This window comes from Diadema antillarum, unplaced genomic scaffold (genome assembly GCF_040938485.1).
Source record: "Diadema antillarum isolate AM-2024a unplaced genomic scaffold, OU_Dant_1.0 seq00000668_RagTag, whole genome shotgun sequence".
NCBI lineage: Eukaryota > Metazoa > Echinodermata > Echinoidea > Diadematoida > Diadematidae > Diadema > Diadema antillarum.
The window spans coordinates 50,650-273,389 of record NW_027271578.1 but is presented as its reverse complement, the minus strand read 5'-3'; the positions used below and the strand labels follow the sequence as shown (position 1 = coordinate 273,389).

At 38.3% G+C, this 222,740-nt stretch overlaps 3 protein-coding genes across 3 annotated transcripts; all 3 read left to right on the top strand.

Moving 5' to 3' along the window:
* The first annotated feature begins 7,204 nt into the window (after positions 1–7,204).
* LOC139736864 (EARP and GARP complex-interacting protein 1-like) lies at positions 7,205–31,454 on the top strand. Its single transcript, XM_071647526.1, has 9 exons — positions 7,205–7,303; positions 16,508–16,591; positions 21,266–21,398; positions 22,088–22,253; positions 24,413–24,512; positions 27,710–27,846; positions 28,940–29,107; positions 29,794–29,979; positions 30,886–31,454. The coding sequence occupies exons 1-9, from the start codon at positions 7,262–7,264 to the stop codon at positions 31,058–31,060; spliced, it is 1,191 nt and encodes a 396-aa protein (XP_071503627.1). The 5' UTR covers positions 7,205–7,261; the 3' UTR covers positions 31,061–31,454.
* An 11,174-nt stretch (positions 31,455–42,628) lies between these two features.
* LOC139736861 (uncharacterized) lies at positions 42,629–159,886 on the top strand. The gene is made up of 8 exons (XM_071647523.1): positions 42,629–43,025; positions 55,601–55,714; positions 83,887–83,956; positions 106,117–106,223; positions 113,618–113,672; positions 119,676–119,700; positions 120,371–120,433; positions 158,293–159,886. The coding sequence occupies exons 2-8, from the start codon at positions 55,634–55,636 to the stop codon at positions 159,884–159,886; spliced, it is 1,995 nt and encodes a 664-aa protein (XP_071503624.1). The 5' UTR covers positions 42,629–43,025; positions 55,601–55,633.
* An 11,422-nt stretch (positions 159,887–171,308) lies between these two features.
* On the top strand, positions 171,309–216,685 carry LOC139736859 (myelin transcription factor 1-like). The gene is made up of 11 exons (XM_071647521.1): positions 171,309–171,385; positions 187,919–187,981; positions 188,799–188,894; positions 190,700–191,692; positions 192,757–192,825; positions 202,941–203,003; positions 205,298–205,357; positions 207,358–207,504; positions 208,301–208,576; positions 210,060–210,214; positions 210,748–216,685. Exons 1-11 carry the CDS (start codon positions 171,309–171,311, stop codon positions 211,353–211,355), a joined length of 2,607 nt encoding a protein of 868 aa, XP_071503622.1. The 3' UTR covers positions 211,356–216,685.
* Positions 216,686–222,740: the final 6,055 nt, after the last annotated feature.

The window sequence follows — 222,740 nt, the reverse complement described above, 5'->3', positions numbered from 1 at the left end:
GGGCGCACCGGGCGCAACTGCTGGCAATTACTGACAGCAACATCAGGAGAATTGCATAACGATTAAATGCGAGCGAGCGAAGCGAGCGAGCTTGAAAATTTTGACATTTTACAGTCTCCAAACTGCCGTTTGTAGCTATATTTTTTCGCTTTAGAAATTAAGGGGAGGGGGGCGCACCGGGCGCAACTGCTGGCAATTACTGACAGCAACATCAGGAGAATTGCATAACGATAAAATGCGAGCGAGCGAAGCGAGCGAGCTTGAAAATTTTGACATTTTACAGTCCTCAAACTGCCGTTTGTAGCTATATTTTTTTTCGCTGTAGAAATTAATGGGAGGGGGCGCACCGGGCGCAACTGCTGGCAATTACTGACAGCAACATCAGGAGAATTGCATAACGATTAAATGCGAGCGAGCTAGAAAATTTTGACATTTTACAGTCCCAAAACTACCGTTTGTAGCTATATTTTTTCGCTTTGGAAATTAAGGGGAGGGGGCGCACCGGGCGCAACTGCTGGCAATTACTGACAGCAACATCAGGAGAATTGCATAACGATTAAATGCGAGCGAGCGAAGCGAGCGAGCTTGAAAATTTTGACATTTTACCGTCCAAAAACTGTCGTTTGTAGCTACATGTATATTTTTTTCGCATTGGAGGGAGGGGGCGCCCGGTGCGCCCCCTGGATCCGCCACTGGTATAGTCAAGGGTGTCGGTTTATGTTCATGATTGGGGGAGGTATGACCAGCGAGGGGGCGTCGAAGTGACCAAGCGGGAGAAGGATAGAGCATCCCTTAATTTGTTTGTGTTTGTGAGTGTGTGTGTTTCATATAGATGGAAAAGTTAGGAAATAGCCAAGGTCAAGTCTTATTATTGGCAAGGCAAGGCATTTTAATATAGACTAGTATGTAAAGCAACACTGCAAAATCAATGATCAAGCTTTGATAGCAAATGTGTACAACCTATCAAACATTGCGCAACATTGCAGCGACTCTTTTTGCCATTCCGATATTCTGAGTACACTGCGCACATCCTGCTTGTATTCAAAATGCCAACCAGGAATCACGCTGAATCACAATCTTTTGTCGTCTCCGGGGTTTTTGAATAATGTTATACCTCTTTAATTATATGGTTAAAAGAAATCTTAGAAAAATATCTTTTTTTCTTGATCATCCTTTCATGTCGATTTCAAAAGCAGTTTACTAACCCTTGAATTACCATTTTCGCAGGTTTTTTTCTTTTTTCTTTTTTTTTCTTTTTTTTTAATCAGCGGATGGGGGGGGGGGGGCACGTGCCCCCCCCCCCCCATGTCCCCGTAGTTACGCCACTGTTCCTAGACCTAGATATCTAATGAATTTTAGGCGAATAAAAGTCATCCAACCACAATTTGTAGACTCACACTCAGTTATCTTTCAGTTTTAACTTTCATATCTACTATTACTAAAGATTACCAAGTCCGTGTGCTATTACCATTGATTACTAATTACATTGAGTAGCAAGTAACTTGCTACTCCCAGAGCTTCCAGAGCTTGCTGCTTCCAGTAGGCTACTATGACTGGACTTGGTAGTCAGTGGCGTATCTAGGGAAAACGGCGCCCGTGGCAAGCGCGAAAATTGCGCCCCTAATTTCTGAAAAAGTGTTCAACCCCAAACCCTTTCCGGTAGGGACTTTAAAAAGTCCTCATGATATGCTTTTGAAGCACTTAAGAGGGGTCTTTTGAGGGTGATTTAAATGTATAAATAGGCAACCCTAAATTTTGATATATTTTGGCGAGCGAGCGCAGCAAGCGAGCCGAAAATTTGTATATTTCAGCTTTATACATAACATGGAATTCTTGTCATTTTTGGTTATTAAATCTTCGAATTACAATTCTAATCATAGTGGCGGCCTTATAGATAACGATTTGTACCAACAGTGTCCAACCCCATCCCGGTAGGGACTTTAAAAAAGTCCACATGATGTGCTTTTTCAAGCACTTATAGAAGGGGTCTTTTGAGGGTGTTTTAAATGTAATAGATATTGAAGAATTTTGGCGAGCGAGTGCAGCGAGCAAGCCGAAAATTTTTGTATTTCAGCTTACAAAACATGGAATTCTTGTCATTTTTGGTTATTAAATCTTCGAATGACAATTCTAATAAGATATAGTGACGGTCTTATAGATAATGATTTATACCAACAGTGTTCAACCCTAATCCCATCCCGGTAGGGACTTTAAAAAAGTCCACTTGATATGCTTTTTCGAGCACTTAAAAGGGTTTTTTTGAGGGTGATATAAAATCTGATAAATTTTGATAAATTTTGGCGAGCGAGCGCAGCGAGCGAGCCGACAATTTTTGTATTTCACCTTACAAAACATGGAATTCTTGTCATTTTTTGGTTATTAAATCTTACAATTCTAATCAAGATATAGTGACGGCTTCATAGATAACGATTTATGCCAACAAACTAAGGACTTGGAAAAATACTCTGAATTACTATCCGAGTGAGTGAGCCGAAATTTTTATATTTCCACGTCATCATTACGTTTTGTTCTTCTTATTTTTTTTTTGATAAATTTTGGCGAGAGGGCGCAGCGAGCGAGCCGAAAATATTTATATTTCAGCGTTACAAAACATGGAATTCATGGAATTCATGTTTTGTTTTTATCTTGTTTGATTTGGTTTTCTGTTTGCGCGTCAGCTTCGCGCGCGGTGCAGTAACGTAGTACATAATATTAACACGTACTGTACACGAGTTCTTTAGTGCGTATGATATTATGTAACTCCATAATGTATCATCATCCACACAAACATTAAAACAAGGAAGAGAGAGAGAGAAAAAAAAATGAACGCAAAATAAAGGAAAGGCGGAATTCAAAACGGAAATAAAAGCGGTAAAGACAGCTTTTGTTTCATTTGTCAACATGTAAGCATTGCTGAAGAGGGGTGTTGAATAGCTCAAACACCTCCCTTTTGCCCAAGGGGGGTGTTTGAACACCTTAAACACCCCACTTTTGGCAAAGGGGGGTGTTTGAACACCCAAAACACCCCCCCTCGGTACGCCCTTGCCTTAATCCTATTAAAATACAATCCATCAGTATATATATCTGCCTTCTAAATCACCTACTACTCTTTTCAACTCCAAATTTACAGAGGCAGCTTTGACTAAATTCAAAGTCCCTTTGCTATAATAGAGAAGTTCCATGACCATAAACTCATTGCGCCTTCCATTCAGATATCTAAGTCTTTTCCGCAACTCTTGTTCTTTTTGTTTCTTGAAAGAATACTGTGGCTGTAGTGGTCGACAGTACAAAAACACCAACAAAGGTTTCTACGGGAATTATGCTTTATTCGAAGTTTCGCATTTTCGTTTCACTTGATTCCATAATTATTTCCATATGTGTAACTCCATTCTTAGTTCCATTCATGATTTCTTGCATAATTCGGTGCATAATTCCGTGAAAACTGTTGAGTAATAATGTATAATAAAGAATCATAAGTACATGTACATCAAACCAATTATCAGATTCATAATTATATAAACAGAGTTTCTCAGATGAAAAATCTAGTGAATACCTTTATAAACTTAATCTATTCACTTCACTATAACGTTTTTGCAATCAAAATTACATATGAATTGACAAATGAAAATGCAGACCAATGCCATAGGCATCTCAATTCTACTACCTCATTTAACGTAATGATGCACAAGTAGATGAACTGGCTGAAATCTAAGAACATTCACAATCAAAAAATGAATTCTTACTTGAACTGTCAAACCTTCAATTGAAATAATTATCAATATTTTCTTACTTATTTATCTTGGTTTGTAATGTTAAATTCTAAATTCAATATCAAATGTGTATACATACATATACATAAATACAAATAACAACATAACTTTTCAGAAGTTTTATGGGTGTGTACAGATATACATGCCCTACTACACAGCAACTGCAGTGTACATTACACTCACATCAACAATATATTTTTATAAATTCAATTTTATTAACTGTTTCTAACTTTATACTTTAACAAATCATGATTTTACTTAAAGAAAGCAAAACTAACCTCTTTGCCTGCTTTTTGCAATGTATTTTGGATCCAATTCTTCAGTATTCCAGCAGAAAGAGGATCCATGTTGCTCACTACAACCTGCCTGTAGTCCAGTCCATATTGGCTTCTACAGGGTGTGCATGTGTGTGTGTAGCAGCTGTACATTTAGCTGTGCATACACATGCATGGTGCTATGTCAGGTGCATTGTCTAAGAATGTGCTACTACATACAATATGTCACTCTGTACAAGGGTCAAATTGGCAACAGGCTGGGTGGGAACAATTTCAGGTGTACTTTCACCATATTTCATTTAAGCAAAATAAGACATATATATTTTTATCACCATTTTCATTCAAAGCAGTTGCCAATTTGCAACCAAATTACTGGTCCAATTAATTCTAAGTGTTGCCAATTTTAACATCCTCAAACGATTTTGCATAAAATAATTCATATGAGCCAATCCAACTTGAACTATGATACTTTCATCACAAATACAATATATCTACCCCTTTCTCCTTACAACAATCAAACATTCGTTGCCTTTTATCTTTCTCCCTTATGGATATGATTTTGACCCTGCCTTAAATCTTACATCATTTAAAGCTATAAAATAATAACAATGATAATAATAACAATAACATGTCTCTAGGTTTATCCGAAAATCAAAACGAGCAAAATTGCCCCAAGAATTCCTGATAAAATCCGAAATGTATCCTCCATCCACCTGCAAAACGCCCCTGTACACGAAACAGATCCACAAAATCCCGGCAATCCCGCAAATTATATGTTTGGTAAAAATATACATCCATTGATGAATGACTAAGTATTATTCAAAACAAAACAAAAAATCTCACACCCCTCATACATTTAGGATGAGTACCAGCTGACTCCACTTTTGTTGTGGTTTCGTCGATCTTCTACACTAATGTAGAGAGTAGTGCTTTCTCCCCACCAACTGATTCAAGGCCGGCGAAACCGGGGCCCCGTCTTATAAAGCCTTCAAATCAATCACAAGTCCCCAAGTCCCCATTGCAGCACACAAAAATCTTGTGATTGATTTTTATCACAAGTCTTTATAAGACAGGCCCCGGGGAGAGGGGGCCGGGGGCTCCCCCCCCCCCCTCCACTTTTTTGCACCATTTTAATACATAAGGTGTCACCACTATGGGCCCCTCCCACTTTTTTTGCCCCAAAAGTGCGTAAGTGGCACTAGAAAGAAATAGATAGAGACCTTGAAGTGTGAGCGCGATAAGGTTATGTATTTGCATTGAAGACTTTTTTTTTTGCTTGTCAGCTGAAGAAACCAGGAAGTGGCACCAGAAGTTGCGCTGAAGGCCTTTTTTTTTTTTTTTTTTGCTTGTTAGCTCATGAAACCCGGAAGTGGGCCCCCACTTTTGAAAGAGTAACGCTCCGCCGTTCCTAAAATATGTCTCTCAATTTCCCAATTATTTTATAGCGGTGCATGGGGAGATTATGATCGATAAAGAAATGAATATTTCTCAGTCCCTTCCTCTATCTGAAAGATATGTCATGAATGACAGGCCTAATGATAATTATTTCACTTTGCCCCTCATACCATTGCAAGCTTATCCATGATATAGTACAAGTTGTATTGAGATTTCAAATTCAAATCAAATTTTATTTCCAGTATCACATTCCCCCTGTTAACAGTAATAATAAACTGTTGTTGACAGAAAACATTGTACGTTTATTAGGTGGGCATAATTGAACGTCTTAACGGATCGTAAGGAGCCAGGGAAGGTTGCTCTCCAGTCTCCCCCTCAATCTAACTCTCGACCCCCGCCCGGCCCCCACCGTTTCTCTTTATCTCCCTCTCACACATGCACGCACATCCTCCCGGGGAATGTTAGGGAGAACCGTTGTACGGAGTTCATGAGTTTTGAGGGTGTGACTCTTTTTGCACATTTATCTGTCTATTTACATTTTTTTAGCAGAAAGATTTATTTTTGCCTAATTTTTGTTAAAATATCATATAAGCATTGGGTGCTTCAGACCTCAATGCCCCACCCTCTCCAGATGTTTCGTTGATTCATTTTTCCTATGTATTTATGGATATGGTCTTTGGAAATTCAGCTTACCACTGGGTAAAACAAAACAAAAAATTAGTCATATACTTCTCATTATATCCATCCCAAGAGCCCTACTCAAATATAGCAGTAGAAATGTCATTCTATTTTCACTCCCACTCGGTGCTTTTACTTCTACATTGCTGACTTCACTGTATATCAATAATCACAGCTACTTTTATATCCCCACCCCTTCCACACCGTCCCCCAGCTCGGTCGTTGCGCTCCCTCGCTTGCGTATTCACCCCGTGTAGTATGAAAAATACCCCCCTCGAAAAAAAATTCCTGCGTACATCCATGCTATCGATGATTGACCAAAGGGCAATAATTACCTCCCCTCCACCCCCTCCACCCCTCCACCCCCCCCCCCCCTCCACACACACACACACACACACACACACACACATACACACACACACACACACACACACACCTCCCGGCTTCGGCGGGAAGAATCTAATGCGGGAAACTTTCGGAAGTCATGATGGGTGTTGAGATTTCTTTTCCCGATATTCGTGCGTGGGGGGGGGGGGGGGGGGTTGGGGTTGGGGGGTTGGGGGTTGGGGGGTTGGGGGTTGGGGGTGGGGAGCCTCGGGCCGTACCACCCCCCCCCCCCCCCCCCCCTTTCCCGGTTGCGTGTTTTTTTTAGACGGCACAGATTGGGGAAACTAAAAATTTATCGGGGACCCTATCCCTAAACCTAACCCTAATCCTAATCCTAACCATAACCATCAAACCCTAACCCTAACCCTAACCCTAACCCTAACCCCAACCCTAACCCTAACCCTAACCCTAACCATAACCAAAAACCCTAACCCAACGTTTTTCCCATAGGTTTAACACGCGCCATGCCCCAATCTGTGCCGTCTTAAAAAAAAACGCTTCCCGGTTAGGGGCTGGGGATTCGAAGGGGAGGAGGCTGCGGCTCCCTCGGCCTTGGTCGCGCCCCCCCCCCCCTCCCCAACAAGTTATTGCTTATTGCGAAGTGCACCCCCTCCCCCTCCCCCCTCCCCCCCCCCCCCCCCCCCCCCCCCCCCACCGCGACCGACCACCACCACCACCACGCATGGCACTGTATAGTGAATGACGTATGGAAATCCCAGGGCGCACTGAAGGAAAGTAAGGAAAAATACACCAAAGATGGACGATGAGGCCCCAGTCATCTATGGCCTAGAATTTCAGGTGAATCTTGTGCTCATACCGCTTGTTATCAGTGATTCTCACAATGTATTGACTTAGAATATGTCATCTTTGGTCACAATATCTGATATTCATAGCTGCTCACATTAAGCGAGTGTACCTGCGAGTAAAAATCTATTAGTCCCACATATTTCATTTAGTGTCAGGTGGAGGCGGTCAGGCAACAGGGGCCTGTTTCACTAAGCTCTGGGATCAATCCTAGGTTCAATTCAATTGATCCCAGGGGCAGTTTTGGGATTGATCATTCCCAAAAAGTTAGGAACTGTTTCACTAAGCAATTTGGGAACGATACGGAGCTGGGAATTGAACCCAAAGTTGGGATTGATTCAGATCTGACCCAAGTTGGGAAAGATCCATTACACTCGCCGAGTTGCGCGCTTATGATTGTTACGTCATAATAGCGATGACCTCACACAGAAGCGTCATAATGGCAATGAAGTGATACAATTTGTCATGTGCTCGTATGTTACATGAGCGAAAAGAGAGAAGAGCAAAAAAGTACGAATGAAGGGACGGAAGAAAGAAGGGAAAGAGAGAAAATAAAGAGGAAGAGGGTGAGGAAAATGCCATTATGTAGTATACTAGTAACACGCCAAGGCTAAGTACATATATATTGCCCAGTATAATATAAAGACCATTCACAGGGTGAAATTATCAATTTAATTATGTTGAACCTCATACTAGTACAGAATTTTCTGGTAGTTTCACCTATACGCCACCTTGGACATTTAACACACATGATGCAGTTACGTGTACAGTCTGTATATATAACTGCATCATGTGTATTAAATGCCCAAGGTGGCGTATAGGTGAAAATGGCAAACAAAAAACAAACATATATACCAAATAAAGAATACAATATTGTTCCAGATATTAATGACAGCAATTACAGTCCTCAGTGTGAGTGGAACAGATACGTTATATATATATATGTATTATGTATGTATGTATGTATGTATGTATATATATATATATATATATATATACATAATACATATATATAACGTATCTGTTCCACTCACACTGAGGACTGTAATTGCTGTCATTAATATCTGGAACAATATTGTATTCTTTATTTGGTATACATATGTTTGTTTTTTGTTTGCCATTTTCATCTTTGTTGACATGTTTGAACATACATGTACAATGTATGTGTATATCTATCTTTTCATCTTTAAAGCGCCATGAGCACTGAAAGGTGGACCTGTGCGCTATATCATATGGTTACATGTATACATGTAAGCATATGTATACATGTAACCATAATTTATTTACATAGATACACAAAATTCACTGTGCGCCAACAAAACCATCAACTATAGCACTCGATAAAACAACATCAATCAACTACAGCTCTCGAGACACTTCTGAATAAGTCAACTGTTACAAAAATATTCACATTTGATGGAATTTAATTGTGCAATGTCAAAATACTACCGGAATAAAAAAAAAAAATGCAATGAATACACACTCTTCATTATCTGAAAGCCTGTACTTGGGTTTCAACACCACTACATCACGTTCACACGTGAAGGGCAAATCATTCACATCTGGGTGTGTTAAAATCACATAGAAGAAACAATGGTAATTGAAGTCATGAATGAATAAGATATGAAAATCAACACCAATGAAACTTTTAATACTAGTATGCATCTGTCTTCTACATACAGTAGCTTTTCTCTTCTCTTACAACTGAAAAAATATTCAAATTCAAATCAAATCCATGGTAGAAACGTACACATTACAACATGAGACAACTCCATTCAGACATTCCCTCTTTTAAGCCTCCAACACAAGACAAGTTTTTTTTTTTTTCATTGTTAAAGGTCAAGAGTGAAGTAGCATGTATATGCATGACAAGGAGAATGGAAAGGAGAGAAAGGTAGCATATTATGCACACCAGGGAGAATGAAAATGAGAGAATCATAGCAGTGCAAGAAGAGAGCAATAAGAAAAATAGGTTCAAGAGAAATTGAGCAAGAAAGAGGAACTATGATATACTTGGATTTTAGAGGGGGATGGAAGAGACTACAGATTTATAACGACTTTGACACACAATTACATAGACAAAGAAAAAATGAAGAAACAAGCAAGGACTATGACTAAAATGGCTTACTCATTGCCTTAGATGGTTTCTATTTGAATCTAGTCAGATAAAACAAATACATAACAAAGTGGCTATTTATTATGCATATGATATGATGGTTATCTTAGTAATATGACACTAATTGATTACAAAAAAAAATTATAAGCTCACAAACGTTCACAATGAGATAAAATTCAATGTCGTGTCAAAAATTAAAGAGTGAGGTTTCAAAGTAAAAGTATTCACCAGCCAAAGGTATAAGTTTCCAGGAATCTGCTTACAGCATACTCTTGTATTTCCTATTACAGTATTATGGAATGAGGGAAATCCTGGTGGGGCAACATGTCACACATTCTGACACCAAACAAATCACCACCACTAATCAAACTTAAAAGTAATGAAAACTTTATTCTTCCCTCGACTCCTCAGACGGCATGGTCCCTGCTTCGAGCCATCTTGACTTCCACTATGGGCAGAACAGGCCACACCCACTTTGTACAAATGCATATTCATGACACTATTAACACATTTAGGGTAAAATATTTAGACAATAATGCCTAAACTTTCTTGCTAAATGACTTTTGAAAGAATACCATTGTTGTTACACAGGGAGATCAAAATCAAAAGTAACCTTTTATTCCCTTTTCATCTCTGAATCAACTGTTGTCGTATTTGTGTGGACTTGTTATGTGGAGATTGGAGATGATGAATAAATTGTTACATTACTGTTGGCTTGGCTTATTCATAAATTGCAGGACAGAATGATGCCGCAGTTGCAGATCCCCCTAGTTTATACACAAATCCCTCTTCAAAGAAAATGGCGACTCTGCCATGTAATGTGGCTAGAAGCCAAGATCTAGAACACAGATGACCATGATGATGAGGAAACAGCATAGCGCCATTTATGTGTAGAAACATTCAAAGGCGCCCAGGTCCCAGAATGTATCACACGTCATTCACAAAGTTGCTGGAAAAGATAAGGGTTCAGTTGAACAGATTTGAAAGCTCAACTTGAAGACAAGATCATCAGTAGCTACAATGCTTGGACAAGACAGTCCCCTAGCTGTTCTCCACGGCTGCATATAAGAAGGAATAGGGTTTCATATCCTCCAATAGAAAGGACGAAGGCTGTGACTGTAGATGCTCCATGTTGACGACACATGACCAATAAAACTCAGCAACTGTCCCTTCCTGAGGTAAAACAAAGCATATAAAATAAAAAAAGAAACATTGAAGACGTCTTGAACCACAAAATGGTTTTGTTACTGTTAAGATTTTTTTTTCCTATGACATTAATTCTGTAATGACTCATACCATAACTTGATGGACTCTCAAAGATGGTCACATTTAAAAGCAAAAGATTATTTTGCGAATTAAAAAAAAAAAGACATGGCATGTGGGGGTAGCATAGGTGTGTATTACATGGAAGCTACAGATCACATTACATCTCTAGCCCAAGTAATGCTATTTTTCATTTTGATATCTAGCTTAATTTAAGACAAAGTCATGTTGCAAATAGATGTCACTCTGCCAATTAATGAAGTCAAATCTCTCAGGACTTAATAAAAAAATGATGGGCAATGGTGATAACTTTAAAGTTAAATGTTACACTACTTGCATTTTTTGGTCTCCATACCGACACTTGCATTGGCCATTATTTGACTTACAACTTTGGTTTTAAAAGAGCTTTCTGTACATTCATGATTTTGGATTCATGGCATATCTCATACCGTTTTATTGATCTTGATTTGCCAATGCTGGATTACATAATACCAACTAAAAGTATCTGACGATCCTTTACAGAGAAGAAGAAAGAGAAGAATTTATATTTCTCTGAGGGAGGCAGATTTAAGACGCTAGAAAAAATATGAATTCAAGGAAATTTCACACTTGGTATCGGGAAAATAAGCATTCAAAGTACATGGTGTCATAATTGCGATAAAAATGTACATAGGTATTGTGAATAGAAATACCACTACCACCAAATCCCCATTAAATGATTTTTTCCCTCCCACAATCGTATGATTGCGTTCTAAAACTGGGTATAGATAATACATTGAAAAACCTTTTGAATAATGAGCTTTCAGAAAATTTTAAGAAATGAAACTTACATCTTTCCAGTCAATCAATGAGCTCAAAGCCTGGTCAGGAATTCACCTCTCTCATAAGGTTTGCACAGTCCTCTTGTCCACTGTGTAGAAGAGTGCATCACATTCAGAGCCAGTCCCTGCTGATAACAGAATAAAGCAGATTACAAAGTTTAACTATACAAGTCTGTAGAAACATGCTATGACAAGTAAAATATCTCAAGCTCTAGTTCTTTTCTCAAATTTGTCTGTCATTTCTCAACCTAGCGGGAAAAGGAAGTGTCACCGACTTGCATTTGTGCATTGTACTTTCATACCCAGGTAGAGATATTTTGATTTTACTGTAATACCATATTGTATGAAAATGGCAGGAAATACTACCAGATTTTTTCCAATCATTCAAGTAAGTTGGAACCAACTCGGTAAAGGAAATTGTTGATATTGACATTGACTTGCACATGGTTACTGCAAAAACCTCGCTCTCCGCAGCATACGCTGCGCTGCTGCCTACGCTTACCTGAAGTAACCTACACATCGAGGGATGCATATATTGAAATAGGCTATGGTGTAATATGAATTAACCTTGGTGTAGTCTGGTACAATTTGTTGTACCCCCCCCCCCAAACAAAAATGCACAGCAGTTCAACGAAAAAATATGACCACACGTAAAAGCATGGAATTAGGTCTTTCCACATACCCGGTTGTCAAATTTAGGACAGTGTTATAGTCGAAGTATGGCCAGCTTGTTCCAACAAAACAGTAGTGGAACTTGAGATAACATCCGTATAGAGGTTCTAGAGCTCTAAGTCTAGTAAACATGCAACCATGGATACCGAGTACTTAGCACCGAAAACAAAATCAGACAAAGATATAGAGGTCTATAATAGAATCAGCATGCTACGTTGCCATTACTGTGTATCTACTAGTTCTCGACTAATCTAATGTTAGATCTATGTGTTACTGACTAACGTTAGATATCTAATGATACTGATGTTAGCTAACTAGTAGTAGTAGTATGCCTACTAGTAAGTAGTAGTAACGTTAGATCTAGCCCTAGGCCTAGTCTAGGCTAGGCCTATAATGTAATCTACTGCACTGTAGTCAAGTGTAGACTGCACTCGAATTGAGTAGTACAGAGTCTAGGTCTAGACAAGAGAGACTCAATTGTGATTGTGATGAAGAGTAACAGGTTAGAGATCTAACAATGTTAGGTAGAGGGTCTAGAGTTTCTAGGCAGAAAAAGCTGACGTCTGTCCGGAGGAGCCTCAATTCAAATTTGAATTGTCTATACACTGTAGCTAGACAGCTACGCGATCGCCTAGCTAGCGGCGTCTGCGATATTGCTGACATTTCACAAGTTATTCGAAGCTCACTTAATCGAAATCTTATCAGTGACAAGTTGTAACTAATCTAACAGTTAGATATATTCTAGGTCTACAGTCGTGAGTCTACATGCATGAATAAAGCAAGGATGGAGCTAGATGTGGATTACCGTATCAGTGGTAGATGTAGACTGACATACGTGTGCGTAATTACACACATGGGACTAAGCAAATCACGATTGTTGCGATTAACATGTTCAATACGAACAGAGTAAAGAAATCGTTGGGCAGTGCTTCCTTATGACTGCCAAGAACAGACTTGGAATGGCATCAGCCATGGAAATAAAAATAAACATGTCATTCTAAGATGAAATTTGTGTACTGAAAATGAAATTTGACCTCGAAATATTAATTTCATTGTTTCTTTACCGTACCTTCTGCTTGGTTGTCATTGCCATGTTTCTCTCCTATAGCTCTCACTATCGATCACAGCCTCGTTCACTATGATTAAATCAGTCGAACTCAATTAATTATCGTTCCCACCCAAAGATCGATTTGATGAAACGCGTCACAAGAGTCGTTCCCAGGATGGTATCAATCCCAGAGTTGGGATCGGTCTTGGGTTGGATCGATTTCCCATGTTAGTGAAACAGGCCCCTGGGCATGTCCACGGCCGGATGGCCGGGCGGGCGCGGGCAGTCGTAGGACCTACTGTAAATAAGTCGGCAGGCGTACACCGCACAGGCTGTAGATCCCCTACTACTGTAATTAGTGTAGGTCTAGATCTAAATACAAGTTTAGGGTCTAAAGTCGACCAGTGTCTTGACTTTCGTTCAAATATGATGCCCATTGATGGCTTATTATAGGGTGGCACATCCTATTACCGGACGCTTTTCTTTGTGGCTTTGAATTCCGTACTCATAGAATGAAATTTTGGTTAAAAATAACACCACTTATTCACAGACTCATGGAAATTACGAATTCAGCCAACTTATGTCAATTCTTCGTTCCGGTTTTTAGAAAATATGCTTTAAACATACCCCTCTAAAAATAGTGGTTTTTTGCGCGGTGCAAAATCGCATTGTATTACCGGACGCGATTTTCGTAATCCAATAATCGAGGTCTTTCGTACCTAATCCTTGCACCAGAATCACAATTCATCCCACAAATCACTGTACACATTCTCACCGAGCGGATGACAAAAAAAAAAAATCGGCAAATGAGGCTCAAATTTCGTAGTTTACGGTAAAATGTCTGTCTTGACCATTTCGAACAGTTCACGCAATAAAACCTTGTGAGAAATCGACAACTGGTTAGAGTATCGTGCTTTGTCTATGGGAGCTGCACGCGCGGGCGATGAGTTGCGTGCCCCTTGGCGCACAACTATTCCGCATCGTTCGCGTTTGAGGACGATAGCTACAAATTTCCAATATTGATCAGTGAACTTTTGGTTCTAATAGAATCTTCAGCATTTTTCCTGTATGTGAGTGGGATTTCATAGAATTTCAGTCGCGAAATGTGATTCAAACATGCATGAATATTAACTATGACGAGGTGCGGGTCACTCAACTATAAATTTGAGGTAAAATGTGAATTTTTTCGTGTTTTTACATTTTTATGTGGCGTTTTTTGCAATTTCGTTCCACACAAAGTTCTGTGAGGCTAATCTACGAAGTCTCGCGCGTACAGAATGTCATTAGTACGCAAAAATGTGCGTGTCCGGTAATACCATGCGTCCGGTAATACCATGCTTGCCCCTACTATAAATTTTCACATGATCCATATGATCTTGCAGTTGCAGGCTACGCATGTGAGAGAAATCGTGACAGGCGACAATGGTTTCAGGCAAAAGTCAGGAATTTTGAAAATTCATTTTTTCATTGAATCACTTTGCCCATTTCCTAAGCTTTACATTGATATAAAACACTTGTATTCTCCGGTACTGTAAGTGGTGTGGTGATTTGTCTCTCTAATGCGCTTAAACCATGTTCCCTATCGAATCTATTTTTCACGTTAAGTTAGTGCTGCCTAGTGTTGCTGTTCACTTTTGGTTTTACTTCCGTTGTCGAACATTGCGGTAGAAAAGCTCAGATAGAAAGCCAAACGAAGAGCATACACTAAAGACCGAGCGTACTGATATCTATTGTAGCAACAACAATGGAGCATGCATGCATGGACAAAACATTTCCGACACGCTGCGAGGCGTATCGCCGAAAGCTGAACTATGTAAATGTGTGCGACGCACTATCCAATCGCACGCGAGATGCCTCGCCGTAGCAACACTAGGCATAGTGGCGCGGCTTTCGAAAGAAGATCGAAACTGACGAGTGCGATCCAACATAGGGTGTTTAAAATTCCATTTTCGGTGGGAAAAACTTAGTGTTATGCTGTGAAATTTAGTGTAGATGTACAAAACATATCAAAGATTCAATTTCTGAAAAAACCCAAAATCGACAAAAATAATGGTCAAAATCTTTGTACCCCGCATAGGAGGGAATTTTCTCTTGCGACTTTTGCCTGAAACCGTTATCGCGGGTCACAATTGGTCAATAATTCCCTGGGTCATAATGGGCATCACATAGGCATCTCTCCAGTCTGCCAGTACTTATCCTGTCAGTAAAGATGATTTGCAGCTAGCTGTAAGTGCTGGAGCCAGCTCCCTAGAAAGCTGTTTAAGTACTCTTGGGATTTTGTCATCCTGGCTACCAGCTGGCCTTGTGGGGGGGGGGGGGGGTGGGGTTGAGGTTTCTCATCAACTTTTCCACACCTTGCACTGATATCGCTATACTGTATACGCCATATATTTCGCGAGTCTAAATTTTCGCGAATCTGGAATTCCCGACGATTTCGCAAGTGGTTAAATTCGCAATCGTGGAGTCCTGTACTGAACAGAGAAGTGTACATGCGTACGTCACATTCACATCGGGCGTCAGAGTCAATATTTACGTGTGTCTTTCATTTTGCGAATAGCACCTGACTCGCGAAATTCGCGAAAATAAAAACCTCGCGAAATATTCAGCGTATACAGTATTATCCATTTGGGGAGTTCTAGAGTCTGTTCCTTTCTTCCGCAGATTTATTTGTCTTTGGTATAGGTCTTACCATCTTCATTGTAATATTGATTGATATTAGTGTAGGTGGCACTAAAAACATTGTAGTTGTACAAATTACAACTTTCAAAATGGAGCCATGCACAATATTGTATGACTTTGCATGACTTCTTTGCATGACTGAAATTCAAGGAGTTTGGTATGAAATAACTAATTTTGTTAAAAACAATGATTGATGATTAATTTTGAATAGTACAATTAAACAACATAACATGCTGTATATAACGCAGGATGACTCACAGATACAAGTTATTTCACAGTTTATGAAGAAATTGAAGGTAAACTTTAATTCCTCCGTGCCATACTTGATAAAGGGCTATTTGGTAATAGGCTTTGCAAATGCGATTTAAATACCATTGACAGCCATGGATATGTGAGATAATTGACCAGAGAGAGCTGCTTGTAACTAATTCACTGCATATTAAGAAGGTCCTTCTCATTTTCAGACAGCTGAATGACTACTGCCAAAAGTTTTTCTTAGCATGACAATTGCAGCATGGTTACGTTTGATTTTGTTTTGAAGTAGATCTTGAAAATAATGACACGGGTAAAAATTGTACACTGCATTGATTCTCCACTAGGCAAGGAGCTTAACACCTCAGGTGGCGGAGACTGATGCAATCAGGTTCCTCGTTGGCACACAGTCACTCAAGTATGATAACCAGGTAATCATCTTCTTTTATTGGACATCAAACAAGATGTCAGATGGACAATTGGAAATGTTTTTGTCTGTGCACTAATGAAATTGGTAGCGGTACATGCAAAGCTTCTATTTTGTATGAATATCTGAAGACAAGTGTGTCCCATTGAAGTGACATCTCATTCAAATGTTACCATAATATTGTTCTGATAAAGCAGTATTCTTGATTCAACCATGATGTCTGTACAATGCTAACTACATGTAGGTATAATGCGTGTATTCAAAGACACCTTGAGTACATTGTGTAGTGGAATATAGTTAGATGTGTAAGTGGCAACGGCGTAAATCCATACTGAGGAGTGGGGGGGATGATCGGCGATAGTCACCATCACCACGATTACAAGCCCATAACCGAACCGGCGCAGCCTTGAGGGGGAGGAGGGGGGGGGGGTGGGGGGGGGGTGGGTGGGTGAGAGAAGCTTGGTAACCCCCCCCCCCCCCACACACACACACACACACACACACACACTTTACAGGGATCGGATGTCTCACTCTTTTGCATGAAATATAAAGTGGGAGGAGAGTGATATATTTCTGACAAACTGTTACAAGCGAGCTTGAAAATTTTTGACATTTTACAGTCCCCAAACTGCAGTTTGTGACTGTATTTTGTCCGCTTTGGAAATTAAGGGGGGGGGGCACCGGGTGAAACTGCTGGCAATTACCGACAGCAACATCAAGAGAATGGCATAACAATTAAATGCGAGCGAGCGAAGCGAGCGAGCTTGAAAATTTTGACATTTTACAGTAAAAAAACTGCCGTTTTGGGCTGTATTTTTTCTCTTTGGAAATTAAGGGGGGCGCACAGGGCGCAACTGCTGGCAGTTCGTACTGGCAGCAACATCAGGAGACTAGTGGCATAACGATTAAATGCGAGCGAGCGAAGCGAGTGAGCTTGAAAATTTTGACATTTTACAGTACCAAAACTGCCGTTTGTAGCTTTATTTTTAGCTTTGGAAATTAAGGGAGAGCACCGGGAGAAAACTGCTGGCAATTACTGGCAGCAACATCATGAGAATGGCATAATGATTAAATGCGACTGTGCGAAGCGAGCGAGCTTGAAAATTTTGACATCTTACAGTCCCCAAAACTGCCATTTGTAGCTATATTTTTCGCTTTGAAAATTAAAGGGGACGCACCGGGCACAACTGCTGTCAATCACTGGCAGCAACATCAGGAGAATGCCATAGCGATTAAATGCGAGCGAGCGGAGCAAGCGAGCCTTAAAATTTTGACATTTTGCAATCCCAGAAAATGTCGTTTGTAGCTGTATTTTTTCGCTTTGGAAATTAAGGGGAGGCACACCGGGTGAAAACTGCTGGCAATTACTGGCAGCAACATCAGGAGAATGGCATAATGATTAAATCCGAGCGAGCGGAGCGAGCGAGATTCAAAATTTGACTTATCATATTCCCAAAACTGCCGTTTGTAGCTTCATTTTTAGCTTTGGAAATTAAGGGGGGGGGCACCGGGCGAAACTGCTGGCAATTACTGACAGCAACATCAAGAGAATGGCATAACAATTAAATGCGAGCGAGCGAAGCGAGCGAGCTTGAAAATTTTGGCATTTTCCAGTCAAAAAACTGCCGTTTTGGGCTGTATTTTTTCGCTTTGGAAATTAAGGGGGCGCACAGGGCGCAACTGCTGGCAGTTCGTACTGGCAGCAACATCAGGAGAATGGCATAATGATTAAATGCGAGCGAGCGAAGCGTGTGAGCTTGAAAATTTTTACATTTTACAGTCCCCCAAACTGTCGTTTGTGGCTGTATTTTTTCGCTTTGGAAATTAAGGGGGAGCACCGGGCGAAAACTGCTGGCAATTACTGGCAGCAACATCAGGAGAATGGCATAACGATTAAATGCGAGCGAGCGAAGCGAGCGAGCTTCAAAATTTTGACTTATTACAGTCCCAAAACTGCCGTTTGTAGCTATATTTTTCGCTTTGGAAATTAAGGGGGGAGCAACGGGCGAAAACTGCTGGCAATAACTGGCAGCAACATCAGGAGAATGGCATAATGGTTAAATGCGAGCGAGCGAGCTTGAAAATTTTGACTTATTACAGTCCCAAAACTGCCGTTTGAAGCAATATTTTTCGCTTTGGAAATTAAGGGGGGAGCACCGGGCGAAAACTGCTGGCAATAACTGGCAGCAACATCAGGAGAATGGCATAATGATTAAATGCGAGTGAGCGAAGCGAGCGAGCTTCAAAATTTTGACATCTTACAGTCCCAAAACTGCCGTTTGTAGCTATTTTTTCGCTGTGGAGATTAAGGGGGGAGCACCGAGTAAAAACTGCTGGCAATTACTGGCAGCAACATCATGAGAATGGCATAATGATTAAATGCGACTGTGCGAAGCGAGCGAGCTTGAAAATTTTGACATCTTACAGTCCCCAAAACTGCCATTTGTAGCTATATTTTTCGCTTTGGAAATTAAAGGGGACGCACCGGGCCCAACTGCTGTCAATCACTGGCAGCAACATCAGGAGAATGCCATAGCGATTAAATGCGAGCGAGCGGAGCTAGCAAGCGAGCCTTAAAATTTTGACATTTTGCAATCCCAGAAAATGTCGTTTGTAGCTGTATTTTTTCGCTTTGGAAATTAAGGGGAGGCACACCGGGTGAAAACTGCTGGCAATTACTGGCAGCAACATCAGGAGAATGGCATAATGATTAAATCCGAGCGAGCGGAGCGAGCGAGCTTCAAAATTTTGACTTATTATAGTCCCAAAACTGCCGTTTGTAGCTTTATTTTTAGCTTTGGAAATTAAGGGGGAGCACCGGGCGAAAACTGCTGGCAATTTATGGCAGCAACATCATGAGAATGGCATAATGATTAAATGCGAGTGTGCGAAGCGAGCGAGCTTGAAAAATTTTGACATCTTACAGTCCCCCAAACTGCCATTTGTAGCTATATTTTTTGCTTTGGAGATTAGGGGGGGGGGGGGCGCAACTGCTGTCAATCATATCACTGGCAGCAACATCAGGGGAATGGCTTAGCGCTTAAATGCGAGCGAGCGGAGCGAGCGAGCTTTAAAATTTTGATATTTTACACCCAAAAAACTGCCGTTTTTAGCTATATTTTTGCGATTTTGTTTGTCCCACTTTTATGGGGGATCCATCCCCCCCCCCATCGACGCCTCTGCATATGAGGGAGCTTTTGTCAAGTGAAAGATATGCTGCACACTCTTTGACAAATTAGGGAAATATACGTCAATCTCAACAGTGTACTTATCGAAAGGGATCCAGTATAGCGGAGCTTTTGCATGTTTATGATTGCAATTCAACGATTTGGTGCATAGTTCTGGCGGTATTTGGACAATAATTCCATTAAGAAAGTTCGAGATTTGTCCTCATCTCGGAAATTGCTTGGGGGATAAATGATTTGCCTGCCTAAACACTTTCGTAGGGGCGGGGCAAATGCCCTTTGCCCCCCCCCCCCGAGATATTTTCGACGCCCCTGATCTTTCCTGTGTATACCCATAGATGTATCTTGACTGAGTCATCAGTCACTGTCGTTCCTCATGAATGATTCAGGAAATGGAGGGGGTTCAATTATGGCAATGTAGTTTTGTTATTGTTTGTTTGTTTGTTTTCGTACATATTTTGCAGATGGTCCCAAGTTACTCTCGTCTTAGCATGTTTACATGTAGGCCTACACTATTTGACGTTGTCAACGTCTGAGCCATACCTTACAGTGTATGTCCATGTCCGCGAGCGAGCGAAGCGAGCGAGCGCTTGAGAAAATTATGCATTCGATTTCCTACAAGATAGAATACTGTTGAGCTCTGTTACCTGTCTGAAGGCCGGCGTACAAACGTCATGCAATATGCCAAAATTGATACAATCACATTTCTGCTTCCTCCATTTTTTTTCTTCAAAATTCAGGGGGGGATGATTGTACAGGCCATCCCCCCCTCCTCCATTTCAGGGGGGGATATATCCCCCCCATCCCCCCCGGGATTTACGCCCATGGTAAGTGGTCTAATGAAACATGGAAATTTCAAGATGATAATAGGTCCTTGCTTATTTCATTTCATGCTGAATTTTCTTTGATTAACAGTACAATGTGATAAGCATAGAATAACTTTTAGAAGATAGTGCAGTTGAAACATTGTGAAATATTACAGTTTATATTTCAACCAATTATGAACTTGACTAAATGAATGAATTACTGTAATGGGTATATGAAAACAATGTTCTTCTGGTACTTATTGTGTTTGCTATGCATGTACATGTATACTGGCTTGTAACTGAAGACCATTCCATCTTATTATTAAGTTGTTGATGATTTACAATGCTAGTTTATTTTATTTCATGTTTTAAATTCATTGCAAGCACAAAGTAAATCACAAACTGTTTGAGAAACCCTTCAATACACCATTTTTAATGATGTCAGTGATATGATGCTACATGTCATGAAGAAAGACAAATGCAGTCATTCCCATACGGTATACCTACTTGTTCACCATATTTGGAAATGGAGTCTAGTGTGGAATGCCAACCTTGTAAGATGTTCTCTAATCACACTAAGATTTATCCTCCATCTCCAGAAAATTAGATTCAATGTTAAAATGATGCATTGGATATAACAGACCCAATACTCAAGATCTCTGTACTCTTTTTAACCCTGTGTTCCAGGTGCATGTCTTAGATTTCGATGAAGATAACAACACCCTGAACAAGACAGTGTTCCTGCACAAGGATGGGGAGATATGGAACATCAGCTCCAGTCCTGCAGATAAGGATGTCGCAGCAACCTGCTTCAATAAAAGTATGCATCAAATTATTGATGTAACAATGGAACAAATCTCCTTATTATCAACTAGCCACTAATAGCTATTAAATGTTATATTTTGTTCCACGAGATCACTGCATGCTGGAGGGATTGTCTATATGGCCAAGTCCTTATTTTGTGCAAATACAGTTTGTTTCTTTCTTTCTTTCTTTCTAGGTTCATACACTAGCTATACTGTGTTGTAGTTGTAGGATTGACAGTGAAGCTAAATTTAGGGACAGTTCTTTATTTAGGGTACCGGTAATGGATAATGTCTCAAATATAATGATTTGTTATAAATAAATCTGTGGGAATGACATTGAAAGATATTCTGTACTCTCAATGCTTGTCTTTTATTTGCTGGCAGTTTGCATGGGGAGGGGGAAGAGGATCATGTCAAGTACATAAAGTACATAGACCACTCTGTTGCCTTTAGTCTTGTGACTCTTGATCTCTTTGTTTTATTCCTTTGAAAACCATTTGAGCACTGCTCTGTACAATATCACAGTTGGTTTATGCCTACAATGTATATTTTTCATCTCAGAGGCCTCAGTGATCAAAAATTTATGTTCAGTCCTTCAAAGATGTTGATTGTCTGTTATATCCAGATTCAAACCTTTGACTTAGGTCAAGTAAATTTCAAGTAATATGAATTTTCCCCCTGTTTTGCCTCATCATTATTTAAGTTGTAGATAACAAACTTCAAGGGCAAGCAGCCATCTGGCGGCTACCTGCTGAGGAGGATGAACTTGACACACCGGATGTTGGTCTCCATGACGACTCTTCATCCAGTGCCAGGAATCTAGAGGTGATGTGTCGCCTAGACAACAGTGATTATGGCAACATCATGAGGTTGGTGTGCATATAAGTATGAGTGTGTGGATGTGTTTGTGTCCGTACTTCCTAAAAGGGAAATGCACCTGTGGGAAAAAAGTTATCTCAAAAGAAATTCAGAAATCATATAAACAACAGATCAACAAATATCTGAGTGATAATATTGGTAAAGAGAGTCAGGGTTATTCAAATACTACATAGTCATTGATTCTGATCTCTGTCTTGAAATGACATGGATTGCCTTGGTCATGTAACCTTGTTGCTGTTGTTTGCATAAGATTCCATTTGTAGTTTTATCACATCATAGCATGTTTCTGATGTCATATTTTCTCAGTATGAAAGCATAATGTTAATGTGTATTGTCCATGGTAGTAGAAGTTGAATTCTTTATGAACATGAGAATATTTTATTTCTGCCCATTGGGTGAGGAGTGCTGTGCCAGAGCTGTTTGTGTCATGTGACCAAGATGGTTTTTCACCAGTACAGAGGTATCCCTAGATGCCCTTTTATACAACATGTATGATTTATTTACTTACACAGATTTCTCACTTTTTTCCCTCTGCAACAATGTCACTGGCAATTTTGTTAATCTTGTGCAGTTGCAACTGCCCTTATAAACACAAATTACTCATTAGGGATATATGCCTCATTCTCTCTATAAGTGGTCCACTGCAGTCACATATTTACCCACGCCGATGAAAATCGGCAGGGGGTTATGTAAAGGGTTCCGTTTGTTTGTTTGTTTGTTTGTTTGTTTGTTTGTTTGTTTGTTTGTGTACAAGATAACAAGAGAACGGGTAAACAGATTTGCACGAAATGTTAAGGGGATGTTTGGATAATGGCAGGAAAGAATCGATTAGATTTTGGTGATAATCGGTTGACCTTTGCAAATTCTGTGTGACCTTGAAGTTTTGACCCCATGATATAGTGACCACTCCGAAAATTTCCCGTTTCTCACTTTGCGATTTTCCGCTACCATACGAACACATAAACTCCCAAACGATCCGACTTCGCTGCTCAAATGTTCGTAAGAATTCCGAAATTTACGTTTAGGCCTATTTGAGGGACTACGTCCTTCTAGATTTATGAAAGTTCGTTCTCCGTCGTCACAAACTGGCCCGTATTTTGATGATTTTTCAAATTAACATTGATTGTTTTTTTCGTTGGAGGAGCATTTGCTTGGTCAGTTACACTGCACGATATGCGCGCTCAATGTCAATGCGTGTGCAAGGCCACTGAAAATGCATCGCGCTGTACACTGTTGGTGCAAAATAGCATCGGGGACGTTGCGGCGCTCGTTGGTGACCGAATACTGGTGCAGTAGACATTTGTATTCAACCCTTGCATTGAATAATTTCCGTAGACACTAATCATAGGGGTAATTGCCTAGGGAGTACGTAAATTTTGTTTTTCTTTTGCGCTTTTGTGGATACCATCAAAGATCGTACACTCATACGACCTTTGATATCATCACACTCTTGGCTTGCTATGAGCAAAATATCCCGCAAGAAAACGGCGTATTTCTCAATTTTTAGCGCTTTTTCGGCGACCCGTCGCGTAGACAATATACTCTTAAAACTGGACTTAATTCGCGCGCGCTTGGAAAAGTTCTGATTCTGCACTTTTGACGGTGGTATTTGGGATTTTCGATGGATTTTTGGAGGAGACTAAAGGACTTTCCTGCTGTGAATGAGTGTTACCGTATGTGAAATGATGTGATTTGCGTGTGATGTGACTGTAGACCCAAAGATCGTACACTTCAGTGTACGATCTTTGGTAGAACTCACTGGCTGGTGATAAAGCACACTGGCAATTAAGTGACCGAATTCTGGTAGATGACCGAATGCACATTATGTTTACCCCGACTTTGTACAAGGCGTGGGTCTGCCGCCTTTGACGGCCCCTCTCTAGTTTTCTCTTTTTTTGGAACACACCGCACTCACCCTTGATCATCTTCATTAGAATGTGCATAATGAGTTGGGTAGATAGATAGAAGATATTATTGATATGTTGTTGCCAATACACTTTCAGGTTTATGATCATAAAAGTAAGATACATTTATTTACTATGCTATATTTGATATTTCACTTGAAATGCATAGGAATGGGAGTTGGTCATGTCATTGTTCTGGACTGAACTCCATTCTCTGGCATATTTGTTTTGTGATGTGCACACAGTGTACAGTGGGAGCCCCAGGGAGATGGGAGCAAGATCCTGTCTCTCACAGAGAACAAGATCCTGATGTGGGACCTGGAGGCTAGTGGAACCAGTGCAAGAGTGAGTATTATTTTGACAGACTTGATGCTTGGCTGTTACAGACATGTGCCAAAGTGCCCTATTGGCATGTATTAGTAACTGCTCGCTGCATACGTAAAGGCGCCATGTTGGTTCTGGTGTGCAAAATGATATTGGGTTAAAGGGAGAATAAAACCCAAATGAGTGAATGCAGCAATATCAGTAGAACACATCATTGAAGTTTGAGGAAAATTGAAAAGCAGTTAAAAAGTTTTGAGTTTTTGAAGTTTTTTTTCCACCATTGCGGCATATTCATTGATATAAGCTTGAAACTATTAGTCACTTTGCAACTGATTGACAAATTGCCCTGCATCGACGTAAATATGCACTGAATTGATCAAATCATGGGCGTACATACTCGTGCGGGATTAGAACCCACGACCTCCTGATCACCGGACAGGCGTCACCTCCACTAGACCACCAAGCTTTCACCCGACAGCAAGTGTTGGTTCTAATCCTTATAGCATGCAGCGGGTACTGTGTAATTATTCAAATTCATGAAATTCTTCCGTCGAGATGCTTTCATTGCAACTTATTGACAAATTGCCCTGCATCGACGTAAATAAGCACTGAATTTTTTATCATGGCTACTACTAAATACTGATCAATTCAGTGCTTATTATTTTTATTTATTTCGATGCAGGGCAATTTTTCAATCAGTTGCAATGAAAGCATCTCGACGGAAGAATTTCATGAATTTGAATATTAGTCACTTGCGCATTAAAGATACCATATCATGACTCACTAAAACCTTGCTTGTCAGACTGAGACTGATACCCCTTTCCCGCTGCCCGTCTCGGTGAAAGTTTCAGTGCCGTCGTTTCACACTGCTCTCGGTGAAACTTTCCCCTAGACGGGTTTTCTGCTCGCAATGTGGGTGATCTTATGTACATTTGTACTTGAGTTTGTTGTGCATCTGCGATCTGGTTTTTTCGATCCCATGTTCAGCAAGTTTTCGGAGGAGGGACTCGTACGCGGCAGCGTCAGTCGACGTCCCGCTCAGTTCTTCGTTCACTGCTGCCTCGCTACGTAATTGAAGTAACAGTCTCTCTTCGTCTTTGGTCCACACTCCAGCCACTTGCAAAACTCCCTCAAATTTCAACAGCACAAAACGTCAACGGTTTTCTCCTGCATACTGTAAACCCAGCACTTGACGAGAAAAGCACAAAATACGAAAAAATCAAGCAAGAGGCGGACTGTATCAGACTTTACTGGAAGAGTTAAGAGCTAGACACTAGAGGAAGACGAAGAAGGAGGAAGCATCAAATCGATCAAGTACACTGTAAACCTATATCAGCTTTGTATACACGGCGTGCTAATTAAACAATACAATGCACAGCACGATACAAAACAATGCCGTCGCACTGTGAACGCCACATTGCACACGAAACGACATACTATGTAGTGTCGTGTGTATGTTTACAAACACGAATTGCTAGTACCCTGTACGTGTGGATTTGGGAGGTCGAGTGCGCGCTAGCTAGCTGAAAACGTGTGCATGACCAGAAACAAAACATGACCTTCGACATAATCTGCATATTTTCCCCGGTGTTTCACCGAGACAACCTTTCACGCTGGGCGCTCTCGGTGAACCACCGGGTGATTTCCCGTTGAACTATCGGTGTTTACCCAGGACGCTTCTCGGGTAAAAATTGCCCCAAATTTCATCGGTGTTTCACCTAGGCTTCCCCTAGATTTCAACCGAGTGACCTTTCACACTGCGGGGTTCCCCGGGTGCCCCCAGGTGCCCCCGGGGAAGATTTTCTTCAGCGGGAAAGGGGTATGAGTCAGACTTGCCAACCACAGCCCGAGTATGAACCTACCTTAGGACATTAGAATGTTCATCTGACATAATACAACAACCATTACTGGATGAGAAGACTACAACAGTTTGTGACATCACACCTGGACAGCAATATAAAGAAAACATAAGAGAATTCTTAATATAATGTCCTTGCCTGATGTCACAAGCTGTTGTAAATAATGTAGTCTTCTATTCCAGCGATGGCATCACCAAATGATATGTAAAATGAGCAGCTTAGGGTTTTAATCCTCTAGTGTCCGTTATGCCTTGAAAGTTAGATGTATCAAATATGCTAATCTCTGCCTACACAATGTGCACACTCAAACAAGAATTTGCTCTCAAAATAAGACATTAACAGTTAGTTTTCCAGTAAGTGGAGAGATCTTCATGACTATAGGTCTCAACTTAATTCATATTGTGTGAGTGTTGTAGCTGAATTGATTATAGCAGTCTGTGTGGTCGAGTTCAAGCAAATTGTACCAACAAAGCACTTCTTGGAACAGAAAACACAAACAAACACCAACTTTTTCATTTATTTGGTTGTACCATATCAGTTCTCACTGTTTTCACCCTTTTGACAGAAATTCAGCTGTTTTGTTTGTGGTTTTGTTTTCTATATTTAAGTATTCCATATGTGACCGTGTATCACAAAACCAACAAAAAGTTGCATGACCTGATTTTCCATGAGGACTCAAAGTAGTTGAAATAGGTCAACCTAGTCAATCTTTAGTTTTATATATTTTCTGAAAGAGCAATTCTTCTTATACATATTCCTGAAGTTTGGGATCATAAAATGACTGGGAATTATGTTTATTTGCACTATTTCTAGAACATTTTTTTTTGTGTGTGAAATAGTGTAATAAAATATGTCTTAGAGAACCCTTTTCATTTCATAAAAACCCTTCACAAACTGAAAAGCTGATGCTACTGCTGTGCAAGTTTGTATTAGTCATGAATAGAATGTGCTTAGAGTGTGCTAAATTCCAGCGTAATCTCATAATCCCTTTATTGTGGTTGCTATTGAGTTTTACATCCTGCTTTTTGTTCCATTCATTGCACAGAGCACATCTTGGTGAGTTTAAATACTTGAATAGACCCTAAACTTCAAAGCCTCTTCTCTCAGTAAACACCTTCCAGAGTGTGACTTTCTTTTCATTAGTTAGATACTAGGTTAGGAAAGTCAATTAGTGTTGAGTAATTAATCCTTTTAAAGCTTAAAGTCTGCTCTTTCAGAATCTGCATTTAACTGAAAATCCATGCCTGGCGACTTTTTGGTAGTTTTGTGATGCAGGGTCACATACAATATATTCTACTCTATATTTTCTTTACTTCAAATTTTTTAATGTGCTGTTCCATGTTCAATGATTTTCTTCAGATGACCAGCTCAGCAACTCTGGAGGGCAAAGGTCATCCCAAGTTTACCTCCCTGCGATGGAATCCCCACCACAACAACTCACAGGTAGCGACAGCCAGTGACTCCACAGTGCGCGGATGGGACCTCAGATCCATGCAGTAAGTATATACATAATAGATAGACAGGGTGCTACAAACCCACTTGCACACTTGCCCAGGTCAACTCGTACTCTCTGTTGGGCAAGTAAAGTGAATGGATATTTGCTTGTTAAATGTATAGGACACTTACCCAAATGCCCATATAGTTAAAGGACAAGTTCACCTTCATAAACATAAGGATTGAGAGAATGTAGCAATATTAGTAGAACACATCATTGAAAGTTTGAGGAAAATCAGACAATCCGTTCAAAAGTTATGAATTTTTGAAGTTTTTGTGCAGTAACCGCTGGATGAGAAGACTACTCCAGTATATGAATAACTTAGATGTCACATGCGTACAACAATATAAGGAAAATATAAAGAGAATTTCACAAAATGCCATCTTTTGAAAAAAGTACACATTCCCCTGACTCGTTACCGACAAATGTTATGGGTAATATTATTCCCCCTGCCTTTAGAAAGAGGCAAGTCAAGAGCTCTTTTATTATACGAAAAAAGTGAAAATATGTTGAATTTTCTTTTACACTTTCTTTATACTGTTGTACGCATATGACTCACAAGCTGTAGTAGTCTCCTCATCCAGCGGTTCCAACACAAAAATTTTAAAAATTCATAACTTTTACATCGATTGTCCAATTTTCCTCAAACTTTCACTGATGTGTTCTACTAATATTGTTGCATTTTCTCAATCCTTATGTTTATGAAGGTGAACTTGTCCTTTAAATGGATTAGATATTTTTGTGAAATGCTCTGTATTATGGTCAGAGTGTAAAACATACTGTGTATGCCATATTTATATTTAGCAAGTCTAATTTTTTCGAGAATCTGGACTTCCTGACAATATCGCTAGTGGTTAAATCGTTCAGTACAGTAATAAACAGAGATATGTGCGCTTGCATGTCACATTCCTGTCCGGATCAGAGATCAGAGTATTTTCGTGTGTTGTTACATTTGCAAATAGCACCCTACTCGCTAGATTTGCGGAAATAAAAATGCTGCGAAATGTATGGCATATACAGTACTGTTATAGTCTACCTATGCTCGATCTTATCATTTTTACACTCCTATTTTGTGCTTACTTGTTTGCTGATAGACAAGTATTCATCATAGAAAATGCACACAGCCAACTGGTGAGGGAACTGGACTTCAACCCAAACAAACAGTACTACATGGCAACGTGCGGCGATGACTGCAAAGTGAAATTCTGGGATGTCAGGAACACAGAGGCGCCGGTCATGACGCAGAGTGACCATTCCCACTGGTTAGTCATACGTTCATTGCCGCTCACTGCTGGTGCTGTTGATGGTATACTGCTAGCTAGCAACGAAGATGGTGATGTTTGTGGTGCATGGTAGAGGTAGCAGTAGTGATGGTTTTGATGGTCAGAATGGTCACAGTGGTGTGATAATGATTTTATTTTTTTTTTCATGGTAGTTGAAGTAATAGGGGTTGTATCAGTGATGGTAATTGCAGTAATTATCACATGTGTAGTGGTAATGATGTACTGTAGTGTACAGGAAGAAGGAAAGAGGCAGACTTAACCAGAAGAAGAAGAAGATGAGTGAGTAGTAATGGTGTAGTGATGGTTTTGATGGTGGTGTGGGGGTTAGTTGTGGTATGGTAATGGTGTTCTTTTGTGGGATTGTTGTAGTGCTGATGGCTTGGGATGGTGTTCATGGTGTCAATAAAAGTGCGGTAGTAGGTTTCACCTCTACATATTTGCACAAAGTATTTACATTCACATTTAGATTGACAAATGAATGTAGACCAGTCAACAACAAATAGTGTTTGTTGATGATTACTAGTATGTCTTTTCTGTTGCCACATGGAATTAGTATAGTTGTAGATTTGCAATATGTACCTACAGTAGTAACTATCTTTGTTACAGCTCAATGTTATTGTTGGTATAGTGATGCGCTGTCAATCTTCCCCCTCTGAATCACACAGGGTATGGAGTGTGAGGTATAACCAGTTCCATGACCAGCTGGTGCTGAGCTCCAGCAGTGACAGTCGCGTCATTCTCACCAACGCTGCATCGATATCCTCGGAGCCGTTTGGCCACATGGACGAGGAGGATGTAGAGGACGATGACGAAGATGATGATGATAGGGATGATGATGAGGAGAAACACAGGTGGGAAGTGCTTTCTTTTGAATCTCATTCTGTTTCTCTCTTTTTTGATGTTGATAAGATACACTTCTCTTTTGGGGTGAGAATTCTAGATCAATAATGTGAAACTTCTGAAATGCAGTGTCCATCGTTTAATTTGTGTACAGATCAAGGGAAACACCACTTTAATGGGACAATACTAATTTCTTTGCTGAGGAATGTTATCTTTACTGCTTAAATGTGCAATGGATGATACAGTGGTTGAACGAGTCATTAGTACCAAGTAAAAACTGTGTGTAGACGTCATCTTAGGGAAGAAACAAAATTGAAATAGGTAACTGCAGGATATTTATTTCAATTTCTGTTTAGGACACATGGAAATGATGCATATAAAGTGGTATTCAGCTGGAGCTTCAGACCTGTTTCCAGATAATCTATCACATTTTCTACCATCATGTTGAGCCCAGCCTAACCCCAGCTTTGTATTGAAAAGTTGGATTTTCTTGTTGCTTGGGCCGAAGAATGATATTTATATCTAATGACATTTACATTCTTTAGAGTCATTTCCTCTGAATTAAAAAAAGCAACAACAAAATAACAACAAACCCTCCCCCAAAACAACAACAAAAGCTCCTACCCAACAAATGCATTATATTGCTCAAGCTGATGAAGATGCACTGTGTGTGAATAATTTTCAATCAAGTACAACAACTGCAGTGTCAAAGTTTGCACTAAATGCTACCTGTGATGTATCATAGAAGAACATTTTTGAACTGACAACATGAAATTAGGTCTTTATTAGTTTCACCTTGAACTTAACAACATAAAATTAAGCCTTTATTATTATTAGTTTCACCTGCAATATGCAGAAAATCTAATATCTCTGGTGTGTGTGTGTTGTTGTTTTTTCTTTGTTACACCCATTGGCAGACCAAAGGAACCCATGAAGGATGGCGTCATTGCCACTTACGAGGAGCACGAAGATAGCGTGTACGCCGCGGAATGGTCAACGGCGGATCCATGGTTGTTTGCCTCCCTCAGCTACGATGGGCGGCTCGTCATCAACAGAGTCCCGCGGGCGGAGAAGTACAAAATCCTCTTGTAGCAAGACCCGTGATCAGCGAAAGACTGTATCCAAGTCTTGTAGACTTGTGACCGTCAATGCACAAATGGATGTCCATTCCCAAGCATTTTACTGTGATGCTAGTGCTATAATTTGTGCCAGCCTGATACGAATGCAGTCTATTGATCAGCGATCCGCAAAAGACTGTATCGGAGATGTGCGGACTTGCGACTCTCAATGCGCAAACAGATGTCAATTTCCAGGCATTCCACCGTGATGCTATTTGCTATAATTTGTGCCAGCCTGATACAACTGCAGTCTGTTGTGTATGCATGCAGCATTTCATTTGTCACATCAATGTGACTTTAAGTTGGTTATCATTGCACTGTTTCACATGTGTGTAGGACCATGTACATCATTACCACCTACTGTATGTATGGATGACCAGATTATGACAGAAATCATTCATTCTTCAATAGTTTTCAAAAGTTAATTATATTTCAAATATCTTTAACTTATAGAGAAATATTTATAATTTAACGTTAATGCAGTATCTGTCAAAGTTTTCCATGTGAAGAGTGGGTGAATAAGCATGCAGTGGGGTTCAAAGGGTGTGACAGCCCCATTCATACTTAAAAAAAAAACAAATGTGGTTAACCCTTTGTGTGCCATGGTGTAAACCCCATGTGTGCCACATTATTTTGAAACCGCAACGCATGAGTGCTTTGGAAACACATTTCCTTCTTGTAAAGTCATGTAACTTCTTATAGAAGCATTTATATGAGAAATGCAGTACAGCAAAGATGTAGAGAAAATTGCAAGCTTTGCTGTAATGTGAAGTTTATGACAGAGCTTTGGCTGTGAAACTTTCAATGTGTGAGGGTATCTTGTTATGAATATCAAGCAATAGGATATAAAAGGTGGTACAATCATTGTATATACATTCTTTCATGTTATACTTTACGCACCTTAATTTCTGTTATCAAAAAAGTGATGTTCATATCTTTTTTGTCGAAAAATGAAATAAAACATTAAATTGAATTGAATTGAAAAGGAATGGAACTTGGAAAATTACCTTGTTATTTCAAGGATCTCGCTATATTGGACCTTGCTATAACAAACTCCCACTGTAGACAACATCCAACTGCTGTATCATACATCTCAGGACTCCAATTGTTAGAAAATTTGATTTTTTTTATGTTGGTTTTTTGTACATAACTCCTCAAAAAGGGAACTTCCCAAACTAATATATAGATTCAATAGCTGCAGAAAGATTAGCGAGACAATTGGTGGAAGGTAAAATAGAAAGAAACATATTTTTTTTTTAAAGTTTTTGTTTTCCCCATGTACCTCCCTCTTCAAATGGGAATGCTACAAGGATTTGTGATGTCACAATAGTGGAATGAGGAATAGTAGAATTTCACAAACAATACACATTCCATGAACCAGTTACTGAGATATGTGAAGCCAAATATTGTCTGTGTTTTCTGGAAGAGCTAGGTAAGGTGCTCTTTTGGTGTCCTAGAAAAATTAATGTGATATGTAAAGTTGTTGGGTGAGTCAAATAAGCTCCGACTCATTAAAAAGAATGCAAGTCTGTGAGTTTTAGAACTGTGTTCAATAGCATTACTTATCCTGTATCTCCTGTTACAAATGGTTTGCTCAAAAGCTGGTCAAAAAAAAGTCACTTGGTCACACACTAGAATTACTGCACAGTACTAAGCTATTGCAATTTAGCTAATTTCAAATCTTCAGAGGTGTAAAATGGTACCAACAAACCACATGTGACCCTGCATCACAAAACCAAAAAGTCACCTAGCATGGATTTTTAGTTAAGGACAGATTCTGAAAGAGCAGACTCTAAGCTTTAAAGGGATCGTACAGTTTTGGTTGAGACCTAATTTCAGGTTTCTAACATTTTTTGGTGACATAATGAGAAACTTCTTATAAGATATGAAAGAACATGTAATTCTATGAGAAATTCAACGTTTATTTGATGAAAATTGGTTTTGAAATGGCTGAGATATCCAAAAAAGAGCAATTCTAATAAAGTGTGGCACCCACACTTTATTACGATCGCTTTGTTTTACTTTGTTTTTGGATGTTTCAGTCATTCCAAACCCGATTTTCATCAAATAAACTTTGAATTCCTCTTAAAATGGTATGCTCTGTGCTATATCATAAGTGTTTTTTCAGTATCTCGCAAAAAGTTAAAAGCCCAATTCTCATCTCCACCAATACTGTACCATCCCTTTAAAATGATGTATAACTCAATTCATGTGGACTCTCCTAACCTATCTAAATATTGGAAAGAAAGCACACTCTCTGGAGAAGTGTGAACTGAGAAAAGAGGCTCCAAAGTTCAGAGTTTATTCAAGCCGTGCTAGCAGTGTGATGAATGCGACAAAAAACAGGATGTAAGCCACTGTAGCAACAACAACGAAGGGATTATCAGATTAAGTTGAAATTTTGCATGCTGTATTAACACATTCTGTCCATGATTAATTCAAATTTTAGCATTATCCTTCTAAAAGTTATAAGAGTTGAAAGTGAAGAGTGTGCAAAGGATTTTCAAGAAATGAAAAGAGTCCTCGAAGACATACCTGATTACACTACTCTACAAAAAAACGGTTGTAGAAAAACTGCTGAAAACACTTTCCCATTCATTTTATGATCCCATCTTTTATTCAAATCTGCAAATAACTTGGATCAATCGTATCATCATGACAACTAAAAGATATAATGAACAAAATTACAGCATTGATACACGTAGTATATTATTTATTTGTTTGTATACTGTAAACATCGATATTTTTGCGTGACTAATATTTTGCACTGAGCTGCTCAAAAACACATTCGCAGGCTCTTGAATTCGCGTTGCGCAATTGTCAACCCATTCAAAATGAAAATTGTGAAGATATTTTGGTGCATTTTAGAATTGGCGCTAGCCAGAAGTAGCGTGAAATACATGAAAATTCATGTACCACAAAAATTTATACGTTTACAGTATATATTTTTGCAATATATGTGCACACTCATACACACAAGCGTCCTCATATGCAATAATCATGTTGAGTGTATAGATATTAAAATTGAAATGTTAAAGTATTCTTTCTCATGCTTTGATGTTCCTGTAGGAATGAAAAGGTTGTCACAAGAACTAGAAGAAGAGGATAGGGCAGGAATGACAACCTATATGTCACAGATATTTATTCAGCTGCAGGCATTTTTCCTGTTTGGCATTGGTTTCTGTTTGTACAATGTAATGTAAACATACTGTATCTTATACAAGATGGTTGCCCAATGTTACTGCCAAATACTTGGGGCTGTGTTTCTGGCTTGATATTGCAATATTGTTTTATGTTGAAGGAAGTTGTGGTGTATAAGCTGTGAATAAGAAATTAGATATTATGAACCAAATGTCTTTAAATGTGTGTTTTTATTTTGTTTGTTTGTTTGTTTTTTGCATGATAATCTTTATCCCTCATGGACTCTTTTCTTCTTTTCACATTGCTGTTGTGTATTCATATCACCTGACTGAATCTTAATCATCTCTTTGTCATAATAGCGCATTTTCCCTTGTTTTTGTCTTTAAGTGTCAGTCATCGAGAACATGACTGTTGTTCATATCTGTCTCCAACTCTGAGAGCAAGGAAATTATGTAAACAAACAAACTTGCATCCACACATTGCATGCACACACACAGACACAGACAAATAAGTACATGTATTTGTTTGATGTGCCAACTGTAGTGAATGATAAGTATGAAACAATGTACTGTGAAAAAAAAAGAAGAAATACATGTAGATCTAAACATGTTGGACATTTATCATGGAAAGGATATCTTCTTCCTGCACATGTGATATTCGAGGCATTTCATTGTTCAATCTACATTTCATAATCCTCTGCAGACTGGAATTACTTTTAATTATGTCTCTTTGGATTCACAACAATCCACAGTCGAGAACAAGCCTACAGTGATAGAAGAAATTTCATTGTTTAATACACAAGTATATACAGTACGATTTCATGTGCTTTTAACCCTAAAAAGACTGGGGGGGGGGGGGGGCTTTTTGGGCCCTCCCTCAACATTTTTCACAATAAATCTGGAACGTAAAAATCTTGCGCCACGACGTTTTATGACTTTTTTCTTTTAAGTCTTGCGCAACTTTTGAGACCAAATTCGCGGCACCCGGGTACGCGGTTGTGAAGTTACGCAATATTTTGTAAGTGCATGTCAGACCCGAAATTGCTGAAAAACGTGATTTCGTGTACCGTGATCCAATGCAAATTCTGTTTCTGACCAAAATTCATAAATGTGTCATTATTTTTACATTTACTGATCAAAATCAATGAATTTCATGTTCTTTATGATCGAAATAGTGTCGCCGACGATTTCCATAAAAAAAAACCAGCAAAAAACAAAAAGTAAAAAACAATGAAATACATACATTCGAGGCATTTCATTGTTCAATCTACATTTCATAATCCACTGCAGACTGGAATTACTTTTAATTATCATATGTCTCTTTGGATTCACAACAATCCACAGTCGAGAACAAGCCTACAGTGATAGAAGAAATTTCATTGTTTAATACACAAGTATATACAGTACAATTTCATGTGTTTTTAAGTCACACTGAACCAATCCTACCATCTAATCTTGGATTTGTATTGAACTCTTCTAATTTTCCATTTAAGACCTGTTTATTAATGGTGTGCTGAATCTGGTGTCTTGAGGATAAATAAATGTTTCAATGTTCTTCTTTTCTACATGCAGATTTTAGATAGTCAGGCGGCTCCTGGTAACCAAGTCCTTAGGACGGGCAGTGTTCAGTTATATCAAAATTTTGTTCTAGCCAAACATTGTGAAATGAAGCATATAAAAACTATGTAGATACTACAGTCAACTTTGCCTAAGTTGAATCTAATTGGACTTCGACTCAGAGAAAATTTGACTTATGAGGGATCAAAATCAATAAAATTATAAAGAGAAGAGGACTTGAAAAGACCTTTGACTTAGGCGATTATTCGACTTATGCGAGGTTGACTTAAGCAAGGTTGACTGTAATTCTGGGACCTAGATTTGTATTTTGTTGTAAAGAAAGTTTCATTATAACCATGCTCATTATAATGGGAGTACACTGTATAAATATATTGTGATAGAGAGAAATCACAATTAATATCCAGTGATTCCTTTGGAAGCTCTGGGCGAGATGAGTGCACCTGACAGACAAAACAACATCAACAAAAACAGCAGCAATATCTTGGATCAACCTGTGTGTAGAGCCAGCACTGCAAAGTCGGGAAGACAGCCGAGTTATGCATCAGTGAGAGTTGGAGGAAGAGGCAGGGAGAGTGTGTGTGTGAGTGAGAGAGGGAGAGAGAAGAGAAGAGGAGGGATGGAGAGGAGGAGGGGGAAGGAGAGAGAGGGAGAGTGATAAGATGAGGGAGGAGGATACACGAATGACAGATATCAAAGAATTGGTTGGCCTTATGGAATTAAGTTAGTTTATTACTTCTTCAGGGCCCAAGGAGAGAATATAAAAAGGAAGACTGTGAGCTGATGGACCTGACATGTTCTCCATCTATTACTACCTCCTTGCTCATTCCCAGCCACCTCCATTAATGCCTCATACCCCTAACAACTTTTCCTCCTCCAGTCCCCTCTTGAGCCCCACCAGTCACATTGTGCTTATAAGGAGAAGTATAACACTAGAGGCATACACTCCCCACAGCGCCCCTAGAATAGTTGACATAGTTTCGGCTCAAGCCCGACGGCCCGTGCCAAAACATTTTTCCTCCTTCCGTACCCGCGGACACGAGGCGGGCAGGACTTATCCACTGCCCCGTGCGATGCAGCACAAGTTAGTTAGATTGCAATTAGGGTCGGCGAAGTTGGGAGAACTTTAGCTACTTATACCCTATAGTTATATCAGTAGATCGATAAGTAGACGATGAAAAGTTGTAAACAAACAAAAGATTTGCTTCCTCAATGATTACACAACCGTAAAACCGTTTTGTATTAGTATGCGTAGACTTTACTTTGTTTTTTCCTTTTTTTCTTTTTAAAGATCAAATCATCGGCCCTACATATCGAAATAATTTTTAAATTGATTATACAAAGCAGCATTGAAACATATCATACACAAGAGTCACAAAATCTGAATTCAGAATGGTAACTTGGTCTCTGCACGCATGGAAATATATTATGTTTGTCAAGTCTCCACTTTTAAAATGCATTCGGAGATTACCGTATCCCAATCAACACAGTGTCTGGTGCTAAAAAGTAGAGGGATGTGGCGTATTAAAGAGTGTGAACAGAAAGACTAGCAAGAAGAAAAAAAGATGAGCTGCACGAGTACAAGTAATATTATTGCAATTATCAAAGTAATTTAGAAAACGGTTGAAATTTGTTATATTCGAAGACCGCAAGAGATTTTAAGCGGCTTGTTGAGATATCCAGTGGAAGAAGCGCTATCATCAGATATCTGTATGTTGAGTATTCGTACCGTGTTTATCAGCCTATATTACAGAGTAATTTTATGTTATCAGATAACTTTGAAGACAATAGCTGTGGCTGTGAAAAAAAGTAACATTTACACAATATAAAAGAAAAAAATGGGAAGGAATTATTCTTCAAAATTCATGGTTTTTTAATGAAGTTCAAAACACACAAGACCGGAGAATTAAAACAAACAAACAAACAAACAAACAAACACAAACACAAAACAAGACTAAACAGGAACTCTTGAGATATTCAATCACAATGCCATCCTGGACTTCACAAGTCTCTGGAGTAGAGCCCGTACAAACTTCTCTTGAGGTACTTTTAGTTCGTTCCCTGGTTTTCGAATGCGTGTGGGTGCGTCGAGACTGAAACAAAATAATGGTGGCACTTCATGACGCCCTTTGCCTCCTGTTATAAAATAGCCACGCTGGAATGGTCGCTTCCCTTTCATTCATCAAAATTATATTCATTCATCCCCCACCATTCATCCATTAACCTGTTAATCCATTTTAGTGATGAATTTACACATTGCATTCTGTCTAGTCACTCATTCATACTGCACATAATAGTGTCTATGCTTATACAAAGTCTTCGCTTTCGATAGGCGTGACCTCCCTGTTTTCTATAATCTCTCATACTGTAAATTCGCATTCCCCGCATTTAGGAGGAAGTATAATATTATTATTATAATGAAATGTCAGGGTCAAGAGACATGTAACATTGTTGGACATAATATTATGGATGAGATGGATATTGATCTTATGATTTCATGCGACAGAACTAAACAGAGGGCAGGACTGATATATATATACACATTATTGAGTGAGATGATAATAGCGAAATACGTGTACACTGATGTAAAGGTAGATGGATACTGTAAATATATTTTGATGGAGAGAGAGAGGGAATACAGTATGGGAAATTAGAGAGAATACTCAAAGTCACAATGGGCTTCGTGAACATTAATTTGCAATTCTACAATGCCTTTAAGACATGAACTCTCTGATGGCAGACGTAAAAAAAAAACAGACCTGAAAAAAAGAAATTGCCATGGAATTTTAAAGGTTCTCATGTTCTCATGTTCTTTTTTTTTTTAACAAAATAGTAATTAATATTAAATAGCAATCACATAAGTTACCATGTATATAATACATACATATACATATATCAAAATAGTTGGTGATATGAATCTTCCGTTGACCCACTCGCATAACATTCAGTCATTTCAATGACACGAAGAAAATTGCACCCGTTACATCAAATTTTGTCCTGTTACCAATTTGATAAAAAACAATAATATTTGAATTGTTCGTTTTAAGTAACAAATGGTTTTAGCTGATAATAGATTATGATGATAAATATAAAAATATGATTTCTATCATATTTTTGTTCACAAACCAAAGGAAGAAAAGTGAGCTAATGATTATCATTATGTCAGCTAATTTGCAGATGTGCTGCGTGGTGGCGTAAATGTCACTATATTACTCATCATGACTGTGCTGAAACTTTAAAATTCCACGGATCTTGATTCATACCTGATGTCAAATTTCTTACAGATTTTTTTTTTTTTTTATTCTCTTCGCCTGATTTTTACTATTTTTAAAAGAGTTAATTCGGGCATGAAGTTAATACGCCCTCTCTAAATTATACTTCGATGAACATGTGTCACTGCACGTCTATGTGCTCGACAGACCTAACTATCATTGACATTAGCCGCGGTCACAGTGGCAAAAGATCGCGATAACGACTCACGACTGTACGACTGACAAACTTTTGATCCGAAATAAATCACAGTACCTTAGAATAAACACGCTCGTTTGTTTCGGATCCAAAGTCTGTCAGTCGTATATCATAGTCGTGAGTCGTACATTAAGACCACAAAGACTCGAGAACTAAACTTCGCCAGTGTGACTCGTGATCTCAAACTTGACGATCTTCTGCCCCATCAGTGTGACCGCGGAGAATGATGCATTTTGTAATCGACTGAAATTTCTCGCTCGTTCGCGATCATTAAAAATGTCGAGAGGTTGTAAAACTTTGCATGCTGCGAGGATGAAGAAACTCCTTTCCACATTACATCACGTTATTGGTATAGAGGGTATACAAGTCGACAAACAAATCAAAGAGATGTTTCATGATAACCACTCAGGGATGTAAAGAAAGTTCGGAAGTCCATGTGTTTCCATTAAAAATTGATGACAATATATTATTAATCACAAACACATAAAAAGTGAAGCAAATCACTCCTTTAAAAAAAAAAGAAGAGTGAAAATCTTCACTCTTGAAGGAGTGAATAACAGGAAAGAGTGAGTTTCGAGTGAAATTGGAGTGAATTTTGAGTGAAAATCTTCATTTTCAATAACTTTGGAGTGACCTCAGGGATCACTCGAAGATTTTCACTCTTCTTATTCATTTTTTTTTTTAATAGAGAGAATGAGGTTATGATAAGCCATCGCCTCACAAATCTTGCTTTGCTTTGTGCAAAGAATTGGACAAGTCGTGTTTTTTTTAATCAGCAATAGATCGCCCTTGCAGAAAAAGAAACTATAAACACTATTAATTCCATACAAATGTTCAATGGGGTAATGCAAACCATATGCAGAACATATCTGTTATTCTTGTTCGTATATCGAAAAGATAAACATTTTTTTGCATATCGGATCAAGGCAATTGAATGGGAAAGTCGAGGCGATAACATCGTCAACTCCATGACTTCGAAACTTTTAATAATTATGTTGATTATGAAGAACTTGACCGTTCTCACTGCAAGATCATATCTATTCAGTCGCCTTAAACATGAAGTGGCACAGCCTACAGATACATAATCACCTTAGTCATAATACAATAGTTTTCTCTGTATAGTTATACATAATGTCTCTATCGACATGATAGCAATAACGATTAACATTATAAGCTTTTCATTTTCTCTTCCTGTAACTATATACCTCACCCCGATACTATGTTGAGAAAGCGATAACAGGAGAGATAGAGAGGGAGAGAGAGAGAGAGAGAGAGAGAGAGAGAGAGAGAGAGAAAGAAAAAAATAATAAGTTGATCAGTTGCTGTTGGCATAAATGTGAATGAAATCGTGGACCTAAACGACGTACGGCGTTGGATTGAACATGATAATAAGCATAGCTAGAACAGGGATGTACCGGTTGTTATAAGTTGCCGACAGTTTTTTTTTTTTCAAGTCGGTTATAATAAGTGTAAACTGCGTAACATTATAAAAGGAGCCGTTTAATACAGCTTTGTCAGAAACCCTCCGATCAAGTCGGTTATAATAAGTATAAACTGCGTAACATTATAAAAGGAGCCGTTATAAGCCCCATCATGCGCGGCGATTTGATTATGATGATCGACACGAGAAATTTGTTAGTTCTACAAAAGAAAAGGCCTAGGCGTCTTTAATGGAATGCCAAGAACAATGACTTGTCAGACAACGATGTTATTATTATACAGAGAGAGAGAGAGAGAGAGAGAGAGAGAGAAGCACCGCACCAAATAGGATAATACCAAAGAAAAAGAAGACCAGATTATACGCACTACTTTGAAAGTGATGTCATTTTTTTATTTTGTGCTGTAGAAACAATTATGGGTTTTATTGCATCACAGTGTGGCATATTTCATTTGACAACGTAACCAATACTATTTTCCTCATCTGCTACAAATAATAATATTTACAAAGTTATCTTGTCTACGTTAGAGTGCATTTCACGCACACTATTTGTTGCTAGGTGAGGAAAGTCTTTAGGGAACTCATAGGGTTGTCAAATGTGGATAGATTACTAGTATGTCATTTGTGTATAATATGTGTGTGTGTGTGTGTGTGCGCGCGCGCGCGTGCGCGGAAGTGAGTGGATTATGGATGTGTGTTTCACAACTTCCTCAATGAGGAATTCAATTCAATTCAATTCATTTATTTTCATACTTCTCATTTATGAATATATCATCGGAAATGATAATACAAGTTCTTTTACCTTGTAAAGAATGTGCAAAAACAAACAATATTATGGTGACACAGCAATTGTAATGATAATTAACTGGTCGAAATCGAAATGGGGTTGAACAAAGAGAAGTATGACGGGACCTACATGAAATCAAGCTTGTTTGGCTGTAAGCCCCGAGTAATCAGTGTTTGTGAAAAAGAAACGGAGAACGGATAGAATTGATAATCATGGTGCGATAATAGTACGAAGTTTAAAATTAGTAATGAATTTCTGCTTGTCATGGAAGATTTGTAAAATCATAGAGGTGTCAGTGGATATGGGGGAAAAAAGAATCATGATGTAGGCTTCCAATCGAGAAACTTCATATCCGATCGAGTGGCGTTTCAACGAAATAGCAACCAAGCACAATAATGAAGATGCGAGTCTTATCGGCACTGTATGACGTCACCGTCAGTTAATAAAGGCTATGAATCATAATCCAGTTTTATTTCATTGTTCGTCTTTTTCAGTACGGATTTGTTGCACTGTGCATCTCCTGGTACAGCCTCATAAGAAAGCAAATACAAACAAAGAAGCAAAATAAAATGCAAATAACCAACAATTAAAACGGATCCCTGTCAATCTAAAAAAAAAAGAGAGGAGAATAACTTGTTAAAAATGCAAGAAAAAAAAAACCCACATGCTCAAATAAACAAAGATATAAAACATTAAAGATCAGACAAAAGCAAAGGGATAAAGAAAAAAAACCCAGACATTTTAGTTTCCTGAGACATTACCTATCGTACTACAAATATGACTTACCAAAGTTTTCTTTCAAAGTACGTACATTATGCCATTTCTCGTTTTGTCATTATCAAGCAATCATGCATTCACCATCACATGTATTATCCACTGCTCACAACTTCAACTTATTGTTGTGGCATATTCTGAGTCCTTTATGTTCTCTGCTGCTTTCTTTGCCCCCTGAACTTCGCAGATGTTCAGCTGCTAACACCTGCCTGGGCCTTTGACCAACTCCTTCCTCCCCTAGTATCCCGCCGAACGCGAACAAACAAAGCCTCTCAACTATAATTACCATGTCAAAGCGCCATCGATTCAATCTTTGTGTTCCAGTGTACGCAGCTCGCGCACGGGGATGAGGGTGTTTGAGTGCGCTGCTGGTTTTCTTTCTAAAGGCTTCACCAAGTCGGACTCCTCCACCTCATAAAAATTCTTAATCTAAATTCAACATTACAACTCATGTCGATCTACTTCTTCTGAAGCTGCCCCAGTAGAGGATTATATGGATTGCTAGCAGGACGAAGCTTTTACTTGTGCGAAAAGGAGGTTTTTTAACTTGCTGAACACTCGCGAGAATATGAACAAAACAAAGTAGAAACTATTTGATTGGACTGAGGCTGCGCAATAAACTTTGAAGACGAAAAGTTTTGATACGTTGAGACAGACTGGGTCATTTGGCTTCATTGATATGCACGGAACCTACCACGAGGCGGCTGATCACGTACACTTTGTTCGTCTTGCAGTCATATAACCGATACAAGTGACGGTAAGATATTGTCACGTATGTGATTTTCGAGTACTCGTCATCCCGCTGCATTATGTCGTCTGTGTCCAAACGTATTTTAAAGGATATTTATATCAGAGTTAAAAAGTTGTTTTCCTCGTTTGCACCGAAGTTCGTCGCGACGCACACAGTCACTCGTATCTACAACACACAATACCATGCATATGATAGGTAGTGCAAGCACAGCGAAGGAAAAGCTGCCATCAGCAACATTACGCACTCTTGGAACTACCAGTAACTTTGCACAAAGTTTACAGTGTTTCATAGTCTCGATTGTGCCCTGCCAGCGTAGCATTTTGAAGCTGTGTTATCAGAGTATAGTATGGTTAGGTGTTCTAATGGTATCGTGAATTTTTCGTAGATTTTGAAGGGAGTTTGTAACTTCTAAAGTTTGAAAAGTTTTCTCGTCTTGAGAAACAGCCGTGACTTTGGTCAATCGCGCGTACAAAAACTTACTGCAAGTTTATACGGACAGTTCCATTCCTGTACGAGGGTGATAAATTTCAGGTGGAAATACCCTGGCAATAATAGTGATGAAAATTGCATTCATGAAGGAAATCTTGTTTCATATTGTGTTCTATGGTTTATATTAAGGGGTATTGTCTTTAACTCTATCTATTTTTGATCAGATGTGACAATCAAGACCAGCATGTTATATTTGCTTCAGATTTATTAGTGGTGCTAACCCCTCCAGGACCTTCACAAAACTTTGCTGGACTGCAGCAACATGAATGCACTTTGTGTGCCAAAATGTTTCCCGCCCCAAGAAAGTGTAAGATCCTCGTGCTTGGAATTCTTGGAGTTTCACTTCCTTTTACTGAGATAGCAGTGCTTCCTTATTTAGACTCTAGAGTGAAGTATTTTCTTTGCATCGTCACAGTTTTTGTTGAAAAAAGTGTGAGTAGGGATTTTTGCCACAATTGCACCAGTGCTGCTGCTTACATGTCGTTTGGCTCTTCCTCATTCTTCATAATCCCATTTATTGCCTTCATTGTAGTCATTTATTTGTTAGACGACGTGGTCGGGTTTTTATAGCTGAAAATAAAAACTGTGCTAGTTTTCATTATATGGTGGAATATATAATGTATCCTTTATCATTGTTGTTGCACTGTGAAACAATTTGCATTTCCTATATTCACGGAGAACGGTTTTTGGTCCAGAAGAACATTGAAGTAAACAATCATCAATTTAGAAACATATAAATCGTTTGTTGTGTTTCTCCTGGTTTTGATATAGTGCCAAGAAACTTTTATATCGCTAAAGTAGGAAGTGAAAGAGTTGAACTATATGGTGAGTATGATATTTTTGAAACAGAGTGGGACATTCTGAAACAATATGTACTTTGTAGATAATATATCAATATGAAAGTGTGTGTGTATGTTTGTGGTGCAGGGGGTCATTCCCTTCAGATTCTCCATACAGAAGGAAAGAGAACGTGGTACATACATATAGATTAATGCAATAGATTACATCATTATACTACTCAATTAAACTAAAAATATTTCACTCATATCATAGGCCATTTCTGTAATTGTGAAATCCCCGAAATTGTCACAACAGAAAAAAAAAAAACTTCCTGGTATACAAATTTCAAAAAGTAACTCTTTTTGCAATTACGTGAAAGTTGACAGGATACTTGATATGGACATTATACAGTCATAGTATTCATAAACAGCGTAGAGAAAATTAAAGTGTACTTGAACTTTGTGTTGTGAAGATAAGGTTTTGTTGCACAAATGAAAATAGTTTTTAAGAGCGTAATATAAGTACCTGGTCCCACATGTACAATCTACTACCTTGAAGGTAGTCAAAGCCTGTACATAGATATACATGTTCTTTCAAATGCATTGAATTTTTCAAGTTATTGTGAGCTGAGCTATTTTATCATCTTTTTGTCCTTGTCCCTACGTCTGTTAGACAGTGGCATGCACAACTAAGTGATTGCCCAGTAGCCTCAGCAGGCACAGGCAAAAGTAAAAATCTGACTATTTAAATGTCTAATGCGACATTTTGATTGCCGTATGGGGATAGCAATGCCCAATGTAAAAGAACCTGACCATATTTTTTGTTTTGTTTTGTCTTGTTTCGTTTTGTGTTTCCTTGGTTCATTTTCTGCACAGGAAAACTGATACCAAGAATTTTGTTTGATTTGTGGGAAGAAACTGATAGGATTTCCTGTTCTGAAGAATGAGTAAACACAATCACTTTCTCTATTAGGAATGGAATGAAAAAGAAGAAGAAGAAGAAAAAAAAAAAACATTTTCAGGGTGCTACATAACTTTATTTTACCACTTGCCTGTTCGGGGGCAAGCAGATTTTCAAATTTGTTGCCCGAACATTGATTTTACCTGCCCCAAAAGAAAGTCCATAATATATGGAAATGATATAGAAAATCACATGTTAGTCAAGGCTTAATGAAACACAATCATTTGAATAAACAGCACACATTTATTCACATGCTTTTAAAACCTAATGGAGTAACAAACTTGGTCCGATCAAGTGTTGCCGTTGCATGCATCGGGGCTTCTTCACGTAAGTGTTGGAAAGTTGCTACAATGAAATATGAAGTGTGTTGCATCATTGAACAGCTATTATCTTTGGGCTTCTGTATGGTTGACTTAGTAGGTTTGTTGGGGGAATAAGTGAAAAAAGGTGGCTTCTTCATAAATTTGTTAAAAAACACTTGCCCGAATTTGATTTTGACTGGCCCCTGGCAATCGGGCAAGTGCTTATGTACTAATGTAGCACACTGATTATTTCAGGAACAACAAAGGCCAAAGTTATGGCTCCTTTACATCTGATTATTGTTTACGTGATACACCAAAGACTCTTCAGAGACCTCAAATATATTTCCAAAGGGTATCATGTTTCACATTTTATGTATTTTAGTGGGGAAAAAAATTCAAAGAAACTGACGATATTTTTGATACTATGAGCAATTTTGATATTTCATACTTTGATGTCTTTTTGTTGTGACTTGGTTAATCCTCTTATATCAGTGATCCTGTAGATTTTAAAAAACGTGAAAATGAGAGTGACAAGTTTGCAACAATGTGTCATTCATGTGACCTCCAGGAACAATACTCAAGAGTGTCGATGTTAACGCAAGTCCCCCCCCCCCCCCATAACTCTTTTCAATACCTGCCCCTGCTCACAGGCCCTGTACTGTAGATAAGTGATGGTGTTATCTGTCAAAATGGCATACAACCTTTAGTTTTTGGTTTGATCAGTAGTGAAACATAGCTCTAAGCCTCAGGAGCACTATTTAGCGGTGTTTCGAGTAACATGTAAAATCTGATATATGGGATCCTACTTGCTACCAGCATCTTTGATATTCTGTTTTCTACTGCAGGATATGTGGTTCAAAATGAATGAGAAATGCTTCAAAACAGTACATGTCTGTGAGTGACCAGATTTACCATACCCGTTTTCACTTATAGACAGCAGTGTTATGATAGAACGGTTGTGCTGACAGTTCATCGTATAGCGTGGTAACTTAAACATAGATTTCTGGTAGTGACAGCCAGCATAATTTGAAAAAAATTCTCCATTTGTGAGTGTATTTTGAACACTTTTTCAGAAGTCATTCATCAAAGTTTTTTTTCTTTCTCTCTCTCTTTAATATTGAGCCAACAGAATGTTACAAAAACAGTGAAAACCTGTGGTTCATATAAAAGTCTATGGAATAAAGATGAATAAATGAATGCCAATCTGTGTCATTATTCTAATGTCTGTATGCTTGCAATATCTTTCTTTTGCTACCAATATAATCTTCAAACACTGTTAACCATTAATTCACACCTTATTTCCAAATACTCCATATATGCAGTAATCCTGATAAGATTCATAGTCCGTTTGTTCATCCACTAATTGTGCATGTAACGCAGGTCTGCCAACATTCCCACATCCAAATCAGGAAGACTCCACACAGCCATCAGGGAGATATCTGTGTGTCACATGCATTTCAATGGGCAAAAATAATTCCCAAATCAGAGAGATTTTAATATTCTCTTATTCATACATGAATAGATTTTGATATTTTCATGGAGACTCCTGCAGAATCAGGGAGACTTGGCAGCTCTGGTAACTGCTCTGTAGTAGGCCTATCAGACAGAAAGTTTTAAATCTTTGTCTTAGCGACCCAGAGCTTACAGGGAATGGCAAACTTACCAGCAACTATTTGCCAAAAGCTGTTTAGGGGACATTGTCTGCAAACACTTCTGAACACAACTCTCATTGTCTACTGCACTGGATTTTTAAAACTACACAAATTGGCTGTTATAAACTTTTGCACAGTATGAAAGACAGTATGTGTGTGTATGTGTTTGTGTGTGGACTGTGGAACTGTGTGTAGAATTCGACGGCAGTGTCCCTGCAGTTGATAAGTTCTATTCACCAGACGTCAGCCTTGGGTGCAATTTTCTCATGTGCTCAAAGTAGGAAGTTACTGACTTCACTCTTGGTCTTGAGATGATCCATAGCTCAGAGAGACCTAAAAGTGTCTCAAGCTATCCAGATGTGAATGAAACATACAAATGTATCCCAGGAAACTTTACATTCACAAGGAGGTTTCTAGCAATGTGGCTTTACGCATGTGAACACACACACGCACATGCACACAAATAATATAAAATAACAAAATGAAACACACACAAAAAAGAGAATTTCATTATCATCAGGAAAAATGAAATAGTCTCTGTTATTGTTTTTCCAGTGTGTTATCATAATGCTCATAAGAAGGACTACTGCTATTCACTGTCTTGTTGAGCTGCTGTGTACAGGATTTACTTTGTTCATCGAATTTCAAATTATAATATACACTTGATTTTGTACAGTAGGCTGAAGGTGTACTGTTTTGCTTTAAAAAAAAAAAGACTCTTGAATCATCAAGTCTCAGTGACATAAAGTACAGTGTTATCATTATATATATATATATTTTTTTTTCTCCTGGCTGTCAGATTGACATTTGTAGATTTACATTTATACACGTAGTCATAATGATGCATATTCATGGATCACATTTGACCAAACTCTCCTCCCCACCCACCCCCCAAATACAACAATTTGATGTCATTGTGTGGTGATGATAAAAGACATTGGATGAATCCGCCTTTGTTCCCCTGTGAAAGAGTTTATTCACAAGATTTATTCGGTACAGGATATGCTTGTAACTGAGGACCAGGAAAGTTTAACAGAACATGTTTTTGTCCTGATAGAACAAATTATTGCTTTCTGGGAATGCGAAGAATGAATGCAAGAGTTCACTTCCTTGTAAAGGGCTAGTCTGGTATTCAGACTGCTTCAGATAATTTCTTGTAGAGTTGCTGAAGATGTCTTTCATTGTAGGCCATTTTCTGTATTGGTATTATGCATGCAGCGCTACCACAGCAAACTGATCCCAGGCTAAATTGACATGTTTTCCACAGTTCATGAGATGTGTGTCTGCACTGTAACATCTACAGCAATAGTACACTCTAGGCATTTTGCCCATGGGGATTGTACAGTGTAATTATTTTGTCAAGGGAAGGCTGAATTCTTATGACCATGTTTTCAACAAAATCGACCACCAGTCAGTATGATGAAGCATCTAATCAAGCATATTATTCCAGCATTCAAAGTGTACATGGTTGGTACTAGATATTTTCCTGGTCATCATATATTGCTGTATGGAAATCATAGCATTCCAGTCCGAAGGTGATGACTGAAAAGTTCCAGTACTACATGGTAACTAAGAAATTCAAATGAACTGTACAACAGTAGCAATTATGAGCTAATGATATGAATTGATTTAAGTGTGTCATCACTTACAGTTTGTATAGTACAAAAATGTGAAGAATTAGCATCAATGGCTGTTATGATGTTGAATGATTAAATCAAGGGCCATATGCGAACTATGGCCCATTCCTTCGACCTTTTGGGTTTATTGCCATAAAATGCTCAAAGTGTGAACTCTTGTTTCTGCCTGATGGCAGTGGTTGACTGTTTGCTTAGCGACAGCATGATTAATGATGTTTTGGCCCAACTTCAGTGTTTGAGGAGAAAACAAATGCCCAGTACTACACTACAGAGAGAGAGTTAATCCATGTTTGAAATCTACCATAATTGAGGTTCGTGTGCTCATGCCTGAATAGTACAGTGAGTGGGCCATTCCAGATCGTGTGACAAATTCTCGTATAAAGATGGCAGTAAACTTTCTATGGAGTAAGATACAGTAGTGCTGGTGTGCTTCAGCCACTTTGCTTTAAATGGTTACTGAGAGTGACTTCTGCAAAATCCACCTCACCTGAAGATCAAAAATGTTTGTCCAAGGCCATTCTCATTGCCAGTGGGGGAAAAAAAAACCCCACTGCTTTTGATTTTTGCAATGTGATGCAAGAAACTTTTTATTTGAGTGCGTGGACACAAATAAATTGTCAGCTGTTGCACTCTGCATCACTATGCAAAAATCTGTAGCGCTTGATTTTTGTTAAACCTCACGCTGAAGTTTGCCCTGCATGGTGGGTGTGAAGTAAGAGCACACAGAAATTAAATCAATTTTTGAAATCCTGTATTGCAATAGTAGGTCCTCACCCTCGGATGCCTTAGGTCACATCACGTTGACTGTTTATTTTTTTATTTATATTAAAAAAAATCTTATAATTTGTCCTGTGCAATGTGTGTGAATGTGAAATATGTTTATGAGTTGTGTAGCCCATTTGGCAAATAGCAAAAACAAAGTTCTTGCCTTCTTTGGAATCAGCATAACAAATCAAGTAGGCCTACATCAAATGTAGATTATAGTTTTTTGTGAATTTGGATTTTTAAACTAGATTTTGACTGAGATGTATTCATAGGCCTCAATGTGTTTAAATTGACATATTTACACTTGTAAATATAATTGATTTGCCTAATTGCCACGAGTTGAATGGAACTCTTAATACAATCTCCTTTTCCCTTGATTTTGATACATTTTGTTTTCTGTTTTGTTTGTTGGGGAAGAAATCAGTGCATTGACATCGCCTGAACAGAGGGTGAGATTCTGAAACATTCAACTCAACCCCCCCCCCCCCAAACACGCACACGACTTGGTACAGTGTATTTGCATGTGAGAATGTGATGCGAAACACCAAAACATCCCTGTATGAGCTCATACTGTACATAAGCTAGCTTGCACTCTCAGCAGCCTGAAACAAGTGGAATGAATTTCAGACATTCCAACCTTTGATTTGATTTAAACTTTGCTGGCTGGGCTGTGCAGGGTCCTCATTACCAGCAAAGACAAACAAATCCTGGACTCCATAACATGCTTGGCATTCACACAGCAATGATGCTTGAGAAGGATGTGTGATGGGTTGATCTAGATGATCCCCGTATGATAGTGATATTCTTTAACCCTATCAGCCCCTGAACAGCCTGCAGCCCTCCCTTGTGTGTCAGTGTGTGTGTGTGTGTGTTTGTGTGCGTGTGTGTGTGTGTGTGTGTGTATGTGCAGGTGTGGGTGCTCGTGAATGTTAAGTAGATGAGGAACATTGAAATGTACTGTAAAACATGATATATTCGCGGCATGAATTTTTCGCGAATTGGAGCCGACGGCTTTTTTTGCGGCATGAAATTTTCGCGAAATGCCACTGGCATTAAATGCATGTACATGTAGTGTAGACAAGAATTTTCGCGTGCATTTTAATTTCGCGAATCTTGGCGCTCGCGAGATTCGCGAAATTAAAATGCACGCAAACATTCCTCGTTTTACAGTATTTTAGTGTGCTTCATAGCCTGGTTCATATCTTCTCTGTTTCACCCTATGCCGCAGTTTAATCTCCGTCTACTAATATGTAGTTTTTCTCATATGTACAATGTAAGTGTAAAATTTACTAAACTTTGTTTTGTGAGGTGATTGTGTGGTTGACAGTGTAGGAAACTTTGGGTGCCAAAGAGTTCACTCAGTATCTTGGTTCTAGAAGGAAAGGCCATGACAAAGCTCTTTGAATAAAATGAAGATTTAGATATAGCCACTCATTTGGCTATTATTTGTGGCCCATTTGTGTTGGTAATTGTTCTTTCAAGTAACTCTTAACCATATTGTGTGTGTGAAATGAATCATTAAATTGCAAATCATTTGAACAGAGTTAAAGTGTATGTGCATTGTAAATTTTTATGGCCCAACTAGAGTATTGCCCCTTTCTACTGAAGATTAAATGCAAATTCATTTTGTGTACATGTTTTGCTTGACTTTCACAATATTTTCATTTGCAGTGTGTGATGAAGTTTTTTGCTGGATACATTAATTTGTTTGTGTGCTCAGTGTTGATGTATTCCATGTCAAACCTAATCACCTGTTATTAATACTGATATTTGAATGTTTTTTTATCAACTTTGTAGAGGATTGTTTTCAATGATATATATGTGACCCGCTACAACAAAAAGGTCCTAAAGTCGCGCGCGGTCGAAGCCGTGAAAATCGAGTTTGAAGTCAGAGCATCAAAATTGGTCAAAACTTAAGATTTTCTGATTTTGATATATTATTGGAGTCTAACATGTCTTCTATCATCTGTCGAAATTTTGAAGCAAAATGATGAAAGGAAAGATAAAAAAATAGCGTTTTTTCTGAGCCATGTTTTTTGGCGTTTCAACGAAGCAGAAACTGGTTCGAAAATTTGGATTGAGCGCCACAGATAGGTTCCGCCCCTAACAACGACCAGAGTGATCTCATTGGTCAGTTTGCTGCTTGCTACTAACCGAAGCGTAAAGCTCGCACACTGCCCAGTCGACTGGTGCGTGCGGGCGGGGTGCGCTATGCTCAGCTGCTTCTCACATCCTGGTCACTGATTGGTTGGTGAGGAGACCGCCGACGCTGATGTGCTTGAATGAACTCTTCGGGGGTTGCTAGGGCTTACCTTCTATTGTCCAGAGGTGAAAACTGACTTGCGTGTCCCTTGGTCGCGATTGGGTCGAAAGGAAGACTTTTAGGGCGCTTTTCTCGAAACAGTGATTTTCCAGACGTCTCGACATGCTCTCTTTTAAACATCGATATCTCCGCAGCCGATTATTTTTATAAAATGTGTTATGTATCAATTTAAAGCAGATAGATTAGGGGATTATATCATGCAATTTTCAAATAATCGACCTCGCCCGACTTTAGGATCATTTTGTTGTAGCGGGTCACATATCATTTGGTGCTCCAAAGATTTAGCGTCAGATTTATTAGCATTTGTGGAGACATGAGCAAAAATAATTACACCAAAAATGCATACCAGTACATTGGGGGGGGGGGGGGGGGGGGAATTCATTTTCTAAAAATTTATTACCGGTAGTTTTCTAAAAATTTATTACCGGTAGTTGAAAGTTTCTCATGGTTCATAGAACTTTCCTTCTCTGTCTAACCCTTGAATTAAATATGACTGATAAATTTATGTGTTTGGAAAGTAGCAAATCTTAATGACAAGCCCTTGAAACTTTCACATTTTTAATTGCAATTTGTCATTTCTTTATATAAAAACCTGAAATAAAAAAGATACTATTAGCTGCTATGACTTTCTTTAGATTGCATGAAAAGCCCAGCTTTAATACGTTTTTGGTTGTAATTTTAATGTGCTCACTTCAAAACTAATTTTGACTTGAGAAACCTAGTTATTACTTTTTTATAGTTGTAGTAGAAAAATGCAGCGATGGCTACAGTATATTTGAACTATTGCCATACTTAACCAGCACGGCTGTAAAAGAAAAAAATAAGAATGTGCTGAATTATCGACTCAACAGCGACTCCGTAGAGATCTGTGGCTGCTGTATAAAAAAAAAATTCCATGGGATAAACAATTGCTGACTGCTGACTGTGTTAGACAGGTGGCTGCTGTACACAGGGTCTTTAACATGGGACTTTCAGTGGTGGTATATATGGCAGTGGCCGCTGAGCCAGGTTTGACTGTAATTCAAAGACGTAAGTTAAGAAATTTCTGTAGCTCGCCAAAGGGCCCTCTGGCTGGTGGCTTGACCAGCCTTGCGTAGTGACCCGCTGGTTGTCCCACTAGCAGTCATTACACTTCGTACGAGAGGGATTTTGACAAAAGCTAGTGTGTGTGTGTGCTTCCTCAATGAATGAGAAAATTTCCCTCAACAGTCTGTGTTTTTGTTCCAAACAACTTGTGCTGAAAGCAACAGTAGATATTCATATATCTAAAAATAACTTTTGCTGTTTCAGTGTGAGCAATAGGGAAATTATCAACTACCATCTGATGATGGACACAGAACAAATGGCAATTGTTCAATGCTTTTTTTTTTTTTTTTTTTTTTGGACCGGGCAATTTCATGCAGAGTTTGACATGTGATATAAGCCGACTATTTCTCCATCCCTTCTTCCCCTACTTCTTTGAGCTGGATTCAGTTGGCTTTGATCAATTTCAGGCAGTATGCAGTGTTTTTCTTTGACTCCAACCTTTTTATTACGCTCGAAAGTATCACATTGAGATTCATCACGATTACACGGTAATGATGTCCTGCCATGTTGATGTATGTTTGTAACTATTTTTGCTCTAAAAGAGTGTCATTAGAATTCCAGTCTACAGCTCATTGCACAGTGAAAATTTGTATTACCATGTAGATGGCTGACGTCATCAGCTCGTCTGTAAAGCTAATTTGAGCCTTTTGGTCATTTCGTTTGGCAAACAGAGCTGATGATGGGGGCTGAAAGTACCTCTAAATGACATGCGAAAAATGTATGACTATTGATGTATTTACGGCCGAATTCATGATGTGACAGTGAAATATAACAATGAAACAGAGTAAGCCAGTAGTAAGCTAATTTGGGAGACTTATAAATTCAACATCATCTCGCTTGAGATATTGAGCACTGTTGCTCCATTATATTTATTTATAGTTGAATTTTCTCAAAGTGAAGTACTGTAGTTGTTAAAAAATGAAAGTCCTCTGTAATGGTGGATGATGACAATGATCAATGGTAATAGTGGTGATGATAATGACGAAGACAATAGCCATCATGGTGATGATTATTTTTGATAAAATTATAGGGATATTGATAATATATTGATTAATTATAATGCAACAGTATTGATAATGTCATAACGTGAGAAACCTGTGAAACATAATCTTTTTCTTTTTTGAGTATTTGATGTGAAATTTCCATACATTCTTGATTATAATGCAGACAAAAGTAATGGTTAAGTCAACTCCAAACATCTGCAACATACTGCTTGACATCAAATACCGCACAGCTCTGAATATATTGGACTAAACTACTGCAAGTGATTTCAGTAATCTTTTAATTATGCCAGAAATTGAACATCAGAAATGTGTGTCAGTTTATGACATATATCGCTTCCTTTCTTGCTCACAACTTTCTCATGGCTCTCTTTGATACATTCCTGTCAGAAAAATAAAATAAAGATATTTTTTGTCAAATTTTCACTCTCATACTCCCACACCAAGGAGCTTGTGAAAACAACCCTAGTGTGCATGTGTTTTGATAGTGAAAACAACAGTTGGCAACTTGATTTCTGAAAGATAGTGTGATGGTTCACAGTCCCCAGCCATGTGGCATGTAGGCTGGTTGACTTTGTAACAATCAATTTTTCAAAACAAAGCAGCTCCAGTAACTCACATAAATTGAATTTCACATTCCCTCATTTGTGTCCTGAAGTGAATTGTTGAATGGCTATAAATATTGCAAGCACAACAACTCCATTCTTACAGGTAATGGGAAAGCAGATATCCACTTTCTCTGCAGCTTCTGATGTCAATTGAACAAGGCTTGGCATTAATGAAAAAAGTTGGGCTACCACTTGTTAAGAAATTATTTATTTGGGTGTGAGGGTATAAACATGTTTTTGTCATCCAGACGAGGGGAGAATAATATGTGGCTCAGTGCTTTGTACTGCACACATTTCACCACACTGTTGCGAGTCAGTTTGCCAGATCATCGCTAGACTTCGTGTCCAATCTCAGTCTATTTTACGGCCGAATTTGGCCAAAATATTTTGTCTCAAAATTAGATTACACAGTCAAATTTTATCTATCCAATAGAAAAGGAGATATGTATACACTTTAGCGTTCTTCAAAATACTTGTATAGTATGCTTGTCCTGTTCCTGTGCAGCAACTTTAATCATTGTTTCATCACCGAACATCAGCAATACACGGCTTAAGCTTCATTATTCCACAGACAGTTAAATTTCTGTTGAAAATGTACTTTGTTTCTCTTTCATTAGCTTTTGTTTTTATGACTTTGTATTGTGATTTAAGCATGCAAGCTAGGATATACGAATGTGAGTGATGAATAATTGCAATTTATGTCGTAGTTCCAGCATTCTTATGAAATCAAATGGTGCCTGTTTTTCAAAGTTTGTATACAGTCATGAATTATCACTGTCAATAAAGTTTGTTTCTTTTTGTCATCAGGAAGAAAATGATGTGCTACTTATTACCATTGAAATCCTGCATTTTATGAGAAACATTCTGAATACAGAAAAAAAAAGACATCATCATAATGTCACCATTGTTTTGATTACATGCAAGATGTGATAAATCATGAACTCATGGAAAAGAAACATTCAACTTTTGTCATTTCAGATTATTGGGAAGCCTGAATCCCCCTCACCTGAAATGAGCGTTGACACGAGTCAGTCCCCGAAGCGCACGCTTCGCTCTGCCACCAACAGCCCCCTCAAGAAGAAACTTCCACAGGTACGGTCAATTTTTTTTTTTCATTCAACATTTGATTTAGTCAGTTGTCACATTTTTCAAACGCGTATGCTAAAGTACAGTGTAATAGATATAGTACAGCTGAATATTCTCTCTGAGTATGAATGCAAATTGATAAATTGGTCAGTGAAAGAATAATGTGGGGGGTAACTACGGAATTTCATTTTGGAAAATGATTCCCCCCCCCCAAAAAAAAAAAGAAAAATAAATACAGAAAATGTGTGTAGTATGTGTTTGCTTTAGGTGAATGATACACATTCCTTTGACTTGTTTAATAGTGACATGCGTTAAATATAGTAGTATTCGTCTTGCCTTCTGAAAGAGGTAAGTCAAGTTCTCTTTTATTATGGTAGAATTTGAAAGTGTGTTTATTATTTTCGTACAAATCTTTTCATCTTGATGTGACATCGCTCTTATTGAGTGATGACAGCACATGGGTTTAACTAACTTAAATATTAGATATTCATAACTTTTGAACAACTTGTCCAATTTTCCTTAAAGTTTATTGATTTATACTACTTTGATATATTTTTTGCAGTCATTTAACCCACATATGTACTTGGGGCTGATTCCCCTTTAAGTATAACTTTTTACAACTGCTTATTTCAATAATGCCAGGAAGGTTCAGTGTATGTCCACGAGGCACCCTGGAAAAGTCAACTGTTGTAAGATTATAAGTTTATTGTGATTTTGCTCTGTTACCTTGAGAGAGGAATGATAATAAATTTCACGCTTTTACCTGACATGTATTGCTATATTTTTGTGCTGTTCCCAAGATGTGTCAGATATGTCATCTTGTCGTACATCATCCAAAGCAGGAAATGGGTTCTTATTGTATCCATGTAGGGAAAATCATTCCTTTGTCTTTTGTGTTCATAAAAGGGGATTCCTCCCAAGTCAAACCAGAGTCCCTCCACCAATGTGACTATTTGAAGACCTCCACTGATACTGTAAACATCCAGATTTTTGAGAGATTGATTATTCGCGCTTAGTGGCTCAGAAACATACATTCATAGGTACTTGAATTGGCACTTCACGATTGCCAACCCATTCAAAATGTGCAGAGAAAAGTGTGAAGATATTTTTGCAGGTTTTAGAATTCGCACTAGCCAAAAGTAGTGCGAAATGTGTGAAAATTTCTGCACTGCAAAAATTTGTGTATTTAGATTTTGCTGAAACATGTTTCTTTTATTCTGCATATTGCCCACAGAACAGAAAGAAAAAAATAGAACACCCCCTCCCACACACACATATACACAGAAATATTCTTGCATGTACATTTGTACAATGTAATGTTCCCTCAGTACACACAAGGCTGCAATACTGTGGTATCTTTGTTAAAAAGAGAAAGAGCCTTTGAGTTTGGACCAGTAATGTTAGATTTTGACAGAGCCATACCTTCTCCTTGACCTTAGTGAATCAATGAAAGTATTGTGCTGTACACTGCTTCTCCCCACAGAACGATACGATGAATGCGGTATTTCGATTGGCTGTAACAAAGGCTCTGCTCGATTTTTCTTGCCCTTGATGTTGTGTGGTTTTTGGGCTCTAGAGGGCGCTTGGCTAGCTTCCAAGTGTCTGCTGTGATCTTTCCCCGATCCTTCTCATTCCGCAGTGTTGACATTGTGTATGTATGTGTTCCAGAGGGTATATTCTACATTGTACTGTTCACACTTTAATGCCTTTGGCTCTTGAACTGTTCCACCGTGGTGTGTGTGGGTGTGTGTGACACGTGTGCAGGGGTTGCTTTTTGCTACATACTACATAAATGCCAATCCTTCTACTACAGTGACTGAATGTAAGGACTTTCACATTGACCTGGTGGACCTGTGCACACCACTCATGTTTTGTCCCAACAATATTGATATATATCATCCTCAGGAACATATCTGGGTCTGGGCAAAGTCTGTTTGGTTCTTAGAATTTTTTTTTTTATGAGGTTCTTAGAATCTTGTGAGGAGTTGGTTAAGTGGATCACTGAGTAATAAGAGTAACAAGACTACCGTGGAAAAAAAAGCAGTAAGGGCAATGGGGACAGGTTGTGTGTGGCAGGTTCTTTTCTTTCAACCCTTTTTGCCCTTTGGAGAGTTGCATGTTACAAGCATGGATGCTGATCATACCATTATTTTGCTGATTATGTTTATCTTTCAATTTATTCATAAAATGTATTATTTTAGATATTTTATTGTAATACAGATTTCTTTGGAGATGCTTATTTGTTTGTGTATTTGTCATTGAAAATTCAGAGTCACCAGAATGAACGAAATCTTCCATATGATCCCGAAAAACATACAGATGCCTTCCTAATTTAATGCTCTATTCATTCTAATTCACTAGTATAATGAAACTTTGTTATCATGCTGTAATTTTCTTTGTGTTAAAGTACGTCAATATCTTTTTTTTTTTAAAGCAATTTTACGTTTTTTGCTTTTTTGATACACATAGTGATACCACCGGATGTACAAGTAGACTTTCCACTTGTTACATGATAGAAAGCATGCAGTACATGTATTTCCTGCAGAACATACTCTTTGTCAAGAGATTCCATTATTATTTTGTTTGTTGCAACAAAAAGTCAGAGAGAGTGTTTACATGCAGACTTTATCTGGATAGAGCCATTTGTCAAAATTTAAACACAGTTACATTTTTTACCTTTTTATTTATTTATTTTTTTAACATACATTATATAGTGGTAGTACCAGATGTACAGTGCTGTACAAGTAGACTAGTTCCCCTGGGTACAGAAAGCATGCAGGCATAAACAGGAAATACTTGTACACTTTCTAAAAAACTGCATTATTCTACTGTATGTTGCAATCAAAAGTCAAAGAGAACATTTACATGCAGACCATGTCTGAATAGAGGCATTTGTAACAATTTGATATATTTATTTACATCTTTATGACCATTAATGAGAGATCTCTAATGTGGGTATTTTATATTGTGGCGTTTCGCTGATATGATTCTCATTAAAGAAAATACAATCCATGGAAACGGTACGCAATAAGCTTTTGATAGGAAATGTCAAGGTTTGCCATCCTTTGAATCAGCCATGCTTGAATTGAGCAGTGCAATAAACAGTATTACTTTTGAAAATGCAGTCATTATTACAGCTACGCAATTCACTCTCGCTTTGCTCAAAACAAGCATTGAAGGCAAAAAATGCTATTCAGCAATATTCAGGCATATTGTGTACTGTAAAACATGATATATTCGCGGCATGAAATTTTTGCGAATTGGAGCCGACGGCCTTTTTCGCGGCAAGAAATTTTCGCGAATTGCCACTTGCGTTCAATGCATATAGTGTAGATAAGAAATTTCACGTGCATTTTAATTTCATGAATCTTGGCGCTCGCGAAATTCGCGAAATTAAAATGCACGCGAACATTCCTCGTTTGACAGTATTATGGTGCATTTGTGTCTCCATGATGAAATACTAAACAGCTTAAAAAGTAAGTAACCCCAATGATTACGAGTACTGAATATTCCTCTCTACAGAGGTAGAATTAAAAAAAGTACAAATTGCAAATCAGTATTTTTTTTAGTATTATCTGACAAATAATAGGAAATTCAGCCACTGAAAGATGTCAGTTTGAAGTGGTGCAATATTTCATTCCAATGGCAGCTGAAAAGCCTCTTTCAGAGTGAGATATATGTGGTTTAGCCCAGAGGGAAGTAAAAATTCCAGCTTGCTGTATAGATGATAATTAAGTTTAACGGCATGAATCCATTTTGCTTTAATGTGCATTTTTTTTTATAATCCGATCTACCTGGAGATCTGTTCGGTTTATCAACTGTGATATTGGACCATGTATCAGAAAACCCACAAAAGTCACTTTGATTTCAATAGCAGAAGAGCTGCATATCAGAAAATCCACAAAAAACAAAAACAAAACAACAACAACAACAAACACTTTGATTTAGCAGAAGAGCTGAAAATAGGCACATTAGGTCAACTCAACTCATTTGGGATTTTAGTGCTTTCTGACAGAATCGCATTTGCTCAATCGGAATTTGAATCTTTAAAGGACAAGTTTACCTTTTAAGAGAATGCAGCAAAATTAGTAGAGCACATCAATAAAAGTTTGAGGAAAATCGAACAATCCATTAAAAAAATAATGAAGTTTTAAAGTTTCAGTCCTGCCATCACTGGATGAGAAGACTGCTTTTTTTTTCTTTTTTCTTTTTTGGTTTGGTTCATTTTCCATCTGAGAAGATGGCTGGATAGCCCATATTCAGCTATATTACATGTAGCTGGTCTTCCATGGGGTCCAGTTGGATGTGAGGCGGGGCCACTTCATCGGGTTAAACACCCTGCTACTGTTTGTGATGTCACATGCATTGAACAGAAAATGTAAAGAAAATTTAACATATTTCACTTTTCTCGTGTAATAAAATAGCGCTTCACTTGCCTCTTTCAGAAGGTAAAGGGAATAATATCACCCTTAACATGTACATCAGTAACAACTGGAGGGGATGTATATTTTCTTTGTATCATTCTACACATGTGACATCACAATTGGCAGTTAGTCTTGTCATCCAGTGATGGTGGCACTGAAACTGTAAAAATTCATAACTTTTGAACAAATTTTCCAATTTTTCTCAAACATTCACTGATTTCTTCTACAAATTGCTACACTAACTCAATCTAAACAAACAATGTATACTAAGGTGAACTTCAAATTCATGAAATTCTTCCGTCGGGATGTTTTTTCATAACGACTGATTGACAAATTGCCCTACATTGACGTAAATACAGTAAAGTTTACGTCGATGTAGGGCAATTTGTCAATCAGTTTAACATGTAGGGTGAACTTGTCCTTTAAAGGCGCATAGTCCCAGTAGTGTCGAGGGCGCTGTTGATGATACCGCCGATCACCGTTAGCATTGATACGAAGATTACCGAAGTTGAGCTGTCATCAAGAGTAAAGTGCGTAGGTGTTGCTAAGTAACGTTGCCTTCGTTGTCTTCTCTGCGCATCGCCCAGTCTGTAGTAATGCCAGGGTGCGTGCATATGTGCTTCTTATTATGACTTCACAAAAGAAGTTTGCTAAAGCTGTCATCCCTCTCAGCCGAATCATGAGCCGAGCTGTGATCAGACCACTGACTACAGTGGATCGGACTTCTTTGGACTCGGAGAAGTGGGTCACAGCGTAAGCGCTATAGAGGAGTCGATAGCGTAGGTCTATATAGAAAACTTGCCCCGTGCGCCCGCGTACGCATTTGACTTAACCACCGGGACCATGTGCCTTTAAAGCATAAAAATGTGTAGAAGTACTTTTGAAACCATTTGTTTTTCAGTCTCAAGTTGTTGTTTTCAAATTAGCTTTAAAGAGTACATGAAAATCCACAGGAGATTTACTTGTAGGAACAGTTTTTATAGGTGTAGCTTTGATACAGAGACACTAGCATAATAGAATGTTGTTAATGGGCTTACTATTGAAGTTTTGGTTTCATGTAACACACCTGCATGTGTCATCCCTTCAAAGTACTGGTTGCCATGGAGTTTTATATCCCATCATTGTTCTGCACACAATAAAGGGTGACTCAGTGCATTTGAATAGACCCTTGACTTCATAGCAATCCTCAGTTTACATCGCCAGTGCTCAGAAAACTTCTGCGCACGCTAAAAAGTCCCGTCACAGATGCACAGTGGGAGTCCGCGGTGCCACTGTCGCTTCCTCTTGTCTTGCGTGTGTCACATTCGTCTGCTTTTCTTCCATTGCTGCTTTTTTCTCCGCTTTGAATTCAACTAAGAAAGAGTTTAAAATTTCAAAATTTTACTGATTTGCGGATAGTCATATGGTTCATTACTGCAAGGCTTCAATGTGCTAGTCACATGATGGAAAGCGAAGAAATCTTCACAAAAAATACCCCTTGATAAAGACAGAACGTGACCTGGGTGCATAACGCAGTCAAAACTGGGGCAAGTTTGTCCCCTGAGCTGTCCCATAATGCATCTAAAATGCTGCTCTGCACACGGCACCTACAATCACATTGACGATACTGAGAATTCTTACTTGTTTGATTTTCTACTCTAGTTTGATGGGTTGGGAACATCCCAGCTTTGGTGAATTTGTAACAAGTCACACCTGAGAATTTCTTCTTTCAGAATATGACGGTAACTCGGGAGTCTTATGTAGTGCATTTTTTGTTGATATGTGGTAGGCATGGTATTTGGGGAATTCACATAGTACACAAATTAGCAGGTTACAGAACTCAAGATTTGTAACTCGCTTGCAAACTCGAGTTCTTTGCAAGTATGGACAAAAAACCCAACAAATTAGCACAATCAGTAGTGCTATGCTAAACCCAAGAAATCTTGCTCTTATTTCTGAATTTAAAGGGTGTGTACAGTTCTGGTTGAGGTGAGGATTTAGCTTTTAAAGGGATAGTACAGTTTTGGTGGAGATGAGAATTGGGTTTTTAACTTTTTGCGAGATACCAAGAAAACACTTATGATATAGTACAGAACATACCATTTTAAGAGGAATTCAAAGTTTATTTGACGAAGATCGGGTTTGGAATGACTGAAACATCAAAAAAACAAAGTAAAACAAAGCGATCGTAATAAAGTGTGGGTCCCACACTTTATTAGAATCGCTCTTTTTTGATATCTCAGCCATTTCAAAACCAATTTTCATCAAATAAACGTTGAATTCCTCATAGAATTACATGCTCTTTCACATTTTATGAGAGGTTTCTCATTATCTCACCAAAAATTGTTAGAAACCTGAAATTAGGTCTCAACAATAACTGTACAATCCCTTTAACGTTTTGCGAGATATTCAGAAACCACTCTATGAGATGTCAAAAAGCATGCAATCCTAAGGGTTATCAAAAGTTTATTTGATGAAAATCGGTTTTGAAATGGCTGAGATGTCCAAAAACAAGGTGAAACAAAGAGATCTTAATAAAAGGCGTGGCCTGTCTTTTATTATTATCACTTTTTTGGATATCTCAGCCATTTGAAAACCAATTTTCATCAAATAAACATTGAATTCTTCTTAAGATTACATGCTCTTTCATATTTCATAAGAGGTTTCTCATTATCTCACTTAGGAATGTTCAAAACATGAATCCCCACCTCAACCAGTACTGCACAGTCCCTTTAATGTGCTAGTTTGCCCTCTGATGACGTGTGAATGGTAGACCAAATAAACTCAAATTTTTATATCCCATCATTCAAAGCGCACGTCACAACAGCATGTGCTCCACACCACTGTAAGGCACAAGAACAATAGATTTATCAGTTTGACGATTGGCAGTTAGCAGGCTATTTCTATAAGTGTGAACAGTTGCAAAAATACTTGAGTTTTGGAGCTTGATCACTAACCTGCTAATCTGGAGTGTGTCAATGGTTGGCAAAATATTGGAGTTTCGCTGCATGTTCGGTAAACCGCTATTTTGTACATGTGGATGTGGATGTGGCTAAAAAGGTCTTCATTTATCAGAAAGCACTGTTTTTGTTGTCAATCCCTTGACGGTCTTGGTAATGACATCTACAGTTGTATAAGTGAAGTCAAGGATATAAATCATCCCATAAAAGGCCAATTTTAAAAGATATCAGGATATCCAGACTGGATAATGGAGGAAAGACATGTTTATCTGCTTATACGAAATACCAATTTTGTAGATTGTTCAGTGTGTCCAGTCAAATCTTGTGACCCTCACATGACTACTGTCCAAACCTCCATTGTGGCATCACATGATAGTCTCGCTTCAAGCCGTGATAGGGGTACAGCATGCAATCTGCAGCAATTTAAAAATAACTAAGGCCATGCAAACTGGTGAGTGAAATGTCAAGACAATAGAAAAAAATTGCAACAAAAATGATGAGTGTTGCCAAATGCCTCCTGAAACATCACCAGAAATACAGCATGCCACGAGTATGATTTTCCAATTTAGCGGGAAGAATGCCATCATGATTTGTTGTGTGAGCCCTTGCTGTTGAAAACCATTTTGTCCAAATATTTGTCAAGTGACTTTTTAATGGGGATGCCCCTGTCACACTTTGGTGGATAAGGCAAATGCATGAGAAACGAATGTCAATTTTTGGCATCCGTTAATATCAGTTAAAATGCATTTCATGTCCTTTGTACTCTTGGGATGGACGTCTGTCTTCTGGTGATTTCCGTCAGAGCGGCATTCACAAAGTGCATTCACAAAGTTTTGTCTCGCCAAAAATGGATAGCGCGAGCTGACCTTTGTCAAATTCATTTCTCATGAGTTTGTGCACGTTCCACTGTCCTGTACACAATTGCCACAGGTGCCTTGTTTGTTCTTTTGTTCGGCCCGTAGACTGTGCATATACACTCCTCTAAAGCGGAAATTTTACACTTTGTCCACCAGATTGATGATTTGAACAATGGATGAGCAAAATATCGCCTGTTTCTTGTGCGGTAGGCCTATCCGGCAAAGTGTGACGGGCTTTAGATTCGATTATGATTTTAGTCCTGCAAATACTCGTGAAATGTGCAATAATCTGGGAAGGATAAGTGTATGCATTCTGTGTCAGTTCCGAATTACCGCTCAGGTATGTACCTGTGGTATTTCACTCTTGAGAATGGTGCTTACAAGTTTCCGTGATAATTAATACCACGTATTGGTAATTCAAATGGGAATGCTCCTTCTGATAGATTGTAATTAAGAACTAAGTAAAATGTGTCAACACTGAACATATTCATGTATTTTTTTCCTAAATCAGAAGCTTCTTATAAGAGAAAAGGCTGCTAATCTGTAATCTGCAGCCATGCTGCATCCTTCAGCAGTGTGCACTTCTCATTCTGTTGGATTTGGTGTTCCACAATAGTTGTGAAACATACTTAAAAGAATTTGGCACATGAATCGCTGAACTGTTCCTTTTAGAAAGATTCTGCAGCAAACTTTGGAACTTGATTTATTACACACAGTTTGTAATCCCCCTCTCCCAGTTTGATTGAACAACATGTCACCATCTGGAGTTTCTTTGTACACTATACATCGTAGTACATGCATAAGCTGCCATATACTTCTTTCAACTTTACTCTGTAAAGTTGTACGGTGGAAACTTCAACAGATGTTCAGACCTACTATATTGAGTTTGGTGAAATTGTTTGCAATCTTTGTGTAGACAAGTTTTGTCCCTCGCTCTCTCTCTCTCTCGCACTCTCCTGCTATGCAAAGTTTGATGAAATCCGCAACACCTGTCTACTAATATATTTTTGTTGTTTTTGTGCGCTGTTAAAGGTCTGTTACCATGACTGTTTGGGAGTATCATTTGTGCTCAAGTTTGTTTTTGCTGAGCCAAAATGTTTCCATAAATGGTTATTAGGGAAGAACAGTACCGGTATTTCTTTTTCTTTTCTTCTATTGCTGGTTTTAAGAAGGGATAAGAAATGAAGAAAATAGAGTTTTTGTAGTTAATATTCTCACATGAACAATTCATACCTTCTTGTGACTCAGATCAGTCACCTTGCATGATTATGCAATGCAAAAGTTTATATGGTCAGGTGGCAGAGTAGAAGTCATACCTGCTCATTGCTGTGAACTGGGGTCATAAAAGTCAAACATCTTTTGTTCACAAAATTTGAAGTAAAAGATAAGCAAAAGTTTGTAAAAGTTTTTTGAGAAAGTTTAAATGAAGGTTATCTGTATCAAAAGAAAGGTAAAGTACAACAGGCATAAAAGTGAATACAAGTGAGTCATCAGAAATAACATCCTGTTTGAATGCCAACAAGGATTACTTACTTGATCACATGACAGTAAAGATGTTGTATGTGATATTGCATTGTTTTGTGTGCATTTGATTTGTAGCAGAATAAACATGATCTGTCTTTTAAGAATATGTGATTAAATAATATCCCCAAATCAGTTTTTAAGTAGAATGATATGGAATCCGGTGGGTCTTTCATCTATTAGTGTGAAGATTGTTTGAGTTGAAAAATTGAGCAAGTGAGGAAATAAGAGTGACGTCACAGCCACTTACCTGTAGCATAGACAATGTGTTCAAGGCCTGTGCACCAGTATGAGCTGCAAACATCCTTGCAAATAACTGACCTGCCCATGGCTGCCCCTGTAAGTCTGCTTTTAATATGTGTGTGTGTGTGTGTGTGTGTGTGTGTGTGTGTGCATGCATGCATGCATCGATGCAGTGTGTCATAGTGTGTGAATGAAGATGTAAGATGTAATGCCATCCTAAACTCATTGTGGTGATAAAAGATATATAAAATTGTACCAACACAGAGATTATTTAATGACTAGTTTTTTTTGTTTATTCTTCTTATAATTTTTTAAGTGTTACCATTTATGTCAGCTGAGTTTGATTGACAAAGCAAATTATCAGTATCTAAGAAATCAAATAGTTATGCAAAACAAGTGAATCATATCTTTTTTGATAATATAGAGCTGCATCTACAGAAAGTTATTATTATTATTATTATTATCATTATCATCATCATTAATTCAGTTGTCATCATTTGCTGCTGTAATACAGGTATCCTCTTATCATTAAGGAAGCATTCTTGTGGGAAACTTTCTTGTACTCCAAAGTCTTTTTTTCAAAACACTTAACTCTTTGCAGGCTTTTAGTTCCAATTGGCACTGAAAACTCCATGGAGCTGTACACCCTGTCCAAAGTCCCTGGCACATACAGGATTTAATTTCCTTCCTACCAAGTAACGCAGCAGTTGGTAGAATTGATTTTAGTTGTGAATGTGGAGTGTGCCTTTAATCAACACGCAAACGACCCGAGTTCTATAGGACTTGAAACAAGTTTACACTGCAGTTGGCGATAGGCATGCTAGGTGTGACAGGTTTTGTGGAACAGCTTTGACGTCTAGTATGGTATTGCCTCCTTATATGTAATGTTTCGATGGTAAGCTGGATTGTTACTTTTACTTTGCAATTTAATCTGTGGATAAGTACATTGTACCAATCCTTTGTGGCAGCACGCTTACAGCTTGTTACGCTTCCATTATACTTCATACCCACATGAAGTAAAATGTGATTTAGTTTGGTTCTCTGTGTAAATTTTAGATAATGAGATGAGTTATAGATTACCACACACATGTTTAAATCTTCTAAGATTTTATGCATAATTTTGCATTCCTCCTTGCTTTTTCCTTTATATGATATCTTCTTTGTGAACTGTGCTAGGGCATTATTACTTTGTAACTTTGCTTGTCATTCTCAATTATTTTGTTGTTTGCTAAGAAACTAAGTTCATCAAATAGGTAGACTCTGTAGTCAAGCCTGAAGTAGAACTAAGACTTTGATAAGAATTTAAAAATTTGTATTTGTAAATGTGTGTGTGTGTGTGTGTGTGTATCAGATAAAAAGAATAAGAGAGAGAGAGAGAGAGAGAGAGAGAAGCTGTGTAAAACAGATTCAAACTTTAACCCATTGAGGAGGAGTCCCGAGTGCATACATGTACTCGGGCAGGTGTCTATGGGAAATGTGTGTTGTAGCAAAATCAGTCCGTCCTCAGCGGGTAAGATGAGGAAACTCATGAGGCCCTCAGGAAAAGCATATAGCTGTATTGACTGAAGAGTCTTTCTGAATGAATATGGTTAGAACATTATCATCAAAAAAAATCAAAGGAGATGTTTATCATAGCTCTATTATTATCTTTTTTTTTTCTTGATATATTTTCCACGATAGCTCTTAGCTGCAATCTTGTACAGCACCTAATTAGAATGTAGCTATCCATTTGGTCAATTGCCCATCAGGTGATATTTAGTTAAAAGTTCCATCGCACGCTCTGACTGTCAGCCATGCAATTTTGTTTGAGCAAAAATGGATAGCGCATGGCAGACGTTACTCATTTCCATTGACTCCCGTGTGAAACTCACGAGTAACTCGAAATTTTTGTTCTATCGCACGGCTCTGATGTCACAATAAACAAACATTTGCTGCGCGCACTCAACAATTACAAGCGCGCTTACAAGCGCCTACTTTTGTCACTCATTTTTGTAAACAACTCCGCAACCGATCGGCTTCGTGTACTACGTACGTACACAGCGACTGTGACTGTGCGATAACTCATTCTTCTTTCACGGAAAATTGTTCCATTTCTGTGCGAAGTTCAAGAATCTGTGTGGACCACCAGTCTGTTGACATTTGAGGTGTTGTATATAGTATATGGGCATTTCCACGGTAACTCACGTTACATTTTGAACTCAAAATTAGGTCGTTGAGATCAATATCCTTAAAACCTAATTAGTGATATGAGTTACTATATGTGAATGAGTATCATGCACCTCCATCCTACCTCACAGCAACATTACATCCACAGACTCTTATGAGAACTATGAGAAAAAACACTACAAATGTCGATAACTCACGTTACATAATTTGGACATGCAAAAATTTGACATGTCTTATATTCAAAAGTTTCCTCAAACAAGAAACAGAGAGACTTTAAAGTCTATTATGTCAAAGTCATGGACTAACAACATACATCACCGAGTATGGTAAAAATTCAAATTGTCTTACATTCTCCAGGTATCGTCATGTGAAGCGGTAACTCACGTTACGGTAACTCACGTTACAGTTTGTCCACATGATCACAAGACAATTTTTTGTCTTAATAATCCAAAGAAAACTTACCAAGACAACTTTTTTTCACAAACAAACTCCATGAATAAAGAATCTAAATTGATTTACAAATAGTGTAAACATTGATCTGACAGTAATTAATCCCATTTAATCCATGAGATTACCAAAAGGCAGGAAACTTTACATTTAGAATACCAACTTGAAGATAAATTTCATTTTTAATTGAGTCATTTTCCAAGCTTTCATTTGTACTGAGACAAAAATTGTATTCAACAAAATGATATGAAACAGAGTCTATTTCATTAAATTACACACTTTTCCAGTTAACAAATGCATCAGAAATTGAGGATTTAATTGAGAATTTGATTTGTTTTTTTTTATTTTACTAGATTTAAATGGATTTTCAGGCTATCTAGATAAAACAAGTCGTCCACAAACTATTCCATTTAATACACTGAGTCACGAGACTAGAGACCTGTACATGTAGTCTGTGGAGAGTTTAAAAGTTCAGAAATGAATATTTCAGTAAATCTTTTAACTTTTAAACAATGCAATTTATATTCCAATTATTTGATAATTGTTTGAATTACTCAATAATCAATTGTTTGTATGTTTGATTTGTTTAACAAATTCTTATACTAAACTGGTACAGAAATTAGACTTGAATTACAGAAACTGCAGATAAATTTTAGTTATCTGCTACCAGTAAATAATGATCAGTTTAATAAAACATGTTCATAAATGTTTAAGCCTTAATAAACAATGGCTTTGGTCTATGAAATGTCAAGTAGCCATTATTTAAATTGTACATACATGTAAAAAGTATACCAGTATTTTCTAGAGTAATCAAGCAGACTGAAGCAGTAAGTCCCAATGAAAAACATGAATAGTAAATATTTTGTGATCAGGAGGCTAACTATTAATATCGCAAAATGTTGATAGTTTGCTTTAAGGTACATGACTGTCCAGCTCTTAAAGAAAATGTCTGATAATGAGGTTCACATTCAACAAGTTTTTGGTAATAGATCAGCATGTAATGTAAATTATAGTAAACATGGAAAAGTTTCATTGTAGGATTTTGCAACAATATAGCTAAAACCTCAGAGTAGAATAGTATAAAACACATAAGCGTGTCAAATTCACAATGTTCAGTTCTCAAAAATCTCAGAAAAAACAGCAGGAAGCGAGCTCCAATCTTAAAATTCTGTTCACATGTAAATCTTTCAGCCTCATAAACAATGACTTTGGTCTATACAGGTAGGTATAAACTATGAAATGTCAAATAAAAATCACTTGAATTACAGAAACAAGAACTTTTCAAGAGTAATCATGCAGTGATTATCCCAATCAGGAGGCTATTAATAGTTATCACAAAATTTTGATAATTTGCTGGAACAAGGTCCATGCAGCTTAAGAGGAAATGTCTGTTAACAACTTTCGTAACAGATCAGTATACATGCACTGTAATATTAAATAGTAAATTTGGAACCTGTTGAAGCACATGTGATGAACATGTGTAATTAATACTTTGTACATGTAGACCAGTTGTTTTGGTGATAGAGAGAGACCAAGAGAATAACAATCTACTGGAAATAGAATCTTAGTACAAGAGTTCAGTAATCATGTACTCATTGGTTACTTACAATCACAACCTTCATATCATTTCTTGGTATTAAAGAAAAATCATGTCGGTAACTCACGTTACATTGTGGTAACTCACGTTACATGGTAACTCACGTTACATGGTAACTCACGTTACAATTTTAAGACCTCTGTTATGAGAATTTGAAGCAAAGACTATAAGTCCCATCATATTTCTTGGATGTGTGCTGCATAGTTATTTGATAATCCAAAATACCATGTCTCAGTTGGGCATATTAAAATTGCTAGGTTAAAAAGTTCATGTTTCGGTAACTCACGTTACAGCAGCTTCTCGAGCTATGTAAGGGAAGGGATATTTATTCTCACTAGCGTTCTACCGCGGGATCCCGCAAATTTGCGGTAGGACGATTTGCCGAACGCGTATACGCGCTGAACGTTTTTTTCTATGCGCAGCGGCAGGGGAAAAAAAATCGTGCGGAGGAACGCGGTAGGACGCTGATCGTCCTGCCGCGGTAGGACGGGCATGATTCATTCTTCGTGTGCACGCAACTACACTGAAGTGGTGCACGCACACCCTTTCCCCGTCGATCGGATCATCTCTGTGGCACAACCTTTCTAACGTTTGATGCATGCACGATACACTCGTTACATGTATCATGTTGTAGTGTATTTGAACGGCTCGTGTGTTTCACGCGGGGTTAGTAACGGTGCGTTTCAATTTTTGAGTTCTCACGATCGTATTAATAAACATTATACACTTTCTTTCGATCTCAACATAAGCAAAACTGCGTTTGACTTGTTTGCACTTTACGAATTCTTTGAGCTCTGTCACAGCACGATCATGACAAAGTTTTGTCAAATTCTTTCGAAATCATGCTCAGCAAAACTGCGTGTGATTTGTCTGACTACAAATATACAATCTAGCAAATTCTTTGGGCTCTCTCCAGCACGATCATGACATTTTTTTATCTAATTTTATCTTTTTAAAGTTTTTGTTCGATCTCACTTTCAGGAAAATTGCGAGTAAATTTTTTTCTTTGAGTTTGTACAGTACGATCATGACATGTGAAGCAATCTATCACACACTTTCTCATACTAACAAGCTAGTAGTAAAGTTGGGCAAGCGTTTTGGAACAAGGAAAAAAAATGCTTGACCGAATCGGGCAAGCAAATTATTTTGAAGTCATCCTTTTCCCCCACATTTTCCCTGAGCTCCAATATCAATAAACCCATAAAAATCGAGCATACGGAAGCCCTAAACTAACGACTGTCTAGCGCTGCTACGCAGTTTCAACAACTTTCTAACACTTACTTTTCGATGAAACACGAACACTCGAGAGATCGCTATGATCGGAAGTACGAGTAGTTATACAATGTACTTGAATATTCCAATGCAATTTGTGTGTGAATAGTATTCCGTAGTGACAAAGCCCAATATTTTGGCAGTAAAAGTAACCACCAGCAGAGAACTGGCGTTTTCTGCTCGCCGTAAGCTGTTTGCAGGTGAGTATCTGTATAGGTGACCCCCCTCGTAAACAGCCATACAGTAACTGTTTGTGCACCACGTGTCTGTAGAGCACGCAGCGAATTCGGAGAAACAAAACAGAACGCAGTCACGTAGACAAAGTTGTGAACACCAACTTGACCAAGAAGGAAAACATGAAAAATCCCACGATGGCAAGGTGCCAGACTTGGGGGAAGGGTGGGGCGGTAGAATAGAGAGCATTCAACAAAGGAAACCGCGCGCACTGGTGCATTCCTGGAGGTTATAAGCAGTCTGGGGCCTGGGGGACCCGGGATGGACAGGTAAGGAAAGCAAATCGAAGACCGAGGGCGAAGACCAAGGATGTCAAACATTTAATACGATTCGTTATCACAGGCTATTTTTTCTTTTTCCTCTCATTTCTTATCTGTCTGATCTTTCATTTATCGGTAAAAAGAAAAAAAAAAACATTAATTGATGTCAGGATTCAAATACTAGTAACTTGTTTTTTTGTGTGCCTTATTTTCTTTTCTACTGAATTATATCTTACCTCAATTATCACCACTGATCAGGGAAAAAACAACAGTAACTGTTCGTTTCTCACAGTTCACAATCCGAAGTTTTTTGTTTTTGTTTTTGTTTTGTTTTTTTAATAAAGAAAAAAAATGAAAGAGAGAAAAAAAAGTTTCGGTTTTCCGAGGGTTCGCTTAACAAAATATGGAAAAAGAAGAAGAAAAGTTAAGTAATTTTGAAGGTTTGTTGATTCGAAAGCGAAACACAATGTGTAATTCTGAAGATTCCGCAATCCCGAAACTAATAGGCCATAAGTTTCGTACCACGCAGACCTATACATGAGAGTTCGTTCTAAGATTAACAAACTTTTTCTCAGATTTACAAACCCTGGGGATAATGCCACAGTAATATTCGTATTAACGAATCCTTATATTTTCTTTAACAAACATCTGGAGATTTTGCGTGTTTCAGATTCGAAATAACGGGGTCATCCTACGAGACCGACACCCACGACTCATACAGCCCACGAGTTCGACATTGAAAACAGGTCCATGAGTCATACAGGTCACGAGTCATAGAGCCCACGAGTTCGACGCTGGGCAAATGAAGTTCATGAGTTCGACACTCGGTAAAAACGGCTCACGAGTTCGACATAAATAAAAACAGTCCACGAGTTCGATGGATATACAACACGGGATTTAATGTGTCGGTCTCGTTAGGCCTTTTTTGCTCACGTTAAATGGGTTATTCAAATACCGGTTTTGATTGATTGGCTAAACACAGTCACGTGATGGAGGCACATTGGTTATGTTCGCCCATGGGCAGAACATTTTTGTAATGCTCTCCCATGGGAAAACATTTTCACGTAAGAAATGACAAACGATACCAAACGATTGTACGATCATATTTTTCACGCAATCGATAGGATATAAATTTGCCTATTCCGTACAATGTGAAAATTAAAGCAGATGACCGATTATTGTAATGCGTACGAAAGTGTGATAATTTGACTAACCCATATAGGCCTAATCTAACAGATAATGACTTTCGTTGTCGGGAACATGTACCAAACATTCCACCATCAGGGTTTGAAACACTATTTCGGGAGGCTGTAAGTTCCTCGACTTCGTCTCGGGACTTATAACCTCCCTCAATAGCATTCCAAACCCTTCGGATGGAACATTCGGTATTTTCCCTCCCCGCCAGTGGACATCATCTATGTCGAACTCAGGGCTGTATGACTCGTGAGGTGTATGACTCCTGGACTGTATATTATGTAAATATGACTCGTGGGTGTCGGTATCGTGACGTACATGCAGCCGAAATAACGAAACATCAGAATTTCCTTTCAACGGAATAATGTATACCGTGCCTGAAAAAAATCAACCATTCTAAACCAAAAGATACTATACTTATTTGTTACGATTATATCTCCACGTTTTCCATACCTCCTTGTAAGATATCACTCACTGCCATATGAATACTCCTCGATAAAAAGTAAACTATGTCGAACCATGTATGTTAACTTATCTTGCCTCAAGGATTTTGTCTTTTCTTGATTATCCCTAATAACCAGAAGGTTCGATAATAAAAAAGAAATAAATATATAAAAAAATGAGAGGAAGAAAGGATCGAAGGTTCGTTCATTTGATAACGAAAATTGATTCGGTATACTGCAAGTTCGTTTATCAGAAAAAGTTTCGTACGACGTGATTCATTCTCTGATCAACGAATCTTATTTCATTTCCAGAGAAACGAACCTTCGGAATAATGCCACAAGTGCAATGGGATAAACGAACCTTGTTGATTATTTTCGGATTGACAAACTTCTATATAGTCGGCAGAGGGAATCTGCGTGTATCGGATTTGCAATAACGAACCATCGGCATAACGAACCTCCTTCTTCTTCTTTTTTTTTTTTTTTTTTTTGTCGGAAATTGAACACCACGCCTAGAAATCATCGATAGTGTCGAATAAGAATGAAACTGATTTCTTATACCTCAAAGATTATTCTTTTCTGAACTTTCTCCCAATGCCCGAATAAAAAGGGTGGTTTTAGAGCGTGTTGCTCTGAAAGTGCTTTATTCCAAAGGTTCGTGAATCCGAAAATGATGAATGATATGGCCTATTAAATTCTCCGAAGGTTTGCCAATCCGAAATGAAGGTTCGATTTTGTGATGGTTCGTTAGTTCATATATAAAAGGGTACTGTTCGTTATTCCGAAGGTTCGTTAATCCGAACATTTTGTGGCGTTATTTCGAAGGTTCGGTAATCCAAAAATGAAATAGGGTTCGTTATTCAGAAGGTCCGTTGATCCGAAAATGAAATAGGGTCCGTAACGAACCTTCGGAATAACGAGCTTTTATTTCATTTTCGGATTAACGAACCTTCGGAATAACGAACCTTATTTCATTTTCGGATTAATGAACCTTCGGAAGAACGAACCTTCGGAATAACGAATTGTAACCATATGTATATGTTGAAAAAATGGTGTTATGTTGAGGTGCATGTAAACACATAATTACAAACACAAGAACACACGATTCACAAACTGGAATACAATCGTAATCTCTATTTGTGGAATTGATGAATTTTATATCTACTCCTGACATTATTGTGATGAAAGAAAAAATATCTGCTTCTTTGAATCTCTCTAAAAAAAATCGAGTGAAAATATTCACCCTTAAAGGAGTGAATACAAAAAAGAGTGAATTTCGAGTGAATTTCGAGTGAATTTTGAGTGAAAATGTTCATTTTCACTCGTTTTAGAGTGACCTCAGGGATCACTCCAAATTCTTCGAGTGATCCCTGAGGTCACTCCAAAATGAGTGAAAATGAACTTTGCATTCAAAATTCACTCCAATTTCACACTAAATTCACTCTTTTTGTATTCACTCCTTTAAGAGTGAATATTTTCACTCGATTTTTTTTTAGAGAGTACGTGTGTGCGGAGATGGGTTAAGATGATAGGTGAGTGGTCGAGTCGCGACTTGATAATGTTTTCATCAGCGTATACTCCATTACAAAAAGTTTTAAAAATGGAGATATCAAGGAATGAAAATTAAATGAAAACACACACGTATACAGAATCACGCACATACCCGTTTAAAGCTGACAGAAGGTTCGTTAATCCGAAACACACAAATTCCCTATAATACCTACAGAATCCGAAAATGAAAAAGGGTTCGTTATAATCCGAACATTTGTGGCGGTATTACGAAGGTTCGTTATTCCGAAGGTTCGTTAATCCGAAAATGAAATAGGGTTCGTTGTTCTGAATGTTCGTTTATCCGAAAATGAAATTGGGTCCGTAGCGAACATTTGGGATAACGAGCTTTGTTTCCTTTTCTGATTAACGAACCTTACTTCATTTTCGGATTAATGAACCTTCGGAATAACAAACCTTATCACTTTTTCGGATTATCGAACCTTCGGAATAACGAACCTTCGGACTAAAGAACCTTCGGAATAACGGACCTTCGGAATAACGAACTACAATCGGTAGGCGTAAATTCACACACGAATACACGATATACACCAAGAGACGAACTGGAATATAATCGTAATCTGAATATGTGGAATTGCTTTTATCATTGTTATTTTCATTTTTTCCTCTTCCTCTCCCTTCTTACGAAACTGTGATGATGAAGAAAAAAAAAATTCTGCTTCTTGTATATAGGTTACTTCATTATTCCACACTTGTGTGCGAAGGTAAGGTGAGGGGTACCGAGTGGTCAGGTGTCGGGGTCATCCAACGAGACAGTGGACATTGGAGTAGTGCATACAGATGAGGCTTATGAATATGTCTTACGGTATTTTTTGAAAAAGTGGACCTTCCAGACTTTTATTTTATATTTATTTATTTATTTACAGTATTTATTTTTTGGGGGTGGCGTATAATGTATACGCACCCTAACACCACCCCCGCTACGGGCCTGCTGATCCTGATCATCCTCTTTGAAATAATGGGCTGCGTGTTCCCCTTGTCATTTATCAGCCCCTTCTCATCATCATTTTATAACGATGACCCCCCCCCCCCCCCCCCCCCGTCTTCGCCGCAGGTTATTCACTGCTGTATAAGTTTGTCTTAATTCGATTAAAGGAGTGGTATAATATATTGGGTGATTTTTTTTTTTCATAGCAAGATACTCACAAGCAACCTTTATGAAATGTTGAAGAACATACAATTCTAAGAGGAATTGAACATTCATTTGAGCAAAATCTGTTTTGAAATGGCTGATATAAAAACAGTGTAAAACAAACGATCGTCAAAGTGGGTCTATAACTTTTCTTGAACTGCTTTATTCCACCTCCCTGATATCTCAGCCATTTAAAAACCAATTTTCATCACTAAACTTTGAATTCTTCATAGAATTATGTGTTCTCTATTATTTCATTAGAGATCTCATCTAAAAGAAAAAAAAAACATCTAGTCCCATCTCAAACAAAACTGTACCATCCCTTTATCGAACCTTTCCCTGTGGAATAATGAACTGTCGGAAAACTCCACAAAGAGTCCGGATAGAATTCCGCAAAATACTACGTGGTGGCCATATTTTACTCTTTCTTTACACACCGATCTGCAATTCCAAACGGTAAAAACAAATGCCAGTCCCTTCCAGTCAAAATGGGATGATGTTCGTTGTTCCGAAGGTTCGTAATTCAAAACAAATTTTCATCAAATACAACTTTGAATTCCTCACAGAATTATGTGCTCGTAAGCAGAAATTAGTAGGGACATACTCAGCAGCTCCAAAATTCGTATTTTGCCCTAAGAATAAAGATTCCTATGTTCAGCGTTCATTGATTGCTTTATGTTATATCAAGGACGCAATATCTGATGTTATACCAAGGACGCAATATCTGATCTCCAAATACTTCGGAAGGGGGGGGGGGGGGTGCGGAAACTCCAACTGCCTTTCAGGAGAGGGGGATACTTTGATCTTCTCAAGCGAGCTTTTGTGAGAGCGAATGCAAAACTTTGTTGGGTATTTTTAATTATCGTTTACTATAAAACATAGACATGCATTGTTTTCAAACATCACCATTTCCGAAGTATATTATTCCAGTTTCTTTTCCCCCTAACTATAATCTGAAAGTCTGCCACATGCATGATCGCTAAAACGCCACGCTTTGCGTGGATGTGCCGAAATACGAAACGATTACAGCTCGTTATTCCGAAGGTTCGTTATTCCGAAGGTTCGTTGCTCCGAATTTCATTTTTGGATTGACGAATCTTCGGAATAACGCCACAAATGTTTGGATTAACGAACCCTTTTTCATTTTCGGATTAACGAGCCTCTAAGTATAGGGAATTTGCGTGTTTCGGATTAACGAACCTTCGGAATAACGAACCTTCGGAATAACGAACAGCACCCGTACGAAACACATGGTTTCACTCAATTCAAAGGAATGAGGTTATTGCAAGTTCGATGGATCGAATGCCCCTCATGACTTAGTTGAAGAAATCAAGAAGTCTTTTACGAGCAAAGAAATAAAAATGAGAATGAAGAAAAGAAAAACCCCGAACGAAAGTTGCTAGCCAAAATATCTAAGTAAAATTTAGTGGAAATTTACAGTATATATATAATAATATATATATATATATATATTTTTTTTTTCACAGGTGAAGTTCCTTCGAACTTTGAATAGGGATACGCAGTTTTGAGGGGCATGAAATTGTCATGATTTTGCTGTCTAATCGGGTACATGTAGCTCTCAATAAGCATGCGGCTGCATAACATTCTCGTAGTGAATTTGTCTCGGCATACGAGACCCTTCATACTAGTAATATTTCTGTAATTCCATTTTTGATTGAGTGATTAATCAATCCCTTTTATAGTTCAGTGAGCATTAAAATACTGGTATTCAAGCATATATAATCGACTGTTCGATGTTGTCTAGTATGGGCCAAAAGAAAAGCTATACACAATCATGATGTGTTGCTTAGAATCATGATCTTTGCCAATTACAAGCTGATCGTTGTTCGATCGATGTTTCCAGGCTATGTCATACGCTGTTTATTACCAGAAGTGCGCGCATTCTTTCGTCCAGCACCTGGAGTCTGGCAACTGTTTTTGTGGAAATGCCCACAAGTGTGTGTTGTGTGTGTGTGTGTGTGTGTGTGTGTGGGGGGGGGGGGGGGGGGGTCAAGTTTCTTCTATCCGAAGAGACTGCATACGCACAATCAGCTCTTCGCTTTTATTTTACTGTCGTCAATGTTTTTTCCCCTTATTCTTTGCTGGTAATGGCATTCGTAATTTAACCGAAAATAAAAAAAGGTCAAACGGTTGGTTATTCGGCAATTCCATCCAAGTTGTAAGTTAGTTTATCATAAAGAGCAATACATGTACATGTAATAGTATTTGACAATTACAACAGAGGAAGAAATGATCAAATTTGATCCTGAAATTGATCCTAATGGCGATGTAGAAGAGAGGGAAACGTGGCAGATGGAAGGATTTTTTTTTATCATTGAATTTTAAGAAAATTACAAATCACCAGTATATTTCATGTCGTCAAAACTATATCGTGTTTTTGTGTTTATGTCAGTGCGTGTATGTGGGCATACGTTTACTTGCGTGTTTTAATTCAACTCTCATCGTGTAATATCCCATAATTATAATTACAGCAATCTGCGCATCCCGAGAAAAAACTGAAAGATGTAGCATCTCCTTGCTCAAAGTCTTGTACTACGCCTCCCCCTCCACCACCCCACCCCTCGAAAACCAACCTAACATAACATAGTGTGTTTGAAAACACCGCTGTGCTTCTCAAAAAAAAAAAAAAAAATAGAGAAGAAAACAATTTCGCGTCGTAACGTGTTGATTGCACGTCGGTCTCCCACCACTCAAAGAACATCTTACATGACACCGTGCGTGGGAGCTGAACATGAAAGTTGCGTTCTTCCCAGGCACGCACATGTTGAATGACAGCACGTGGTTCTTGCGCACCTCTTCTTCTGCAATACTCAGTAGACTGTTCACAGATTCTCTCGCAGACTGACTTGATTACAGTAACTGTTGTTCTCAATCATTCAACTATAGTACTAGTGTACGCGTTTCTCTTCATATTGTTATTGTGCTGTTAATAGCCTGCAGCTGCAGGCCGGGAAAACAACAGCGTGTTTGAAATGGAATTGTTGGGAATATATCACAGGTTACTACTGATTTGAGAAGAATTTGCTTTCCTGTCTTTCAAAGTGGTATGTACAGGCAATCTCCCCTAAAAGCCCAACCAATTTAATGTAAAATCCAGCGGTTTTCTTGGGATTGCAACGGTATTTTAGCAGCAGCCTATACTCCTGTAATGATAGGGAGATCAGGAACGAAATTGCACATCGTTTAATACAACCTTGGGCGTCCTTACACACGGAATGAGTTGCCCGTCGAGGCGTGGTAAATATTCTGTAGGTGTATGTACCATTATAAGAACTAATTTCCGTAAAACAGTAATATCCCGACAGTGAAAAGAACTGCCGTGTCGGTAAAATAATGTCAATGTGACGATCAAGCTGTAATAACAATGTACAAAATACAATCTACAAACTACAAGAAAGACATGATATTACGTACATTCGCTCATCAGAAGTGAAATTCATCCACCAAAATTTACGTCTAAAAAGGCGAGTCTAAGCAAGGTGTGTGACCGGTGGTACATGCCGTATTCTTTGTAAATAATCGTAAGAGTTGTCAAAATGCAGCTTCACGATGTCCTTTTTGTGACTTGTGTTTTGTTTTGTCGGGTTTTTTTTTTTCTTAACAAAGGAGCTTCGATATTTGAAGCTCATTTTTCCCATTGGCATTTTAACATGTCAAACGTTGCACTCTCGCTATTCGATTGCCTGACAAAGAATATGAGTCACGTGTAGATATTTTTTTTCAGTGATTTCGTTCATTTATATCAACACAAGACTCGCGAATTGTCATGTCACATTATATAGCTCATTTCACTGTCGTGAAATCAGGATTCAGGTACCGGTACTAACTAGCCTAGACCTACTTAATCATAATCACTTCATCCTTGGATGTAAATTAGGGCCTACACTTTACTTTTTGAGTGATCCCAATAGAATAGTGTCTCAGCTTGAAGGTTGCGCGACGATATTTTTCCACCTCATTTGTGATTAAACTGGCATCCATACGGCCACAAACGATTTCAAGCCGTGTAATTCTAGTCTTTAAAAATGGCCATACGCATCGTAGTACACCCAGCTTCTGGCTCTCGTTGGTTGCGTTGCTGCTCGAATTCTCACTTCTGTTGATTGGGATCACATGGCGTACGACCATGGTACGACCAAACCGGGCTCCCCCCACACACATTACACACACACGTACACACAAAGCATGAGACGTGACCAAAATGTGGCGGTAGAACGCGGAGGGACGCCAGTCGTCCTACCGCGGTAGGACGATCTCTCTCTTACAGAAAAAAATCACCAGCGCGCACATCATGTCAGATGCGCCTATATACGCGTAAAATCGTCCTCGAGCGTTCCATGCGTCCTCCTGCGGTAGAACGCTAGTGAGAATAAATATCCCTTCCCTAAGAGCACGCTGGTGTCTGAAGTACATATCTTATATCGGGGTCTCCACTTTATTTACTGCTAGATTAATATATTTTTGATTTGTAAAACCAAACAAAGTTTGATTTGAGCCTCAAATATAAAAAATAATCACAAAGAGCAACAAAAATGCATTTTTAGGGATTTTTAGGTCAAAAAATGCTTTCTGGTTTCAAAAGGTATAAAAATGCACAAAAGGGAACTTTTCTTAAGGGTAAAGTTGGTTTCACACACTTCAAACTATGGCTAACAAAGTAAGATTATTAGTTGTCCTGAAATATGTGGGTAAAATTTTGGTGGTCATGTCGCACAACTCACGGAAATGCCCATATGGTCTTTACTTGTGCAGAGGAATAAGATTTTGCACTCGGTGAAAGATGAGGAGCACTATTCAACTTGGCTTCGCCTCGTTGAATAGAGCGCCTCTATCTTTCACCTTATGCAAAATCTTGTACCATCACACTCGTGACCATTCACTGTTTGTATACTATCGGTGAAACTGGGACTAAGAAAAATAAGTGCTGTTCTTACTTGCTTGATCCTGAACTGTGTTGAGGGTCAGCCAATATCTTGAAAGCCAATGCTGAGATCAGAAAGCTTGAAGAAGAAATCCACTCCAGAATTTTGTAAAGTTCATAAGAAAGAAGAAAAGATTCCCCACAAAACAATTAAAAAAATGATCAAAATCCGAAAAAAAAATAAGGAAGTAATGTTATGATATTCTGATATTTCACAATTTTTCGGAAAACACTTTGTGACCAGTCATTACGAATATTCAAATCGGCAAGTTGATGATGTCATGCCATCACAATTTCTTTTTCTGTTCATAAATGTATACAGAAATGACAAAAATCTCATTTCAAGTGTATGAATGTAGAACTTGCTTAAAACCACCCAATTTAAATACTTAAGAACAAATCTTAACTGTGATATTGTGAGGGCATAACATCATCAACTCGCTCATTTGAATATTCATAAAGACTGGTCAAGAAATGTTTTCTGAAAAAAATGTGAAATGTCAAAATGTCATATCTTCCTTATTTCTCAGTCGATTTTTGTCATTTTTGCAACATTCTGTAGGGATTTTTTTTAAAAACTGCAGTTCTTGCAAAGTTCATTTATTTAGGGTGAATTTCCTCTTTATTAAAAGACCTGGTAGCATGGGGAAGCATGGCTTGTCCAATTAAATCGGTCTTCATTCGCTGCCCACCTGGGTACATTTGTAAACCATGAATAGCGCCGTCAGCTGTGTCAGCGAATATGTGCATCGAAGCACACACTTACCGGTAATTGTTATCTCCAGTCAAGATTTTTTGGCTGTGTACGTGCTTTACATAGAGAGATCGGTGCATAAAGCTGTACACAGTTTGTTACGGGGATTCTCAAATATACCTGAATTGAACCCACCTTCCCATTCCATGAATCCCCATGCAAAGGGGGAGGGGCTTTGCCTATGCGATGGGTGGCCCCAAGGCCAAATTTCGCCTGTAAAAAGAGAAGTTAAAGATATAAGCGTTTATTACCGTGTTATAAAGAAGGGTGTCACCCTCTGAGAATTCATTGTTACATTGTGTAAAGGATATGCCAGCATATTTAAAAGAATAAAATTATAAATTGTACAGGTGCACCAAGAATACTTTTCAACAGCAGAGTTGCATAATTTTAACAAATTATTACAACAGCTTGAGGCAATCACACACAAACATAGTTTGTGAGTAGCAATCAACAGTATTAGACAGTATAAACTCAATGGCCCGAATTCACGAAGGTGGTACAAATGAAACCATGGTTTAAACCATGGACAAAAACCATGGAGCGCCAAGTGTTGCAGGGGATATTTCGTTACGAAATCAGTCATTTCTTCGATGAAATGATTATTTTGTAAGGAAATTACAACATTTTGTAACTGAATGAACATTTCGTCCACGAAATGATGATTTCGTTAACAAAACGGTCATTTTGTCGACGAAATATTCCGTGCGACACTTGGTACTCCATGGTTTTTATGCCTCCGCCACGAAGTGGTGCCGGAGGCATTATGTTTTTTGTCCATGGTTTAAACCATGGTTTCATTTGTACCACCTTCGTGAATTCGGGCCAATGGGTTTAGGTAATGTAAGAGATTGCGATTGCAAAACTGCTCTATTTTGTAAGGCTCTCTGCAATAATTCTTGATTGTTATACAGCCTTCTAGGCAGCAGCTAAACAGCTACCAATTCTCCCTATCGCATAGCCGATATCAAGCAATATCACCTCGCGATACCAATGTCTGATGGATTGCTTTTGGGACGTATTATACTTCCGGTTCTGCGGTTCTGGAAAAATCGTACCAAAGATCCTATGTAGTGTAGGATCTTTGATTGTACATTCTTGTCTGGAAATGTCTCGAACAAATACGCGAGTTTGACTTCAGGTCGAAGTGATCTTTCCTGGGAAGCAGATTTTTCCGTGCTCTCTGCTGAACTTTGTCTGTTAGGAACTTCACCCACGTCATGTCCTTCATCTATGGATATTTTACGTAATTTCGTCGTTTGGCATCATCGGCCCAGCATTGGGCTGCTTCGCAGAAGAATCCCATTTATGTAAAGTTACAGATTAGAAAATAACTATTATTTGGGAGATTGTAAGACAGAATTTGATACCAGCTATGAATGCTAGCTTGTACTTCAGCGTTCAATGTGCATAAAAGCATACTTGTACACATCACGGGTTCATAACCGGAAGTTTATATTCCAAGAATTAAAGGTAGAAAAATTAGAGCGCCACACGCGTTCAGATTCAGAGTTGTGATAGGGAGAATTAAACGTGAACCTTATCTATTGCCATGGTAATTCTTCAGATTGTTAAGCCCAGAGGTCAGGGTGATATGACTACTATCCCCTCATGTTGTCACTATTCAATTAATGTGAAGTATTCACTTGTTGCGCAGCCCAGTCTCCTGATGTGAACAACGCCAGTGTAACTAACCTGATAGTGATACTGTAAAACGTGAAATATTCGCGGCATGAAATTTTTGCGAATTGGAGCCGACGGTCTTTATCGTTGCATGAAATTTTTGCGAATTGCCACTGGTGGTCAATGCATATAATGTAGACAAGAACTTTCGCCTGCATTGAAATTTTGCGAATTAGCTACAAACAGCGCTGTTTCAGCAGGACAGTCAGCTAGGATTCGTATCTGTGGTCTTTACAGACTAAAGGAAGTGACATACTATTGCTACTTATGTTACTGTGGGAATACATTGCAAATGGTGCGCGATCACAAACTCATGCTTGTGGAGTTTGAATTATTCATGAAATATAAAATAATTCATGTGGACCATGAAACTATAGACTTCTTTGTATTAAATTACTAAGGTTGAACTGTAATGAATAAAAGAATAAATAAGGAAGTATTATGTGAAATTTGCTTCAAATTTGCAAAATGAAATCATTCATGTTGTCTTTTTATCTGCAGATGGCAGAACGACCAAAGGAAGCGAGATCACCAGTCAAGACTTTGTCAGCAGTGAGAACTTTGCTATCAGGTATTTGGTCTTGTCTAGTGGGTTTCTGGTTATAACTGTGGGCAGAGGTAACTCCAAAATAGTAGGCCTACCATTCACTGAGAAGTGCGACCTTTTGAAGTGAACTGTACTGTTGGAGGGACTGAGGTCCATATTTCTATCAAGAAACTAGAAATTAAGCAAAGTATTAAGTTTACCGTATTACAGTGAACTCCGATTCTGGTGAAGTCTTTGGAACTGGCAGTTTTCTTTCATTATATCAAAATTTCATTGTAGCCAAACAAATTTGAAGGTATAAAAAGATCTATATATAAAGTAAGTTTTGGTTTTGATTCATTTATGAGGTAAACACTGGCGTGTGCACGCACTGATTAGCACAGGTAAGAAGAGCTTATGGATGGTTTTTACTGATGTAGATTATATTGAAAGTCTGTTGACCCAGTGTCAGTCACAACTAAATAATGTGGAGGTTGACAGTATGACCTCATAAAAAGTATGATGATACAACTGATGAGCTGTTGAGAAACAATCTTAGTTTGCAGTTGTTTTACTGACTATCAAAGGAAATCACTTGAGCAAAGGGAACTACACAGGATCAGCTAGATCAGCTAGGAACATTTTGTTACCTTTTTATTTCATTTATTTTTGCTCATCCTCCTAATCTTCATTAAATGCATATTGGGAAAGTTTTGCAAAATTTAAGGTCATTTGCCTTTTTTTTCCCCGTGTGCAGTCACAGAGACTTGAAAGTGGGACCTAGGAATGACATGAAGGCAGTTCACATTACATCAAAATTTAACAGTTTACTATAAAAATTGATATTTTCGTGCGACTGATTTTTCGCGCTTGACCGGGTAAGAAGAGTTTCGTGTGTTTTTAATTCCGCGGAATCAAGACATCAACTACTGGAACATGTGACATGCAAAAACATTCTCATGCTTTTATTTCCGCGCTAGCATCTGGTTGCGCGAAATGCGAGAAAATTTCAACACCATGAAAATTTCCACTTTACAAGTAAAATCAGTTTTTGCCATGTGAGTGGAAGAACCAATAATCATTGTGTGTGAACACACACACACACGCACAAACTATCGTGATCTGTATCACAATGTGAAAAGCTGTTCATCATGATATTGCAATGGACACTGTGTGTGAAAAACACACACACACACACACACACACACACACACACACACACTAAATGTTTTGTGTAATACTGCACTATAAGTAGGATGAGGGTGCCCGAGTCATGCTGTGGTCAATTTTTAGGCATGAGCGTTTCAAGGATTTAAAGTGTTGTGTTTGCAGCTGGATTATTATTATTATTTTTTTTTTAGCCATGTGTGAACAGCTACAAGTAAAATCAATTTTTGCATCACGATCCATAAACCAATTTGTAAATTGGTCTGTGTTGACATTCTCAAAATGCCTAAGGGCAAGAAGGCAACTTGGTCTAAACTCCTCCTGGTATCTTTAAAAAAAATGAATGGTGCTTTAGTGCATTGATTAGTTTGAAAAAGTTGCATTTGGTCCTGAATAACGTGCCTTCAAAATTTTTTATTTTTTTCTAACATACAGGTACAATTATGAGTTTCAGCTGCTTTAAAAAAACCAGAAACATTTGCGGCATGAAACTTTCGTGAATTGGAGCCGATGGCCTTTTTGTGCAACATGAAACTTTCATGAATTGGCAACTGGCATTCTATGCATTGTGGATAGGCAAAAACTTTCATTTTTCATTTTATTCTCACGAATCTTGGCTCCTCGAAATTAATGTTTTTACATTGGTTGTTTCTATCCCGAACTCACATTTCAGAACTATTTTGAAGCACTAAAGCTGTTTTTTTTTTTCATATGCAAATAGTAAATAGTGGTTTAACTGCATTACACAAACTGGAAAAGATGTAAATGTCACCTTTCGTTACCAATTTGTAAAAAAAAAGAAATATCACAGTCATGCTTTTGGTCAATACTTCAGTAACTGCAACTTCTTTCCTCTGTAAAAGTGATTTTTGTTAGAATGGTACTAGACTAATACTTTCAGAGAAATGATAGTATCATATTCTTACTGATTTCATATCAATCAAGAAAGTTTAGTGAAGATTTGTGCACGGTTCAATGAGAGACATTTGAGATAATGATGTCACCTCTTGCAATTTTGTTTTATGGTTACAACCAATAGGCCTTTTATTTATTCATTTGAAGGCACTTTCTGTTATTGGTGTGATATTGATGAAACCTTTGCCATTCTGCACACCTGTTTTAACTCTATCAAATGAAATTGCAATTAAGAATTATGAAGATGAGCAAAGAGAGAAAAGAGGAAGGAAGAAGATGATAAGAAGGAAGAGAGAAATGAATGTGTAGAAGGGGGAGAGAAAGAGAGAGAAGGAAAAAAAGTGGCAGATATTAATTTGACAGAAAGTATTCAGTAAATGTCTCTCTCAATGTCTATAGAAAACTAGTTGTGCAATTAGATGCTTTGTGAATTTTAGATTGCCTTCGCTCGCTCTTAAATCCTACCCACGCAGTCCCCCGCTGTACACCACCTCCTGAGTGTATGGTTCCTCTGCCTTCTATCGGCCAGCGCAATCAATGCAGCAGATTATCGCATTTGGCTTGGGCCTTTGTTTGAGGGTTGACAAAAATTAATACTCCCTGGCTTCGTGCTCTCCCGGAGTCCAAGCCACCTGCCACCCCCGTGCAGACAATGGAACACTCCCTTCCACTCAGTTATTACTAAGTTATTATCTCGGGCAATTCTTGGTTGTCCATGGAATTATTATTATGGAGATAAAGCTTTTCCCCCCTTCTGCCCGCTGTGTGTGTGTGTGGCTGTCTCTTTCTCTCTCTGCCATCTCTCTATCCCCGCTCCCCCTCATCCTACCCACCCCTCCATCTCCGCTCTGCAACCACTGCGCATATTAAATGATCCTAGCCTCGCTTCGTCTTTGTTTGGCCGAAGTTAGGGAAAACGGAGTGTGGAGGAGAGGCGACGTAAAAAAAAAGAAGAACCCATTAACGAAGAAGAAGCTACTCCTGTCCGCACACAAAGTTACACTAGTGCGCAAGAAGTGAAAGTCAACTCGACACGAGACGTCGCGATTTTAAGGAGTGACGTGAGGAAAAGTCTGCGGTGATTCCAGAGAGCATCTGAAAAGTGCCACTTTGTGTTGCCAAGGATCTTTACATGGTTTACCTCGTGCGCTGGTGTTTGGGTAGGAAAGTTATCGAGTATCGGCAGCATCTCTTTCTCTCGTGCCAGACCAGTTTGATTAGGAGGATTCAGAATGGATGCTGCATAGGAGAGGTGAGATGCAGTGATAAACTTGTGGAGGGCTCTCAGGGTCGCATGGTGTATAGATGATTTCGTCTCATGGTGGTCATGTAGAATGCGTATGTGCCATAGTACAGGTGCATGGGTCCACCAATATCGTACACTCTCGTTAAAGGCAGGCATTGCCGTACATGGACCTGTCAGACCTGTGTGTGTGTGTGATTCTGTGTGTCTGTGTCTGTGTGTGTTGTGTGTGTATGTATTAGATGCATCTGTGTATTCGTTCGGTTTGGGCTGTGGTCTCGTCTGTGCAATCGACGCGAACAAACCCCCCAGCTCTTCATTCCGTGTGGCAAACTAGTAGCACATAGTGGAAACTATCACGGATGGGTGTTGGCTGACTTGTTTGTAGTTGTTCTGTAGTTGATGCAGGGCTGAAACGTGCAGCATTGGTCTGCACCACTCTTGTGTTGTGTGGATGGAATGTGTGTGTGTGTGTGTGTGTGTGTGTGTGTGTGTGTGTGTGTTTTGTTGTATGTTAGTTCATGTGTATGTGTGAAAGCATTCATGTGGCTTTATGCAAACTCCCATATTGCATGTATAGCTACCTAATTTTGTGGATATCAAATGTGGATCCTGAAACAGGTGTTTTGTCCAGTGGGAGATGGGTTTCCATTTAATTTTCTGCTTTGTTTTGTAAAACATATGATGAAAGCAGAAAATGATGACATAGTTTCTATGAATTAGGTTCCTTTCTTTTTACTTAGTGTGTACAGCATTTGTACCTACAATGAATGGGATCCTTGAGTGAAATGTGATACCACTACCGTTTTTGATGTAGAATTTCTATACATTTCAAGTAACATTTTGTAAAATCAGGGATATTATGTCACATTTTATTGCCACAAAGATTATAAATTAAATTCTTAAAGGCATTATTTACCATCTGCAGATGAAATAAAAACCCAGCTTTTGTGATTCAAAATAGTTCTAAAATGTGAGGTAGGGATAGAAACAACCATTGTAAAAATTCTATTCAGTGTAATCAATGTTAAGTATTGTTAGATATACAACATGTGAACTATAGTTCTTACTGTTTCTAGAATGAACCATCTACAGTTATGGTGGATGCTTTATTGAGGAAAATAGAGATATCTCCGTACATTTTAGGCTCTATTGCAAAATTTTTATATGTTAGGATGTTTTGTGATACAACTGACATACACAATATGCATTAAATGTGATAACTTGAACATTTTTTAAATCACTGCTCCCAATGGTAAACAATACCTTTCATAGAAATATACATGCCACAACATGTCTGAATCCAAATTTTGAGAGCATAGTGAATATGCAACAAACAAATAAATTATATGAAATTGTCAAAAGACTAAATAGTGTAATGAAGAGAAGCGCATCATGTATTAAAAAACTTTTGATAAAAGAATAATTCCTCTTTTTAAAATGTCACTTGACAATTTGATAAAAGCCACCTTCTTGTTTGGTGTAGATACCATCATAAAGAACAGGATACATCATTAGTCAAGATGGCACAAATAGTGGCAAATGACTGTAAATTCAAGCTTGTGAATCATGTCGACAAGGCATTCAAATGCAGTATAGAATTTAAAACTGCCATGAAACTTGCTTTGCAAACTTTTTGAATTTCACATTTTAAGACTTAAATTTAGACCGGTTCTTGTTATTAAAGTTTGATCTGAAAACAACGCTGAATGTTCATGTTTTTCTCTGCACATATTACATACGTTTGGATTTTTACAGCTTTAGGGCTTGTGAAATATTTCAGCACATTGCAGTTATGATCACATTGATTTATGTTGAAGCCCGTTAGTAGAAGAATATGCAAAAGCGAACAAATTTCAGACTTGATTAATTGGTTTTCCTTGTTGGAACTGGAATAAATTTTGAGACATTAGGCTGTACCAGCAAGAGGAAATCACTTCAAAAGGCCTACGAAAGAATTGTTGATGGTATATCGTTTGTTATAATGAGACTTTGTAGTCATACATATGTATGTTCACAGCGGAGTATTGTGAGTAGCCTGTTGGACATCATTGTAGATGAATGACTGATTTTCAAAATACTTGCAGGCTTTCCAAATGTTTTCATTTTTTTTTGACACACAAATATTTACTGATGTCATATGTTTTGCTGTTTGCAATTAAATTAACATCTACTTTATTGTACAATCTAGAAACACTGTATTTGGTCATATTTTCATTTTTTTTTCTTATAACCTATTCACAAGAGAAACTTTTTTTTTTAGTTTATTGAAAATTTGTGTAAAAGAAACCATTGGAAGAATGATAATGCAAAATCCCATACACATGTAGTCTGTGGGTTACCAACATTTTTGTGGAATTACAAAACTTTGATTAAAGCATGTATGCTAATTATGCATATTTGGCAGGTAAAAGTAGCACAATTATTGTTCCTTTTTGTTGTTGAATTGGTGCAGTAAGAAATGTTTAATCTAGAATTATTTCCCCTGTTGGTTACCCACAATGTCCAATGCAATGATGTTTTAGCTATTAATAGTAAAAATATAAAGTTAAATCAAACCAGGACATTTGTGAATCCCCCTCCCCTTGCACCTTTCCCCCTTCTTCTGTGTGTAAACCCCAGAGAACAGTTTTTTGGTTTTATTACAGGAAAAAGCTGTCATCTTAGAAGGCATCACTATGCATGTATATTGTGATAATGCCGCTACAATTTTCAGCTATGTTATCAAGGAGAAATTGCAAATATCTATTGTATTTTGTATTTAAATAATTCATTGAATGTTGGTAAAATTTGTATTAGAATATATGACATTTTGCCAAAATCTTTATATTATAATTTTCACCTTTTTGTTTGTTAATTGTATTCTTTGAATACTTATGGATATGAATTGAAATGGGAAAAAATACATTAGAAATATTATAAACTGGATAGGCAGCGTGAATTTGCAAGTTTACCATACTCACAAAATTAAAAACTTGCAGAAATATCACCTTATATAACTGAAGTGTGTAGTTCAGCATCTCCAAGATGGAAAATCATTTATTTCTTATTTGCTCAAAAAGAGATTATACTTCTTTCTCATTCTGTCCATATGGTTTGTACTTGCAAATTCAACCACTTGCAAATATGTCATGTGAAAATGTTGTTGTACATGTAAAATGTATGCAGTATTTCCATTCTTACTAATATTTCTCATGGTATTTATCAAAGATATAAATACAGGTTTGTGTCTTGTCAATGTGATGCATGCATATGGCATTCCAGGGTAGAATATATCATAAAAAACATGAAGAAAATTATAGCTTTGTCTTCAGTACAGCCATAGATAATGACTGGCATGGCTGGCATTCATGCTTATTCATGCTTGCTTATCAGGAGCTGCAGATGAATTCTGCACCATGCTACATTTTCCACAACAATTTCTATTCAGAACTTGTCTTTGTGCCTACCAAGCTGTAATTAATTCCAAGTGGGGTCACACATTTTTTTTCTCCCCTTTCTCCAAGAAAGATTATCCCCTGTGTTGAAGCCTATCTCTCCATCAACCCCACCCCCATCTCCACTCATCCGTAAAAATAGTCTAATTTGCATAATCAGTCTCACTGGTAATTGATCTCATCCCTAAGGCTAATAGCAAAGCATTTTCCTCCATTTCTCGTTCTCTCTATCCTTCTTGCCCTCTCTTCCCTCGCTTTCCCTTCCATTTTCTCTATTTTATCTGCCCATTCCCTTCTAAGGTCGACATGTCATTGTCAAACAGGCACGTGCCACTCACACTGTCTTCTGACGGACCTTAGCAGTCATCTACAGCAGCGGCACTGGGCTAGCCTTGGGGCCCTTTTGTGTGCTTTGCTGACAATGCAGCTTTGTGTGAGTGTGTGTGTGTGTGTGTGTTTTGGAGAGAGAAAGAGGAAGTTGGAGAGTGTATGTGTGAGTGTGTGTGTTAGCTAATGCTATGTGTTAGTTTTCATGTGTGTGTGTGTGTGTGTGTGTGTGTGTTTTGGAGAGAGAGAGGGGGAGAGAAAGTGGAGAGAGTGTGTATACTGTGTGAGTGTGTGTTCGCTAATGCTATGTGTGAGTTTTTAAGTGTGTGTGTGTGTGTTTGCATTGGAGTGAGAGAGAGAGAAAGTGAGAAAAAGCATTTTATTTTGTCAATTGGTATTGCATTGTGTGTGTGTGTGTGTGTGTGTGTGTGTGTGTGTGTGTGTGTGTGTGCATGTGTGTGTATGCTCGAGTGACTTTTATGCCATCTCACAATACTCTTATCTCTCTCCCTACCCTCTTCCCTTTGTCTTTAACATTCTCATCTATTGGCCAGTCCATCTGTCCACTTGTTAGACCAGTGCAGACTCTTTACAGTGTTCCTTCTTTGTCTCAAAATCAATTGTTCTGTTTTTGTCTTGAGATGTGGCTGTTGAATTCATCTATTGCGTTATACCCTTTTTACTACTTTCCCTCTTTCCTTATATCTAGCTATGACTGGTCTCTCTTGTAAGCTGTAGATCTGAAATGTTTCAAACAACTCTGGCACATTATGTCTTAGTGAAATGTTAATGACCACACTTGCAAAATTCCATGTTTATCACTTAAATGTACATTTTTATTTCATTGTTGTGTAACTTCACCCCATTTTCTGACTTACAAAACTCCCAGAGTTCTACACAAGCATTTTACACACACTGTATTGCAGTCGAGTCACCCCTCGCCATACTTTTGAACTTTACAGTGCACGTCGTTTTGAGATTTCCCGGTGTATTCCCCTCTGTGGGACTAAAAGAAAAAGAAAAAGAAAAACAAAAAAGAAATGTTTCTCTGAAATGTTTCTACCAAAGGTATCAATTTGCAAGAACAAGAACATGATATTACAAAGAAGGACATGTTTTTCACCAAGATGTTTTAGTGAAGGTATCAATTTGCAAGTTTATGTCAAATCCTCGTCTGAGTATTTTCATACGCCCCTAGGGCAATGTGTAATTCAGATACCATATGGCACTTAAAAACCACTCTACCACTCAGCAAGAGAAATACAATAGGGGCATTTCATTTGTAATGAAAGAAAACCTGGCTTTTTTTTTTTCACATTCCACGCTACTCCTTTACTCCCCTAAAACTTACGAGAACCACCTCCAAGGTGTGGAATACTGAAACTTTTGCCTTTTTTATTCATTTTTTTTTTTTTTGCATTGTGCCTGCGCACTCACCTCCAAACAATGGAAATTCTGATCCTTGGGCACAATAAGGTTTGCAAGTGGTTACTTTCAGTTCTGCCCTTTCCACCAAAAGTTAAACTTTATGCACATGCAAGTTAACCAAAAAAAAAAAAAAAAAAAAAAAAAACCAAACAAACAACCAAACAAAAAACAAGGAAAAAAGCCCCAAACCCCCCTCCCCCTTGTATATGGGGGAATGAAAATTCAGGATTCTGAACATTCCATGTTTGCCTGAAAAGATAGGGAATAATGGTATGACATGTCACCCCTAACAATTTCACTGCCTTTTTTTTTTTTCATTGTCATAGCATGAGTTGTAAAAGCATTGACTACTCAATGTCAAGTACTGTTTAGGTCACATTGAACATTATTGCGAGAAGAAAACAAAAGGAAGTGAGAATTAATATTCATCTTGTTGTTGTTGCTATAACATTTTCATGGAATCACAGTGGCCAGTTTACATTGCATTTTATACAAATGATGCACAGGATAGAGTGCGTTAGTGGAGGCGTAGCGCACTCGAGGGTATTTACAATTGTGAAACATGCACGAGGCGAAGCCGAGTGCATGCTGCACTACATTGTAAATACCCGAGAGTGAGCTGCATCTCCACTTACGCCATAAAATAATCCTGTGCATCATTTGTTTTATAAAATGGGTCGAAAATTCGAAAACTAACAGCATTTTTCAGCATTTTTCACGTACCTTTGTGGATCAAGACGTCCGAAGATGTTCGTCCCAAACATTTACGCACGCCGCACTCGGAAATCCCGCACATATAAGTATGATGGGGGGTTGGGTTTCCGGACACTTAAGTTCCCGCATGAAAACTTTTACATTTTACATAGAATATGCACCCTTTACCTTAAAGACTTGATATAGACTCCTCTTATAGGCCTACTAGACAACATACTCTGAAAACGGCGTGAGAATTAACCTGCTAAATCGTTGGACTTGCCCTTCAAAGTGACTCCATGTACGCGTCCGGTCCCACAACGCTTGGTCTACTGTACTGTACGTATAAGAGTATACGTACGCCACACATGTTATGCACAAGGGAAGAAAGGCCGGCCGGCCGGCAGCCCGAACTAAAAGTTGTTTACAGGATTGACAGCGCGTATGCATGCAATTCAAAGGAGCCGCCGCGCGCACAGACGATCGGCAATAGGATTTAACACGCAGTGCGATGGGACTAGAATAACCAAAGCACACATGACTCATTTCAGCACTTCCTATTGGCTACATTCTTGAACCCATTTTATAACATGTCATATTGCACAGTTTTTGAAAAAAGTGTGTGTGATGTATTCCCCATCATACATGATACAGAGTAAACCAATCTATCTGTGGCATATGAAACAGACCTGTGTATAACTGCAATGTAGAATCACTACGAATTGGATGACACCATCAATGTTCTATATTTAGTCTTCTTTACTGCCTCCTGACGTTATTTCCATGATAATTTTCTCGGCAGAATACACGACTCAAATAACCTAAAAGTAAGACAAAGCAATAGTGGTGGATATATTGTGATGTTGTCTGAAGAGATCAAAGCCACATCATTCATTGAATGGGAGTTTGTTAGAGATTACTGAACAGACGTGGGGTACGAGTACAAGTACACTGTAGTTCTTCTGTCTTTCATTGTCAGCCAAAGGTTGGTCGACCATCCGAGATCTGATAAAGTCAGCTTGCCTCTGGGGAAAGAGACCTTTACCGGAACAAAGGGTCCGGAGTTTAATGGCTAGAGAGATCTTCAGGGTCTTTTTGTTTTTACCCCCTAACCCTATCCTAGCCCTCCCTCTCTTAACCCCCCCCCCCCATTTTTTTTTTTCTTTTCTAAAGCCTTGTGCATCTCATTAACAGAGGACACGCGCCTGGCACACGCCACAGTCCATAGCACACTGCTGGAGTGAGTTTGAAAGTCTTGCAGGCCCACACGCCACCCTGCCCACACGCGGACGTCTACACAATATGTAGGCCCAAAGTGCACTCATGCAGTCAGTCAGTGTGTGTGTGTGTGTGTGTGTGTGTGTGTGTGTGTGTGTGTGTGTGTGTGTGTGTGTGTGTGTGTGTGTGTGTACGTGTGTACAGACACACAGATACACACACACACACATACACATGCGCTCGCACACACATATAATCCACCATTACTACACGCTGAGTGCTACCTGATCATGATCAGTGTGGGAGAACGCCTGCTGTGTAATGTTTGGGAGAGAAAAAAAGATAAAGGCTGACTCCTACCGTGTGTGGAATTAAATTTCATTGTGTTTGACTCTCTTTCTCCAACAAGATTTTTGCAAATGCAAATTGACCTTTTTCCTACTCATGCGGATTTATTTTAAGTCATTAGATTTAAGGGGTTGAACATATCAAATTTACGTCACAATCCTCTACAATCTTTTGACATTTCCTCTTTTTTTTATTAGGGAATGCAGTATGATTAGAGTTTTCATCTCTAAGAAATTCCCCTCATAATATGACTTGAAGTTGACGTGAAATCTAGCTAGTAACTAATTATGGAAGGGCTTTTATTTCCTATCTGAAGGTAAAAGGCCCTATAATTTCAAAATGCTTGCATGTTACAGATCAAAATTTATTAATTGTTTTGAAGTTCTAAAACTGAGGACTAGCTCTGCCTAGATCACACACTGCTTGCAGTATAGCCATACCTTCTCCGCAGCTGTGTATTTTAGGGTTAGGCAGAAGTGTTTAGAGTGGGGGAAAACTCATAACAAAGAGAAAATAAGGCCGGCAGTGAAAATTGCAAATGCATGTCAGTAGACCAACTTCGTGAAGATGCATACATATAATGCTCCTCACCGACCCGAAGACAGAGTAGGCAAAGGAGACGAAAAGGTAATTTTACGCCAGCAAAGGAAAGGAATATTGCATGCGGGGCCTGCGTAGCGTAGCAGAAGCTGCCTCATAACGGGAGAGAATTTCATATCTTTCTCTCTCAGCTGCTCATGCATGTTAAGAGGATATTTGACATACAAGGAAAGAAAAGTCATGTATGGACCTTTTTTTTTTTCTAAAGGGGGGGGGGGGTTATAAAGGTAGGGGGTGGAATACCAGTAATGCATACAATGTTAGTTGGGGGAATAGTGCGTAGGTAGCAAAAACAATTATTTTGGTAGCTGTCGGTGGTGCATTTTTATGACAATAAAGTCCAGTATTTGGAGAGAAATACAGATAACCATTTGAGTTCAGTAACTTTAGTAAGTCAGTTGTGAGATGTGGCTGGGGTTCACTTTGTATGTTTGTTTGGTTTTGTTTTTTTGTTTTTAATGTACATGCATACAAATTCCTAGAGTATTCAATTTTTGCCCAGCTTTTACTTGTGTGTGACTTGTTCTATATTTGTATGTATATATCTTTATCTGCAATATCCTTATATATATCACCTTTTGTATACTTGTAATCCTTTTTGGTTCTCAGGCTACCCCTTTCTCCTTTACTCTCTCTACGTCTATTGCTCATTTATTTTGGAGAACATTGCAGTGTGTTTTGATTTACACATACATACTGACAAACTCAAGCACAAATGTATTACCCATGCCGTCACACCCCAAGTGTTGTCTTCATTAAGGGCACATAACCCTTTTCCTACATGAAAATGGAAGGTCCTCAACAAAACCTGTGTTTATTGGAGAACCTGGTAGGGAACAGGTTAAAATATTTCTAGACTGTGACAGGTGCATTAGTGAAGTATATTCTGCACATTGATTGCCACATATTTTACTTTTTGTTCTCTATAGCAAAGAGAAAAAAAAAAGATTTGTCAAGATATATCCAGGGTATTATTTTGTATGTGGTGTTTTTTTTTTTTCAGGATGATGAAAAGCCTTACAGATGTAGATTCGCATACAATGCAAATAAATGATACTTTGCCGAAGGTGGCTGATGTGGCTCAGATGACTCAATTGAGGTACACTTTACAAGGCATTGTACGGAATGTTGTGATGAGTCATATCGTTCACATAATTTTGTCTTTTAATGTTTCACGTACCTGCTGCTTTTGTGCTACATCCTCCATGTAAACAGCCTCTCACTTTGGATAAATTCACCCATGGGGTAAACCAAAACCACCAAAAGAAAACTGAGGCAGCTGACAAGTTTCACAACATAAGATATAACCACCAAAATGACTTTCACTCTATACAAATGCATCAAAATGGTGATTTATTCCTTTGTCTCGTGCCTTTGTTAGATGGTAGACTGAATTTTATGGCGTACAGATATATTCATAGATCCTCCCACACATGTGAAATGCTATTGCTGAAAGGGACATATGCAGCTGCCGGTGTATTGCGGCAGGGGAATAGCTGAAGTTCATTGCACTAAAAGGATGAGTGCTCTTTTTTTTTGGGGGGGGGGGGGGAGGGGAGAGGGAGGAGGAGGGGGAATATAGTGGGAGAGGGATAGGATGACTGTTTTATGTTTGCTCTTTTTTCTTGCCTGCATGTCATCCTCCAGTTATTTCTTCCATATTTTGAAATCGTTTGATTGTGTGTTGGTTGTCGGGTAACAGACCAACTTCACAAGGGCCTGCCAGAATACCAATATACAACATTGACTGCTGTTTTATATGAAAATGATTCTTGAGTTATTGGTGCATATACCGATGTAAATCTATAAACACATGTAGTGTCAATGTGATTAACTGGGTATTTTTTTTTATTTTTTATTTTGGAAGATTGGAATATCCAGGACATCCAGTCAGCAAATTTATTATGTTCAATTAAAGATGAGAAAATTAGGTTTAGCATTTCAAATCTTTATCAGTCTGTAGAAAGAGAGGGAGAAAAAACAAACAACGACACCATTTTGCGTCTTTTCGTATTCATTATAAAAGAATCAGTTTCAAAATCATGTTCTGTGTCTTGAGCTTATAATTTATGTAGTAATAATATGTGCTTATTTGCTCATGACAAACGTTTATTTAAAATGTATTTGCTAAGCATGTTTTTATAGATCTATGTAATATTTAGATACATTTTTTTGTATTTTGATATAGGTATCACATCTATCATTGGTATGTTACTGCAAATTCATCACATGAAATCGTAACTGTCAAAGTATATATCAATCTAACACTTAATAGTTTGTTAATTCAGAGCCATTGCTATTTCAGTAAAAGGGGAACCTGTGGTAACCGCAGCCAGAAAATAGGTTAAGCTCCATAGTTTTACCCCAGTGAAATTCATCATGAATATTCCATTTCATGAGAGCAGGTAGAGTAATACGTTGGAGTGGACTATAGTGACTCTTTTTGGTTTTCGTTTTTTGGTCAGGTCATATTTAATACTGGAATATTTACGTCAATGTAGGGCAATTTGTCAATCAGTAGCAATGAAAACATCTCGACGGAAGAATTTTATGAATTTGAAGTATAATGTAGTCTACATATAAAATAGGTAAAAGTACTTATCAGGATAAAAAAAAAAGCATGCTAATGTGTAGAATGGATAAAGAAACACAATTCAATACATGTATTGTTTCTTCTCCATACATGGTTGATCTGGGAAATGTGATAAGAGTGGAGAAGTCGGCATACAATAATGTACTAAAGTGGCTAAGCCCCAAATGGAATAAAGACAGACCTTTCTGGAGCATTTGTTATGATGATATCTCGTAGTAATGGACTCCCTGCTGCCAAAGGCTGAAGGTGTTCAGTCGTGTGCATCGATTCATGTTGTTTGCTTAGTGGACAGACCTTTAGCTATTTTGGTTTTGTGTGGAGGTGGGGGTGGGGGAAGGGTAGGTAGGGACGTGCATTTACTGCATGATCATATGACCGTTATCCCAATATATGTGTGTACATGTGCACATCTGTGTATGTCTGAGTGTGTATTTGTGTGTGTATATGTTTGTGTATCAATGTATGTATGTGTATTTGTGTGTCAATGTGTGAGTATTTGTGTATTTATGTATGTTTGTGAATTTGTATGTTTTTAGTAAGTAAAAGTTATATGCTGCCACCCTGTACTTTTGAACAGCTAAACCCTATCGCTCTTTTATTGTGATATCAAACATATATCTCAAATAGTTGTAACTATAAAATTTGTCTGTAAGAAGATTACATTTTTGCATTATATACGAATCATTTCTGCTGAATTTCCGAGATATTCTCTATGGAAAAGTGGCAGGTGTTGGTTTAGCATTTCATGAACCCTGAGTCTGCAGTTTCTTCTATTTGTGTGCCTCTGGACTAGGGGTGATGGGGTACTACTAAAGAATTTATGATGAAGGCAAGAGTGTTGCATTATGGGTACAATGTCGGTTGCCATGTTACATGCGGCATGTTTGCTTCTGTGTCAAAATTATCGCGTTGCCAAGTTACCAATTTTCCAGATGGATCGCTAGGCAACGTGGCTTGGATGTTAGTCTTTAATTTAGTGCATTTTCTTCCTTTAGCCCAGGATTTAGTTCTACATGATTCAGCATTGGACTTTTTTTGTGGTAGCAAAAGAAGCAATCAGTGGATAGAAAAATTATTTGAATATGCGGAAACTTCAATTCATATCAACGATAAATTATAGTGATATGTTCAGCTTTTTGTTTAAATAATCTGGTTGTCTTTCTACAAATTTTTCAAACAAATTATGAGGTAATATGGCTTTGGTATTAAACCAGATTGATATACTTTCAGATCAACTCAGCTTTGAAGAAGAATAGAAAGAAAGGTAGAAATTACAAATTTAAGATATTATTTGGTTAGAGATTGAGCAGACATGAAGAGCCATCCATTGAGAATTTGGTGATGGTATTAAAATGGAAAGGCAAATGTCTCACTCTCATCGGTATAATTGCCTCTGTCTGTAAGCACTCAATATTTGAAGAGTTTAATTCGAAAATGGGCTATGCACCATTTTAAAACATTTTAAAGTAAGTCTGTCATCAGATAGAGCAAAATAAAACGTTTTCATTCGATTCTTGGAGTTATGATTTAGAATATAATATCATATGTTCTTATTATTTTCTCTGTTTTGTAACAGCTATAATTGCAAATATCTCAACTTAGTAAGAATGCAGAGTTAACTCAATTTGTGATCAAAGCTTTTCTTTCCACAATGAAATAGTCACTGTACTCTTGTATTATTAGTATCATTGTTACTATTTATATTGCAACATACTAACTTGTCCTGCTTCCTAGGGGCAACAAAAACCTATTGTTGCCTTGTTGCAGAGTAGACCAGTTTTGAGCCACATCTGAACAAGAGAAACCGCTTTATTAGGACGACATCATGGTGCTATTTCTGAGGCATGTTAGTTTACTCCTTAGACAGGATGAAATATGTATTAAATGTGATACATTTCTCGTCAAATAAATGATTGATACTGAAATTCATATTTCATTTATTCTGGAGCTGAAGGGAGATAAGTACATGAACTTTTGACGGAGGGATGAGCTTGAAACACCCCCCCCCCCAAAAAAAAAACAACCCAAAAACCAAACCCTCATCTAATGGAAATAACATGTATGAAGACATAGTATCAAAGAACGGCTTAATGATTAATCTTCAAACAATGCATCATGTCCAATGACGCTCGGAAACCCAGCCTAGCACCAACTTTTGCTTGCTGCATAACAATGTGTATGTCTGACTCTCTTTAATCAAGACAGCTGCTCAATCAGAACAGACATCTTACAAGTCATGCTAATTAAGTGATGGTAGCTTTGTATATTTTAGTGCTCTATGTCAGAGGTATGTTATCACAGGCATCATGTGGTAATTATAGCACAAGTATTTTTTTTTCTCTCTTGGCTGGGTAAGATGAATTCCATGTGTTTTTAATTCAGCAAAATCAAATATATAGAATAACATTGCGCAAGGCAAGCTTAAAAAAATGTGCACATCTGCCTTCACACTAGTTTCATGTCACACAAAGTGTACAAAAAATTCCAATTCTATGGTATTCAGTGCTGGATTGTCATCAATTACAAAGTCTTTCATGTAAGGTGTAAAACTATCAAATTTATAATAAATCTTTTAGGGGTGTTTTACAGCAAAGGGAAGATCTTACAGCTTGACATGTATGTATAGTACAGAATTCTTGATTTTTGTGTGTGTGTGTCTTTTGAAAGAGAGAGAGAGAGATAGAGTGTAGGTTTTTAGCTCACCTGAGCCAAAGGCTCAAGTGAGCTATTGCGATCGCCCTTCGTCCGGCGTCCGTCGTGCGTCGTGCGTCGTCCGTCGTCCGTCGTCCGTCGTCCGTCGTCCGTCGTCCGTCGTCCGTCGTGCGTCGTGCGTAAACTTTTTACATTTTCATCTTCTTCTTGAAAACCCCAAGACCGATTTTCATCAAACTTGGCAGGTAGCATCCCTAGGGGGTTAGGAACTCAATTTGTTAAAATGGGCACCATGCCCCACCCAGGGGGCCCCCAGGGGGGCCCAAACCCCCCAAAATTAAGGAATCTGTAAAAATCTTCTTCTCTAGGACCAGAAGTGATAGAGCTAAGTTAATACTATGAGTTAGTACATTGATGACTGTAGTTTCAAGTTTGTTCATGGCAAAATTAGGGGTGCCCCCCTTGGGACCCAGGGAGGGGGGTGGGGAGGGGTTCTAATGGGGCCTAAATTGTACATTTTCATCTTCTTCTTGAGAACCCCATTACCAATTTTCACCAAACTTGGCAGGTAGCATCCCTAGGGGGTTAGGAACTCAATTTGTTAAAATGGGCACCATGCCCCACCCAGGGGGCCCCCAGGGGGCCCAAACGCCCCAAACTTAAGGAATCTGTAAAAATCTTCTTCTCCAGAACCAGAAGTGATAGAGCTAAGTTAATACTATGAGTTTGTACATTGATAACTGTAGTTTCAAGTTTGTTCATGGCAGAATCAGGGGTGCCCCCCTTGGGACCCAGGGGAGGGGGGTGAGGAGGGGTCCTAATGGGGCCTAAATTGTACATTTTTATCTTCTTCTTGAGAACCCCATTTCCCATTTTCACCAAACTTGGCAGGTAGCATCCCTAGGGAGTTAGGATTTCAATTTCTTAAAATGGGCACCATTCCCCACCCAGGGGGCCCCCAGGGGGGCCCCAAACCCCCAAAATGAAGGAATCTTTAAAAATCTTCTCTAGAATCAGAAGTTATAGAGGTAAGATAATACTATGAGTGAGTACATTAATGACTGTATTTTCAAGTTTGTTCATAGGAGATCAAGGGGTGCCCCTCTTGGGGGCAAGGGGGGGGGGGGGGGGGGTTGGTTGGGAAGGTCCAAATGGGGACCTGAATTGTACATTTTCATCTTCTTCCTGAAAACCTCATGATGTATTTTCATCAAACTTGGCAGGTAGCATCCCTAGGGGGTCAGGATCTCAATTTATAAAAATGGGCACCATGCCCCACCCAGAGGGCCCCAGGGGGCCCCAATCCCCCCCCCCCCAAATTAAGGAATCTTAAAAAATTTGGGCCCTTATTGTACAGTTTCATCTTCTACTTGAGAATGCCTGGTCAAATTTTGGTAGAGCTGTGAATAATTTAGATTAGTGACTGCGTGAAAGGTGAACTTGCGATACTCAGGTGAGCGCTAGACCCGCGGGTCTCTTGTTTATGTTTGCTTTGTTGATCCTCTCCATCAGTAAACTTGCATGTTTAAACTGTATTGCAATAAATCAGGTGAAAAGGAAATAATTAGCCCCAGGTTTTAACCTGTCACCTACTGCATACATGAAGTAGTATCAACAAAAAGGCACTGAATTAAGTTTGTAGCAATGATACAGTGAATTGAATTGAAAAAGTATTTTATTGAATAATATCTGTTGCAGCCACAAGCTGAATTGCAGATATTTTACATGAATGAGCATGAATACAATATAATATATACAAGATAGTAGGAAATACATAGAATAAAAAAAGAGAATATCAAACAAATTCATCTTAACTCAGTGAAATTAACCTTTACTACAACTATTGGATATTAGTTTCTGATACTTCATTCTTTTTTATTCTCTCTGATCTCAGTATTCATTATTTGTCATTCTCCACAGGGAGTTATGTTTTACGAATGAAGAGTATAAGTGTCTTTTTAATGACGTCAAAATGAAGGGAGAAAAGTGTTTGTGCATGTAAACTCTTATCAACTGAAGATGTGGAAGTAACACAGATATACCGCAGGAGAAAAAAAAAAAAATCTAGAGGAGAATTACACCTTTTAGCCTGAAAATTAATCATTGATGGTGATAATTTACTGGTGCATCCATCACAAGGTAGATTTTCCCCCAGACTCTGCGATGAAGTCTTCTCCAAAACGCCCCCCAGTGTCGTGATTCCAAGCAAACCGTTTCTGGTGAGCGTTCTCTTGACTCACCAGTAGCATTATGCACCCACTCCTCGCTGTCCAGTCGTGGGATATGAACAATCCCTTTGCTCAGAAGTGATGTAATGCTGACGTAATCATGAGTCGTTGACACATTAATTGATGGGGATAAAAAAAAAAGATAGCAAACATGTGTTTGTCCATCAATGATAAGAATCATTTTAAAGATAGAAATCAGCGCAGATCAGAGTAGACTCTAAGCAAAAAAAAAGAGAAAAAGATAAGAAACCAAAGGAAGAATAACGAATTTATAAAACATTGGAAGAGTATATTGTATGTACATATTTTTTTTAGTTGTTTGTAGCAGAGATGAATGAACCGAACATACTAGCAAATGTCTTCTTTTTTTAAATGTCTTACTGTTTGCAAACTAAATCGCTTGAAATGTGTGCCATGATGCCAGCACAAACTACAAAACATGCACCTTGAAAGAAACTCCTGTAAATGTGCCTTGTGTCTGTTCTGCTTTTAGAATTACCATTTTACAGAATATTGTCAATGTTATTAAACAAAAACAAAGCAAAAACCTCCTTTCAGTGAGGAAGATAAGAAATTGTCTGAACTAATCAAATATAGGACAAATCAATAATTTCTGTCCTCAAGATCAACAGACACTGTTTTCATATCCAAGTCAATACATGTATGTGCACGATGTACACGTTCAATCATCAATGAGGCAGACAAAAAAGAACATAGTAGGAGTAAAACAAAAAATATGTATTTGAGAAAAGCCGTCAAAAAAAGAGATAAAGTAGATGGAGCGAGGGGGAGAGAGAGTAAGAGGAGGAAGAGATATGAGACAGAATGATAGACATGAAACATATGAAGAGAAAGAGATATGATTGATGTCATTTATAAAATTGCAGCACAATAATACATCATTACTGCTCCGTCATTATTACTGGAATTTGATGAAACCCTTCAGGAGATTCATAGTAGATTGATTTGTGTAGCATCATGTAAGCTGGAGTATAGATAATTGATGAAGGTTATGGCCAAACTGTCCTTGGTTTCTCGGAATCTCCTTGTTTCCCAGGTTGGGGGGGGGGGGGGGGGTAAGGAAATGGTTATGGCTGATGTGGATAACTTTTTCTTTTCTAACAGAATCTTCTTTTTTCTATTACCCCCCCCCCCCCCCCCCCCCATCATTGTCAGTCAAGTATCCAAGTATGCCTGTCACAAACTGATGTGTTGTAGAGTACCATGATAATTATTTCCTTTTCAGAATCGAAACTTTTTTTTTTTGTGGGGCCTGGGGTGACACAACATTTGTTCCTGCGACAATTGCTCCAATCTTATTTTCTCCAAGGACTTAGGGTTAGGTTAGGGTTGCCATTAAATAGGGTTTGAGGTTTGGTTTGATGTGAGGATTAGGATTAGGGTTGGGGTTATGTTTGTGGATAGAATGTATGTTGGCTTAGGGTGCAGATTTTTCATGGTCGGAGCAATTGTCGCAAGAGCAAATGTCGTGTAACCAGGGTTTGGGGATAAAGTGATCCAGTGGATTCAACAGCAACAAATCAGAAATAACTAACTTGCATAACCATTGGAATTAGCAGGGAAGGAATATGAAACAAGCCAAAAATGTAATGAAGAACAGTTTCTCTCTATGTCATTGAGCTGTATATATCGCTCATATGCCTCTAAAATAAAACCAAACAGAAAACAAAAACAAAATGCAAATATCAGTAGTTATGAGGTATCAGGGTGAGACTACTCATCCATTTTACATGATTCAAGATATGAAAAGATTATTCATTCATAATCTGAATATCTCTACTATTTTTGCTGTCATTCAGAGTATTGTAGATATCTATTTTAAGTTTTGCCTCTTCCATTTCACTCACCCAGCTGGTAGCTCATTGAAAAAAAAAATGCTTGTCTTTACCACTTATTACTTTCTTCCTGATTTGTGTCTTTATTTCCCAAACTTACACTGTTGCGAGAGATTTGTAGTGAGTTTGTTAGTGGAAAATGAAATTATTAGACCTGGAAATTTTAGTGGAATCATAATGATTTACCAAGGAAATTATGGCAGTTTTGTGTGTGGAACTCGTCATCCTGTGGATGCTGCAAATGAGCTGTCTCGGACAAGTGAATCACTGCTCTTGGTTGCTCCTCACATATGTCATGAATTTCAGACTTTCTTTTAGTGAATCAAACATTTTTTTTTTTCAGTCTGTCCAAGAAGACTTTGTGATCACACTGTTCATGTGCATACATAATTTACAACACAGTTTGCTTAAAGCGCTCATGCAATGAATAAACTGGTACAAAAAAAAAATGTGTTGTGTGTAGTCTTTGTGTACACGTCCATAAGAAACATGAAGCAAAAGATATATCTACAACAGATTCTTTTTTAAATTTTTTTTTATTTGCCAGCAAGATAAGATGGCAGATGCTCTGAAATTCTTGGTATTTTACATTGTTACCCCCCCCCCCCCCAAGAAAAAAAAACCCCCAAAACCCAGTGATGTAAAAGGTTGCGCATGAATGCTCTTTACAAAAGACGTCTCTGTGACGAATGGGATTCTCCCACTAGTCTTTTCTGACGTCATGTTATGACCGTATTCTATGAACAGAACTCTTGATAATCAGCAGCTGAATGTGAGCATCTAATGCTCTCATTAGTGGTCATAGTGGGAGGTAGCAGATTGATATGAAAAAGTGAAGAATGCACAATCACGTGCTTATGTGTGACAGTACAGGATGTAGTTTTAAATGTTGTTTTTTGTTTTCCTCCTGTTTGTCTTAATAGTTCGCTGGAATGTTCACTTATTATGTAGCACTAAGTACATTGTAGGTAGGACAACTTGAACATGTCTCTACTGTGCAGAATCAGATGGACCAGAATTCTACAATTTGATCTGACAGTGACTGTGATGCCAGCCAGCATCAAAAAGCAAAGATCCTCATCTTAGTTATGTCTTTAAGCAGATTTCTTTGAAGATGTTTATTGTCCTTCCTTCTTTACCACATCCTGTCAAGCTGTGAACAATGAACGTGGGTAATTGGAAAATAAATTCATTCAATTTATTTCAATCCGTCAACATTTATTTCTCTGTCTTTATCACTTTCCTTTTGGTATTCTTCCTTTTCCTTTTTTTTTTTCCTCTCTTGGCCTTTTCTCTTTCTCCTGCTTCCTTGATTTTTCCTCCTCACAGTTTTGGATCCTCTTCTAACTTGCATTCTTCCCCTCCACAATTTCCTCATCCTCTCAAATGTTCCCCCGGACGACGCTTCTCCATCATTGTATTGCAATTTGCACAATTTGCGCTAATCTCGTCATTCTTCTTACTATTTCTTCTGCTTTTTTTTTTCTTTTAAATTTGCAGAGAATGGTAATCTGACCTCCAGCGCAAGCGGCAACACCCGAGTGAAAGGAAGACCCGAGAGATCAGATTCACCCGTCTTGGCACCAGTCTTAGGAGAGATGGTCAGGGTAAGTGTGCTCTCTTCCTTGGGGGGACCGCCTGGGCAAGTGATGCGCCCCCCAGGAACCGGTCTTTGCTTCACACAGGGTAGGATTTAAACCTTAACCACTCCTCTCCCAGTAAGCTGATCTGCCATTGGGTTGGTGTGGCACAGTGGGGACTGGAGGTCAATACTGGTTAAGATGGTTGAAACCTATTTTGAAAAAAAAAGAGAATTATTTATTGTAGAAGTGGTTTGATAATGGTATTTAAAAAAACACTGAAGTGTTGTTTTTAAATACATCGTAGATATAATACATGCTTTTAAAGCATCTGTTTGTAGTTTTTATTGTGTTTATATCTTCAAGGGAAAGCAAGTTAGCTTTCAAATGTAATTTTTATAATTTAAAGATATTTAACAATTATGTGTGATGAAGGAAAATCCTCCATGCGGCCAACAAATGTTCATGTGTTCTCTGTGTGTATGTATGTATGTATGTATACAGTAGTTTTGTATATAATATTAAAAGAGAGAAATTTATGCAGATATAGATGGAGAGAAAGAGATAGAGAGAGATAAAAAAAAGACAGAAATCTATACATGTGTTTGTTTGTATGTGTGTATGTGCGCGCACGCATAATACTTGCCTGATGAGGCAAGTGTTGATGGCTGTACTGAGCTCATTTTGTCTAAAATTACATTTGATTGGCTTATCCATGAGTGTATGGTTAACCAGGGCATGTGGTTGTTTGAGTGTGCAACACTGGGCATCAATAAGGCTTCCTGGTTTGAAGAATGAAAAATAAGTTTGTTCATCCTTCATTTTGTTTCTTAATGTATTGTTGAAGAAATGATATGCAAAATCGAAACACAATAACAATGATTGTTGTTTGTAAAAATAAGACATATCAAGATGACACATGGTTAAAAAAGAAGGAGAGTCGGGCTGCTTCCTGCTTTAGCCTGTGTAGCCTTTTTAGTATTTTGCTTGAGAAATTGTCTTTTGTCATTACATTAAGATGCATGAAAAATGGCTACAAATCTTCCATATGAAAGAGATTTCATGATATTGATTACATTTTTCAAATCTGCACAAATTGAAAGAATTTAGAAAAAACGCAAACAAACCAACAAACAAACGTCAATTATACACAGAACAGGAAGGTTGATCTTAAAAAGCATGTTGCCAATTAGAATATGAGTTATTAAATTTACCAGTTACAGTTCCTTTAGAAATTCTGCAACTGTAATGAATACTGTTTTATGAAAACAAGAGACTCCAATGGTGAAAGATGATAGTTGTATGTACCTTGTGAGACATATGAGTAAAGCATAGTAAAAATCATGGAACCTCAGAAATGTAGCTTTTCAGATCTTGTTGGATTCACCTGATTCTTTACTGGCTCGTTTGACCCTTGTAAATGGTTTTTACAGTACAGGTTTGCATTTACTTGTAGGAGTTTTTTCAGTGACTTCATTATGAATCTCCCAGTCAGCTTGGAAGCCCCACAGTTTTAATGTCATGGAAGTGTGCTGATTGTAATAATGTTTGCATTCCTCTTACGAGGATGTTTTTAGCTGTCTCCGTGGAAACCTGTGCATGACGTGCTCAATATCCCAAGAGCTCTGAATATCTTAGGATTCCTTTGTTTTTCTTAAAAGATCCATAATGTGATGTGAAACAACTTTTGTCTTCAGACGACAGAGAATCTGTTGCTTTGAGAAAACTCCCCTTCGAGCTTCCACAGAATTTGCAGGAAATCTGTATCATTTTGCATTTCATAACAGGATATTCCCCAAGCTTCTCAAGCACAGTAATCATTTCTTTCTTTCTTTACTTTAAAGAAAAAAAAAGATGCAAGCTATTTCAATCATTCAAAGACAAGGCATTTCATAAATTTGTCCTCTTCTTTTTAAAAAAAAAAAAAATCTATATGGAGTCAGTAACCTCTGGAGCTTACATTTGCCCCAGAAAAATGTTTCAGTTCACTCAATCTTACAGCTCAAATTACATGAAATTGCAGTGAAATTCAATGATCTCTGATAGGCCAGAGTGTAGCCACTGTAAGCACGAGGACATGGTTCTTTACCATTTAAGTTCCATGACACTCTAAAAAGTTTCAAAAACCTTTTGAGTTGGAGAACTTCTTCATATTTTTAGTCTTTACACAAAGTTTGAACTAGTTCTAGTGAAAAGGTTTGAGTTATGAGTTTGGAATAATGTGTTGACTAAGGAAGCAATTAGTCGATACTTATAAAGCCAAAAACTTTATAGAGTTCAGTGCTCACTGTAAGATTAAGTAAAGATGATAATGTGCTTTACTTTGGGCACTACTACTGCTGCCATATGACTTGAACTGAGAACCTCATTATTGAGTGTATGTAGTGTTGTCTGCTGAGCCACAGTATTTTTTCCTCTTTGTATTAAAATACTGTACATGTTAACCATGTAAAACTCTAGATCATGCATTTCAGACAGGACATACATTGTATGGCTTGCAACCAAACTGTTTTCCTTTGATAGAAGCATTCCCATTTTTTTTTCCCCCAGGAAAGAAGCTTCAGTCAACCTTGTCTTCCTATTTCAGTACAAAATCCTTGCATACAGTGAACTGTCCTAGACAAGTGGGGATAGAGGCTTCCAATTTTTGTTGTTTTTGTAATTCTTTGCCTCCCATTTATTTTTGTTTCGTGAACTTCCGGATTGGCAGGTGTGACGAGGAAAGAAACATTTGAAATTCTTTCTTTTCTTTTCTTTTTTTTTCTTTAATTTCAAATGGGCATGTGGCCTGCATAAACAGGTGTATTTAACCCGTTCCATACTGAATTCTGAAATGCCCGTAGACTTAACACGCAGGCCACCGGGTTCCCATACGGAATGGGTTAAGATGCAAAGTTCTTGGAAGCAGACTGGTGTTGGTCTTTATGAACAGGTAGTCAGTATAGATAATAGGTTGCTTTTAGAAAGCAGGCTGGACTGTTTTTCCAATAACGCCATTTGGTGTGAAGGCTTTTTAAAAAAATTCATACAAATTATTGTTATCATTTTTTTGTTTTGTTTTGGAAGCACATCCTTTATTCAAGATAAAAATCTGCCATGAGTACTCTGGCAAAAAAAGAAAAGGAAAAAAAAAAGAAGAAGAAAAACCCAGAAGAAGAACAAAAATTTAATGAGGTTTGCAAATAGGAATTACATTTGTCCATGGGCTCTGTTACGTCATGCATATGAATCAAATGGCTCACAGCCAGCAAACAAGATCAGAAGTTAGTTGTTTGACACAGCCACAGAATTTTTGTTTGTTTGTTTGTGTGTCTGTGTGTGTGTGTGTGTGTGCATATTTTTTTTTGTTTTTCAGAAATGTTCAATTTTGTGTTGCCCACCAGCGGTTGAATGACAAATTTGGGAATTTGATACCCCTCTCCATTATCACTTTGCGCCTGATTCAATTTGCACAAATTCATAAATGGAAATTCTAATATGCTATGTAAATGTGAAATTAAGCAATTTTCTCCTCCATGTGCAAAGGCTACGTTGTTCTTTTTTTATTAAAAAAACCTCTCTTTTTTTGTGGTTTTTGCATATTGCCAGGAGAGGGGTAATATTCTTGCTGAAACATATTTGCAGTTTATTGAATATCCACAGCTTTTTGCTCTTAGCTTTGTCGGATATTAAATGCTATGACTGCAGTCAAAGGGGTTGTGTCCATAATTAGGCCCCCTCTGATGTAAAGTGATTGATCTTAGTTTTCTAGATGTAGGTTTGACTAGTACGTGTGTGTGTGTGTGTGTGTGTGTGTGTGAGTGAGTGTGTATGTGTGTGTTTGTGCTTCTCTTTATGTGTATTAACAGATGGCATACTATTTTGTTTGTGGGTTTTTTTTTTTAAAAAGGAGAGATCTCAGGAATTACTGAAATATTCATCTATAGGTCATTTTAAGTTTTGCACCTGTAAGTAGAATGTATCACTCTTTGTCCAATGGCTTTATATACGTAGAGGTACTGAAGTATATCAGAGAATATCAAAAGGAAATGGATCCAAGCTTTATAAGAAGCTATGTGACTGATACGGGTGAAGTCCTCCACATCATTTGGAAGTTAGACCTGCTTTTTAGAATTCAAGAAAAAAAAAAAAGGGTTGTATTTGTATGGTAGATGTTCACAGAACACATTGAACTTGCGTAATAGAGTGAAACCATGAGTCTTCCATGAGGGATCTCTGAGCAGAGTTTTAGTAGGAACCTTTCCTACCCTTCCCCCTGCATATGTTTGATTTGATGTGAAAAAAATTTAAAATTTACCTGGAAAATTAACAAACACGCCCAGTAATATTTCATGTTAAAATGTAGGATGCAAAATGTAGGATGTTCTTTCTATTTCTTTTTTTTTTATAGATTTCTTACACTTCGTAAATGAGAAGCATATATTACCATTCTGAGACCTTCATATGTGTGCCAGACAATCTGTTATAATTAATGTGTGTGGGGAGTTGGGGATAATGGATAAGGGGGTGGGGGTGGACACAAGATCCTGTCTGTATGAAGAGCATTCCAATCTCTGTCCTCTGTTGGCTCCTTATCCTCGCTCATTCCAAGAAAGCCCACCCCTGCATCCGCCACAAATCCTGTGTCACTAAAACCTCCTGCTGCTAAGTATGTTGAATGAGCATACATTTTTATGTGTTGGAAAAGGTGTCAAATGCCTAACAGAACTTGAATACTTCTTTGCATGAAAGTTGATGGAGACTCCAACCCACAGGAGAACATTTATTCATTTTTGTCCCCGTCGAACGAGTTCGAGCAGGGGACTTTGAAACGGGCTCCGTACGTGTGTGTGTCTGTGCGTCCGTCCGTCCGTCCGTGCGTCCGTCCGTGTGTGCGTCCGTGTGTGATCAAAATGTTCAATTTGCTACTTCTCTGTCATTTATGAGCCAATTTTGATTCTGTTTGCTTTGTATGATAGCACTACATGGGAGCTTTGAAACTTCTACACAGAATTTCAGTCGTGACCTTTGACCTTGACCTTTGACCTATATTGTACATTTTGCCACAAAATGCTACTCCTTCGCCATTTCTAACCCGATTTCGATTCTGTTTGCTTTATGTGATGGCACTAGGTGAGGGCTTCAAAACTTCTACACAGAATTTTGACCTTTGACTTCTTTGACCTTTGACCTTGATTGTTGACTTATATTGCACATTTTGCTACAAAATGCTACTTCCGGCGGGGACATATATTACGCACCGCGTAATTTCTACTTTTCCTTGTTTCTTTCGTGTAAAGGTGGTGATACCAATGCAGCTGGATGACAAAATGGGAGTGATTTCAGTCAAATATCAAGAAAGTTTGATTTTGGCTGTCAGCATGGCACCTTATGTGACCTGTAATTGAAACCTTTAACCCGTTGAGGACGAGTCCCATGTATACTCGGGCAAGTGTCTATGGGAAATGCATGTTGTAGCAAAATCAAACCGTCCTCAACGGGTTAAAGAGTTCAAGAGATGTACGCGGAACTGGTGATGATGATGATTTAATTTTTGTTATTCTGTGAAGGAAATTTTGATTACAATTCAATGTTCAATTTTTAGATTTCATAGCAGAGCATCTTTTGATATTGTTGCGTGTTTCTGTGCCATTAGTTATATGTGTATGTGTGTGTGTGTGTGTTTGTGTACTACATTTAAACAAGTCCGTCTGATAGGTTTTGTGAGTTTGAAGGAAGGTCTTGTTTGTATCTCTAGAAATCATTTGCCATGTTTATATGGAGACAAAAACATGTTTTCCTTGTATGAATAACTAGAAGAAAAATATTTATAAGATAACATATATTTCAATGATTGGGGGTCACTATGTAATATTGTCTGTGATTATGTCTTCAGAGAAAAATAACCACCTGAGAAAATTATGAAATTCCTGATTTTTCTTTGGTAAGATTAAAATGAGAGCAATAACACTTGAGTTATTCCATGCATCTGACCTAAACAAATTTCTTGAAACTTTCTTCCGTGTTTTTCTTTCTCGTCTCACTTTTTGGTAATGATTTGTTGTTTTTTTATCAAAATTGTCATAGAATATGATTATTCCCTCAGAAGATGTTTTCATCTTGATACTGAACAGTGTCATATCACACCAGTTTGAGTGAGTCTCAGAGATTAGACTGACTTTGTCCAACATGCGCCTTGCATCATGGGATATGAAAAAACCCCACAATTTTACACACCATTTCATACACGCTTTGCGGGGCAATTCATCATAACTATTCGGAAAAAATGTCTGGACAATTTGAGAAATGTTGCACTTTCAGTGGTGTATGGATTGCGATTTGAATCTCACTAAACAGTCATTATTATGTCATCGCACAAGATTTTATTTTATTATATTTTATTTTTGCGTGACAATTCCAGTTGTGAGACAAAAACTGGAGACTAATGTTGGCTGTTTGAACAGGCCTAATGACGACTCTCTGTGGTTGCATTTACGTGACGGAGAATACCTCATTGGTTTAATTGTGTGTTGTAGCTGACCTTGCGTCTGCTGAAATAATAAGCGCAGTTAGGAATGGGGAAGACATTTCAGAGTAATACAATGGAATCTATTTACTTATTATCATGACGGCATGAATGCCTGACTAGTATTATGATTTGAGTGTGTGTTCATTTTTGTTTTGATTTGTTGTTGTTGTTTTTAAATGAAGCATTGATATTTATGTGTTTTATCTCAATGTGGAGAAAGCAACCCAAAAACGTGTTTGCATACGGTGCAATTTTAGTAACTCTTTTTTTACATTTTCATTGTGCAAACCATTTTGAAGATGACGGGCAGAAGCCAGATTAATGAGTCATGAAACTGAAGATGGCAACTACTGCTGCAAAAATGTGGTGATACTTTGTTGGTATTGGTATATGGTTACAATATGAGGTTCATGGATTTGAATAATATAATTTTCATTGCAGAAGATGCAAATGAGAGCTAGCAATCTTCCTTTTTTTTCCCCTTTCTTTTTTTAAGGTCACCTGAGCCAAATTGTTTCACAAAAGAGAGAATGAAAAGAAGGGAAGGTTTTAGTGATAATGATGGAGCTATCTCAGTGTGTTTCAAAATCTTTTTTTGTAAAAAGAGGAAATCCACCCAAAAATATTTAAACTTCAAAGGAAAGAGAAGAATATTCCCGACGGAACATGAGGGTATGACATCATCATCTTGCTCATTTGCATATTCATTAGGACTGATCACGAAATGTTTTCCAGAAAAAAAAATTGAAATTTCAAAATGTCATATCTTCCGTATTTCTAATCTGATTTTTGTCATTTTTGTATCGTACTGTAGGGAATCTTTTTCTCTTTCTTTCGAAGTTTATTTATTTATTTATTTTTTTTTTGAGGGGTGGATTTCCTCTTTAATTTTTGTCTCCTTTTTCACTTTTAGGAACCTACTGATGGGGAGGAGAGAAGACTGAGAAACAGAGCCAAAGGACCTCCAGGTAGGCCCACCTTAAAGTCACCCTCCGCCCAACGTCATTGTGAGTTTGTACCCATGGAGTAAGATCTTAATGATGTAAAGGTGGGAGTTTTATCACAATTGGATATCAGATGAGAAAATAGAAAATTGTGAGATTTTCAAAGTTTCTCATATCTTTATGAACAAGAAAGTGTCATCAAATTTATGCATATGAGGTGAGGTAGTGGTATCATCATCTTGTGTGTCTTACTTTGATATGTATGTCAATATACATGTAATGGTTTTGTTTTGTTTTGGTTTAGTTTTTTTATGGCATAGGAAGACAATGAGTTGTACTTGGCAAGAATGGCGATGAAAGATTTCATAATATAACCCCTTTTTTAAAGACAATAAAAAGTTTTGGTACCTCAAAAGCTTCCCTGAATTTCCTTGTCTTGGTTTGTGTTTCAGGTTAAAGTACATTGTCTGTGAGAATTACTCGCCCAAAAGTGCTCTCATGTCTTAGCAATCATGCAATAATGGTTTCGTACCAGAGCCGACGCTGTACAGCGTCGATAAATTATATTGTACGAAACCACTGACTGCGACCAGCAGCGTGCAGCCCATGGCCCATTGTACGCATAGCTAACTGCGACCAGCAGCCTTGTACGCATAGCTAACTGCGACCAGCAGCCCAATACGCATAGCGTAATGGGGCTTTGCATTGTAGCATTCAGGATCATGACAGAATTAGTATCGCGGGTAAATGTCAACTTAAAATCCAAAAATTTCTTCGATTTGAAGACTTACCATTTAAGTTGAAGTATTGAAAACAGGCTTCGAACAACGTTTGGTTCTGCCAATAGTCCCTTTCTGTTCGAATTGATGACTGAATGTGACTCGGTCGAGAGGACCTTGGGAGAGCTACATACACTGGATACCGATTACGCTATGCGTATGGGACTGCTGGTCGCTATGCGTATGGGGCTGCTGATCGCAGTTAATTGCATGATTACTAAGACATGAGAGCACTTTGGGGCGAGTAAGTCTCACAGTGTTAGTTATATGAAAGGTACTTTAACCTGAAACACAAACTAAGACAAGGAAATTCAAGGACACTTTTGAGGTACCAAAACTTTTTATTATCTTTAAGTATAAGCCTTCACATTTTGGTTAAATTTCTTTTGGATCTTTAATTTGCTTCAGATAACACTAAATCTTGATTGTTTTATAGCAAGAACTTTGACTTGTATCAAGGCCTGCCCCATGAAGAAGAAAGAACAATGATAGACCTATTCAATTTTAAACACTGTATTTTACATTGACCAAAATGGGGGGGGGGGGGGGGGGGACTGTGCCCAAACCAAACAGGTCTATATGTCAAGTCATGGGGGGGGGGGGGGCAGGGGAAAAAGGTCAATGTGTATATTCAACAATTTACCAGCTGTTGCTAAACAAGTAACTGTTCAGACCATTCACTACAATGCAAATGCTAAGTATACTGAACTTTGCCCAGTTTGAGCAAATGCCATCTGGTAATATCATGATGGTTACATAATCTCAGAGCAAAATATGATGGTTACATTATCTTAGAGCAAAATATGATGGGATATATCCTATGCATTTGTTCTAATAAATCCATAGTATTCTGCGATTCTTCATTTGTGTGTGTGTGTGGTGTGTGTGTGTGTGTGTGTGAAAAGAGCAGTATATGGATTCATCATTCTTCATTGTTGGTGAAGTTACTTAAGCTTGCTTTTCAGACAACATCTAAACTAAAGTTTTTTTTTTTTTTAAATTGCTGAATTATCACCTCCCCCCCCCAAAAAAAAAGGAAACACCCCAGGATATTATAATATCTTTATGTATAACCATTAGGAGAGTTATGAAATGGTGACATAATCATTTTGGCTAATTCATGTCATATGATTAAAAAGTGATAATTGTCTCATAGCAAAATGAGCAAAACTTTTATGATTCCATAACCGTGACCGTTTGTGTTCAATCATAATGTATCTATTCTGCTTCTGTTTGGTTTTCATATTACTCTTGTCTACTTAAACAAATCCAGTGACTTGTAACTAGTTAACTATTTAACTACCAGCTTCCCCTGTGTCTCTGCTGGTGAGATTAGTAGGGTAAAAACATGAACTCAATATCTTATTCATTATCACACGTGAGCGCAGACGACTTCAATCGTATCATTCCCAATGTCTGTGAATGTCGAGGGCATATTCTGAATCAACAGTCAAAGTTACATCTATGGGGACATGAAATATGCACATTCATCGTGTGTCTTGCAAATTTTATGTCTGTCGACACAGCCAGACACAGTGCACGTCACAGTGTTTACTCGTGAGATGTTAGGTATCGATAGTGCGTGAATTCCCTCCGAATTAATTTTGCGCGCCTTCAGCCCTTCAGGCCAGTGAAGCCACAACCAACTGTTCAGGCACAAAAGGAAATACTGGAAAAAATGCTCCGTGGATGACAGAAATGATGCGGGGTTAGGGTTGAGGAGGAGGGGGAAGAATCGATGATACATATGTGGTCACACGTTTTCTGGCCAAGGCGAGCATTCAGCGCCCCCCCATCACATCTTGCTTTCCGCTCCCGAACGAAAGACGGCAGAGCAGAAGCATTGTTGCTCCCCCCAGGTCTGCGCAGCGCCGTGCCATGTTGACGCACAGCATGGTTTGCTATTGATCGTGGGCCACGTCAGGATGATTAGCCGTGCGAGCTCAGAGAGAAGAACTTAAGAGCTCGCCTCCTTGGAAATGATCACAGGAGAACCCCAGTAACAACGCACAAGACTCAAACATGCTGGTGTCAGTCACAGAAAATTTTTCTCTGATATAAATTTCTTTTTGCAACTCTAACTCTTTAAATGTTCGTTTTAACACATTATTCTAATATTGAGGTGAACTGTAATGCCCGGAGTACAATTAAACAAAGGAAACACTGAAGGTTTTTATGAACATCAGACATTGAATAAGGAAGTAAACTGATATGGGAGTTTTCATGCTGTAGTGAAAAATTGACTTTGATCAAATTACATGTAGTTTTTATTGTTTCATGAAAATGTAAGATTCCCCATCCCCAGTGTGATTGCAATGAGTCTGTAGAGAGAAGGTTTCCCCTAATGTATGAATGGAATCAGTAAATGCAGAAAGTCAAGTGAAATGCTTAGTGAAATTTAGATTAAAATCCTACACCACTTTTGTAAGTTAGGCTGAAAAGAACTGGTCAAGAACTGTTTTGTGAAAATTGACAAAATTTCACGATTCAATAACTGCCTTATCTTTATCGTCTTTGATCTAATATCATTTTATAAGATTTTTTAATCAATTTTTCACCGTTCATATAAAATTTTATTCTTTCTTATCAGACAACTTTTAATTAGCTTGGAATAGCCCCACCTCCCTTTTTTGTTGTTGTTATTAACAGTCCATTCCAGTTAAATGGCATGTTTTAAGTTTTGGTTAATTCCTTGTGCTGCCCTCTCTAGTTAAGAATCATACAGCGATACTATGCTGTCTCAGAAGTGGAACAACATGAGGAAAATATCTCAAGGTGACTTCACAGATATTCATATTTTGATGAAAATCACACAAACATATCCTGGACCTGTTAGTGAGATGTTATAGATATAATTCTTCATACCTACTGTGGCGGAGCAAGGTCGAGCACTCTTTTAATGTTGTAGAAGTGTGATTTTTTTTTTTTAGGTGAAATTAAGATAATTATGAAATGCTTTATCCTCCAAACCTGGATTTAGTTAACAGCAAAAAGTAGAAATTAACAGTCTTATTTACAGACTTATATGCTCAATGGAAGACCTCCTTGTGTGTGTACGTGTGTTTGTGCATAGGGTAATCTGTGCAGCATCTCCAGGGTTAAAGAAATACCAAACAAATGTGTGATAAAGGGGCCTGAATTTTGCACTTGGACATGCTAACCTGCTACTTACAGGAATCTTCCAATGAGCACTTACAATGTATCTCAAAGGCAAGGAGTAAACAATTTGAGATGGGCCAGTTCTGAAATCAGTCAAGAGGATGCAAAAGTCTTCGTCTTCAAACCACCTTCCTGACAAGATAATGAGTATGGAATGAAAGTATTCTGTGGTTGTGATTTTGACATAGAAGGAAATTGTGTAACTTGTAGAGCAGAGAGTTTAATTTTTTCCTTTCAACAGCAGAGGATGTGACTGAGGAATAAGTGAAAAAAAAAGCATAAAATCAATGAGGTAAAGTTCTGGTAAAATGTGACATATTAAGCAGCGGAGTCTTTCACTTGTACAAAAATTTCTTTTAACTCTCAGCGAGGTATGATGTGAGTCTCAGTGTCTGCCTGGTTACAGTCTTCAGTTTGACTTGTGTTACCAAGTTGGGAGTTTCCTTGACATTTTCTCTGAATAATGTGGAGAAGAGATTACGTGAATGCGAGCCTTAGAAAAGTTCCCCGAAGGATTGATACAGGTTGCCAAGAAAAAGAAAAAGAAGAAGAAGAAGAAGAAAAAAAACTTGAATGGAAGATACTTACAAAAGCGGTCGAAGCCAATGTACTAGAGCTGCCCCGCCAACAAATCAGGGAGAAAAATCACAATGGGCAAAAAGGGAGAAAGTTCTATGAAAATCTGCATTATTTCAGCAAGTGGAGAAGAGGAAAGACATTTACATTTTGAGTGGAAAGTATCGGATCGTGCGTCTTTTCTCTCTCTGCTGTTGGTAGTGCGTAGTTTTGGTTCTTGCTGAAGTAACTCTCGCCGGCGAAGCTTGCCTGTATTGGGAAAAGAAAAGTGTGCAGAGAATGTACTAAGGAGCAGCTTCGTAGAGGTCTGTCTTATAGTGTTGATGAATAGATATGTGCCGCACATGTTGAAACAGTATGTATTACGTGACAGCGTGAAGTGTGCATGCGGCAGTAAGCAGAGGAGTGACAGGATACATTTTTTTTTTTTTTGGACGCAGTCGACGAGTAACGTGAATTTACCGCGCCTTCAGTCACTCACCGTAGAGCAGATTCCTTCCTCCAAGATTTGTTTGCAAAGCTGTGTACGGTTCTGCGTTAAACCTGATACAGACCATGGGATATTCAACCACGTTGCATGAGGGATGATTATGTCTAATTAGTGCTCTGTGGATAGTATCGATGACATTAACGTAAACGGATAGCTGGCTGAGGTAAATAATCTCTGTATTCAGATCCCGATGTTCTGATGAAAGGCAATTCTGCAGCCCTTATGCCTGATATCTATCAAAGAAGAATATGTGTATATATATAAATATGAATAAAAGAGATAGATATACCAATATTACTTGGATGTGAATTTTATCATGAGCAGTATCAATAGTGAAACTTTGGGCAAGTTATTTTGTGGATGATGTAAATGATCACTGATATATTGAGACAAATATGCCAAATTTTGACATTTTCTTGCAAGGGGGTGGACCTGTCAAGATTTTACACTTTGATAGTATGCCATGAGTGTGTGTGTGTGTGTGTTTGTGTGTATGTCCGTGGCATCAGATAAAGAGATGGGAGCAAAGACAAGGAAGTGAGTGTCTATTTTTGTAGCTTTTGTTGTCATAAAAATGACCCTTCAATAGATTTTCAGCACAGCTCGTCTCTTTCCTTCTCTCTCTCTCTCTCTCTCTCTCTCTCTCCTTTTATTGCACACTGTCACAGGTTTTAATTACGTCACTAGTGGTTGTGTCTTTGAGGAAGTTCCAAAAGAGGGATAGCAAAAAAGAGAGAGAAAAAAAAAAACACAACACTGGCACTGTATACTATTATTTCTTATGGTCAAACGATTGTTACGCAGTGGAGAGTTGTATCTCCCATAGCATCATCAAGCCAAAGTACACCATGTAAAGTAGGAGGTTGCTGTACATACTAGTACTTCATGACCATGGATTTGTAAAGCTTGCTTGCCAGCTCCAAGTGCTATGTTTTGCAAATGTTGGACTTGGATCTGAGTGGCAACTGATCGTGGACCGTTGTTGACTTTACTTTGTGTATTTGTCTTTTCATTCTTTTTCAGTTGAACCCGCACCAGATCCACAAAGGTAAGTATTTGATTGTTTTGACCATATTCTTCTTGCATACCATTGGAAAAAAAAAGGAAAGAAAAGTGAGAAAAGAAAAGTGAAACCTGCTGTAACTCTTTGTTTTGTTTCACCATGGCCTTCTTGTTGGACTGAGGCACATTATTGCACCAAAGTTAGTTTGCTAACTTAACATCTTGGGTTAAGTTTGGAAGGATTACTCATGAGTGTCGATGAACAATTTAAGCTTGGCAAGTTAAAAGCTATGGGCCTGGGCATATTAGGGTTAAGTGCTGTCTCAGTTGTCTAAGTGGGAAACTTTAATGTCCGTCTGAAATGTTGCCATGAAATTGTTGTATTAACCCACTGAAGACTAGTTTCAGGTGACTATGGGAAACATGTGTTATAGCAAAATCAGTTCATCCTTTGAGTTAATGAGGTATTCACCATTTATCCGAGTCCCAATTAAATGTTTGTGACTGTACTTGATACGAAGATGACTTTTTAGCACAGAAAATCCTTTGGCACTATGCACATTCCATCTTTGCAGGACTCCAGACCAGGAAATGTCCATACAGTGACTTGACCACCAACGAAAGGGTTGGGGGGGGGGGGGATTTTAAGGAAGCTGTCAATCTTTTTAAAGTTCATATCATTTCCCGTTTTCTTCCATCTTCTGTCTGTTCTCCAGTTGCTCAACCCCTGGCTGTGACGGATCGGGACACAGCGGGGGAAAGTACACGAGACGTCGGAGGTAAGATTGTCGGCTTTTTTCTTCTTTCCTTGCTTCTTCAACAAAAAAAAAAAAATGATTGAAGGATCAAAAGAGAGTATGGTGTCTTCAAGTATGCAAGACAAAACTTTTGACCATTGTCTAAATGAGTGGTATCCAACGATTCTATCAACTGACATCCATGGATAAATCACAACTGCGGCGACTCTTCCTTATACTCCTGTTACTCTAGGTACTTTAGTAACTACTTCTTTACTTCTTTTTTTTTAAACTGCCAGTTACTACTATTGTTATTACCAGCAGCACAACTGACTTCCCGGACTACCATTACTACCAAGTATTTTCTTTTATATCCCTCACAAAATGCATCTCGTCCTCTGATTGGTCGAGAGCACTGTAAACAACAAAACATAATTCTACCATACAAGTGCGCGAAAAAGACTATACTCCCTAGGGAAATGGTAAAAACTATACCACGCTGGTGATTTTCGCGCCTTTTTTGCTTCGCGTCGCGACGCGAAATATCTCACGTGTAAATGAATGGGTATCGCAGCACCTTTGCTTCGCGAGAGATTTCATGTACAAATGAATGGGTATCGCGGCGCCTTAGATCACTGCACTTCTCGAGAACCACAAGGCACGCATACACTCAATGCGACACGGGTTACGTTAGAGAGACTCAGAGAGACTCTTATAAAGCCCTCATTCTACCTAAAAGTACAACAGAGTAGGCAATATCGTAGATCTATAATTAGACAACAATAAGCAAGCTAGGGTTCTTCGACGTACTGTAGGCCTTTGGGGAGTTCATGCTTCGCCGTTTGAAAGTTGGTCTCGCAGTTCACTAACTCGAGCGACCCACCCAAAATATGTTGACAAACGAAACTGCAGTAGATAGTAGGCCTGCTTTAACGTTAGCGCTAGTTAAGCCTAACGTTAGTTCTACCTGTGTAACAGTAGGCCCTATTTCCCGTAATCTCATTCCTAATAATTATTTTTTAGAGTGTCTAACGAGTTAGTTACCGTACGAACCGTACGAATCACACGAATTTACAGTGGCACTCGATGCTTTAATCGCTAGAATTTTTCCAGTGCCTAATCTAACCTTATTCGCTGTTACTGAATGCTACCCAAATTTACAATGTATACTTGCATTTTAACAGGAAGTGATAGTCCATATTCATGTACAGACAGCTAGGTAGAAAGACGACAGAAAACACAATCAACTGCAGCTCACAGTCACATCGTTGATCAGCTCGAGCATGCACATCACCGCACTGGCAACCAACCACCGAACGTACTTGTTGACAGATCGGATAGTATGAAGCGCGTAGTGAGTTTGCAGTTTGCGCATGTTTACCAGTACGTTGTACAGCAATGCACCGAGTACACTTCAGCGGCTGAGCGCGCAGTTGTCTCTTCATAGTACGCGTACGCGCTGCCCTCCTGCTGAGCTGCTTTCCCGAGCGTAAATGACTAGTCAATCTTCTTGAAAAGTAAAGCAAGATGCCCTTAAAAAAGAGGTAAATTACAGAATACCAGCAGTCGAATACTCTTAAATTCATTGGGAGGGATATAAAACAAATATACCAGGCCAATTTTTCGAGGCACCGGTTGAAACTAAGTGCCTTCGGTGACTTCAGTAGCACTATTTTCTTCGGGGCTGCGCCCCTCAGAAAATAGTGCTACTGAAGTCACCTCATGCGCATAGTTTCAACCAGAGCCTCTCAGGCCTGGTATATTTGTATACTATTATTGCTGGGGAATATATTATGGCCACTGTTAGTACTTCCATAAGTAAACACATTTCATCTCTTTTTCGTACTTTTACAAATATCCTACGAGACAAACCTTGTGAATACTCTTCCGCGTTTAATTAAACTTAATTAACTTGAACATGATTGATTGATTGATTGATGCAAAAATTTGCTCCCTTTGATGGAGTACCATACTGTTCCCCAAATACAAACATGCAAAAACAATGCACACACACACACACACACACACACACACACACACACACACCAACAATGTATGAAAATTTGTGCATGCAAAGCAATTCTCATGGGCTTTCAGATGTGGACTCGTTATGTACATGTAATAAAGGTTATGGGTCACCTCACAGTTGACCCAGAGGCTATGAATTTCTAAAAAGACTGATGGCAGCATAAAGCTTGCACCTGAATTGATACATCACAAATATCAAGCTGTCGAAAAATGCATTTTCTCTGATCCATGGGCAACTGGACTTAACAGCAATCAATCAAGCTGCATTTTGTAGTTCAACACTGGGATGCGAGTGTGTGTCAATGCGCCACGGGCAATTTTACATTCTTGCATCAGTTTATATGTCGAGGCATTTACATCATCCTAAACATATTTAGACAATGTTTATGTAACACTATCCTAGTCACACACACACTATAATTAGCCATTTCTATAGGTCCTTGCAGCAAGGTGTCTAGTGGCTTGTAATTTTCAGTTGAGACCTGCAGAAAAGTGCTTACCGTATTCGCTGCCAATAAGGCTGCACATTTTTAACAAAAATAAAGCAGTCAAGTCAGGGAGAGGCCTCTACGCCAGCACAAGCAAATTAAAGAGAATTACCTGCCTAACCGATACACATAATCATGTATGGGACTATGCAATGTGCAGATTGTTGTTGTTATTGTTAGGAAACATGGAAACACATAGAAATAAAAAAGTTTCTTATAAAAAATAACGTAGAAAGGTAATGAAGTTTTGATTAGAACAAAATCCCTCTGATTTTTTGTTCAGATTTTTATCACTAATGTCAGGATGCGGCTAATTCGCCGTTGCGGCCTTATGGCCGCCGAATAAGGTATGCTGCAAATGCAGTCACATTTTTAAGATTGTCTGTTTTTCCAAAAGATATAGAATATTGTGATGCCTACATTTTATGTATCCCCACAAAGAAGTAACAGGCACTCAGAATTTTTCAAAGCAGTTTATGATTAGGGTTAAACAGTGGTGACATAAACATGCTTTCTTGTGATATTTCCAAGTCGGCTAACGTGTGATTGTCCCATAGTTAACTTGAGCTTAACACAGCTAAAACAAATGCAAACAAAAACAAAATGAATGCTAGAGCATGAGATTGAGAGTAAGTGTGAAGATATTTCTTTCAGTCACCCTGTCATAGCTGGACTGTACCTTTGAGTGGACTGTGAATGGGTTAAATGATGACCGTAGGCACAACAGGTCCTTTCCTGGACGATGAGACGAGAGTTACGGGGCGGGCGTCCCTTCAGATGTCTCAGGTGTCTGCCCGCCGACCGGCAATTAATCCTGTGAGAGTGGACGATGACCAAAGTGGATCTTTAGCTGCCTTCCCTCACTCAAGCAAGGGTCGTGCGAGTGCGGGTCAGCTCCGAGAGCGAAAGAAAGAAAGAGAGAGAGAGATATTTAGAGCGAGAAAAAGAGTCGGAGGGACAGAAGGAGAAGTCAGTGCATATTACGTGGTAGTGAACATTTGCGTGAAAGAGGAGGTACCTGGTAGGCTGACATTTGCATGCACGCATGGAAGTGTAGTATCTATTCTTAAAAAGCAAAACATTGTTTGTATACGTGTCTGATTAGTGCAGAGTTTGGTTTGAGATTCACCAAGTTTTCAGTAATATCTTGTATTATGATGATTATTTGTGGAGCAGGTTTAAAAACTTTGAAAAATGGTGTACACTGAAGATGATCCTACCAGTCATTTTGTAGCCATTTTTTTAATATCTCCACTTTACTACTTGAGTTTTGATTTCTCCAGCTCTGGCTTTCTGTCTCCCTCTTATCTTGCGTTTACACCATGTTCCTGGTGGCCGCGGCAGTCACGTTTCGGGCCACCGTGGACTAAACGGGATGGATGTGAGACAATGCGGTGCAACGAACGTGGTAGGCCGTGATTGTCGCAGTTGCCGTGTCAGATTTTTAAACTGTCAAAAAAATTTGCCATGGCAGTCCCAGTGCTAATGAGAAACCTTGTATGCTGTAATAAAAACGGGGTGGCTGCAACAAAACATGATGGCACGTAATAGGCTGTAACAAAACTTGGAAGTGGTCCGTAGTGCAACACGATAGTAGATATTGATAGTCTACCCTGACCAGATGCCGTGAGAAAAGCGTCTGATAGCTGTATGCGAGGACTGGAATGAACAAGACTAAAATACGAAGGGGGGAAAACAGGAAGAATGTCTCATCTACCCACTGTGCATTACATTTCGGGCAAACTGGGCTGCCGTGGCTGCCATGAACATGGTGTAAACGCCGCATTAAGATCTATTTTCTCCCGCATCACATTCAGCCTTTATCATGCCTAACTTTAGCTTTGTCACATATGTTTAAAAAACAGAAAAATAAAGCAAAGATATCACCAGAGACCACCTTTAACCTTAGAGCTTCCAGGGCTTGTTTATAAGGGCCCTGGATCCTGGCCACACAGGATGTTACACTGCATGGGGTTGGAGGCTCTGAAAAGTCAGCAGGCACATTGTAACGGAGAAAAAGAATGACAGAAAAATCTGCAACATCGGGCCTTTTCCTTTCACATTGCAACAACAAATTTCGACATTACTGAACTTGTGGTTTCTCAAAATTCTTCACCTTTTAACTTTCATTATAATGTGCATTATAAGCAATTTATCAGCAGTCTGTATACATCTACATACTGTAAAAGTGGATATTTTCGCGCGATTAATTTTTTGCGCTTGGCCGGGTCAGAAGAGTTTCGCTTGTTTTTAATTCCGCGGAATCAAGACATCACGCACAGGAACGTATGGCACGCAAAAATATGTGCGTGCTTTTATTTTCGCGGTAGTTTCTGGTTGCGCGAAATGCGCGAAAATTTCAACACCGCGAAAATTTCCACTTTTACAGTATTCTATGTGCCAAGTAAACAGCAGGTTGGCCAGCTAGCTGGAAATGTGTTTGGTAAACTTGGCATGAAATTAGGCCAATCAAACCCAATGGCACCATTTTTACCATGATATTTTGGGTACCTATTGATACAGCTGCTAAGCTACCTTATTCATGGATCATTGGTCTATATAGTAACAGGCTTTCCCCCAAATGATGATATTTTTTTTTCACTGTGAATGGCAGATTATTGAAGCTTCTTTTAATTGGCAATCTGCTTAGACAGCTGTGGACGTCTTCCCCTCCTTCGTGTAAAACTGTTACCTCAGTGATAGAGTTGTATATTCTTCTAGTTTATGATGAATATGAATCTCGTGAAACAATGCATTGTATAAAGTACCAGAAGAGTTACATGTACCATAAATACATGAATTTACCTATCCCCTTTTCCCACCCCACCCCCCCCCCAAAAAGAAAAAAAAAAAGAAAGAGAGAGTGAGAGAGAGAGTGAGAGACCCAAACACCAAAATATATAAACAAGTTATGGTTGCTGGCATAGCCACAGTTTGGTCATGTTTAAAAAAAATAATAATAATAGAAAAATAAACCTTTAATGTCATTTATGACCCAATTGCACCAAGATTTGCCTGAGTGCATTCATGTCAGAGTTGTCTACTGTAAAACGAGGAATGTTCGCGTGCATTTTAATTTCGCGAATTTCGCGAGCGCCAAGATTTGCGAAATTAAAATGCACGCGAAAATTCTTGTCTACTCTATATGCATTGAATGCCAGTGGCATTTCGCGAAAATTTCATGCCGCAAAAAAAGCCGTCGGCTCCAACTCGCGAAAAATTCATGCCGCGAATATATCATGTTTTACAGTATGTTTCTAGTTTTGAAATGAATACATACAAGGTAAACTGACACATATCCAAGATATGTGTTTGTGTTTGCTCATAGCCGTAATGTGAGTGATGTTTTGGAAACTGAAACCGATTGTATTTCCTACTCAGTCTTGTATGACCTCATCTCGTGTAGTTTTGTTGCAAGAGCTGGTCTTGTCATTTGAAACTGGTGCGGCACTCCAGGTGTACAGTTTTAAAGGTATACTTCCACACCTGACGTTTCTTTTTACCTTCCGCACATTCCTTGTTGAGCAGCAACTTGACTTGTAAAACTTTAGACTCCTTCGGATGAGATAACTCCAACTTCACTTTTTAAGGTGTTTAATGCCCTCCAGATATTTAAGCTGGTGCAGTCACTTGGTGTCCAAATTGCATCGTACTTCAGGTCAGATGGCAGCTTTGCTGCTGTAATAAAAAGTCTAACAAAATGAGGAAGTGCCAAAACACGCACATCAAGACAGGACAAATTATCTGGGCTGAGAACCAGAATGTTGTTAAGGATATTGTTACAAACATCGGTAAGCACCACTGACCTTTTAGTATGCAACTCTTAAGTCTTTTGTGCCACATTTGCATGCCTGACTCAGTCAACAGCATGCCAAATTCACATTCTGCCGAACGCATAAACCTGCCCAAACCGATCACTAAATCGCCAAATGCCACAGTACAGTGAAAGCGTTTGTTGCAATTCCATTCCTGTTGCTTGATGATGTTTTCTAGAGATATTAAAATCTGCCCTGAATTCAGGGAAAATAGTGACCTTGCATTTGACTATCTGGACTAGAGGCCGGAGAGAGAGCAAAAGATAAGAAAAGCACACAGCCCGAACTCTGCATCATCGACAGTCAATGTGATTGTACCACACATCAGCAAAGCATCATGGGAATGCCAGTTGGAAATGAGAGGGTTTGAGTGCCAAAAGACCACTGATGCTTAGCAACATCCTTGGACTTAATAACATTCTGGTTCTCAATCTAGAAAAGAAACCAACTCATCCTGGAGTCAAATCCAGCTCCCTTGGTTAACCTATTGCAGCATGTTTTCTTTGATATCATTCATCTTTCCCAGCTAACAAAAGTACTTCTGTCAGCTAGGAAAGAATGTAGGGCAGATTTTAATATCTCTAGGAAACAGCATCATTTATGACTGTCGTCACCAGTGGTCATTCCATGTGCATGAAATAGACGTGACAAGACATGCGCAGCTCCAATTTCCCTTCCACTGCTGTATCATTTTTTACAAGTTTGTGATTGGGACTGTCCCTGTATTGCCTAGAATGTGCTCTGGCAGAAGCCACACGCTTATTTGCCTTCCGTCTTGATATGAAACTGGAGAAGTTTTGATTTTGTAATTCAAATTACGGATCCCGGCAGATACCGTCCCCGATGAAGAAACCACACGATGATTGCTTCTAGTCATTTCAAAATTCTGTGGCAGCAAGTATTGCTGTGTGTAACGAGTGTTTTTTTTTTTCTTTTTCTTTCTTTTAGAATTGTGGTAAATGTCCTCAATATGTTGATATAATGACGTCTGCTAGGCAAAGCTATAAAATACTTAGTCTTAATGTAATATCATCTTATCATAATACGTCAATATATATATTCTGGGTAGTATGATTACAGCATACAATATGTAGTGGCATTTGTGTGGTTGTGTGGATCACACGCAACTAGAAAAGAACAGTGTACAAAAGACAAAAGGAGCAGTTATGAAGTGGTGCTCTACAAATTTTGAAACTGATTGTAAAGATAGTGGTATGAAAATATATGTATTTAAGCATGTGTGTACAAAATGCCGACATACAAAAATGGTTTCTGTTCTTTGTTTAAACCTGCCAGATGTAAGAACAGTCAAGTCTATGATGCATGATGCAGTGAAGAGGCCATTGAATGTTGTACATGAACATATTGAAAGGATGTGTCATTCATTATGCAAACACTGAGTATTTCACATCAATATTGTTTTTAACCATTGTAGATGTTTGTATTAAGGTGATTGTTTTCCCCTATGTCTAGTCAGGGTGTATTTTTGCCATGTTATGTGTATTAAGTGCTTGGAAATGTGACGGTAGAGAATATAGCAGTCAGATGGTCATTGGCCCTCAGGAACTGGTGCAACTCTAACGCTCCCTTTGTCCGTCTATAGACAATACGTCTTGTGTCGATGAGAAAGCAGTGCACATTCCCCATACATTAACAACGTCTTCTACCCCCGCTAACACTCGAGACTGTCGCCCGATCGAAGTCTCCGTCTGCACTCTTCCACGAGCGTTGCCTTCTTTCCAGACTACCGTCTCTCTTTCTCCTCTCTCATCATTTGCTGTGTTACGTTTTCATAAAGGCAGAAGTCTGGGAGGAGACTACGTCCTGTTGTATTATTTCTGTGGAAGGCAGGTTTGGCATGATAATGTACTATTGGTTGAATAGTCTTTACTCAAGGCTTGTTGATGAATTGTTATTACAAATATCACACTGTCACAAGATAAAGGAGAGGACAGCCTGAATGTCAGGCTAGTCAGTCAAGAATAAAGACGCGCTAGCAAAGCAGGTGGTGTTTGCACTCTGGTTCCCAGACTGCAGTATATCTCTGTTACATTTCATGCTGCACAAGCATTAGAATACCCGTATTGAGCGCACACATTTTTTTTTTCTTTCCCTTGTCCCTCCCCCCCCCCACCACATGTGTTGAGGTGAAGCATTCGTGAGATGAGAATCTTCGCTTGATCCCCTCTGGACCTTTAAGCCAGTGATCCGTGCAGACTGCTTATCGACTTACCAAATTATCAATTCGTAAAAGCTTGTTACTGTTCATGGCTGGCCTTACGCGGTGTATGCCAGGTCGCAAAGTCAAAGAGGCATTGTCTATCGCAAGCGGCAGCTCGGGGCAGCATCGTGTCGCTGTTGTGCAGATCTGCGTGACGGTATTGCCATTGCTGTATTTTAAGTCACGAGAACTGCAGAGTTTTTTTTTGCAGTCTAGCAAAGATTTTTTCACCCAACTCTTTTTTCACCCAACTCAAGGAGTACACGAATGCAGAATGATTTTGGTTTTATCAGTGCCCGCAAATTGTGTCGATACTTCTGTTTTGACGCAGGTGTTTCCTTGGTTGTATCAATTTTTCCTTCATCCAACTGATTCTTTCAGTATTTCCTAAACTTAGAATGAAACTGAAGCTACCATGAATCATTATTCTCTTTTTTTAAAATCAGCCATTTATCTGCAAGAGTAATTACAATAATTGTGATATTATTAGTGTTGACATGTATATGTTACTTCAAACATGCTGCTTTTTCACATACTCATGATTATTATGAGATTCACTTTGTATGTAATGCCATAATCAGAGACAGAATCAGAGAGCATACCTGTGTTTCTCAGTTGGTAAGAATTGTGTGGTTTTAAAATGAAATACCATAATCAGAGACAGATTCAGAGAGAATACCTTTAATTCGCATTTGTTAAGAATTGTGTGGTTTTAAAATGGAATATATACCAGGGAGGTACTAGGTGAAGCTAGGCTAGAACCTCCTTGATTGGAATATTATGCACTATTTGTGATGCCCTATACGTTCTACCAATTATGTACTGCACAGTAGATGGTGAATTCACAAAAAGGACAAATTCACCATTACAGAATCTGACTTAAAGTAAGAAATGGAAGTCTAGATACAGTACATACTGAAAGCTTACACTTAATTCTTGGAATAGAGCGTCGTGCAGTTAAGTGAAATCTTTAATAGTCAGATCAGCAAGAATGCTAGAAAGAGAGAAGAAGAAAAAGGAAAAAATGCTGTGACATTTACGTGTTTGTAGTGTATGGATGGGAAATGAATTCATGGAATTAAGAGGCTCTTTAAAGCAAAACAGTTTGGTTCTTAGGTTAAATGCGCATTTTGTACAAGGAAGGCAAGGCAGAAAAAAAAAACAGTGATATTGAGAAAGAGAGAGAGAGAGAAAGGGAGAAGGAAGGCCTTTCACGAATGCTGTAATATATTCGTGCAAGGCTCTCCGTTGGCACGGCGAGGTTGTTTAATAACCAACCTTGGGCTGGTGGGCCGTGTTCGTTAGAAATGCATTGTGAAATCCAGCAGGTCAACAAGGCAAAATTAGGAAGACACAGGCGGGGAATATTGTGCATTTAATTAAGATTTAAAATCCAATATAAGCGCCTTTTTTTCTCTCTCTGTCTCGCTCTTCTTTTTTTTTTTTTGCCTCTCGCTACTGCTGCTGCTGCTGCTGCATTTTTTTTTTGCATCTGCGTCTTTTGATCCTTCTGCACCTATTAAGGGAGCCCGGCAATTAATCAGATTAAGGGGAGAGTCAGTCTATGATGTAAATGAGATTGACGCAAAGAAAGACATTAAAGCTTTTTATCTAGAGGTCAATAGGACCCAAGCATTCCTTTTTCAGGCCTCAGAGTCCAAAATTTAGCATGGTTGAGGAATCTGATGCTGGTAGTCATTATTTTTTTTTCAACGTCGGTTTTCTTCATCCAAAATTATAAGAGAAGATATGATTCCCATTTTGAGCAGTGCTTTGTTTTTGTTGTTTTTGTTGTTGTTGTTGCTGCTGTTGCTGCTGTTCGGGAGGGGTAATTTGTGAACTGTGTTTCAAAAATTTAGCTGGGTATTACCATGGCATGTCCGATACAATGTTTTGAAAATCACACTGCCTGAATGGATTTAGGAAAAGGAATTAAAGTAATTGCATATATGTGAAAGCTACAGGCATATAGTCCTTGAATAAGGAGAGTTTCACAATGTAATATGAAATGAACAAAGTCAGAGGATTGCAAGTAAAATACCTTGTGAAAAATTAAAGGGGTGAAAAGCATTATAAAAGAAAAAAGAATACAAAGAGAAGTATCAGGCAGGGCTAATCAATTCTGTCAAGATTTCCCTGAAGCATTCTAAATTATATTTGTTTCTATTTTTTTTTTCTTTTTGTAAAGTAATGTCGAGAAATTTTGAAGTCAGTTATCTATAATGGGTAATGTGTAATTCGTTGTGCATTTAACCCGCAGGCAGTGCAGCCAATTTGAGCTATTTAATCAACATGCCTGGAGCATGCATTAATATTGAAGGCACTAAGACTTTCTGTTTTCACTTTGAATAAAGAGAGCTATTGCCCATGATGTAATTTGATATCACACCATCTATCTTTGGTGGTGGTTTGGGGAATTTATTAATGGTATATAGACTTGTTTTTTATTCCTTTTTTCTTTGTTTTTACTACGCAAAATATTCTTTTTTTACCTTTGTCTTTTCCATTATGAGATACAGTAAACATTGGGTCAAGTCTATATGATGATTGCAAAATATATAGCCAAAGAAAGGAAAGAGACATTGCCTTGAAAATGATTGAATAAAAAAAACAACAAATCAGTACCTGTAAAGCAATAGAACTGCAATTTGTTGAATGTTTCCATAGTAACTATAGTTACTATAACTATAGTAACTATAGTTTCCATAATTACTATAGTAACTGTCCAGCGAATCATGCAAAAACTATGACTGCCTTCTCATGCATACCAGAGTAGATGCATTATTAAATTTCAATTCTGGCCTGCTCAGACCAAATTTCCCAATCTAAACTATTGCCATAGTATATGTTATTATATATGAGTATTCTTTGTGTGTGTGTGTGTGTGTGTGTGTGTGTGTGTGTGTGTTTATGATAAGTATTATGTGTATAATAGACATTAACTTGTGCACACTGTCAGATAATATAAACTTCTGTTGGCATTCCTTGTCAATGACTACAATACAATGAAAAGAAAATGTATGTCATTGATAATTTATACGAATTAGTTCACAAAATTAAGCAAGATGCCTCTGGATCATTATATTTTTTTCCGATTGTTTTTATTTCATTTTGTTTGAAGGATGGATGGGGATGGCAGGGGGTAAGGGTGATGCTATAGGTTTTGTGTATTGTGCCATGGACACTATTTCCAATGCACCTGTTAACATATGTGTCAGTTTCTTGATGCTAAAAGAGACAAGGGTTTCGTTTTTGTAGGGTTTTTGTCTCTCGTGTGTTTGTTTGAGTGTATGTTAGTGGTGTTTTCTTCCCTGTAAACGGGGATTTGAAAGGGCAGGCCAAATTTGTGGTGAAATTCTCTCCCCGTACACGGTTTCCATGTTTGCGGTGCCCGCACCCCGACGAGCAAAATTCAATTTGAGCTCTGGTCGTGTACAAATAGCTACCCTGCGGTTCGTGGCCCAGGGGTTTAAAAAGAAAGAAACAAATATATATTACAGGTGGCTGTTATGGAGTAATTGATGAGTAATTACAATTCTGAAGGAATTCCAGAAAAATGACGTACAGCTTCTCACGATGTAAAGGAAACTTCACAGCCCAGCCATCATATTGTTATTGCATATAGATGTGCTGTCAAAAACCACATTCCTTAGATAGTATTTCTTGATCTTGAATTATGTAATAACTTTGTGGTCAGTTACTGTTACTTCAAGGGATACCATTTACATGTAGATGTATCGTGCTGCAGAACAAAATTTAATTAAAAATGTCAGCAAATTCTTAATTTCTTACCTTGGTTGGCGAGCCAACCACAGGAATATTGTATAAGTTGCTTAATTTTTTTCATGTTTGTTTTTCCTTATAATTTACACAGTGAACAGAATGAAATGTGTTTGTTTGGACATACGTGTTAATGCCATAAATCTTCAGTGAACAGAATGAAATGTGTTTGCTTGGACATACGTGTTAATGCCATAAATCTTCAAAGCAACCCAGAAACCAACACCCCAAACCAAACAAAAGTTGATATAAAAAACCACAAAAAAAGACATAAATATTATGACCTTTTTGAGGATGTTTAGAGGACTTTAAGGAAGTTAAAAGTTTGTGTTGAATAATCCATGTACAGGGAAATGAATGGAGAGTTTTCTTTGGCAGAATGGGTCATGCCAGATATATTGATCTACCTATTGATCCATTGATGCATCCATTTAGCCATCTATCAATCTATCTGTCTATCCATCTATTTACTGCTGACATTTTTGTGGTGTTAAATTATTATTTTTTTGTCAATTCCTACATCCAGAAACTAGCATAAGAATAAAAGCATGATGACATTTTTGCTTGCCGAATATTCCAGTAGTTAATGTCTTGATTCTGTGGAACTAGAAACCAGCAAAACTCATCTTACCCAGCCGAGCCTGAAAAATTACTCATGTGAAAACATGCACTTTTACAGTATTTATCCATCTATCTATCTATCTGTCTGTCCATCTAATTATCCATCTATATATCTGTCTATCTAGTCATCTATCTCCATTATATATCTACATGTATAACTCTTGTCTATCTCCATGTATCCATCTATATATCTGTCCTATCCAATTTTCTCCATCTATTTATCTATTTACCCCCATCCTATCTATCTATCCATCTATTCATCTATCCATCTCTCTGTCTGTATATTTGTCTATCCACCTATCTATCCATCTATGTATCTCTTTTCATCTATCTACCCATCCATCCATCCATCTATCTACTTACCTATCAGACTTTCTACAAAGTATACACAGTATATGCTCATTTTCATGGGGATGTGCATGAATCTCTTAATATCTACATTAGATAGCAAAGCCATAGGCAGTGAGTTGTAAGTAAGTGTTACATTTGATATTTCAGACAGCCAGACTTCTACAAGATTATTGCAATGAATAAAAGGTTGAGTGACCTAGTTATTCAGTCAAGCAGATGCCTCTGTTAAATTCCCCTAAGTAGTCCATCTCATTAATGTAAATCAGTGATCATTTCATTATAGAAATTAGCTTATGAATATTGAATGTATGACTGCATGCATTCTGTCGATGCTCGTTTTTTTTAATATTTTTTTTTTAAATTTTTAATCCAACCACTCTAGTATGTGTGTGTATGGGGGGGGGGGGGGGTGGGATTGTTTGGACAAGTGATATATGTGCAAAATGCCTTCTGCGGGGGAAACCAGAGCCTACTCTTGTTTGTGTGAACAAGTGGGTCCTCGTCACACCAAGAACCATTCTTTGTGTCTTGTGCAGTCACATCCCAGTGGCTAGCACACAGGAAATGTCAAACATGGAGTATACTTGAAGCATGTGGAAAGGTGCATGTGGAAAGTATGCACCTTTAAAGAGGGTCCATAGGTGATGACTCCTCCCTTCTGTTAACTATAGTACAAAATGAGACAAATTTTGCATGGACTTAAAAAGTTTAAAAGTTTGATTCCCCCCCCCCCCCCCCAAAAAAAAAAAGGAGGGGAAAAAAGGAAGAGTCTTACAAGAGAATTTGTTTGAATCCTGCAGGCATGTGGGATAAATTGAAGTTGTCCAATTAATTTTCTTCGATGCGGTTTATGCTGGGTTGTATAGTTTTGCTGCAGTGCCCAGTATGTGAGCTGTAGTGTGCAGCGTGTGTCTAATCAGCCACCACTCTCCTTGTTTGAGGCTCCGTCCATCATCGGCAGATGGTGTTTAAGTTAGTGCCCAAAATTGTTTACGTGGGCGGCGCCAGAACTTGGTGCTAACCAAAGGGTTGTCTTCCTTCTCTATCTCTCTCTCTCACTCTTTTTCCAATGTATATCTCTCATATGACCTCATGAACACACACATGCACACATACACCTTTTTTTTGTGTCAGTGGTATTTATTCAATTCCATTCAAATAATACATAAGGCAGTAATGTAGATTATTATTGCTGTATTAAGTTACAAAATTGCTGAATTTTGATAGTGTGTTGGTCATTTCAGAATTTAACTATGTACCAGTCAATGTGACATGGGTGTGATTTTTTTCCACACTGTAAAGGTTCATCCCTGTAGCCAACTTTCAGTGTAGTCAATATGTATCTCTGAATGAGAAAAGTTTGTGTTGGTTTCTACTGTCATGCATATCTTGATTTTTATTAACTTAGATTTCTTTTTCTCTTGATTAGCCTCTGTCTGCACTTTGCCTGAGAGTTGCCTTTAATTCAGCCTCTACCACTATTTTCTCATTTCCATGGCCTTACAATTAACACTTCTGCTTGGCTTTCTTAGGGATTTTCCAGCATTCACAAACTGGCCGTCAGCAATTTCTCATTGTATTGTGCTTGCCGATAGCCTGTATTTTACTTTTTATTGTTCAGCATTTTTTCCTCTTCTCCTTTTAATGTTCAGTTTTTGCAATTTTTCACTTCCATGTAAAAACTTCAGTGATTCCAATCCTCGATCAATCTTTTCCATTTAATTCTCTGCTCACGCACAGTGACTCAACTATTATACTGCCTGAGGAATATATTATTGTCTGTTGTGCTTTCGTTTTGTGTCTGCCTCCTGCTAACGCTTTAATGAATGAGGGAGAAAAAAAAATAAGACTTAAAGAATGGGCAAAGGGTAGTTCAGAAAAAAGGAAGAAGGAAATCCAATCAACAAGATTGCAAGTAAGATTTTTTTCCCTGCCTTGTTTCTTGTTTCATTCCTTGTCATGAAATCTATAGTGGAATAAGAGCGGGACATTACTGAATCGTCTTGATTAATTAAAGTCACTGGGTGAAGATGAGAGGCAGACCAGGTGACAGTGTCCGGATGGATTTTTTATGAATTATTTCCTGGCTGGATCTTCTCAGGCTAGAAAGTGTGGGTAATTGAGGTGGGGGTAATGATGATGTAATCATTGCAATTCCCTCCCCCCCCCCCCCCCCCCCCACTCTACCCCATCCCAGCAAAGTTAAGGAGTGGCACTACAGCCATTAAATTTTTGTTTTTCTGTTTTTTGAGCAGTCACTCAAATTGCCAAATTTGATGGTGCGCTATCATAATCGAAAGAGATGGAAATTGTTTTTGACAAGCATGTTAAAAGGCTTTTTGTTTTGTTATTCGCGTGTCTTTTTTTTTTTTTTTTTTGGAAGGCTTTGGCGAGTCATCCTCTGTTGTCATCCTCGACAAGGCAACTTTCCTTCCTTCCTTTTATACCAGAAAATACAAAACACATAAATCAGTCCAGAGAGTGGTATGCTGGAAGTACAATATTTTCCTGGTTTGCGATTCTCTACTTAACAGGGAATAAACTCACATTTACACACAAAATAAAAGCTTATGAGCTTCTTGACTGGACAAGGCCCATTGATGTTGTACTTTGCATAATTACATGTAAAAAAATCCTTGTTTTTGAGAGAAGTCAGGAACCATATTGATTCCCATGAAGATAAACTCAAAATGTAGACTGTTGATATCAGGGGATATAACTGTTGATATCAGGGGAATAAAACTGTGGTGATACATATGATTTAAAATTATACTTCCTTCAACTACCCTGTTCCTCCATACAAAAACATGTTTCTCCTCTGAACAAATTATCACATACATCCAAGGAAAGAAAATATGAATTGTGGCAGTTTACCTCTTGATATTTAGGTGATCCGAGAATCCTCTCGGATCACCTTCTGTATCTGTACTGATTCTTTGTTCTTCTTCTTCTTCTTCTTCTTCTTCTTTCTTTATTTCTGGACAAAAGTTGTGTATCTACGTACTCAAAAAGTACTCAGAGTATCAACTTCAAACTCATACCATATATGTATCATGTCCCAAAGACGACAAATCTAATGTATCATTGTGATTGGTCGATCGTGACGTCACTATGACGTCATTATATGAAAACACATTCTCACTCCTATCTCATTAATGGAATGGAATTTTTCAATGAAATTTACGTCACATATGGTTCAAGTCAAGCGCATTATACTCATATAATCAAAATTCATATTTTCTCTTAAAACGTGCGCGTACGCGCGCGTTGAAATATTTGTATGCTCAAATCGAGCTCAAATTTTTTTTGCACACGTTTCAGACCATTTGGAGCATTTTTTGAAAAATTGAAAAAATTGGACGGACGCGTACGCGCGCGCGCATATACGCACGTACAGCTCATATGCAATAGAAATTTCCACTTTTTTTACACAGATCGGATGCCTGAAATGTCAAGGAATATTTCTACCAAGTTTCAAGTCAATCCCACTCAAAAAGACGTCATACGGGTCCGTCAAAGTTGAAATTCCGCGCGCAGCGTCAATGGCGATATACAGTGCAACAATACCAAAAAACTGCCAATTTTAAATCCGATTTTACTCGTCAGGATGGACGGTGACCTCCCATTTTCTTTACATATTCTGAAAGCTGATGAGTTGTACATGTCATTTCATGGGTTGGCAATGCTGGAAAAATTATTAAAATATATCAAATTTCTTAATAAAGTTAAAAAAGTAAATTTTCAAAATGACGTCATCAAATTTCAAGTTCATTCAAGCATATCTCACTTATTCTTTAGTTGATTTTCGTCCAAATTTCAATATGTTGTAGCTTATTAAATGGTCTTTCAGATATATTATAACAACAATTTGATTGGATGCCGGCATCACCTCGTAAAAAGGGATTTAAAGTAACATTGTTAAATTTGACCAGTTTACGTGTTATCTCTATGGGAGTGCAGTTTTTCTGGAAATGAAAACTGACATGACTACCTTTATCGAGCACTAGCTCACTTATGCTTCGGTGAATTTCTCCCATATTTTAGTATGTTGTAGCTGAGACTTTGGGCTATCGTAAGTGTGCCCTTCGTTTTTTCATACGGAGTCGGCATCATGCCCAAAAACTTGGTTGAAATTAAAGCTTATCTTCCATGTATTTTCATATTCCTTTCTTTCTGCAACTTTCTTTGCAATAACTCAAGAAAAACAAGCTCTATCAGCCCAATATTTTGCACATGTTTAGTTTATGTCACGTACATTATTTCATAAAATAACAACTACTTGATCGGGCACCTTCTTGGGTATGTAAATTAGGGTCAAAGGTCAAAAATGTTTCATCCTGTATCTTGGTGAATACATGTTTTATCTTTCCCATATTTTGCATACGTAAAGACCATGTTACAAGAATCATTTCACAAAATAACCACTTTTTGCTCAGACGCCATCTTGTCTGTGCAAAGTAGGGTCAAAGGTCATATGTACTTCTTTCTTTATCTTCATTATGACGTGTTATCTCTATGGGAGGGAATTTTTCTAGATGTGAAAATTGACATGATTGTCTTTATCGACGACTAGCTCAATTACCCTTCGGTGAATTTCTTCCAGATTTTAGTATGTTGTAGCCAATGTAATACTCTTTAAGTTTGGTTAATCAAAGTTTTAATCGGATGATGTCTTCACCACGTGAAAATGGATATAATGTAGCCTTGTCAAATTTAACCAGTTTACGTGTTATCTCTATGGGAGGGAATTTTTCTGGAAATAAAAATTGACATGACGGTCTTTATCGAGCACTACCTCACTTACTCTTCTGAAAATTTCTCCCAGATTTTAATATGTTGTAGCTGAGACTTTGGGCTATCATCAGTGATTCTCTATTTTTTCATACGACGCCGAAATCACGTCAAAAAACTTGGTTGACATCAAACTTATCTTCGATGTATTGAGATATTTCTTTCTCTCTGCAACTTTCTTTGCAATAACTCAAGAAAAACAGCCCCTATCATCTTCATATTTTGCACATGTTTAGTTTATGTCACGTACATTATTTCATAAAATAACAACTACTTGATCAGACACCATCTTGGGTATGTAAATTAGGGTCAAAGGTCATAAATGTTTTAACCTGTATCTTGGTGAATACATGTCCTATCTTTCCCATATTTTGCACACGCAAAGGCCATGTTACAAGAATCATTTCACAAAATAACCACTTTTTGCTCAGATGCCATCTTGGCTGTGCAAAGTTGGGTCAATGGTCAAATATACTTCATTCTGTATCTTCGTTATAGTGTATACCGAATTTGGTAACAAAGATAGCAGACCTGACTCTCTTTTCTAAATGAGAATCCAAATATCACACGTCCAATGTCTCTAAACACAGATGAAACCTATATGGTCATGCCTATTGCGATCAGGACTCGAATCATTGATTAAAAAAAAAATCGGATCACCTAATTTGTCAGTCTTGACAAATTCCAAGTCTAGTTTCATATAGTTTCTTCACATATATTTTCCAAATAAAGAAGGTTTTGCAGAGACCTAACTTTGCCAAATCGGATTTAAAATACGCCACATTACAGGAAACTTTATGGACATCAGGAACGTGGGATAGACATGGCATTATTAATCTCATCAGTGCTCTGAGAACAATTTGAGCCCGGTTGCTCATAGCAGCAACATGAGATAATACTTGCAATATGCAGTCCCAGATAGGCATAGATTCCATGGTAGACATTGCACACCTGTGGCATGATATACAGCAAATTTGTTTTTTTTTAATCGAAAATTTTTGTTTTGTATTTTGCTGATTTTTTTCTCAAACATGTATGAGACTTTGCATTTATTTACAATCATGCAGAAAAAACTGAGTTGTCTAGGAAAGCTGCACAATGCCAAATATGTACTTGAGAGCTCACTCTCAAATATTGATTGTACGATATCTGCGTCGTAAGGGCGGCATTGGAGGTATCAAGATTAAAGTGATGATGTAGCGGCCAATCTAATCTGACTCTCACTAGACTCGTTAGTCGTCCCTCTGCTGTCTCCATCCCCTCATTATGACTTGATGACTTTCAAGGAGTCATTGGAATGCAAATGACCAAACAACGCACAATCTATGGATGTTCCATCAGATCTACAATCAGTCCACTTTGTAGACTTGTCACCGACTAAAATGAGAACAGTCAACTGCTGTGCTGGAACAAGCGTTACAAATTCTGCACTTGGTACTGTTCATGTCTGAGGTCTGTTAAAATCTATCTGTCCAGTCTGCCAATGCCATGCACAGATTGTTTTATTTCATAAATCAAAACCAAGCTTTGACATTACGGTCATCACATTCTTGATAAAGGGCCGTATACTTTGGCCCACTTGCTTGACCCTTAGACCTTGACCCACTCGTATGGATGTCCTCTTTTTAATGAAATCACTGCACCACATGGGAGGCCCTTGCATACATGTGTGCATGTATGAGATGCAAGTATTTGTGAACATATGTATGTTTTTTCTTTGCCTGCTTCAGAAATATTTCTGTATCATACTACTGTGAGATAATTTCCACAAATGCACTGTAATCAATTTACCTATTAAAAAAAAAAATCACATGCAAAATAGTATGACTCCTTTGAGTAGGGGTAGACATTGCTAGAAATATTAATGTGCAAAATGATTCACTCCGATGAATCACAGTGGTAACATTCATCATAACATATTCAGATCAGTGGGTGTATTTATAATGTATAGCTTGTTGCCGTGGTAGTTATCTAGAGATTGTGCCTGCATCTTCTCTGCAGCATTTTTTTTTTCTAATATGGTATCTCAAAGAGAAAATGAGATGCAGTACACAAGAAAATCAACGAAACAACAAGAAATTAGCAGTGATGTCATTACAGAGCTCTTTCCAAATCCCTGCTGATATACGGTGCTAGATTTATCGCCTTATGCACTGGTCAGTAAATCTTGCATTAGTTAAAAGACAAGTCCACCTTCATATACATATATGGATTGAGTGAATGCAGCAATATTAGTAGAACACATTAGTGAAAGTTTGGGGAAAATCGGACAACACGTTTAAAAGTTATAATTTTTTTAAAGTATCTGCGCAGTTACTGCTTGATGAGAAGACTACCACAGTGTATGATGTCACATGCGTACAACGATATAAGGAAAATATAAAGAGAATTTCACAAAATGTTACTTTTTGAAAAAAAAGTGCGCATTTCCTCGACTCGTCACTGACGTACGTTAAGGGTAATATTAGTTCCCTTGCCTCCTGAAAAAGACAAGTCAAGTGTTCTTTTATTATGCAAGAAGAGTAAAAATACCATGAATTTTCTTCATATTTTCTTTATCAGATCGTTGTACACATGTGACATCACAAGCTGTAGGAGTCTTCTCATCCAGCAGTGACCAAGCAGAAACTTCAAGCATTCATAACTTTTAAACCGATTGTCCGATTTTCCTCAAACTCTCACTGTTATGTTCTATTAATATTGCTGTATTCACTCAATCCACATGTCTTTGAAGGTGAACTTGTCCTTTAAGTAGAGAGGGTCCAGTTGTTTACCAAGCTTGATGCAGTATCGGAGACGTACCTACATTATAACTCTGCCATTAATTCAGACACTCTTGCTTATACACATTATCAAGGAGACGATCAGAGAGGCTTAATAGGAATTGTCAGGAAATTTTCAAGGGCATGATGCTTTAACACTACCTTCAAACATGCTCAGGTAAAAAAGGAAATGATGTTAGCAGAAATGGAAGGAGATCATGTCCCTTGTACTATGAATTTAACTCATCATCCTCTGCTGTGGACCTTTAAAGGCATTATCTACCAATTGCAGATGAAACATAAACTCAGCTTTAGTGCTTCAAAATAGTTCTAAAATGTGAGTTAGGGATAGAAACAACCAATATAAAAATCTGAATCAGTATGATCATTTTTAAGTATTCTTTAATATATACAAATGTGAACAGTAGCTATAATAAAAATGTTTCTAGACTAAATTATAGACTAAAGTTACGGTTTAGTAGGCAAATTAGTGATATCTCCTTATATTTAAGGCTTTATTACAAAATTTTTAATATGGTAGGATGTTTTGTGATATAACTGACCAACACATATGCATCAAATGTGATATCTGGACAGCAGTTTTGTAAATCACTGCTCCCAATGGTGAACAGTACATGTACCTTTAAGCTCTGTGATTATCCTAGAAATGACCTGATCTTTGTCACTTAGAAATATTTGCAATTAAGTCAAACTTGGTTGTGGGGGAGAGCATTGTTGAAAGACAAAATACCTCAGTCAGTTGTGGGACGAAAGAACTAGCAATGGTTCCATCAATATATGCCCACTGGTGGCGGTCATTTGATATCTACTGAAGACGTTGCAGTGTTTACAACGCTCCCAACGAACTGCCCTGTGGGACGAGGTAGGAGTAAGATTTATTGCAGATTTGGGCATCAACAAACTTGGCAGTGGAGTTTGATTGTGGTCCGCGGCTCTGTGGTAGGTGGGGGGGGGGGTAATTTTAGGGGATTAAAGGTTAGATAGAAAGAGGTAGGGAGTAAAGTGGATAAGCTATATATACAGCTGTTGTATATGTATTATATATATAGTATTATGTATATTATATGTATACATTGTGTATCCCTATGCAAACTATGATATTCCATACTTTGACAATTGATACCAACCCATTTTTCATTGGAATTAGTTCATGTTCATTAAAATACTGAGATGAAGAGATTTTGAGGTGGTGCACTGCAAAAACAGTGGTGTTAGATTTAACACCACTGGTGTTGAATCTAACACCGGCCGAACTTCAATAAAGGACCACACCATCTGGTGTTAAAGTAACACCGTCTCTGGTGTTAAAATATCCAACACCCATGGGTGTTAAAGGGTGTAAAAATATACCAACACCAGCCTCGGTGTTTTTTCAACACTTAAGAGAGTGTTAAGAAGTTGACACCATAATGGTGTTCATTTGACATCCCAACACCAGTTATGGTGTAAGTTCAACACCCGTGGTGTTAAAATATACCAACACCAGCTTTGGTGTTGCTTAGATTATTGATAAGTTGACACCACTTTGGTGTTCTTTTGACACCCTTTAACACCAATGACGGTGTAACTTCAACACTATTTGTTGTTAGAATCTATACCCCAACACCTGTCATGGTGTTATTCTAACACTTCAAAGTGTTATAAGTTTGCATTATTTGGTGTTTATTTGACACCACAGAAGTGTTGATTCAACGCTTCAGAGTGAGAAATAAATTCCAAGTGATGCCAACTTATTAACAATTTGAAGTGTCGATACCTCGACATCATTTCACACTCTCCACATTCAATCGCACAAAATAACACAGTAATGTAAGTAGGTGAAAGACAGTCACGTGCTACTAGGTTGATCAAAATATTTAATAAATTCTGTCTGTCACAACAAAACACAATAATTCTATTACATGTAATGAAAGCATCATCTCTACAATATAAGAATCAAAATGGAATACCGTTGACCCTGTCAGTTGGTTCTTTGATTATCTATGCAAATGAGGTACATTATGGCTATTGTAGGCTAAAATATCAAATTTAAATACTCACTCTGAATACCTTTGGCCTTCTTGGCACTATCAAGTTGAATTTTCAAATGAAATTGATACTAGTATTATATCTTCTTGGGTCTATCATTCAAATGTTCAAATTGAATTACCTACTCAGCTGTATAATTCAAATATTCAACATAGATCATCCAGTCTGGTTGTAAAATGTTAACATAAAAAAAAATATACTCTTTCTTTTGATCAATGCTATTGCAAGTGATGATACAAGCATGTGAAATTCGGATCATTTAAATAGTCAAATGACACACATAAGGCCTTCTTGGGCCAATATTTTCAACTCGAACTGGATGTAATTGATACCCCCACCTAAAACTTAGAGAGTTAGCTCAATTCATGATATTCTTGTATGCCTTTTGTTGAAAAAAAAAGTACAATGTAACAAAAGTTGTTACCATAGCAAGATTACTCAACAGTGAGATCAGTGTGCGACTCATTTTATGATTACACTGGTTACATGAGCGAAACCTCAAGTCAAATGCTAGAAAACTGAGGGAGCTCACCCAATTCACAGTATTTTTTGTTTGATTTTCATTTTAAAAGATGGTTGCCATTACATTAGCACTCTGTTCAATATTTCAGGCCAGATGCTCAGAAACTGAGGGAGATTGCATAATCAACTGTTGTGTAAGTTTTTAATTTGAAAATGTCACTGCCATGATAACTTTCTTTGACCGATACAAAAGATGACATTTGCACATTAGCGCACTACAGTGGTCACGTGCCAAATTTCAAGTCAAATGCCTAAAACATGAGGGAGTTATGAGTCAATCACAATATCTTCGATTGCTTTGTATTAAAAAAAAAAATAAGTTAGCATGGCAACGCATTGTTTAACATTGACGAGAAAAGTGTTTTGCACATCTAGAATTTATCTTGTCACAATATATAGGTGTCATATCTCAAGGTTATTGCTAAAAATTGAGAGAGTAAGCTCAATCCACTTGTAGTTTATACGATTCTCATTACAAAATACCATTAACTTGACAACATACTATTTGACAATGACGAAAAATAAAATTTGCACAGGTACATAATACAGTGGTCACATGTGCCAAATTTAAAGTCAAATGCTCAAAATCTGAGGAAGTTAGCTGAATCCACATCGTACTTGTGGATGATTTGTATGAAGATGCTGTTGCCATGGAAACGGATTTATGACCCCCACAAAAAGTGTCTTGCATGATAACATATTATCATAGTGACCATATGTATCAAATTCAAATCTAAATGCTACAAAAAAAAAAAGAAACTAAGAGAGCAGCGTGATCCACACAATTTTGTATGATTTGTTTAAAAACTGCAATTGCCATGGCAACAGATTTCTGGACAATCGAATTTCAACAGAATTGATTTAAAACTGAGTAGCTTGATCCACATTCTGTATTTGTAATCTTTATGAAAATTTGATGTTACCATGGTAATGCATTACTCCATACAGACACATGTAAACTAGGACATGTAAAAATTACAAGGTCGTTGTTCAATGTCCCCTGGACTAAAGGTAATCACCTCCTCATCAAAAACTGTCATCGACTAATGGAGAGTACTGCTTCATCAACTGTATACAACTTGTATCATCAGTCTCTATCTCGGTTCCTCCATAGAACTGGACTTGGAGTATCTTCACAGTTTCATTGTCACAATGATGATTCTTCAAGTGTCTTCTAAAACCATTGAACGAATCAAATTATGTCCATACACAGGCCCCCTGGGCGCAATTTATTGTTTGTCCATCACTCAGTCCATGTTCGTATGGCAAACAGTGAAAAAAAAGCAGTTTCAGTGGGAACTCCTAAAGAATGCATCACTTCATTATCTATTTGAAAGTTTAGATCTCGGTTCACGAACTCGGGGTAATTCCAAATGTCCAAGGGTGATGAGAGGTTTTGCATACCGTAGACAAAACACATATTTAATGTGCTTTGAACAGTGTGTCGAAGGCACTCTGAATGATATCACCAGGGCAGGGTAGTACCAAGTGGTCAACAATGAAGTAATATTGGTACACATGTATGTTATCCTTCTGACGTCCTCTGTCAAGCAAGCTGCATCTTCTGATCTTCAAGCAAGCAAGCTGCATCAAGAGCTGCATCTTCTTCTGCTTTCCCTCTTCAAGTGGTGATCAAAACTAGCATCAGGCTGAAAATGTAAGGAAACAATGAAAAACAAACAGACGTTGTATGAATCTATTACAAATAAAATCTAGACAAATTTGACTGTGACCTTTATTTCGATTCCATAATGCAATTTGATAGACTCAGTCATACATAGGCTTAACACGTTTTATTCACATTTATGATTATTTTAACAGATTTCAAGCTATCACACACACGGAGGGATGGACTACTCAAAACCATAACAATTCAGGCACCACTTCTTGGCAGAGGATAATAAATGGATCTTATTCCATTTTACTTAAAGATCACTATAATTTCACAATTAAAACTCACTTATACATGTACCTATTTTTTCTTAAAGAAGCTTTGAAATTTATCACTTTTCTCTTATTCGTGACTGATCAAAAAGCAACTTCAAAATTTCAGCCTACATATGGGGAAGACAATCTGTAAAGTTTAAGGATCGACTTTAAAGCATTCACGAGTAAAGTTCTCGTCGACATCAGGACATAACCCTGACAAAGGCAAGTGCGCAAAAATATTCACAACATCCAAAAAAAAAAAGTTAACCTGTGAAACATTGAAAAGCAAGTGATCTTAATAAATTACATAGTCCAACAACACAAAAAAACCCAGAAAATTTCCCTTGACCTCAATTTCTTTTCTAATACAAAAACAGATCATAGAAAGTAGAAAATGCAAAATCAATTAAACTCGTAAAAATCAATTTCATTTTCAGAATACCAAAGTACTGTGAGTTCTAATAGCCTGTCCAAAATGACTCATAAAGGCTTGTTCAGATATGATGAGTCAAACTCCGGCAACATTTTAGTGCACAAATCAATGCGATATGAGATGGTAAAAAACAAACAAATAAACAGATCAAAATGCAACAAAACAAAACAAAAACACTGAGGCAAGAGGAATATATTTTGCCACACAGTGGCAAGAAGTTATGGTGCAATCAAGCTCAAAAGTAAGTGAAGATACAATGTCATGAGTTTATCTCTATCTTATTTTTTTTTTTTTAAGTCATGTGCATTCATTAACATAATGAAAGTGACGAGGTTCGGCGCACCGTATCTGAACACTAAAAACGTCAGGGGGTTTGTCGCATCATATATGAACAAACCTTATAATCATGTAGACTTACCTTTTGAAATCGGATAAGGTAGTCTATAGCCAAAGCCACAGCAATCTTGCACAATCCTTGCGCCCTGGTTCACAGGTGGAAGCAGATAGAGTACAAGAAGGATTTGCAGGTTACTTACATTCTATGCTGTGTTGTAAGAAATGCATGTTATATACAATATATTCTACGACTCATTAACAAAGTATCCAGGTATCAACAGAAATTATCAGTGAATTGCACTGCATAATCAGGGAGCATTAAGTAAAAAATATGATCCTTCATGTAGGATGAACCCATGGGTTGTTGTGTGACTTCTTTAAAAAAAAACAAGAAAAAAAACCTCTTCTTTATTTCATCAGCATCTCCAAAATAACAAAATTACATTACATATTGATTTGTGACTGTGAACTTTTATATTACAATTGAGTTTGGTGAAATCCATTCATCTGCCTTTGAAAAATCAAAGTCACAAGATATTTCCTGCATTTTTTTTTTTCATAATGAAGGGCTCCTGACCCTTGATTATTGACCTCATGACCCTTATCGACTCCAGGGAAACGTTTGATAAAATGTATTGTCAGATGCAAAGATTTCAGCTACTTATAACAGTTGTCACCAATGACAAATTTTGTGGAACGCCCCCTGGATTTACATAGCCTTACCAAGTTTCATTCACAGATGATTGTTTTCAACTTGCGGCATAATACACAAGAAACGATATTGGATGGATAGACATCTAGAACACAAAAAAGGGGCTTTCAAAACCTATAGTATTGGGCATACCCTGACTGCTACCAGGTCTGGTGGTACACTATTTGATGATTGCTCCAAGTCTCATGAATCCACATCAGTTTTCCGCATGTGTTCTCCCAGCAAACTCAACAGCTTGACTGTATTTTCTGAAGGCTTTCCTCTTGCTAGCTTGACAAGACCTTCCACCAAAAACTGGCCACTGCTCAAAAAAGCTTGGCATCGTTGCCTGGGAGAAGGAGTGAGAAGTACTGTTCAACCTGCAAGTGTAAGGACCATGAACATACATAATTATCAAGTGGCTACAAGTCCACAAACTGTCAAACTGGTGCGCAAGGTGTGATGCACTGGCTTAGGATTCAAAGTACTGAACATCCACATAACTGCACTAGTGTATTCACTGTATACAAGTGCATGAAACAGATTTATCTTGTGTGCATGAAAGATTTGATCAGAACTGCAGAAAACAAAGGGTTTTGTTCAGGTGGCTTCAGATTAATTCAGTCGGTGATTCTATCATATATACCTACTTGAGATATGCTCATAATTTCAAGTTCGTTTTAATTAGCCACGGGGGGGGGGGGGGGGGGGGGGGTGGGGGCAATAATATCCTGCTTCCAGGTATTCATCATCTTTATGCAGTGTACATTTATGCAAATATTATTTGAGGAGAAATGGAAAAATCAAATGCCATTTTGCAATTGATCTACTCTCATTTTCAAGGTTTTTTAGATAGATAATAAAAGTTCTTTTTGCAATTCTGTCATTTTCAAGATTCTCAAGTGCACTATTGCCAATATCATTAAGTGTGGCAATTTATATGGGGAAGAGGCATATTCCAGAAGGGATTTTTTTTTTGTCAAGAGATTATTTCAACAAATACTACCATCAAAGTAGACGTATATTCCCTCACCTGAATCATGAAAAAAGCAATGATACATGTAAGTATTCCATTTTGACTCATTTGTGAAATTTAGGATCAGTTCTCAGACAGAGAACAACTGCCAGTTATTAATATGGGCTGTGATTCTGTTTCTCGCTACCCTTGAACTCGCACCTTACAATTAGATCTAGAGTCTAGAGTCTTAACATGGACTCGGTGGAAATACCGGTTTTACATGCATGTGACGTCATCAACTTTATAAGAGCATATTCTTATATAATGTAAATTTGTAAGCGGTTAGCAAACTCATAAATAGTAGTACTCATATTAAAAACTAGTTAGTAGATTCTAACGTAAGATCCACGCGCAAACACTAGCGTCCTATATAGGCCCCTACGTTCCTACGTGTACACTGTAGTGTACTGAAAACATCACGTAACCTGTTGTGATAAACAAAAATCGGGTCGGGAGAACCCCCCACCCAGCCCCTTTAATCGGGTATTTACGCTCTTTTTAGAGCGATATTTGCTACTAGTACCTAGTACTAATTTAAACCTAACAGTTTGGACCTAGAACAGTTACAGTAGGCCCTACAAAAAATATAGTAGGCCTAGGGGCCTACCAGTATACCTACGAACATACCGTACAAACCTACGAACATGTACACACAAACATTGTTCGAACTTCGTCTTCGTGCACATCAGTAGCGGGTAATGATTTGCGCGCTAACAAAGATTCGCACCAGAGCCTCAGAGGTAAGAAAACTACATCAATAACAATACAAAATGCCACGGAACCTTTTATATTTAAAATTTGATGATGTTTTTAAAATGCAATTATTGGACAAAGGAACCCTCAGCGAAATTCGGACTCAATGCACCGCATGCAGCGCGTTGGTGTTATGGCCTATTATGTATGGCAAACACTATAGGCTACATGTACTTAGTATGCTGCGCTACATAGTATACTATAGTACATTGTATTACGTGCGTGCAAAGACAAAGTTGTCTATAATATGCGATGAAATCCGTGAAAATCATGCACATCGTTTATGATAGAAAATAACTGGTACAGGAAATAATTACCTTAAAAGATACTTATCCCCGCTGACAGACTTAGCAAAGTCACCATCATAGATTCAATGTCATTTTTAGCCCCAGACGACATCGAAAACCTGACTATCGCGATGACAGACGTTGACGACTCCGCGCCACAGCAACAAATTTCAGGCATTGGCATGTGTAACCAATGAGATCATCGGACTGTGAACACGTGACTTCTCTGGTGGACAACTAACACCGATACGGTGTTATTAGTGAAAACCCCCTTTTCATGACAAAACTATAACACCACTTGGGTGTCATTTTAACACCAAGAATCTAACACCCAATGAATGAGAGAATGTTGGTGTTAAATTAACACCGAAGGGTGTCAAATTGTGTCAATTTAACACCAAATTTAACACCCACAGTTTGACACCCGGTTGGTGTTACACTTTTAACACCGCATTTTTTGCAGTGTGGTATTGCTTTGTCATGCATTGAGCATCATCTGTGATGAATTTTGTCCATTATTTCAATTAACAAATTATACGTATGGCGGTATTGTGTAGTAGGTCTCCCATTTAGATTATATACCAAGCAGGGATAGTCTCTTTTCCAGGCTGATAGATTAGTTGCAACTATTTTTTTTTTGGGGGGGGGGGGGTGGGGGGGGAGGTGGAGGGGGTGGGGGATAAGGGGAGGGGGGAGCAGGAGAGAGTGCAATCACCAATCTGTGCTTAGCCAGACAAACTGAATCTGTTTAATGGCTGTTTTCCACCTGCCATCTAAAAAGCCAAGCATTCGGGTGACGGTGCATCGAGAAAGGCTAATAACCACCGGTCAATGCCTGGACACACGGTCAGCGAGGTAACACCAGAGAGAATCGTTCAGCCCGCTGTCAGTTTGTGATGAGGGGCACGTCCTATGAATTATTTCCTCATTCTTTCAAATGTCGAGTGTGTCACTGCCTTTGTGTTCGGCCATTCACAGCGAACTGCAGGGAAGCCCTAACGACTCACATAATGCTGGCCTCCATCCAATCAAAACCATCCCCCCTTGACAGAAGGTCATACGTGTCCTTGCTTTGGGGGGGGGGGGGAAAGGGGGTGGTGGAGGGGGTACAAGTCACATCATTCCAATTATTGTTTGGCAAACACCCATTCATAGAGAATTTTGTGAAATAATTTTTAATCAATTTTGTTAGATATTTAATCAAAGGAATTATAAGTGATATCTTTTTTTTCCCTGGAATTGCATTATCTCTCCCCTTTGATAAAAGGAACAAGACAAGGTATCCAGAATATCACCCTACCTTCCCTCCCCCACCCCCCCCCAAAAAAAAAAATCCCTCAAAGGTACCAATATGCATATTTATGTACATGTCTGGAATTGCAAACTACTAATGCATGACAAATGATATCCATTTCAAGCCAGTTGTTATTACATGAGCACAGCTGTTTGAAGTCAAACATGTGCCCAAATTTGCCTGAAAGGACCAATAGCAAAGAACACTTACAGGAAGCGATAGAGGAAAATGTTTTAGAAATCACAAGAATCATTTAACTTCTGAAGTCCCAAACCACAGTTCTGTGGTTTTATGATATCTTTTATGAGTGTAACTGTTTCTAAAGGTATAGATTACAGTATCATCTTTCATGTGAACACTTTTTTGTTCATGCATTTTATTTGTTCCTAATTCAGAATTTTTACTAGCATCTTGATTGCTAAATTCATGACTGACTATCAAATCAACGACACATTTTAGAAGATCTAGTTCCTGTTTCTCTCTTACATTGGCACATTTTAATTAATGTTATTTTGTGCAGACTGAATTACCTTAATCAGTTGCATGTAATCTTTGTCCAAGATATGCCATGCAGTAAAATTTATGAGTAGCCAAAGTTCCTACAGAGTTCCCCCAGAACCAGGTGTTAGACCAGATGCCTGGCTATAGTTAGTGGAGGACCCTCTGTTTAGACCAGTAATACCACTGAAGAGGCTACCGTCATCACTGGGCACACAAACATTAATAATTACACACATATGAGCATTGCACTCCAAGTGCAAGTACATGTATAATGTAGCACACTGCAGGTCTATCAAGAGCTGATAAAATTTCTATATCTCTCTCAATGAACAATTAAAGAGAAGTTGAGAGTGATCTTGATGGCTTTGTTCCGCTGCCTCTGAGATACGATCCTTGCTCGTGAAGTATCTGGTTCCTGTAGGCAAGCGGTACAGATGGGTAAGATTGCCCTAATGGCGAAAGTTAGAACAGCATGAAACTAGAATTAGGACAAAACAAAGAGTATGTGTCTTGTGAGCTTTCTAATTATTATTATTATTATTATTTTTTTTTTTTGGTAACACGACTGCAAGATGTAAATGTTGGCCATTTTGATACAGGTTTATTATGATTGCAGTAAATGTCTTACCTTTTTTTTTTTTTCCTGTCTCGAAACCTACTCCAACATTTCATTTATACAGATGTTGGGTTCCACCACTGATCTTGACAATATTAGCGTTTCCTTCCTCATTATAGCTACTGTATGCACTTTGTACATGGGCAAACCTTGCAAGTGGGAAACTGAGAGTTAGAAATTGATTGAACAATAAAATCCTTTAAGTGTCCTGAGTAGTAGTAGTAGCAACACAGCAAATTAATACACATCTTGTAAACCGTGCTATGTTCTGGTTTCATTGGGGGGAGCCAGAACTGCACTCAACCTCATACACTTCCGAAATTCCAATCACCAACTTGCATCTACAATTCCACGTGTGTACACAGCATGTGGCGGCCGTTGATGTCTCTTTATGCACTCATCCCTCTTGATATCAACTTTAAGTCTATTTACTTTTTGAGCTGCTCCAAGGCTACCATAGCCAGAGAGAGAGAGAAAGAGAGAGAGAGACAAATCATATATACCACTATGTTTGCAACCTCCACTTGAACTTAGTATGACACCAAAGAACATGACATGTGGAGATATGATAATCATATTGCATATACCCCTCTCCCTCTCTATCTCTTCCTCTCTCACTCTCTCTCTTGCTCTCTCATGCTCTGTCTCTCTCATACTCTCTCCGTTTTCTTGCTTTTGTTTTCTGGGATCAGTTTCTACTTATTGTAAAACTTGAAATTTTCGTGTGTATGAAGTTTCGTAAGGAGCCAAGATTCTTGAAAGTAAAGTGCATGTGAAAGTTTTTGTCTTAACAATGCATTGAGTGCCAGTGCAATGCGCAAAAGTTTCTTACCACAAAAAAGGCCACTGGCTTCAATTTGCAGAATCTTCATGCCCCAAATATTCCTGTTTGCAGCATTTGTGTCTTTGATAGTGCTTTTTGGTTTGTTTTGTTTTGTGCTATGTGGTTTTGTTTTGTTTTGTTTTGTTTTTCTGGCTCAGCTGACATTGTTTTTGGAATATAATAAATGCTGAATTGGGATGATGGTGGCGATTATGTTTTTGACAATGGTGTAAAAGTGATTGTGCAAGTATAGTGTAGTTGTACCCCAGCATTTTTAGTTGTAGCAGAAACATTAGCAGTATACAATGTATATTAAAAGGGATTGTATAGTTTTGGTTGAGATGAGGATTCAGGTTTTTTTAAAGATAATTATAAACCACTAAGAGGAATTAATAAAAAGAGTTTTGAAATGGCTGAGATATCCAAAAACAAGCTTTTTATATATTGATTACAGTTTATGTCACTATAATGATGACTTTAATGGGATTCATGTAATGCCGCACAGATGCTTAAAGCAGAAGTAATGTAGTATTCAGTACTATAGTATAATATCCCATGAACAAATTCCTGGGTTCTAAGTTGTTGGCACTATCAACTCTTGCTTGCATGATTCTGATGTACAGTGAACATTGTTCGTGGGAACATTTGCAGCTGTGAAAGTTACCATGCCTGGCACTCAATGGGCAGGAAAATGAAGAAGATGTACATTATATATATATATATATATATATATATATATATATATATATATATATATATATATATTACATACATACATATACATATAATATATATTGAAACAAAGAAAGGCAAAACTGACCAGAAACAAATAATAGATAGTGAAACCTTTGAGCAAAGAAAATGAGTTTTCATTGGGATGAAAACCCATTTTCTTTGCTCAAAGTTTTCACTAGATATAAATATATATATATATATATATATATATATATATATATATATATATATATATATATATATATAATATATATATATATATATGTGATTTATTCATGTGTATATATGTATTTTGTTTTTCAGTGCCTAAAATGCCCCATAGTACTCTATGGCCCGAATTCATGAAGGTGGTTTAAACTGAGACCATTGTACAAAATTTGTACCATGGTCTAAAATTAGCATGAAATAGGCATACCTTTGACGTGCGTGTGTCAATGCACATTTGCTACTGGACGTCTGTTGGTGTACGCAATCTGTCAATCCAATTTACACTGAAGAAATTTGCTTTTATAAACCATGGTTTAAACCGTAGTTTCAATTGTACCGCCTTCGTGAATTTGGACCCAAGTGTCATAAATATAAAATCCGTATCATCTGAAAGAAGTGAAGCAGAGTTAAGTCATAATTCAAGGTTTCAAATACTCCATTATGGATTTGAGTGCAGTCAATGAATATGATATCATACCATGGACGCCAAATAGGCTTTGTGTTATTGTGGTGGAGTCAGCTGGACACCAGAAAGTCATGAAATAATGAAGAGTTGTGGTTGATGTGAGTCATTGCCACAGAAGATAATGATGTTATCGACAAAAATAAGTGTTCCCTGCAGCAAAATTTCTAGCTTGATAAGATTACGGACGAGAGAACATACATTATTGACCATGTATCACACACACACACACACACACACACACACCATCTTTCGGAGTTGGCAATGCATTGCTATCCTGCAGTAAAGGCGTAACTTAACCATCACAAAGACAAAATTCACATCTAAATATGTGCATGAGTGAAACACAGTGAAGTTGCAATGACAACCCCACAGTCCCACTGACCTTTAACTGTGACCTTTTTTTGATGGCGTTGTCAGATTGCATTATTATCATTAATATACTTCTTTCACGTTTACAGTTACATAGAGTAAATTTTGCATCATAATGAAGGTAGAGGTCACAAGTTGAGTTTCACTCATTGTCGAGACATCATTTGATTCCTCAAAGTTTGGCAGTAGCACTATTTGTAGTGATATAGATCAAGGCCGCGGATATAGGAGCAGCAATATAATAATGCAACATTGATTGTGATGTAAGCAGGAAGTAGCCTCCACTCAAACCTTCTTTGTAATCATATGTTCCATCTTTTGTTGTCAGTGCGTAAGATATGAGATTTGAAACTAACATGCTACACTGTACTGACATACATATCCCATGATATTCTGAAGATTTACTGAAGTAAATGTTATGATATTTAATGTCCCTTTGAATTATGTGATTTTTTTTTTTTTTTTTGGGGGGGTGGATATCTATCTATAGATTAAATCTTTAGATAGTCCAGGGCACATGGCTCGAACGTTCCAGGTTGCTAGTCGAAGAGCTGGAGTCTTCATTTTCATTTCTTTACTTCTCTTTTCCTATCTTGCTTATTGGAATGAGCTTCTACCTGATAACTGCTACTTCTCACATTATGTCAATGTCTTGCGACATTGCTGGAGTGTCTTCTCCACAGTGCTACGAGCTTGGGCTGATGGGATATGGAGAACTCGTGCTGCCAATACGTCAAGTTCCCCTCTGTAGATATATGCCTCTTGAGATATGGCATGTTGGAATGAAGCTCTTGTTTGAACAAGATCATTCATAAAAAATTATGAGACCTTCACCTAATACACCATCTTTCCATCATATTCAACAAGAGATAAACTCAAATTTGAGTGTCAACTCATTTTACTCTTTTTTACACCTTTGATCTCTTATGTATTTATTCTTTGTTATGTTATTTTTCAGATGGTAGTCTCATGGAATGAAATGCATATTACACACTGTATATAGTTTTGATATTTTAAATTAGTCTTAGATCCAGGCTGTTTACCCAATATATCTATGCTTCACGTATTTTCCCTGTCAAGTCAAGGCAGTAATGAATCTCCAAAGAGATTTCAAAGGCCCAATCAATCACCCAATATATACGTCGTGTTGGCTGGAAAGAGAAAGCAAAGTGTGCTTTCAGAGAGAGAAATCTATCCTCTCGGCAACTTGGCATCGTTTGTCGGCAAACAATAGCGCCCGGAGTTGTGCCCGTGTTTTAGGGATACTGCTCTCCATTGCTAAGTTGTTTTCTTTTCTGGAAGCTGGAACCAGCAGATTCTAATTGAGTACAGTAAGTGAGTAAGGGAGAACAAATTTGCTGAGATTGTTTTTTTATTGCTATTTCTTTGACATTTCTTATTCCATTAAGCATCCCAAGTCAAGCGTGTTCTTAATCCTTGCCATTTTTCAATTCTCTCCACGTCGCTGCCAAGGAGCCAGGGACATGATTGAAACTGGCAATGAGTTGCCCTCTAAAAACAGTCAGTTGCAGACCCACAGTGGCCAGACACACTTGAAAAATTGGGACATTATAAACTGCTGCTATAATTGGCAAGTAATGATCTCCATGAAGTCAGAAGTTCTCACACAATCAAATTATTTGAACAGTTTTATCATCAATTTCATAACTTTTATTCAGCTTTGCTGACCGTAGACATGTTACCAGTAATAGCTTTTATGAGTACTCTTTTTAGAAATATATGTGAAACTCAAAATTCCATGAATTTCTGATTTTAGGTTTGATTTTAATGAAACATCTGGCATTATTATCATTTACATTTTACTCCCAGCTATTAGGGTGAACTTGAATATCATGTGTAAAATCGACATATCCCAAGTACATGTATAGCAGTCACACTGACTTTAATTGTTAACCCGTTGAGGACAGTTTGATTTTGCTACAACACACATTTCCCATAAGACACCTGCCCGAGTATACTTGAGGCTCGTCCTCAACGGGTTAAGAATGAGTGTTTTTACCCTGAGTGCTCAGAGCATCATAAGAGGAGCATATTAAACATTAATTGTAATGTATTGTGTTTCATTATAATGTTTTCTTATTGCTTGTACATCAGACTGCGTTGAGAGTAGTAGAGATGGGAGTGTTCGTGGCTAAAGGGGTTAATGCCTGTCCAGTGATGCCCATCTAACGTGTTTGTCCATGTGTGACTGATGGATGGCGTATCGAAAACCACCACCTCCCTACTCTGTTTCTTTTTTACTGGGTTGCTGTGTGTGTGTGTGTGTGTGTGTGTGTGTGTGTGTGTGTGTGTTTCTCGCTCTCCATCTCCTTTCTCTTCATGCAGTGTTCTCAATATTTGACATTTCTGACCTTCTGTCATGGCGTATCGATTATGAGATATTCTGAGCTGGCTTCGGCAATATCCCACCACTCTCACTACGATACTTGGCAGTTTGTTTCTCCTCATCCCATGCCTCTGCTATGAAGTCATGCAAGATAATGTATCTTAGTTGACTGTCTGTCTACTAGTCTGTTCTCAATTTTCTTTTCTTCTAACCAAGATCATTTGAGAGCCACTTGACTCATCCCAAATTCAACATTTTTCTATTTATATTCAAGATAGTCTAAAACTGAACTGTCTTTAGTTTCTTGTCTAATGCCAGAAGGTCAAAGTTAAAGGTCGATATTTGGTGTTTCCCACAATGAAATCGATCTTTGTACAGTAATATAGCAATACAGTTGTGTATTCATTAAGATTGATCTGATAATATGAAGATACAATCTGTATGCACTGTGTCCTGAATTATCAACATGTCATTTCTGTTTTCGCAAACTATCGCTGACCTATAAATGAAGTCGCTTTCTTTTACATCGTATTTAGATCAGTCCCATGTGTTAAGTATGGCACACATGTGGATGCAAATAAGAAAGTTGTCCTATTGACCAGGATATGTCATGAGGATTAGATGGGGAGGACTCTATTCTAGTGTATGCAACTATTTTAATACCACTTCTGTAATCTCTTCACACACTTAGATTATCTACTGGTCAGCATTAATACTCAAGCTATGCTTATTTTGAAAAGCATTCTGTATGCTAATGTGTTTGGTATCTTATTCAGCAGTCTGTTTCATAAGTAATATTCAGTCATCATTCAGCTCAAATGGTTATGTCAAAGTGGAGGGTTTTTTTTTTTTTTTTGGTCTCCTTTACTTTAACCATGAGGGAGAAATGAACCAGACAAAACAGACAATGAATTCTCACCCCAATTTGTTTATTGATTAATAATTTCCCCTTGACATGTTGCTTATTTGGTCTAAGGGCGATTGTTTACTCGAACTGTGCTAGATGAGACAGGTTTCATTCACTGCTGTTTAAAGTCAGGCAGGATGCTACATACTCTGCGTCTGCAACAGTGTCATCCCCAGCGGCTGTCTCATCCAGGATGATTTGTAGCACTCTTTGGCAGGACATGCTGCCCAATTTATCATGCCTTGGAATGGCCCTGCTGGGGCAGACCTTGTGAGGGGCAGTAGGAAGGAGTGCTGCTCGGCTTTGTCATTTTCCTGGAGATTGAGGGCGCTCTTGTTTTTTTATTTATTCATTCAGCAAACTGTAATGTTCATGGGGGCCCATGATAGGTTGTCTCATGTGCCAAGTGAAAGGAACATCTCCCCCACATTACTTGTTATCCACAGGGAAATGTAATGGGTATGAGTCTGGTCATACTGTTCTACTGACTTGATAAGTCAGAGGTTATATCAGAATTCATAATTCCTTTCTTTCTTTTTTTACATGCACCTTTGATCAGATGTTCAGAGCTTCAGGTTTTTTTTAGAAAGAACTTCCATACACTTGTATATATTGTCAAGAATGTTGATGAACAGTGCACCGGTGTTCCTGCAAGGTAGCCTATTAACAGTTTTTCACATCTACTTGGAGAACTATGAATTGTAGAAAGAAAATAAAAAAGCTACATAATCCGTTCTTTTTCATTTTTGTCTCAAATTCAGTGGGAACTGGTGTCCTGTGGCGGCTGCAAAGAAGAAGAAGGCGGATTCAGAGCCAAGCACTCCCGAGCTTGAACCCAGCAAGAGGATGAAACGGTTGTCAAGGAAACGGGGAGCACAGACCAGCAGCCAGGAGGAAGCGACCGAAGATGAGGGCCCAAGTGCCAAGATCAGCACACCCAACCAAGACACAGATGATGCAAACTCCATATCCAGCCAGGATGAGGATGTACAGGCCAAGTGCAGCCGGAGAGCAATTGTGAACCTCCAGCGATTGATAGACAATGTGACGGAAGAGATCAAGCACGAGCGACAGCAAGAGGAGGAAGGGGAGAATGGTAATAAGGAGGACAAAGAGAACACCACTCCAACGGAAGATGGAACGCCCCAGGAAGTTGCAAAAGCAGAACAAAAAGTGGAGGATATGGAGAGCAAAGAAGAGGAAGAAGAGATTGAGCAAGATGAGGTAGAGAAGGAAGAGGAGGAGGAGGAAGCGGAGGAGGCGGAGGAGGAAGCGGAGGAGGCGGAGGAAGCAGGTGAGGCAGAAGATGTTCTTGAGGAAGAGCCAGAGGAACAGATGGAGAATGTGTCTGAAGATGTGCCAGAGAAGGCCGAAGCAACAGATGTTGAAGAAGACTTTGAGAGTGGTGTCAGTGGACAAGAGAAAGTGGAATCGTATGATGATACCGAGGAAAGCATTGTGGAGGAAGAGGAGGAAAAGGAGGAAGAAGACTCCTCGGTGACTGATGCTGAAGTGTGCGCCCCTCCAAAGCTTCATAAGGAGCTGGCATTCCTGAATCAGGAGATGCCAGTCTTGGAGACTGCCCCTGACCTTGTGGGGAGTGACTGTTCTAGGAAGGAGAAAACTGCAAAACGTGGTGGGGAAGGGACAGACCCAAGTGGTGAATCCAGGGAGCGGGATAGGGAGGTGTCACAGGATGGGTCTGATGGTGAAGAGATGTATGGTGAGGCGCCCTCACTGGTCATTGACGAGCAATTGGCCTCAAGGCATTCCGCACCAAGGCACTCTGATGAGGAGAGTGGGCTGCCATCATACTTACGTGAGATGAGTGAGCAGCTCTCACAAGAACTGGAGGAGACTAAGAAGCAGCAGTCGGCAGCTCCTCTCCATGATGATGAAGACGACATTGAAAAAACACATTCCTTGCCAGCTACACCCCTGGAGGAAAGTGCCTCCAAGGACACACCAACCAGTGCAATCATGGCCCCCTCCTCTTCCCCGTCGCCGGGCGTGGCAGAGCCATCCCTCCCACCCAACAGTGCAGGCATCCAGGATACGGACTTCCCCAACCCGAGCAATCTCACCCTCTCCCAGGATGGACTTGATACAGCAGTTTTGCCCATGGATGTGCAGATCAAGCAGGAGGTTGTTGATCCCGTTGACGACATGGTGGACTCACCAACGAGCCAGATGCTGCCCCAGCTGGATGGGTCTCAGCACCATGGTGTTGCTGGTCCCACCCCAGTTGTTCCTGTGACATCTGCAGCTGCTATCGCTGCCACCGCAAGCTTGCCTGGTAAGCTGTTCAACCCTGTTCTCCATTTATTCTTTTATTCATGGCTAGAGTCAAAGTGATACCATTAAATGTGATGAAAGTCTCTTTAGAGTGCCAAAGTTGTCATCCACGACAAAAGAACACTTAATCTTTATGCTGAGATGGTATGATGTCCTTTAATGTGCTAGTCCATTTTGACAAACAGGGCTAAGGTACAACTTTTAGTACTTAAATTAGTCATTAGCTTAATAAAGACACTCAGTACAGTACAGTACAGTACAGTACAGTGCTCCCATGGTTATGATGTACAGCATGCATCCCAATTAGCCTATTTCTTTCTATAAAAATCACTCTGGAAGGAAGCCATACCAGTGCTCTTAAGTTGCTCTAAAACAAATTTACGCTAATGGGGGTATGATGTCATTCCTTTGTTTGATGGCTTGTGGAATGATGGGTGGATGTGAATACTGGCTATTTGGAGCCCTGAATATGTTCACCCGCATACCTCTATTATCTTGAGTCTTGTACTGAACCTGGTGTCTGTGTCGGCAGAACGTTACCTGCTTCAGAAAATATTTTCTTCTGATGTCACTGCACCTGATGTGATTGTAATGACCCTGGCAACTCTTATTTTGTTGTTTTCCCATGCACAAAGTATTTTCTGAGCTGTAATCCCATTTGTTGCAACTTACGGTCATCTTTCATGATTCATGCCAAACGTTTGTAATGATGGATTGCTTACTATTTGGCAAATAGTGCAGCCGAGCAGGTACACTCCTCATAAGGCAGAGGTGTACTTACGGAGAAAATCTCATGGTATCCATACCAATTATTTGCTGTAGGGAAATCCAAGGAAATGCCTTATTCCATACCTTAATTCCCATTAAAGCAACTCTGGCATGAGCGAGTCCGTGACACGTGCTGCATCGAACAACTCCTTGTTCGAGGATTAAGCGCAATGCATTGTCCTTGTGCAATTGCCTGGCTCAGCCACACACGGCATGTTTTTAGTATTTCATTTCTCAAAGTGAAATATGAAAACAGATGTACAAGAAGCAGCAAATGGATAGAATAAAGAAAAAAGAAAACATCGTAGCCATGTCCCATGTTTTTGGAAAAGACTCAATCTCCGAAAGTATAAGTTATGGGTCTGACATTTCCAGTTGTCATAATGCATCGTTCATCCATCATTTAAGAAATTCTTTCCGTACGTGTGTGCGTCTGTGTTTGCCTTAGTATGACTTTATGCTGAGCAGATGAGGTAGAGCCTTCTCACTAGGCTGTGCAAGACAACTCGATGCACTTTTTGCCACATGAGCCATTGGGACATTTTAGTATTGCCATGTAGCTTTGTGAGAAGAGAGAACAAACAAAACAAAACATAACAAAGAACAAGCACAAACCCAAAACAGAACTACAGAAGTGTTACAACGATTGTGTGAGAATCAAATAGACATACACCTATTTTGGGATAACACAAACTTAACAGAATTTAGAGAAACTTCCAAAACATTGCTCTGAAGTATTCTGTGATTTAGAAAACCTCAAATTAACAGATTATTACAAAATTACCACTTGGTTTTGTGGAGCTCTGGATGAGTCCATATTGTGATGTTGAATGTCGTGACAAACATCTTTTTTCCTCTACACGACCATTTCAACAAACATGTTTTGATTTTCTTCTGATTTAAAGGTGCATGGTCCCGGTGTTTTAGTCAAATGCGTACGCGTGCGCACGGTGCAAGTTTCCTATAGAGACCTACGCTATCGACTCCTCTTTAGCGCTTACGCTTTGGCCCACTTCCCCGAGTCCAAAGAAGTCCGATTCACTGTAGTCAGTGGTCCGATCACAGTTCGGCTCATGATTCGGCTGAGGGGGATGACAGCTCTAGCAAACTTCTTTTGTGATGTCATAATAACAAGCACATATGCACGCACCCTGGCATTACTACAGACTGCGCAATGCGCAGAGAAGACAACGAAGGCAACGTTACTTAGCAACACCTACGTACTTTACTCTTGATGACAGCTCAACTTCGGTAATCTTCGTATCAATGCTAACGGTGATCGGCAGTATCATCAACAGCGCCCTCTACACCACCAGGACTATGCGCCTTTAACATATTGTCAGCTGAGAACCAGAAGAGCGCTCTCGCACTCTCAGATTTGAGCATAAATGAAAACAAAACAATTAATTTTCATGAAATAAAAAGTTTACTTAATCAAAAGTGGATAGATTTGTAAGCATTGTTCCAAATATCAGGTAAAATATTGCCCGTGTGGTTTTCATTTTAAACATTTTACTGAAAATGAAAATAATTCATGGATTCCTCCATATTCAAGATTTGGGAGCTAAACAGCACAGAGTAATATGCTTTTCATATTAGCTTCTTCAGATGAATTTTCCCTGCATTTATATCAGTGTCCCTCTTAATTGCTGTCGTTTAATCAGTTATATTCACTTTCTTTCCACCGTCCCGCAGCACCACCAGGCCTCAACAGCGTGGAGATCAGCAAATGTCCGACGCCAGGATGCGACGGTACGGGTCATGTAACCGGCTTGTACAGTCACCACAGGAGGTAAGGGAAACTGGATAAAAAGACGCGAGAAGCTTTGAAAGTGGTTTTAAACTTGTAGGAATCATACTGCTCCTTTATGTAAGAGAGCCTCCCTGATTTGCATCAATTTGCATTGTGTGCAATGTATCACCTCTGCATTGACAACAAACTTCTCCATGCTCAAACACCTGTGACCTAAAGAGTAAAGAAAATTATATCGTTTTAAGTTTATTACACAGGAATTCAGAGGTCACAGTTTTACAGCAAAAATGATACACTTGTTTTATGTCATATTTATTAGAATTAGTAGTTTTCCTTTTAAAAAAAATGGAATGGTACTCAAAACATTTCACTTCTAAAAACTGTCAAAATCCAGCCTTGTGTCCTCTAGGTGCACTACATATGGCAATCTATGAGTAGTAATGGGGAGAGTGGTGTCCAGATTGATGTCATAGCTTTCATGAGGGGTATGAGTATACTTGATTCATGAATTCTTATGAAGTTTGATTTTCTTTTTCTTTTGAGATGTTGGCCTGATTGAAGCAATAGAATCATAACAAAACTTGAGCTCTGAAACTCTACATACAGTAAATGTGAAATGTGCTGTGAACGATCAAGGTCTTAACCGTGGATTTTCTGTGTTTCTCACCCACAGCCTGTCTGGCTGCCCCCACAAAGACAAGATTCCTCAACAGTGTAAGTATTCGCTTTCCTTTAACTTAGTTCTGTGTCCTTCCACAGAGTTATTTTTCCTGGCATTGCAGATTGAATTTTTTCTAATTGCTCAGAATGTCGAATAGAAGAATTGAAGCCTGTCAGGATTGTTGCATCCTTTTGAAGTCAAAGCAGATGTCAGCATTGATTTGTACTTGGCAGAAGGATGCAGTGTACACTTCTACTCACTCAGGTAGTCAGTTTGTTTACTGGAGATCTCTGTTCTTTTATCTTTCTGGGGAACATCAGATCAACTGGAATATGCTGATGTTGTTACTGTTCTGTCTTTTAACTCATTGAGGATGAGGTGATTTTGATACATTTCCCATAGACACCTGCCCAAGTTTACTCGGAACCAGTCTTCAATGGGTTAAAGACATGTATCATGTCTCAATAGATTTTTGCAAACTGATTGACAAATATCAATCTGCTGATCTGTATATCTGTTTGTCTAGATCTATCCTATACAAGTTTATCAATCTATTATTTTCTGTCTGTCTTTCTATCTATTTGTCTATCTATTCTTTATATTTATTCATCTATCTATTTATCAATCTTTCTACCTATCTCTGTATCTTTCTATTTTCTATCTCTCTCTTCTCTGTCTGTCTTCCTATCTTGATAATCTATCTAACCATGATCTTCCATTATTTTCACAAAGCGTAGTTGATGATTTGCCAAAGTGTGTGTGCAGGGCTGGCAAACTGTAAACCTGGGGTTTTATCCATCAGTGGAGCCATGGGATAAAGTGGATAAGGGCAAGGATTGTTGTTTCCCTTCCTCTGGGTGATATCCGGCTCGTTGGTCGTGCCGCCTGCGATGCCACAAAGCCAGAAAGCAAAAAACCAACTCGCCCTCTCAGTGAAGTATTTTGCTTCAGCGCTGCAGTTAGAAATTTCTTCTGTTTTTTTTTTTTTTTTTGGGGGGGGGGGGGGAGAAGGGGTATTAGGATATTGAGGTGAGCAAGCATGAAATGAGATGAAGGTGAGATTATCATAAGCACAAGTGAGATAACTTTTCAAATCCCAGTTTGCTGCATGTTTGACACACCTTCCAACAATGTATGCACACTTGTAATATCTTGTTTTTGTTTTTGTTTTGTTTTTTGGTGTTTTTTTTTTATAGATTTGCCTCTAAGGGGGTGGAATTTACAATGACTGGATTAACCTTGGCCTTCCAGCCCATCACGTAGCCACCTCTAATCTAGCGTGATTAAAACTAAAGGGCAGATTTGTTATGTTTGGCAGACAAATCTTCCCATCCCACAATGTATGTCTTGAATTGTGTTTTTGTTTGTTTCCTGTGTTTTTTTTTAATGAATCCATACAGCAAATATTTTTAGCAAGGCATGATGAATTGTGTGCTCAGAATTTCAGATGAAAGTCTCTGTTGGAATTATCTTGAAGGCTTATATGTTGTCATTGATTGTTTATATAGGCATCTATTTGTTGTGTATTTTGTGGCTTAGCAAGCAAGTGTATTTTGCGTCAAAAACATGCAAATGAGCTGGATTGCTGAAACAAAAAGTACCAACGAAGGCATTGGGGCGTGTGTTTGGCCCATCAGGTTGTATAAGAATTTTTGGGCAGAGATTATTATCAGATGGATTTTAAAAAGTATTAGAAGGAATTTATTAAATTCATTGCTCTGCACTTAAATCAGAAAGCATTACAAGTATGGATATATGTCAGTTTGATATTGAAACTCTAACTTTCATCTTCTAGGATGTATGGTCAATTCAACGATCACTTTCAAATGTCACTATTCTAGAGGTGTATGAAATTTTGTGACCAAAATAAACAATTACATAGAAACAGCAGATGGCTAAAATGAAAGTGAAATACAGGTCAATTTCTGTGAAATAAAAGAATGCAAGCAATACAAGGATTCTTGAATTTGGTGGGTGAAGACATTCTTAATGGAAACTATAGTGTCAGGAATCATAGAGTCAGATCTTGAATTTTGAAACAATTTTTATGCCATCACCCCTTATGAACATGATAAAAAGGTGAGGTCCTTTGTAAACTCTTGATAAAAAGATAAGTAAAAAAGCTGATATGTTTTTCTAAAGGGTCTGAAGGAGAATGCAGCATTTTCAACCAAGCCAAGTAGAAAGATGCACAAAAAACACAGCCCACTGGCTTAGATTTGTATTTCTTTTCTTCTTTTTTACTCTGTTGTGGTTGTCAGAATACATATTTTCTTGGGTGTATTCAGAAGGGGCTCTCTTTGATGGAATGATATGAAGCTCATACTCAGTAGAGATGACATAGCTAAGATGGGAAGCAATTTAAACTCAGAATTGGAAACTTGCTAGTCAAATTTTCCCAAGGTAAAACTGACTTTTGATAATTTGACATTAATTTCCTGCTGGCTTGCTCAAGGGAGGGAAGTGTCTGATTTTTTTTTCCCTTGCTTATGTCACAGTTTGATAAGGTGTAACCTCTTGGTTGCAATTCATATTGCATTCTGTCCAGCAACCCCATGGTTCCCAATGTAGCATGGCGCATCAGAAATCTTTTGTTTAAAGCTTTTGTTGCACTGGAAAGCATAGAGCCTGATTTCACGGCTCTGGGCACTTTTCTATAAAAACTTTCTTTAACTTTTCTCTCCTACATCTTTGCCTTGTACTCTCTCTTCGTTGGATTACAGTCCAACAAAGTCGATGCAATTGTCCATCTTATAGGTGATCAGATGACCAAACCACTTGGTCCACTGGTCTAGCAGGGTGTGTGTGGGGAATGATGGGGTGATGGGGATGGTTGGGGGGTTATTTATGCATTTTTTGTAAGTTGGACAGTGTGTGTGTGTGGAAAAGTTGGCATTTCCAGCCTTCAAACTAGACTACAATGCGTCATAGTTGACTCAAGTGACCCATTGATTTGCAGAATATGGCATGACAACTGTTTGAAGAGTAGAAGAGCAACTCTGTTTTCAAGTTGGTTTTCATTTTGGTTGCTTTGTACATTTTTAAAAAATTGCCTTAATTTGTTCCCACATAGAAACAACGAATAGTTTTCCTGAAAAAAAAAAAAGGGTTATGTACTTGTGAGTGCTTCAGTCTCGGTGTCGTTTTATAAACTGTCCATTTGTAACAAATCATCAATAAGTACTGCCTCGGTATATGGTTGCCCTGGTGATATTATCCATTATAAATCATGCATGAAATCATTCCAGTCCACTCTGTAGGCAGGAGCAGATGTCCTATTGTTGAAATTCAGTGGCTGCTGATTATATCTAATCCCTGCAGTTGAAAGACAGAAGGAAGGCCAAGGAAAATGTTTGTCTAGCAAAGAATTATTTTTCCTCACGCTCTGTTTTTCCCCCTTTCCAAAGCAGTTTCGTTTTGCTAGAGGAGGACAGTTTGTGAGATGCTGAGGGTGGGAATGACAAAAACACTGCCCTTGAATGTTGTGAGGTGGAAAATCTGTTTTGCCTCTTTCCCTCTCTGCTATTTGAAGATACCATACAACTGTGAGGTGAGACAGAGCAGCAGTAATTTGAAAGTCAAGGTCGCTGAAATGCAATTGTGACGGAAAGACCTAGAAAGTCTTTAGCTGTTGGGCGCTCTTAATAAAATCAGGAGAAAAAAAAAAGAAGAGGAAAGGAGTGAGCTTTGCGTGTGTGTGGTTTGCTTAGATAAAAAGAATTTGCCCCCTTTCCCCTTTATGACACTGTCATTATCATAGCATTTTTCTGTATGCATTATGGAAATTAATGGAAATACGGCATTGCCACCTTGGAATTCTATTGGATTTGTGAGGGCCTTTGTTTTTTCAGTGAGTGGGGTGTGTGCTTTTCACAGGGCACGCTTCTTGAGCAAAGCTTTCCATGTTTACTCCAGATGTGAATCTCTTGGTGACAGTTTATCTAAAAATGTATGGAATACAAGATTTGTAAAATTTTTAGTTTCAAGATTTGTAGTATTTCATGGCAATGTAAGTCTTCGTTCAGCATTCAGCAGCTGTAATGGACTGTGCTCCCAAAGGTGATGTTTTTGTCTTCTTGCAAGCTGCAGATGTTCATGGTATCTTGTTGTCGTAGGCAACTGGATGATGCCTCCATCACAGAAGGAAGATTTCGGGTGAAGTTTTTGCTTTTCAGTGACTTTGGAAATTTCAGTGAAAATTTTACGTAAAGTATGCTATTCTATTACCAACAAATGTCTCCATATGAAATTTGAGATAGATTTGAAGATATGGCTAAAAAGGAAAAAAAAAATGTAATGAGTAAAGCAGGGTGTGATATGTTAGGCCTGTTCATAGAGTTCTCATAAACTAACTCAATCTACCTCAATTTTTTCTTTTTTTTTATTGCTATATTTTTTTTTTCAAACCCCCCCCCCACAACAATGTGCAAGTTAGAAACTTAGATTCTAACCTTCCCATTTGCCAATTTACTGAGTCCTTTTGAGTCTCTGCAATTCATTGTTTGTTCTTTTATCCAGTGAGAACTATTTAGCCCCGCTGGAAAACAGGTTTTGTGGTTTCTCAAAAATTGATGCAAATGAGATTAGTTACAGGCTTTTGTGGTAATTCATTACTGTCATGTTTGGGAGGAAGAAAACCACGTAATTGTGCACTTTCACGTTTTCAATGGCAAATTCTGCAAAAATAAAATGAAGTCGTACAGAGTAAAGTTTTGTAAGCATGGAAGGTCTAAGAAGGGATATTTCTTCCTGTTGTGATCTTAGATGACATGAAAAATGTTTCTTACTCTTAAATAGGATCTGAGGGACAAGAAGGAAAAGATTTTGACACACTTTTTTTTTTCCCTCAGTGATATATATATTCAGTTCCTCTCAAATAATGTCACAGATGGTTATTCAAACTGGAGTTACTGTTCAAAATAACAACATTTCATCATTTTGTTCACAAGAGACAAAAATGATATTTTGTGCATAATATTTTCACACAGTAGAAGTAAAAGACAAAAAAAAAAAGATGATTGAATCACGTATGCCCACACACAAATGGACACACTTACCCATACACACAAACTGCCTTATTAGCTATAAAAATTAGAGTGATACCTCATATATGCACAAGAATACCTCTATGGAAGGTGCCCTCCCCTTCCCCCCCTTCCATGGCTTCAATATTTTATATTACAAATCATATATGTACAGTTTCATCTCAGTGATATAGAAGATTGTTCACATTCTGAAAAGGTTATCAAGGTCTTAATGTTCATGTTTAATCACTCTATATGTGTTTTGAACATAGTGATAGATCAATGTACAGTTTATGGCTCCCAAGCTGGTCTTGAAATAGAATTTCTGCTTGTGAAGGTGCATGTACCCCAGGCAAAATATCATTACATTTTTGTAAAGAATGGAACAACTGATTATCATTTCTGCTTGTGAAAAATACATTGTACATTGTATGTCTAAGTCTACATTTAACGTCATGTTCAACCTTGAGATGAAACCATTTCTTATGTCGTTCAAGAGACACATGTCTATATGAAATGAAAACTTTAGTATTCATGATAACATGCAAGGTAAAAAGTTAAAAAAAAGAAACATGTAGTCTTAGAATGAGGCTAAAGCCTGGTGTTTGGTAAGGCATGAATATTCACAACTGAATGACATGCGCCTTAAAAATTAAAATAACAACAACAGCAACGTAAGCATCATTAAGTATATCGAACCAGAACGTCCTCTTGTGTTTGCGTGTGTATGTATGTGTGTCTTGAACATATTAGCAAAGTTTGTATAACTTCTGATATATGATGAAACTGGTCTGAGTATACTGTGTGTACATACATGTACCCAGTGCGGGTCAGTGATATATTTAACATGGACAGAATATATGTCAAACTGGCAAGCACAGGCTCTTGTTGAAAAGTGGCAATGTTTAGACTATGTGATGGATAGCTGACAGAACAAGTAGATTTTAGATATGATACCACCTACTCATTTTTGTTTTGGCTGATTATGGTTTCTGAGAGAAATGTCTGAGAATTAAGGAAGCTTATAAACTTTCCTTCCACCCTTCCCTCCCCTCCTCTTCCGCCTCCTCCTCCTCCTCCTCCTCCTCCTCTCGCTCCTCGCTGAGAACCATCTCACCCTGGTCTACTGTGGGTGCGGCCCAAGGATTAATCAACTCGGCGGGCAGTAAGGCTCTCTGCGTGACTGCGACTGACAGAAATTAACCTGTTTTGTCTGAGTGATTCCGAGAACCATGAGGAGGATGGGTAGTAGACCTCCTGGGTTCTGTTTCGTAGAAAGTTGCCATGGTAACAAATCTTGCTCCAATGACAGGTGCCATGGTAATGATTAGAATTCTGCTTCCTGATTGGCTGTCATTTCAAGAAGTTGTTATTATTACGAGAGTTGCTATCCTAACATCTTTGATAAATTGAGACCCTCCAGATGAGGTTTTGGGGTCCTTGAGATTAAAGTCACATCCAACTGAGCAGATTTGTCCGGGAAGAAGCTTTCTACCACACAGATGCAAATTATGCAACTTTGTCAGAATGATGCGGTTAGTGATGTCATCGCTGTATTTTATCGGTGTGAATGGATTTAATAAGGTGTGCCTGCAGGAATATGATCCTGATTAAAATATATATCGTGCTTGACTAATTTTTATATCGGGTTTGTCTTCCACCATGCTATGACAACTTAGATGCATTTTAACCCGTTGAGGACTAGTCCTTAGTAAACTGCGCAATTGTATATGGGAAATACATGTTAGAGCAGCTCATCCTCAAAGGGTTAATCAAAGTGGTGTCTCCTTCCTCCTTTCCCCCTGATATTGTCTTTCCTTCAGTCTTCCACCTGTACCCTGTATATTTTCTCTTCTTTTTTTTTCTCATCCTGTCCACTCTCTGCTCATCTTTCACTTCTTCATCCTTTCCTTTCCTTCTATTTTCTATCTGTCTGACCGTTCTCCATCTCTTAAACCCCAGCCCTCCTAATGTTTCTCCCTGCTGTCTCATAAATTGTCGTCCAGACACTGCTGTAGCTGTCAAAGAGGCTGAATTCAGATTAGCACACGGGAGAGGATGTCCTGTGCACGTGTGGCGAGCTCTGGAAAGCTAATCTGCCGTACGAAGTGGGTTATATATTCTTCCTGCATGGGTAGGGTGATGGTTTGTTGCCGGCTGTTGTTTTTTTTTTTCCTTGTGCGGGCGTAATCAGCGCGGCGGGTAGCAAGATTGATACTATCGTGTGTGTGTGTGCGTGAGGCAGGCACTCCCATTGCTGGAAATGATTAACTTGCAAACTCAGGTGTCCACTGTCTGGAGGAGTAGAGCCCCCATTATAGTCCCCTGTCTTTCTTACACTGGGGTTTTAGCTCTGGTGTTGTGCTGTGTTATGTGTTGACCATGCAGTCACCAAGGGGGGGGGGGGGGGGGGGGGATAGGGTGAAGGGGAGGGAAAAGGATAGAGTGAAATTAATGACAAAAATGAGTGGAAAAGCTGTAGAAGAAGAGACGAAATGGAGTGGGGGGGGGGGGGGCAGAAGGTAGAGGGAAAACAGCATATTTTAACAAATAGGGAGGAAGGTTATATACCAGACAGACAGACGGACAGACATGTACACCCACAGACAGAGATAGTACCACATTGATGAACAGGAGGCTACGTTGGAAGGAAACCTGTAGTATTGCTGGAGATGGATTAAGCCAGCCGTAGGATGCCATTTCAGAGCATCAACTATATGATAGACAGGCACAACACTGCACACTGGCAGTAGTCCGACGGTCCAGTGCCAGCTAGACAGGTCAGACTAGTTAGAAAAAATATAATGGGTTAGTGTGCAGCCCTGGGGATATTTTATAATGCTGTTCTTAAAGTTACAGACGTCTTAAGAACGATTGGTGATCAGTTCTGATGTGCTATACTTATCAGAATTTCAATAATTCAGCAAAAGAACTGATCACCAGTCGTTCTTAAGTCGTTCGTAACTTTAAGAACAGCTTTATGAAACACCCCCCTGGAGAGGCAGACAGTCTTTGACAAAAAAAAATTCAGAGATTGAGAAGCCTAAAAGACCAAATGGGCCATTTCTGTAATTTATTCAAATTTATGACAATTTTTCCCCAGAGGATCTTGTAGTAACAAGCCAGCTCAGCCAGCTGAACAGTCTACAAATGTCACTACTTGGTATCCAGTTTGCACCATTTTTTTCTGTGCTTTCTTGTCAATCCTTGGGCAAGTTGTCGGGTACGACCCTTTTCACAAAGGTATGGAATGACATCCAATAGCAGAGTGACGAGATGGGAAGACCACCAGATGTGAACGTGGCCAAAGGGGAAGATGAAACAACAGACTCTGGAACAGACCACAGTGGCTGGTAGCACACAAAGACAAAACAAAAGCCATTAACAGAGATAAGAATGGACTTGAGATGGACTTGGACTCCAGATGTAAAGGCCAGAGTACATTGTAAGGTAGACAATAAGTGACATGAAGGCAGATGATTAGAGCCGTACTGACTCTCGGACAAAAGCGGTCATGACCTTGCAAAGCTAGAGCAATTAAATCACAAATATTGTTGTATGCTGTTCTTAAAGTTACAGACGTCTTAAGAACGATTGGTGATCAGTTCTGATGTGCTATACTTATCAGAATTTCAATAATTCAGCAAAAGAACTGATCACCAGTCGTTCTTAAGTCGTTCGTAACTTTAAGAACAGCTTTATGAAACACCCCCCTGGAGAGGCAGACAGTCTTTGACAAAAAAAAATTCAGAGATTGAGAAGCCTAAAAGACCAAATGGGCCATTTCTGTAATTTATTCAAATTTATGACAATTTTTCCCCAGAGGATCTTGTAGTAACAAGCCAGCTCAGCCAGCTGAACAGTCTGCAAATGTCAGTACTTGGTATTCAGTTTGCACAAATTTCTTCTGTGCTTTCTTGTCAATCCTTGGGCAAGTTGTCGGATACAACCCTTTTCACAAAGGTCCGGAATGATATCCAACAGCAGAGTAGATAACAAGATGGGAAGACCACCAGATGTGAACATGGCCAAAGGGGAAGATGAAACAACAGACTCTGGAACAGACCACAGTTGCTGGTAGCACACAAAGACAAAACAAAAGCCATTAACAGAGATAAGAATGGACTTGAGATGGACTTGGACTCCAGATGTAAAGGCCAGAGTACATTGTAAGGTAGACAATAAGTGACATGAAAGCAGATGATTAGAGCTGTACTGACTCTCGGACAAAAGCGGTCATGACCTTGCAAAGCTAGAGCAGTTAATCACAAATATTGTTGTGCACTTAGGGACTGATCTCCAGAGTAGCTAAACTATCAGCAAAGGTTGTTGAGTTGTTGCTGTTTGCCTAAGAGCAAAAGAAGCTCTATTCGTCGAATCCAGGGACTGGTTTCTGTTCCTTCCATCTGGGCTGGTATGCCTTCTCCCGACTCTCGGGGTCACAAAAGTTGAAATTTATCAGCCTGCCATAGCAACTCGTACGATGATACTGGTACAGTATTTCTGTCTTTTATTTTGTGCATTTCCAGTAGTACCAAGAAATCTGCAAAAGATATTTTTATATATGTATACAGTAATTTCATGACAATATAAGCTTCATGGGAACACCAGGAGAAATCCCATTGAGTGCCATTCTAATATGGTTTTGGAGGGGAAAGTCCTTTGGCAAATGGAGCTTTCCCCGCAATTCAGGACCTCGTGTGAACACAGGGCATGCTGGGTCAAACCAGACCCTCAGCTAGTTAATCCTCAACGGTGTGTCATCAAGTACTCAGTAGACTGACTAGTCTTTCATAGTTGTATCAGCAATCAGTCAACGGACACATCATTCCAGAAAATTTTTCAGGCCAGTGGTGCAGATATCAAAATCTTTTAAAAAGTGGTGGAAAAATGACAGAGGCCACACCAGCGCCGTTACAAAAATCATTGAGGACCATTTGGAGCTTGTCCTATGCTGAAGAGGTTGCTGTAGAACTAATGAGAGGTCAATGAGAATTTTTAGTCTCTCAAAAGAATGCTCAAGGGTCTCCAGAGACATTTTTTTGAGGGGGGGGGGGGGGGAGGAGGGAGACTTCTGAAAGAGCTTGCCGATTTTTGGTCAGTCACTGGTTGCCCAAAGGTCTTACACTGTGGAGGAGTGGGCCCTTCATGTGGTCAAACACTATTTTCTCACTGGGCTGTATTCTGGCTGCATGGAAATTCAACTCCATGGGTGAAATTCACAGAGGTACATGTAGTTTATATCTACTCCTTGGATAATGCAAATTTCAACTGTAGAGCTGGGGGCATTTCATGAAGCAATTTTTCAGATATTTTTTTCTGACAAAATGCTATAAGCTACTGAAATCCTTGCATCCGATGGGCTGAGATCAAATTTGTCCAACAAATTTGTCTTACAAAATGTTTCATGAAATGCCCCCTGCCCCCCTGTAGAAATATAGAAGTGACATCTCGTGTGCACCAACTGTATTGGGTACTCCCATTTTCATGCTTGCTTTAGTCCGTAGAATAGGTTTAAACCTTGGATGTGATTTGAACAACCTTTGCAAATTCAGGCTGGCGTGTCTCGCATTGAGACCAGCAGATTACTCGTAGTGAGCACCTCCCAATTTCATTCGGATGCTGAAATCTAAAACAATGTCTGGATATGCCTGTGAAACTGTCAATTTTTGCTTGAAAATGGACATATATGCGATGTGAAGTAACACCATGAGAACATGATTTTGGCCTAAAAGGTGCACCCACAGTATGGCAATCTGAGAACATGTACCCAATTAAAGTCGCTTCTTAACATTATATGATTGATTATTGATAATTGACAAATTGGGCCATAGTCAGTATCCATCGATCTTCAGCGTGAGAGTAAATCAAATACAGCTTGTTGGGAAATATTACTGGTAGATCATCATGTAATATTCTACCCACCCACTTCTGAATGAGAAGGGCGCTTCAGGAATATAGGCTGGGGACTCCAATTGAAATCTGTTTACTCTTCTGATCTCAAAATGCTCCTAAACCACCCACTATTCTGGCAAATTGCATCAGCCAGGCAAGTTTCTTGGTAAACCCTTGTGATATATTGCATGCCAAATAGTGGAAGATGAATTTTGAACCCTTCTACAAAGAACCACGTTTTACCTTTAATTATAGACGGGGTACTTCAAACCCACTTTCCTGCTTGCAGGGCGGAGTTGAGGGGGCATGTATAGAGAATAGACCACTTACCCGTCATAAAGTATGAGTTCCTTGCCTAAATGGCCAGCTAGACTAGTGGGTGAAATACTGGTGTCTTTTGTAATTCATTGGGGGGGGGGGGGGGGGGGAAATATAGAGAATAGTATGGAACTACATGATTAAGAACAAATGCTGAAGGAAATGAATTCCAGAGATGTTATCAGTCTCGATCTGTTATAATATCACTGATGACCATTTCAGTGTCTGCTTACTCTCCAATATCGCAATGTTCCAAAGTTCATTATTTTTATTACTGTCTGTGCTCTTTGTTAAGAGTGCCCGAATGTGTTCATGATTTTTTTTTTCTTTTTGAACCAGCAAAGCATCAAGTAATTAGAGTAATTAGACCAGAGCCATATGCTGTCAATGTACCGCTGTAGCACCGGCTTTTAGTTATATGTCGTGAAGTAAAAAAAAACAACAAAACAAAACAAATGAGATTGTCTTTTTAATATTGCATTCCTCAATTTAATAAAGGGACATGTCAACTGAAATGTATCCCATTGCCTATCTTGGCAATGAGGTGATTGCTTTCCTTTTTTATTTTTCGACCCTCTCTTTCTATGAAAGAATTATTGTGATAATTTGATGACATTTTTCCAGGTGTAAAATACTTGTCATTTTCCCTTAAATATTGTATGTTTCTCTATCTGCTCTTTTTATTCCATTTTTCTTTCCAGGTGCCAAGGGAGTGTATTGATGTAATGAGCTTGTCGATAATTACATTAATAAATTCTGTTATTTTGTTCTCTCAACTGTCATGTTTATTTTTTTCGTTTAATCCTTTTCTTTTCTCCCCACAGTGCTCCAATTCCACGAACATGTACTGAAGTAAGCGGAATATTAGCATTATACTTGAGTATATCGCACACCTGCACTCCTGTGTATTCACATCTAGCCTTAGTCGCACTCAATAATACCTTGGTCTGTCGTGACTGTGTGTTTAATGTAGTAACAGAGGGACAGAGAAGCAGATTATTAACCTGCATGAGGTGGAGATAGAGAAGAGAAGCATATCTTCTTCTTCTTCTTCTTCTTCTTCTTCTTTGTAAGTGGAATCTATGGACCAAAGTAGAAAATAACTTCCCATTATTATCACAACTTTACTGAAGAAAATGTGAATATGGCATGACGTATAAATTCTCTTCTCGTTTTGCATTTAACATAACTGCCTTTCCTTTTTTTTGTCACATGAGGGTTGTACATCATTTTGTTGTGTAAAGGAGGAAGGGGGGGGGGTATGATTAGAAAAGAATGAACTATGGATTGCAAACAAGATTTCTTGTTGTTGAATAAAGCATCACAGATTATGACCTGCAGTGACCTATTTTCATTATTTGTTCCAAAGTGCATATTGGACTCTTATTTGGTCAGTGTTCATTTGTTTTTGTTTGATTGATTTTCAAAAACTTTTGATTTTTCATTTCTTTAATGCCTTCATTTAAGGAATGAGGAAGGCTATTGATTTTCAAAAACTTTGATTTTTCTTTTCTATAATACCTTCATTTACGGGATAAGGAGGGGTTAGGGTAGGCAAAAAAGAAGAAAAAGAAGAAGAAATTGCTCCTCATAATCTTTACAGACTTGGAAGGAGTCTGCTAAAAGTACTATGAGGTTGAATTTTAGCCACCTCTTGCAAAGAACTACCAATTCTCTCTCCCTCTCTGCTTTCAGTCATATACTTTATATACTTATTATTGTGCTTGTGTGAGTGCATTACTAGTAGGAATGCCCTTGCTACTGCAAAGAATTTCCCCTCTTTCCTTTGTCGAAAATGTTTTGAATGTGCATGCTTAATGCTCTCTAAGCTGTAGAATAACATGCTTCTTGCCTAAATCCTGTATCTCTTGGCTTATTTACAGGGATTTGTTTTTCCTTATTTTATTTCTCCTGGCTTCTCATCAAACTTTGTATCCTGTCCATCTTTCACCTGTGGAGTCATGCATCATGTTTCTACTGTTGTCTCAGTGTAAATCTTTTTCTAAATCCTTTCTCCATGATAAATGATTTATCTCTCTTTTAAATTATTTTATCATTTATCCATACTTTCGTCTGTCTCTCTCTCTCTTTCTCCATCTCTGTCCCTCCTTCTGTCTGTCTTTGTATCTCTTGTCTTTTGCCCTGATGAAACAAACATCGCTTCATGTGAACAACAATCTGTATACATTACTCCTCATTTCTTATAATTTAACAGCATTTCTGTATATTGTAATCTAGCCATTCCACTTTATATTTTCATATCATTTGTGATTGTCATATCATCATATGAAGAAACACATCACACTGTCTGTTCTTACTCTTTTCCTGTGTGCAACCGCTCGATCTTCCTGTAATACATGCATGTGCAACTTGTTTCCATGTAATCACTGATCTGCACATATGCCTTTCTGGATCCTGTATAATGGTGCGTGGCTGATTTGTAGCGTGATTGCAATGTCAGATGTAGGCCCTACCTGGTTCATTATAATTTGTGTGGGTTTTTTTTTTCTCTCTCTCTCTCTTGCTGTTTGTAGAATATCACTAGAAGTTCAAACACTAATGTTGAAAACATCAATACTTTCCTCATGAAAATTTATGGGACCACCATGTGGCAAAAAAGGAGAAAAACATTTGGGATCCAGTATAGGTCTTACATGAATACTGGTACATGGGGCTAATAAAAACTGATAATATCCTTTACAGAGATCTCAAGGAAATTATTTCCTCTTTTGACTGTGAGTAAGTCAGTGTCATGTAGTTATGAAATGTAGAATGCAAACATGCTACTTTTCCTAGTCCCATACATTTAAATTGCTGTTTGAAGAGGAGAAATTAAATGCATATGATGCATGAAAGAAATACTGATAATTTTGCATTGATCCTGAAAGCTTACTTTTCAATGAGTTTAATACGTCAGTAGTAATTTCAGTCTTCCGGATTCGTTAAGAATGTCCAGTATGTACAATAGCGCAAAAGTGGGGGGGGGGGGACCCTATTTATACATACAGCTCTGTATTAGTGCTAGCAGATTGCACCTTGCTAGTACACACTTTCTTTCCATTTCTTCCCCATTATATTGTGCCAATGCCATTCACTTAACCACAACTGACCATTACATATATTGTGATATATACTGTGCTCAAACTCACTGATTGTCCTTGATTATTTGCCATTTCTACTCCTTCTATTGTGATAATTTTGTGTTGCTGCTTCCGTTTTTTTTCCCTCTGTCATCGTTGTCGACCCCACCGCGCTTACCCCCGATGCCTACCCCATTACTTCCCTTCTCCGTGTGCCAGTAATCACCCTAATCGAGACTTGTCAGAGACGATGAGAATTTATCTGTCGCGAGGAATTGCATCTTGCGGCAGCTTGTATGTCCTAATGCATGAAATGATGAATCGTTTCTGATGTATTCTAATGCACTCGCTCAAACTGGGTGCCTGGAAGTTTTCATATCATGGTATGCTCATAACGCCATCAAAGTGAATTACATCTTACCTTCTGCTGTAATTTTCTCTTCACTTTCTTAGAGTATTTGTCTTGGGAGTAATTTTTCGCATCAAGGCCATTGCGGCAGTCCCGATGTCATAATTCAATGAAAAGAATGATGCCCAATGAAGGAATGGTGTAGGGTGAAAAATTGATTATGTGGAATATTCAGCAAAATTGGACAAATTTCAGGAAATTGTAACCACATTAATGTGGGCATTGAATCTAACATAGCACCCCTTGAAAATTGTGACAAGGATCATAAACTGTAACATATGGATAATGCTCAGTCATGTTGTGTTACTAATCTTTGCATACTTTTCCATTTTTTTAAGAAATATTTTTTCTCATCTATCAAAGGTTAAAGGGAGGATAATAATCACAGGGTAATAAATCTTGTTTGGTATTCAGCAAATGCATTTTCTTGCACCAGCATTGATTGTCACTATCTTATTACTGTCATGAAAGCTTTGAGGTTTCAAAAGAATTGCTATGTTGCCAAAGGCAAATATTACATAACACCTGAGAACGGAAACAGATAAATAGTGTATTTCATCTATGATATTTATGTTTTTTTCTTTGTGTGTTTCTCCATGTGGAAATTAGCAATGATAGGTATTGACAGGGTGTTCAAATTACAGTGCACTGTGTTAAGCATTTGTTTGGATTGTCCTGGGGGGCGTTTCATCAACGAGTTCGTCGGAGTTTTCACCGACAAATTTGCTATCAGCCAATCAGACCAAGGATTTCATTAGCTTTTGACAGTTGTCAGTATAAATCCTTGCGTCTGATTGGCTGATAGCAAATTTGTCGGTGAAAACTCAGACGAACTCGTTGATGAAACGCCCCCCAGAACTGAATGTTTTGGTGGTTTTTTTTTTGGTTAGTGTGTGTGTGTGTGTGTGTGTGTGTGTGTGTGTGTGCACTTACCCATGGTGTAAAAAGAGGACACACATACAAACTTTATATTTAAACTGAGGACACACAGAGAACCGAGGACGTCCTCGGTACGCAGACCTTTCCAAATGGTCTGCTTTTGCATGTAGGGGTACATGTTTGTAGGTCCTCGATTGACAAGAGTCCTACTTACACACAGGTCCTCGGTTATGTGGTAAAATTCTTATGGGTGAAACAGGTCCTCGGTTTCCAGCATAGACGCGTATGTGTGTGTGTGTGTGTGCATGTGAAGCTTTAGGGTTAATTACCTCATTTATTCCTGTTCCAAAAGTTTAAAAACTGTAAGAAATTTTAAAGAAAAATTTCAAGTTTTATGCTTTAAGAGCCACTCACTTTCAAAATGTTGAAACTTCCTTGATACAGGTCAGGTTGTGCTCAACATTTTATGCTCAACTTCTGGCAACTATTTCTTTTGAGATATATATAGAAAGACAGAGACAGAGATGGAGAGACAGACAGAGAGAAGGAGAGAGAGAGAAAGAGAAAGAGCATGTGGCCTATGAATGCTGCTGCCTTTGAAACAGTCACAACCATAAAGATATAATCACATTTCCCTGTTTCAGTGCAGGAGGGGTTGTCGAGAGCAATTGTGAAATATTAAGTGCCGTATTCTCATCTTTTGAAGTATCATTTAATAGATGATGCGTTGATGCAAGTGAGCCGTATGAATGTTGCAAAACCAGGAAATTTGTTAACCGTGCCTCTTTCATCGGGGGCAGGTGCACCCGCTTTGTACAGATGCTGCGGTTTTTATGTCAAACAAAGGACTTAAAGCATGCGAGTTGGTCTTTGTAAGATAAAGAGAGAGAAAGATAAGAATGAGTTGAAATTAGCATTATCTAACATGAATGAAAGTAGATGGTGTTAAAGGACATTCCCCTATCATTAAGAGTCATTCTCTGTGTCAGTGCTTCAGTTATAGTCTTGTCGCTATGTAAAACTGAAAATAACGACATTTATATTGATGTGAAACTGTTCATTTTGTTGTCCCGGTGACTAATGGCACACATTTTCACACACTCTTCCTTGTCTTTAGAATACAGACAAGCAAAAATTAGAGTGATCTACCCAATGTGGTGTGTGCTTGAGAATATGCTGTGTAGATACTATTGTAGGAGTATGAAGGAATAGTACAATGAACTTTTCTGTGCACATTATGAAACATAATGAGTTCTTGCCATATTAGATTTAGTCCTATAAATTGATCATATCATATCATGTATATACCATACCATATGCCATACATGTACAGAAATCTTCTTTCATGTAATATACAACATCAACTACAAATGAATGTGCAAAAGTTTCTCCGGAACGATTTATAAGAATTGGTCACTGGCGTTAACAGGGGGAATAGATTAATTTTTAACTCAGAATTGGCAACCAAAAATGATGTTATTCAATGCCTGCAGATGCTTTTCTGACTTGTTCCATGACCCCCATCCACCCCCCCCCAAAAAAAAGAATAAGAAAGAAATAGACTGTGTCATCGCTTCAGAGCTAAAGACATTTCATGTTCTTATGCTGCATTTCAAATCCAAACAGTAGCCACATTTCCCTGTCCAGTCAACTTGCCTATGGGGTTTCTGAACCTGATCAGATCGCGTCTCCTTTAACCGTATTCTTTCTGTTTGTACTGAGCTGAAAGGCTGCTCAAGGCTGCTGGAGGAGGAGTCAGAACCTGCACTTTGCTCAGTATGAATAGGGTTCTCGTAATGCCGCATATAGCACCCTTCAGAGATCGGGTGTGAAACGGGTAGACTCTTTACAAGCAGCTAGGTATGATCCTACCATAAATTGCAGCAGTGTGAACACACCCCTGATCCCTTCCCAGTCCATTCATTCCAAGAGTGTGTTTGCTATAACTACATTGTATATATACGTCTTTCTGTGAGTGCATCTTCCGATACGGAGGGTTTTTTTTTTTTAAATCCTTCTCTTTCTTTTATCCTTTCCTCCTTTTTTTTTCTTCTTCCAATTCTCGATTGACAAAGCCCAAAGCACAAGAGTGACTCTAGTCTGAAGGTTGCTTAAATGTCATCGTCTCACCAGCCAGATGTGGCTTTCTAATAGTGGGCTTACATTATGGAGCCAGGCAAATACTGTAGTAGACAGGCAGGCAGAGAGAAGACATATTACTTTCTTATACATCTTTATTTTTATATCTACATGTATATATATATATCAGTCAGAATTCCCATCTGGGTTCTCCATATGCAGAGATCATTAAGTTTGTATGTCATATCTTGCCTAATTGTTATTTCACAAGGCTTCCCCTCCCTGCCTTCTTTTTTGTTTTGTTTGTTTGTTATGTTTTGTTTTGTTTCTGCCCTCTTGAGACTACCGTGCTGCCGAGCATCTGCCGTAAGGCCTTTCAAAGTAGGGTGGAAAATTGTGAATGTTCCATCAATGGAAGGAAAGTTCTATACATAATTCTTATTAACATACAATCAGTTTTATTGGTGCTGCACTTTTTAGTGACTAGACATACTAAAATGGCGCTTAAATTTGCCATGCAATAAAAAAAAACTACAAAAAAACTGTGCTAAACTTTCTTGCACTACAGATCAGTTGCCACTATAATTGAAGCTCATACAAACAGAATGGATAATACATGGGACTGTGCAGTTTGCCAAGTTGCCATTCCTAGCTAATTCAATGCACATAGTTAGTTGTACAGATGGAGTTATCATGTCATTTGTTTTACTGGAGTGTAATAGACCCAGCAGGGTTTTACATCATACACTGTATTATTTTGACAAGTGGGACAATTGATCTTTGATCTTAGTCTCTTTTGTTTTGACATAATGACTAATGCCCTTGTCTAGCAATATATAATTCATGATTAATCTTTTTTTTAATGCCTATTATCCAGTGCCATTGTGTGCATGTTTGAGTGTCAGGGCTGCCAACACTGGAAACTAGTTGAGAGTGAGACTCCCATAGGCCAATGCTATAATTTAGGAGTCAAAATGCGTGAGATCAACAGAAATGCATGCAAATGAAATAAAGTTTTAGAGTGAGAAAGGACCAAAATGTGTGAGTCTCACGCTCAATGCATGAGAGTTGGCAGCCCTGGAGTGTGTGTATGTGTATACGGGTGTACACCCTTGTGTGAACATGTGTCATTGTGTTTGTTTCTATGTGAGTGTGTATGTGTGTGTTTGTATGTTTATAAGTATGTTTTACTAGTTATTTTTGTCCTCTGTGAGAAGTTATTTGTACGAAAAGATAAGACAGTGTTTTTAGTCCCTTACGAATTCTGAGTAATGAAGGTAATTTCCTTAACCGCTATCTATTTACTCTTAAGCCAATGTGTAACAATTTCTTCCTATCACTAATGTTGAATATGTCAGAAAAGTGGCAAAAAAGCAACAACTTTTGAACATGATTAAAAGATGATAGAATAGGTGAATGTGTGCAGATGGTTTGAAGAGATCATCTGCCCATCATGTGGCAGTGTTGGATATGTAATGCATTTCCAGAAGAATAACACAATTGAAATCAAATTCAAATCATCTTTTTCATTCACTCAACAGGTGTGTCGAATATTGCCACATGTGCATTTCATATCAAAATCATATGTCGGAAAGTTATATAATATCTATGTCTGTGTTACAATAATGTACGCAAGTAAAGTTATTTATTATTCCTAGCAGTGTACCCGTACAGAAGTGTTAGTCGAGGATATTAATAACCTACAGAGATAGCTGTATTTCTTGATTCACGGTACATTTGATTTGTGAAGCAAAAATGTTGTAAGATAAAGCATAGGTGAGCATTTCTAGATTCAGCATTATTCCCCAAATAATTTTTAAATCTGTAGTTGAAACGTAGGTTGATCCCATTTAGGACAGTAATGCTTTCAAACCAGCAGCAAGTCTTAAGTTTCAGAGAACAAGACATTTCTTTCTCTCTCTCTCTCTCTCTCTCTCTGATTAAGAGTTTGCATAATCAGTTCAATGAAAGATTTTGATGTTTATTCAGCCATGAAGACTACTGTAAAAGTGGAAATTTTTGCACATTTCGCGCAACCACAAACTAGTGCGAAAATAAAAGCATGTGAATATTTTTGCTTGCCAAATGTTCCAGTACTTGATGTCGGGATCCCACAGAATTAAAAACAAACGCAAACAGAAAAACTGACCAGACATGAATATTATTTATTAGTGGAAAATTGAGCAAAGAAAATGGGATTCCATCCCGATGGAATCCCATTTTCTTTGCTCAATTTTCCACTAATGAATTAAAAACATGTGAAACTCTTCTTACCCAGCCCAGCGCGAAAAATTAGTTGCGCAAAAATATCCACTTTTAAAATAGTTCTGAATTTGATGGAATGAAATTTCATTGAAATGATTCCTTTCAGGTGGCTCTGAACAGAGAATTGTACTGGGGGGTCATAAGATGTGCAGTGTAATGAGAAGTATTGGCCGGGGCCTAATCTTCAGATATATGAGTTTGACATAATACAGAGGCTGACATTATGCGGGTTATATTTGAAATTCATCAAAAGACTGAAAGATATAGATAGATAGATAGATAGATAGAGAGAGAGAGAGAGAGAGAGAGAGAGAGGGAAAGAGAGACTGTACTGCAATCCCTCCAGGCCAACGTTTATTTCGGCAGATCATACCAGTGTCGCCGCTACGAAGTCGTCGTCGGCACACATCTTTTTCTCAGGCAGCTGCTCTTTTCATTGCTGGGAACATGTAGTCTTCTGCCCCAGCCTTTTCCTGCCTATTCCCCTCCCCTCCCTCCTAATTCCCAACTCGTCAAGAGTATATGTATCCTACATACACTAAGATCTCTGACCAGATGCAAAGATAATCATGTTTGTGTTGTGATGTACTGGGGAATACACATCCCTCATCAAATGTTTAGGTTGATAGGCAGAAAGTAGTTACTGCTATGTTGATTATTAAAGAGTAAGCAGGCTTATTTCTTTTTTCAAAAATCTCAGCATCCAGCAACAAGAACAACAACAAATTTAAGAAGGTCTTGGAGACACAATGCTAAAATTGCCAAAAATTACTATAAGGCATGCTGTAGGTTTTCTTTGGTTTGTTTTTGTTTGTATTTTTAATTTGTCAAGCTAAATTGTATGCTGTATATGCCATATATTTGTCAGTGATTTTACTGGTGTGAATTGGCAAGTCTTTTGATATTCACAAATTACAACTGACAAAATGATATATTGCTACCTGTAGCAAAGATGCAATTTATGTGTTTCTCCTGGTTAGAAGGCTGTCTACACATCCCACTTGAACTTCTAGTAGTCTGTAATATACAGTCTTTTTCATGCTTTTCTCCTGTTCAAACTTCAGGTGTGACTACATGTACACGCAGCTGGTTTTCTTGCACTCAGCTGTCTGTCTTAGTCTCAGACCTCCACATAGGACTAGACACTCAAACAGACGACAGCAAAAAGAGCTCACCTAGATTTAAGTAAAATTACTTTACTGCCCCCTTCTTTCATGAGAAATGTTTTGATACAAAGTTTCTTCCAAAATGCCTTTGAATTGTCTTTTGTTGTTTGTTTGTTTTGTTTTGTTTTGTTTTTTTGCTGTTGATTTTTTTTCTGAGTTTTCTGTTCAGCAGTTTTCTCAGTGGAGAAAACAATGTTGTAAAAAGAGTTGTTGATGTCAAATCAACTATTGCTGGTAAAATAGGTTTACATTACTTTGGGAAATCTAGGGTGTCTTCTTTTCTGTTGTTGAGAGAAATACAATACGGTAGCTAAGCCCTTAGAGAAGATTTGGTTCTCCCTATATCACTATCCATAGAACATTTACTTGCCTTTTGTGTTTTCATTTGAGATATTTGCTTCCAGGAATTTGCTGTCTAGAAGCAAGACTTGTAGAGGATTAGTTCATTTTTCATTGTAAAGTTCAATGATATACCTTGGGAAATCACACCCTTACATTATTCACCCACCCCCACCCCCACCCCCACCCCCATCCCCATCCCCAACCCCCAACCCAAACCCCAATTCCTTCAAAGGAAGATAGAAATCACAGCTTGCTTTGATTTTGACGTAAAGGCCTGAATTCAAAACACAAACTTCTCCGTGTGTTCTTTAATATGAACGTTGTTGACATGGGATACCATATTGTTACTGACCTCATTATCTGTTTCCTTTCTTTTCTATCTAACTTGCTAATTGCTTTTCATATATCATATGACCATTTTCAGTAGTGGTCTAATACTCTTCAATCTAACAGCCTTGCATAATTTCTCTTTTTTTTTTTGTATTGGCTTCTTTAACTTGCATGAAAGATATTGTGTTCAGCAAAATGTTCAATTTGCTGTTTTTAATGTTTTTTATTGTACTAAATCAAATCCTAGCTTGTGACATTTAAATTTTGAAACTTTGTTTGAACATTTTAGTTCTGAATCATACCATGGTGGTACTTGGGTATCTATCCTGCTTACCATCAGATTCTTATTGTGAGTTTACAAGAAAAATAAAAAAGAGAAGGAATGTTCTGGAAGTTAAGGACTGTCTTGTTGGTGGTTTAAGTTTGATCTTTGTAATGTCATACAATGTACATTACAATGATTACTACTGCTAACAGGACTAAAATCAATGACTCATATATACATATGCTTTTCAAAATTCTAAAGTGAACCTTCATTTTGAGATGGGTAGAAGTTTGGTACGCACAGCCAATCTTACAATTTTCATCTATTATGAATGATGTCAATGAGCTAATAATTATAACATGGCAAACACTTGCTGTAGATGACAAATCAGTTGAAAACCACCAACACATAGCTGGGCAGGTGGGACTGTGTAAATATTTCATAGTGAAGGGAAGATAGATGTCCATTTTTTCTCACCATCAATTTTGATCTCCCCTACATGTATCTTCTTTCAGTCTTGTCAGTCGAAGCATTCTGTAATATCTTACATTTCATTGTCTGATTTTAAAAAAAGATGCAATACAAGCAATAGCTTTTCAAACATATCCCCCTAAAATTTTGCTCTGAGAATTCTGTAATATATATTTCATTGTCTGATTTGAAAAAATGCAATACAAGCAATGGCTTTCCTCACATATCCCCCTAAAAATTTGCTCTTTTTATAACTCCTCACCTCTTCCTCCTCACCCACATGTAGTGGCACACCAAACCCCTGAGGCAATGGTGCATTGTGGAAGGATTGTATTCCCATCAGATTATGGAATGAATTTGTCTTAGCACGTGGAGAACATTTGATATTACCTGTGATGGAGGATTCAGGGAGGATTTCGGCGATAGTCTATGAATCGAGCCTCTGTCTGTAGCCCAGAAATTGTGTGTGAGTGAATGTGTTTGATGAGTTTGTGTGTGTTCCTAGTCCAGTGGCAAATGGTAACATCGGCGCAGTTGTGGGGCAACAACTTTAAAAAGATAACACAGGGTGGCAAAGTTTTCTGCCGAAATCAATTTGAATACTGCGCAGAATTAATTCTTTGATCATCATTGGAGATGGGCTCTTGATTGATTACCATGGAAAACATGTCATTCATAATTGAAGTCTTCAAGTGGATGTGAGACTAAACTGATTATTTTTGTTTGTTCACAGAAAATTCCCAGCCAAAGAGGTGATAGAGCAAATTTCACTTGTTAAAATTGTTTGTACAATAATGATTGATGGTATACTCTTAGGATCATCAGATCCTAAATTGTTATTTGCACTGCATACATTTCAAATGGGACTGAAATAATTTAAATGGGACTGAAATAATTTAAATGTATGATGCAGAGGTTTGGAGTGCATACATTCCCACAAATTCACAGTATATAAAATGTGCATTATTTGTTTTATAAAATATGCACAAGAGTGAAATAGTGAAAAAAAGCCTATTTTCCTGTCATGTGTCTGGTAGCAGTGAGACATTTATCCAGTGTGAACATTTATTGGAAGTACTAGACATATGATGACATATGCAATGATTTTAGCGATTTTGGACACTTATTTACTTTCAATAGTAAAAGTAGTCACATGTGACAATTAGCCAATCAGATTGCAAAGATTTTGAGACCCATTTGATGATAATTGATTAATGCCATATTGATTTTACTCTTTGATAAGATTAATGAATTTGCAAAAGAGTGTTGACCGTGTCTCCATGTCACTGCATGATTAACCCATATTTGGAGATATCATGATTCACAGATTAAGGAAAATGAGGAAAAAGTATTCGAAAATTGGATAATACAGCTATTTTCAAATTGTTTATCGGGTCATCATCTGATTTGGGGAGAAATTCAAAGCTCTGATTTTTGTTCTTCTCTTGTCTTCTTCTTCTTCTTCTTCTTTTTTGTCTAGCCTCTCTAGAAATGTATAAGCAAGGAGTGGGCATTGTTTTCCTATTTTGCAATCTAGTGATATGATCCGTTTTCATGTGGGGAGAGAAAATGAAAATTGAGTTTACAATGTGGATGTAAAAATAGAAGAATCCCACTTGGTTTCTAAGGGCATCATTAAAAGTAGTGTATTTTTGTCATACAATGGACTGTATAATATATGCATATCTAGCTTAGGTTACACTGCACTAAGAATAGATTATGCATACCATGTGGGTGACACAAACGGCATTGTAATTTTTCTTCAGAGTTTTATGAGTTTTGTTTTCCATGGCCTTTCGATAACTGTTCTGACTAACTTTTTTGTTGGCCTGTTGCTAATTCATTCACCAATGCCTGTGTGTGTGGTATCAGGTATTTGTGAGTGTGTATGTGGATGCATGGCATTCGTTGTGTTTTAGACAGCATGTGTGTGTTTGCGTGTGTGTATAAAATTTATGTGTGTGTATGCTATGTGTGTATGAAGCTTATGAATCATGGCATGTTGACCTGCTTTCCACACAGGATTCATGAAAATGCAGACCGTTCCTCTCATTCGGCTGAACATATTGATTGCGATAAACTTTGTTCATCATTCGTCATTCTTCACCATAATTAGATTTTTATTTGCTGAAACTCTGTGCATGAAGCATCTGTCACTAAAATGAGATTTTTCCTATTTTGAATACAATGTAGGTATTTGACAAGAAAATGGGCACATGGAGTAAGCATCATTAATTGATACCTTAGGCAAGCACTTCAGTTTGTTCAAGCAGTTTATTTATCAAACAAGTATCAGTTTTGATAATTGAATGGCAAATAAAAATTTGCTCTCCAGCTGTGTTCAACTTTTTGTTAACCTTTTTTTAATACTTTGTTTTTTTCCTAAGGTGCCCCACCCCAGGCTGCTCAGGGCGGGGACATGTCAACAGTAACAGAAACTCACATCGCAGGTAAGAGGAGATTGGCATTATTATTGCCTTAGGCTTCACTTTGGCTGGAATCAGCCTAATCTACTCAAGAGTAAGCTGAAGACTGGCTTGTAATAAACCCAGGTTGATACCAGTGATCAGCTGGCTGTAGATTAATTAACATTGCACTTAACATGAATTTGGCAGTAGGCCCTAAGCCGCCATGACAATTCCTCAATTCCTGTAAGCCTTTTTCAATTATAGATCAAGTAAGCCTGTTAAGTGATATTTCAATATGTGCCATTAATCATTGAAAAATACTTTACTTTTTTGTGCATGCTTTTCATTGTAATGATTTGTATAGGGCTGACCAAGATGGATTATGCAGAAGTGAATTGCGACATGAAATCATCTTCAAAGTGCTTGGAAAATGAATGTTTGAAAATTGTTTATGTTTCCAGAAAGGATGTTTTGTAATCATTCTATTCATCATGCTAAGTGCAAAATTTTGTGTTTTTTGAGTTCAGAAAAAATAGCGCAAAGATGATTCATTGCTTGTATGCAGAAAATGATGATGGATTATCAGAGTGAAAAGATGAAATGTAGTACACTGATCGATCACATGATATGTACTGTCCAAATAGAATTTACTACTTACATGTAAGTTGTTTTTCAAAACAAACTGTGTTCCTGCTAGAAAGCTCACAAAATGAAGTTCTGTAGTATTGTGCTACTAAGGAATGAACTGTTCCTGTAATTACCCTACTCCTATTCTGGACTTGAGTTGGTACCCATGAGATGAAATACATTTAAGCAAGGGTACTGGACTTCACGATGATTCTTGCTCTGTTTCCTACAGCCTGTCCGGTTGTCCAATAGCAGCCGCCGAGAAGCTGGCCATTATACACGGACCTACTTCCACGCCACGTGTTCCCAGCGACAACAGAGTCATAGGGTGAGCTGGCCTCTATGGCTGCATGACAAACTGAAGATATCCAGCTCTAAATTCAGAGAAGTAGTTTAAAGACCCCGTAGTGTGGGATACCATGGAGTGATAAGGCTGGCCCGGCTAGGCTATACTGTATACGCCATATATATTTTGCGAGTCTAAATTTTCGCGAATCTTGAATTCCTGACGATTTCGCGAGTGGTTAAATTCGCGATCATGGAGTCCTGTACTGAATGGAGAAATGTGCATGTGTACGTCACATCCACATCTGGATCAGAGTCAGTATTTTCGCGTGTCTTTGATTTATGAATATCACCTGACTCGCAAAATTTAGCGAAAATAAAAACCTCACGAAATATGCGGCGTATACAGTATTCCTCGTAGCAATTGCACAGAGCTTTATCGCTGATCTCTGTGAGGAAATACACACTCAGCTGAAGAATCTTGATTGAAGTCAATTGTTACCGATTAACGTATACTTTGATTGCACATATTCGCCGACTTGTGCTATTTGTGATTTTCGAATGAATCCCATTGGGTAGCAAATGAATCCGGCCACGTATGAATCCCCATGAAACTGGGTCTTTAAATGTAATCCACGGTTTGAGTTTAGTCCATGGATTAAAAAAGCAAATGCGAAATAGATCTATCTTGCACATGACGGTGTCAGCGTGCATTTGTTTTGAATGTCTGCTGGTGTACAAGATGTTTTAAAGGGACTGTACAGTACTAGTTGAGGTAGGGATTCATGTTTTGAACATTCCTAAGTGAGATAATGAAAAGCCTCTTATGAAATATGAAAGAGCATGTAATTTTAAGAAGGATTCAACGTTTATTTGACGAAAATTGGTTTTCAAATGGCTGAGATATCCCAAAAAGTGCTAATAATAAAAGGAGACATGCCCCAACTTTATTAGTATCTCTTTGTTTCACCTTGTTTTTGGATATCTCAGCCATTTCAAAACGGATTTTCATCGAATAAACGTTTGATACCCCTTAGAACCGCATGCTCTTTGACATCTCATAGAGTGGTTTCTGAATATCTCACAAAACGTTAAAAGCTAAATCTTCACCTCGACCAGAACTGTACACACCGTTTAAAGCATGTCTACATGATAAAAACCAATAATGATCCATGGAGTAGACAAACTGTCATTGTTAATTCTGGCCAAAGTAGACAGATTTTGATTACAAGCAGATCATTGCAGTAATCGCATCAATTGGAACTGAATCTCTTGTAAATGAAATTGGGAAAATTACAGCTCTTGCTTTTTAAAAGAAATCTCAGTAGAGTTTCTATTGTGAATTTAACATTCCCAAGCTGTGATTAATGGGGGGGGGGGGGGGGGGGCAGTAGAATGAAAATTACTATTTTGATGTCTACAAAATTCAATCAAAGGCTTGTCTAAATTGGTCAATCTGAATCTCATACCCAGGAATCACATCTGATTGCCAAGATTGATAATTGATTAACCATTTTAACATTGTAGTATGCTGGTAACATTTGGGGATGGCAGATACACATTGTTGTCAAAATCGATGTATTTACATTAATGAGAAAACAAAATTTGGATATTGCGAAGAAACGCAGACAAAAATTGCACATCAAACAATGCTTTGTTTGAGTTCAATCAGCCATTTGATGAATGTAGACTCCTGGGCATATGTCCCAGTCAAGATTAAACCATGTTGTGCATATGACTCAGAAATATTTCTAATCTTGTCTCAAAGCTTGATTCTTTAAAAAGAATAATGTGTTGATTTCATCATGTGATTGATTTCCCCACCCTTCTGGATCTTGTTATGACTAGAAGACCGATGTATCTGAAGGAAGTAGATCCAATGACGGGAGTCACTACCATCTCTAGCTCCTCCACACCTCGCTCCACCCCGCTGGAGAAGTTCACCCCCAAACCATTCCCCTCAGACTCCATCGTGGCGTCTTTCAACCCAACCACGGGTCAGTTTGCCACCAGCCACAAACGCATCGCGCCCAAGGTGGTCTCGGCGGCAGGGCTGCTCCCGCCGCACAAGCGCCCGGCGCTGCCCAACGACGGGCTGGTGGACAGCAGCGAGGCAACTCTGGCTGCAGCAGCCATCAACCTCTCCCTCAAGTCGCTGCCGCCTAACGTGCTGCCCCACCTGGCGATACCGATGCAGCTGCCCCAGTCGCTGGCGCCAACGACGACCACTGCCATGCAGCAGCAGCCCTTGGACCTGGTCAAGATGGACAGCAACGGCACGCTGGACCTGAGCATGAAGTCCAGCAAGGCCGACAGTCACCACTCCTCACCGCTCACCCCACTCTCACAGCTCAACAGCCCTCTCCCGGCACCCACGCCCCCTCCGCCTCAGACACCAACCCAACAGATGTCGGCTGCAGGGTCCAGTTCATCTGGTATCGTCCAGCTGTCCATTCCCCAGCCCGTACTGCCAAATCCGGCCGCGTCAGTCTTTTCCTCTTTCCAGTCCCCTTCACCCGCCCCGCCCACCTCAGCCAGCAGCAACTCACCCACCATCCTACAGATCCCACGTTCTTACGACCAAGCCGTGGACTTTTCGGCGGCGAGAAAGCAGCAGCCACTTCTGCCCAGCGTTCCCCTGACTCCCTTCACTGGGTCGTTGACCTCTCTGAGTAGTCCATTGACCTCTATCACGGGGTCATTGGCCTCCAGTGTGCCACTGACCACAGGGGGTACTGCCCTCTCGTCTGGAGGAGGACTACTCACATCCATCGCCCCAAATGCTGTCGTTTCGAGCGGCGGCAATGTGTCGTTGACGAGCTTCTCCCGTGATGAACCTTCGTGAGTATATAACCCCACGGAAACAAAATAACCAGAGGTCCATTTCCATTGCTTTAAATCTAAACCAATCATAAAACTGACACATCTTGACTTGCATCCTCGTGTGTGACACTGCTGCTAACTAATACCCCCAGCAACTGATGTGACGCACCATTTCTTCATCCCCCTCTAATACAATGCAAGTCACCCTCCCTCCCCCCCCCAAAAAAAAAAAAAAAAAGAAAAAAAGAAAAAAAGAAAAATCAGAAATTCAACTTTAATCAGAAGCTTAGCAGATTTAGAAAGTAACAGAAACGTGCTTGAACTCAATGACTGATCTAGTGGCAGCATAATAAAAAACTAAATGTAGCAAGATCACTGCTCTGTGTCTTTTGATCTTCCTCAGTTCCCTGTCTAATGTTAGTACCGTTATGTCATCGTAGTTACTAACCATTCTTTCATGAAACATTTTTTTTCTTCTGTATTTCATCCCCATTTCAAAGTCGGTGAAGGTTATGGGTCAGCAATCAAGGTCAAAATTTTATATTTTTATTACTTGTCTATTCAGTACCTCAAGAAACGGTCAACTTGTTTCCATCAAATATGGTGAAGATATTAGTACTGGGCAAGAGTGATTTTTCTTTAGCAAATGATTAAGATCCTCATGACCTTTATGGTGCATACTCAAAAGCTTAAAGGGGTGAGATACCATATGACATACTGAGTGAGATACGCTAGTAGCATTCTGTATTTCCCTACCGCTTTACCTAAAATTTGAAGTAATATATAAAAGGGTTTCATCTTTTTAAAACAAATCATTTAGTTGGCAATAGGGCTGATGTGTTGTGTTCTCTCACATGCACTGTCGTGATTAAAAATGCGTTTGTCAAAGCAGATTCATTTTGTCATTTGAAGTGATGTCACTGTTTACTAACATTGTCATCTTTTTTTCTTTCTCCCCATTTTGTTCTGCTCACATTTTGATGAACAACACCACCTGTATTCATTCAAATCATCACCAACCCCAACCTCCCCACCCCCATGACACTTCTAACTTCCTAATCCCGATCTTACCTCACCACTAGTCCTCTCAAAAAAGCAAACAAACTTAACACGATGAAGGCTATGTATGAACCCAGGCGAGATTCGCTCAGGTAGGGATTTTAAACCAGATTCAGACACCCTTCCTCTCTTCATTTCAGGAGGGACATTTTTTTTTGTGACAAAAGCTTTGGAATGGTTTCAATTTGTGCGGTAGAAACCTGTATGCATTCCCCATGAAGAAGATTTATTCGCAAGTCTCTTGTGACTTTTGCTGCTGGAGATTCAATTAAATTCTTTTTACCTTTACAATATTAATTTGCCTACAAGTATCAAATCATGCTTTTTAAGTATTGAGATCCTTAGCTGTTCCTAATTTCTAGCAAATAAAGCAGTAGTCATATGTTAGAAGTTTGATCGTCTGGTCATAAAAGTTTGTAAAACTTCGTACAATATAAAACAAAGGGGTCAAAGAAAGGTTTGCATTTATTTGAGTTATTGATTAGAGCAGTTTCATTTGTGAAGTGATGTGGCTGATCGCTATTATTATCACAAGCGTCCTTTGTGATCCTCTTTGAAGGACCTGCCAGTCATACATCTTATGACATCCAGTACTAGTACATAAGTTGGCATTAATCATCATTTCAAGGAAGAATCTACCATTCCAAAGCTCTTTTGTGTATCTATTGGACTTGTGTTATTGGTTGTAAAGTGTTAGTGTTTTAGGTGAAGCACACATATATATACATATATTCTCTCTTTTATGAATGGGTTTACTGCTGGTATTTTTGGCAGGTCCCTCTTGCCAATTTTTATTATTTTGTGTTCATGAATGTGTAAGATGCTGGGCAAAAGGTCATTGGTGTTGGGTGGCAAGAAATGCATGCATGGCAAGGTTGGTGACAGGAATTTTAAAAGAACTTAACAAAACAAAAGCACCAAATGACTGATGACATGAAGCAAATCCGTATAAATACTCTTATAAAATTATTTACTGACACATAGTCTCTTTAGCACACCTTTCATCACACATGTCTTTTCTGAAGAAGTCAAAATATTTTTCTTTCTATGATGTGACCAGGGATAAAAGCATAAAAGGGTGGCACAGGTTTAGCCATGTTTTAAGATAAGTTACACTTGATTGTTCAAGACATTGGTTTGCTAGCATGTTTAATTAAAAAAAAAAAATCAGCTGTTCAATGGATAACCTGTCTTTGGGGGATGATACTCAATACATAACCTGTATAGAAAAACAAAACAAATATTTGCTTATCATTTCATTCCATTTATTTAGTGATATGCACTATGCTTGCGTAGGTTTGTAGTTTTTAGATCAACTTGAACAAACAAGTTACCTACCGAGTGCAGTTTGTGTAATTCTATCTCTAGCAGTCTGTAAATTGCTCATGGCACTTAAGACCTTTTGCCCAACATAGACTCCTGTATGATGGTTTTGAATTTCCTAGCTAAAATCAAGAGTAGAGATGTTGCAATGCTCGAAAATGAAATCCTCCCAAAATGAAATTGAGGAGCCATTAATTGCCATTTTATTGGAAATTATACAGATACATTACTCTCCATTTTCTAGAATGGCTATAAAACTATGGCATGATCTGGATCAGTTTACCAATAACTCTTTCTTACCAAGTTACTTTCAGAAACTCATTACAGTTTTTCCTTTATCAAAATAACTGTTATTACCACAGCAATGAAGGAAATGCTTGCTATAACAAATATTGGTCAATCATTAGAATAGCAATGACAGTTACACAAACAGGATTTGTATATTTCAGATTCTAACCCAAGAACTAATGACTGGTGTTGCAGTCCAGCTAAAAATCAAATCAAATTAATTAAAAAAAATTGCACATCTCAGTTGCTGGTTCTCCAAGCAGTCAAGGACTTGACAAACATTAGACTCATTTTTTGCAATTTCTCTTCAATTTGAAGGAATCAGTTCTGTCATGTGCTCGACTTTTTGGTGTGTACTCTTGATATCAACCCATTGCCTGTAGGAATTCGATTTCAGTGCGTTAATCCTGGGGAGAAATACGATATCTGGTCATCAAAGTTTGATTTTTTGACAAAATGCCACTGAATCATGGCTGTATTTCTCTGATATTTTTATTCAGTCTTTGAAACTCAGAGCCACCATACAGGAGAATAAGTTGTTGTTGTTTTTTTCTGGTCATAGCCAGTACATATTTGTACATTGTCTAGCTTCGTAGCAGTAGACTCTGCATGCCTCTTTGTCTTTGACTTTTTTGTTTCTTTATATTGAAGGGGTGTTTGTTTTTCTTTGTTAAGTTAAAGTGGTGATTAGTTGCATTTACCAGTTGTCCTTTGTGCTGAAGGCTTCCATGTTGTGTTTTAAGAAGCTGGTCAGTATAAGTTGATGGACTTTTTTTTTCCTTGTCATGACTTTCATTGTTTGTGAGAATACGTCATACACTTGGGAATTGAGCAGCATGCTTGTATTTAACAAGTGCGTGCTCTTATTATCTCCACAATGTGTAAGTGGTTATCACAATGGTTAGGTCATGTGGGTATTACGCAAATTGTGGTCATATACAGGACAGTGTGTAATGTCATTAAGAAATGCACACACAGACACACACATTACACAGTCAATGCATTTATACTGCACCATCAAAGTTTCTACTGAAAAGATATGACTTTTATCTCAAGAGCTTGTGTGATATAAGATATAAGTGTGTAGAAAGGTGAATGATTTGTTCTGTGGAACCTAATATCTGAATTGATAGGGGGGTCAAGAGGTATAAAGACTTAACCCACCGAAATCCCAAACACTGGCCACCTCAACACACACAGTTCTTTATACTGTTATATAAATCATATTCAATGCACGAACATAGTTCCCCGTGAATGTTCTATTGTACCCCTCCTCAAAAAGAGATGGATGTAAGATAGAAATCATGTGACCAAAACATTCTGAAAGTGTGGAAACAAACTGAATCATTAGGTTATGATGATTTGATCAATGCTTTCTAATTGCATACATGATATACAGGTTGTGCACTGCAGCAGCTAGCAGCAGCTAGATGTTGCAAGTCGTGACTTATTTTATTTAGTTTCTGATTGATTTATGTTTGCATATTTTTATCAGAGTAGTGAAATTGCTCTGATTGTGTGCCATAATTCCTGTATGTTTATTTAGGAGCACAGGAGGGTACTAGGGCTCATTTCATTAAAACAAAGTTCACATGATTTCAACTTGCTAGAATTACAGTTGTCATGGTAATAATCCATCTTCCTGGTTGGCTGTTGCTATGAGAAGTTGCCATTCCAACAAGAGTTGCTATCCTAACATCTTTTATGAAATGGGGCCCAGATCTCTGAAGCAATTCTTGTGTGAAGAAAGATGCAGAGGATTTAAATTACAAAAACATGAAAAGAATGAGAATTAATCATCAAGGAATGATGGCAGAAACATCCATGAGTGGAACCCAACCATTCATGAGAACCACTCGGGAACCTCTCTACAAGCCATTGATTTCAGCGTGCATTTTACACAAAGGGTCCCATGTTGCTGGCCAGCGAACAAAGCAAGCCGTCCCAGCATGCCGCCAGGCAACGCAGCATATAAACAATTAATGAGTCACTTGACCAAACATTGCCAGCACTTGAGTGGCATAGAAGTAGGAGTGAAGTGATGATCTGTAATATGAGATGATTTGCTGAATGCTTCTGCATGGGTATCCCACACTTGTGTACATCGTACTCGATAGAAAAGGAAAAATATTAACAAAATACTTTGCAGAAACATATAGGAATCTCAAATAGGTTTTTAAAAAATGCAAAGGGAAATGGCCGTCATAAAAGTTGTTTGAAAGTGTTTGTGTGTGAATGTAGGCACATACGTACCATGTGACTGCTTAGGAATAAAAAAAAAATAGTTCCAAAGTTATAGGTTATCGCTTGGTTCCCACTGTCGTGCATTCAGCTCGGCATGCCACGATTGGCAATTAGTAGTTGACCATGGAATTTTTGTTATGTCTGTCACAATTTACGACAAGATTAAAATCGTGGTCTCAGTCATGGTGTAATCATGGCGATCCTATCAGATCTTGAGGTCATTCTTAGTAGTAGCGTTGATCATACAATTGTAGGTAAATTTTGGACAGTCCAAAAATGTCCTACAATCAACGCGATTACCACAACTGACCCCAAGATCTGATAGGATCTTGATACGATAACCACAATTATTCCACGGTTAAGACTACGATTTCAGTCGTGGATCAAATCGTGATAGACATAAACAGAGATTCCACGATTGGCTACTAGTGGACCATTGTGGTGGACGTTGTGGATGGTACGACAGCAGGAACGTAGCATTAGTCATTCTGTGATTCCATGACTAGATCCAAGCTGCCACTGATGATGGGTGAGGTCAGTTAGACTTTCGGTTTCTCTCTTATCATGATATTTGTGAGTCAGTGTTATTTCAGATTTGACCCTTTGGAAAGTGCTTTACTTTGTTGACAGTGATATAGCCAGGTGTAGCTTATTTGTATCGCCTTCCCCGCGACAATGAAAGGTTTATGAAAAGGATCAAGTTTTAAGCCATTTTAATCATAGTAATTTTGATATGATATGCAGCACTGGTATTGAGACATTTTTCCAATTTCCCCCCTCAGCATTTCAAACTTACTGCACAAAGTGCAATTGGTATAGTAGAGTGTGAGTTGAATGCTAGTAGTTTGCAGCTCCACATTCACACAATAGGACTGTACACCTGGCTGAAAAGTTTGTTGCCATTTTATACTAAAATAAACCTTTCAAAAGAATTCACTAGCAGGATAAACAACCCCTTTCACTTTTGATTGCTCATTGTAAATGGGTTCCTTCCTGAACCAGTTCAATAAAGTAGAAGTGTGGAGCACACGACTACTTTTGTATCACGACTATTTGAGGAGAAATGCTTGCCATTAAAAGGTTGACCCATTCAATCCTACCTTTCGTATGAAGCTATCCTCTGCAAGATTTTGAAATCATCACAGGCTTTTCACAATGTCCACCAGAATCCCATAGGAAATGAATACTCTGTACTAAAAAAAAAATAATAAAAATAAGACAAAAAAAAATCACTGTTGCCTACAGAGCGCACTGTTCTATTATAGGACAAACCATGCACAAGTTGTAACCACATTCACATTTTGTTATACTAGCCTTTTACCAACAATGTATACATTATTATTATTATTAGTAGTAGTAGTAGTAGTAGAAGTAGTAGTAGCAGTAGTAGTGGTAGTAGTAGTAGAAGTAGTAGTAGTGGTAGTAGTTGTAATAGTAGTTTACACTGTAGATGTACAAATGTATCATTATTGTTATCATTATTATTACTGTCATGAAAAGGGTACTGGACAGAAGTGTTGTGGTGAATACTGCGAGTCAAAGTTAGTAATCAGATATATTTTGTTTCTACCCTAGTCAACGAAGTCATTATAAAGTGTTGATTGTGATGCAGGTAGCCAGTTTGTGAAGGAATCAAGGCAGTGGGTTAATCAATATGTTTTTACATCGCACACTTTTCATTGTTATATCAAACACTCCAAAAGCTTTACAGACACTCATCTATGTGCCATGTAACATTAGACAACCTTTCTTGCACAGTACTAGAATGGCAGCATCAAAGCAAATTGCTTTCTAGAATGTTCCTCAGCTCCATGTTCTCTCAAATTTCAATTTATTTATTCATTTCCCAAGTCACGGTATGCCCTTTTACAAAATGATTTGGGGAAATGCAAATTTTCGATGCCACCGAGACACAAGTTTACCTTCAGGGCAGAACAGTGGCCACATTCATGAATAATGATGTTGCTGAAAAATCCTTCACTTCGTGAGGTTTTACCTTATTTGGCTGGTTGTCAGTATAAAACAAAACAAAAGGGGGGGGGGAGGGAGAGAAATGTGGCAGAAGTTTTATTAGAATTTACTTTGTGAGGTTTTACCTTAAAAATAGACAGATAGGATAAATCCTTTACTTTGTGAGGTTTTACCTTTTTTTAGCTCCATGTCAGTGTAAAGCAAAACAAAGGGGGGGGGGGGAGGGAGAAATGTGGCAGAAGTTCTATTAACGTTTATCCTTCTTTGACTGTCATTGTCATTGTGATTTTCAGATGTTTTCTTCACTTGATGGTGCCAGGAATTATCCCAAAATTATTCGAAGGTTAACAAGGGTGCTTCCATTCAGTTGACTTTCTGAGAAGAGGGTTTCCAGGAATTCTGTATAGCAAGGAATTCTCATTTCCGCTTATTTTAGGTGGAAAAGAAAGAATGCGGGGGGGGGGGGGGGGATGGGTATGAAGGAGTGTGGGATGAGTGAATGTCATTAAGGTGACATCATCGATTTGAACATGCACTTTTTGATGATTGATGCCAAGCTCTACCACTTTGAGGCAGGTGCGGTGGTAAAAGTCCTCCGAGAGAGACAAAATCCAGGCACCCAGGTGACAGCCATCCCTGCAGAAGCCTTTTTGAGTATTCAGGCTTGTGGATGTTCTCTTTTTTGCCTTTTAAACGATGAAACAAAACCCCCGGAAATAACTAATGTTGAAAACGGGTATCTTTATCTTTTTTGCACTCTCCCGACACAGTGCAGCGCACTTTGAGGATTTTGCAACCAAACATAGCATATACTGTAGTCATGTTTATTAGAATGTGTATGTGTGGCCTGTGCCTTTGTCTTCTATTTTTCTTTCAATTTGCTTGTCTGTCTGTCTCTTTATCTTTCTTTTTCCTTTTCGATCTTCCTCTCTCCCTCTTCCTCTCCTCTCTATCTCTCTATCTGTCTATCTCTTTCTATCTGTTGATTTATCAATTAGTTCATCTATTTATCTGTATCTATCTATCTATCTAGGCCAGACTATCTATCTATCTATCTATCTATCTATCTATATATCTATATCTATCTGTCTATCTATCTATCTATCTATATATGTATATATCTATCTATCTATCTATCCATCTGTCTATCTTTCTATCTATCTTTCCATCTGTCTGTCTATCCATTTTTCTATCTATCTATCTGTCTATCTATCTGTCTATGGGTACTCTCGTGGCATAGAAGATAAGACTTTTGACTTTCAATTAGAGGTTCTAAGTATGAATCCTGTCAAGTGCGTATGAACCTGGAAAAGATGTCTTATACCCACCGTGTCCCTCTCGACCCAGGTGTATAAAATGGGTACCTGGCAACTCTAGGGTAGTAATAATGGCAGGGCCCTCTGGTAGAACAGTGGCAACACTGAAGACGTTACCCTGGATAGAGAAGACGACCTATCTATTTTTGTCTGCTGTTTATCCATCTGGCTATCTCTCTGTCATCGTATGTGTTTAATTTCAGTTTTATATTCAGATCTGTGAATTTTGTCATGTTTGCGTCAGTTCTGTGTGAAAATGAAGTCACCAGCAGGAATGCGAAGACAAGACCATTTTGTCTTTTATGCTTACTGCTGTTTCAGTGGCATTAGAACTAAAATATGAAAAGATAGGAGCATGCATTATCCCGAGACAAATCTGCCACATAAGTTTGATGCAGAATAATCATTCCTTGAGATTAAGGGGACAGAAATACCCATGAATTTGCATTTTCCCAGAAGATGATATCATCCCAGAGATTTGAGATATTTAATGCAGCCGTTGTCCCTGTTTTAATGTTGCTTGCACATAATACTCTTGGGGAATTTCACAGTGGTGTAAGATGTCATTTACAAGCAATTCATTACCCCAGAGGTATATGTACACCAGTGTTATCAGATCAAATTTGCAGGTAATCTGTTGTTTCTCACTAAAACAAGTATAAAATTTCTTTGGTGATAAAGATGAATTTAGAGAAATTGATGCATCGTACAGACTGATACTCATTCCAAAAAAAAAAAAAGAAATTCACCGAGCAATATGCCTTTGTATTTATTGTACTTGCAGCTCAGATATGACAAACCTGAGATATTTTTGTTGCGATGAAAATCTTTAACTTATTATGGCATGCTTTCTTCTTCATGTTGTTGAATTGGACAAGTTGAAAAAAGACATAGATTTTCTGATAAAAATGCTTACTTTCATAGATGGTGATAACCAAGGAGTCACAAAGTACGGATAATTCTTTTCTCTATGAATTCCTTCATCTGTGCTCAATATATTTCACCAAGTTAGAAGAAAGATGTCCCTGCGCATTTGAAGACTTCCTAATTGAACTCTGGGTTTGGATGAGGCTCTACTGTGTTAGCAGCAAAGCCAAAGATTGAATCCAATAGTTGTGCAAATTGTATTGCATGCCACCACATTGAAGACGTGTTGTTCTTTGTTTTGTTATTGTGATTGTTCAAATTGTCTATTCTTTTAGTTCTTTTGTAATTGATCAGATTTAAGTGCGTTCATGTAGTTTTGTTGTGTTTGTTTTGTCTATCTTTACTATTTTCATATTTTTATGCACATTTCATATCATGGGGCCATCTGAACATGCATTTTTTTGTTCCTTACTCTGTCCATCAGATTTTATTTTTCCCCAAAAGTTAATGAAACTTACCTCAAATGTATGTTAGAGCTCACTGGCTGCTCCTGAAAAGTACATGTACGAGTAGACCATGAAATAAATATTGTCACCTGTTAGAATGCAGCTGTGGTGATGGTCAACCATTTTCCTTTTTGTGAATACCACCTGCTATCCTTTACCAACTGTGGCAATCCAAGACATGAAGCTTCAAATTGTTTCACCTGCTACTCATAAAAATGTGTCAGAAAAAGGTTTCAGGAGGAGATTGACTCAAAATAAGTCCAAGTTTATCCACTCTTGAATATACAGGATTCATTGCTTCATCTCTTGATATCCTTCCACTTTTGTCTGTCTGTTTGTCTTTCTGTCTGTCTGTCTGTTTTTTTCTCTTTCTCTTCTTTCTCTTTCATTCTTATTTTCTCTGAATGGACTTTTACAAATGTATTTGTTATTCCAAAGGCACATATTTTCCTTTTATGTGCTTCATCATTATCTCACTCTTTTATCCTGTTATACAGAATTTAGATATAGTTGTATCCATTTTGTTTTGCTGAAATTATTCCTAGGGGTTTTTCTTCCTTCTTTTGTCTTTTTATTTCATCTTTGACTGTCATAAATTTTCCATTCTTCTTTCTATTAGTGTTGTAGTTTCCTTATTTAACCCTTTATGTGCTTTGAGCACTGGTAAGCACAGAAACCCCCATAGTGTCACACACACTGTCCAAAGTCCCTGACATAGAAAGGGTTAACATGCTCTGTTTATATCTCTGCTTTCTCATTCAAGCACAGACTAGGAATAGGCATGTGTAATTTACATTCTCTGTATACCTGGAGCTCTGAACCAATGGTCTGTCTACAAATTTAAGTGGGTTCTGTGGCAGCGCAGTCAACCTCTTTTCTTTTTCCTTTCTTTTCCAAACTGCAACAAGGTCAAGTGAGATATTTCGAGGCTAACCTAGTTGTCCTCTGACAACTTAGTGTTTAGTAGAGCAACAAAGGGGTTCATTCACAAGTTGGGTGTGGAAAACTCTTCAGGGACTGTACTACAGTATGTAAGCAGTTCAACTGTTGCCTGTAGCCAGGAGGGCAGTGTCTGCTGCCCTCTTGTGACAGCTACCTTCTTCCGGTATTGACGAGGGTATCAGAGGGGTGGATAGGATACTGTGTATCCAATATGTTTCACTGTGTTTTGGGTTTCTTAAAATTCTCCCGTCAACTGATATTCGCGAAAAAAGCAAGTCACCAAAATATTGCTTCTCGCAGCACAAATGTGTCGTACATCATTTCCAGAGTTTAAGCTCACAAACTTTTCTCCTGAAAAAGGGACAACTCTTTGATTTCTCACTCAGTCTCTGTGGTCCTCAATTGCAAAGTCAACCACTCATGAAAATTGTCTTGCAAGTCGTAAAATATATGGTACTGCAGTAAACATATGGAAATGAAAAGCATTTCAGTCAACAATTTGTACATTTTATGTACACCTTGTGCACTACTATAAAGCATTGGTTGTTGGTTTTGTTTTTTGTGGCTTTATATGTTTACACTAGGAAAACTTTGCTAGTTTGTGTTCATGGCATGATGTTGGTATTTGTCTGTACGTGTCTGTGCCTCATGTTTTTATCTCTTCTGTTTTGAAACCATAATATGTAGAAACTTTATATCTTTATTTCTTTATTCATTCTGTGGCAAATTATGAATCTCTTTCCACCCAAGCTGTCCCACTGTTGGATGCGATGGATCGGGTCATATCACGGGCAACTATTCATCCCACAGGAGGTTGGTTTATTGGTCCGTCTTAAAGGGACATACACAACTTAAAGAACAAGTTGGCCTAATAGAGAGGAGGATAGATTTAAGTCTTGGAGAAAGTAAAATTCGGGAAATGATTCATATTTTCTTTCCATGATTCGATTTTTGGCCAATGTGGATTTTCAGTGCTTGTTCAAAGACTGTGGTTTTCTTTCCTTTGTTGTGGGCAACCACCCGAAACAAAGTTACCAAATAAGCCTTTTGCTGTTTTTAACAGGGTTTTATTTTGAGATTACCACATCGCAGAGTAAGGGAAGTATGTTGTAAAGGAAAAATGAAGACATTTGTCAACAAATATCATTGATTAAACTTGAGTTAGGCAAACATATAGATGATTTGTGTTTTCCAACATAATCAAAACCTGTTGTTGAAAGCTTTTTAGAATAATTAGTAATCGTGTTGCCAGAGTCATTAGCTGTTCCTGTGATACATGCACTTTAATGGGATGCGTATTTGATTATGAAACCATCAGTCATGTGAGGCAAAATTTCATGCAGTTTTTTTTTTTCAAAGACACTTAAAAGTGCTTCAAAGCAAAGAATGACTACCAGGTAAAGTAACAAATTTCAGAAGAAAAAAAAAAAGAGGGTAGGGAATTGATTTTCCAAATGTTGTGAATGTTGTGTGAGTGAGTGTTAGTGTTTTACTGCTAACCGATAAAAATTCAGTGTTTTATTATCTGAAAGAAAGGACCCATTATGATCATGGGACCTTGAGAATGTTATTTGTGCATGTACGTCTTCTGTGAATTTGAATGATATTCACTTGGGATGATCAAGAGGTTTTTTAGTTGGGAAAATGTTGCATTTTAAAATGTTGTCTGTAATGCCAAAATATTAGCATTACCTGGAGTTCTAATTGTGTAATCATTATGAATTTCCTGAAGTAAAGACAAGTTGGTAGAACATTACAGGAACTTTTCTGTTTCTCCCCCAACCAGGGTATATTTATATTAAGGTCTTTTGATTATGTAGCTATTTTTGCTTCCATTGTCTTTGTGGTGGCAGGTGTTACAAGACCAAATATTACACCCTTATGTACATGTTTTGAAAGAAATGGAATTCTTTTTGTTTGTGCCTTCACTGTTACCTCTACTTTGGTTTCGGAGAATATTAATGAAGTAACGTAAATAGTTGGAGCAGTGTTTAAGCTTATCCAGACCTAAGCTACTTTCCTGCCCTGGGCAAACTAACAAATGTATATTTCATGAGATCCCACGTCATCTTTTCTCTTACCTCCTGTGGGGGAAAAAAAAAACCACACAATCTTGAATTCCAATGGCATCATTAACAACTAACCCATCATCAGTCCTGTTGCGTAAGTATTCTCGTCGGAAATGCGATCAGTCGAGAATGGCTGCGAGTTGTTGTCCCCATCATTTAAAAGTACTTTGCCCCCGTTTGATTTCACCTCGAATCGTGTCGTGCTATACTCTATACGACTCCTGTACATTTTTCGTCTTCCACGTTCACACATGATTTGCAGTGTCAGTGGCTCCTCGTTTATCCTCCTGCTATGATGATCAGTGACTATCAACCACTGTCAATCTGTAATCACGTTTGCATTTGCCATCCATTTTGATGTTAAGAGTTCTAGCATTTTGTCTGTATTCATCCACTTGTGGAATCTCTCGACCGTCCTTTAAACACTCCCTATAAATTCGATCATTCCAAAATTCACCATCTGTTTTTACCAACTTGAAGTTCATAGCCATCAAAATCCACAGAGATTTGTTCCATAAAACAAAGAGTGTAACATTCACGCAAATGTTGTATGTTACTGCTAATGTGGAAGACCTTTCACATAACCCATTGCAGAAAGTGGTACCTTATTTATTCTGTGAAAGGTATCTTCAAGAATCTTTAAAAGAAATCAACATTTCTGTGAGCTTAACTGCGCACTTTCCCATAAATTACAGGTATATTTCTCTGCAATCTTGTAAGGTCAAAAAAAAAAAAAATCCATCAGAAATTCTTCCGTGGTTTTCAGTTACACAAATTATTAGAGAAAGCTCTGCACAACCCAAGTTGTAAATGCTTCCTGTTTTGTTTTGTTTTTTACCCCCCACTGCAAGAATGTGTGGCATGGCACGATATTTATTGACAAAGTTGCATCCAAATCTGTTTACTCAATTTTTCCCCTTACATTTCAGTTGACGTTGAATGCATTTGAATGTCTTGAATGCTTACATTAAAATCCCTTTTCCTTTTTTTCCTTTTTTTTTTTGAATTGCTTTTTTTCCCCCTTACCCATGTTCCCAGCTTGTCCGGTTGTCCGATGGCAGATAAGTCTGCTTTTATCCCAGGAACGCAAGATTTAAAGTAAGTTTCTCTGAGGAATTTCTGTGATACGCCTTTTGTGGAAAAGCCATTTAATAGGTCTAAAAAGTTCCAAGAATACTCTTATTTTAGCGAATACTTTGCCTGCACTAAAACTGTTTTGTTTTTTTAGTAGTAGAAACCTGAATCATTAAATCAGCCCTGCATGTTCCTTTATCATTTTAATCTAATTCTAATATAAATCTTTCCACCTCTGCTTTTCATTTTGCTCGACTGTAAAAGTGGAAACTTTCATGGATTTCGCGCGATGTGAAGCTAGACAAAGTACAAAAATGACATTTTGGGGAACATTCATGCTTATAATTAGAACCATCTATGCAATCATTGTTTATGTCTTTGATTCCACAGAATTAAAGACATGTGAAATTCAATATATTTTTTTTCCCAACTGAACGTGATAAATTACATGAAAATTTCCATTTTTACAGTATCCCATGTCGTCTTCCCATTGTCATGTTTCCATTCCAAAATAATTATTCATACGTAATAAATCATTTGGGTGTGCATTTCTGGTGTCTGCAAGTCATCTGTTGTTGTTTTTGTCTATGTCTATTTTACCATAATGACTACCATCCTTATCAAATGTCTCACCAAAGACAAAATTTTGCCCTATTTTCAGCCAGCAGGTATTCTCCCTTTTGCTCACTCTGTCACATCTCTTCTTTTCTGGATTATATTTGATGGTGGTCATGATATTTTGTGTCATTGTGTAAATAGATTGTATGTATCTTAACCCATTGAGGACGGACTGATATTGCTACAACACACATTTCCCATAGACACCTGCCTGAGTTGTCCTCAATGGGTTAAAGACCCCTTAGCCTGTGGATTCATGGAGTGGATATATAGTTCGAATATATTCGATGATCCTTGTTACAAATTGTGCACAGCTTTATCACTTATCTCTATGTAAATGCACACACAGCCAAAAAAACTTGACTGGAGTCGACCGTTAATGATGAGTGTATGCCTCGATGCACATATTCGCTGGTGCTGAAGGGTGCTATTTGTGGTTTTGAACGTACCCCCACTTGGCAGCAAATGAAGACCGATTCATTCAGACCACCCATGTTTCCCCATGCTACCGGGTTTTTAATTCCACATTTTTGTTTCAATCAAAGATATGTAATTTGATTCACTTGTGACCAATTTAATGATCTTAAAGCTTTTCAGTGACATTCAAGTTCTTATAACATAATCAGGTATTAAAGATGAAAGATTTGTTGGGTTGAGGGATTTCAGAGGATCTTAAGTTAAGACCACTACTGATTATGGAGACATATCACGTGAAACATCACCATCATTTTGAGAAAAACTACTGATTGAATGGATACCAACACACATAAATCATCTTACAGGAATGTCACTCTAGTGACTACAAATCGATGTGTCTTCAATGAAAAAAAAATTCTTAAGGGAAGAAGAAACATGAAATGCATAAATTGATAGAAAATGAGTCTGATACTCAGCCCTGGTTACTTACAAGTATTTTTTCAACATAAACCAATAAAAGATCCTTTGAATTGATTACATAATGTCCAATTCTTACGGGTTTTCAATATTTTTGTTGTCACTGAAAGAACTTTAATGTATATACATTTGTAGGCATGTGTAAATCTATACCTGCACATACACATTGGGACTGGCATATGACAACTTCTTTGTGTATGGCCATTGCAGAAAGCCAATGGTAAGGGTAACATTAGCACATTTGGCACAGCTATTGAAAGCCTGTGTGTAAATACCATGTGATCTTTTTGCACATACTTGATCACACACTAAAGGAATAATTAAGTCAGAGTGAAACATGCATACAAGTATATGCTGTAGATCATACATGCACACATTTTTTGTTTTTCTTTCTCATTCTCATCAATTACATATGCCTCTCTCTTCAAGCCCCTATAGAGACCACAGAAACAAACCAAAGTATTGAAGAATAATTAGCCCACAACCATATTCCCATCCCGTTTTGCGTCTAGGTGCCCTACCCCCGGATGCGACGGGTCGGGTCACGCTACTGGTAACTACTCCTCTCACCGCAGCCTGTCTGGGTGCCCACGAGCCAAGAAGAAGAGCTACACATCGCCCAAGAAGGAAGGGGAAGAGGATGGGGATGGGCTCATAAAGTGAGTAATGGCTGGTCGGTGGCTTTTGGTGTTTTTTTTTTCCCCCTACAGGTCAGTGGTCATTCGTGTTGGATTTTGTTGTTTTCTTTTGTTTGGACAAGTTTGAACACTACCAGATAGTCTGTAGTGATTTGCTGTAAATATCAGTGCTGTCATAGCTTTTGAGATCACTATAAAGTCATGGGGGAAAAGTATGCTGGAAAATGATAGACTTATCACCTCACCTGAGCCTAAGGCTCAAGTGATCAATTGCAATCATTCATTTCTCTCATGCGTTGTGCATACGCTTCTGACATTTTCAACTTCTTTAAAATCCCATGATTAATTGTCACCAAACTTGACAGATACCATCCCTGGGGCCTGTTTCATAAAGATTGAGTGTAAATTGCAATCAGTCGCAAATTGCGTTCCATAAACAACTTTGCAATTGATCGCAAGTAACGCTCAACCTACTGAAAGTTACACTCCAGTTTTCTTGAAATCAAGCGTAAGTGTCTTTATGAAACAGGATTTATGCTCACTATTGAACTTACGTTCGATTCAACGAGTTGCGCTCAATAAATCGAGCGTAAGATCAATCACAACTCTTCATGAAACAGGCCCCTGGAGTGACGGGATCTCAATTACCCTCACACCGAGGTGGCATGTCAAGATGCTTGGCAAGTGATTTAAAGCCATGTCCTCAGCAATTAGAGTTGGAGGTTCGTTTGTTCACCTGCAGCTCCTCATCTGCAGAGGGAGTGTTTCCTAACTATTCAACCATCTTTCCATCTTCTTGGGCCTTCACTTCTCCCAGATGTCCCATTCCCGGCTGCGATGGCTCTGGTCACGTCACGGGCAAGTACGCCTCACACCGCAGCGCCTCGGGCTGTCCGCGGGCCATCATGGCAGGCTACCAGGGTCCCATGCAGACTGCACCGCGTGAGAACGGGTGCAAGGAGACCGGCCCCGTGGGCACCACCAATGGCGGACCCATGGTGCCCATCTCGGACCCGGTGCTGCCTCTAGCCCTCCTGAAGCCCAACATGATGGCTGGCAGTATGAACCCAGTCATTGAAGAGGAGGGACCAAGGTATGAGATGTGACTGGAGTGTAGTAGAGCTATGCAGTTTAGACTGGTTTGATTTCAAACATACAACATACCTCTCCCTGTGTGGAAAGACAATGAGAACCACAGCGACCAATTATAAAACGGGATTTCCTGGTTCAGGAAGCTAAAGTTGGTAATATCCCAGGTTGGAGATGGTAGATTTATCGACATACAAAAAGTGTGTAGTCATCCACTGCTGCGCTACAGTGATTTATTATCTGAATCATTCCAACACTAACGGAAAGAAGCAGTTGTGTAGGGTAAGGCAACATATGATAATGATAAAAGATTACAATGATGATAACTTAGTATTTTTACCCAGGGTAGCCTCTTCAGTGTTGACACTGTTTTACCAGAGGGCCCTTCCGTCATTATTACCCTAGCATGGCCAGGTTCCCATTTGATATACACCTGGTTGAGAGGGACATGGTGCGTAAAATCATCTTGTCCAAGGACATAAGCACTTGGCGGGATTCAAACTCAGAACTGGAACATGTGACATAAATACAAGTCTGCCAACAGGTCCAAGCATTCAGCGTATAAAAGTATCACATTTCCATCCAAAGTGGACTTTCCAATGGAGCTATGTGCCATGTATGCTGCTTTTCACACAAGTGGGATATTTTTGAACTTTTATATTAAAGAAAAGCAATTAGATCATAGAAGTTATACTTGATTTAGACCTCTCAAACAACAAAATATATGACCCGCTACAACTAACGGATCCGAAAATCAGGGGAAGGCAATTTTCTGAAAATGACATTACATTATTCCCTTACTCTTCTACTTAAATTTCATATATAACACAACTCATAAAAGTACTCGGTTGCAGAGATATCGATGATTTTATTAGCGCATGTCAAGTGGTTGAGGAAATCAGAGTTTCGAGAAAAACGCCTTGAAAGTGTTCCTTCCGACGCTAACATGATCAAGGGGAGGCGAGACAGTTTTCTCAGCTTGACAATGGAAGGTATGCTCCTAGCGACCTCAGCGATGTTCATTCAAGCTGAGCGCCAACGGTCTACGCATGGCCAATCAGTAATCAGGATGCCATGCACTGACGAATAAGATCACTCCCTCGTTGCTAGGGGCGGAGTCTAGTTGCGGCGATAAATCCAAATCTTTGGACACGTTTCTGTTACGTTGAAAGTCGGAAAATCATGGCCCAGAAAAACGCTAATTTCTTGCCTTTCGTTTGATCATTAAGCTTCAAAATTTCGGCAGATGATAGACAGAACATGAGACTACAAAATTATGCCAAAAATAGAAATCTAATTGTTTTGACCAATTTTGATGATGTGACTTCAAACTCGATTTTCTCAGCTCAGCCGTCAGCGACTTTAGGATCCTTTTGTTGTAGAGGGTCACATATGAGTATCGTTTTGATTGATTATGAACGCCAAGGTAGTTGTTGTAGTTTGACCATCTCAATCTCTCTCTTCCTCTCTTCTTCCCTTGTGTCCAGCTGCCCCACCCCAGGATGTGAGGGGGCGGGGCACGTCAGTGGGGTGTTACCTGACCACAGAAGCCTATCAGGGTGCCCGCTGGCTGCCCAGGCCATGAAGAAGGCCCGGCTCAACGGGGAGGACATCACATCCCTCTCTCACAAAAATGTTAAAGGTATGTGCCCATCTCTCTCAAACATGACCCAGCTTTTGATGATACGGCCAATTGCCATCTCTGAGTATTTCCATGACTTTGAATGACTTGGGCTGCATGGACTATTGAAAGAATAATTCCGAGTTGATAACTTTTGTCACTTTTTATTATGGTACTTTGATAATAGTCAATAACCACTTTTGCTGCCAAGGCTCCTTCGGCCTTGGCTATCAGCACTTTTAATGTTCTGGAACTATCCATTACAGAAAAAGATTGCACAATCCTGATCAATACTTTTACATCATAAAACACTTAAGGCATTACTAAAGCATTGATTTAGCTTATTGTGATTAACCTGTGGTGCTTAGTAAGCTCAGCCAAGATAATAGGGAATATACCTGAGCAGACCTTACCTTCAGTCTTAAGTCTTTTATCTATAAACTCCGCATATTCTGCTCTTTGTTTTTTAACTTTTTCATGATTAAAAAATATTTTAGCCTGCAGTGCACTTGATTTCCTTGTCTGCCCTTTCTAAATGTGCTCTAACAATCCAGGCGTGCAGAATGATGAGGAGTTATGGAACCTTGACATCGAGATCAACGAGCTTCAGTCCAGCAACAACCAGATGGAAGCCCAGATGCGGCGGCTGAAGACGCAAATCGCTACCATGGAGACCAAGTTGCGGCATGCGGAGCAGGAGCACCGTGCCATGGAGGAGAAGCACCGCTCGCTGACCGGCCAGCTGGACGGTCTCCGCAGTACCCTCATCCGCCACCTCTCTGACGTCAAGAGCGTGGCCATGAACAGCGGCGGGGCCCGCGAGGCCAGCCTCCTGGGCCCCAGCTACGAGCGGATGGAACAGTTCTTGGCCAGCCTGAAGGAACTGGACAACGACGCCAAGGACCACGTGCCGACCATGAACGGCGGCATGATGGTCGTGGCGTCGTCGTTCCAGACAGCGACCCCGCCGCCATCCCTAGCGTCATCCTCACCGCGTCTGGAGGCGCCATTGTCGTCAGACGGTACGCCGCTGACACCTCCTCCCCAACCAGTGGACCTTACACCCCCCTCAATGGGAAATGGAAGCATCCACTCGCAGCACGTAGAAGAGCCGATCTCCACACCTGGGGTGGTGAGGACCAACGTGGTCCCGGTGTCATGAGGAGATAAGCCAAGCTGCAGAAGACCCACTGTTGGCCAGCTGTCGGATGATTCATTATGCACCATCATTGTCCACCTTCCACAGGTAGTTTGACCACCCCTGTCAAGACACAATGGACAGTCCTGCTCTCAGTAGTCAAGTCAGTCCTGAACTGATATGTGGATGACACCACTCCACCTCCGGGGGTCGACAAGGACACATCTGTAGGACCCTGGTTATATTCCAATGTAAATAGGTTCGCCTGTAGTCTCCTTCAAGGCGTCACAGGCTTTATTTATTGAACATAGCGTAGCGTGTAGGCCTGAATTGGACATATCTCTTTGTGCTCTCAGTGAAACTGACAGGCAGGTTGAAAGGAAAGTACCTTGATCGAGGCAATGACAATGCTTCTGGAGGATTATTAAATTCATTTTTGAGGACCTTGGGGACATACTGGATTATCACCGATCATCATACCTCTCACATACCTAAGCAGGTACATGTACTAATGCATCATTCTCTTGATTTTTCATGGCTGTGATGCATTTCTAAAAGCAGTACAATCAAAGTCATGCATTCTCACAGTGCAGAGTGCTCAATACATGAAGAAATGTAAAAATCAAAGCCGAGTCTAAAATGCTGAACGCTGATTGGTCATAAGCCAGTTTGTGTTTGATTCTAGAGTCTTTGATTTGTACAAACAAACCATACAGCAACAGGGCCGCAAGCATTGCAATGTCAGCAGACCTGAACCTAATGCACGAGTACTATGTAACCCAAGGAGGGGCATTGGAACCATGAATTAACCCACAAAATAATATGATCTTGTTGTTCTTAAGCTGATTTCAGGTCATACTGGACGAATTAATCATTTTTCTCTTTTATGCCTTTGTTTCTCCGTGACATAATTCAGGTCATTTTTAAAAAGATAAAGAAAAGAAACGTTAAGGAACCCAGACTACTCTCAAGTGAGGTGTGGAATCAATGGTAAACTACACTAAGTTTTGTGTACATTCTCAAACATGAAGCCATACACCATTAGATCTACATGGGTAAGCATTGTGACTTGATGATTGCTCTACTTCATGTGGACTATGTGAGAACTCACCATGTCATGATCGCAACCAGTTTTGTGAGCATCTGCAGTACGCAGCTAGCAAGTGATTGGGCATCAAGCGGTGGGAAAGAAACGTGAGTCATAGCGTCACATCAGTGGTGACTTTCTGTGAATAAGTTGGCGATTGTTCTGTAGACGTCATCACAGTCGAACTGATTTTATCGATCCTCCAGTAACAGTGCAGTTTGCACTGCAGCCGTGAAATTTATCTCATTTGCATACAATTCATTAGTAGCCACAACTCATTGACATTATTCAAATTCAGTGGAATGTGATTTATAAATCATTGTTTTTCTTGACCATTTCAATAATTAGCAGTATTTCAGTGGTACCTCAAAACTCCTTGAAATTCATATGAATCAGAAGAGTGAGGGCGCTGTTTGATATATGCAGTGGATTTTTTTTTTTTCTTAGTCAGCTCGTCAGCCAAATTTGAAAATGTGGTCAAGGTATTCACTGAAAATTCATCAGCAAGATGAGATTGTGTGTACAGTTTAATCGCATGTCAACTTCTTATTTATTGACAAACGTTTTGTAGATACATGGATGCAAGATGACCGACAAATGCAATGAAATAGGTTCTTGTCAAAGTACTATGTAGGGAAAAGTTGTGTTTTCTTTGATTTATTGGGAACCATGGCTATTATCATGTCAGTTATCTGGCCTTTACCTTAGAAGTCTGTTGAGAAGTACTATTCATGTTTTTTTGTACTACATGAAGTATTTTTCGCTGAAGGTATCTGGAAATATTTACTTTTTTTTTTCTGACACTGATAAAAAGGTGGTCACAAGGAGAAAAAAACAAGTTTTGACAATGCAGCAAGATGTTGCTGTGATTGTATGTTTTCAGTATCGAAATATAACATTTGTGAGGCAGATTATGTTGCATTTTCTCCCTTTTTTTGTGCATTAAGTTTCATAGAGGGCAAAATTTGTAGGAAAAAGTTACTATATGTTTGAAATATTTTAAGATTCACCGACTTCTAAGCTTTATGATATTCTTCAGCAATAGTTTTGTCAAGCAAAGTTATGAATGATTAGAGGAAGAGTGATATTCTTTCTTTTTTTTTTTGCTTTTTCAATCCTTATGAGAACAAACATTTGCTTTTCAGCTTCACATTTCAATAATCAAATCACATAGAACAACCTCAAATAATACAGTGTTGTTTCTTAGTTTCTGAGTTCAGTGTACTGTTAGTATTAGATTGGAAAAATTTAATGTAAGTACAGCATTGATGTTATACTATTGAATGGCTAACCACCCCCTTCCCCATAAACGAGGAAAGACCAGAGCAACAAACAGCAAATAAAAATAAAAAAGAAAGTAAAGACCTCACTGTACATCATAGTTGGATCAAAGCTTGCTGTATAGGGAGTGAAATACAATGTACTCTCTATGAGGTGTCAAATGGCATGACCCTAGTGCTCAAACAGCTTCATACTTTTTGGCCCCAATTCACAAAGGTACCAGTAGTTAAAATCCAGTCCGTGGCTCAAATCAAGACTAAAGACTAAACAAGCGCAAGATTGACGTACCTTTCACACACACACGCATCGACCTGCATTGGATGTCTGGTGCCGTACGCGATCTGTCAGACACACTTCAAAATAAGCTGACGAAATTTGCATAATCCATGGGCTGAACTTAAACGACTTTTGTGAATTTCGGCCTTTGTGCATAAACTTCACAGGGTTGTCATATTTTTCTGTTCATGTTAGAGGCATTCCATCACTTTTTATTTCTTTCTTTTGAGATAAGAATGGGCCCAAGCCAGATTTAAGAAGATTTAGTTATGATCATGTTTTGAGAGAAAGGAGCCTTTGGTTACAGTTTGGGAAAAAAAAGGCAATATGTTTACAGTGTGTGACTTGTGTTTTTCTTTTGTTGAACCTGTTATGTAGGGGAACCCTATCATCGAAGCCACATGTTGAATGCTGGAAAAATTGTGAATGTATCATCCCTGATCTTTGTGAACAAGATGGGCTTACTATCTACAGGCAACTTAAATTGAATAATTCACCACAATTTGAGACCCATGGAGCAAATCTTTTTACCAATGAAAAAAAGGTGAATGTGATATGGGGCCCATTTTGTATAAAATCATTTAACCTGTCTAGTACAAGTGTGGTGTTGAATATCCACCAGATGATACAAAGTCAAACACTAGGATAGTTCTGCCTTCAAAGCTCCCTGAATGCAATGAGTATAATTTGGGTTTACATGGAAAAAGGAAACGTTTGGCTGCAAATAGCCTTTACTCTTCTCATCATGGCAGAGATGTAATGAAATGATATGACTGTAATGCCTCGCTTACTTTACCCTATTAGTCCAAGTGAACTGAGAGTCGGAGAGGTCTTCTCTTTACAGAATCTAAGGCTGAAAGCGTGAGCTGTCCAAATTCCAAGATAATGATTACATTCTCAAGTCCCATCACTGAGAATAGCGCAAGTGCCAAGTTATATTAACTGTGTATAATGATACCACCCATTCTCAGTCCAGTTTCCTTACATATTTTGTTCGTTGTGGCGATAAAGTACCTGACATGTTGTGTGTTTCTTTTCGTGTTGAATATTTGTGCCGACATGATTCTTGCGTTTTGCGGGGTAAGGCAACGGAGGGATACGTGCAAAATTGGTGCCATTGTCTAACATTTGGACTTTGTTTCAGTCTCTTTATAGGAGAGATTTCATAGTTATTTTGTTGAGGTACAAAATGTAATCTGCCGAATGTGTTATGTGTACTTATGAAGCTCTAGAAGAATTTGACTAATGCCAAGTGGGAAAAAAAATCCAACAAAAATTCTCTTTCTCTTCATATGTACCTTTATCTGCCAGAATGTGTCCGATTATTTCTGTTTATTTAAGTCTGTGACATTTATGTGGTTTTCAAGCATGTTAGGGGAAAGATAAACTTATAAACTTGAGTGGTGGACAAACACAAAATCTCTTTCTCTTTAAATGCATTGCTCTGTGAAGGCATGGATGATCATGGTTTTATCTGCTTCTCTTGTATCAAGGAGGTACTAGGGGAGCTCAGTACCTCCTTGTTTGTATTAAATGTGTGCAGTAGCTGATGGGATTGTGACAAGAACCAAGTCAATCTCTGTCAATGGTCTGTTCATCAATTTCTGATTTTTTTTTTGTTGAAAAAATCATTATGAATATCTTTTACAGTATTTTTACATACAGCTCTACGTCTCATTTTCCTTCAACCTGAAAAACTTGAACAAAACAAATCCTGCGCTGCACACAATATTGAACATGAATCACAGGGAATCCCTTTAACAGATTAAAGTAGTAAGCAAAAGTGTCCTGCTAGGAGATGGGCTTTGCAGGCATTTACTTGCATGGTTTTCCTGTTTTTGCCAAGTATTTATGATTTTGTTGATCAATTTCGCTAACTTGGAAGATTGCAATTATTTATTTGGCCTGTATTTATTTTATCATGCTAGAAATTAAGGTGAGTGCTGGCACTAGAAGACATTTTTGTGAAAATTCAAGCCAAATAGAATGAGAGTGAATGGAATCACAGAATTTTATGTTTCCTGATTATGATATCGGGTCAGATTTTGGCACACTGCACCACTGCTCTGACAGGCACTACTCCAGATCAACTGACGGACAGTGGACGTTAGAAGGAATATTCGTTGCAGATTTCAGTGGTTTTGTCCCCTCTTTCAGCAGTAAAAGCAAGAAATAGGATGTAGCTTGTTATCCAAGAGTAGCTTCCACTTTCTGAGATGTATTCTGTAGCGTATAATGTGGACAAGTGTGTTTGTCACAGTGTTTGCAAGGAACCTTTTTCCTTTTGAAAAGAAAGGAAATCTCAGGATGTAGAGATTTTATTTGATATTTTTTTCTTAATTTTATTCTTTTTTTCTTTTTACAAGCTGCTCTCCGATGTGTAGAACTTTGCCAGCGGCAGTTGAATGCTATCTTCTTGATTTTTGTTTTTTCTCTGTTACTGAGCTAGCTATTTATTGTAGTACGTGAATGTGAAAAGAAAAGTACTGTTCAATCATTTCATCATTTCTTGAAGAGTTGATAACTGTTATTTGCAGCATAGAAGCTGTACGGCATGTGAAAGTTTTACTGTCAAAAAAATAAAATAATTAAAAAATGTTAGGGCGAAGTGCAATACTGCGTGTGCTGTTCTATTGACATTCATTGGACAAAAGTTTTGTAGGGCTTTGAGTGTGCTTGTGTATATGAGTGTGTTTGTCTGGGTGTGGGTGTGTGGGTGTGGGTGTTTGAATTTGAGTGTCAACGATAAAATTGATTTAGAAAAACAAAAATGGAGAACACACATGCATGCAAAATCGAAATGACCAAAACCAGCTATGTTGAGTTCTGGAGTGGGAAGAGGTCTTTATTTTTCTGCAAAGCTTATTTTTATCGAGGAAAATCGGGGAGTGGATTTTGATGTTTGTACTTCTTTCAAAGAGAATGGACCAGGAATGGCAAACTGAAAAAAGTATCAGTGGCAGAGCGTATGGCAGTGGAGGGGAGTTTTCTTGCAGAGAAATATCCTCAAACAAAAGGTTTCTGTCTTGTTCAGAGTGTACATAGTTCATTGAGGTGAAGACACAGATTGCGGCTTATTTGTCGTAGAATTCAGACAAGTCAGTGCATTTGAAATGTTTTGTTTCGCTCTTGATATACAGGACAAACTGTAGTTCATCTGTCATAGACATTTTTTTTTCTTTCTTCTTTCTCGTTGAATTATTTGGTATATTTGTGGAGATGCATTGCTCTCAAATAGATTCCAGTGATTTGGAAAAATGTAAGGCAAATAAAACAGGGAAAAACGTTGGCAATGAAATCTTTGAAAAAGTACTGTCTTGACAAGACTGTAGTCGTATGAACATGTTTGATTTAGTCAAACAATTGATATGTTCTTGTACAAAACTATTGCATATATTTTGTGCTACTATTTAATTTTAAAAGAAAATAAAATAAAGTGGATTTGTGTCAGTGTCATGACGTATTTTCAGTGGTGTCTGAGATGTAGACTAGCAACATCTGAATGTGTTGGTTATTTATCAGATACAATTTCATTTGTTCTTGTTGTCAACCAGAACTATTTTCTCTGTTGACTTTTTTTTTTTCCTCTCTCGTTTTTTTTATGTAATACATTCAATTTAGGCATGCAATACTTGTGAAGTTTTAATAAATCGACCATGATACAAATGACATTTGCCAGTTGGATTCTTGCTTTGCGTTTACAAGTGGTTGGCTAACAAAACAGAAATGTGTGTGCAGCTGTATTGTAAAAGTGGACATTTTTGCGGTGTAGACATTATTGCGCAACCAGAAGCTAGCGCGAAAACTTAGTAAAGCACGCAAAATATTTTTGCAAGCCATAAGGTTTTGTAGTTGATGTCTTGATTCCGTGGAATTAAAACACACAGAATTCATCCTACCAGGCCGAGTGTGAAAAATTACTTATGCGAAAATATCCACTTTTACAGTATCCCCAAGGCAGGCTGCAGTAGTGAGGTAATGATGTGTGTGACAAGGAAATAATGTACATGTATTCATGCTGCATTTTTCACTTTATTACCTCCACCAAGGGGGTTATGTTTTTGCTGGCGTCTGTCTGTCTGTTCGTCTGTCTGTTTGTCTGGCTGTCTGCAAAATGATTAAAAATGTTGTCAACAGATTTGGGTGAAACTAATTGGAAAAGTTGATAATGACACAAGGAACAGATGGTTAAATTTTGGTAGTGATCCAGACAACCGGATAACCAGGATACTTAAAGAAAATTTGCATGGGCTATCATTGGCAAATAGGGCTAACGAACAAGTTTTCGAACTGTTGATATTGTATTTTAGGTGTGCATACGCGCACACAGCGTGCAGTGTGCTACTGATAAGGTAGACTCTACTGCAGACACAACAGAAACACTTCTTCATCATTGGGAATCAAATCAGGGAGACTTTTAGATTGCATGTCATGGGTTGAAATGAGCTGCTTGGCGAAGGTCTGCGCTCTCAAAGTGCTTTTCTAGTTCATTTTTGCATGGGAACATAATGCTAAAGGGGAAATCCAGTCAAAATATAAGTTAGTCTGATATTAAAGCAAGAGTGAAATATTACGAGTTCAACACTTAAATTTTGATCAAAATCGGGTGAAAAATAAGAAAGTTATGATATTTTGAAGTTTCACTAATTTTTAGAAAATGGTTCTTGAATGGTCAATATGAATACGCAAATGGCAAAGTGAGCATGTCATCTCCTCACAACTTGCCATATAGTTTGTACATAAAATTGTGAAATTTCCAGTTTTTCATTCAAATGCAATTATGCCCGAGGCTCAAATCCTGATATATCTAACTGATCACTATTCTGAAGTTATTCAACCAGGAAAAACATGTTTCAGACTTCAATGACAGAAACATTGAATTTTCATCATTTTTTGTATACAATCAATGAAAATTTGTAAGGTTATGACATGGTCAGCTCACTCATTTGCATATTCATATCCACTGTACAAGAACTGTTTTGCAGAAATTAGCAAAACTTCGAAGTTTCATAACTTCCTTATTTTTCGTCCAATTTCAGTCATATTTTCATCATTGAACTCGTAAGATTTTGCTCTTTTTTTTTATCAGACTAATTTATTTTTTTGACTGGATTTCCCCTTTAACTAGACGGTGCACAATATGGACTTGAGGTTCTGTAAAATAACCACGGTGGGTGTTGTAGAGAATTGATTGGACCTTTTACAAAGATCCCTATAATTGATTTCCATGAGATTCAGGTTACGAGTAGTTCTTTGGTTGGTACGTGCATATACACTGTACTGTAGTTTTAATCACAATACATGGAAATCTCTTACTTTTTTCTGTAGGCATGCGTATACTGCATGTGTACGTGTGTATTCCTCTATCCACCTATCTAATATATAAATGTATATTATATACCCACACTTGGCAAATACATTACTTTTTCAGTCGAATATGAGGAAGTATGAACTTAGAAAGTGTTTACTTTCTTTCTTTTTTTGCTGTATATATATATACAGTGTATATATATATATATATATATATATATATATATATATATATATATATATATATATATTGATGTGCTGTCAGGTGACAAAATTTCCCATGCATGTACATGATTGTACATGTATCTAACTTTCTTACACTTTATTCTGAATTGGGCTATACTCATATTTGAGGCTAGGAACATGAATAGGACATGTTTCCTAACATTCCATTCCATCCTGGTCATAAGGCTAAAAGACAACAAATGATGGAAAAGCAAAGCCCTTTTATTCTTTCTTAGATATTTAATGAGCTTTTGTCATTTCCATTGTCAAATCAAACGGAAAAGAAGAACAACTTACAGAAATATCTTTCCATTATGAACATATTTTTATCTACACAGAAATATCTTCTTTTTTTTTGAACATGTAAACACATGGCTCATAGTTTATGTCATTACATGATATATAAATTTATAATAATTTACATAATTTAAGGGAAAAACAAGAACATTCCACTTAATATATCAAATGAATGTCTTAACTAGAAAGATATATGTACACAGTTGTGAATATGCTTATAAATAGGCCACTTCTGATAACACAGGAGACTCACAAGGATATATCATAACTTCAAGAAAGTTAGTAAAAAAGGGAGTTTCCTAGATGGTATATTGAAGGTTCTAGGCACATTACTTTAGTCTTCCTTTCAGTATTTCTTCATTCTGTGTTCTACATGTTGATGAGCATCCAATATCTTATTTGTTATCACACTTGTGGTATGACCTGCAACCTTTACCTTATTTTTGTTTTCTTCAAAGAACATTCAACTTTTATCTTTACAAGAAATGCATCTTGTATCACTGCATGATAAAAAACCAAAACAACAACAAAAAACTGTGACCAACAACCACTTTATTGTTTTTTATTTCTTAAAACTACTCCTTAACTTGTCCATACAAAGCATGAGCAGTAGGAGGTGCTAATATACACAAGCATAATCAGCAATCTTGATTAGTCCTTGGATACAATCAAGTAAAAACAAGCTCAGCAAAAGAAAAAATAAGGACAAAACAGAGTAAAACGGAAGTTATCAATGATCCTTCCTTCGTCACTTAAATCAAATGATTCTTCATCACAAATTAACAAAAAAACACCCCCCCCCCAGAAAAAAAATAAATAAAACAAACTTTCCAAGTTTAAGTGATACAGTGGCGCTCTACCAGAATACAAGCAAAGGAACAGAAGAGGCTATTACACTGAACTAGATATTTCATACCTTCTGTAAAGTCAAGTGATACACAATTAAATATGGACTTGGGACGGATAAAGGCTTATTGTAACATTCCTCACTTGGTGGGACTCCTGTCCGCTGCAAACAAGTACAGTACTGCATGCTCACAAAGTTATGATGAATGTTTGGTTTTTTTTTTTTTTTTTTTTTTGGGGGGGGGGGGATGATGGCAGCCTGTGAAGTAAGATATTGAGCAGAATGCAACTTCTCAGAATTCACAAGCTTTAAATGCATTTTCCATTTAATATGTCCATACAAAGTTTCAGATCTTTAATTTCCTTTGCCATAAGACTGAAAAGTTATTGAATGAGACTTGAAAAGGATGGCAAACAACTCTTGAAAACACAATATTAGGAGAAAGGCAGAAGCCAGAGTAGGGATGAGAAAAATTCTCGCTTACTTCTTCCCTCATTACTGCACAGCAATACATCAAAATGTAAATGAAAAATGAAGGAAATTTCACAACAAAATTTGACTGGGCTCATAACACTACAACATTGTACATCATAATCTTTAAAAATGGAACAGAAGTTTTCACTTGAGCCTACATTTTAAGAAGGAAAATCAATGGTACAATGTATTTTCAAATAGACAAAGCCACAAATTCAAAGACGCGAATGCTCTTCTGATGCAAATTCACTTTCTTGCTGCCAAGATGAAAACTTTAAAATACAGTATATATATTCTCTGTACTTTCACCAAACAAACTTACAAACAAAACAAAACATAAATCATGTGTCAACAAGTAATTTTCTTGGTGTTGTCTCAATATATTTTACAGCTACTTTTTTCATACTTAGCTTTTTCTTCTTGATGATATTAGATTGTCTGAAATCATATTATCACATCAAAATAACCTTGTCATATACTTCAAAAAAGCATGCTTTGTACTGCACTTCCTCTTCAAATGTGGTATAGGCTCATGCTCATGCTTTAGTAATCCAATAAGGGGCTGAAAGAATTGATAAAACAATGATCAAACTGGTGAATTGGTATAGGAACTTGCCTTTTGGAGAACAGAGGCAAGGTGCAATAATATGTGTACACAGGAAAGAATGCGACCAATGAAATGTAATTAAAGATTGACTTTACACAGAGACCGATTTCAGAAGCGCATTTCCTTGAAGAGTTTTCGCAGCCAATGAAAGCTGGAATGAGTGTGTCACCATGGCAACAGCCATAAAACGACCAGTTAGTTGTGAGGACTTAAGGGTGCTACCAAATGAACTGAAATTATGGGAACTTACAATAACTCCACACGCCTTCATAAAATAGGCCTTAAAAGGATGGTATAGTACTGGCTGAGGTGAGGATTCAGCTTTTAACTTTTTGCGAGATACTTAGAATTCAAAGTTTATTTGATGAAAATCAGTTTTGAAATGGCTGAGATATCCAGAAACAAAGTAAAACAAAGCAATCCTTATAAAAGGTGGGTCCCATCTTTTTATTAAGATCACTTTGTTTTGGATTTCTCAGCATTTCAAAACCATTTTTGTAAAAATAAACTTTGACTTTCCCTTGGAATTATATGCTTTTTCATTTTTCATCAGATGTTTCTCATTACACTCACAAAAAAGTGGGAAACCTGGGCCCCATTTTATCAAAAGACATAATCGATGATGAATTTCCTTAACACACAGGCTGCCAGACTTATGATAGAAATCGACCATATAATCAATTATAACTCTTCATAAAACAGGGCCCTGAAGCCCCATCTCAACCAAAACTATATCATCCCTTTATAAAGATATCTGGGAATGCAAGACAGAGGAAAACGACGCACTGAATATTTCACTGCAGGAGAGAAAAACAGAGAACATCAGGAAAGAAAACACAGAGATGTGGATGGAGGGGAATTACATGCACAAGACTTTAATATTGTGTGCTTGTGTGTGACATCTTGAAGCAAGGCTACAGTCAGTGACCTCTAACCCCTTATATCATGAGTCACACATGTACCGCTAATCCTATGGCTGGTAAGTCTGTCAAACAGATCAGCTTT

Coding starts and splice junctions, on each gene's coding strand:
- LOC139736864 (XM_071647526.1), top strand. CDS start 7,262: ATGGACGATGAGGCCCCAGTCATCTATGGCCTAGAATTTCAG. Junction 22,254..24,412: donor GATTATGGCAACATCATGAG/GTTGGTGTGCAT, acceptor ATGTGCACACAG/TGTACAGTGGGAGCCCCAGG. Junction 29,108..29,793: donor CAGAGTGACCATTCCCACTG/GTTAGTCATACG, acceptor TGAATCACACAG/GGTATGGAGTGTGAGGTATA.
- LOC139736861 (XM_071647523.1), top strand. CDS start 55,634: ATGAGCGTTGACACGAGTCAGTCCCCGAAGCGCACGCTTCGCTCTGCC. Junction 83,957..106,116: donor AGTGAGAACTTTGCTATCAG/GTATTTGGTCTT, acceptor TTAAATTTGCAG/AGAATGGTAATCTGACCTCC. Junction 120,434..158,292: donor AAGTACACGAGACGTCGGAG/GTAAGATTGTCG, acceptor TCTCAAATTCAG/TGGGAACTGGTGTCCTGTGG.
- LOC139736859 (XM_071647521.1), top strand. CDS start 171,309: ATGGGAAGACCACCAGATGTGAACGTGGCCAAAGGGGAAGATGAAACA. Junction 171,386..187,918: donor GGAACAGACCACAGTGGCTG/GTAGCACACAAA, acceptor TTTTTTCCTAAG/GTGCCCCACCCCAGGCTGCT. Junction 210,215..210,747: donor CTCTCACAAAAATGTTAAAG/GTATGTGCCCAT, acceptor CTAACAATCCAG/GCGTGCAGAATGATGAGGAG.